Genomic DNA, 270,117 nt, shown 5'->3' with positions numbered 1-270,117 from the left:
AGATGCTGAAGTCTTGTGATTCAGAGCGACCTAGCTAAAATCAGAAAACAGAAAACTGGAGAGTAATGTTTTTTGGAGATGAAGACCTACCAGAATGAAAACAGGAGTGGAAATCGAGGCATAGTATGTCTCCCTCTGTAAATTAAGAACCCCCCCAACAGCCCAGGTAGTGATCATCTTAAGTGCTAAAGCATCACAACCTATTATCTATTCAACATAATTGCCCATAGGTGCGAATGATTGTCTGTCCTCTGTATTAGCCCTCTCTGGATACCTGTCCAGAGTGTACCCCACCTCTCACCCTATGGTAGCTAGGATCGGCTAAAGTACCCCCACAACCCTGAATTGAAGAAGTGGAAGAGGATGAATGGATGATTAGCATGTGTGGCCACCCCTGATTGTACATGTTTTATGCTATGGTATATACATGCATATTCACACTGTTTTTTTAGTGAGATTCATTGTGAATCATCAACACCGGTGTGGCCTGTGATGATGCATTAAATGTCTATGGGGGGAAAAAACTGCAACAATTTAGCAAGAATTTAAACTGTGATTTCAAAGTGTTTGCATTTCCTCTCATCACCATCAAGTTTAATTACACATTGGCAGCCTAACACTAAATACACGTTCTAACTTGTGTAAGCACACACCATCGCTAGAAAGTACAGGACTGGGACTAAATGAATAAACAAGTCTTCATCTATACAATACTGGTTAAAAGTTTTAGAAGTTATTAAGTTAAGTTATTTATTTCAGTTAAATTATTTGAATCAGTTCACTGCAAAAGTAGTTTGAATCAAATGAATAGCTTGAAATGGTACAAAGGTAATTGGTAAACTGCCAGAGATTTAAAAAAGGTGGGTTATCCAAAACTGAAAAATAATGAACATTGCAGAATTGTACAAAAGGCCTTTTTCAGGAAACACAAAATGGGTTCCCTGAAAAAAATTCTTTTTTAGAGCTGTTCTGCATCAATAGAGGTTGATCAAGCCTTGAAAGCTGGTGTTACTAATTTCTACAAGTGTTTCAACTTTTCTGCATTACTTACAACCCCCTGTGTCTTTATGAAAGCAGTGTTGGAACCCACTGTGGTACCATCCCCTCGTCAGCATCGGTTCAACAGTATTGTACTGCAGAAAGTAGTGTGTTGGTCCAAAAAAGGGTGAGAAAAAGGCAATAAACAATGGAAGAGAGACAGACCACCATAACACTTAAAAATGTAGGTCTTTCCTATGGAGGAAATACAAAGAAAGTCATGGTGTCCGTGAGTACAATTTCCTGCACCATCAAAATGCAGTCAGAAACTGGGGCAAACTCTGACAGAAAGAGGTCTGGCAGACCCAAAGCCACAACTGAGTCAAAGGACAAGTTTCTGAGCATTAACAGCTTCCGTGATTGGCAGCTCACAGGACAACAGCTTCAAGCACAGCTTAATAGTGGTCGAAGTAAGCAAGTCTCAGATTTGACAGGACAAGTTGCAGTAAGATAGCCATTGCTAATATATCAGAATAAGACAAAGAAGCTATGGGCCATGAAACACCACCATTGTACAACTGAAGACTAAAAGAAAGTATTATGGACTGATGAATCAAAATCTGAAATCTTCGGTTCATCACGCAGGATCCTTGTACGCCGTCGAGTAAGCAAAAGGATGGTTCCACAGTGTGTGGCATCAACTGTCAAACCTGGAGGAGGAAGTATGATGGTCTGGGGCTGTTTTGCTGGATCCAGGGCTGGGCCCTATTTCAGGAAGCCGGTTTAGTGCAAATTTTGAGTAAGTATACCCTGAGTTAACGAAAACTCTGGGTTTTCGGTTTCACAAAGCGAGTTTAGATTAATCCTGAGTGAGTTACTATGACGACACACTCCGTGAAGCTAACCTGCCCCCTAGCAGGTTTACTTCAACTAACCCTGACTTTCTCCGCCTCTTTGTCGGAAACCTGACTGTAGGAAGTGTCAGACATGGCGTGCTCCTTCCTTGAAGAGCCAGTAGATGTTGAAGCCCAAATTCTCCGCAGAGCTCTCCGCCGGGAGAGAGTGATTAGAGCGCGTTCGGACATTTTATCATTTCCTGATGATTTCCTGTGTGAACGTTACCGTTTTTCAGCACAATCTATAATTTATTTGAATAACATCCTCAGGCCTAATATTGCTCATGTGACACATCGCGGACATTCTCTCAGTTCTGTACATATTATTAGTGTGAATGCTTGAAAAGCATTCACAGTATTGTTATTCGAATCTTTATTATTAGTGTGAATGCTTGAAAAGCATTCACAGTATTGTTATTCGAATCTTTATTATTATTATTCTATTTTATTAGTGTGAATGCTTGAAAAGCATTCACAGTATTGTTATTCTAATCTTTATTATTATTATTAGTGTGAATGCTTGAAAAGCATTCACAGTATTGTTATTCGAATCTTTATTAGTGTGAATGCTTGAAAAGCATTCACAGTATTGTTATTCGAATCTTTATTATTATTATTATTATATTTTATCTATTCCGTACGTTTTTTGTAATCCTACTCCTTCAAAACCGTTCAACTTAGAAAAACCATTCAAACATCGTTAGATTCCTATTATTTTTGACATGACTGCTTCTATTTTTCTCATTTTTAACATTTATATTTTTAATTTTATTCAACTTTATTCAACAAAAATTTCCCATGTATTTCAATGGGGAGACCCTTCAAATTCTCATTCAACTTACTCATTTTTAAACTCTTACTACTTCAACATACGTTCACATAGCGCCACCATTTAAACTTTAAAACGAAGACAAGACATTCAACTATTCAACTTGTATTTATCTTTTCAATATCTATTATACTTTTTCTTCAGTTCCAGTTTAAGTTTCATGATGTTTTTTCACCCGTTTCAGAGTTTATAATGGGTGTGTATGGGACGGAATGTTGGGGCTAGAGTGAGGCAGCTCAACTGCTAGAGTGAGAGGAGCAAAAAAATTAATCTTAAAATCTTTTTTAAAACTGCTGCTGTGTCCACAGCGTTTGCTCTACAGGTATGATTTTACCCTCAAAACGTAGCCATGGCTGTCCTCTTTCATCCAATGTGTTTACTATTGTACTAGGTGTTATGGTTCTTTCATAAATGTCACCAATGCACAGCCTCCTCCCTCCAACTCTTCCATAGACTCTAATGTTAAAATGGCTCAGAAGGTTGGTTTGAAAATCAGAAGAGCATGGTGTCTTTCCACTGTCACCACGTCCATATAATAAGCTCCACAGGCATGAAAACTGAGAATTAGGTAGACTAGACATTGCTGTCGCTCACAGTGAAAGAATTTTGTCAATACGACTTTTACTTTTCATTTGGGAGCGATTTGTTTCGGCCTGACTTTTCTGTTCATTTTAAGCAGCAAAAGTGAGGTGCATGTCTGTGTGCGTGTGTATGGAGCCATTGGGTGCGGTCACTATAGCAACCAGGCTCACACCTGCCTGCTTAACGAGCTCTGCCTGCCACTGTACCAAGATTCATCTTAAGCACTTCTCTTTCAACTGCTGCTGTGTCCACAGTGTTACAGCCATCATTTTACCCTCAAATTGTCGCCATTATTGTTCTCTTTCCAACACCGTATCTTTCAAAGCTCAGGCATTTAAACTTTTTAAACTGTGTGGATCAAAGTGGAGGGATCACATTTGAGTCATTCAGTGATTCAAAGAATATGACCTTTTAATATTCATTCAGATGTTTTCTGACTCTAAATGTTCTTTTCTCATTTCTTAGGGTTTTCTAATTTACATTTAAAACATTTTCAGTTTTTTTCCAACTCCTTCTTCTGTGTAACCTTCAGCTTTTAGCAGTTCAGCACCTTTGTTTTCAGGTTAAATTCGGGTTTTTTTTGTTTGTTTTTTTTAATCTCATTCAATATTTTTAACTCAAAATTCAGCAATTAATTCATTTCAGTGCATACATTCAGATTCAAGCATTCACACTGCAGTTTCTTCAGAAAATGCACTTTCTAGTTAGTGTGAATGCTTGAAAAGCATTCACAGTATTGTTATTCTAATCTTTATTATTATTATTATTATATTTTATTTTTCCGTACGTTTTTTGTAAGCCTACTCCTTCAAAACCGTTCAACTTAGAAAAACCATTCAAACACCGTTAGATTCCTATTCTTTTGGACAACACTGCTTCTATTTTTCATATTTTTAACATTTATATTTTTAATTTTATTCAACTTTATTCAACAAAAATTTATAATGTATTTCAATGGGGAGACCCTTCAAATCCTCATTCAACTTACTCATTTTTAAACTCTTACTACTTCCACATACATTGACATAGAGCCACCATTCAAACTTTAAAACGAAGACAAGACATTCAACTATTCAACTTGTATTTATCTTTTCAATATCTATTATACTTTTTCTTCAGTTCCAGTTTAAGTTTCATGATGTTTTTTCACCCGTTTCAGAGTTTATAATGGGTGTGTATGGGACGGAATGTTGGGGCTAGAGTGAGGCAGCTTAACTGCTAGAGTGAGAGGAGCAAAAAAATTAATCTTAAAATCTTTTTTAAAACTGCTGCTGTGTCCGCAGCGTTTGCTCTACAGGTATGATTTTACCCTCAAAACGTAGCCATGGCTGTCCTCTTTCATCCAATGTGTTTACTATTGTACTAGGTGTTATGGTTCTTTCATAAATGTCACCAATGCACAGCCTCCTCCCTCCAACTCTTCCATAGACTCTAATGTTAAAATGGCTCAGAAGGTTCGTTTGAAAATCAGAAGAGCATGGTGTCTTTCCACTGTCACCACGTCCATATAATAAGCTCCACAGGCATGAAAACTGAGAATTAGGTAGACTAGACATTGCTGTCGCTCACGGTGAAAGAATTTTGTCAATACGACTTTTACTTTTCATTTGGGAGCGATTTGTTTCGGCCTGACTTTTCTGTTCATTTTAAGCAGCAAAAGTGAGGCGCATGTCTGTGTACGTGTGTATGGAGCCATTGGGTGCGGTCACTATAGCAACCAGGCTCACACCTGCCTGCTTAACGAGCTCTGCCTGCCACTGTACCAAGATCCATCTTAAGCACTTCTCTTTCAACTGCTGCTGTGTCCACAGTGTTACAGCCATCATTTTACCCTCAAATTGTCGCCATTATTGTTCTCTTTCCCACACCGTATCTTTCAAAGCTCAGGCATTTAAACTTTTTAAACTGTGTGGATCAAAGTGGAGGGATCACATTTGAGTCATTCAGTGATTCAAAGAATATGACCTTTTAATATTCATTCAGATGTTTTCTGACTCTAAATGTTCTTTTCTCATTTCTTAGGGTTTTCTAATTTACATTTAAAACATTTTCAGTTTTTTTCCAACTCCTTCTTCTGTGTAACCTTCAGCTTTTAGCAGTTCAGCACTTTTGTTTTCAGGTTAAATTCGGGTTTTTTTTTTTTGTTTTTTTTAATCTCATTCAAAATTTTTAACTTAAATTCAGTAATTATTTCATTTCAATGCATACATTCAGATTCAAGCATTCACACTGCAGTTTCTTCAGAAAATGCACTTTCTAGTTAGTGTGAATGCTTGAAAAGCATTCACAGTATTGTTATTCGAATCTTTATTATTATTATTATTATTATATTTTATCTATTCCGTACGTTTTTTGTAATCCTACCCCTTCAAAACCGTTCAACTTAGAAAAACCATTCAAACACCGTTAGATTCCTATTCTTTTGGACAACACTGCTTCTATTTTTCATATTTTTAACATTTATATTTTTAATTTTATTCAACTTTATTCAACAAAAATTTATAATGTATTTCAATGGGGAGACCCTTCAAATCCTCATTCAACTTACTCATTTTTAAACTCTTACTACTTCCACATACATTGACATAGAGCCACCATTCAAACTTTAAAACGAAGACAAGACATTCAACTATTCAACTTGTATTTATCTTTTCAATATCTATTATACTTTTTCTTCAGTTCCAGTTTAAGTTTCATGATGTTTTTTCACCCGTTTCAGAGTTTATAATGGGTGTGTATGGGACGGAATGTTGGGGCTAGAGTGAGACAGCTCAACTGCTAGAGTGAGAGGAGCAAAAAAATTAATCTTAAAATCTTTTTTAAAACTGCTGCTGTGTCCACAGCGTTTGCTCTACAGCCACCATTTTACCCTCAAAACGTAGCCATCGCTGTCCTCTTTCATCCAATGTGTTTACTATTGTCCTAGGTGTTATGGTTCTTTCATAAATGTCACCAATGCACAGCCTCCTCCCTCCAACTCTTCCATAGACTCTAATGTTAAAATGGCTCAGAAGGTTCGTTTGAAAATCAGAAGAGCATGGTGTCTTTCCACTGTCACCACGTCCATATAATAAACTCCACAGGCATGAAAACTGAGAATTCAGTAGACTAGACATTGCTGTCGCTCACGGTGAAAGAATTTCGTCAATACGACTTGTACTTTTCATATGGGAACGATTTGTTTGGGCCTGACTTTTCTGTTCATTTTAAGCAGCAAAAGTGAGGTGCATGTCTGTGTCCGTGTGTATGGAGCCATTGGGTGCGGTCACTATAGCAACCAGGCTCACACCTGCCTGCTTAACGAGCTCTCTCTCTCACTCTGCCAAGATTCATCTTAAACACTTCTCTTTCAACTGCTGCTGTCTCCACAGTGTTACAGCCATCATTTTACCCTCAAAACGTCGCCATCGTTGTTCTCTTTCCAACATCTTGTCTTTCAAAGCTCAGACTTTTAAACTTTTTAAACTGTGTGGATCCAAGTGGAGGGATCACATTTTAGTCATTCAGTGATTCAAAGAATATGACCTTTTAATATTCTTTCAGATGTTTTCTGACTCTAAATGTTCTTTTCTCATTTCTTAGGTTTTTCTAATTTACAATTAAAACATTTTCAGCTTTTTTCCAACTTCTTCTTCTGTGTAACCTTCAGCTTTTAGCAGTTCAGCACTTTTGTTTTCAGGTTAAATTCGGGGTTTTTTTTAATCTCATTCAAAATTTTTAACTTAAATTCAGTAATTATTTCATTTCAATGCATACATTCAGATTCAAGCATTCACACTGCAGTTTCTTCAGAAAATGCACTTTCTAGTTATTATTAGTGTGAATGCTTGAAAAGCATTCACAGTATTGTTATTCGAATCTTTATTATTATTATTATTATTATATTTTATCTATTCCGTACGTTTTTTGTAATCCTATAACTTCAAAACCGTTCAACTTAGAAAAACCATTCAAACACCGTTAGATTCCTATTCTTTTGGACAACACTGCTTCTATTTTTCATATTTTTAACATTTATATTTTTAATTTTATTCAACTTTATTCAACAAAAATTTATAATGTATTTCAATGGGGAGACCCTTCAAATCCTCATTCAACTTACTCATTTTTAAACTCTTACTACTTCAACATACGTTGACATAGAGCCACCATTCAAACTTTAAAACGAAGACAAGACATTCAACTATTCAACTTGTATTTATCTTTTCAATATCTATTATACTTTTTCTTCAGTTCCAGTTTAAGTTTCATGATGTTTTTTCACCCGTTTCAGAGTTTATAATGGGTGTGTATGGGACGGAATGTTGGGGCTAGAGTGAGGCAGCTCAACTGCTAGAGTGAGAGGAGCAAAAAAATTAATCTTAAAATATTTTTTAAAACTGCTGCTGTGTCCACAGCGTTTGCTCTACAGGTATGATTTTACCCTCAAAACGTAGCCATGGCTGTCCTCTTTCATCCAATGTGTTTACTATTGTCCTAGGTGTTACGGTTCTTTCATAAATGTCACCAATGCACAGCCTCCTCCCTCCAACTCTTCCATAGACTCTAATGTTAAAATGGCTCAGAAGGTTCGTTTGAAAATCAGAAGAGCATGGTGTCTTTACACTGTCACCACGTCCATATAATAAACTCCACAGGCATGAAAACTGAGAATTAGGTAGACTAGACATTGCTGTCGCTCACAGTGAAAGAATTTTGTCAATACGACTTTTACTTTTCATTTGGGAACGATTTGTTTCGGCCTGACTTTTCTGTTCATTTTAAGCAGCAAAAGTGAGGCGCATGTCTGTGTCCGTGTGTATGGAGCCATTGGGTGCGGTCACTATAGCAACCAGGCTCACACCTGCCTGCTTAACGAGCTCTCTCTGCCACTCTGCCAAAATTAATCTTAAACACTTCTCTTTCAACTGCTGCTGTATCCACAGTGTTAAAGCCATCATTTTACCCTCAAAACGTCGCCATCGTTGTTCTTTTTCCAACATCTTGTCTTTCAAAGCTCAGAGATGTAAACTTTTTAAACTGTGTGGGTCCAAGTGGAGGGATCACATTTTAGTCATTCAGTGATTCAAAGAATATGACCTTTTAATATTCTTTCAGATGTTTTCTGACTCTAAATGTTCTTTTCTCATTTCTTAGGGTTTTCTAATTTACATTTAAAACATTTTCAGTTTTTTTCCAACTCCTTCTTCTGTGTAACCTTCAGCTTTTAGCAGTTCAGCACCTTTGTTTTCAGGTTAAATTCGTTTTTTGTTTTTTTTGTTTTTTAATCTCATTCAATATTTTTAACTCAAAATTCAGCAATTAATTCATTTCAGTGCATACATTCAGATTCAAGCATTCACACTGCAGTTTCTTCAGAAAATGCACTTTCTAGTTATTATTATATTTTATCTATTCCGTACGTTTTTTGTAATCCTACTCCTTCAAAACCGTTCAACTTAGAAAAACCATTCAAACACCGTTAGATTCCTATTCTTTTGGACAACACTGCTTCTATTTTTCATATTTTTAACATTTATATTTTTAATTTTATTCAACTTTATTCAACAAAAATTTCCCAAAATTTCCCATGTATTTCAATGGGGAGACCCTTCAAATTCTCATTCAACTTATTCATTTTTAAACTCTTACTACTTCCACATACATTGACATAGAGCCACCATTCAAACTTTAAAACGAAGACAAGACATTCAACTATTCAACTTGTATTTATCTTTTCAATATCTATTATACTTTTTCTTCAGTTCCAGTTTAAGTTTCATGATGTTTTTTCACCCGTTTCAGAGTTTATAATGGGTGTGTATGGGACGGAATGTTGGGGCTAGAGTGAGGCAGCTCAACTGCTAGAGTGAGAGGAGCAAAAAAATTAATCTTAAAATCTTTTTTAAAACTGCTGCTGTGTCCACAGCGTTTGCTCTACAGGTATGATTTTACCCTCAAAACGTAGCCATGGCTGTCCTCTTTCATCCAATGTGTTTACTATTGTCCTAGGTGTTACGGTTCTTTCATAAATGTCACCAATGCACAGCCTCCTCCTTCCAACTCTTCCATAGACTCTAATGTTAAAATGGCTCAGAAGGTTCGTTTGAAAATCAGAAGAGCATGGTGTCTTTCCACTGTCACCACGTCCATATAATAAACTCCACAGGCATGAAAACTGAGAATTAGGTAGACTAGACATTGCTGTCGCTCACGGTGAAAGAATTTTGTCAATACGACTTTTACTTTTCATTTGGGAGCGATTTGTTTCGGCCTGACTTTTCTGTTCATTTTAAGCAGCAAAAGTGAGGTGCATGTCTGTGTGCGTGTGTATGGAGCCATTGGGTGCGGTCACTATAGCAACCAGGCTCACACCTGCCTGCTTAACGAGCTCTGCCTGCCACTCTGCCAAGATTCATCTTAAACACTTCTCTTTCAACTGCTGCTGTGTCCACAGTGTTAAAGCCATCATTTTACCCTCAAAACGTCGCCATCGTTGTTCTTTTTCCAACATCTTGTCTTTCAAAGCTCAGAGATGTCAACTTTTTAAACTGTGTGGGTCCAAGTGGAGGGATCACATTTTAGTCATTCAGTGATTCAAAGAATATGACTTTTTAATATTCTTTCAGATGTTTTCTGACTCTAAATGTTCTTTTCTCATTTCTTAGGTTTTTCTAATTTACAATTAAAACATTTTCAGCTTTTTTCCAACTTCTTCTTCTGTGTAACCTTCAGCTTTTAGCAGTTCAGCACTTTTGTTTTCAGGTTAAATTCGGGTTTTTTTTTTATCTCATTCAAGATTTTTAACTTAAATTCAGTAATTAATTCATTTCAGTGCATACATTCAGATTCAAGCATTCACACTGCAGTTTCTTCAGAAAATGCACTTTCTAGTATTTTATTATTTTTCCGTACGTTTTTTGAAAGCCTACTCCTTCAAAACCGTTCAACTTAGAAAAACCATTCAAACATCGTTAGATTCCTATTATTTTGGACAACATTGCTTCTATTTTTCTCATTTTTAACATTTATATTTTTAATTTTATTCAACTTTATTCAACAAAAATTTCCCATGTATTTCAATGGGGAGACCCTTCAAATTCTCATTCAACTTATTCATTTTTAAACTCTTACTACTTCCACATACATTGACATAGAGCCACCATTCAAACTTTAAAACGAAGACAAGACATTCAACTATTCAACTTGTATTTATCTTTTCAATATCTATTATACTTTTTCTTCAGTTCCAGTTTAAGTTTCATGATGTTTTTTCACCCGTTTCAGAGTTTATAATGGGTGTGTATGGGACGGAATGTTGGGGCTAGAGTGAGACAGCTCAACTGCTAGAGTGAGAGGAGCAAAAAAATTAATCTTAAAATCTTTTTTAAAACTGCTGCTGTGTCCGCAGCGTTTGCTCTACAGGTATGATTTTACCCTCAAAACGTAGCCATGGCTGTCCTCTTTCATCCAATGTGTTTACTATTGTACTAGGTGTTATGGTTCTTTCATAAATGTCACCAATGCACAGCCTCCTCCCTCCAACTCTTCCATAGACTCTAATGTTAAAATGGCTCAGAAGGTTCGTTTGAAAATCAGAAGAGCATGGTGTCTTTCCACTGTCACCACGTCCATATAATAAGCTCCACAGGCATGAAAACTGAGAATTAGGTAGACTAGACATTGCTGTCGCTCACGGTGAAAGAATTTTGTCAATACGACTTTTACTTTTCATTTGGGAGCGATTTGTTTCGGCCTGACTTTTCTGTTCATTTTAAGCAGCAAAAGTGAGGTGCATGTCTGTGTCCGTGTGTATGGAGCCATTGGGTGCGGTCACTATAGCGACCAGGCTCACACCTGCCTGCTTAACGAGCTCTGCCTGCCACTGTGCCAAGATTCATCTTAAGCACTTCTCTTTCAACTGCTGCTGTGTCCACAGTGTTACAGCCATCATTTTACCCTCAAATTGTCGCCATTATTGTTCTCTTTCCAACACCGTATCTTTCAAAGCTCAGGCATTTAAACTTTTTAAACTGTGTGGATCAAAGTGGAGGGATCACATTTGAGTCATTCAGTGATTCAAAGAATATGACCTTTTAATATTCATTCAGATGTTTTCTGACTCTAAATGTTCTTTTCTCATTTCTTAGGGTTTTCTAATTTACATTTAAAACATTTTCAGTTTTTTTCCAACTCCTTCTTCTGTGTAACCTTCAGCTTTTAGCAGTTCAGCACCTTTGTTTTCAGGTTAAATTCGTTTTTTTTTTTTTTTTTTTTATCTCATTCAATATTTTTAACTCAAAATTCAGCAATTAATTCATTTCAGTGCATACATTCAGATTCAAGCATTCACACTGCAGTTTCTTCAGAAAATGCACTTTCTAGTTATTATTATTATTATATTTTATCTATTCCGTACGTTTTTTGTAATCCTACTCCTTCAAAACCGTTCAACTTAGAAAAACCATTCAAACATCGTTAGATTCCTATTATTTTTGACATGACTGCTTCTATTTTTCTCATTTTTAACATTTATATTTTTAATTTTATTCAACTTTATTCAACAAAAATTTCCCATGTATTTCAATGGGGAGACCCTTCAAATTCTCATTCAACTTACTCATTTTTAAACTCTTACTACTTCAACATACGTTCACATAGCGCCACCATTTAAACTTTAAAACGAAGACAAGACATTCAACTATTCAACTTGTATTTATCTTTTCAATATCTATTATACTTTTTCTTCAGTTCCAGTTTAAGTTTCATGATGTTTTTTCACCCGTTTCAGAGTTTATAATGGGTGTGTATGGGACGGAATGTTGGGGCTAGAGTGAGGCAGCTCAACTGCTAGAGTGAGAGGAGCAAAAAAATTAATCTTAAAATCTTTTTTAAAACTGCTGCTGTGTCCACAGCGTTTGCTCTACAGGTATGATTTTACCCTCAAAACGTAGCCATGGCTGTCCTCTTTCATCCAATGTGTTTACTATTGTACTAGGTGTTATGGTTCTTTCATAAATGTCACCAATGCACAGCCTCCTCCCTCCAACTCTTCCATAGACTCTAATGTTAAAATGGCTCAGAAGGTTGGTTTGAAAATCAGAAGAGCATGGTGTCTTTCCACTGTCACCACGTCCATATAATAAGCTCCACAGGCATGAAAACTGAGAATTAGGTAGACTAGACATTGCTGTCGCTCACAGTGAAAGAATTTTGTCAATACGACTTTTACTTTTCATTTGGGAGCGATTTGTTTCGGCCTGACTTTTCTGTTCATTTTAAGCAGCAAAAGTGAGGTGCATGTCTGTGTGCGTGTGTATGGAGCCATTGGGTGCGGTCACTATAGCAACCAGGCTCACACCTGCCTGCTTAACGAGCTCTGCCTGCCACTGTACCAAGATTCATCTTAAGCACTTCTCTTTCAACTGCTGCTGTGTCCACAGTGTTACAGCCATCATTTTACCCTCAAATTGTCGCCATTATTGTTCTCTTTCCAACACCGTATCTTTCAAAGCTCAGGCATTTAAACTTTTTAAACTGTGTGGATCAAAGTGGAGGGATCACATTTGAGTCATTCAGTGATTCAAAGAATATGACCTTTTAATATTCATTCAGATGTTTTCTGACTCTAAATGTTCTTTTCTCATTTCTTAGGGTTTTCTAATTTACATTTAAAACATTTTCAGTTTTTTTCCAACTCCTTCTTCTGTGTAACCTTCAGCTTTTAGCAGTTCAGCACCTTTGTTTTCAGGTTAAATTCGGGTTTTTTTTGTTTGTTTTTTTTAATCTCATTCAATATTTTTAACTCAAAATTCAGCAATTAATTCATTTCAGTGCATACATTCAGATTCAAGCATTCACACTGCAGTTTCTTCAGAAAATGCACTTTCTAGTTATTAGTGTGAATGCTTGAAAAGCATTCACAGTATTGTTATTCGAATCTTTATTAGTGTGAATGCTTGAAAAGCATTCACAGTATTGTTATTCTAATCTTTATTATTATTATTATTATTATATTTTATCTATTCCGTACGTTTTTTGTAATCCTATAACTTCAAAACCGTTCAACTTAGAAAAACCATTCAAACACCGTTAGATTCCTATTCTTTTGGACAACACTGCTTCTATTTTTCATATTTTTAACATTTATATTTTTAATTTTATTCAACTTTATTCAACAAAAATTTATAATGTATTTCAATGGGGAGACCCTTCAAATCCTCATTCAACTTACTCATTTTTAAACTCTTACTACTTCCACATACATTGACATAGAGCCACCATTCAAACTTTAAAACGAAGACAAGACATTCAACTATTCAACTTGTATTTATCTTTTCAATATCTATTATACTTTTTCTTCAGTTCCAGTTTAAGTTTCATGATGTTTTTTCACCCGTTTCAGAGTTTATAATGGGTGTGTATGGGACGGAATGTTGGGGCTAGAGTGAGGCAGCTCAACTGCTAGAGTGAGAGGAGCAAAAAAATTAATCTTAAAATCTTTTTTAAAACTGCTGCTGTGTCCGCAGCGTTTGCTCTACAGGTATGATTTTACCCTCAAAACGTAGCCATGGCTGTCCTCTTTCATCCAATGTGTTTACTATTGTATTAGGTGTTATGGTTCTTTCATAAATGTCACCAATGCACAGCCTCCTCCCTCCAACTCTTCCATAGACTCTAATGTTAAAATGGCTCAGAAGGTTCGTTTGAAAATCAGAAGAGCATGGTGTCTTTCCACTGTCACCACGTCCATATAATAAGCTCCACAGGCATGAAAACTGAGAATTAGGTAGACTAGACATTGCTGTCGCTCACGGTGAAAGAATTTTGTCAATACGACTTTTACTTTTCATTTGGGAGCGATTTGTTTCGGCCTGACTTTTCTGTTCATTTTAAGCAGCAAAAGTGAGGCGCATGTCTGTGTACGTGTGTATGGAGCCATTGGGTGCGGTCACTATAGCAACCAGGCTCACACCTGCCTGCTTAACGAGCTCTCTCTCTCACTCTGCCAAGATTCATCTTAAACACTTCTCTTTCAACTGCTGCTGTGTCCACAGTGTTAAAGCCATCATTTTACCCTCAAAACGTCGCCATCGTTGTTCTTTTTCCAACATCTTGTCTTTCAAAGCTCAGAGATGTAAACTTTTTAAACTGTGTGGGTCCAAGTGGAGGGATCACATTTTAGTCATTCAGTGATTCAAAGAATATGACCTTTTAATATTTTTTCAGATGTTTTCTGACTCTAAATGTTCTTTTCTCATTTCTTAGGTTTTTCTAATTTACAATTAAAACATTTTCAGCTTTTTTCCAACTTCTTCTTCTGTGTAACCTTCAGCTTTTAGCAGTTCAGCACTTTTGTTTTCAGGTTAAATTCGGGTTTTTTTTTTTTATCTCATTCAAGATTTTTAACTTAAATTCAGTAATTAATTCATTTCAGTGCATACATTCAGATTCAAGCATTCACACTGCAGTTTCTTCAGAAAATGCACTTTCTAGTTATTATTATTATTATATTTTATCTATTCCGTACGTTTTTTGTAATCCTACTCCTTCAAAACCGTTCAACTTAGAAAAACCATTCAAACACCGTTAGATTCCTATTCTTTTGGACAACACTGCTTCTATTTTTCATATTTTTAACATTTATATTTTTAATTTTATTCAACTTTATTCAACAAAAATTTATAATGTATTTCAATGGGGAGACCCTTCAAATCCTCATTCAACTTACTCATTTTTAAACTCTTACTACTTCCACATACATTGACATAGAGCCACCATTCAAACTTTAAAACGAAGACAAGACATTCAACTATTCAACTTGTATTTATCTTTTCAATATCTATTATACTTTTTCTTCAGTTCCAGTTTAAGTTTCATGATGTTTTTTCACCCGTTTCAGAGTTTATAATGGGTGTGTATGGGACGGAATGTTGGGGCTAGAGTGAGGCAGCTCAACTGCTAGAGTGAGAGGAGCAAAAAAATTAATCTTAAAATCTTTTTTAAAACTGCTGCTGTGTCCGCAGCGTTTGCTCTACAGGTATGATTTTACCCTCAAAACGTAGCCATGGCTGTCCTCTTTCATCCAATGTGTTTACTATTGTCCTAGGTGTTATGGTTCTTTCGTAAATGTCACCAATGCACAGCCTCCTCCCTCCAACTCTTCCATAGACTCTAATGTTAAAATGGCTCAGAAGGTTCGTTTGAAAATCAGAAGAGCATGGTGTCTTTCCACTGTCACCACGTCCATATAATAAGCTCCACAGGCATGAAAACTGAGAATTAGGTAGACTAGACATTGCTGTCGCTCACGGTGAAAGAATTTTGTCAATACGACTTTTACTTTTCATTTGGGAGCGATTTGTTTCGGCCTGACTTTTCTGTTCATTTTAAGCAGCAAAAGTGAGGCACATGTCTGTGTACGTGTGTATGGAGCCCTTGGGTGCAGTCACTATAGCAACCAGGCTCACACCTGCCTGCTTAACGAGCTCTCTCTCTCACTCTGCCAAGATTCAACTTAAACACTTCTCTTTCAACTGCTGCTGTCTCCACAGTGTTACAGCCATCATTTTACCCTCAAAACGTCGCCATCGTTGTTCTCTTTCCAACATCTTGTCTTTCAAAGCTCAGAGATGTAAACTTTTTAAACTGTGTGGATCCAAGTGGAGGGATCACATTTTAGTCATTCAGTGATTCAAAGAATATGACCTTTTAATATTCATTCAGATGTTTTCTGACTCTAAAGGTTCTTTTCTCATTTCTTAGGGTTTTCTAATTTACAATTAAAACATTTTCAGCTTTTTTCCAACTTCTGCTTCTGTGTAACCTTCAGCTTTTAGCAGTTCAGCACCTTTGTTTTCAGGTTAAATTTGGTTGTTTTTTTTTGTTTTTTTTTTAAATTTCATTCAATATTTTTAACTCAAAATTCAGCAATTAATTCATTTCAGTGCATACATTCAGATTCAAGCATTCACACTGCAGTTTCTTCAGAAAATGCACTTTCTAGTTATTATATTTTATTCTGTATTCCGTACGTTTTTTGTAATCCTATAACTTCAAAACCGTTCAACTTAGAAAAACCATTCAAACACCGTTAGATTCCTATTCTTTTGGACAACACTGCTTCTATTTTTCATATTTTTAACATTTATATTTTTAATTTTATTCAACTTTATTCAACAAAAATTTATAATGTATTTCAATGGGGAGACCCTTCAAATCCTCATTCAACTTACTCATTTTTAAACTCTTACTACTTCAACATACGTTCACATAGAGCCACCATTCAAACTTTAAAACGAAGACAAGACATTCAACTATTCAACTTGTATTTATCTTTTCAATATCTATTATACTTTTTCTTCAGTTCCAGTTTAAGTTTCATGATGTTTTTTCACCCGTTTCAGAGTTTATAATGGGTGTGTATGGGACGGAATGTTGGGGCTAGAGTGAGGCAGCTCAACTGCTAGAGTGAGAGGAGCAAAAAAATTAATCTTAAAATCTTTTTTAAAACTGCTGCTGTGTCCGCAGCGTTTGCTCTACAGGTATGATTTTACCCTCAAAACGTAGCCATCGCTGTCCTCTTTCATCCAATGTGTTTACTATTGTACTAGGTGTTATGGTTCTTTCATAAATGTCACCAATGCACAGCCTCCTCCCTCCAACTCTTCCATAGACTCTAATGTTAAAATGGCTCAGAAGGTTCGTTTGAAAATCAGAAGAGCATGGTGTCTTTCCACTGTCACCACGTCCATATAATAAGCTCCACAGGCATGAAAACTGAGAATTAGGTAGACTAGACATTGCTGTCGCTCACGGTGAAAGAATTTTGTCAATACGACTTTTACTTTTCATTTGGGAGCGATTTGTTTCGGCCTGACTTTTCTGTTCATTTTAAGCAGCAAAAGTGAGGCGCATGTCTGTGTACGTGTGTATGGAGCCCTTGGGTGCAGTCACTATAGCAACCAGGCTCACACCTGCCTGCTTAACGAGCTCTCTCTCTCACTCTGCCAAGATTCATCTTAAACACTTCTCTTTCAACTGCTGCTGTCTCCACAGTGTTACAGCCATCATTTTACCCTCAAAACGTCGCCATCGTTGTTCTCTTTCCAACATCTTGTCTTTCAAAGCTCAGGCATTTAAACTTTTTAAACTGTGTGGATCAAAGTGGAGGGATCACATTTTAGTCATTCAGTGATTCAAAGAATATGACCTTTTAATATTCATTCAGATGTTTTCTGACTCTAAATGTTCTTTTCTCATTTCTTAGGGTTTTCTAATTTACATTTAAAACATTTTCAGTTTTTTTCCAACTCCTTCTTCTGTGTAACCTTCAGCTTTTAGCAGTTCAGCACCTTTGTTTTCAGGTTAAATTCGTTTTTTTTTTTGTGTTTTTTTTTAATCTCATTCAAGATTTTTAACTTAAATTCAGTAATTAATTCATTTCAGTGCATACATTCAGATTCAAGCATTCACACTGCAGTTTCTTCAGAAAATGCACTTTCTAGTTATTAGTGTGAATGCTTGAAAAGCATTCACAGTATTGTTCTTCTAATCTTTATTAGTGTGAATGCTTGAAAAGCATTCACAGTATTGTTATTCTAATCTTTATTATTAGTGTGAATGCTTGAAAAGCATTCACAGTATTGTTCTTCTAATCTTTATTATTATATTTTATCTATTCCGTACGTTTTTTGAAAGCCTACTCCTTCAAAACCGTTCAACTTAGAAAAACCATTCAAACATCGTTAGATTCCTATTATTTTGGACATGATTGCTTGTATTTTTCTCATTTTTAACATTTATATTTTTAATTTTATTCAACTTTATTCAACAAAAATTTCCCATGTATTTCAATGGGGAGACCCTTCAAATTCTCATTCAACTTACTAATTTTTAAACTCTTACTACTTCAACATACGTTCACATAGAGCCACCATTCAAACTTTAAAACGAAGACAAGACATTCAACTATTCAACTTGTATTTATCTTTTCAATATCTATTATACTTTTTCTTCAGTTCCAGTTTAAGTTTCATGATGTTTTTTCACCCGTTTCAGAGTTTATAATGGGTGTGTATGGGACGGAATGTTGGGGCTAGAGTGAGGCAGCTCAACTGCTAGAGTGAGAGGAGCAAAAAAATTAATCTTAAAATCTTTTTTAAAACTGCTGCTGTGTCCACAGCGTTTGCTCTACAGGTATGATTTTACCCTCAAAACGTAGCCATGGCTGTCCTCTTTCATCCAATGTGTTTACTATTGTCCTAGGTGTTATGGTTCTTTCATAAATGTCACCAATGCACAGCCTCCTCCCTCCAACTGTTCCATAGACTCTAATGTTAAAATGGCTCAGAAGGTTCGTTTGAAAATCAGAAGAGCATGGTGTCTTTCCACTGTCACCATGTCCATATAATAAACTCCACAGACATGAAAACTGAGAATTTGGTAGACTAGACATTGCTGTCGCTCACGGTGAAAGAATTTTGTCAATACGACTTTTACTTTTCATTTGGGAACGATTTGTTTCGGCCTGACTTTTCTGTTCATTTTAAGCAGCAAAAGTGAGGTGCATGTCTGTGTGCGTGTGTATGGAGCCATTGGGTGCGGTCACTATAGCAACCAGGCTCACACCTGCCTGCTTAACGAGCTCTCTCTGCCACTCTGCCAAGATTCATATTAAACACTTCTCTTTCAACTGCTGCTGTGTCCACAGTGTTAAAGCCATCATTTTACCCTCAAAACGTCGCCATCGTTGTTCTTTTTCCAACATCTTGTCTTTCAAAGCTCAGAGATGTAAACTTTTTAAACTGTGTGGGTCCAAGTGGAGGGATCACATTTTAGTCATTCAGTGATTCAAAGAATATGACCTTTTAATATTCTTTCAGATGTTTTCTGACTCTAAATGTTCTTTTCTCATTTCTTAGGTTTTTCTAATTTACAATTAAAACATTTTCAGCTTTTATCCAACTTCTTCTTCTGTGTAACCTTCAGCTTTTAGCAGTTCAGCACTTTTGTTTTCAGGTTAAATTCGGGGTTTTTTTTTAAATCTCATTCAAAATTTTTAACTTAAATTCAGTAATTATTTCATTTCAATGCATACATTCAGATTCAAGCATTCACACTGCAGTTTCTTCAGAAAATGCACTTTCTAGTTATTATTATTATATTTTATTCTGTATTCCGTACGTTTTTTGTAATCCTATAACTTCAAAACCGTTCAACTTAGAAAAAACATTCAAACACCGTTAGATTCCTATTCTTTTGGACAACACTGCTTCTATTTTTCATATTTTTAACATTTATATTTTTAATTTTATTCAACTTTATTCAACAAAAATTTATAATGTATTTCAATGGGGAGACCCTTCAAATCCTCATTCAACTTACTCATTTTTAAACTCTTACTACTTCCACATACATTGACATAGAGCCACCATTCAAACTTTAAAACGAAGACAAGACATTCAACTATTCAACTTGTATTTATCTTTTCAATATCTATTATACTTTTTCTTCAGTTCCAGTTTAAGTTTCATGATGTTTTTTCACCCGTTTCAGAGTTTATAATGGGTGTGTATGGGACGGAATGTTGGGGCTAGAGTGAGACAGCTCAACTGCTAGAGTGAGAGGAGCAAAAAAATTAATCTTAAAATATTTTTTAAAACTGCTGCTGTGTCCGCAGCGTTTGCTCTACAGCCACCATTTTACCCTCAAAACGTAGCCATCGCTGTCCTCTTTCATCCAATGTGTTTACTATTGTCCTAGGTGTTATGGTTCTTTCATAAATGTCACCAATGCACAGCCTCCTCCCTCCAACTCTTCCATAGACTCTAATGTTAAAATGGCTCAGAAGGTTCTTTTGAAAATCAGAAGAGCATGGTGTCTTTCCACTGTCACCACGTCCATATAATAAACTCCACAGGCATGAAAACTGAGAATTCAGTAGACTAGACATTGCTGTCGCTCACGGTGAAAGAATTTCGTCAATACGACTTGTACTTTTCATATGGGAACGATTTGTTTCGGCCTGACTTTTCTGTTCATTTTAAGCAGCAAAAGTGAGGTGCATGTCTGTGTCGTGTGTATGGAGCCATTGGGTGCAGTCACTATAGCAACCAGGCTCACACCTGCCTGCTTAACGAGCTCTCTCTCTCACTCTGCCAAGATTCATCTTAAACACTTCTCTTTCAACTGCTGCTGTGTCCACAGTGTTACAGCCATCATTTTACCCTCAAAACGTCGCCATCGTTGTTCTCTTTCTAACACTGTGTCTTTAAAATCTCAGACATTTAAAATTTTTAAACTGTGTGGATCAAAGTGGAGGGATCACATTTTAGTCATTCAGTGATTCAAAGAATATGACCTTTTAATATTCATTCAGATGTTTTCTGACTCTAAATTTTCTTTTCTCATTACTCATCTTTTTCTAATTTACATTTTAAACATTTTCAGCTTTTTTCCAACTTCTTCTCTGTGTGATTGTCAGCTTTTAGCAGTTCAGCTTTTTTGTTTTCATGTGCAAATTTCTGTATTTTTCATCTCGTTCAACATTTTTAACTTAAAATTCAGCAATTAATTCATTTCAGTGCATACATTCAGATTCAAGCATTCACACTGCAGTTTCTTCAGAAAATGCACTTTCTAGTTCTATTTTATTATTATCTATTCCGTACGTTTTTTGTAATCTATCTCCTTCAAAACCGTTCAACTTAGAAAAACCATTCAAACACCATTAGATTCCTATTCTTTTGGACATGACTGCTTCTACTTTTCTCATTTTTAACATTTATATTTTTAATTTTATTCAACTTTATTCAACAAAAATTTCCCATGTATTTCAATGGGGAGACCCTTCAAATTCTCATTCAACTTACTCATTTTTAAACTCCTACTACTTCCACATACGTTGACATAGAGCCACCATTCAAACTTTAAAACGAAGACAAGACATTCAACTATTCAACTTGTATTTATCTTTTCAATATCTATTATACTTTTTCTTCAGTTCCAGTTTAAGTTTCATGATGTTTTTTCACCCGTTTCAGAGTTTATAATGGGTGTGTATGGGACGGAATGTTGGGGCTAGAGTGAGGCAGCTCAACTGCTAGAGTGAGAGGAGCAAAAAAATTTATCTTAAAATCTTTTTTAAAACTGCTGCTGTGTCCACAGCGTTTGCTCTACAGGTATGATTTTACCCTCAAAACGTAGCCATGGCTGTCCTCTTTCATCCAATGTGTTTACTATTGTCCTAGGTGTTATGGTTCTTTCATAAATGTCACCAATGCACAGCCTCCTCCCTCCAACTCTTCCATAGACTCTAATGTTAAAATGGCTCAGAAGGTTCGTTTGAAAATCAGAAGAGCATGGTGTCTTTACACTGTCACCACGTCCATATAATAAACTCCACAGGCATGAAAACTGAGAATTCAGTAGACTAGACATTGCTGTCGCTCACGGTGAAAGAATTTTGTCAATACGACTTTTACTTTTCATTTGGGAGCGATTTGTTTCGGCCTGACTTTTCTGTTCATTTTAAGCAGCAAAAGTGAGGTGCATGTCTGTGTCGTGTGTATGGAGCCATTGGGTGCGGTCACTATAGCAACCAGGCTCACACCTGCCTGCTTAACGAGCTCTCTCTCTCTCTCTCTCTCTGCCAAGATTTATCTTAAACACTTCTCTTTCAACTGCTGCTGTGTCCACAGTGTCACAGCCATCATTTTACCCTCAAAACGTCGCCATCGTTGTTCTTTTTCCAACATCTTGTCTTTCAAAGCTCAGAGATGTAAACTTTTTAAACTGTGTGGGTCCAAGTGGAGGGATCACATTTTAGTCATTCAGTGATTCAAAGAATATGACCTTTTAATATTCTTTCAGATGTTTTCTGACTCTAAATGTTATTTTCTCATTTCTTAGGTTTTTCTAATTTACAATTAAAACATTTTCAGCTTTTTTCCAACTTCTTCTTCTGTGTAACCTTCAGCTTTTAGCAGTTCAGCACTTTTGTTTTCAGGTTAAATTCGTTTTTTTTTTTTTTATCTCATTCAAGATTTTTAACTTAAATTCAGTAATTAATTCATTTCAGTGCATACATTCAGATTCAAGCATTCACACTGCAGTTTCTTCAGAAAATGCACTTTCTAGTTATTATTATCTATTCCGTACGTTTTTTATAATCCTACTACTTCAAAACCGTTCAACTTAGAAAAACCATTCAAACACCGTTAGATTCCTATTCTTTTGGACAACACTGCTTCTATTTTTCATATTTTTAACATTTATATTTTTAATTTTATTCAACTTTATTCAACAAAAATTTCCCATGTATTTCAATGGGGAGACCCTTCAAATCCTCATTCAACTTACTCATTTTTAAACTCTTACTACTTCCACATACATTGACATAGAGCCACCATTCAAACTTTAAAACGAAGACAAGACATTCAACTATTCAACTTGTATTTATCTTTTCAATATCTATTATACTTTTTCTTCAGTTCCAGTTTAAGTTTCATGATGTTTTTTCACCCGTTTCAGAGTTTATAATGGGTGTGTATGGGACGGAATGTTGGGGCTAGAGTGAGGCAGCTCAACTGCTAGAGTGAGAGGAGCAAAAAAATTAATCTTAAAATCTTTTTTAAAACTGCTGCTGTGTCCGCAGCGTTTGCTCTACAGGTATGATTTTACCCTCAAAACGTAGCCATCGCTGTCCTCTTTCATCCAATGTGTTTACTATTGTCCTAGGTGTTATGGTTCTTTCGTAAATGTCACCAATGCACAGCCTCCTCCCTCCAACTCTTCCATAGACTCTAATGTTAAAATGGCTCAGAAGGTTCGTTTGAAAATCAGAAGAGCATGGTGTCTTTCCACTGTCACCACGTCCATATAATAAACTCCACAGACATGAAAACTGAGAATTCAGTAGACTAGATATTGCTGTCGCTCACGGTGAAAGAATTTTGTCAATACGACTTTTACTTTTCATTTGGGAACGATTTGTTTCGGCCTGACTTTTCTGTTCATTTTAAGCAGCAAAAGTGAGGCGCATGTCTGTGTGCGTGTGTATGGAGCCATTGGGTGCGGTCACTATAGCAACCAGGCTCACACCTGCCTGCTTAACGAGCTCTGCCTGCCACTGTACCAAGATTCATCTTAAGCACTTCTCTTTCAACTGCTGCTGTGTCCACAGTGTTACAGCCATCATTTTACCCTCAAATTGTCGCCATTATTGTTCTCTTTCCAACACCGTATCTTTCAAAGCTCAGGCATTTAAACTTTTTAAACTGTGTGGATCAAAGTGGAGGGATCACATTTGAGTCATTCAGTGATTCAAAGAATATGACCTTTTAATATTCATTCAGATGTTTTCTGACTCTAAATGTTCTTTTCTCATTTCTTAGGGTTTTCTAATTTACATTTAAAACATTTTCAGTTTTTTTCCAACTCCTTCTTCTGTGTAACCTTCAGCTTTTAGCAGTTCAGCACCTTTGTTTTCAGGTTAAATTCGTTTGTTTTTTTTTTGTTTTTTTTTAATCTCATTCAATATTTTTAACTCAAAATTCAGCAATTAATTCATTTCAGTGCATACATTCAGATTCAAGCATTCACACTGCAGTTTCTTCAGAAAATGCACTTTCTAGTTATTATTATATATTCCGTACGTTTTTTGGCATCTCACTCCTTCAAAACCGTTCAACTTAGAAAAAACATTCAAACACCGTTAGATTCCTATTCTTTTGGACAACACTGCTTCTATTTTTCATATTTTTAACATTTATATTTTTAATTTTATTCAACTTTATTCAACAAAAATTTATAATGTATTTCAATGGGGAGACCCTTCAAATCCTCATTCAACTTACTCATTTTTAAACTCTTACTACTTCCACATACATTGACATAGAGCCACCATTCAAACTTTAAAACGAAGACAAGACATTCAACTATTCAACTTGTATTTATCTTTTCAATATCTATTATACTTTTTCTTCAGTTCCAGTTTAAGTTTCATGATGTTTTTTCACCCGTTTCAGAGTTTATAATGGGTGTGTATGGGACGGAATGTTGGGGCTAGAGTGAGGCAGCTCAACTGCTAGAGTGAGAGGAGCAAAAAAATTAATCTTAAAATCTTTTTTAAAACTGCTGCTGTGTCCGCAGCGTTTGCTCTACAGGTATGATTTTACCCTCAAAACGTAGCCATGGCTGTCCTCTTTCATCCAATGTGTTTACTATTGTCCTAGGTGTTATGGTTCTTTCATAAATGTCACCAATGCACAGCCTCCTCCCTCCAACTCTTCCATAGACTCTAATGTTAAAATGGCTCAGAAGGTTTGTTTGAAAATCAGAAGAGCATGGTGTCTTTACACTGTCACCACGTCCATATAATAAACTCCACAGGCATGAAAACTGAGAATTAGGTAGACTAGAAGCTGCTGTCGCTCACGGTGAAAGAATTTCGTCAATACGACTTGTACTTTTCATATGGGAACGATTTGTTTCGGCCTGACTTTTCTGTTCATTTTAAGCAGCAAAAGTGAGGTGCATGTCTGTGTACGTGTGTATGGAGCCATTGGGTGCGGTCACTATAGCAACCAGGCTCACACCTGCCTGCTTAACGAGCTCTGCCTGCCACTGTACCAAGATTCATCTTAAACACTTCTCTTTCAACTGCTGCTGTGTCCACAGTGTTACAGCCATCATTTTACCCTCAAAACGTCGCCATCGTTGTTCTTTTTCCAACATTTTGTCTTTCAAAGCTCAGAGATGTAAACTTTTTAAACTGTGTGGGTCCAAGTGGAGGGATCACATTTTAGTCATTCAGTGATTCAAAGAATATGACCTTTTAATATTCTTTCAGATGTTTTCTGACTCTAAATGTTCTTTTCTCATTTCTTAGGTTTTTCTAATTTACAATTAAAACATTTTCAGCTTTTTTCCAACTTCTTCTTCTGTGTAACCTTCAGCTTTTAGCAGTTCAGCACTTTTGTTTTCAGGTTAAATTCGGGTTTTTTTTTTTTTTAATCTCATTCAAGATTTTTAACTTAAATTCAGTAATTAATTCATTTCAGTGCATACATTCAGATTCAAGCATTCACACTGCAGTTTCTTCAGAAAATGCACTTTCTAGTTTGTATTGCACTTCGGTTTTTTGCAAACGGGAGCTTTCTGTATAATATTGGTGACGCTGAGCACGTTTCCAAGGCTACCGTCTGTCGGGCAGTCAGGAATGTTACAGTTGCACTGAAACGTCTCCTGTACTCGTTTGTGGTGTTCCCCGGTCATAGACCCACAAGATTTATCAAAGAGGGATGCCACAAAATTGCAGGTATCAGGATGAACAAAACTTAATTCATGATGTGGTGATACTTGAACTACTACTTAAATTTTACATTTATTCTCACGGTTCCCAGGCGTGATTGGCTGTATAGATGGCACTCACATTCCAATCATTGCTCCTTCAGTAAATGAAGGAGACTATGTGAACAGGAAGTCTTTCCACAGCATTAATGTACAGGTACATAGTTCCCTGTAGCATTTCAAACTAACAAATTATTTCATTATAGTAATGGATGCTAATTTGTGTTCTCTGCACTGTGAAGATCATATGTGATGCTGCCAACATTATCACAAATGTGGAAGCCAACTGCTCAGCCTCTGTGAGTGGTGGTGGTGGACGACCTCCACCTGTTTTTCGGGCCTCCGCTTTTTTTTCTATTGGCTATAACGGGTCACATTTGAGCACACAGAGTAAGCAAATATGTACTTGTAATGTGCTCAGATAATTTCAATAAGTGCTTACAGAGGGGAAATTAATGTAGCCTCTAACTGCAATTGGTTTACAAACAGACCAAGCACTATGGCTCATAATACAATTACACCTTACCTGTTTGGACTATATTTTTATATTTCATTTTTACTTGCTGCCAGGAACGTTTGGGGCCTGTTGGGTTGCACCTGCGCTCACATCACATCACAAAATAAAATGTATGAAATAAAAAATAAAATAAAATGTAAAAAAATAACGTGTTAAATGGGTGGAAATCCCTAGATCAATGTTTAAATTAACACTCACGCATTGACTCTGTCGGCTATGTTTTGCCATGCATGCTCCCTTTCTTTTGCAGCTGTGGCTGTGTTACTTTTTTCCGCGGAATTTGCGTGTTATCGGCATATGCTGCCATCAGAATTTCGGCCTCAAGCGCTGTAAAATACATTGACCGCGCCTTCTTTCCCTCCGTCTCCATGGTGACTCGCTTAATCTGTGCTCCACTAATCAGGGCTTTATGTATCCTCGTGTGCGCGTTTAACTTGGGGTTAAAGCAACTCCGCGTTGACTGAACTAATTGTTATCAGCCTTTCTGAAACCGAATATTCCGAGTTGGACAGTTCGGGGTTACTCAACCCTGAGTATCGTTTTTCACTCTGAGTTTTCTAAACCGGCTTCCTGAAATAGGGCCCTGGTGACTGGTACAGAGTGAGAGGCACCCTGAACCAAAACGGCTACCAAAGCATTCTACAGTGTCATGCAATACCCTCTGCGATGCATCTAGTTGGTCAGGGGTTCAACCTGCAGCAAGATAATGACCCAAAAACATAAGTCTGAACTATGCGAGAACTACCTCAGGAAAAAAAGAACATAATGGTATGCTTGAAAACATGGAGTGGCCAGCACTGTCTCCAGATTTAAACCCCATCAAGCTGGTTTGGGATGAACTGGACAAAATAGTGAAAGCAAAGCAACCGACAAGTGCAACACATTTATGGGAAACCTTTCTGAAGAATATTTGACTTCTATTGTAGAAAGAATGCCACGGGTGTGTTCACCTTGTATATCTGCCAAAGGTGGCTACTTTGATGAGTCAAAAGTTTAAAAAATAACAATAAGGTCTGACACTGTCAGAGTAAGATTTAAGAAAGGCGGGACAAGACAGGAAGATTTTGTTTGTTTTTTTCAAAGATAACTGCACTGTAGGTGACATTTGATAAACTGGACAGAAATTTCCCTTAAGTCCTATTTATTTTTTTAATCAAATATTGGAACTGTATATTATATACTGCAGAGTTTTGTTTTTGTGAAACTTCCTGCAAAACAAACTGTAGTATAATAATAATTGTGTAATAAAAAGGTTGGGGTGCACATGGTTAGTATTAGGCTGCATTAAGGGTAGCATTCATGTATTTAAGAGGATGATGCTGATAACATTTACTTGCCAAATTTGACATTTTATACTAGCTTTATAACATGTAGGCATGAGACATCTGCTCATGTCATGTTGAATTCAGTTGGCCAAATCCACAAAGAGCAGCGTCACAGGTCAGCTGACCACAATTTGTACACATTTTAATATATAGTGGAGTTCACAATACATATTAATATGCAACTTATTTCAAAGGGATATTTTTCCCTCACATACACCTGCTATATTCTCCTTTAACCCCTACATGTAACCTTTTCATTTTCGGATTAAGAATATTTATTCATGACCCTAAACTAAACACCAATAATACGAGGTGTCATTTCTTTTTAATTGACACTAAGATTATCTGGATTTAGGTAAATCAGTTTAAATAATAAATATTATATCAAGATCATAGACTCACATTCAGAATAAGTCCTACATGATATATGTTATTATACCTGATATCTTTTAGATTAAGAATAATCATAATAAATAATGACAATCTCTTGCCCATGTACTTTTTTCTAAAGGTCAGATACAATGAACTGCTTGTTTTACCAGAGCAAATGTTAATTGTGCCAACAAAACCTTTCCCAAAAAACATGTCAAAGTAGACAATGTTTGGTTTTCGTATGTTATAGCAGCACATGCACTGTTGTCTTTGCATGGTTTAATGATAACAGAAACTCTTAGTCTGACTCAAAGCAAATAGATCAGCTGGCTTTAACTCAGAAAATTTAGTCAAGCAGAAATGTCCACACGGAAGTACCAGAAACGCAGATCCTGGAAAGGCTGTTTGACATTGACTCCAAAGTGGAGAAACTAAATCCCACAGACTCCTATGGTGAAATGCCCACATTAACAATTAAAATGCACGTCTACAGCTTTTGAACAGTAACAACTATACGATGGGTGAATTCATTGATTTGGAAACTGTTCAAGCTTAAAGTTAGAGGCAAGGCTGCTTTGATTGCCAGGTGTAGCTGTAGCCAGTCTTGCGCACCAGGCCCCATCTCTACTAATTTCTTTCACTGAACTGGACCAGAGATGCTACAATGTGAAGATGTGGTACTGTTAGAAATCTGGGTTTAAATACTTGGGAGATTTGTGTAACAGCAAAGATGGTGAAAGGCCAAATTTAAAAAAAAATAAATAAAAAAATAAAATAAAATAATAATAATAATAATAATAATAATAATACTTTTAAAAGTTTCTTTTAGTGGTTTTCATTAGATTTGACCAGTGACAGTTTAAATTAAAGCCAAATAACTTCCAAATAAGTAATAAATATATGTGCCTAAAATTATACAGTGATGAGATAAAAAGAGATGGTTACATTTTCACATTGGTGATTTAAGAATTACATTTCTTTAAATCACAAAATCATTTAAAACTTGCATTATGCATTTAGCAAGGTTGCCTTTTGCTTTAGAGGTTAGGTTTTCTTTAAAGTACTGTAGTCAAAAACAGACACAGTAAAACATTTAAGTGCTAACACATCCCAACAGATTATCTGTTATTGATTTATTATTATTTAACATCGAGTATGAAACTCTACTGGGGGAACATTTAGGCATACATTTTACGGTATCTCGCACAGAGTTTTATCACATTACTGCTAAGTCTCTAATTTTAAACTTGTGCTGCAATCTGACACACTACCGTCTTAGTGACAGTTGAAAGCGCCAGACAGGTTTTAGAGGATGATAAAAGGTGTTGGAACTTAAATAGTAATATATCTTTGTGGATTAAGTGTGCAGTTGTCCTAGTGACCAAAACTGCTTCAGTGTAATCATTTGTCCTCCCTGAATAAACGCAGTGCGTGCTGCTTCTGAGAACTTAATCTTCCTTCCTTGTTCTTACTGCCAGCTCATATTTGTCCTTGGAGGAGCTCTCACCTGAGTATTTGTTTGACAACATTCAAATTACCTTGGCATTTTCAGTTTGCACTCCAGAACCCCAGATGAAGTACTGAGTAAACAGACTTTAGCAAATACAATTCATGCTTAGTGTGGTTGGATGAGAAACAGGTTACATGAGCATCCAAAGCAGCTAGAGCCTCCAAAAATCCCCAAAACATTTACTTAACTGAGTTCTCCATTTAAACACAGGCTTGTGTGTTTGTGTGTGTGTGTGTGTGTGTGTGTGTGTGTGTGTGTGTGTGTGTGTGTGTGAACACTATTTATTAACATATTTCAGCACTTAGTTGTGTGTTTATTTTAGCTTTTCATTTAGTTATTTATACTGCATTGTGTTTAGTAGCATACTGCATATACTGAGACTGAAATTAGTTATCATTACAAATAGCTGAATGACAATAAAGCTGAGTCTAAAAATTGGCTAACATCACTGTAGTTTCCACCCAGAGTACAAAGACATGTGACTGACTGGTGATGCTAAACTGACTGTAGTTGTGAGCGTGTGAGTGTGTAGTTGTCTATTTCTGTGTTTTAGACTGGTTATAGACTGGTGTACCCCTGGCTTTTACCCAGTTTTGGCTGGGAATGGTTTCCAGCCTTGTTGAACAAGCAGCAAAGAAAATGGACTGATGGAAGGAAAAATAAATCTTATAGCATCTGACAGTTATTTGTGCCGTGTTCTTGTATACCCAGCAGAGGGTGTTCATTATGTACAAGTTGCTAAATGGACTGGCCTACTCTGCTGGCTCCTAATATATATGTGAAAAAAGAAAGCTGTAAAGTCTTTGCAATTGCTTCAGCTTATTCTAAAACCCCAAACAACCCTGAAGCTCCCAAACAGACACTAAACATAGGATGAACTATTCCGGACTTCAGTTTTTCTTAAGCATTCATCATTATTATTTACACAATTTGCTTATGGATTATTAGGCTGCTGCTGTCACGGTCCTGGGTCTCCTGACCCAGCGTTTTTAGTTCTTTGTGATTTTCGTATTATTGTACTTGTGTGATTTATTCTATGGCTTCTAGTTTTGATCCCTTCCCCTTCATGTCTCCCTGTGTGCCCCTCTATGTATTTATGAGCCCTCGTCCCCTTTCGTGTTTATTCCGTGTCTCCCCTGCCTGTTATGTTGGTGTTCTACTCGTGCTCTCTCTCCTCCTGTCTGAACCTCTGTGCTCCCTGTTTCACCTCTCCCGTCAGTGTTCAGTTCACCCCGCCCTGTCTCGTTATGATTATCAGTGTCACCTGTGTTCCCCGTGTGTTCCCACTCCCCTCGTTAACCCTCTGTGTATTTCTGTCTGCGTCTCCCTCTGTTCAGCGTGACGTCGTCCCTCTTGCTGTGTGGATCTCCCTGTGTGTCTCTCTGTGAGTTCTTAGTTTATGGTTTCCCAGTTTGGTTTAGTTTATATGTCTGTTCTGCCAGCGAATAAAGCTGAGTTTTGAGTTCATTCCCTCGTGCCTGTGAGTCCTGCATTTTGGGTCCTACTCCTGCCTGCCGCACAGCGCTCCGTGACAGCTGCCCCCGCGACCCGGCCCCGGACAAAGCGGATGAAAATGGATGGATGGATGGATTATTAAGGTATTCTGGTTGTTTTAGCAACCTATTCAAAAGTTATACTAATTTGCATTGCAGAGGTGTGTTGCTATATTTGATTGATTTACAAATTAAAGCACAAATCTTAAAGTGCTTCTTCACTTATTTTATGTTTACTACCTATTAAATCATTGTAACTAGTCTACAGTTTATTCACTCATCTGCATGTAGTGAAGCCGTTAAATATAATAAGCTGAAAATATTGTGTCTTTATTCAGATAAAAATTGTATATAAATCTAGAATAATTTCATAATAATAATTTCAAATTGATCTGATGTGATCAATAAAGGACTGAAGTGATAGGATGTTTGTATCCAAAAAGCATTCGTGTTTCCAACTACATAAGTGGACTGGCTGTGGTAAAATAGCAAAGTTAGCCATGTCTTTGGTATGTTGTCAAAGCAGAATTCAAAGTAATAGAAACTCTGGCTCTCACATAATTCTAGCGTCTTTTTTCATGCTGTATAATTGCTTTGAAATAAACATTATTGCTGAATTCTTTTCTGTTTCATTCTTATACTTACTAATGTTGTAACAGCTTGTTTCACCCCTACCACTTTTCAAATACTCCACGCGTTTAGTGATTTTGTATCTATATCTACAGTCCATAAGCACATCTCCACTCTTTCCTATTTTTATTTATTACTGCTTCACCAAGAACAGTCAAAATGCAGACTCTCCTGGTCTTTTTATTTCAAAATTTCACCCTGCCAACTTTATTGTATATTTAAAAAAACAGCTCGCTAAACTTTAATGTTTTTATGGAGAATAAGACAGTACATTTAGGGTTTGTGTGATGTAAATGTAAACACAAAATAAATGTTTAGATTTTATTTTACTAGAAAAAAAGAAGATGGAGGAGATGAGACATGAACTGAGTTGCAAGTTCTTTTTAATTTTGATCAGCAGATAAATACTCAAACTACAATACCAATTACTTTGTAAGATATATAATGATTTTTAAGAAAATATGGGAAGAAACATTTAAATGTCACATCTGTGAAGAGACGGACTGTTTCATCACAGCAGTGTGAAGCTTCTCTTCCTGCGAACATGATGTCGAGCTGTGGTGCAGTCCGTCTTGGTACACCCACACTGTTCCACATACATGTATGTGTAGGGGACCGTGTCTCCATTCAGGCAGACCAGGTCAACAGTGCGATTGCTGAAGTTTATCTCCTTACAGCATGAGCAGGAATGCTCCATAGCTGCTGCTGCTTCAGAGTACCTAAAGATAGCAGGGGACAGGATTATTAATATAGTCAAAGGGTAAAATAACACTTTTTGTAACTTTCCAGGGAACCATATAACATTAAGGTTATCCTTACATGGTGTAAGTGTTGCAGGATCCTTCACAATATGGCATATCTACCTCCTGGGAGGACTGACAACCTTTGAATGTAATATGGGTTGTCATGGACATTAACTTGCATCCCTTCTCCTTCTCCACACCTTTTACAAAAAAAGATGTTGAGTTAGTTTCTTTTATTTCTATTTAATGTAAATCCATCCATCCATACTGTTCCGCTTATCCAGATGTCATAGGCTGAAAGGCAGGTACATCCTGGACAGGTCGACACTCTGTCGACTCCATCATAGGGCTAACACCGACAAACAGCAATTCACAGTTAAATTCACACCTATGTGGAATTTAGAATCAACAGTTAACCTAACTCCACTAAGTGCATGTCTCTGGACTATTGGAAGAAGACAGTACCCGGAGAGAACCCATGCAGGCATTAGGGGAACATGCAAACTCCACACAGAAAGACCCTGGCTAGCTGCTGGATTCAAAACAAGTCCCTTCCGGCTGTGAGGCAACAATGTTAACCACCACGCCACTGTGCTGCCTCTGATTAAAATATTATATATCAAAATGTTATACTCACAAATTTTGCAACAGCCGTTTGCTGCAGTTTGAATTGTTTCCTAACGAGGAAAATATACAACATTAACAAAATTTGTTTAGTTTCATTTCATTTCAGACAGATACAGTCAATCAATCAACATTTTTTAAAAGCATACTTACAGGTTGGCAGTTACTCTCTTGGAAGGGTGGGCAGACAGTCTGTGAATGACTTGCTGTTAAAGTCTCACCATTCTTAACACAGGTGTAATGTTCACACTTATTCTCCGATGGTGACCAGGTTTCTCCTTGCTAGAAAGCAGTGAGATAGATGTATACACAAATCCACACAAACTTACTAGTATTTATTTAAACACACAAATAAGCACTTATTGGTGGTTGGCTTAGATGAATTAACACATGAAGTTACAACCAGCTTACAGTCAAAAGGTGTTTGGTTCCATTAATGTTGACAACACAGTGTTTCTGTACACACTTCCCGCAGCATTCATCTGAATCACTTTCCACATATCCATATCCCTGTGAGACACCGAGAGCGACGTTAGCTTGTGAAGCCCAATCTAGCAAGTGACACACTAAAGCCACCAAAGGAAAACAAACTGGGATGTATGGTGTAAGTGAAGATGACGGCTTTATTGTCTCTTACCAGTTCACAGTGTTCTTTGCATTGTTGAAACACACAAATTATTTTTAATAGACCAGATTTGGGGTCAATCTGATTGGCACAGGTACAATCCTGACATGCAATCACAGGAACTGAAGAACCAGGCTGACAAATAAAGAGAAGGTCATACATAATTATTCCATCATTAAAGGCAAAAAGGTGAGAAATGACAAGTCATCTGCTTCTTATTTACCTGATATTCAGTTTCTCTGTGTACACAAACTCTTTTAGGTTCTAGGAAAGAGTTGGACAAAGACGAGGTGAATTGCATGAAAGTACACACACACACGCACACACACACACACACACACATAGATAGATAGATAGATAGATAGATAGATTGATTGATTCAAACTGTTTGAATGAGATTACCACATGTATGTTCTGCACAGCATTTTCCATCAGGGACACTGACAACTGGCTTATATCCAATTGGACAATTCATATTAGTGACTGGGCAGGTGTTAGGTTGACATTCTGCAGAGATGATGGCACAGTGAGATACTACCAAAATCAAATAACATTCTGGAAAATTTTAAAGTGCTTTGATACTATATGTCTTACGACAAACATAGGTAGAACAGCAGGGGTCTGATGGACTGGTCTGGTTGACAAGGACAAACCCAGGAGCAGAGCAGTCTGTAGTGGCTGACGGTGGAGGGCACACCTTAGGCTTGCAAGTCACAGTCTTCGTAGATTCTTCACAGATGCAGTCCTGGCATTTGTACTCAAATCTTTCATTGAACTGAAAGAATAAACCACAACTTATATTATTTTCTCCTGTAAGTAAACAATAAAGAATAGAATTTCTGAAAAAAAAAAAGAGGAAGAAGATCACCTCACGAGGAATGCCCTCAGGATCAAGACATCCTGTTGGAAAATAAAAAAGTCACTAAAACTATATCATATACTTAGGTATGTAGTAGTAAACTGAAAATATTACAAAAAGTAATTACCACATTTTTCAACACATATTCCAGACTCCTGGTTGAAGAGTTTCATTCCATCAGGACAAAAGCATCCCTCAGTAGTGTAGTTCATAGTTGGTCCACTTGGACTGTAAAATAAGTTACGTTGGAACAGCAGTTAAATTCATTCAGTTAAGTTGATAAACAGTGTCACTTTTACTTATTGCCACTGTAACCATTTATATTTTGCCACATTTTGTTATTATCATAGTGCCTAGAAATGTTTTTGCATAGTTTTGCAGAAACTTACTCGTCTTGACAGGTTGGCTGTTCTGCAGGACCACAAGGCTTGTAAACTTTGCCTAATGGGCATTCACCAGCTGATGATGAAGAAAAGAACTTCATTGTTTTGTGCTTTGATTTTTATATACATGCTGGCAAAGTGTCACTTGTGATTCCAACCATTTCAAAACATTTACAAAATGATGAGGGGTTGCTTACTGCACAGTGTGGTGTGGTTCCTCCAGTAAATACAAACTCCAGCCTGAGCACAGGCTGCAGCATAAGTCTGTAAACTTGTGCACTCCACTGTTGGATTTGAAACGTGACAGCTATCAAAAACACAACCTCTGTAGAAATTTTCTGGAGAGACAAATGGATGGCACTCTGCAAAGAGACTGTTTTAACAAAAGACACAAAAATTAATGTATTTTGTTTTAAGTGCAAACTGTTAATAGTACAGGAATAAACTTTTGGGACAGATCAGATCATGCTTACCTAGTTTTAAGTAGGTCACACATGGAGTCTGGTTTGCATGGAGCTAAGGTAGGTGGTGGTTCAGGTGCACTGGTAGGTAGTGCGGGTGGTGTTGGGCAGTTGGGCTGGTAAAGGTCTTCAACAGGCCAATAGTCAGCCATCACTGCACAGCTTTCCACCAGCTTACCTCCAGGCAACATGCAGTCATCAGCCTGATTATTGTTGCATGTTCCTGACAATAGTAATTAAACAGTTAATATTGCAGTACAACCTCAAAGTAAGGGTTAAGAAATATGGCCATTTTAGTGAACATTCTCACCACAATGTCCCTGTGTGTTTTTGCCAAAGTACTGGAATGGAAGGGTTACACTGAAGCCAGTTATTCCAAATGTAACAACCACTTTTAGACGAGGAATCTCTAAAATCAGGTTAATGCCTGAATTCATGATCTTAACACCTTGTTGAGAATAAGGTAGGTTCAAACTTTCTCCATTTTTCAGTGCCTACAAAAGAATAATTGCACCATATGTAAAAATATACTATGAAATAATCTATCTTGGTTATTTTGCAGAAAAATACAATAAAATATTGGCAGTCATATATGCATAAATTTACCTCCAACTGTGCAGCTCCAATAAGATTATGATTAATGAGTGTGATGACTTGTGAAACATATGATACTGTTATCGATCGTGGACAAGAAACATCTTCAGTTGGATCACAAAAGACATTGTCAATATAAATCTCCAGGTTATGTATCGGTAAGATCTCTTTCATCAAAACATAAGTACAGTTTCCTTGATAACTGTAGTAAAGTCCATCAAATGTGATGTAATGTGGATCTCCCCACCCTTCACATACACCTTAAAAGAAAGAAAAAAAATTTAATGGAGGGGAAAAAACATGAATGGAACAAATGTTTTTTACTCACAAAATAACTTACAGTCGCAAGTATAATATTGACAGCAGTAGTACTCGTCATATACCAGAACTGGTTTCTTTCCATTCGTGCAAGTTATGTTTTGAAGAGGTGGACATTCATATGGAATAATTTCTATTGTGTTGTTCTCTATGCATCTGGCCATGGTGCAGTTGCACAAATAGAAGGTCTCATTTTGCTTGAAGAAAATAGCACAAATAAAAATAATAAAGGTACTTTAAGATGCTTTTTTGCCAAATACCTATGAGTTCATTAAGGTATAACCTATAAGTTAATTACTGGAAAAGTGAAAACAGTCAAAATCTCATTAAATACAAAGTTATTGAAAATTTTTTTATGTGTAATGGGTCTTACTGAGACACCCCAATCAGGGCAGTCTGGTGGAGGAGTTGTAGTAGGAGGTGTGGCTGTAGATGTTGTAGTAGGAGGTGTAGCTGTGGTAGTTGGAGGCGTTGGTGTCGTTGTAGTAGGAGGAGTGGTTGTTGTTGTAGGAGGTGTAGTCGTAGTTGCTGTAGTAGGAGGTGTTGGTGTAGTTGTTGTCGGAGGAGTGGTTGTTGTTGTAGGAGGTGTAGTCGTAGTTGTTGTAGTAGGAGGTGTTGGTGTAGTTGTAGTAGTAGGAGTGGTTGTAGTTGTAGGAGGTGTAGTTGTAGTAGGAGGAGTAGTTGTAGTTGTAGGAGGTGTAGTTGTAGTTGTTGTAGTAGGAGGTGTAGTTGTGGTAGTCGGAGGTGAGGTTGTAGTTGTCGTAGTAGGAGGTGTAGTTGTGGTAGTTGGAGGCGTTGGTGTAGTAGTAGTAGGAGGAGTGGTTGTTGTTGTAGGGGGTGTAGTCGTAGTTGTTGTAGTAGTTGGTGTAGTCGTAGTTGTTGTAGTAGGAGGTGTTGGTGTAGTTGTAGTAGTAGGAGTGGTTGTAGTTGTAGGAGGTGTAGTTGTAGTAGGAGGAGTAGTTGTAGTTGTAGGAGGTGTAGTCGTAGTTGTTGTAGTAGGAGGTGTTGGTGTAGTTGTAGTAGTAGGAGTGGTTGTAGTTGTAGGTGTAGTTGTGGTAGGAGGAGTAGTTGTAGTTGTAGGAGGTGTAGTCGTAGTTGTTGTAGTAGTTGGTGTAGTCGTAGTTGTTGTAGTAGGAGGTGTTGGTGTAGTTGTAGTAGTAGGAGTGGTTGTAGTTGTAGGAGGTGTAGTTGTAGTAGGAGGAGTAGTTGTAGTTGTAGGAGGTGTAGTCGTAGTTGTTGTAGTAGGAGGTGTTGGTGTAGTTGTAGTAGTAGGAGTGGTTGTAGTTGTAGGTGTAGTTGTGGTAGGAGGAGTAGTTGTAGTTGTAGGAGGTGTAGTCGTAGTTGTTGTAGTAGGAGGTGTAGTCGTAGTTGTTGTAGTAGGAGGTGTTGGTGTAGTTGTAGTAGTAGGAGTGGTTGTAGTTGTAGGAGGTGTAGTTGTAGTAGGAGGAGTAGTTGTAGTTGTAGGAGGTGTAGTCGTAGTTGTTGTAGTAGGAGGTGTTGGTGTAGTTGTAGTAGTAGGAGTGGTTGTAGTTGTAGGTGTAGTTGTAGTAGGAGGAGTAGTTGTAGTTGTAGGAGGTGTAGTCGTAGTTGTTGTAGTAGGAGGTGTTGGTGTAGTTGTTGTAGGAGGAGTGGTTGTTGTTGTAGGAGGTGTAGTCGTAGTTGTTGTAGTAGGAGGTGTTGGTGTAGTTGTAGTAGTAGGAGTGGTTGTAGTTGTAGTAGTAGGTGTGGTTGTAGTTGTAGGAGGTGTGGTTGTAGTAGTAGGAGGTGTAGTTGTAGTTGTAGGAGGTGTAGTTGTGGTAGTTGGAGGCGTGGTTGTAGTTGTAGGTGTAGTTGTAGTAGGAGGAGTAGTTGTAGTTGTAGGAGGTGTGGTTGTAGTTGTTGTAGTAGGAGGAGTGGTTGTTGTTGTAGGAGGAGTGGTTGTTGTTGTAGGAGGTGTAGTCGTAGTTGTTGTAGTAGGAGGTGTTGGTGTAGTAGTAGGAGTGGTTGTAGTTGTAGTAGTAGGAGTGGTTGTAGTTGTAGGAGGTGTGGTTGTAGTAGTAGGAGTGGTTGTTGTTGTAGGAGGTGTAGTCGTAGTTGTTGTAGTAGGGGGTGTTGGTGTTGTTGTAGTAGTAGGAGTGGTTGTTGTTGTAGGAGGTGTAGTCGTAGTTGTTGTAGTAGGAGGTGTTGGTGTAGTTGTAGTAGTAGGAGTGGTTGTAGTTGTAGGAGGTGTAGTTGTAGTAGGAGGAGTAGTTGTAGTTGTAGGAGGTGTCGTTGTAGTTGTTGTAGTAGGAGAAGTAGTCGTAGTTGTTGTAGTAGGGGGTGTTGGTGTTGTTGTAGTAGTAGGAGTGGTTGTTGTTGTAGGAGGTGTAGTCGTAGTTGTTGTAGTAGGAGGTGTTGGTGTAGTTGTAGTAGTAGGAGTGGTTGTAGTTGTAGGAGGTGTAGTTGTAGTAGGAGGAGTAGTTGTAGTTGTAGGAGGTGTAGTTGTAGTTGTTGTAGTAGGAGAAGTAGTTGTAGTTGTAGGAGGTGTGGTTGTAGTTGTTGTAGTAGGAGGAGTGGTTGTTGTTGTAGGAGGAGTGGTTGTTGTTGTAGGAGGTGTAGTCGTAGTTGTTGTAGTAGGGGGTGTTGGTGTTGTTGTAGTAGTAGGAGTGGTTGTTGTTGTAGGAGGTGTAGTCGTAGTTGTTGTAAAAGGAGGAGTGGTTGTAGTTGTAGTAGTAGGAGTGGTTGTAGTTGTAGGAGGTGTAGTTGTAGTAGGAGGAGTAGTTGTAGTTGTTGTAGTAGGAGGTGTTGGTGTTGTTGTTGTAGGAGGAGTGGTTGTTGTGGTAGGAGGTGTTGGTGTCGTTGTTGTAGGAGGAGTGGTTGTTGTTGTAGAAGGAGTAGTTGTAGTTGTAGGAGGTGTAGTCGTAGTTGTTGTAGTAGGAGATGTAGTTGTGGTAGTTGGAGGCGTTGGTGTAGTTGTAGTAGGAGGAGTGGTTGTAGTAGTAGGAGGTGTAGTTGATGTAGTGGGAGGTGTAGTTGTGGTAGTCGGAGGTGTGGTTTTAGTTGTTGTAGGAGGAGTGGTTGTTGTTGTAGGAGGTGTAGTCGTAGTTGTTGTAGGAGGAGTAGTTGTAGTTGTAGGAGGTGTAGTCGTAGTTGTAGTAGGAAGTGTAGTTGTTGTAGTAGTAGGAGTGGTTGTTGTTGTAGGAGGTGTAGTTGTTGTAGTGGGAGGTGTAGTTGTGGTAGTCGGAGGTGTGGTTGTGGTTGTAGTAGGAAGAGTGGTTGTTGTAGAAGGTGTAGTCGTAGTTGTTGTAGTAGGAGGTGTAGTTGTGGTTGTTGGAGGTGTAGTTGTAGTTGTAGTGGGAGGTGTAGTTGTGGTAGTCGGAGGTGTTGATGTAGTCGTGGTACTAGGGGATGTGGTTGTTGAACATATCTTACAACAATATACCCTTATCTCATAGTCATAGCACTTTCTTGGAGGTCTGGTCTGATCCTCTACTCTACATATTAAACCAGTGTCCTGATCACAACTAACAACTTGGCCAGTTTCAGTCACAAAGTCATCAAAGGTTTTGTCCGGGTATAGTACCGCTCTACACTCAATGTCTTGAATATCTTCACATATTTGAAGACCGCTATCTGTGATGTTTTTGTATGTTTCCCAATCACTTTTGTCCGTTGGATCATCCACATCATACCAGTCTGACCACGCACATGTGGTACTTGGAATGCAAGTAGTCGATGAGATTGTGGTTGTACTTGTGGTTGTAGGGGGTGTAGGTGTAGTTGTAGTAGGAGGAGTAGTTGTAGTAGGTGTAGTCGTAGTTGTTGTAGTAGGAGGTGTTGGTGTAGTTGTAGTAGTAGGAGTGGTTGTAGTTGTAGGAGGTGTAGTTGTAGTAGGAGGAGTAGTTGTAGTTGTAGGAGGTGTAGTTGTAGTTGTAGGAGGTGTGGTTGTAGTTGTTGTAGTAGGAGGAGTGGTTGTTGTTGTAGGAGGAGTGGTTGTTGTTGTAGGAGGTGTAGTCGTAGTTGTTGTAGTAGGGGGTGTTGGTGTTGTTGTAGTAGTAGGAGTGGTTGTTGTTGTAGGAGGTGTAGTCGTAGTTGTTGTAAAAGGAGGAGTGGTTGTAGTTGTAGTAGTAGGAGTGGTTGTAGTTGTAGGAGGTGTAGTTGTAGTAGGAGGAGTAGTTGTAGTTGTTGTAGTAGGAGGTGTTGGTGTTGTTGTTGTAGGAGGAGTGGTTGTTGTGGTAGGAGGTGTTGGTGTTGTTGTTGTAGGAGGAGTGGTTGTTGTTGTAGAAGGAGTAGTTGTAGTTGTAGGAGGTGTAGTCGTAGTTGTTGTAGGAGGAGTGGTTGTTGTTGTAGGAGGTGTAGTCGTAGTTGTTGTAGTAGGAGGTGTTGGTGTAGTTGTAGTAGTAGGAGTGGTTGTAGTTGTAGGAGGTGTAGTTGTGGTAGTTGGAGGTGTGGGTGTAGTTGTAGTAGGAGGAGTGGTTGTTGTTGTAGGAGGTGTAGTCGTAGTTGTTGTAGTAGGGGGTGTTGGTGTTGTTGTTGTAGTAGGAGGTGTAGTCGTAGTTGTAGTAGGAGGTGTTGGTGTAGTTGTTGTAGGAGGAGTGGTTGTTGTTGTAGGAGGTGTAGTCGTAGTTGTTGTAGTAGGAGGTGTTGGTGTAGTTGTAGTAGTAGGAGTGGTTGTAGTTGTAGGAGGTGTAGTTGTAGTAGGTGTAGTCGTAGTTGTTGTAGTAGGTGTAGTTGTGGTAGTTGGAGGTATTGTCGTAGTTGGCTCACATACATCCACACATGTTTTGTTTTTCTCATCAAATATGGGCTTATCTTCTGGGCATACAGGGTAACAGCCTGTATAAAAGGATATCACATAATAACCTTAATTAATATTTCTGAATGGCACATTTATCTGATTCAAGGTAATACAAACTGACACGACTGAACCTCCTACCTTCCAGGGTGGGTATCGGATTCAAACATACACCTTCTGGATTCAAACAGGTCTTGTAGCATGGAGAGTGGCAAGGGTTATAGTGCCACGTGCATATAAATGGGTCGTTGTAGTAATCACAATAGACAGCTAGGAGAAAAAGATACAAATTATGCCATTTACTTAGATGATTAAAATGTTGACTAAAATATATGAAATTTCAATTTATAATGTGAATGCAGTTCAAACTCCACTCTCACATTAAAATTTAATAAGGTTATTGAAAATATTTTGGAATTTCTGTCTGATTGCACTAAAATAAAAAGATTGCAATGAGATTATTTATTTGATTTTGGAAATAAGTAACCCTGACTATAATATACACTGAGTTTAAATTGAAGTGAATGTGTTACATATGCAAGTGTTATAAACTAAAGCAAATATTGTCTGCAGTATATTTGATGTTAGATTACATAAGTAATAAGTCTTTACTTATTACAGATGCAAAATTTGTTTCCTTTCACTTTTCCACATATTATTTTTGTTGTGATTATCGTTAATCACATTTGACCTACACTCAGTATTTAAGAATGATCCCACTACAATTGCATATCCTTTTCAATAGAGCCCAACATGTTATATTACAGGATTTTTTTAAGCTAACACAAACCAAACACCGACTCTGGAACAATCACTTTGCACATCCATTTTCTTTTGCATTTAACACTTAGAAATGTGTTGTCCGGAGTGGTTTAATTAATTGTCTGACTATTGTAAAAATGAGAAAATTCCGTTTCAGATGCTTTATAAGCTTGCAAAAGCACGTGTCCACTTTGGTCCCTATTGGTTATTGAGTGTAGCTTGATACAGAAAAGATCAAGTTTATTAATTAATAATAATAAAGTAAAAAATACGAAAAATGATGGGGTATGTTTACTGAGCAGATTGATATATAGATCTCTGTAGTTGCAAACACCAGGCTCACAAGAATTTAAAGCCTCAAAAAACAAAAAACAAACTGTTACTCACGACAGATCTCTGGAGTTCTCCATGCAATGCAAACATCATGCTCATTGCAAGCCTGAGCGTAAGCTGCAACTGCTGTGCAGAAACATTCACAGTCTCCTCCAGTGTCGCAGGCACATGAGTCTTTTACACAGTTTTCATAAAATGGAAAAGGGCTAACCTGAACAGTGGTGCAAATTTGATGATGATTTTTTTAGAGCATTGTTTTAGATTTGCGTGAATGTGAACAAGTTACAAATTCTCATTACCTTTTTGTGGCATTCTTTAAATGTTTCTCCAATTATGATGCTACACATCAATTTTGCCCACTGATGTCGACCGGGTGTTACTACGCACGGATCAATGTTCACCTCCGCATCTGGACAAGAGCTAGACACTTTCCAGCTGTTTGCAAACTCAAGTGGATTGCTCACCACCAGCTGACCCTGAGTGGTGTAGTCATTCTGTCCATCACCATCGAAATTACCACACAGGCCACACACCTCTCCCTGTGCAAATAAACAAAAGAGTCAATCGAGCAATGTGAGATCTTAATAAATATAATTTAGTGATTTACATTTATCATAATTTCATTAATATATTAGGCTCCTAGGAATTTTCTTTCTTTTTTAGAAATGATTCTGTTAATTTTTTCAATATGAGGTATTGAAAACCACAAGTATGTGGTCAGACAAAAAAGGGTACAATAAAATAGTAAAACTTTAATGCAAGAATTTAATGTAACAGTTACTGTGACTCACGTTGTGCGTTGGTTCAAGCAGGATCCGAACAGCTGTTTTGCGATCCCACATCACTGCCATCCCAATCTCAGATTCTACAACCACATACAAGCCAACATTCCTTATCTTGTACTTGATATCAGGTCCATGTCCCAGATCACCCTCTTCAACTCTTCCCCTTGATAGTTTAATTTCATTTTTCTGTAATGAAGGAAAGGAAATTTCTGTTGGTTCAATTGCAATGCTGAAAATATATTTACTTAGATTTACTATTGATGGCATAAGAAAGCTTTGATATTGTTTATAAGTGATCTTACCCCCAGTTGAATTCTGACTTTTTTAGAGCAGGTGGTGCCCGTAGAGCCACAAGGTACATTTTCAGTGATAACTCCAAAGCTGTTGTGCACCGTTTTATTGCCACAGTTGTTCTGTTAAAAAAAAAAAGGGAAAAAAAAGATTAAACTTTGTGTTTTTTGGGGGCTAAAGTAGACGATAACAGGAACAAGATTATGCACTTACATGTTATATATTGACTAACTGCCTTTGAATCTTTATGTAATGACTTTTGGAGACACAGTGTAGGTAATTCTTAACTGTCTCAAATCTTTGCACTTAGAAAAAATGATATTATTTACAATATAAGGCATTTGCTCCTTGCAATTTCACCTATGAGTTCTAAGTAAGTAATTGTATTTGGTAAACAAAATATACAGTGTGAATGGCATGTAACTTTTTTTTTACAAAGGAAATTAGAGTTGCATAACTGACTTTACTCCTAATTGTTCAGAGTTTATTTCTATGAGAAACTTTAGATCAGGACATGACAAGGTCAATTTAGGTGACAGCTGTGCTTTGGATGATTCTGGCATACATTATTTACCTTTACAGCAATATAGCCACACTGTCCTTGAAATGCATATGTTTTCTGATCAAATGTGGTGTAGTGACCACTTCCATAAATAATGCAAGTTCCTGGACATTTTTTCTCAGAGCATGTCCATTTTCCACTTTGGCAGGTACTAAATGTATCAAAAAAAAAAAAGTAAATACAGTACAATTTGAATACTGTGAGAAAAACATGTCATATATATCACATACTGTTTATTACTCTACAAGTATTAATTAGAAAATAACTAAAAAAATAAAATAAGATCCTACCAGGTGTTGCACTGATTAGGTATTTGTGTCCCGGAGACATAGAGATGGCCATCATGTTTGCATGGACAGTCACTTTCTTTCACACAGAAACCTTTACCATCATCAAGGAGGCCACTGGGACACCGACAACCAGATTCACACTCTGTGGCATCCTGGGAGGATAGAAAGACCACATTGATAAAAAATAAATAAATAAATAAATAAATAAATAAATAATATTTATCAGATATTGTTTTTTCAGACTTGGAGGTGCATCAAAAACAACTCACACAATCATCATTGTCCAGATTTAAACAAGTTCGAGCACACTGCACTCCAACAACTCCTGCGCTTGCAGTGGAGCAGTTGAAGTATTCTTTTGGAGAAGGACAAGCTGTAGAAACTGTAGGAAAAAAAGTACAAATTCCTTTAATATACTATATATTGTCTTAAAAAAACTCTCTCATTGAAGAAGAAAAAAAACTGACTTGACATGCGGGTTCTCCCAGAATGGCAATGAAGAACTCCGTTGGTGCATATGCTAGAAAAAGTCACCAGAATTATAAAGATACAACACAAAAAGCCAAGTCTGTGTAAATCCATCATACTACATGTATTACGGTCCTGTTTAATCCTTAGTTTAGGATGTTTCATTTGAAATCCTGAAGTGACTCACCAGCGCTCGTTGTTGGTGCTGATGGACTTGCCTGACTTTACGTAGACTTCATTATGGTAACAGGGACACTTTGCCACTGGGACACAGATGCCGTTGTCATCTAGGTAGTGACCCTCAGCGCAGGAACAGCCATCCACAGGCAAGAAATCAGAGGTGCAGCTCTGCTGCTTTAAGCTCAATGAGCTGCAAGTCAGCTGGCATCTCTGATTTTTGTAAGAGAAGGTCTGAGATGCTGGGCAGTTCTTGGTGTATTTTTCTGTTTTACAGAAAATATGCTAATGATTACCTCATAGTTTTGGACTAACTAATAAAAAAGAACACGCTCATCAAACTTCATTACTGAGCTGTTTCAGATACACTTACCGCACACATTCTCTCTCCAGTCTGTCAAGAACACTCCCTTTGATGCACAAGCTCTTGTGTAGGAGGAGAATACAGCACACAGGCAGTCCTCGCTCTTCTCACAGTTACAGCTAGCATAAGTACATCGCTGTAGAAAACAGTGAACACATTTTTATTGTATTACAGTCCCACTGTATTTAGTTAAAGAAACACAGATAGATTGTGTTGTACCTTGTAGTAAATCTCAGGATCCACTACAGAATGGCACTCTGCAAAGGTGCTATTTGGCTGTCGTAGCAAGGCGCACCAGTGATTGGCATACTTTTCTATAAGTAGATGAGTAAAAATGTCATTTCTTGCTTATATTTCTTGCTTGTTTATATATGCTGCAATTAGTGCCTGGAAAGTAAGTTTCAAGAAAATGATAGCAATTAAAGAAATAAACTTCCTTCCATCCATCCATCCATTCTCTTCCACTTATCCTTGTCAGGGTCGCGGGGTGGGTGGGAGGTAGGGTACACCCTGGACACACCGTGGACACGTTGCCAGTGTGTCACAGGGCTAACACATAGAGGATAGACAACCATTCACACTCACATCCACACCTATGACCAATTTATAGTTACTAATTAATCCAAACCCACTAAACAAATAGGTGGAGTTCAGAAAAAACATAAACGTGGACAATAAAATAAGGAATAAGAAATAAACTTGATGGACAAAAACACTTTCCAGTTTACCATTTTCCACGCTGAAAGAACAAGGGTCATCGAGTCTGTCTTCTCTGTCTTGGCATATATGGCTAGCCTTCCAGGAGTTACTGAAAGCTGCTGCACTTCCCTCCACAATGCCCTGACGAGTGTTCATGTCATCAGACAGGACCATGTTGTAGTTCCCACATAAACCTAAAAATTACAGATTCTTAATGAAGAAATTATCATGAAATGCAAATAAGAATGCTAAAGAAAAAAGTATATCAAAATAAATTATTTTCAATGACTTGCTAGTTGGGTGGTATTCAGAGTGGGACAATCCTGAGATCATCCCTGGTCACATACAACACAATTTCTCTATTATGTTCTTTGGCTACCTCAGTGTCTACTTTTCACTGAACCTTCAAGATAGCCTTTTTATTTTGGCATACCAGTTAGCTGCCCACACCATCTTAACTGGTTCCTTTTCATCTGAAGAAGCTAACAGTCTATTACGAGCGCCTTCATTATTTTTTAAATTTCTCGCTGTAGCTCTAAGAGTGGGCGAGGCCATTTATTACAACCTTTTAGCCAAAAGGTTGTAATAAGGTTGCTGGCAGTGTTTAATTTAAAAAAAAAACATATGAATCACTGAAGTCAACATAATCTGCTGTTGTTTCATTTGTTTAAGCTGCAAATGGCAAAGTTTGTTTCGAAATGCACAGATATAACCATCTTCAACAGACAGCATTCTTTAAGTCTTGCAATAAATAGTTACTTAATAAATGCATACTAGCCCTCGTGATATAATGCTTTAAGACTAATGTAAAACTTACCACGTGTCTTTTCTCTGTAGCTCTGCTCCAGGCTGACATAGACTTGCATGAGAGGCACATGTTGGATCTGAATTTGCAAACCAAAACTGGTCTGGAGGATGATGTGAAAGGACGAAGCGTGGAATATACTGATATCCCCTGTGAATGAAGAGATACACAAAAATCAGTGGTATCAGTGGCTCAGTGGCTAAGTTCTTACATCTCAGCATAAATGAAAGTAACATCTTAAATCGAAAGTTCCTTATTTTCCGACCAACCTGAGAAGTACGGCAAACTGATACTCTGCATATTCTGCTTTACTGCGCCATCAGCAGTGAATGTTAACACCTGAATAAAAACAGAATCGATCATTAAAATGTTGCAGCTGTCAGTATCTATTTAAAGCACGAGCCCGGTATTAAACTCACATTGTGTCTGTCATTGTTCAGCAGGATTTTGATGGTCTTCAGACAGGTGTCATACTCTTGGTGTGCACATGGTACCAGTTTGACCAGAATGGTAAACGCAGGGCTTGCATCATCCTGAAATACACATAATGTAAGCAAAAGAAAAAAAATGTAGCCTAATCCAATATATTTTTACTTACATGTGCCCAACACAGTATTGTCTAAAATTTGACTGTACTGTACTAAGGCTCATTTACCTTTCTTTCCACCTTTGCCAGGGTGTAGTAACAGTCTCCATGGAAGGTGAAGTCTTTCCCATCAAAGGTGGTTACATGTGAACCTTCTTCAACCGCACACGTAGAAGGTGTTGAAAGACTTTCACAAGCCCATCTACCTTCAAAACATGTGCTGAAAAAAAAAACCCCAAATTCATTAAGAAAACAAAATATGCAGACACATTGTTAAAAATTACATTCTGATTGCATTATGAACATTACCATTCCTCTCGCTCCTGTCTGTAAACTTCACCAGATTCATAGATTTTTCCATGCTTGCACTGGCATTCAGACTGAGCAATACACCCCCTCATGGAAATGTCATCGAACACGGTTCCTGAAATGGAAGGTTGGCATTTGAAGGTAACATCCCATGAAAAGAGAAGCTTTAACAGGTGTGTAGAAAGAAACTTATTTGACAAGCGCGCTAACCAGGAGGACAGAAGCAGCCGTCCATTTTGTGGTCCTCACAGAATGAGCTTGTGTCTTGATGCGTGCAGGTATCCACACAAGGGGATCCACTCTCTTCATAAACCATGTTGAATGGGCACTGTTTGGCTGTGAAGGAAGTGGGAATTTACGCAAAGTGTCTAAACATCAACTTGTTGAAGTTTTTCACTTGAGTGTAAAAACAGCAGATTTTTTTGTGCACTTATTTTACTTCTGACATTTGCCAAATTTCACCATATACTTGGCTCAGGTGATTTCAGTGTTTTGGTACTCTCTCTACCGCTTAATATATAAAATACAAAAAGAAAAAGAAAAAGAAAGAAAAAACAAAACTTTACCACAGAACTCAGAAGTCCTCCAGTTGGGAGGCTCCCCTCCTGCATGGGAACACTGTCGAGAGAACTCAGAGAGTGTGCTGCAGACACAAAAGTCATCTGAATGGTTGGTGCAGCCACACATGTCCTGCACACAGGCCTGAATGTAAGGCTCGGGGTCAATCAGTTTGGTACAGGAGCTCCAGGTTTCTGCATGCAGCATCTCTTCACAGGTGTTTTGCTAAACGACAGTAAACACATGCACAATTATTTAATGCAAACAAAAAAAAACATCAGATCTCTTTCGTTAAACCTGGCTAAAGTAGGTAACAAAACTCACAAACTCTTTGCATGACTCTGGCACATTCATAGCTTCCTGTGAGACATCTTCCTCTTCATATGGGTCCTCACAATCATCATTTGGACGATGGACTTTATGTATGTTGCCAAACTCAATGGGGCTGATTTTCCGACCTTTTGCATACAATTACATTAGTAGGGACACGCAATAGCCAGCATATTGAAGATTTAAAAAATTAATGAATGATGAACAGCTTTTACCATCAAGGAGGAACTCGTTGTAAACTGGAACACCGTTAAAATCTCCACAAAGTCCACAAGTGCGGTTAGTGTAATCATTATCAATTTCCACCTTAAATATGGAGTAAAGGGTTAGAAAAAGTTTTAGAAACCAGACATGACATGTTTAAGATATTAATACAGTATATATATATAATATATAATATATATAATAATAACAAAATAAAATGAAACGAATGCATCAAAGTTGCCACATTTAAGGACTTTACATGTATGCAAGGACAATAGTAACCACTGTAACTATTGTTGTAGTGAACCAGGTAATCAGCAATTCAACTCGAGGACAATGTGTTTATTTAAATGCCACACAGACCAAAATATAAAAGTATGGCTAAGTATTTCTGGAGGTTGGGCTGTTAGTCATTAATTAAAGAAATGTGTTTAAAATAATGTCCTATTGGATCTGTCTATTTTAAGGATTTACCATGACTGCATCATCAAGGTTCCACATGACAATGATGCCAACTTTGGACTGGAGCTTGATGTAGACTGCATTTCTTTCCACTTGTACTCCGGCCTCGTAGTGTGGCAGTTTGACACTGAGAAGAAAGATAATATCTTTTTGACAATTATAATTCATTTATATCTATAATTAACATTATATAAGAAGCATCTCTGTAATGAATAAAGTCTTTTGCATTAGTAAATCACTCTGTGAACTTCAGCTGTGCTTTTTATGAGTGTATACAAGTGCTGAGGGGAAGTGTGCGTAATGATGAACATGGTCAATCAATCAATCAATCAATCAAAGATTAATAAGCATGTGGATATTTCTTCCTACTCCATTTCAGACTTGATGATGATTTAGTGGTTAATTCATGTCATTAGGATTGTGTGTATGTATTGTTTATATATATATATATATATATATATATATATATATATATATATATATATATATATATATATATATATATATATATATATATATATATCTGAGATAAAAGATTATCATTGTCATCATAATTCTATCAGAGTTGCTTTTTTTTTTTTAAACTTACGGCAGGTCGTTTACAGTGACCACATCCTTGCTGAGGTGAAATGCAAAATCGATGATGGTGACCACCACATAACTGACTGTCGGGTTTCCATTGTTTTCATTCCTCTTCATGTGCACAGAGAACTCTGGGAAGGTGTCATGGCAGTCGGAGACCAGGTTGTATTCACACATGCCAGGAAACTGGTACACATCACCATCGAACGTCTTGAAGTGCTCCCTGCCCCATGTGCTACAGATGCTGCTCACATGGTTGCGGACTGGAGAAACATTCACGTAAATAAAAGATGAATATTGGTGGAAGTATTATAAATGTTGTGTTCATATATGCATCAATGAAGAAGCTACATTTATTTAAATAATTGAGGTTTAAAAGCAGACCAAAATTATTTGAGTCTTACCCAATCTGGCTTGGATCTCAGTGACATGGGCTATAGTCAAAGCAAGGAAGCACAACCCCACCGAACTCCCCCTCATTGTTGCCACTGTGGACTTGATGTTCCCTGAGTGGGTAATGTAGAGAGTGGTTCTTGACTACCTTTTATATTGAGATCAGACTTTTTTTTTCTCACAGCTTCTTCCTGTGTAAGACGTGAAGATTTATTGCTAGTCGTGGCAAACATGTGCTGGATGGCTGTCCAACACCCTTCACAAATCCCATATAACTTATTATTACATCCTTCCTCTTGATTGAACAAGTATGTTTGCACTTGAATATATCTTCATTTCAAGACAACAGAGGCAGCAATAAAATGCTCCTCTGTTCTAAATCTATTGTTTCATAAGGATCCAATAATTATAATTTATTAAAAACAGAAATGAAAAGGGGAAAATGAGACACTGGGATGTCAAATTTCTTACAAACCTGCCAAGGAAGTAAAGATCTCATGAGTGACTATGACCATGCAGGTATCACCTAACATAATATGAAATCTACGTGACATGCTTTAAGCAAAGCTTATGCCAACTTGTCTACCATCTGCTTTACATTTGATAAGATCATTGACAAACATCCTGCAATACTCGGGAGCTTGCTCATGTATTCATGTTCTACTCAAAAGCCATTAAGCAGCAGAGTTTGATTCCTTCAGCTTTATCTCTAGCAGCTCATTCTTGGGAATGTTGCAAATTCACAAACAGAAAGGAACTTTAAACCGAGGAAAGAAAAGTCTCAATTTGATCGGGGGTGTTTTACACATTACATACACAATTGACCAATGTATGTCTTTAACTAATTTTCATCAGTTTACTCATATATCCCTGTAGGGCTGCATTCTCAGCCCCCTACTGTATGCCCTATATATCTATGACTGAACACCAACCCAACCAATGTCATCGTTAAGTAGACCAATGTCACCACCGCTATTGGGCTCATCTCTGATGAGACAGCGTACAGGGCAGAGGTTGAGAATTGATAACCTGAAACTGAACCTCCCTCATACAAAAGAACTCAGATATTAGTACTTTAAGTTTGGGACCCATCAGAAGGCCCATCAGCGGCCACACTTCCTCTGCATCCAGAGGAAGAACAAACTCGACCTGAAGCTGCTACTGGCCTACTACCGCCCCTCAGTGGAGAGCGGGTTCTCCTACTGCCTGGATGTTTTCTATTCAGGGACCACGAAAAATCATTCACTGTACTTTTCCACCACTGAAGGGCATCGCCAGATCGTTCTGTCTCAGGAAAATCAGACCTATCACAGGTGACCCCTTGCACCCTGCCTGCTTGACCCGCTGTCCTCTGGTCGGCGCCTCAGGTCAATCAGGTCCCACACCTCCAAACGCATAAACTTCTTCCCCTGAGCCAGTGTCATGGTCCTGGGTCGTGTGACCCAGTGCTTTGAGTTTCCATGTATTTTGATATTGATTGTGTATGTTTAGTTCTTTTGGTAGTAGCTTCCAGGTTACTTAGTTTACTTCTTTGTTTATTAGATCCCTTTATGTCATCACCCCTGTGTTAAGTATTCCCTGCTGGTTTGTGTCATGTCTATGTCTCTCCATATTTCCTGTTTTATGTTGAAATGTCTTGTGTTTCTTTGTACAATGTGTTTAGTTTTACTCTCCCCTGTGATGTCATTATGTTTCTTTCTAGTCAGCTGTTTCCTCATGTGTCTCCACTTTCTCTGATCACCTCATGTGTGTATTTAGTCTTTGTGTTGTCAATCAATCTTTGTCAGGATGTCTATTTTCCTCCATGCTCGTCACAGCATTCATAATGTCAGAGCTTTCATATTGTCTCATAGCTTCACAGTTCTGTCATAGTTATCTTGTTTTAATTTTCCTAGTTTAGATTACAAGGTTAGTTGTCATTCCTCTTTCGCCCTTGCTTTTATTTTTTACCCCTGTCATCAGCCCTAATAAAGTCTCGCCTTTTGTTTGAATTCAACTCCGTTCTCCTGTATCTGCATTTTGGGTCCATAAGATACCGGCTGCTGACTTTTGGACTGTCAACAAACACTATCCCCCCACACCCCATCCCTGTCCACCCACCCACCAATCTAAGCCATGATCTGAGGAACCCTTATCACTCAGGCCACTCACACATGGACTATACTCAGACCAAGTCCAATGCACTACTTTCAAGCAATTTGCAACCTATCCTCTATTATGCGTTTTCCTCTTATTTGTTTATAATCCTCTTGTTTGATATTTATTCTTGCTGCAATACTATTTATAGCTTTAGTCCATGTACAGATGGTGTGGAACACCCACAATTTTATTGTGCATGTGCAATAACAATAAAAATCTATTTTGTTTTATTTTGTTCTATATGTCTAAACATTACAATGTTTGAAATTCCCCTCCGCGAATCACTACCTTGTCATGGTGGAGTGGTTTGTGTGTCCCAGGGATCCCAGGGGCTATGTTGTCCGGGGGCTTTTGCCCCCTGGTAGGGTCTCCCATGGCAAACTGGTTCTGGGTGAGGGACCAGACAAAGGGCGATTCAGAAGACCCTTATGAGAATATCACAGAGGGAACAGATTTTTCGTAATATTTGAAATATATAAATTCAACCAAAACAATAAATGCTACCATAAAATCAAGACATTGTCATTTGACAATAAAATATATTTTAAAACATATCATAAAATTATATTACTTACGCAAAGTTAATATTTGGTAGTGCAGTAAGAGTGCGTAAGGCGCTGTCTAAATTGCTACTGGCTCATGAATTGCACAGGATGTGCAAATAAACTCACAGGTCTAGATCCTTGGTGACTATCATTGCCGACCTGCAGCGTCATGTTTACATGCATTAGGTCTGGTGGCATGTTAGGCTTCAAATTTTTTAACTCTCACACATAGTTTGGACAGTAGTTTTGATTTTTACTTTTAGAACATATTGAACGACTTTCATCACCTTCTACAAAATTCTACCAAACACCTGTATTTTGGTCACAGCTTACTAAATATTTGTATAGGATAAATCATCAACACCTTAGTGAGAGGAAAACTAAACATCAAATGCAGCTTTAAAGGTGCTTCTTCAAAACAGATTTTAAGAAATGTACATTTCAAACTGCTTTAAATGTACAAATATGGCTCCATGTTGAGTCAATGTGAAAGTCAGAGTTCAGATTTTTGCATTTTTGTGTCACAAGTACTATATAAGATAGATAAGTTAAACCTTAATTAGTCCCACACATGAGACATGTTTTGGTTACGGCAGAAAGTGGACAGTACAAGTTAAGAGAATTAAACGTTAATAGAATTGAGTAAGATAAAATAGAATAAGATAAAATTGAATAATATACTATACGAAAATAGAATAAAATACTTTGCTATATCAGGGATATTGCATCTATCTATCTATAGATACAGATATAGATATATTAATTAGGGGGGGTTTTTTTGCTTTTTTTCCCTTTTTGCCTCTCCTTTCTGGTACAGTAGCAATCAAAATTACCCCCTCCCTGGACCCAGCTTCCCTGCTGATGCCAGTGGGCACCCCCGTTTTCCATAATCAACCAAGAGCAGGGGCCCTAGGCCCATCCAGACTGGGTCCCAGCAGCAGCACTGCCAAGACCCACAGAGCACGGGGCAGCCCACCTGACCACACCACACCAGCAAAACTACACCCACCCCAACATGTGGTGGCTCAGGTGGTAGAGCAGATCAGCTACTGATCGGAAGGTTGGTGGTTCGAACCTTGGCTTTCCCAGTCTGCATGTCAAATATCCTTTGGCAAGATACTAACCCCAAGTTGCCCTCCAATGTGTTCATCAGAGTGTGAATGTAGTTTAGCTTGCACTTGAGTTTAGAAGTGCTTCGAATGGGTGGGTGTGAATGGGTGAATGAGGCATGTTGTGTAGTACTCCGGGAGAGTAGAAAAGCACTATATAAAAATCAGTCCATTTACCAACAATCAGTCAACTCCTAGAATGTTGTCTAGGAAATAGCAGCTCAATGTGGTGGGTTTGTTCCATACAGTACATTCAACATATGACAGGTCTTAGAGAAAGCAGATCTGTCAGTGATAAACCAAGTTTGATCCTGTCAAATCAAAGTGCCCCCAAATTTATTAAGACGTGAAGACAAGATGATTTTTTTAATTAATAGACTAATTGGTGGGGTCTCTGTCCTTCTTAGGAAGAAGACAAACATGGGCATCATACACACAATCAGAAAAGAGCACCATGCAATGGAGCAGTTCACCATCCTGAGTAAAATTGGAGCAATTATATCAACATGGGCTTTACAAATGTCACAGTTCTGTGTCTGTGGGCTCCATGTTTTTCTGTTTGCATCAGTTATCTTTGATTTCATGATGCGTCTTTCCTAGTCTCTTGGTTTTTGATTTCTCTCTCTAGTATTCCCAGCTTAGCATTTCTTGTGTTCTAGTTCTGAGGTTGTGATTCTGTGCTCCTTCTATTTAGTGAACAGTCATCCCTACCGCTTTGTTCCCTTTGTTCTCTGTCAGCTGTATCCCTTAGTCAAGTCTGTGTCTGTTATGTGTTCTGTTTTACTTTGAAAGTCATTATTGAAATAAAATTTAATTTAATTTAATTCTTTCAAATAGATGCAAGTAAAACACATCAAAAAAATAAATAAAATCAAAGATTCAGCGCCACTAATTCCTGTTGCTCATAAATATATTTTCACCTGTTTAAAAATGTGAACACTGGCATCCTTGAAAGAGTGACCTTTGTTCTTTAGATGCAGATGGACAGCCGAGTCTTGTCCCGTGGAGGTGGCCATAGAATGGCCACCTCCACGACGTAATCATGATCAACTGAGTCCAAGGATGCAAGCTAAAATGAAAGCATTTGGCAGTCTCACTGGAAAGACACCATGGTCTAGGAAGCCTTTCACCTGTATCTGCCCAACTGCTTGCCATTCAGCATTACAAAAGGCTGGCCTCAGCCTTGGAACTCGTTCAGTTTCACCTTCACACTGTTCCAAAAATCGCTCCCAAAATGCAGTGTAAACCTCCCTTGACACTCCAGCATCATCAAAAGCATTTTCATTTACAAAGTTCATCTTTAAAGTCACATTCGTTATGTTACTGTCCATAAATACAGCCAAAAGATCATCAACAACCTTTGTCCTGTGAATTGACACACGGGGCTCTGTGGACTTCCTGAAGTCGATGGGGAAAGATGGTTGCTTTAATCAAAAGGCAAACCTTGTGCGATGAAATTCAGTACATGGTCCTGGGTACAAGACAAAACATGCACATTCCATAAGAAATAATAATCTTCCAGGTGTGTCAGAGTAGTACGGAAAAAAATGGGGGAAAAAAAAAATAAGATGAACTTTTGCGAGATTCATTCATTTTTTCATTCATTTATTTATTCATTTTCAGGCACAACAAATACCTATATTGAACATAAAATACACAAAACAAAAAACAAAACTTGCCTGAAAAAGGAGTGGGACGAAGAAAACTTATTAAATCCCTCAAAAGATCCCGCTACTTTTTGAAAACTAGAAACTCGATTTCATTAATAGCATCTTTGTGTTTTCTTGTTGTTTCTGTTCCATGAGTAGGTTTCCTCCCGGAGCTCCAAAAGCATGCATGGTAAATAAATGGTAATTGTAAATTGGTCTTGGAATCTTTCCAAATGTACACTGGGACAGAGTCCAGCCCTGCATAATGCTGAATTCAACACTTGCTGTCATGGCAGGGTGTGTTTTACTACAGGACCCAGAAGAGGTACTGCGGTTTTCTGCAAAAAAACCCCCAAAAAAAACAAACGAGCCATTATTCTCATATACTCAACACAATGACAAGAACACACCAGACTCTTTCAAAATAAACCGGAAACATGGAGACATAGACATGACAAAGCAAGCTTGACAGACCTAAAACACATGACGGACTAGACAAGAAACCAAAACACATAAACCAAGGAAACAGATGAGAAATAATGAAAAACCTAAACTCAAATAAACCCTAAAACATGAACTTATAACCAAAAACCTAACATAAGAGACTCAAAAATACAAAATAAAACTCAAAACAGGTACAGAGACCCAGCCTGTGACACTTGGTTAAAAAATGGCTGGATGGACGCCCATTAGGCCTTCAAACACAACTCCCTCTCTGAGAGCTTAATCTTTAACTTTCCCTGTTTATAACATATTCATCTAATAATAAGAATGCTAATAAAAAAAGAATTTGAGATTAATTTAATAAATTGTGCTGTAGTTCAGTGAAATGAGCTGTTAACAATGCAGTATAACATACAGGCTAGAGCTTACTTAGAACGAGCCCCAGACAGAGTTATTGCTTCCTTGGTCTTGCATGTTATATTTGAATGATAATATATTTGAATGATCATATTATAACTTTTAAATGTATTTCAAGTCTTCTGTTGTACTTTATTTCAATCCAACATGGAAAAGAAAAAAATAAAGTGAATAAAACAAAAATAAAAAAATCATCTCTGCAAAGCAAATTGTGGGACAGTGATCATATCTTGATATCCAGAATTGCGAATGAAATTATAATATGTTCAACCACACAGCTCCAGTGAAGATTTTTTGTTTTCGCAATATTTAAAATATCTAAATCCAACTAAAATCCTACAAAACAATAAATGCTACCATAAAATCAAGACATTCTCATTTGACAATAAAATAGATTTTAAAACATATCATAAAATTATATTACTTACTTAAAGTTAATATTTGGTAGTGCAGTAAGAGTGTGTAAGGCACTATCTAAATTGCTTGTGGCTCATGAATTGCACAGGATGTGCAAATAAACTGACTGGTCTACATCCTTGGTGACCACCATTGCCGACGTGTTGTATCACGTTTGCATGATACTGTATGAGGTCTGGTGGCCTCTTAAGCTGCAAATTTTTCAACTCTCACACACAGTCTGGACAGTAGGTTTGTGTTTGCTTTTAGAACACATTTGGCTACGTTTAACACCTTCTACCAAATTCTACCAAACATCTGGCTTTTGGGCCCAGCTTACCAAATAATTGTATGGGATAAAAGATCAGTAACTTGGTGAGAGAAAAACTAAAGATGGGCAGCTTCAGAGATGCCCAAAGAATGATTATGATGATTTATGTTCACTATTAAATTTCTACTGTCCAAAAATCACAGATGTCCTGTGATGTATTTTGTTTCTTCTTAACAACAAATTTCAAGAAATGTGCATTTTTACAAACTGCTTTAAATTTACAAATTTGCCTACATGCAAAAGTCAAAGAGTTTTTGAGCATTGTGCGTCACAAGTACAAGTATAAGCAGTTGTATAGTCATCAATTACTGAAGCTGGTGCAGTCATTCCTCTGGTGAGCAGGGATGTAACCAAGCTATCTGTGATTAGATGTATCTACAGATAAACACATGTTTAATCAAATGTTATTTTGCACGCAAAGCTCTTCTTAGTGCAAACAGGGCTTTGAACCACTCCCAAGTGAGGACAGCTGCATGATGAGAAGTCTTTTGCTATTCCTGTCTATGAGTATACATTGTGTTGATTCAGGGAGGACAGTACATGCATCAAATTATTCCAAGACAATTTTGATTAGAGGTGGGTCCCTGTTTACATAATACTATTTAACATTAGATACTTGTTTCAACACTGCTTAAACCAATAAAATAAAGTCCTTAAGCAACTTAAGCATGCTCTTAAGATATGAATCAAATTTTGTAATATATTTGAGATTATAAAGATAAATTTATAGATTAAAACATTTTTTAATCTATAAATTATACATTTGTATTGCTTATATAGTTTGGTGTACTATGGAAAAAAATAAAAAATATAGTATTAAAAACATTTTTTTTAAGTTTCCATTGTAATGCATGTGGAGCATCATGATATTCTGAACCTTTCTTTGAGGAAACTTTCTCTGACTGGACTTAAATTTTAATAGAATTTCCCTGGTTTATGTATTCTAATATTATTTGGAGATTTTACATCAAATCAGCATTAAATTAATAAGAAGCCTTGGTTAATACAACAGAAACTTGTTTTATGTTTTCAGCAAGTAAATTGATATTCCAATAACCTAGATACTACTGTGTACAGTGAGTTCAAGCCCTCATGTTTGCAGAAACATTCTGATAAATGATCAGAATTTTAATATTTCTGACTGTCTGGGTCAAAATTGAATCGAATGAAATCAGTGAGATCAGTGAAATCAGTGAAACCCAGCCCTTTATGTAACTTCATGGACAGAGAAGCTGTTTAGCGGAAGGTGCCTTACAGAAGGAGAAAGAGACATGCTACAAGCCTCTCTGTGCGTTTTGTTTGTTTGTTTGTTTGTTTTTGCTGTAAGTGCAACAGTTTTCAGAATCAACTTATAATTTTTAAAATATGACACTATCTTGCAGATTCAATCCACTACCAGCTTCGCTTCTCTCACATGTGGACACGTAGTTCCGTCTGCGCACTGCAGATGGCGTTATTTATTTGCGGGTGGCAGGAAGCTTGGTCCTGGTTTCACGCATGCGCAGATACCCACTAGTACTAAATGGAGGCTGTTTGAAACAACCGAGCGGCTTGCTGTGGTGGAAAAGTTAAAAGCATCCGATGATATTGCCTTTAATTGCCTGCTAATAACGGTAGTCAAGAGCGGTCAGTATGGGTGAGTTAAAAAGTGTGCGTCTGCCTGCGAAAGTTAGATAGAAATCCACCATTAATAACTAATTATAGCTGTTAGCTTAACCAATGAACGTGAAATGGACAACATTTAGTATTTATAAGCACCACCTTTACCTTTTACTGGGTGTGCCTTTGTTGTTTCTTGATATTTAGCGTTTCAATATTTAGTATGACACTGAAATGATACAACAAGATTTACTGTAATCTGTTTAAGCTTTGTGTGGTGAACTATAAACTGTATTCAAACCCTGCCACGGTACATTTAACGTTACGTTAACGACAAAGTGCCAGGAGGGCTGGCTGCCTTTTCCTTGTCCGGATAAATACCTGTAAAATTAAGGTATGCCGTCATTCTAATGCTCCGAGCATGTCAAGCGCAGTGGCTGTCGCGTATATGGCACACTTTAAAACAACAACTCATAAAAACAAGTTCAAGTTAAAATGCGATTCATTGCAAACGTCTAATGTAAAAGGCAAACGTAAACAAAAGCACGACTATAACGAAAAGGAAAGGTAAAGTAAACAAGTGAAATAAAAACCTAACAAACTTAAAAGAGTAAATAAGAAAAACCTTGACTGTGGACTTTGGGGGGGGGAATCTATGAGGCTTGACAACAGTCAAGCAGGCTATAACAGAGAAATCCCAGCCACTTTGGGTTTTTAGGTGTGGTTTGGGAGCTGAATATGAGGACATATGTGGAGATAATCGATCTCTAATCTATCATGCAGCTGATCCTTAAAGGGCTCTCAAAAATTATTAAAATATATTGGTTACCAAATTCTTGAGCCATCCTGGCCATATTTTGCTTCCAAGGAGAAAGGGTTTAGTCCAGTCTTTGTACCTGACTATTTTCTGAGAAATATTTTTCCTTGTTTGTTTCTTTGTTTGTTAAGCCACTTAACACGTGACCTATCAATCACCCAAACAACAACAAAAAAAAAAAGATAACTGACTCAAAATCCAGCAATGGCCTGAAACAGACCTGAGAGATGCGGCTATTACAACTTACATCTATAAATATATTGTTTCATGCATTGTTCAAAACACTAGACTTAAGGAGCACGACGCCCAGCCGAAAACACTTCAAACAAGTTGAGTTGTTGCTTTCACATTATGAGTGTTGGGCCGAAGTTTTGGAGGAAATCTGCAATGTAGCATGCTGCACTGCAACGACAAGCCGAACAACGCATCTCTGTATGAGCTTAATGGCACACTTGATCCGAGACTGGACACTCTGTAGTCAATATTTGCAGACAAGCTAGTTTTCTAACAATCATACAGGAGCAGTAATGATAGCTGAGGAAGCTCTTGCGTGACTGGGGTCAGCTAATGTGTGTCACAACGGGATAATGCCATGTAAGGCCCATATTTAATTCATTTTTAATTATTTAATTTAAATGTAAAAATATAAATAGTAGTTTCGATGTGGTGATAATATAAACTATTCCCTCATTTTTATGGAAAATGCACTATATTGTTATATCCATTGCTAATGATTTGTAACAGGATTTTTAACATTTTGTTTGTGTCACACAGTCTTATTGACAATCAAAAATGACTGGAATTGGATTAACGTGTGTACAGGGAATTATAGTATTTTATATAAGAGGTAATACAAGCAGGGATAATTATTTGTACGTTTTTTGTAGTTGGTAAATGCAAGGAAGTAGCTATTAAAACTCCAAGCTTTTTAACTACAGTTGTACATATGTGGATAGAGGTTCAAGTGCTTTTGTTAGGGTATTAACAGAAGTAAGGGGTAAAATGACTTAGATTTTGCTGCCACTTATTGATGTTAAATTTTTCAATCTGAAGAGATCTGAATAATCACTGAGCCTTTACATCAAGTGCTACGGAGAAGTTTGTAGAAATCAGAAACACCAAAATATTGGCTGATAATCTCCTTCATCATTTCTGTAATGCGTTCCTTGGTTTATTTCCTCAGATGGTGGCGCTGACGGTGCTGGGCAAGTGGAGAAAGAGAGCTCATCCCCTCCAGCTGAAACACAGTCTCCTATCATGGACCGTAACCCATCACCACCCCCAGACGCAGCAGATGGAGCGGAGGACGAAGATGTGGATGCCATTGGAGACACTGTTTACAGCAAGCACTGGCTTTTTAGCACCCTGACTCATCTCATCCATGTAGGCTGGCTGCTGATGTAAACTGAAGTGATAAATATTGCACGTTTCATTCAGCACTTAAGTCATGCATCGGTTTGCTGGTTTGGTAGGTGAAAGTGTGCAGTGTTACAGCAGCATTTGCTAATGTCTGTAAAATTGTCTTGCAGATGGTCACAGAGCATTCAGAAGAGCGCTGTGAAGGTCCAATGCAGCTATCTGATGATGAGGAGGAAGACTTGTGCAGAGTGTGGGATATGGCAATGGATAAGGTAGACTTTCTCTTCTGTGTTCCAAAGACCACACACTGTTTGTTTTCCTTGTTAAAGGAGAATAGTTTCATTTGAACAAGTGGCATCGAGGTAAGTATACTGCCCAGAACAGAGAAATCAATTACTCGTTAAAGAAAAATTGAAAAATAACAATAGAATTTGCATTTCTGCAGGTAAACTTTCCAAATACCAAATGATGTTAAAGCTTAAAATATTGCTCTGTCACACATGATGCATACAGCTTGTGTCCTGTTTAATGGCGATCGTGGCTCAAGAGTTGGCAGTTTGCCTTGTAATCGGAAGGTTGCCGGTTCGAGCCCCGGCTCCAACAGTCTCGGTCGTTGTGTCCTTGGGCAAGACAATTCACCTGTTGCCTATTTTTTTTACTGCAAGTAGTTTTGTCAACAAACTCAAGTTGGTTTTATCACACCTTGTTTTGGTATGAGTTATTACAACAGAGTTTATAATAGCTATCTTTTTTGCATTTAAATAATTTAATTACAAAGCAGTGCAAATAAAGCTGGTTTCTACCTGCCTGGCTTTCACATGGTCTGCAGTTAAAAGTGATTAATTAAATGTTTATATATTTACTAACTGACTATTTATTTACCACCTGTTTGTAGGATGTGGCTGGTTTTCTGCAGGAATTTAAAGCTGCAGATATTCTTCTAGGAGTGATTTCCAAATCACGTTGTCCACGACTTACAGTGAGTGAAATCCTTTTTTTACGCATACTTTCTCTACCAGAATAAATCCCGTACAATTAATTTATTTTCTACCGGTAATACATTTCTGATACAGTGCTTTCTTTTTTTCCTCTAGGAAATTAGTGTGGGAATCCTTGGGAATATTTCGTGTTTTCCTGAAACTTGTATGACTTTGAGCCAAAATGAGGACTTGGGGTGGGTAAAAAAAAAAGTTCTTTGATAGATGTTGTGCATCAGGGGTGGGGAACTCCAGGCCTCAAGGGCCAGTGTCCTTCAAGTTTTAGGTGTGTCTTTTATCCAACACAGCAGATTCAAATGTTTAAATTGTCTCCTCAACAAGTTCTCCAGATGTCTGGTAATGACCTAATGGTTTGTTGACCCAGGGTGATATCCAAAACCTGCAGGACACTGGCCCTTGAGGCCCAGAGCTCCCCACCCCTGTTGTACATAAATGGGTTTCAATCTACTCTTTGTGTCCACAGGTCTGTGGTGCTGCTGCTTCTGGGAGATACCGATCCTCCAACACTGCTGGAAACAAGCAGGTGCGATTTGCATTTTATGTAGACGTGTGAAATAGAGAAACGGAACGAGAAATATTCATATTTCCTCATGATGTTTGCAGATTGCTGCTGACCTGTCTTTCTCAGAAAGATGTCTGTTCACTGTGGCTTCAGCGAATACGACAGCACACATCTGTGCGCTCCAATCTCTGTTTCATCATGTGCAGCTCCACCAATAGTATTTATTTTTATTCTGTTTAATTCCAGTTTTAGTCCATTTCTCCAGTAATAACCTGGTTACTTGTATTGTTTGACACTGCAAGTCCCTGTGACGCTTATAATTATTGTTGACATGAGTGTGTTGTAAACTTACCATTATAAGTATATACTGAATGTGTTTACAGCGGATCTGCTTGAGAAGGTGGGAGAACTAGTTGACAAATTGTTTGACCTTGATGAAGAGTTAATGAAGAGTTGGATCACAGCTCAGCCTGATGAGGAGCAGGGGGATGATGGTGAAAGCCATCTGGAGATGACCTCATGTCTTCTTGAAGCAGCCAAGCAGCTCAGGTGGGAATCTGAATCTGTTTTATGAAGTATTTGTATTACTGTTTTTGATGACGCATATCATTTAACCAGGCTCTTACTGCAGAGTTAAACTAAATACAATGTACTTGTGAAATTAAAGGTGAGGTTGATTGTCAAGAATCCACAGTATTAAATTGTTTTCACAGATCAGAGAGTCCGAATGGCCTAGAGGTTTACCTTCATATCCTCCAGTTACTTACAACTATAGATGAGGGGATTCAGGTTTTTGGTGAGACATTTCAGTACTAAAAGGTCTTTATTGAAATCTTGTTCTTAAACCATTATCAGATAACAATAGAGAAGTGGTTGCCTTTTAAAATTAGACTTTGTGTATTTCTTCTAGCTGCTTCTGATGGACCGGGGAAATCTGTGTGGGAGTTTGTCTGTGACGTCGTGTGTGAGGACCTCTGCCAACCAAATGATCTTCCAGTTGTACTGCATGAACAGAAAAGCATTCTGGTCCAAGCACTTGCTGTGCTGCAGGCTCTTTATAAATGTCACGATGAGTGGTGCAGCAAAAGTGACAGAAGTAAGTTTTCATAAAGCTACACTGATGTTTAGCTGCACAGAGAATGTTGCCGATAATAATAAGTCCTCTTGATAGCCATACAGGAAGTGAAGAAAGCAGATTTTGTGGTCACCCCATTGTTTGAATAATTAGTTTAAATGAATGTTGCTGTATATCACGGTATGATTTTCAGTGCCATCCTAAAATTAGACTTGTCTGTCTGTTAAGCTGTTGTCATATTGAAGCCTAAAACACCACCAGAGGTCACCAGTGTTCACAAACATTCAGCTGAGCTCATTAGGCTGTGAGCAGGGGTCCGTTCTTCGTACCTCGCTTAAAACATCCAAGATCAAATCATCGCGCCAACTTTGAGCTCGCTATTCCGGTTCTCCAAACACACCTGTTGTTGACGATTAGTATAGCTGGATGAAGTAATGTGAGATCACTGGGTGGCTTAACAGGGGCTACGCATCGATAGTAGAAACATTGATCGGCAACCCTTTGATTGGTCGGCGAAAATGTCGAAGGAGCGCGCTCAGTATTTTTCGGCAGCAGAGCAAGAACTCTTGAGTGAGGGATTTCAGGAGTTTCAGAGTTTAATTAAAATGCAAGGGAACACTGCAAAGGCTGCAAAAGCAAGGAGCGAGGGCTGGCAGGAAGTTGCTGACAAATTAAACTCGTAAGTAATTTAATAATAATACTAATGGATTGGATTTATATAGCGCTTTTCAAGGCACCCAAAGCGCTTTACAATGCCACTATTCATTCACTCTCACATTCATACACTGGTGGAGGCAGCTACAGTTGTAGCCACAGCTGCCCTGGGGCAGACTGACAGAAGCGAGGCTGCCATATCGCGCCATCGGCCCCTCTGGCCAACACCAGCAGGCGGTAGGGTAAATTTATTATATTATATTACATTATATCCTCTTTCACATTAGAGCCACAACAGGACCCACTAGAACATGGGAACAAGTAAAAGTGAAATATAAGAATATTCTACAGAATTTGTAATAGTTATCACTTATATTGCTTTTAGTCTCTTGAAAAGAGACCCTGAAATAATCTGTTTGTTTGTTTATCACAGCAACCAAGAAAAGGGCAGAGCAAAAAAAGACAGGTGGTGGTCCTGCACCCCCTCGTCAACAAGTTGGTTAAGTGAATAATACCCTCACGGGAAAATCGATATCTCTCTATGAGCACACTGTTTTAGGAAATGACCTGTATGTATCTGTATGAAATCAATAAAAGAATCAAGTACTGCATTATCTTTAGTTACATTGATAATATTTATTTATGGTAAAACAGTGGTAAAATGTCACTGTTGCTTTCGTATAAATGAAGCGGACATACCTGAGTGGCTGCGATCTAATCCTGTTTACATAAAGTAAGCCTGCTCCCGAGCAGGTTTACGCTTACGGATCTGTTGCTATGACAGCAAGTCCCGGATTAGCTTCGGAGAACCGAACGATCCAAGATCACGCGAAATCGTCAACAATCAAATCCAGCTAACTTACTTAGCGAGGTACGAAGAACGGACCCCAGGACTGCAAACAGTAAACAAAGATTAAACTGTGTGGAAGTGTTTGGGCTTTAGTCTCTTTGAAAAGGATGACCCATCTGTGCAGTTTCAGTTTTTTGGGTGATGAATGAATATATGGTAAACATTATTTTGTTTTTTTTAATTTGCTGCGTTTTTGGTTGAATACCTCTAGGTTTGCCTCTCATTGGGAGCATCTTGCGGGTATGCCAGTACCAAAATGAGTGCAAAGACGGCAGTGCAAACAAAGAAGATGAAAAAGATGAGCACCTCGAGACTGTTGCAGAGATCACAGCAGAGTTTTTGGCTGACCTCTTCATTCACATTCAAAAGGTAATATTTAGGGATTTATTTTGCTCACTTTTGTGGGCCAGATCATTTTAATCAGCAGCCAGTAAAAACCAAGGTTTAAATATGGATTTTTTTTTACCCCCCATTTTAGGACACAGTTGCAGATTTGGTGAAGAAAGTTTACCTCACAGAGAAAACCTGCCTCGCAGCTGCTGCCACTTTACTTCCCAAGTTTAAGAATTCAGTAAGTACTCCTTCTAAATGGTTAATTTACAATGAGACACGTACATGTGAATAGATACCGTTCAAAGGGGTTTAGGCCGTTTTAAGTTAACTGAGGTTTCATTTGCACAAACACAACAAACTGTTGTTTTGTCAGAAATAACAGGACAACTTGTCAAATATTTTAACACAGACTTATTGCTTTTACTTGAGAAGGATGAACTCATGTTACAGAGTTACAGTCAGATTTTAAGACCTGGAGTCCTTGTAGGTATGTTACAGTGAGTCACAGTTCATCATGAAATCCTAAAACCTTCTGATTAAAATTAAAATTTATATTATTTTGAAAAGATTTATTGAGAAAAAAGATTTATTCATAGCAAAATGAACAATGACATTCTTCACTGGGTATAAAAAGCAAATGCTCAGAATTTCTAATACTTTAATACCTTTGGGGGGTTTTCAAGATAGAATACTACTATACTATTTAAAAAACATCACATAATACTTGTCCAGATGTAAACTGTAGGCAGAAATTGTTGACCTGTAATGCTATTAATACAGCAAAATACTTATTTTAGAGCTCGTGTCAGATCAGGATGTGTGATGGACTGCTGCCATACTCCCACAGCTCCTGTGGAAAATAAACATTATGTTTCCACCCTGCCCTTCCTCCTCTTGTGCAGTTTCAGCACCTGCAGACCGTGTTGTCAGAGGCTGATCCCCAGTTGGCAGATGTGATAAGGACACAGTGTCCCGTCTGAAGCACCCTGCAGATCAGTGTTCAGCACTCATTCAGACTCTCACCTCTGCTTTTTATAGCAGCCAGTATTTCCTCTCCAAAGATCCTGCTTCAAAACGAGCTATTTGCATTTCCACTGGAAGGACAACATCACGAATGACAAACTGTCATGTATTTGAATATTGTAAGCTACTTTTAAGTTAAGTCTGGAAAATTAAAGTTTGGGGTTGTTGTTTTTTTTAAGCCTTTTTTAAGAATACTATTTTTGTATTTAATTACAGACAGTGTTTAATTAAAAGTAATTTGTCTTTAAGCCTTTTTTAGTGTTTTTTCATGTAGAAATTGCAAAAAAAGAGCTGAATAATCTGCAATGAGGAATTCAAGTCATTATTAATACTACGTTCTGATTCCAGACTCTTTAGGAATAAAGTATTTTTCTTAACATTCAGCTTCAGTCAACACAATTTAGAGCTTTTAAGACAGCCAACTGGCACTAAAATTTAATAATGTCAAACTACAATTTTAAGTGTTTTTTTATATAAGGTAGTAGTTATATATTTGGTTATAAGTAAATGAACTCACTTTGGTTATTTAAATGCTTCTGACTGTTTCTTTTTTCTTTCCTTGTGTCTGTCAGGAACATACACAGGAGAAAATATCTTCTCACAGGCTGAGAAAAGAAATTTCTAACCAAACATTAACAAACCTGTATGCTTACTTCTAAAATACTTCGAAATGCACTGTTAAATATTCTAAATGTATGTATATTTGATTAATTCTAGATTTTTATATAATTAAATTTAAAAAATATAAATATTTATTTAAGATAAAACTGAGATAAGTGTATGGGCTCACCTTTTTAAGCATATGAGTAATGATGCTAATGCTGATGACAACATCAAGTGTTTACCAGAGGGTGACAGTCACTCTTGTAAGGACAATAAAATTAGATGAAAGGCTTGAGCCTGGCAACAATGAACTCATTTGGTTTCCAAATACCCCATTTCGCCCACTCATGGAGAAGAGCAGGAGAACCTGCGCATTTCCAGCAAAGCTCAGGAAGGCTCTGTGAATATAGCAGCTTTTTAATTAAAGCTTGGATTGATGTGAACGCTCTTTCTAATGGAAATCCCGAGTGTACGTGAGACAGATCGCCCTATGTGGGGGGAGAAAACACAGAACAAAACACGTGTTTGAGCGTCAGCTACACCCATGATCCACGTAGGTTGAGGTAACCAGTGTCTTGATCTAGACGTCATGACCTGTTTGTGCTGTAAATGGCTAGAGTGTAATCACGCTTGGCCTGTCAAGCTTGCTTGTAGCCAGTGACTTGCACTGTGCTCGCTACTCTGTCTCGGAGCCTCGCTTCCAGGCGTGTCATGTCACTGAGATCAGGGTGAAGCCCAGATGTTTCCTGCTGCCCTGCCAAACCTTATTGTCGGTCTGCCATTCTTCATGTAGAGTTGATATGATCCGACTCTGTGAACACAACACAGCAGGCTGTTCGCTGCGTGGATGGCGTATTATACACATCACTGGCACTGAGGCATGTCAGATCTGTCTGAGCCTGATGTTGGATGTCAGTGATTTCTTTGTTTTTTGCCCACAAATGTGTTGGTCTTTTAAATGACATAACATTTTCCCTCACACTGAATTTTGGATTAACCTTAAGGTCACGTCCTGTGAAAGGGCTTTTATAAAGCACTGACATAAAACACTGACATGGAAATGTTCTCTTTGAGAGACTGAGGAGTTAATAAAAGTCTCTTCTACACCAAGAAACAGTCATTAAACATTAAATTGAGGGACCGCATCAATGAAATTAGAAGACTATTTAAGATTAAAAGGAATTTGTCAAAATCAGCAGACGTTTAATTTTTATGATTTTGTGACTTGATCTTTCAATGTGCTTTAAGTGCATTTTCTAAAGCCAGGGTTATCATAATTGAGCTGTCACAAGTGTGCAGAATGGCCCCAACACTGTTCTAGCGGTTGTTGCTGGGGGTGGATGAGCGATAATGAAGGGATGAAGAATGCGTGTGACGTCCCCATCCTTTGATTCCAAGGCCCGTCCTATTCAGATCCGCCTGGTTAAGGCGTGTTAATAAAGACGCGTGATGCAGTGGGTGCAATCAAAGCCCCCTTCAGTTCATTTCCTGAGTTCCCTGGCTTTCTATCTCTTGTCAACAGATTGACAATGAAAATGTTCCCCTCACGTTATCCCTGGATATCAAAGCCTCTGACCTTTGCTGCTCGCAAAAAAGTGATGTGGCTACGACGATATTTGCGTTTGCCTTAACCGCCTTTTGTGCTTCTTTAATAAAGTTATCAAGGAAGGATATTGTAATGATAAAATACACAGCGTGGGCGCTACTTAGCAGCTCAATCTCTTTTATAGAGAGGTGGAAAGGTTTTGAATCACCAAATAAATGAATTCAAATATAATGATATAATAATTATAAATTAAGAATGAATTAATCTGTGTTTCATATTTGTTAGACATCAGCCTATGAGAGTTATATTTGCTTGCCTTGATCTGGACGTCATCATTAGAGTGTAAAAGGCTTATATGAAGGCAAATGATTTCATAAAATAAATTAGTATCACATAAGTAAATTAATTAATATATTTTTGTTTTTTCAAGAAGTGCTGTGTTAAAAAACATCCTTTATATTTTTCCTTGAATTATGTTTTAAGCTGCTTGTATTGGTGAATCTGTTACATTTAGGGATGCAATACTGCCATTGCCATCACTTTAACTAATTGTGTTTTTTACATGATCTGATATGACACCAGAATAAACAGAACATGCGGAACATGTTCAGTGATGCTCTATCATTTTTTTGCATCACGTCCAACGCGTCTGTTTTGAATGCAGCAGGTGTTTATGGGTGCAGCTCTAGCCGGTTCTTGTGTACACTGACGCCTGTCACCAAGTGGCATATGTTGCTGTTTGTTCTGCATTGAAAGAAATGGAGCTAATTAAAGAGAAGCAGCCCTGTCACAGGAAGTGTACGCAAGCTGACCATTCATTGCTCTGATTAGTTAGTTGTTGAAACAGAGCTCAGGATTAGGTGAAAGACTGGAATTCTATTGATGAAGTGCTATTAGAAGACCTTGGATATTTGGAAATTCAAACACTGGTCTTATAATCAGCTGCTGGGAAGGGAGCACAGATATCCCATCCCACTGGTAACGTTCATCTTCCTACAATATGAAAAGAAACATTCGCTCAAATTATTTAATTTATACCCACTCGTGTATCTGAGCTTTCCTATGAAATGCAAGTCCTCACTATTGATATACCATTAAAAGAAATTTGGTGTGGCTGAGTTTGTTCAATAAAACACATTAAACGAATTCCAATAATGTCTTTATTAATAACTTTTATTATTTAGGAAGAATAATCAGTACTTTACTGAACTGAAGCCTGTCAAATTACAAAATTGTATATCAAATAAAATACAAATTACTCGATTCATTAATAAATAAAGTTACTATAAAATCACACAATTAACTAATCAAATTACTGTGATATTAAATAAAGCCTTAATTGTAAGGGTAAATTGCCTTTCTTTTTTTCTAACTCTACAAAATCTGTATGTGTCCAGTGTGAATGGTTACATATGTATTTATAATTACATCGTATATAACAGCGGTCCCTAACCCCCGGGCCTCGGACCGGTACCGGTCCGTGAGTCGTTTGGTACCGGGCCGCGAGAGTTGAGGCTCATGTGTGAAATGTATGATTTTCAGAGTTTTTATCGGTTTTCGGTGTTATTTTGTTATCGTTTTGATCGTTAACTCGGTTTTCCTGGGTCTTTTCACGTGTGTTATGAATAAATCTTCTTTTTTCCAGTACCGGTACTAGTTTTTGTTGTATTTATCCACGACACATTAGAGGCCGGTCCGTGAAAATATTGTCGGGCATAAACCAGTCCGTGGCGCAAAAAAGGTTGGAGACCGCTGGTATATAACACAGCACAGCATAGCAGGCAGTTGTAGTTAATCTTTATATCAGCATATAAATGCTAGCACATAATAGCACACCAAAATAGTTACATTCAGTCTGTATTTAAGCTCCTCGTTAGATCTTGATTAATCATGATCTTTTATGATAAATAAGTGTTTCTTATCTCCAAAAGTTGATTCTGTTCATCTGGACGTAGCGTTATGAGTGACAAAACGTTTCTCCCACGAAACGTTTCTCCCACAAAACGCTACGTCCAGATGAACAGAATCAACTTTTGGAGATTTACTTTCCTGGATGATTGAGAATGCATCAAGAAGTGTTTCTTATCTTTCTTATTGCATCCCAAACAAACAGGCATGTTTGATCATGTTTTTTTCAGCCGTTACTTCTTTATTGTGTAGTTTTTGCTGTGCTGTGTATGTGTAGCTGTTGTTGGTGTATACTGATCATGTGAGTGCAAATGTAAACCTTGTATTTCTAAACTAGGGAAGGACTCAGTGCATCAAAAGGTGGCATCTGCCCTGCTGAAGTATCATTGAGCAAAACCTCCTGCACTGTGACCCCTGACCTCTCTTTGGAGAGTGCACCATGAATGCTCATTGTTATTGTAGTGAGTTAGTGTTGTTCTTTTTCCAAACACTCTGTGAGATATAGTAAGTTCTAATACACATAATGCGCGTGTTAGCCATAGCCATGGGTGAGATTAGCTAGAGAGATCTCTTGCAGCTTGATGCTCAGACACTGTGAATAAATCCCTCTGATTAAAGGGAACAGAACTGGGACAGACTGGCTACCATGCAGCTTTAACGCACTCAGTCACGTCTGTCACAAACCACAGGAATAAGAGTGTGTACAGTGACTTATGTGCTGCGTTTTCCTTTGAAACTTAAAAAACAACTGTGCTTGCACAATGAGCCTAGCAGGCCTATTAGAGAATCCCATGGCTGGTTTCTTCTAAAGTAGGTTATGTTTCTGTAATCGGATGTGTTAATGTGTTGAGTAGTCTCATTATCTTACTCTAGAAGAGCATGAAAAGCCTCATCAAAAGCTGGAAGAAATCTGTTTTGAGTCTAAGAGTATTTGAGTTCAAGAAAAAAAAGAGTATAAGTAGATGTATTTCTGTAACTATACCAAAAATTGCACATTTAACTTGAAACTTTAGAAGGTTTGTGTGATGAGTGTGTTCACAAAAGAGGTTTTGCATAATTTTCATGATATAATTTCCAATAATATAATTATTATACTTCAGCTGGACAACAGGGTTTCAGATTGATGTTTATTATTAGCTATATTGTTGCACTGTAGCATTTCATCTTAATTATCAAGAGACTACTGTTCACATAAGAGAGGTGAGTCATCAGGAGAACGAACTAGAATGAGCCATCTTATTCATGCTGCACTCTCTGACCCTTGTTGGCTTAAAGCATCTCAGTGCATCTTGAGTCAATTCCCCTCTGAGTGGTGAAGCAGAAACGGCACGAGCCACTAGTCATTGTTAATAAGAGTTTAGATTTTTGTTTAAACGTGATTTAAAAGAAAATTATATTCCCAACATAAGACAGGAGGGGACAGATAAACCGATGCTTTTTAAACCGGATCCAACATGAACTCTAATAGCCTCTGACACTCATTAAACAAAGGGGAGCTGGTCCTGGAGCTGTCAAGATGCAAGGACATCAAAGACATAGACAGGGCCTGTGCAGCATAAAAGTCAGATCTGTGGAAATTATATTATGAGGGAATTTGGATGTGCTCGGTGCTCTGTGTGCAACACCGTCTTACTTGATTCTTGAAAGGTACCGTTCGTTAGAGAGCCCTGAACGATACTGACACACTGTTCATTAGGCTGCTTTCCTCTCCTCGTGCTCAAGAGGCAAGACACAATACTTTGCAGAGGAAAAAAATGTTCCATCTATTAACATTTCTCTAGTGGCCACAATACCTGCCAGAGCACTCTTTATTGCTTTACACAGCAGCAGTCTTCTTAATAACCTTCAACATATTGTGGTGTAAATAAAGAGCCTCTGGATTACAAAGACTTTTATCAGAGGTCTAAATTGCATCATATGGAGATTGATTTATTCTTAAAAAATGATCTGCGCTGATTCCTTCATATTTTATGACATGTTGAATCAGTTTAGTTTTTTTCTAGCAGTGCACCAAAATGACAAACACAGACATATACAAATATATATATAGTGTATTTTTTTAGGTTTTGTTTTTTCTTCCTATTGCTAATAAATACTATTATTATGTTCTTAAAATTAGGATTGAGGAAATTGGGAAATTTAACTTCTAACTTATTACAAATCCTTAGGTTTAAAAAGCTGGGTATCTGAACTTAAACGGTTAACTGACATTTTTATTTCATCTCCCTAAATAAACAACAGAGTTCCTGTTTCAGTGCTTCTTACCATAATGTAACTTAATAAAATTCTGATTTGTTTATGTTCAGCCTGTGTTTTGTTACCCAGGGTGTGCATATTGTGTTTGCACAGTGAAGCAGAAATGTTCACCTTCTACATGGAAGCAATAAGGAGCTTAAGCTAACAGTAAGGTAAACATGTTTACGCGTTCTTTGCTACAAACTTTATGGCCACATCACATCAGTGCGAGTCTTAAGAGGCTGTCAGGTGAACACTTCTAGCTCTATCTTACACAACATCTGAGGAGGAAGTTCCCTTCATTGCCCGCTTGGGTTGTGTAAAGCATCTGTCCGTGTCACGAGTGACACAGCCCAGGACCACCTGAGACAAACAGCATGTGCATTAGCCACATGTATCATCACATTAGATCAGCGAGCAGCTAAAAGAGCTTGCTAAGAGCCAGAGACATGTCACCCGTCCTATGTGTAAGGTGACTAAAGCTTAAGAGTAAACAGTGGTGTTATCTGTTTAAAGTAATGAGGTCTCTCACGTCCAGCGCCGCTTCACCTTGATTCTGTCTGTAGAGGCCTCTGAAGCTCTCTCTGCTTTCTGTCTTGATCTCATTTAAAAAGGTGCATTGTGTTAAAGAATGGAAAGCATGCAGATTATGGCTGTTATGTGCAAGAACTTAGAGGAGCTTATGGTGCGGGATTTCGAAGTGGGGGGGAGCATGTTTGGATCACTGGATGGAAGGCTGGTGGGCTACTTAAATCTTAAACCTCAATCTTTTCTTTGTCTCAGGGTGTCAGCAAGCAATAAGAATGACCTCTGTGTACCAATCTAACATGAGTTCACATTTAACATATTTAGTAATAGCTAAACAATTCAAACATTAAAAGAGAGAGAGAGAGAGCAAAGCTTCCTAATAGGCGTGAAACGTGATTGGTATTCTCCTGGTAAAATCTGATTTCGTGACTGATCGGGCCTTTAGGTGAATTAAAAAGACACCCCTTTCCCCCTAATGATGTGGGCGGTGCTGCTGCTCCTTTTCCATTTGCTGCTTTGGGTGAGCTTATTGCCCCCTCCCTATTTCTCAGTGCGGTTAAATAGCACGGCGCGCCACTCCACTGGGTAGACACCCCACTTTGCAAAGAGGAAAGCCAACTAAATAAAAAGGCCTGAAAGGGGAAAAACAAAAAACAAAAAAAACAAGAACAGCAGCACTTTAACATGTACTCAAACAAAATCGAAGGACCACGTAGAGGAAGATCTTTTGACTCTATGAACCTCGGCTTTGAAGAAAAACTGCTGAACAATGAGGTAAGAACTTCACAGAAAGAGAAGAAGGAGGAAGGTTTTATTATTCTATCTTAAAGAAACCCCTTTATCTTCGATCAAATCAATAGAAACAAACAAGATGAAGAACTTTTGCTTTGTTTTGTTTTTAAGTGACTTTTTTGGACAGTGGTGGGGAGATCTGTGCGGGTCATCTTATCGAATAAGCTTTCACTTTGTCGTCAGCGCAGATTAATTTAAGCCGTTTTGTTATACCGTAATTTACGTCAAAGAGTTAAGAGGGTTAAAGAAAGAGAGACATCTGAATTTGGTATGATAAAAGACACTTCAGTGCTCATGCTGAGCACCATTCGCAGACAGAGGAGATAAAAGATAAACCGATCAACCTGCAGTATGTGATGTCTCCAAGCACATGCAAGGGGAAAATAGAAAACGCTGACAGGTACTCCAGGACAATATCGCAGCTGCTTTAGACATGGAGATAAAACGAAAAACACACATGTTTAAACTGGAGTAAAAGAAATCAACGACGTTTAAGGCAGATTTTACAGCGGAACACGTTACTAAATCCTATTAAAGTAAAAGCTGGACAAATTATACCCCCATGCATGCAAATGTGATCACACCTGTTTTGAAAAAAATCTAACATTTTTTATGTTTCTCGTTTATACCCCTGGATTTAAAAAAAAAAAAAATCGTATTTATTTCACAACTATAAAAAGTAAAGTATTTGATGAGGGGAAGCGATGTTCTCCCACTTAACGGCCTAAAAAACGTGCGCGCTGTAGTGATTAAGCGCTTCCCTAACGTGTGGCGAGATTTCAGAGTGGAGGGGAGCTAATAATAGGCTTCCCCGCTCTCCAAATGAGATTGCTGTAAGGCGATTCTTTGAGACAGAGACAAGTTCATCTTCGTTAAACCGAGACGCAAAACGTTGACCTCGGGCAGCGTCCTGATCCAGACTCCATGCACTAATGCTTTCAGGGATACTACCGGCAAGGGCTCACCGAAAACTGGTGTGCCGCGCGGTCTACACCATGTACGAAGGGCGAAATGTGGTAGGAAATAATTTAACTGAATTTAATTGTCTCACGTGAGGGGCGTGATCCTTTTAATCCAGTCTAAACGTTGGACTTTGGCATTATGTACCTATTGTTTGATGACAAATTCGAAAGTTTTTGGGGGGGGAGCGCGGGTTAATTTTTTTAAAAAATACCCCAATAAGCAGTATACAGGTAGAGTAAAGGAGAAGACTTTGGAGTCAATCAAAACAGATTAGTTATTCTGTGCTGTTGGCATCTTAACAGCCTCGCTGCTAAAATCTGAGGCAGGATTAAAATAATTTTCCCCTGGCGTGTGCAGCGCGCACAGGCACGCGTCAACGTGAGAGCGCTATCCGAGGTGCTGAACTGGACAAAGAAGTTGGTCAGCCTTAATCTGAGCCCTGCCTGTGCGCATGCACTGCACTTCCATTACTCATTTTTTACACCAGCGATGTCAAGAAAAAGCCAATGATTCCCTTTAGAGTAACAAATATACCTGCCAGTGTATGTTTTAAAGACTGACTGACTGTCTGCAACTCTTTATATTTATAGGATTATTATTGTTGTTATTTAGGATGGTTTTATAGTCTTAAGTAATTAGAAGCTCTGCATCAAGTCTGTGGATAAGTGCAATATGTAGACTTAATTATTATTTTAAAGCCAGTTTAGATTGGCTAGCAAAAGTTCATTTGCTCCACTGTTTTTTTTCTCCCTATTATACACAACTGAATCTCTCTGTCTTTGTTGATCATTTTCAGATAAACAAGTCAACCTTCACCAAAATTGAAGAAAACAACGAAAAGAAGAATTCATCAGAGAAAGGGAGAGCGACAATCATCTTTTCCTTGAAGAATGAAGTTGGGGGACTTGTAAAGGCACTCAAACTCTTCCAGGTACATCCCCCAAACCCTGCTCCTTTTTACAGAATGACTTGATTGCGACACATTGTTAGCTTTGAAATGAATAAAGAATTCTTTTGTTTTATTCTCGCAGGAAAACCACGTGAACCTTGTACACATTGAGTCCAGGAAATCCAAAAGACGCAACTCTGAGTTTGAAATTTTTGTGGACTGTGACAGCAACCACGAGCAACTGAATGAAATCATCCAGCTGCTGCGGAAGCATGTGAATGTGGTGGATATGGAGCCTCCAGATAACTCCTGTCTACGCGAGGAAGGTGAGAAAGTAGTGAGTGAATACACTCCAGATGCTGAATTAAAGGTACAACATTAAATTTGAGCACCTTTTTTCTTCTGTTCTCAGATATGTATGAAGTACCCTGGTTCCCAAAGAAGATTTCAGACTTGGATAAGTGTGCTAACCGAGTCCTGATGTATGGATCTGAACTGGATGCTGACCATCCGGTACATTATCAACCCGCTGCCTCACTTCAGCAAACAAAACCAAACTCTCTTAAAATGAAGCATTCTTATATTTTTACATTTCTCTTTATCAGGGTTTCAAGGACAATGTCTATCGGAAAAGGCGAAAGTATTTTGCAGATCTTGCCATGGCCTACAAACAGTAAGTTTTGATCTATTTAAATGTCTATTGTATTTTTAAAAAAATCATGATTCTTATGGAGTTTTTTCTGTCTTTTTCCAGTGGAGATCCCATTCCTCGTATTGAGTTCACACAGGAGGAAGTGAAGACTTGGGGTGTTGTGTACAGGGAGCTCAACAAGCTGTACCCTACCCACGCCTGCCGGGAATACTTGAAGAACTTGCCACTGCTGTCCAAATATTGTGAATGTCGGGAGGACAACATCCCTCAGCTGGAAGATGTGTCACGCTTCCTCAGGGGTAAATTATCAATTTTGATTAAAATATTCCTTTGATTTAAATCATTTTGTTCACTTTTAGTGGTGCAATCACTCAATGCAATATATTTTCACTATCTTTCTAGAACGTACTGGATTTACCATCAGGCCTGTGGCAGGTTACCTGTCCCCCCGTGACTTTCTTGCTGGTTTGGCATTCCGCGTTTTCCACTGCACCCAGTATGTGCGGCACAGCTCCGACCCCTTGTACACCCCTGAACCGTGAGTACTAGCCAACACTATATCTAAATATGTAATCTAAATGTTAATTTTGGTTTTAATATTTGGTTTTCTTTTATTATTAAGGGACACATGCCATGAGCTGCTGGGCCACGTCCCGCTGCTGGCAGAGCCCAGCTTTGCTCAGTTTTCTCAGGAGATTGGTCTCGCTTCACTTGGAGCCTCCGATGATTCAGTTCAAAAACTGGCCACTGTAAGAGTCACTGCTGCAATCTTCTTTTCAAACAATATTTATGAAGATATTTCTTTTTTTAAATCCAACAAGGTCGTCCTAATTGCTTGTGTTCTTCTTCTGGGTTGCAGTGCTATTTCTTCACTGTGGAGTTTGGTCTATGCAAACAAGAGGGGCAGCTGCGAGCTTATGGAGCTGGACTTCTGTCATCTATCAGTGAGCTCAAGGTAAAGACATCCAAACAGGATGGTAGGATGGTACAGTGGGCACCTTTACCCAAAGAGCTTTAAAAACACAGACAGAATAGTCTTTTTACGTTACAAACTTGATCATATTCCACCTTAGGACACACAATAAATAATCTTTTTTTGTTGAGAAAATATAGATGCACATTTATTAAATGATCAACTTGTGTTTTCAACATCTCCACTGTGTCTCTCTCTGACAGCATGCGCTCTCTGGTAATGCAAGGATAATGCCTTTCGACCCCAAAATTACATCAAAGCAGGAATGCATCATCACAACGTTTCAGGATGTCTACTTTGTGTCAGACAGCTTTGAGGAGGCCAAAGTCAAAATGAGGTGAGCTTAATTATAAAGACTGTGTTGTAAAGACTACAACACTCAGCATTTAACTTATACATTATAATATATAGGTAGACCCAGCAAGAATAGCTGTAAGCTTTTTAAGCTAAACTGCTGATAGCATATTATTTAATATTGTGTTTCAGGGAGTTTGCCAAGACCATCAAGCGTCCCTTCACGGTTCGATACAACCCCTACACCCAGAGTGTGGACGTGCTAAAAGACACTCCCAGCATCAACAGTGTGGTGGAGGAGCTGCGACACGAGCTTGACATCGTCGGTGACGCACTCAGCCGGCTGAACAAACACCTGGGTGTCTGACTGCGCACAGTTCACATGGAGTTACACTGACAGTCTGTCATCCCCGGCACTGCTGTAGAGACGTTGCTTGTGTGTTGTCCTTTGCCAGTAACATGAATGTGCGTCGTTTTTTTTTTGCAAAAATGTTCTGTCGTCTCCACTGCATGGTTTATATAGCTTACACAATTTACAGGTGCACTAGGTATGTTTAGACGCTAACTTTAAGATATTTGACAAACCCAAAGAGCTGCTTAATCTGAGGTACTATTTGGCTTCTATATTCCAAACAGTTTATGTGCTTTGATGGTACTTCAGTTCACTTTTGAAACACTTCCAGCTGTTACAGACACCTCCAATTGTTATTTCTGCTTTTGTATATGATTGTGTGAGTTTTCTTTTCTTTTTTTTGTAAATCATTTCATTCTTCTTCTTCATGTTTAATACTCCTCTCTTCAGTGAAATGTTTAAAATGTACCTTCTTTGTATTTGTCTTTTGGTGTGTGTGTGTGTAATATTCCTTTTTTGTGTGCTGTTGAGGGAAATTATGAAAGTGACACCTTTAACTAGCTGTTCTTATAAGAATGCTCTTGTGATTGATTATGATCGATTTGACCCATGTCAGCGATTACTTTACAGTGATGATTTTTAATACTTCCTCTTGAATTGAATTCAGTTGTAGAACTCCAGAAATCAAGACATTATTTTTCTACTGTAAAGAAATATAGAAATTAGAACTAGGTTATGAATCAAACAAGAAAAAAAATGAAAAAAAAGTCATTTGTGTGTTTATAGCATGCCAAAACAGTTGTTTAATTGTTGATTTATTACTTTTATTAGTTTTTGTGGATGTAACTTTGTTATTGAACCCTGAGGATGCTGCTGCTGTTGATGATAGACATGCAAGATGATGGCAGCGAAGACTCTGAAAGTGATTATAACAATTATTTTGAGGCTGGAGTTTGCAAAATCTCAATAAAGTGTTGCAGAAAAAAATATGCCTTTGATTTGAGAGCCAGGACGCTTATTACCTAATGAAAAAGTCCAACTGGGAACAGAACTTTCCAAGATAGGTAGCAGAAAAATCAATAATGACTCTTAAACGCATTTCGTGGACACGTAAATGGCGTCATACAATTTCATTTTTATTATGTTGTTATTATTATATTATATTTATATTATTTATTTATACTTTGAGGATCTGATGAATGAAGAAAATGAGAAAGAGAGTTAGTGAATCTGGAAGTACAAAGGATTATTAAGGAGAAAGAGGATGAAGACTGGAAAGGTGCTAGGTCCAGATGATAAACGTGGAGATAAAGCACATGCCAGGGTGCAAATAGTGGAACCGCACCAGAGAAATATGTGAGGGTGGCGCAGGACATCTATGAGGACAGCAAGACAGTGGTGGGGGTGGGATAACATCAGAGACTAGCCCTTGTTGTTTTCAGTGGTTGGTGGGCAGACTGACAGAGGTCAGGCAGGAGTCTCTGTGGACAATGATGTTTGCAGACAGCAGTATGATTTGTAGTGAGAGTAGAGCAGGTGGAAGACAGCCTGGAGAGATAGAGGTATGCTCTGGGGAGAAGAGGAATTAAAGTCACTAGAAGGAAGACAGAATAAATATGTGTGAACAGTGAAGATGACAGGAGGAGAGGCAGCAAAGGACAGAGCAGACAGACAGAGCAGAAAACTTACTTTACTGCCCAGCTTAAGAAATTGGTCTGATTTAACACATCAAAACTATAGTTTCAAGAAATGACACACATAATGGTAGCTTATATTTAAAGGTGAATAAAATTAAAACTTAGGCAGCAGCATAATAGTGCTGCCCAGATTATTCTAAATTTGTCACCTGAAGAATTTGATCATTTAGCATTGAAGTTGTTTTTTTGTGAAGCTGTAGTCTCTTCTGCAGTGGCGTTACAATCGATACTGAAATATCGATTCCTCCGATACCAGACATTTATGATCTAGAATTGATTCTCATATTAAAATATCAACATTTTAGTGATTTGAGGTAAATTTGTAGTTTATGATTAACAAGAACACATTGGAGCGTAACTGTATTATTGGGATCCTAGGAACTACTTCCACTAGTTCCACCTGTCGTGGTGATATGTGAAATACGGCTGTATAAATGCATCAGGGCTTATGTGCATCAGGCTTTACAGATCAACGCCAGTAAAACCAAGGAACTGGTGGTAGACTTCCGCAGGCACAAGCATTCTCCACTGCAACCACTGAACATCCAAGGTATGGACATTGAGGCTGTGGACAGCTACAGGTACCTTGGTGTTCATCTGAACAATAGACTGGACTGGACTCATAACTCAGACGCCCTCTACAGGAAAGGGCAGAGCAGGCTGTACCTGCTGCGGAGACTCAGGTCGTTTGGAGTGGAGGGCCCACTCCTGAAGAAATTCTATGACTCTGTTGTGGCTTCTGCTATCTTTTATGGCGTGGTCTGCTGGGGCGGCAGCATCTCTGCTGGGGACAGGAAGAGACTGAACAGGGTGATCCGAAGGGCCAGCTCTGTTCTAGGATGCCCTCTGGACCCAGTGGAGGTGGTGAGTGACAGGAGAACGGCGGCTAAGCTGTCATCCCTGATGGACAACATCTCCCACCCCATGCAGCAGACTGTGACAGCACTGAGCAGCTCCTTCAGTGGGAGACTGCGGCACCCACGGTGTGGGACGGAGAGATTTCGCAGGTCTTTCCTCCCCACTGCTGTCAGACTCCATAATAAAGACTTTAACTGATCAAGCACACACATCCATACATATGCAATAATACTAAGTGCAATAATCCTTTCTGTCATCATTGTATTTTTACTCAGTTGTATATAGTATTTGTATTTGTATTCTATTTTTATCTTATTGTATATTTATTTTATTTTATTCTACTGTATATAGTATTTTATTTTATTCTATTCTGTACAGTTGTGTACTGTATTTATTCTTATTGTATTCTAATTTTTGCCTCACAACTTTTGCACTGTCCACTTCCTGCTGTGACAAAACAAATTTCCCACGTGTGGGACTAATAAAGGTTATCTTATCTTATCTTATCTTATCTTATCTTATCTTATGTGTGTTTACTCTCTCAATCAGTGATAATGGGTGATAGTAAGGCAAGTCACGTGTGGAGCTATTTCAGCTCCACAAACAGCCGAAACGTGGTTTGGCAAAACCACAAACCTTGTCGAACACAAACAAGTTAATCATAACACAGAATATGATGATGAGTTTATGTTGAGGTGAATAAAAAAATCCACCCATTATTTTACCAGATATTATGTATCTGTATGTTAGATATTGTTAGATATTACATTTCTACAAAGTCATAACTTAGTTTGTAACTTTTGCCACTCATATATCCGTTTTAAGCGCCTTCGCGACAGTGTCGCAAAGCATACTTGAGTGTTTAGCCCAGATACACCATGGAAACACACGCACGGTTGGAGTTTTGTTTACATTCTTGGGTAAGTTTGTTATATTGAACAGTACACTGTAAAAGTCGCGTATATCTGGTTGTGTAATTCCTTTATTTAAATGCAAGGAACAAAGTGACTCTTCAATTGGAAACGCAGAAGACGTAGCACTTTTGCTAACGTTAGCTTAACTAGCGTCCAAACTTACTGTCTTTACAGGTGAGGCGACAAAAAACAGATGTTAACATCTGGTTCACGGTCACCTGAGCACTGATAGTAGTTTTCGGTCTGTCATATACTTTTATTAAGCTGTGCTGTTATTGTCAGGGAGCCAACAGTTACGGGCAACTGAGCCAGGGACATGTAGAGGACCAGGCTTTGCCCCGGCTCTCTAACATTGCTGCCCTACAAAACAGGCCAGTCCGGGCTGTCAGCGGCGGTGGGGGACACTCCGTAGTTATTACCGGTACGTATCCTTTCGTCCTATATTAAACACAAACTTCAGCCCACCAGCGAATGATGTTTGTAGTCTGTTGTGGTATTGTGAGCAAGACCTTCATAAGTCATGTGGCGCCTCCTTCTGGCCAGTGAAATTAATTGTTTGTTTTTATGTTGATAATCTGTTAATGCAAAAATTATGAATGATCTAACAGCAAACGGTAGAAGCAAACTTCCACTCAGTTCAGTCTCGTTTGTTTAAGTAAATGTCTAGAGTGAGTGTACAGGTGTAACTGTCCCAAAAATAACACATCTAAGTAAAATCTTTGATTGTTTCCATGCTGGACAGAGAGTGGCCAGGTGTTTGTGTGTGGACAGAATAACAGAGGCCAGCTGGGACTTGGCCACAGTGGAGACATCGCAACTCTTCAGCACTGCCCCATCCTGAATCAGAGAGTCACAGACATCGCCTGTGGTTGGGATTTTACCCTTCTTCTCACTGGTGAGCAGTCAGCACAGTTTCCTACCAGGAATTTATCCTCATTTCTAGTTGTACTTGGTTTAAGGGTGATATTGCTAGCCAAACCACAGGTGTTTCTTTGGGGCAGGGATAATAGATCTTTTATGGCAATGTTAGTTTTTATTCTAATATAACATTTTATTATATTTGAATAATACAATAGATGAATTGTATATAAAACAAAATAATATAGCTGTGTTATATTAGAAATTTCATTATATTAGATCTAATTTTTCTGAAAGTGCAGATAGAGTGGCTTGCAAAAGTATTCGGCCCCCTTGAACTTCTCCACATATTGTCACATTACAGCCACAAACATGAATCAATTTTATTGGAATTCCACGTGAGACCAATACAAAGTGGTGTACACTTAAGTGGAACAAAAATCATACATGATTCCAAACATTTTTTACAAATAAATAACTGAAAAGTGGGGTGTGCGTTATTATTCAGCCCCGTTTGGTCTGAGTGCTGTTAGTTGCCCATAGACATTGCCTGATGAGTGCTAATGACTAAATAGAGTGCACCTGTGTGTAATCTAATGTCAGTACAAATACAGCTGCTCTGTGATGGCCTCAGAGGTTGTCTAAGAGAATATTGGGAGCAACAACACCATGAAGTCCAAAGGACACACCCCACTTTGCAGTTTTTTTTACAAATAAATAACTGCAAAGTGGGGTTTGTGTAATTATTCAGTCCATACTTTGTAGAACCACCTTTTGCTGCAATAACAGCTGCCAGTCTTTTAGGGTATGTCTCTACCAGCTTTGCACATCTACAGACTGAAATCTTTGCCCATTCTTTGAAAAACAGCTCCAGCTCAGTCAGATTAGATGGACAGCAGTTTTCAGATCTTGCCACAGATTCTCGATTGGTTTTAGATCTGGACTTTGACTGGGCCATTCTAACACATGGATATGTTTTGTTTTAAACCATGCCATTGTTGCCCTGGCTTTGTTTAGGGTAGTTGTCCTGCTGGAAGGTGAACCTTCGCCTCAGTCTCAAGTCTTTTGCAGACTCCAAGAGGTTTTCTTCCAAGATTACCCTGTATTTGGCTTCATCCATCTTCCCATCAACTATGACCAGCTTCCCTGTCCCTGCTGAAGATAAGCACCCCCAGAGCATGATGCTGCCACCACCATATTTGACAGTGGGGATGGCGTTCAGAGTGATGTGCAGTGTTAGTTTTCCGCCACACATAGCGTTTTGCATTTTGGTCTCATCTGACCAGAGCACTTTCTTCCACATGTTTGCTGTGTCCCCCACGTGGCTTGTGGCAAACTGCAAACGGGACTTCTTATGGTTTTCTGTTAACAATGGCTTTCTTCTTGCCACTCTTCCATAAAGGCCAACTTTGTGCAGTGCACGACTAATAGTTGTCCTATGGACAGATTCCCCCACCTGAGCTGTAGATCTCTGCAGCTCGTCCAGAGTCACCATGGGCCTCTTGGCTGCATTTCTGATCAGCGCTCTTCTTGTTCGGCCTGTGAGTTTAGGTGGACGACCTTGTCTTGGTAGGTTTACAGTTGTGCCATACTCCTTCCATTTCTGAATGATCGCTTGAACAGTGCTCCGTGGGATGTTCAAGGCTTGGGAAATCTTTTTGTAGTCTAAGCCTGCTTTAAATTTCTCAATAACTTTATCCCTGACCTGTCTGGTGTGTTCTTTGGACTTCATGGTGTTGTTGCTCCCAATATTCTCTTAGACAACCTCTGAGGCCGTCACAGAGCAGCTGTATTTGTACTGACATTAGATTACACACAGGTGCACTCTGTTTAGTCATTAGCACTCATCAGGCAATGTCTATGGGTAACTGACTGCACTCAGACCAAAGGGGGCTGAATAATAACGCAAATCCCACTTTTCAGTTATTTATTTGTAAAAAGAAATGTTTGGAATCATGTATGATTTCCGTTCCACTTCTCACGTGTACACCACTTTGTGTTGGTCTTTCAGGTGGAATTCCAATAAAATTGATTCATGTTTGTGGCTGTAATGTGACAAAATGTGGGAAAGTTCAAGGGGGCCGAATACTTTTGCAAGCCACTGTATATTATCCTTAGACCATTATGATACATGTGTTTCTAGAAAAAGGGTGGAAAAAAAACTAACTCACATTCATTGCTATATTGTCAAAAAAAAAAACCCTACATATTTAACAGAATGGGAATAACGGAGGACACCTTAACTACTTTCCACTCATCCAAAAGCGTAATTTTTCAGTGTGTCTTAGTTAAAGGCATATTTCTTTTCTTGTTATGGCACACTCTCAGACGGTGGGCAACTATTAGCATGTGGTTCCAATGCATTTGGGCAACTGGGTGTTGGAGAGACTGTGACACACTCAGCAGTTCTACTGGTTGTTGAGGTGAGAACACGTTGGGGGTGCAGTTTTTATAAAGTAAAGTTTTTAATTTATTTTTTTAAAATATCCATTCAATACATCTTGAGTGATCTACATTAGTATAAATGATCTTTACTTACCTGTCATCTTAATCACTTTCATTAAGGCAGATGTCATTGTGCTGTTTGTTGACAGAATCTGAAGGAGCCACTAGTTAGTGTAGCAGCAGGACTCCGACACTCACTTGCTGTTACTGGTAAGGTAGCATTGTGAACGGCCCTCGTTTTTTTTAACATCTGCCAAAGTGGTTACATGATTGGTTTTTTGCCTGTCTTTTTGTTTCTTTGTCTTTATGTTTCTTAGCTGTATTTATAATATATATATATATATATATATATATATATATATATATATATATATATATATACACACAAACAGCCAAACCACGTTTCGGCTGTTTGTGGAGCTGAAATAGCCTTTTATCAAATTTAAACTTTGGCTTGATGTTCTCAAGAAAATACCATAAACCAGTCTGCAACCAGATATCTTTCATCTCATAGGACTTAGTGCATGCAGGGAATTTTCAGTCTTGGTGGAGGTATGCACTCTGACTGCTCCTGTTTTTCATGTGAAGCTATAAATCCTGTAATTCTGTTTGACTTTCAGGCTCAGGCTGTGTTTATCAGTGGGGAACTGGTCTTTTCAGTTATGCTAAGAGAGCATTCAGTCCACATGCTGTCCCATCTCACTTTAACTCTAAGGTGCCCTGTCTGGTACCAGGTAACGTAAGTTGTACTGAACATAAATAATTAATAATTTATTCTATTATTGGTGATTTGTAGATGTGACAGATATTTATGACCTTGTTGCAGGTCTGGATCAAAGAATATCACACCGGGTAACTGCAGGGTCAGCACACTGTGTGTGCCTTACAGGTAGGATGGTAGTGAGTTGCTTCAATATGTTCTGCAATAATAAGCTATGTATTTTGCACTGCTCATTCATAGGGACAATTTACACACATAAGCACACTTCTTTATCATACATCAAGTCTGCCCTCTCTGATGTCCTGTAATTAGTTCACCAGAGCATCTCAATTGCTGTTCTGCTTTTTTGCTGCTGCTTGTGCTGAATGAAGAGTAATGCTGTCGCTGTCATGTGTGCAGGAGATGGCGATTTGTTTCTGTGGGGAAGCAACAAGCATGGTCAGCTGACCACCACAGAGCCCTTCCTGTCTTCTCCCACTCTTCTGAAGCGATCTCTGCTGGATGGAGAAAAAGTGATAAATGTGTGGAGCGGCTGGACTCATAATGTTGCTCAGACAGGTACTCGGGTCTGTGATGTTCAGTAGTTTTTACAGGATTTAGAGGACAGTTGCCCAAACTGAAAAAGCAATCCCATTATCTGTTTCAGAGAGCGGGAGAGTGTTCACATGGGGAAGGGGAAATTATGGACAGCTGGGCCGTCAAATATCAGCCAGTGAGGACACAGAGCAGCAGCCAGCTGGCCGTGCGGCACAAGGTGGCACCCAGGAGGTTGGACTCCCTGCAGAGGTTGAAAACCTTTGTGGAGCAACACAGGTAGGAGTGTTTAGCACTTCGCCAGATGGCAGAACCTATAGCTGTGCTGCAATCAGTAACAATTAAATGTTTTCTTGACTTGTGTTTGGATTGTTGGTCTTGAGGATAGTGCTTTGTTGAAAATGCCAGTAGACGTCCAGCAGGAGGCAGCAGACAGTTACAGTTAAAGTAGCTGTTGATTGTTTAGTATAAGGCGAAGCATGTTTCCCCTGAACAGAAGGTTCTTAATGATTTGGATAATTATCTCTTATGTACAAAGCATACTCGCACTGTCATTATAGTTCAGCAGGGGGAAAAAAACGACTTGTGTTTATCAGTGAAGGCAGTTTTCTCTACTCCCGTAAGGACAATTACATGTGAATGGGATTGTAGCAACTAACCTGTAGTCTAAATAGTGACAATATGGTCATTGCCAATGAAGCAAATGTCAGGGACAAACAAGGACAAGCGCTCCTTTCATCTTTCCACTGCGCACAGATCATTGCAACAACACACAAGGTGTCAAAGCTTTGTCACCTTGTGTGTTGAGCGTGAAGTAAGATGAATTGGCTGAGTGGGATATGAATCACTCAGGCCACACTACTTTGTTAAAGCACTGTACATATACACTGACTGGCCACTTTTTAGGTACATCTACCAACAGCCAATCACATGACACCAACTGATGTATGAAGACGTGGTCAGGACGATGTGCTAAGGTTCAAACTGAACATCTGAATGTGAAAGAAAGGTCATGTAAGTGACTTTGAATGTGACATGGCTGTTAGTGCCAGGAGGGAGCCATGTGAGCATTACTGATGGACAAATTTCAACCCGTCAGTGGTTCATGATCAGTGGGTCAGTTTCAGTTAATCACTTGTTTTCTTTGTCAAATAAAGTGCTACATGCAAAATTCTATATTTTGCTACAAAAATGGGAATTCTGTACACTTATTTATTGGTTAAAGTGCAAACATACATGTAAATACAGTGAATAAGGAAAAAACTGCGTTTGCACCTTTCTAACGAAGCTTAAAGTTGATATTTGTTATGGCTGCCTTTATTCTTTAACACTGCCTGAACTCTCTTAGGGAAGCTTTGTTGTAATTTCTGCAAGTAGTCTTCAGGAACAGTTCTCCAGGACCTTTGAAGGACCTTCAGACTAACTGTCATTCTGTTCTGTTCCCACACTGCTTCAATAATGTTGAGGTCTGGGCAGAGGGGAGGCCAATCCATGACCGATGGTGTCCCTGTACATGAGCTCAGTTAATCACATGCCCATCTCTTGCATGTTTTTCTATCCATCTATGCTTTTATTGTTTTCAGGATCGTTGTCATTGTGAAAACTAAAGCTGTTGCTAATTAGATGCGTTCCAGATAGTTCTGCATGACAAATCAAAATTTGACAGTACTTTCCATCAATTTTGACAAGAGCCACTGGCTAATGTGCACACCCAAGCCATGACACAACCTCCACTTTTCTTTTCTTTTTTTTACAGATGGCTGCAAACACTCACTGTTGTACCTCTATCCTGACCTCCTCCATGCAAATTGACAGTTATTTGAACTTTGAAAGACCTTCAAAAAACCTGGAGAACTATTGCTCAAGACTGCTTGCAAGACAGATTGCAAGAAAGTCTGGCTCTTTGGAAACAAAATATAAAGAAATGAGGGGTGGCTCAAGACAGTACTTTAATTGCATTTAACAGCCATGCAGTGGACTGTGTCTCATATACAGGATTCAATTAGCATTTAAGCATGTCCACTCAATTCTTGTCATACTTGTGAAGGGGGAAGCAGGAGAAAAGGCCATTAAAATCTAAAAGGTTTCGGTCAGCAAAGGGCAAGACTGTATAAGCATCCTCAAATGGCTGCATTAACTCCTCCAGCAAGCCCAGCAGTGGCTTTTAAGAGTTATGAATCAGTTGGGTCTCTGCTATAGTTTCAATTTATATTATGCGCTAAAGGGAATCGTATGCTGGAGTACCAAACGTATGTAAAGATGTGGAAAAAAAATCATTATTAAATTATCAAATTTTAAAATTAAATCTAAGTGGCTTTATCTTGTCATTTTATTTAATTTGTAAGGGAGAATGCGATTAATTCAATTGTCAGTATCATATGTCATTGAATATTAGAGTCTTAAAATTGCACATTTGCTTTTCAACATGTATTTAAAAGTTATTTTCTCCACAGATTTGCTGTGGATCAGAACATAACCTTGCTACTGTAGGTGAGTGTGTTCTCTCAAAAATGTCCTTGCAGTTTCTTCACTTTTCTCCTAACTTATTATTCACATAATGCACAAGTGCACTCAACATTTCCATAGGAAACAAAAGCCTTTTATGAAAAATTAAAAGCAAAGTTTGAACTTACTGGGTTCTTTAAATTCTCATGGCTGAAATGAGAGACATCCTCAATGGCCTGAGGTGACTCTGGCTGTGTTTGCGTGAAGTAATGTAGAAGACACATCGGTGAGGCTAAACTATTTCAAGCTGCCCTCACCCCTACTAAAAAGTTAGTAAGGGAGCTGTCTAATGCATTACAGTGTTAACAATTAATCCTTGTAAAGCTGCAGAGCATTTCTGAGGTCAGCTCATTGCTCAGTGGCTATTGCATGAGGATGTAATTACAGTGTGGATAGATGGATATCATTGACAGAAGCAATTACCCGAACAGGCCTGTAAAGGGGATGAATTAACCAGATGCCCATTTACAGGCAAGTTTTTCCAGTCATATGTTTGTAGAACGATCTCCCTTTGTCTGCTTAACCGCTGAACAGACTCCGCACACTCACATGCATCCCTCAAAGAGAACTGAACAAAGATAGACATGTCTGACTGCTTGTTCGCGATCGCTCATTAGATTAAATGTGCTTTTATTCTTGCCAGGCCTGCCAAAAGTCTCCTGCTTTTCTATAGTAACCAGCTAGGCATGTAAAAGGGTTTTTGGAAGTAAAATCTATCACATTAATTTTTGAACACTGACCCAGTTTTTTTTACATGAGCACGAATATAAATATCACAGATTATCACTGAAATACAGGCGCATGCTTCCATAAGAGAGGAAACTGTGAACATCGGTGGTGTTTCTGCAAGCATCCATGCCATTCACTGGTGTTAATCTCACTAATTGATAGCGATAATGAATGTGCGATTCTAATTTGAATATGTGGAAATTGTCCATCATCCATAGTTCGCAAGAAGCACTTTGAAAAAGTTGAGTTATGGGCCGTGAAGGCAGAACTAGCAAATAGAGGTCTCATCTGAACCTCCAGCATCTCAATCTTCTGCCACGCTCACCTCTCTTCCTCCTCCTGTCTGACGTGTGGTGGCAGGAGCAATGAAATAGCAAAACAGGATTGGAAGCGCAGACCTGAGTGCTGCTATTTCGGGTGCTGAAGTAGGTCAGGCGGAAAGGAACGGAGAGCATTGCATGCTGCTTATGATATCTGTTGCCTGCTCATCCTTTGCTCATTAGAACCTGAGCAAGTTCTCCTGGTGTGTGAAAATCATCAGCGGTGGTCAGAGGTAGGGAGATGGGTCAAAGACTCTGTGGCCACAGCTCATCCAATCTGAGGAAAGATTTTTGGTTCATGTGAACATTTTTCCACTTAATGGGATTGTAGAAGCACGAACACCTTAAATTAGAGCTGTATCTGTAGAATGATGCAAGTCACACTAAAAAAAAGGCAACCTCCGCAGACTGTGTCACTGTGGCGTTGTTATTTGGGTGTGAAATTTTAAATTGACAAATTTCAAAAACAAATAACAGCATTTGTTTGCATGCACAAATGGCCTTTTGGTTTGAGATTCCTTATTTTTTTTTATTATCCTTTTGTCGTGCAGAATATTATGCAGACACTTTGTTGCCATGGAAACACTGATGTGCTATACTCCAGTCAGTGAGCCCATGAATTAAGCACAGCACCAAAATAAAGATTTTTTTCTTCCCAATGAACCAAATGTTTCAACACATTTAGTCCAATAATACTTTCTGAACACTAAATCAAAGAAAAGGTGTCAGTCCAGTCGTAAATACATGCACTGTCTTTAAGACGGGCACTACATGCATGTTTTGTAACGCATAAGCGGTTTCTGGCAAACTGTCACATTGGCATGAGCTGCTTGGCATGGCATCGAGGTCTGTGAACTGGTGAAAACATATGCGTCTTTCTGGCAAGCGCTGCGGCTTTTCGGGGACGAGCTGAAAACGCAGACAAAGACAAAGACAACCTCGCGATGAAACAAATGAAAAGATGACACGAAAGGCACACGACTGCAGTACGGGGAGAGCTTGAAGATGTGTTACCCTTGAGAAAGCAAGCTCGCTTCTGTTGTCATGGCAATGGAGCCTGTTAGGTAACTGTGTTGCCATGGCACGTGTCTCCTCGGTGATGCAGACCTGACCACACCCACCGATAGGCTCTCCAGCTGTGAAGAGCAGCGAGGCTTTGTTATTGACCAAGTGTCAGGGTGGGGAACAGGAGCTGTGTGTGTTTTCTTTTGCACCCTGTTTTTTTGTAATCCAGGATGCTGATTTTAGCCTACATTGTACACACTGTACTACAGCTCCCTCATTCTTTCTCCTGTCAGTTACACTGACCCATGATCCTTCTCCCTTTCAGGGGGAAGTCTCTTCTCGTGGGGCTGGAATGAACATGGAATGTGCGGAGACGGCTCGCAGGCCAACGTCTTTCATCCACAGCTCGTTCCTGGTCTAAGACCTGTTCTCATTGGCTGCGGAGCCGGACACTCCATGGCAGTTTGCGCTGCAACGACCGGCACAGAAAAAAATTCTGCACCACTCGAGTAACGCTGGAGCAGGGACATTTATTCTGCATGACAATCAGAGGCTATAAAAAGCGAATGCTTTGGGGAGTTAACACATTTGTGTTTTAGTGGTTTATCGGTGCCCTGTGAAACCCACGTGCGATCATTTTAAGTGCCCTTGACTCAACACTAACTTTCACATGTTAAAAGGCTACCTGAGCTACTTGAAGCGGTCACACTTTAATCTGCAGTTTGTCATAAATATCCTTGTATGGTTCTGTGATTTATGTTTCATGTGGCCATAATTTGTCTATGATGGACACGATGGGGTCAATGGCTTTGCAGGGTATGGCCACGCCTGTAGCTGCAACTCCACCTGACGTGTTTGCCTTCCTCAATGAAGCTGTTACAGGTCATATGAGGGATGGGCTAGACTAGTGTTACAGCTCCATCTTCTCATGTCAGGGGTTTTATTGCTGTGATCTTGAATGTCAGGAGGCAGTCAATCTCAGCAATCCATGGTGAAAAATTCTCTGTCATGTGATGTACCACTCGCACATACACACAACAGCATTTTATTTTCCATTTTTCTACTGGTCTATCAATTATTTATGCCTTTGCCCATCTGTGTCATATTCTTTGATTTTCTGTTTGTCTGATTTGCACCACTTTCATACTTCATTAATCTTGGAAGAAACTCATCCACTGGACATGACCCAACCTACATATTTATAAGGAGTAGACCTCCGCAGTGCAGCACCTGGATACCAACTGCAGTTGTTAAGGCAGTGCCTTTGAGAAAGGCAGTGAAGGTACTCAGAAAAGCTGATGCCGACTTTTCCGTGACTTTCTTTTATATGAAAATTTTTACTTTAAATGTTCATATAAGTTAAATGTGGAAACATTAAAAAATGTTAAAGTGCTTTTACCAGGATTATGTTCGTGATGGGAAAATAAATGGACACTCGCTGAAAAGTGATAATTTCTGTGGTTCTTTTTTATTTATCACTATTGTACAAGTCTGAACTGTATTGGTCAAAAAAGACACAAAAATCCCTAAACAACAAACCAATCAGAACGACCACTGAACACCTTATTGAGATAACTAACCACAAAATGCACGGTGTTCAAAACACACACTCTGAAATCGCACCAAATGCCACAAATTAGTTGCCTCTAAGTTGTGTAATTGATTCTGTTTCATGATAATAGCTTTCTTTCTTGCTTTCTGTCTTACATGTATTATAACTTGACCAGCACACAGTCCCCCCAGCTCTATTGACATATTCAGATCTGCTGTACCAGACTGCACTCAGATCTCAGCAAGTGGTTGGCAGTGTGTTTGCAGTTGTTTGGTAAAAAGTTGGTCCCTTCTCACTAACTTTGTCTACACAAACAGTGGATCAGGACTCTGTATCTTTAACTAGGTTATGCTCGTTGCTTGCCTTTAGAAGCTGATCAGCACTGGGGTCGATGCTGCGTACACGTGCTTTCAAGTACTGAGCTGATGCTTGTTTTCAATGTGCTGGTGACTGATGGTTAATTTAAAAGAAAATGCATATTGTTTCATCGTCGTGTTGGTTAAGCTGTAATCCTGAATGGTAAGAAGAATTTACATAACAGAGGCACTTGTCCAGTATGATGAGGATAATGGTTTGGTATTAGTTAGTATTACATACCAATGTAGCAATTTGGATGTGTCCAAAAAAATGATGAAGAGGTATAATCCAATTATACGTGATTGTCAATTAAACAATTATTTAAATGCCTGTGCTTTGATACGAGAATGCATGTTATATAGGAGCCGTCTTTGATAATCAAAGTACAACTGCATACCATCATTCAGTAAATAAAAATCTGTCATTTCGTTCCTACCTACCCTGCAAAACCAAGATTTGCATCACAAACTATTATTATTGTAACAGCACAACTTGCCATTTTAATGCCTCTTTAATACAAGGTAAGAGTGGTGTGTTTTTTAGTTTTTTTAAAGTTTTTTTTTAAAGCATGACATTATTATTACTATATTGTTGTGGACATTATCTTTGATGCATGAAAACATATCGAAGGAATGTTAAAGGTTCACTGGTGCAAAACAGTGCAAAAGTCTACAAAGGTGTGACGATGACAGTGCAAAGTTAATGACTTGTTTTCAACGGTTTAGTCTGGCTGACGTGACGCGTGACAGGTTTTTGCTGAAGGGGGTTTGCGGTTTAAAATCGGAGCAACATTTCTTTTTGTTCACTTTTGGACAGAAGAAGCACACAAATATTTGATGATCACTCAAAAAACATTGGTACACACAACTTCAGCACACAAAAAGCATATTTACAGCACTGGCACACACCAAAAATAGGCACACAAATTACAGCACATTAACCAGTCACAGATACTGAGCTACATAAGGCTTGACAACAAAACGTCCTCTGTGCTACATCTATGCTGAGTTTTGTGATGTACAGGTTGTCACTGTCACACCCATTTAAAAATACTAATACACACAACAATGCTACAGCACTATCAGGTGGGTGATGGGCCGTTATGGGTCATACACATAGTGGTTGGTACACCATGGTTCATAACACAAACTGACTCTGTTGGTTGTCTGCTCCGGTGCTGTCGTTGGGTTTCTATAAACATATAAAAAAACAACAATAACAAAAATAAATTATTACACAAATTATGTATAATGGTGGAAATGATGGCGATGATGGCTACCTCTGCAGGTGCAGGGAGAGGTGAAATGACACTGGCTTGGAGAGTAAAGAAAATGTGCTCCGTTAGTTCTTCATGGTAAACATGGGTTTACCATGTTTTGGGTTTTTGTTCCCCATGCTTAGCGGAAGGCGTCAGACACCAATGTACTGTCTGTGTGCAGAGGTTAGACTCTGAGTCGGTTAATAAACATGCCCAATCATGCTGCGTTTGACAGGTTTATGTACAGTAGTTCAGTCATTGTCATGCGTTTTTTTATACTTTGCGTCATGCTCTCACAGTCACCTCTTTTTTTTCTTCTCTTTTTTTTTAAAGCTCTCTTTGACCTGGACAGGGTCAAACAGCAGTTGGTAACACTAGCCGGACGCTAGTAGGAAAGGAAAGATGTATGTAGATGCATGTGCTGTTGAATAAAAACGGAGTCTAAACACTCATTGTGTATAAAATTTATTTCATGCAAGGACTTATATTTACATATTTTTATTTGAATACTTTTCTTTTGCATAAATGTAAAATACATGCATTTACCTTTCCCCAAGTAAACCCACAGCCCATGCTATGTCTCACTGTACTTTTTTTTTCCTTCCCACCCCTCCACTTGAATTGCATGAGCATATAATTCACCTGCATCTCTTCACATCAAATCTTAACAAGTTGTTGTTGTTGTTGTTGTTGTTTTTTAAATATATAACATCACTTAAATACCACAAGAGACATGACTCAAAAAATGTAAAACTCTGCTCATTCAGAATAAAAACAGAAACTAGTTGCTATAATTTGCCTATCTTCTTCTAGAAATGAACATTTCTGATTGGTCAACAAAACAAAAAATAAAGAGGAAAAGAAAAGAAGAAGAAATTTGTTAAAGTGCCCTGAAAAATTTGTGCATAATTATTGGGACAGTATCAATACATGTAACCGTAACAGTATTGATGTTTTAAATCAATAGACATACATACTGCACGAGTCATCGTGACATCTCCAACTGATCCTAACTCAATATATTTTTGCTCTGTGGAGTTGCCTTGTCCCCTTTACTTATATTTTGTGCTTTATTATACAAAAGACGTGGGGACTAATAAGTGATTTTTTAAGGTTTTCTTTTTTAGTGCTTCTTTTTTTTCTTTTTTTTTTGCTTGGTGCTATGTATCCCTACTAAAGGTTCAGTCCTAGTATGTGTTCAGTGGTGTAACAACAATATCCAAGAGGGCTATTTTTTTTAAAACTGTGATTAAGGGAACGAGGGTTTTGCAAAAGGTACAAGGTTCACCTACAAGGTTATAAATAAAGCTTTTGTTACACTGTTATGAGCATGGAATAAAGTGTAATGATGCTACACTGGGAGCACTTATGTTAATATCATGTCAATTTATTACTCGTTTTTACTTTGCCTCTCCAAGTATGAAGGCACCGTTGTTTCGTAATTCATGAGTCCTGCCTTAATTTAGCAGCACAGCGGTATAGACGTGGTGGCAGTCTACTGATACCCTTTAAAAACTTGTGACTACCAGTAAATATATTTGTATAAAAACTATTTATGCTCATAACAGCATTAGTTGGCTTTATGACAGATTGTTCAAGTTAAATCACGCTATTTTTTTTTTCTGTTGGAGGCCCCAGTCAAATAAATACAAGAAAATAAATATATGAATTTGGGGAAAGGCAAAGAATGGTGGCTACATAAAAACCTCTGCTATGACTGAGTCTCTTGTAAAGCTGTTTCAAAATGCATAAAAATGACAAAGCTTATGAAGCTTTTGAAAGAAAACCTTTTTTTTTCTCCTTACAGGTAATTGCAATACAGTTAGCTTCTTGTTGAACATAATTTCTCATGCAGTTCATGCAAATGAACAGTTTTAGTTCTGTTGACATTAGATGTATTCATCACTGGCATCATAGGAATTGTCATCATCTCCATATTGCATCGGACATCATGAACTGTATGTTCATTTTTTCTTTTCTAATGGCCACTCGGGTAACATTATCTGGACTGCACTTTCAGAATGACGTCTCTACTTTGCAACGTACAAAGCACTTAAGAGAAGTTCCCTTAACAGCTTTTGGATATGTTTTAAAAGCCTTGTATAATTAATGTCCAGCATATTATTGGCAGGGGTTACATCTTATGAAAATTTATTTCACAAAAAAAGTTGTTGAAAAACAAAAAACCAAAACCAAAAAAGCAAATGAGATAAGTTATTGGCAGAAGAGAATGAGAGATCAAAAGCAACAGAGCAACAGGCAATGATGTAAACACAAGGAAAAGAGTGTGGTTAGCCTGTGATAAGAAGTAGAACGGTGCTTTGTCTGCAACTGAGGTGACCCATGCAGAGTGGCATGTGCCAATGTTTTCTAGTCTATGATATGATGACACACCCAAGGAGAACACTTGGGAAGCTTAAGTATAAGCACAGTTAAGATACAATTTTCCAGAAAAATAAACATAAAATAATAATAATTTTAAAAGAAAAAGAAACAAAAGCAGGTGTGAAGGCAAGTGTGAAAGCAAAATCTGACAGGAAATATAAGAAGTGTGGACTGGCCTTCCAATGGCATTGTATCTGCTACTCAACCATGCTACATAATGGATGGGATGGGAGAATGTGAGTGCTGCATTAGACAGGGTGGGCTGCAGGGCAGGGCGGACACTGAGGACACTCCAGAGGCATCCCCGCTCATGCCAGACATGCTGTTAAGGCTCCAAGGCTTTTCATAACCTTCAGTTGAAAAACAGAGAACGTTCTGAGTACACTGCAGCACTGAATCCACGACAAAGTGTTTTGGTGTTCCTCACTGGTTATACTACACCTGTTGCTTTCTTGTTTTTGACTCCAAAGAAACAGGTCAACACAGACGTGAGACACATTATTATTCTCCATGCATTGAGTGCATTAGGAGTACAACAGCATGCACCGGGTGGTACTGGAATGGTTTGGAGTATAACACTTAAAAAGTCAAGAAAGCTAGGCACCTCAGGCAGGGAATGTTTCGTCAGCTACAGGTAGAATATCACACTGTATGCCGTTTTCTGCACACAGCTGGAGACTTACAGGACGTTCTTAGAGGAATGTTTTGATTTATCATTAATAGAAAATTTAAAAGCAAAACAAAAACAAAGGGGCGATCCCCATTATTAAAGTACAGAAATCTGTAAATTTCAATTTTGTCTTGTCTTCTTAATAATAACATCTGATATTAGCTGTCATCCATCTGTGTTGTGCTCCTTCACCATACTGATAGCACCCATCAGCAAGACACTTCATGCACCGTTATGATCAAGAGCAATGTTCTCAAAAGTCAGGATTCCGCATGGTATTTATCATTAAAACACATATACATACATGGTACACGCGTAACACGTAAATACTTTCTTAGGCAGATAAGACAACACATTCTAGATCATATAAATCTCGAAAATAGTTTTCTTACTTGTAAATAAATAGGGGTATTACATTATGCACGTATCAAAAAATATAGTATGTAGATGTGGACAATTACTCTGGACATTTGTGGTGATTGTGCTTGATCTTAACATGTTTTAGTGAATCGGAATATATACAAATCCCAGCAGGATGACTGAGGAGAAGCAGCTGCTGTGAACGTGTATGATAGCTGTAATAAAGAGGTTTGTTGTTGTGTGCATGTGTGTGTGTAACTGTGCCTGTGTCTCTGTGAGTGTGTGTGTGTATGTGTGTGTGTGAGAGAGAGAGCCTGTGTAAAAACTGAGGTGTAACTCTCAGCAAAGAGGCAAAAAAGGGGGCTTGTCCTGCCTATATGGTCTACAGGGTGTCAGTGTCTCAGGGGGGCCTGTGATTGGCTGTTACTGTACGTACCCCTCCTCACTCTGCCCCCTGTGTGGTTGGGGCGTTCAGTAGTAGTGGTGACCAGGAAGCAGGGTCGCTCTCTCTCGCTGGGGCTGAAGATTTCCTCCGGAGATATGGCCTGGTCTATATGAGGGCAATCTTCATTGGCCAGAGCTGCGTTAGCTGCCTCACCGTTCAGTTTAGAATCTTAAAAGAAACCAAAAATTAAAACGAACAAACAAACAATCAGATTTTTCTGTACAGGCTGTTTATTTAATTCAAGCACTACATATTTGAATATGTAGTTTGTTTTTATGTTCTGCTACCTTAATTCACACTGGGATAAACTCGTTCAATAATGCTGTCTGCATAACTGCTGTTTACCTTCCACTCCTTTGCGGAAGCTCTGTTTGAAGCTTTGTTATTGAAGCTTGGAGATTTATGAGCGCAAACTGAATCAAAGGTCAACATATCTTCGCTGTAACGACACCAAGGGTGGGGTGGGGGACATCAAACTACTTACACTTTTCTTAATCTTACAAATACATGCATCCGGTTAGTTTTAAGAGAGAGGAGGAGTGAATCACTGCATTAAGGAGTGCAAAATCAATAGCAAGATTACTCACAGTCTGCTGAATCTCTCTATTCGCCTATCCAGTCAAATATGCTTTTCATTACATATTTTATTGATTTGTTATGAGCGGAGAACTCGTTTTGTTTAATCTCGTGCCTGAATCATAAGCTGATTGAAGTGTGGGAACAGACGAACAGTGAAACAGCACAATAGAAATAGGATGAATAGAAATGAGACAACTCATTTATCAGAAAGTATGTCACGCTTGTTTCTTACCTTGAAACTTTATCTCGAAAACATCGTCATTGGCAATGGGGCTCTGATGCTGGGAGCTGATGCTTGTTTTGCAGAAGTTAGGAGAGCCTGGTTGGGGTGCCCGAGGGATATGCCTGTTTTTTTTCTTTGGTAGTTTCTGTTTTGCCATCGCCAGCGAGTAATACATTCCAAAGTTGTTGACAATCACGGGGACGGGCATGGCGATGGTCAGCACACCTGCCAAGGCGCACAGAGCTCCAACCAGCATACCGGAGGTCGTCTGAGGGTACATGTCTCCATAGCCGAGGGTCGTCATGGTCACTACAGCCCACCAGAATCCAATCGGGATGTTCTTGAAGTGCGTGTGCTCGCTGGCTCTTGGGTCGTTGGGATTAGCTCCAATCCGTTCAGCGTAGTAGATCATAGTGGCGAAGATGAGGACACCGAGAGCGAGGAAGATGATGAGGAGCAGGAACTCATTGGTGCTGGCTCTCAGCGTGTGGCCCAGCACCCTCAGCCCAACAAAGTGACGGGTCAGCTTGAAGATACGCAGGATCCGCACAAAGCGGACCACTCTCAGGAAACCCAGCACATCCTTAGCTGCTTTGGAGGAGAGGCCGCTTAGGCCCACCTCCAGGTAGAAGGGAAGGATGGCCACAAAGTCGATGATGTTCAGCGCATTTCGAATGAAGTCAAATTTGTTTGGGCAGAAAGTTATTCGCATTAGAAATTCAAACGTGAACCACACCACACAGACACCTTCGATGTAGGTGAGATAGATGGCGGTCTCAGTCTCCTGGTAGGTGTTCATCACTGTCTCATTGTCCACCACGTCCCATTCTGTGCGGTTGATGATGGGATTGAAGGCTTCGTGGGTCTCCAAACAGAAGGTGGTGATGGACACCAGAATAAAGAACAGCGAAGCCAGAGCCACCCACTGAGCAGGAAATATTTAGGGGGCAGAAAAAGAAAGGAAAGAAGGAAGAGGAGAAGGACAGAAAGGAGAATGAGCACACTAATACATGCAGTGTAATCAAGCTTGACGGCCTAGCAGCCATTCTTAGTAAGACACAATGCAATTTAATCTTCTATCGCAGACAGTGGCATCTAGTTTGACAGTGGCAATAACACCCCAGCTGCACTCCTCTCTGATGTGTGTCTTGAATCTGAAGCGCCGCTGCAACAGGGACAATTAATGCAAGCTTGCTGTTCTTCCTTCTCATCCATCTGCTGTATATCAAGGTTGTGGCATTTTCAAGGGTATGGTACATATATAATTATTAAGCGCCTGTAGCAGCAGTAGCAGCAGACAGGACACTAGTGTCAACCCACTGGACTAAATTTAGCTGGGGTTCTTCCCTTTAGCTCCATCACCACAGCAGGTCTTCCCTTACACAAGGTCATACTGTCCACATCATCAAGCTCTTGGGAATGACGGTGAGCTGAGAGGCTCACTGAGCTGAGGACAGACTTTTATGTGAAGCCATAATTTCCCTTAATGGGAAAAAAAAGTACTTCACCCCCTAGTATTGATTAGCTGATCAAATTTCTTCACATTTAGGTTCTGTTATTCTTCCATACTACATGGGTGTAACAGATACAGTGCTGTCCCCTGGGTATCGATCCCAGCCCTGTCCTCATGCACTACTGGTTTACAGCATGTGTTATTGTTCATGCTCTTTACTGTAGGGGGGAAAAACAACAACAGTAAACAGTAATCTAAGTTCAATCAGAGGAAAAAAGATGGACAGAGAAGTGCACAGGAAGAGCAAATATCTGCTTAATGATCCTATGAATTGCAAATGTTGGATCAATAGCAATCGACTCATGCATAAAACCTTCCTTAAATGAGGCCCTGCTGTACCTTTCAAACTAATGCACAGTCTTGTTAAGTAGCAGGGAGGAATAATGAATGACTAAGTTGGAAAAGGGCCGGTCTGGGCATGAAGTCCTCTGAGAGAGGGGAATGATCTGTACTTGTCAGTCGGTCTCATTCAAAGTGGGCCACTAAGACAGGCGATGCAGCACAATATAATAATAAGAAGAAGATGGAAAACAGGCCTTCATCATCATGTCTCATCAGTGGCAATTCATTGCCCCGTGCTGAGGAAATCACTGCTCCTTATGAATGCCTGCCTTCCTTCCATCTTAGCATGATGGTCCAGAGGGAAGCTGTGTTGACTGCAGAAGCACCAACTCCTGTCAGCAGAGCTGTCCTCTTTGTTCAGAGAGACAACATCCCAGTTCACAATGTGGATCTACACGCTGTTATGTAACACAAATTTGGCGTAAAATGTTTAGCATTTACGCATTCAAAAGGAACGTGGAGCACTTAGCATTCGCAGGCAATCGAATAGTGAGGCGACTTTAATAAACACGCAGTGGTCGAGATAATAACGTTCAGCTTTTGCAGATATGATGTAAGAGGAGTTTTTTGCCAAGTTTCAAGGCGTTAATAAGTGGTGGTGTTTTTATCAAATTGCATAATGTTGTTGTTTTTGTCCACCCCCTCTCCACTATGTGCTGCACGAAAAAAGAAACAAGTACTCCTTAGACAGTAATAGAGCACAGTACCACCACGCTGCAAAACAATGACTTCAACCAACTGCACACGTTGGAGTCATAATCGACACCTGCTGGCTTGCTGTGTTTTAGGCGACTGTAATCTAAATGTCATTGTGATTTGAATTTTTGGGAGTTGCACTAACCATATTTTTTTTCTCTACTTTGACACAGAAAATTAAAAACAATTATGAAAACAATCCTTATTTGAGGCAAGTCACCACTGCTGCCACTACCATACAAACTCCAGTGCGATAAAGCCTCATAATTTGAGCTGCTTTGCCCCTGATTCCTCCTAACAAGCAGGCTCGCTCAACCCTCTGAACATCCCACCCTTCGAACTGTTAAACAAACGCTGTGTCTCATCAGACTGCCTCCTAAATTATGTGTCTGTGTGACAGTTAGGAACAGTGTGGCCTGGAGGAAGGGCAACAAGTGACGATTGTTTGCTCCTTATTGGCTAATTCTCACTGTTGCCAGAAAACCATGGGTCTACTGTGCTGTGCAGTGGCAAGGGTTTTTCCACTGATGTATCTACTGTGAATAGAGTCAGTAATTAACTCTGAGGCTCACTTCTAATTAATCTTTCTGCCTGTCTTTGTGGAGTCGATCCCTGCTCTGCTTTTGTCATGCTTGTTGTTAAATGTAGGACACAGCTGAGCTTCTGCTGGGGGAATCTTTCCTGTGTGAAGAAAATCAAATTTGGAAGTGTGTATGTGACGGGTGGGGGGTGGCACTGATTCCATAATGCTTTCTGGAAGAGTGAGAACAAGTCAATGCAGTTTACTCTGTCTGGATTGGTGCCTGATAACTAATTACTACAGCTACAACAGCAGCTGTTAAAGCAGCATGCAGCACAGCAGTTGTTTTAGGGGCTCATGGTCCAAAAAAAATTACAAATATATTAAAAAAAAAAGTGTAAAGTTGTCCTTGTCACCAATGGCAACTATTACACCCTGATGGAAAAGTGCCCATGACAAAGACTAAAAATGTCACCCCTAACAGCAACCTAATTTTGTCTGGAGGTCTGCCACAGAAAGAAAATGTGGTGATGCCAAAGATCTGGTTTCCTAATGTGCAGCTGACCTATTTAACCAAAAAAGCCAGCCTGCCCTGGGATCCCCGTGTTGTGGAAATATCTATCTAAAGACCTGTGAGATTCAAAATGAGTTTCTTCATCTTCTCCAGCAAGATAAGAGGAGGACAGAAGTGATGATTTTCATGCAAATGGTTCTTCTACATGAAGTTGGTTCATTTCCCCCCTCTCCTCCTCTTTCTCCCACATGCACTCTCATCGACCTGCTGTGGGGACCCTTAGAAGAGCAATTTCAAGGTCATCAAAAGCCCTTTCTACAAAAGCCCACCACCAAACGCCTTTGTTTCACCATCAAGGAGCAGAAGAGGACCAATTAACAAGTGTATTACTTTTAATGCATCATGACAACAACACCAGAACATTTTTAGCATTTTTGCATAACATACATAATATATACTTTAATTTAATTTAAGAAAAACAATGACACAAGGACATTTTTAAAAGTGACTCACCCTTGCATATTTAGAGGAGTAAGGGTCCTCAAACAGAGCCCAAACCCGTTTCTGCCACCGACTCCACAGGCTCCCATTCCTGGTATCAGGAGAGTCTCCCTGAGCCAGCCTTCTCGTCATTTCATCCACATCATCCTCAGCATGCTCCTGGTCTGGCTCCTGATCATCATTCCCCAGGTCTAACAGGCCCCCCCCGCTGAAACTATCAAGGGCCTCTTCTGCCTCCCGGTGCTGGCGATAGGTCATCCAGCAGCATGGCTCCACGTCTGTTTCATCAATCCCCCAGAAGGCCAGTTCCTCCTCATAGAGCGGCCCGCAGACATCGGCAGGGCAGTGCAGTTTACCTGTCCTGTAGTAATTAAGGATATGTGCAAAAACGCCAGGGTGGCGGTCGAAGAAAAATTCCTCGATCTTGGCATCATAGTCAAAGTGGTTGGGCGCATCAGGCTCGGCCAGCCAGGACAAGCGAGTGCCAGGTAGAGTGCGCAGGGTGCTGCGGTATGTCTGATGTCTGATCCCTCCCACGTTTATCACAATGCGATCCTTGTCGTCGCTCAGGCCCATCGCGTCCCCTAGGCATTTCTCCAATAAGTTCCCTTCATCGCAAAGGTAAGTCTAGGCGCACAGTGCAGACCATGCACAGGAGTGATCAGGGTGACGGAAACAATTACATAAGGAAAGCAGCTCACAAAGCAACCAGTCCTTTTCTCAGCAGCTGTGAAAGAAATCGGGGCAGTCTGACACGCATCCCCCTCTAAACCCTGAATTTTCTGCAAGCATCCATTCATTCATTCATTCAGCTGGAAGATCAAAAACGCTCAGGGCTGCCAAGCTCGCTGGAAGGTAGAGAAACCGAATCCAAAACCCAATGTAGCCAATGGCATCACATTAAGAATGGACGTCACATCATCGATAAATCCAAGATGTCGAAAGAGATATATAAAGAGAGGGAAAACGCCGACAGAATAAATCCAGCTCTTTAAACTCACTAGTATGCGACAGTTGATAGATCAGCCCTGAGGAAGGTTTATGACTTTCACAGCAAGGTGACTGCGGTGATGATGATGGTAGTGGTGCTGGGTGGAAAGCTCCTGATGGAGCTGCTCAGTCCTTCTGTTGCTGCCTACAGACTCACCTCCTTCACACTCCCGCTCCCTTCCTGAATTTAACGACACGCCGCCACTAAGCAGCAGGTCTTTGTCTCAGCGCTGAGATGCTTCCTCGCTCACAGACTTCACTGCCGTTCATGCATCGCTGAGAAGAACACATCCATCGCTCTTTTTGATGGGAGGACCACCCCGTTCCCTGCACTGCTGATAAAGAAAATCAAAGATGAGAGGGCGACAAACCTCCCCCAAGAAGAAGAAAAAAGAAGAAAAAACGCCCAAACGGCCAGTTATTCTCACCGAGCACAGCTCTTCTCTCAGCACAGATGGAGCATGCCCAGTGGAGAGCCCTGCGTTTATTAAAAACACGCTGTCAAATCCCCCAATTACTGTAAGGATGCTCAAATAATCATCCTTGCTCAGTTTTACTTGTCCTCCTCCTGCTCGCTGAACGTCGTCGCCCAGAGGGTAAATGCAGGGTTAGCGCCTCTAACAGTCCGGATGCTGCCAGGGAAGGTCTTCATCATCTTCACGCACAGCTGGCTGGAGAAGGTGTGACCCTGAAGCCATGAACGCGCACATCTGCTCGTAGCATAAAAACACTATTAGAAGACGGTAAAGCTTCGTGGTTTGCAGACAAGTTCAGACAAGAGCTGAGAGCTCAGATATGAACACAAAGACCGGAGAAGATTCAAGATTTGCGCAAGTCTGCGTGCTGCACAGCGCGCCTAAATAATTAGTCGATGAGGATCGTGTTTAATTCGCCAGCAGAGGGCGCGACTGCTCAAAGCAAGGAAATTTTATGGTCCGAATCATTTCAAACATTAAAAAACATAATAATTAAAGTTGGCAGAATTGCTCCATAATCTAACTAAAAAAGTAAGTAACAAAACAAAAACAAACAATGAGATATTTCTAAAAATGCCAGTTTTATAGCTTTATAGTGTTTTTAAAGCTGTTTTGAATATGTGATTTAGTTGATTTAAGTTGCTTTAAAAAATTGTCCTTTCTTTCGTTCGTTCGTTCTTTCTTAAATCTGGAATACTCCCTAGTGTGTTCACATTTTATGAAATCATTGGTTTTTTACTTGCTCACTCGGGTAGATGGGCAACTTGTTATTCACTCGGCCACCTCCTGTCCAGTTCACTTGGTGGGCAGTCCTCCCGTCTCGGTTTTCACTCTTGATTATAAAGGAGGAGTTTGCTGTATGAGTCCTTCCAGCCCAGCTGGCCGAACAAACTGAGCCCCCCCCCCCCCGGCAGTGACTGTGTGATCCTGGGAAGTAGACTCCTCTCACTCTCACAACTTTTTGATTTGGGCGTAAGGACGAGCTGACAAGACCTGGAAACATGGCTGTTACGGGCTGTACGAAATGCATTAAATATATGTTATTCTTCTTTAATTTTATTTTCTGGGTGAGTCGACCATATTTTTGTTCTCCGACGTTAGTTCTAAATTTATTTGAGTAACGTAGACTTCCTCTGCTTCTTCTTCTTTTGTTTCTCTCGTTTTCTGTTTAACTGATTTAACAGCTGCAATTTTACACATCTGTGAAGACCATAGCTTAAAATAATTTCAAAAAGATAAGCACAGAGGAGTTTCCCTCCTGAACTGCTCTACAAATTAAGCTGCTCCCTCTTAGTGAGAAGGGCAGCATCCATCCATCCACACAGGCACAGCGCACAAACTCTTGGCAGGAGCTAAAAATGCTCTCCCAACCTTCATCAACTTCTTTTCAGCCTGACTGAGCAAACGGGGAAAAGTGAGTGAAAGAGCCGGGAGGTAAAAGCCCTCCAGGCTGGCTGGTGTCTCTTCCCCCCCCTCCCAGTCTTTTTTACCGGGATTGTACTCTCTGCCTGTCACTCATCATCTGTACTTCAGGTCCACCGTTGATTTAACCAGTGCTCACCTTAACTGTGAACTCCAGACAAAAAAAAGAAAAAAAGATTTCAGTTTAAAAAAAGACTGAAAGACATTTAGGTGACGGGAATAGGTGTTTCCCTCCGACTGTTTCCTTTTCCTAGAGTAATTCCCAAATTCCTTAATTCCTAAACATCGTGCTCAGACTGCACTGTGTGAAATTTCACATCATTTTAGTACATTCACCCTGTAAACTGAGCTCTTCTCAAGGCAGTCCCTTTTTTCCTTGCTTCAGTAATATGGGACAAGCCACAGTAGTTAAACAGCCTAATCTGGGTACATCAGTACATCACTGCAAACTATAGATATCCATTTTAAGTGCAGAATTGACCATTTGCATGGGGTGTTTTTAGATTTCCATTTGGTTTGCCTGTTTAGAGTGTGTTTTTGTTTTTAGGACGAACAGAATGCCCATATCCTGGACATGCTGCACTTGATTGAGTGTTTCCTCTGCTGGCCTCACTGCTGTGCCTGTCATTGTAAAAGCGCTAAGCCCCTTCTTCCTCATTTTGCTATTTTCACGCTGAGGATTCCGTTTCCTGTTTGCTGAGAACAATGGATTTCAGCCATGGCCAAAAAACACAAAAAAGAAACGAAAAGAAAAGTGCAGATATAAACACGGGCATGTGAACAATAACAGGAGCTACGTGCACTTTAGCTGTTCTATGATGACACTTGTCAATATATTTTTGCTTCATCAGATACATAATTTAGAAGAGAGATCAGGGAGTTGAAGTTGAGTCGATTTTAAACAATGCTGCGTGGACATGTCTGTGTCGTGGGTCACTGAGGTGTCAGGATGTCCTTTCTTTTCTTAAATGACAGGGGGACAGGTCACACACACACGCACACACACAGATATTAGCAGAAAGGCTTTGGTGTGGATTTGATCTCCCGAAAGTCAGCTTTCATGTTGTCTTAGATGTCACGGTGCTGTCACATGTAAAACATGCTGATGGGTCTTTTCTAAAAAGTCTTTAAAATTTAAAAACTACAGGATGATTTTAATATTCATGCTTCCTTTTCACTTTCATTTCAGACACTTAGGTGGGTCTGATCCTCATAAAGGATTCATCAAAGTGACCAAAAAATATGAAACAAAACAATTAAAAACCTTTTTTTGTTTCTTTCTGGGACAGCTGGCCGGAGGTGTGATCTTAGGAGTGGCTCTGTGGCTACGCCACGACAGTCAGACCAGCAACCTCCTCATTCTTCAGTTTGATGATCAGCAGGCACCGGGCACCTTCTATATCAGTGAGTATACACCAATAATTTGAATAATAGTGAACTGGTCCTCAGGACTGTGTGTAGTGAGGCAAGGAGGGCTGCTAGAGGAGAGGTGTGGACAACCAGGAGAAAATGTGGAAAAAAAAAAGAAAAGTATGTGTAATTATGTTTTTAAAGGGGAAGAAATAAAAAAAAAAAGTGAACTTTATTGTTAAGGAGTATTTAAAAAATTGGGCAGGTGTTGGGGATTAATTCTTTTTGGGTGGGACCAGAAAACATTTGCGAGCCACCAACTGTCCTGAAATACACCCCTCCCTAACACACACAGAGCTCATGGAAATCATAGTTTTGAGTTGGTCTTCAAAACTTTTACCACAAGTAGATTATTCTTAGACCAGTTTTGAGGTGGCTTTAACACCACAGGGAGATTGTGCCCAAATTTAATGTTGGGAAAGCTGTTAATATTTTATGTTTCAAAGCTAAATATTCACAGAGTGAAGTGGCCTCATTTTGGCATCTACGGATTCTTACATTATAGCTCATACCACCCTCTCATTCAGAGTCAGGTTTCTATTTTAAGGATACTTTACTTCATATAAGGAAACTGCTCTGCCCTCGTTTTTCATCCTTATCATGATGGAAAGTTTACATTTAACAAAGTGATCAAATTTAACTTACGTGCTTCATGGTGAGCTGTGAGTGACATCCAGATATTTTGGAAATAGTAGGCGTGACACGACCTCTAAGAAGACCAGGAAACAGGACTTGCGTACATCCGCAGCATGAATTAAAAGCGGCAGGGCCAGGAGCTACACCTCAGTCCACATGCTGTAAGGCCCATGCAGGAGAACATCTCTGATTCAGTTTATGGAAAAAGTCCCAGCCTTGATGTTCTTTCAAGAGAGAGGCCAGATGCTTCAGACAGATGTTTAAACACATGCTGGCTTTGAGAAAGTGGTCTAAGAGCGCAGCTGAAGCGATCATGAGCCTTCTGTTGTTCACACTTTAAAGTATTTTATCCTCAGGAAAATTCAGGAGTTCTGCACTACTGAACCGCAGCTCCATCTCTGTAACTGCACATGTTTTGCATTTTTTAACCTTTGTGTTGTGTCATGCCCACGACATGAACTAAGGTTATGGGTTGCAAGCACGTCTCCTTCACTGCCCTCAGAAGTCCTAAGGTTGGCCATGAAACCTACAATACATGATACAATTTAAAAATGTCAGCAGTCCGTGATCTTGGTTTGTTGTGGTGGTGAACTCTAGTGAGCCCATTAATTTACATTTGGGCCCCTGCTGCGCTCCCATACTTACTCCTCAGTAAGTATACGGAGCAAAGGCGGGCCGTGCTTTTTATAGAGGCGAGACACACTCGTGATTTTAAAGGCAGGGCGGCAAGTGGGGCCCACCCAGGCAAGATCAAGAGACTGCTTCTTCTTTTTTCCTCCCCTGTCCCTTAGACATACGCCCTTACATAATTCAAAAAAACCTTGTACATCTGCACATTATCCCTCAAATTAGAGTTTGGAATGGATGTTTTTAGCATGCTGGCACACCAAAGTGGTATTTATGTAAGACTGAAAATACACACCATCCTGCCTCTTCACCAGAGCTTGAACCCATTACTTGTGGCAGCTGACAGTAGTCTGGTCTGGGTAGTGTTACAACTCCTCGTACTGTACATTTCTACAAAACATGCTTAATGAGGCTCTTAGAGGCAGATAAGAATTAATTCCCCCTCTCATGTCTGTATGTAAATATGAGATTACAGCCAGGACTGGAAAACAAGGGATAAAAGCTTATAAGGCAAGCCAAGAGCTGACTAAACCCAGAAGGTTTACACAATGTTGTGAACTCTAAAAGTGCCAGTTGTCTTTATACATGCCCCCATGTTCGGCTTCATGATAAATCACCATATTTGACAGTACAATCACAATGAGAGAGGAGCCAACCAATTAGACCACTATTTTCAGTGGCAGGAAGTAGATACATTTCCTTGTATTTTTAACTGCACTATTCTCACCTCTGTAGCCCAGTGAGTCAAACCCCCAAACTGCCCCTGATATATCAGCATGTGTGTAAAGCTCTTTGGGTGGTCCACTTTTTTATTTTAAATTGGATCTGTTATGTTCATTTGCAACTCCCCCTTTTCTTGGAATTTTTCGAGTAGCTTGCGTGATTTCAATGTTCATAATAATCCTTATTTATCTTACACTTAGGTCCTGATGCAGGCTTTCGGTTCAACCTCTGATTCAAACAAGCCGCTTCGGTCAGAAAAATGGAAAAAGTCCTTGTGTGTCTCTTTTGTCTGCCCTTTTTGTTTTAAAGTCTTTGAAATAACAAGAGAAAAGCCAAATAGATCTTTTTTTTAAACAACTAACCCTCCTCACATAATTTCTCCACTGACATGCTGTATAACAGGCTTCGTCTCCGTTGTCTTGCTCCTGACTTTTCCCTTTTTAAATACTGGATGAGACGAGCAAGTGGGGCTTTTAGCTGGCGCCCACCCCACCACCACCACTTGGGGAGATTACACTCTGAGACAAGAAATAAATGAACTACCCCGGGGGTTTAAAATCGCCTGTCTCCCTTAAAGTCTCAATAGCCTTCAAGCTTCAAAAGGTGTTGTCATAGTAATGGAAGGCAGTGGAAATAATGCCTGCTTTGCCGCGTTGCCGGGTTACTGGCCCTGGTAGCCGTTTCACAGCGCGACAAAAGAGAACGAAAAAGGAGGGGTAGTGAGTCGACACACAGAGAGCGCAGATCTAAGGATGGGAGATAGTTCTGCGTGATAAATGAGGTACAGTGTGAGGTATTGGAGACCTGCAGATGCAACAGAGTCAGAGTCACTTACTGTCTGTCCCCTTTTTAGACTGCTCTGTCAGGCCACATTAGAGGATCGGTGTGCTTTGTTTTTTTATGCACACAAGAATAGAAAAGCCAGAAACAGACTGTTCACGAACCATTTCCCACTAAAAGCACCGCTAGAAGACCCCCTTCACATCTTATGTAAAAGTAGCGGTACACTGCACGCTGCTAGTTTAGTCCAGCAGCTCTAACTTTAGCAGCTGCCCTCTGAAGTTTGTAAATGTAGGATAGAAAGGGCTGTGACTGATTTTCATATTCCTAGTTTGAATTTTTTCCCTTTATATGGAGTCTTTTATGCTTTGTGAATTACATAGTTGAAGATATCGTTTCACTCCCCTCTAACATGGTTCAGGAGTCTAGTCTTTGGACATCATCTCGTAATATGAGATCTTCTGTACTCTTGGGGATTTAAAAGGTGAGATTACTTTGGGTACTTTGGGAAGTACTGGTCTAATATTAGGTGGTGCGGTGGTTAGTTCTGCCACCTTACAGCAAGAAAGTCATGGGAGTGAATCTAGGCTGGAACTTTTCTGCATGTGTCTTCCCACAGTCCAAACACATGCCTGTCTCTGTGTTAACACTGCAACATACTGGCAACCTGCCCAGGGCCTAACCCCACCGCTCACCCTGTGAGAGCTGGGATAGGCTCCCTGAATAAAATAAGTGAAAGAAAATGAATGAATGGTTTAGTATCATGAGAATTTCTTGCTTATTGTGCCTATCATGTTGTGTTATCCAATATCATGTTCTGAAATCTAAACCTGAGCTACAGAAGAAATAAGAAAACTGTAAAATAGCAGAAAATCTCTAAAAGGATTCTTAAAGTTATAGCTCGTTGGATGGATATCATGAGATTATTATCAAACAAATTGCAGTTTGTCAGGAATGTTATATCTTCTAGATTTTTATTCATGCTGATAATTTGTTTTCATTAAGATTTTTTGTGTGTGTTTGAGCGGTGTCCACCCGCACCCTTCTCGTGATGCCTCTGGAGAAAACTGATTGCAGTTATTCTTTTTTTGTATGTGTGTTTCTTTTGCGTGGGCAAATTTCCTGGTGTAACACAAATATGCTGCCATTTAATAGGAGATCTCCACAAAAGTGGTAGAAAGCGAGTACGCACAGTGCTTACAGCACAGCTTTCATGCTGGGTGTAGTTGAATGCAACGCCTGCTAGGAGACAATTCCACATGACTGATGCTGCACATGAAATTTTTTCCTACAACGCAAATGCTGAATCTATAAAACACAGTCAATTTCCTTTAGAGACTCTAACAGTAAATAAAGCAATTACACTTGGCTTCATGTGAGGCAACCGACGTCAAATTACTGGTTTCATGTTATCACCAATAAGTAAAGCAACTCATGTATACACGAGAAGAGATTAGAGGGCACAGTAATTCTGAAGGAGACTTTATTGCATTTCAAGTAAATTTACTTTTTATATAATCCTACACCGATAATGCAAAACAGATTTTTAGCACCCACACAGTGTTTTTTCCTTTAAGCTGCAGAAAACACAAACCGGGCCTCTGCTGTAACTGGAGCTTTATTACCATCCATTGACTTTCTGCTAGTGTGGAGTGCCTCCATTATGGCTATGTGCCATTTACATTTAAAATATATATTTTTTAAACATAATGCCAGTTTAAATTGCAAATAAAAAAAAATGTGTGTACATTTGTGGGTGGGTGTCAGTGAGTGTCTGTCCTTCTGTTTCCTGGGGAAGTATAATGGTCCAGGTCAGAGGTCAGTACAGAGGGGGGTTGAGGGTGTCTCAAGGGAATTTCCTCCCCTAAGGGAAGCACGCAGTCATCTCTGCCTCTCTTAGTCAGGATCTGGAATCTTACCTTCAGGATGTCAACAGTTTCATTCTACAGAGTCATCAGGAAGTCAAAACCCAAACAATGAGCAGTGGACTAGCGAGCAGTGGGAACTTGCAGGTCTAACACTGCTGCCCTCTAGTGGTGCTGATGATGCGCTGTCGCTATGATAAATCAAATGTCTTTAAGCCGTTGATGGACAGTTTCCTGCTCACTGTGCGTTTACAGGTGTGTACATACTGATAGCTGTGGGAGCTGTTATGATGCTTGTGGGCTTCCTTGGATGTTATGGTGCCATTCAGGAATCTCAGTGCCTTCTGGGCACAGTGAGTATACCGTTTTATCCACAAGTGACACTTTTTTTTCCAAATAAAGTATTTTAATCTTTGGAGTCACTGAAGTTAAAATAAATATCTTTGATTTGTAGTTCTTCTTCTTTTTGGTGATCCTATTTGCCTGTGAAGTGGCTGCAGCAATCTGGGGTTTCATGAACAGGGACACTGTAAGCACACACACACACAGTCACGGTTCACAGCATGTTTGATGTCTGCGTTGATGTTCCTTCTCTGCACCTCTAGTGAATCGTCTCTGTTTGTTGCTGTGTCTGTTAAACACCCCATCCCCACTCCTGATTATTCACAGATCTCCAAAGAACTGATCAATTTCTACGACTCTGCGTACATCAAGGCTATGGATGTGTCTGGGTCTGCCAGTAAAGACAGCGCCATCAAGGTGTTGGATGTCTTCCACAAAACGGTACGAAATGATGGGGGAAAAAATCATCACATTCTTTTTTTTTTTTTGGCCCTGCTGCTTTGTTTTTGAAATGACAGGGTACAGAAATATTGTTGACTTCATGTTCCTGTGTTTTCTTTCTTGTTCAGCTCGACTGCTGCGGTAAAGGAGACGACACGGCTCTCTTTTTACAACTTGCCACCACCTTATGTCCTACAAAGTCTCCAGAGGATTTTCAGTTGAGATCTCAGGTATGCACAAATCTTTTGTTGTCTTCCCACTCCTTTTCAATATGTAACTAAAAACAGGTGAAACAATATTGAAATGTATTAGCTTTATTTTGTAAAGCATTTTTTTTCTTTTCTTTGCTTAATGAACTTTGTATATTGTTTCCATGATCGAAATAAATTAACACACAAACAAGTATTAGTAGTAATAATACTACTAACAACATTAATACTAATGTAAGCTTGTTTATTATATTTTTGTAATATTAAAAAAAAATCACTGTAAAGTATTACTAAGGAACTGGGTTGCTACATGTCCCAAATGTAATATGTTCAAGTACATTTAAAATACATTTAGTCCCGTGAAGGCCACAGCAAATGAATCACATGTGTGCTCACATCATTCAGTAATTCCTTACTCATCATGGACTGTCACTCTGGAGAGACCACTCCCTTTAGGATTTGTCTTAATTTGCAGTGATATCTCCCTAAGGGACAGCTGGACTGAAACCAAGCAAGTGTTGCAGAGCTGATTAGCTCTCATTACTATGTAGGATTCACGTTTTTTTTCCTGTAGTTTTGTAGATTTGTAGGTATTTTGTTGGTTTTTCAGTGACTGCAGTGCGGTCACGTTAGACAGAAAATGTTAATGTTAAGAAATTTCAGGTATAACAAGTTTGCAATATTCTTAAGACACCTCTCAGGCTCAAGGAACAAATCAGTGTTATTGCTACACATAACAGACAACTTAGCAAAGAATCAATATTGAATTGCCTCTTTAGCCACTGTTGCTGTCAGTCTATCATAAAAACACAAAGTTGTTCCCATTTCTTTCGTTAAATTTACAAAAAACACAGTTTGACAGGCATAAAGTTGCACTTTTGCACCAACATGGTGACTTAAAAAAAAATGTTTGTTAAAAACTTAGCATATTTCAGCACTGTGTGCTGTGTGTGTCCTTAAAGATTTGAGGAGAGTGAACAATTGGAGAACAAAAGAAGTGACAGGCCTAGAAAAAGCTGTTTATATATAGCAGATAAACAGTATCTGAGCCACGACCTTAAGAAACAGGAAAAAACATTCAGCAAAGACTAGATGCATCTGGCTCTTCAGTTGACCCATGCACTGTTCCCTGAATCGTCATCAGAGATGGTCTGAGTGGAAGGATAGCTGTCAAGAGGCCATTCTTAGCCAATTCTTCCTGTTTTGCCTAAGGAAGTGAAAGAGCGAGCAAAGGCTGAGGTATGCGAAAATACACACAAACTGGACTGGAAATCAGTGGCAACAGGTCAAATGAAGTGATGAATGAAAACATTTGAAACTTTGGGTTAAAATCAGCGTCAGTGAGTGTCTACAAACAATCGATAAAACACAGTGGAGGCATCATTTCAGTTAGTTGTGTTGGAAATCTTGAATTGCTGAAATTCCGAACACAGAAAAGTAGAATCAGACTTTAATATCGTATGAAAAACATCTGATTGGCAAGGGCTTCATTTTTCAGCATGGCAATGATCCCATACACAGTGCCGGTGCAGTGAAAGCATACACAGATGCACGAATAGAAAAACACAGTAAAATAAGGCTAAAATGTCAGATTTTTATTCTTTGACAATTACTTGTCATCGTGATTTTAAAAAGAGTTTGGAGATTCTGACATGACACATGCAAGGATACACCTCATCATATTTAGTAAATGACCAAACTTGGTGATACCATTAACAATGACTTGTATCCTCTTATAACTGTTAATATGAACATTGCTATCAGAAATCATTTAATTCACCATTCAGAAAACTGATCAGAACAAGCGGATATTCTCCACCTTGTTTTGACTGCAGGCTCTGCTCTCAGTTATTAGTGAGCCGTAACAGTATGTGTGCAGAGTGAAGAGCATTCTCATTCATTACTGTGGCGTGGTCAGCATTCCTTATTTTCCCTCTTTCTCCCTGTCAGAGCTGTCATTATAAACTGATCGAGCTCTTCTCTGAGAAGCTCTACGTCATCGGTCTGGCCGCCTTGGTCGTTGCTGTCATCATGGTGGGTATTAGATTGAAAATGCATTTGTCTAAATCTCTGCTTTCATCAGCTGTGATAACATTGCAGGTACTGGAATACTCCCTTTGAATTAAACTGCTTTCATCTTTCACATTTAGATCTTTGAGATGATCTTCACCATGGTGCTCTGCTGCGGGATCCGCAATAGCCCCGGAGTATACTAGCAGTGCAACAGGCAGCAAGAGCCGCACCATCCTGTATTGGAATCATTTTGTTGTGTGTTTCTGTGCATCGGCTCCACTTCTTCATGCTTAAGTCACAAGATGGATATTTCTGCATTTGTTTTATTTTCTAGAGAATTGAAAGCTGTTTTTAAGATCTGTCTTCACTAACTATTTAGACAGTATCGTAGTTTCTAGCAGTGAGATTTTCCTTATTTATCATGGAAAATGTCTTCATTATAAATCTTTTATACATGCAATTTGTTGTGAAATATTTATCTGTCAGTCATTAATTCTGTTTTTACAGATGTATAAATTGTACATATACTTCTCATATGTTCATGACAGGAGTTAGTGTATTCCCTGATTGATTGTTGCATCTTGCTTCAGTGTGATAGTAATTTAAGTGGCAGGCTTTCAATAGTTGAAGGAAATATTCTGTTTTGCTCAAATAGCAAAAAAAGAATCGACGAGCATGTTTTCAGTCCGCTGTGTGTTTCTTCCTACTTGAACTTGCTAAACACCTTTCTTTAAAAAAAAAATAGGATAAAACATCAATATCTTCGCTCATAACCGGTTTTAATAACTGTAATAAATTGTGCTAACTCTCTTGTACCATTGATTCGTCTTCATCTTTGTCTTTTTTTTCTTTTCTTTTTTTGTTTTTGACTACTCCCTTTAGGTGTTGTCACAGAGGATTAACTTTCTTATTCACATATTTGACTTGGCAAAGATTTATGGCTTACCTGACGCGATCCTCCTCACTTACCCAGGCTCGGGCTGGCAGTGGGAGTGCACTGGCTTTTGGCCCTCAGGGGCTTGCTTTCTTGCATCGTTGCTTGTGATCTATAGGTTGAAGTGCTTTCTTATGTCTTAGGGATTTTGTCACATTGCTTCCCATTAGTTAAATTAAAAACAAAAATAACAACATTTAACAAAAGAGAAACACATCTGTCGTTTCTGTCTTTTGTTCTATTTCCCTCCCGTCACGCCCAACCGGTCATGGCAGATAGCTGCCACTCCGTGTGACTGGTTGTGCTAATCTCAGTGATAGCACGCACTTCCAAAATAGTTTGTATGAGCAAGTCTCATAAAAGATGTAGTATTTAAGTCACTTTAGCCTCTGGAAGCCACTTGGCAACCCAGCTCCTCCTTACTATATTGTGTCTGAATCCTTGTCGAGCTCTCCCTGACTAAGGATTTGCTAATGCTTGTGGAATAAGGAGCAAGGTCCCAGAGCAGAGCCACACTTCCAAATTTAAATCACAGCAGGTCAAAAACCATCTTCTTTTAACTAAAGTTAATCTTATTACTCTCATTTGGTAATATCTCAGTTCTTATTTCCTACCCAGCAGCCACTACATTCATCACTGCTGCATCACTGTTGGCTTCCTGTTGAATTTAGAGTACATTTTAAGATCCTGGTCTTGACATTCAGAGGCTTGCATGGACTGGCACCACCCTACATCTCCGATCTGCTACAGCCCTATGTCCCTAGCAAGTCCCTGAGGTCATCTGATCAGGGCTCACTTGCTATAAAACAGACTAAGATGAGAACTAAGGTTGACAGAGCTTTTGCCGCTGTGGCCCTGAGACTCTGGAACTCTCTCCCTCATAAATTAAGAACCGTGGACTCGGTAGTTGTTTTTAAAAGACAACTCAAAACTCACCTTTTTAAAACTGTTTTTGGTTAATTTTTGCCTGTTTTATATTGTCTGTTTTACCTTTTTATTATTTGTTATCTTATGTGCAGCACTTTCTGAGTTCGTCTCGAAAGATGCTATATAAATAAAAATTTATTATTATTTTTATTATTGATAATTATCCAGGAGGAAAAATATGCAACTCGGACATTTTTTAAAAAGTTTCCATCTTTGAGCCATGTCCAGGTTGTCCATGTGAATCCACATCTTCATAAAAACATCCAGTTTCTACACTGTGAGCTTTTCAGTATAGAACATGCCGTGCGTGAGCTCTCTGTTCAACATTAAGGACTCCGCTCTGTTGAACCATCTCGCTCTTTAAGTTTCTTCTTGATTGCCGCCTTGTTTCAAACCTGCTCACAGGCCTGCCGTTTTTGATGCGAGTCACCACCGGGTGGCACTGTTAGCTTCTTGCTCACTCAGCACCCCCCCACCACCATCCTCAGCAGCAGCAGCAGAGTCACTTCAGTTAAAAAGTGAACTGACTTGTCTTTCTGGCCCTTTGGCAGACACACCCGGTACACATGTTTGCTCTGGCTGCTTTCTCATCAGAGAACGAAGCATTTGTGCTCATCTCACGTGTTTTTAAACCTACATTTTGCTGGTTGACAATCTCTGGCATGTTGTTCTTTGCTTTTTGTTATCATATCATCGTGTGTTGTTATGTGCAAGCCCACACATTTGGCCTGACTTTGGTCTGTTGCTTGAGGGCGTGTACTTTGGTTCCAAGTTGAAAGAAAAACCAATGCAATAATATTTAGATAACAGCGCGTTACAGTCAGAGTGGAGGATACAATATGTGGAAGCTGCATTTCCTGTTAAAAAAAATCAAAAATCAAACTTTGATCTCATTAATGATCTTGTGGCTGATTGAAAACTGCTTCCTGACGCTTGCACCCAAAATTTCATGGAAAGGCAGAGGAGTGGAAGCTGTGACAGAAGCACAGCAATGCCCATGGGTTTGCTCTGGGATGTTCAGTTACCACACATGGGTGTAATCAGCGGCCATTATTCACATTTTGGCTGGATGTTTGAATCAGCACTGAGGTTTGGCAAGCAAATTAGATTAACTTTCACCTGGAGAAAAATCATCCACGCCTACAACCTTCACACCTCCTTCTTGCGTCACTCAGGTTTAAATGCTTCAGCAGACCCTGGGCTCTCTTTAAATGGACAGTTTGAGTGTGTGTGTGTGTGTGTGTGTGTGTGTGTGTGTGTGTGTGTGTGTGTGTGTGTGTGTGTGTGTGTGTGTGTCTTAAAGGACGTTGAAAGTTTTTACTTTTTAGTGAGGTGACCAATTATTGTCAAGGTACGGCTGAGAGGCATGATATGAACTAGAACGCTGGACTCAGGAGACGGAACATAAACTTAAAAAAGGACTTTTAATGTTGAACTCTTGAACAAAAATACAAAGTGCAGTTAAACAGGAGCAAGTACTCTGAAAACTAGGAATATCTGGGGGGGAAACAGAACAAGGAAACACCCAACCATGCAGGTTGATGCAACGAAGAACAAGGGAAGACTCAGACAATGTATGCACACGCATGCCAGCTAATGAGGAGATAGGAAATAGGTGGGAGGACAGTTGAAGCTAATCATGAAAATTAGATGGACACAAATGAAAGGGGAGTAACTTCCCACAAGAACAACTTCACACAGGAAGCACAGAAAGACAAAAAAACCCCACAAAAGTGGATAAACTAAATACTACTTAACTGTCATGGTCCTGGGTCGTGCGACCCAGTGTTTTGTGTTTTAGCCTATTTTGATGTTTATTCTTTGTTTAGGGTCACTAAGGCAGTCCAGCCATTTGTACATATTACCCGTGTATTAAGTCTCCCTTGCCCTTCGTGTGTTTATGTCTGCGTGTCTTATATTGTCAAGTCCATGCTGTCAGTTATGTCATCTCCCCTGTACTACGTCTCCCCGGTTCATGTGTCTTGTTTAATCTCCATGTTTCCTGTTTTACTTTGAAAGTCTGTATTCACGGTCAGTGTATTCAGTTTCACTCCTTCTGTCCTGTCGTTAAGTTCATGTGTGTCAGCTGTGTTCCCATGTGTGTCTCCACTTCCCCTGATCACCTCATGTGTGTATTTAAGCCTTCTGTTTTTTGCATGTCATTGTCAGGTCGTCTGTTTGCATCCCCATAGTGTTTCGTCATAGTTTACTCAGTGTTCATAGTTTGTCATCGCATTTTCACTGAGTTTCTTAGTCCTTTCGTTTTCTGAGTGTTCACAGTTTTCTTAGTTTTCATAGCTTCATGCTTTTTCGTGTGCCAACATCCAAATAAAGGATCGTCTTCTGTTCAGCCAGCAACTCCGCCTTTCAGCATCTGCTTTTGGGTCCTGTTTCCATTCACATCGGCGCACCCCGCCGTAACATTAACCAAGGTACACAAAGACAATTGGAAGATAAAGGTAAAATATAAACAAGACAACCCGTTATACAAAAGGAGCAAACACAACACAAATGATCCTTCAAACTAAAATGTATCATAATTCATCACAGAAACTCAAAAACCTGGGCATTTGTGACAGATCTCACAGATAAAGCTAACACTTTATAATACGGCCTGCAACCAAGGGTGTAATCCAACTTTAATTGAAAGGCAATTTTAGTGTGTTTTATTTGAAATAGATACACTAGAATAAGGGAGTAAACAAGTCAATTTTCCATAGGAAAAAATAAATAATTATACTGTAAGTAAATTTAAGTACAGCCTAATTTCCTGGTAATTTTGCAGAAAAACAATCAAACCTTTCCCCTTCATACATCAGAAGTACACTGCATGTTTTGGGACATAAGACATATTATGGAGTGTGTTAGCATGGAGTGTGTTAGCATGCCTTTTTATGTCTTTAATTTTTCACAGCATTCTTTTAATGTTGTTATGTTAATAATAAGCAATGGTTGGGGCGACCATGGCTCAGGGGGTTGGGAAGCGTATCTGTAACCGGAACGTCGCCGGTTCGATCCCCAGGCTCTCTGTCCTGGTTGTTGTGTCCTTGGGCAAGACACTTTACCTACTGGTGTTGGCCAGAGGGGCCGATGGTGCGATATGGCAGCCTCGCTTCTGTCAGTCTGCCCCAGGGCAGCTGTAGCTACAACTGTAGCTTGCCTCCACCAGTGTGTGAATGAATAGTGGCATTGTAAAGCGCATTGGGTGCCTTGAAAAGCGCTATATAAATCCAATCCATTATTATTATTATTAATAATACATTTTATTTAAGAAAGCGCCTTTCAAAACACTCAAAGACACTGTACACAAACACGTTACAACATTTAGCAAATAAATAAAATATTTCAAAGTAGCAGGATGGAAAAATGTATGTAGAACAGGCTAATGTGAATAGGTGAGTTTTGAGTCTGGACTTAAAAAGAGGGAGGGAAGTGATGTTTCTTATCTCAGGAGGAAGGGAGTTCCAAAGACAAGGGGCAGAGCAACAGAAAGCCCTGCGCCCCATGGTGGCTAGCCGGGGGACAGGGATGGGAAGAGAAAGAGAGGAGGAGGATCTGAGACACCAAGAAGGAATGGTGACTTGAACCAGGTCAGAGAGGTATGAAGGCGAGAAGGTGTACAAAAGTATATTGAAATTGATGCGGTATTTAAGCAGTGAAGCTGCTGCAGGGCAGGGGTGATGTGATGCATAGAGGGGGTTCTGGTGATAATACGAGTGGCAGAGTTCTGGACACGTTGAAGCTTATGGATAGATTTTTGACTAAGACCAAAAAGAAGAGGGTTGCAGTAATCGATCCGGGAAGTGACCACACTATAATTGTTAGCGCCATTTATAGTTATTACATGTTTTATTTTGAAAAGCCTGAAAAGGATATGGTGCTTTTGTTGTGAAAGGTTTGTGAGAAATAAAGTAAGCGAATGGCGGAGCGACACGATGGTTTTACCGTCGTTGTTGCACAAACCGACGCGTAAAACAGCCTCTTGTCCATCCAGACTCTTATTTTAGATATAAGAGAAATAGAGAACTCCAAGAAGAAACAAAGATAGCCACTACATTAAGTAAAACCATCATGCTCCCGAGCAAGACGACTGCATCGCTATGAGATCGTGCAAAGTTTGATACAGCAAGTCAGTTAAGTGCACAGAGCTGTATGCATGAAGAATCTAAGAAAAGAAGAAATAAGCTTTCATGGATAAAGTTTTGGACTATGATATGCTGCTAAGCTACAAGTCGTGTCAAAACTGAACAATTGCGATTCACAACTTCTTACAAATAAGTCAGTGACAGTGTTTTTGGTCTTAAGAAGATGACACTAACTACGAAAGCCTCAGCTTTGTGTCATAGACCATTTTGTTTCATGAACACTTGTTGAATAAGAAGTTGTGTAAAAGGAGCAGAGATGGCAGATAAAGACCCGCAAGGTTGCAGGCCTAGGGCACAGAGCTGCAGTAGCGGGACCGGCCATAAGAGGGCGCAAAGGTACACCGAAAGAGGTTTGGAAGAACAGCTCGGCAGGCACATAAACGCAAGAAGGTCCAAGCTGTCACAATTAACTTCAAAAATGAATAAAATTAGCGGACTGATGAAAGAGAATGAAAGCCTTGACATTGTTGATGAACATTTAAGTAACTTTTCAAAGCTGCATGAAGAATTCTTACGGGCAAATGATGATGTACTGTCGCTGTTGCCAGAAGATGAAAGGAATGTGGACCAGATGCTCTGGTTCAATCCAAAAAAGGAGCAGTTCAGTGCGTTTATGACTGAAGTTGAGAAATGGATCATCGTAACAAGACATCAGCATCACGACGACGTGAGCCCAGATGACAGCGTGTCAGTGACTGCTAGACTAACTGCAAAGAAATCAGGTACCAGCATTGGAAGAAGCTCAGTCAGTAGCCGCTCATCAAGATCGTCCAGAGCTTCTTCGGTATCATCTGTACGGCAGAAAGAAGAAGCAGAGCGCGCTGCTCTGCTCGCACGAGCCGCATCCTTGAAACAGAGACAAGCCTTGGACATTGAAGAATGTAAGTTAAAAGCAAGAAGAGAACAGCTTGAGATCGAGACAGCTATTGCTGCTTCTACAGCCAAAATAAAAGTGTTAGAGGACTGTGAATATGACAGCTGTAAAAATGATGTGGAACAGTGTGAATCAGCTGTTAAGCACTTCAGCTTCCAAGAGCCAAAGGTACAAGGTGAACATGATGGGCATTCAAAGGTAAACAGTCACAGTGTAAAACAAGAAGATGACTTGCACCAAACTGATGCCAGTGTTATTCCAATGAATCTATGTGAAGTCATGTTGAAACAAAATGATATCACTGAGATGTTAGTCAAACAACATAGACTGTCACATTTGCCTCAAAGAGACATTCCCATCTTTAGTGGTGATCCACTTGAGTTCATACCATTTACAAGAGCCTTTGACCATACAATTCATGACAAAACTGACAGTGACAGTGACAGGTTATATTACCTTGAACAGTTCACCAGAGGTGAGCCCAGAGATTTGGTAAGAAGTTGTCAGCACATGAATCCTCAACAAGGCTACAGTGAGGCAAGGAAGTTGCTGTTTTGTCATTATGGTAATGAACTGAAAATTGCAACTGCCTACATGAACAGAGCATTCAATTGGCCACAAATCAAAACAGATGATGCAAAGGCTCTTCATAGCTATTCACTGTTTCTCACTGGTTGTAACAATGCAATGCAAGACATCAGTCAACTGCAAGAGATGGAGATCCCCACGAACCTCAGAGTTATTGTCTCTAAACTGCCATACAAAATGAGAGAAATGTGGAGAGTCTCTGCTTTTGACATTCAAGAAACAAGTGGAAGGAGAGCAAAGTTCTCAGATCTGGTTAGATTCATAAACAGACAAGCAAAAATAGCTGCAGATCCTTTGTATGGTGACATTAAGGATGCTGAAGACAAAGCAAAGTCATCTGCAAATGTGAGAATGACTAGATCATCCAGGCAAAGGGGAAGCACATTTGCTACAAGTGTAACACAAGCTGCAAATGAAAGGTCACCTGAAATTAACAAAAGTGCTTCTTGTCACACTAGCAATGCCTTCCAGAAACCATGCATATACTGTGAAAAACTCCATACACTGGCAGAATGTCAAAAGGTCAGAAACCAGCCTTACAAAGAAAGACTAGAGTTCCTTAAAGCAAAGGGTCTGTGCTTTGCATGTCTGACACAAGGTCATCTGAGTAAGGACTGTAAGAAAAGATCATTGTGTGAGTACTGCTCTAAGAGACATCCAAGTATGCTTCATTGGACAAAGGAGGAGGACAGTAAGGCCGACGATTGCATCCAGAGAAATGTCTCAGACATTCCCACAACAAGTGATGAAACACACACTTCAGGCAGAATTTGTGGAGCCACGGGGGCCGGAAAAGGCATTCATGTGTTATCGATCGTTCCTGTGTGGGTTAAGTTGAAGAAAGGCAATAAGTTGATTGAGACTTATGCATTCATGGACAATGGGAGCCAAGCCACGTTTTGTTCAGAAAAACTGATGAGACAACTGGGTGTAGAAGGTAAGAAGACAAAATTCATGCTTCGCACAATGGGACAAGAAAAGATGGTGACAAGTTACCACCTGTCAGGATTAGAAGTGTGTGGTTTAAATGAGAACACCTATATAGATCTTCCTGACATTTACACTCATGCAGACATTCCAGTGTCTAGAGAGAACATCCCTACACAGGATGATTTAAAAAGGTGGCCACATCTTTGGCAAATCAAGTTCCCACATTCAGACGCAGACATTGGACTTTTGATAGGATGTGATGTGCACAAGGCTATGGAACCATGGGAGATTATTCATAGTAACGATAACGGTCCATATGCTGTTCGAACAGTCCTGGGTTGGGTTATCAATGGCCCTCTCAAGAGAGATTCTTGCTCTACTCCTTCTGACAGAGAGCTGAGTGTTTCAGTAAATCGCATCTCTATCACTAATGTTGAGAATCTTTTGATGCAACAGCTCAACTATGATTTTCCAGAGAAAGCTTCTGAGGAAAAACAGGAAATGTCACGAGAAGACATCATGTTTATGGATTCTGTCAATGGCACAGCTGAAAGGATTAATGGTCATTATCGCATAGGTCTTCCTTTGAGAAACAAAGCTGTCAAAATGCCAAACAACCGCAGTGCAGTAATGCAGAGGGCAGAGAATCTGAAAATAAAATTAATCAGAAACACAGAGTTTCACGAGGAGTATCAGAGCTTCATGTCTGACTTGCTGAATAAAGGCTACGCAGTTCAGGTACCAAACACAAAGACTACCCCTGAAAATGAGAGAGTTTGGTACATACCACACCATGGGGTGTACCACCCTCAGAAAAGAAAACTCCGTGTAGTTTTTGACTGTGCAGCATCCTTTCAAGGGAAATCACTGAACGAAGAACTCTTGCAAGGGCCAGACCTAACGAACACACTGATTGGGGTACTAACAAGGTTTAGGTGGGATCACATTGCCTTGATGTCAGACATAGAAGCTATGTATCACCAGGTGCGAGTACCTCCAGAGGACAGTGATCTTTTGCGTTTTCTCTGGTGGCCAAATGGGAACTTGAATGAACCTCTGCAAGAATACAAAATGATGGTGCACTTGTTTGGGGCAACATCCTCCCCAAGCTGTGCAAACTATGCACTAAAAAAGGCAGCAGAAGATGCTAAAGAAAAAATGCCACTAGCAGCAGTTAATGCTGTTCTGAACAACTTTTATGTAGATGATTGTCTTCTGTCAGTTTCAGATGAAACAGAGGCATGTACTATGGTCAGGGACCTGACTGCATTGTGTGAGAGTGGAGGATTTCACTTAACAAAGTGGATGAGCAACAGCAGAGTTGTCCTTGCTTCCATTCCTGAAAAGGAAAGAGCAAAAGAGATGAAAGATTTGGATTTGAGACATGATGCACTACCAGAGGAAAGAGTCCTAGGAGTGAACTGGTGCACAGAGACAGATGTATTCAAGATCAGGATAACTGAAAAACCTGTGCCAAAGACTAGGCGAGGCATCCTCTCATTTGTAAGTGCAATATATGACCCATTGGGTTTTTTGTCTCCTGTCATTCTGACAGCAAAAATCATCCTGCGAGAGCTATGTGGCAGGAAGATTTCATGGGATGAGGAAATCCCAGCTGAACTGGCTCAAAGGTCACAAGTTTGGCATTCAGAGCTTTCAAAACTTCATGGCTTTACCGTCAACAGGTGTTTGAAACCTGCTGGATTTGGAGTGGTCATATCTACACAATTGCACCACTTCGCTGATGCCAGTGAGAGAGGTTACGGAGTCGTTACTTACCTCCGTATCACAAACCAGAAAAGAGAAACTCACTGCTCATTCATTATGGGCAAGTCCAGAGTGTCTCCTCTGAAGCAGATAACAATTCCACGTCTGGAGTTGACAGCAGCTGCAGTTGCTGTAAAAATGGACAAGCTCATGAGAAAGGAGCTGCAAATGCCACAAGAAGAATCTGTGTTTTGGTCTGACAGTAGCACTGTTTTGAAGTACATTTCCAGCGAGAACATCAGATTTAAGACATTTGTAGCAAATAGAGTGTCACTTATTAGAGACAACACAAAACCAAGTCAGTGGATGTATGTAAACTCTGAATTAAACCCTGCTGACCACGCTTCAAGAGGAATGAACACAGAGACATTCATGAAGTGTTCAAACTGGATTGCTGGGCCAGAGTTTTTGACAAAAGATAAGAAAAACTGGCCAATTCCACCGGACATTAAAGAAATACCAAAAAATGATGTCGAAGTCAAAGAGGTGATGAGTGTGGATGTTACAAAATTACATGAAAATCCAGTGAACAAACTGATCTCTCACTATTCAGACTGGTACCATCTAAAAAAGGCAGTTTCCTGGATACTTACATTCAAGCAGCTGCTTGGCAGGTTAAGTGCGCATCGGAAGCTTCTCATGTCACAAGCAAGTGGCTGTGACAGCACTAAAAGGAAATTTGAAAAGGTTGCAGGTCAAATGCAGCAGTTCAAAACATGTATTAAGGGATCTTCACTTACCACTGCAGATGTTGCAAAGGGAGAAACTGAGATTGTTAAGTTTTGTCAAAATCAAAGCTTCGCAGAAGAAATTGCAAGTCTTCAAAAAGGTGACAAGCTTAAAAGGAGCAGTCACATTGTGAAGCTGGATCCTTTTGTCCAGGATGGAGTTTTAAGGGTTGGCGGTAGGTTGCATGAGTCTGCACTACCAGCCGATGTTAAGCATCAAGTGATTCTCCCTAAAGGTCATCATGTTTCTACTTTGATTCTGAGACACATTCACCAAGAAACAGGCCATGGAGGAAGGAATTACATATTATCCAGGCTGATTCCACAGGCAGATTCAGCAATAAGAAAGATCCTGTCAAAGTGTGTAACATGTAGAAGGACATCTGCGAAACCTGGTGAACAAAGAATGGCAAACTTGCCACAAGATCGCCTGATTCCTGACAAACCTCCATTCACAAATGTGGGCATAGACTATTTTGGACCTTTTGAGGTCAAGCATGGGCGCAGCAGAGTTAAGCGATATGGTGTATTGTTTACATGTCTTGCTGTTAGAGCAATACACATAGAAGTTGCCCACTCACTTGAGACTGATTCTTGCATAAATGCATTCAGGAGGTTTATTGCAAGACGAGGTCAAGTGTCTGTCATGAGATCAGACAATGGCACTAACCTTGTGGGTGCAGAAAGGGAAATGCGTGAAGCAATCAAGGGATGGAATCATTCAAAAATCTCAGAAATGCTCATGCAAAAGGGCATCACCTGGATATTTAACCTCCCAGCAGGGTCACATTTTGGAGGAATCTGGGAGAGACAAATTCGCTCAGTTAGAAGAATTCTTAACCAGATCCTAAAGCAGCAACCTCTGGATGATGAATGCTTGCGGACATTGCTATGTGAAGTTGAAGCAATTGTCAACGGCAGGCCAATAACATGAGCGTCTAATGACCCCAATGATTTAGACGCACTTACACCTAATCATCTACTTCTTCTTAAAGGGCAGCCAGTACTGCCACCTGGATTGTTTCAAAGAGAGGACTTGTATGCAAAAAAAAGGTGGAGACAGGTGCAGTACCTGTCAGACATTTTTTGGAAGCGTTGGACTAAAGAGTATTTGCCGCTTCTACAAGAAAGACAGAAGTGGTTAGTGACTAGGAGAAATCTGAGACCAGGAGATGTTGTTCTCATAGTCGATGACAGTGCACCAAGAAGTTCCTGGTTAATGGGAAAGGTTGAGAGAACAGTTCCAGACTCACATGGACTTGTCAGACGTGTGTTTGTCAAAACCAAAACTAGCGTTTTGGAGAGGCCTATCGACAAGTTATGTTTGTTGCTCGAAATGGAGGCAACAGTTTGAATATCAGCCTCATGTGTAACAGATATATGTTCAACACATGTGACTTATGTTTCATATAATGTTTGGTTAAGCCAGTTAGATTATGAGTGTTGATATTAAATGACGCTTTATTGTGTTAATATGTAATTGTTATGCCTTAGCAGTAACAATTAGGGGCCGGAATGTTAGCGCCATTTATAGTTATTACATGTTTTATTTTGAAAAGCCTGAAAAGGATATGGTGCTTTTGTTGTGAAAGGTTTGTGAGAAATAAAGTAAGCGAATGGCGGAGCGACACGATGGTTTTACCGTCGTTGTTGCACAAACCGACGCGTAAAACAGCCTCTTGTCCATCCAGACTCTTATTTTAGATATAAGAGAAATAGAGAACTCCAAGAAGAAACAAAGATAGCCACTACAATAATTATTTCTTTGTTTCCTGTAAAAATCAGACTTGTTACTTTTGTTTGTTTCTGGATAATAGATTATAATAGATTATTTTCTCTCTCTCTTTAGTTTGATCCTCAGCAGGTCAGCTGCAGATGAAACTGAAATCAGGTGCTTAACCGAGCCAGTTGAGAATATTGCTGCAATGGTGCGATCGTGGCTCAAGAGTTGGAAGTTCGCCTTGTAATCGGAAGGTTGCCGGTTTGAGCCAGTCTCGTTTGTTATGTCCTTGAGCAAGACACTTCACCCGTTGCCTACTGGTGGTGGTCAGAGGGCCCGGTGGCACCAGTGTTTGGCAGCCTCGCCTCTGTCAGTGCGCCCCAGGCTGGCTGTGGCTATAATGTAGCTTGCCATCAGCAGTGTGTGAATGTGTGGATGACTGGATGTGTAAAGCGCTTTGGGGTCCTTAGGGACTAGTTTTTTTAGGTTCGTGTGGTAAATCCTCTCAGGTTGTGATCCTGAAGTCTTCCCATGCGGACATCCTGGATCCGAAAGAGAATTATCGATCACAGTCAATCGTGTCATCAGTCAGTTTTCCTTTATCTAATATGTACATGTCAGTTTTCAGGTGGCATGGTGGGGTGATTGTTGCACTGTCAACTCACAGCAAGAAGGTTCTGGGTTAAAATTTACATCCTCCAGTTTTCTCCCACAGTCCAAAGACTTGGGGTTGGGTTAACACGTGATTCTAAATTGAGCAAAGATGTTAATGGTTATCTGTCTATCAATGTTAGTCGTGCTATAGATAAGTGACCTGTCCAGTGTGTGCCCTGGGACAGCTGTGATATTTTTTCCACTGAAGCTTTGGGTGTTTAAAAGACTATGTCTCACCTACAGGTATCACCTATCTCACCTGTGAATAGTGATGTAAACCGACTCAAATTAAAATTGAGACATCAGTCTAGTGTCAGTTTATTCATTTCACATTAAATATGCACAGACCCTGGCAGAATTGAACTGCAGTAGCAGAGCTGTCCAAACACTTGAGGTCAAAACTTTATAATGAAGAAATAATAGATTATAATAGATTATTTTCATGGTCAATCAATAAACTGACTTTTCTTGAGTTTACAATCTTTACAAATAAAATTCACAAATGAAATAAAATTTGACCTGTAGTTTGCTCCGACCTGAAAAATACCAACAAAAGAGACGACCACAGCAGAAATGATGCAGCCATGACAACCGATATGTGCATCTTCATGTCTGAATGTCTGGTTTCTATTTTTTTTTTCTATGCTTTCCTAATGTCTGGGTGTCTTCATTCTTCTAGTCATAGGTTTCAGAGATTACCACAAACAAACAGATGGTTTCTAATACATGAGGCAGCACGCAGAGCAAGGGTGTCTTGCTCTTACCATCAGCTTCTCTGACGCACACATGCACACACGCAGACATGCACTGCCCTGAGTCAGTACCCTCTATGTAGACTTCTGTCACTCAGCACCTCTGGTTTGTGCTGAGAATTCAGTGTAACAGTTGCTCCAATGCTTTAATTACTGACTGACTCATCAATGAATTGTTGCGACATCCTAAAATAAATTCTAAAAAAATTCCACTAACATCGAGCCGTAAAGCAACATAAACAGAGATATTTAAAAGCAATTCACATTGCAAAACCTGCTCTGTGTTCTCAGGGAGCCTCGGAAGCAGAGGCAAAAGTTCAGTTTTTAAAAAAAGTCTTTCGTTTTCATTTGCCGCTCTTCCTCGGAATCACTGACAACTGTCGATTTTTTTCACGCCCCACAATGTCTTACTCCCATTTGACTCACCTCTTTGTTTTCTGTACCTCTGCATTTGGTGGAATTAGAATTTTCTGGGCGGTGACAGTAGATATAACTTATACTTTCTAATTGCCCCCAGATCAGGTCAGAACAGGTAAACGTTTGCAGAGAGAGAACCTCCACACTCAACTCCACTTCAGTGGTAATGGTAAGTCAGAACTTATGAACAGACTTTTATACTCAGTGCATTATGTTTCCTGCTGTTTGGACCATGAAGTAATATTCTTTTGAATTTCATTAGCTGTGGAACTGAAAGATTTGCAGCATCACTCGGAGCTTCATTTATCTCCTACATGTGAAGCGGCCAACCGTTTCTGCTTATAAATGTGCTTTGACAATAGAGGGGAAGTCAGAGAGAACGGGTTTGCAGAGTGTGTGAGGAAATATGTAAAAGGTGATTTTTCAGTTACTAATCTGAGGAAGGAGGTCATGTTTCCATAGATCACCTGCTGCATGTGTTTCAGTGTAAATGCACTGAGATTGATTTGCTTTTGGATAAATGAAATCTTTAACGTTATTAGCAAGATGAAATTGCATAATCACGGGAAAATCAGTGAAAAATAAGCTTTAGATAGATGAAGTGTAATATTCCTCTTTTTCTTATATGTCCAAATGCATTCACACAATAGGAGGAAGCAGACAAAGCAATAAGAGTTGTAATGTCTTTGTACAGTCAGATAGAAACCATTACTGTGTTTATCCTGTGTTTTTCTTTTCCCCTAATCTTATCACATTTAGGTAGGTAGATGGTGCCGACATGGAGATAACGCGTCTTACTATCACGCTCTATATCACTTTTGTTTTGGATACAGTGACTCATAGTTGCTAAGAGCTGGAATAAAGCAAACTAGATAAAACTGGGGTGTGGCTCAGCTTAATAACAGAGTGTGACTGTGCCACACCTTGTAACAGTCCTGCATTCATACATGACGTCATTTGCGAGACTCAGCTTAATATCGTGCCAATTTGTGAAATCACAGAGAACAAAGCTCTACGTAAATCTACCCAGTGTATTTAAAAAAGTACAACGAAGTAATACTATGATTATTACAAGCATACAAATAGGATTATTTAGAATATATAAGGATATGTTGACAAATCTGCATAATAATTGACAAAAACACAAGAAAAAGAAAAAGGTGAAAGACGTGTTTGCTGCACAGACATTTTTCTGTCCCACCATCTGACATACACACTGTCACATTATTTTCTGACATCATGTTTAAGAATAACTTTATTTTAATGGTTTAAATGTTAAATAGCAGTATTCCTCAAGGGTCATTATACTGAAGCATTCCAGATCAGCAATACTCAATTTACAACCCACATGACATCTGGTGCTGGCTGACCCACCAATCATTTTCTAATTCAGTAAATAGAACTGACTGAAGAGGTTTAATGTGTGAACGCTTTCAAATGTAACAAAAAAATCGGTTGGTGTTTATAGCGTGTCTGCAGTTTCGTGTGCTTAGCTGATGACGGGAAAGTGATGCATGGTTTTAAAAATCTAAACTTACAAGCCAATCAGTAGAGAGAGCACAGACTGAGAAAGTTGGTGCATAAATATGGCAGAAGGGGCTGGCCGGGATTCAGATTGCACTGGTTAGCTCCACCTACCAGGCAGCTAAAGGAACACAAAGGGAACACACACACACACTCAACAGGCCTGGACAAAGCTGGGTCATTACAAGTGTCAGCTTTCAAATGCAAAATAATAAATTATTTGTTTGTCAAATGAACATCAGTGAGTGTCAGTTCTTGTATACGGCTAATGTAACTAACATGTTAGTTCATTTATAAATAATTCATTTTGAAGGAAAATTTGTTTAAAAAAAAAAAGTTGAAAAATGTCACTGTTATTTATTCATATTTATCTGATCCATGTATTTTATTGTGTGTTAAGTACCCCTGACCTAAACCTAGTCTTACACTGAGGCTTATATTTATACTGGCACTAGTTTTCAAAAGTCAGCAGATATTTTTCTAAAATCCAGTGACTCTCATCACGAGTCTCGTTAACAGATCACCGTGTTTTTCTGCCTTTGCTATATGCTCAAGGTGGAACATTGTGAGTCACCACAAAGTCACAGATTGGGTTTTTGTGGATGGTTATCACAACTACAGTGTGAGCCTCACAAACCTGTAGCAAAATGATGCATACCTCACACTGAAAGCCAAACAAAATATAGGTATAAGGTAGTTGAAATAACAAATTTTTTAAAAGTTATTGGGATAAAAAAAAGAATACATGACAGGAGACTATCACGGCAGGGGAAAAAAGAACTTTTATGCTCACAGTATTTATTTAGTGAGGTGTTGAGAACAGTGGATCTACATGCCAAATGCCTCAAGCTATTAGTAACATTTCCAACACAAACAATTTTTGTCCCACATTTAGGTTGTTGCAATTTATTTGCCCTCACTGACATAAAACAATGCTCTTAATATATCACATCTCCCTCTATGTAAAGCTTTCACATAATATTTTTTTATTAGATTAAATTTGATTTGATTACTTTTTTTTTTTTAACATTTTCAACAATTTTCAGTCAGTCCCAGTACCTGACCATGATTTATAATTTGCTGAGCCGCTTAACACTGACCTATGAAACATTTAAAAAAATGCACCTAACTCAAGGGATGAGCACATAACAGACAACTTAGCAAAGAACCTAATTTAAATTGTATTGTCAGACACTTTGTTACAAGCATCCTTACAAACCCCCTAATTTGTCCCAGTTTCTTTAGCTGGATGAAGGAAAATGCCAAAGATAACACAGTTATCAGGCATAAAATTCTATTTTTACACTAGCAAGATGACCCATTAGCCAAAAACTTCATGGCTTGGAAGAAACTTGACCAGTGGAGGACAAAAGAAAAAATGGAAGTCCTAAAACATAATGCAGATACAATATGTTCTTAAGAAACAGGAAAATATCCAGCAAAGATCTGACAAAGGTAGAGATGCAAGAGAACTGACCCCTCAGCTGAGCCATCTACTGTTCACCAGTCTCATCAAAAATGGTGTCAGTGGAAGGATGGCTGTAAAGAAGTCATTTTAAAGGAAGGGAAACGAGGACAAAAGTCAGAGGTATGTCAAATTACTGTATAAAAGAACTGGACAGAAAACAAGTGGTAACGGGAGCTTTTTTTGGGGGGGGGGGGGGTCAAATAATCACCTATTTGTATGAAACCAGTCAGGAGACAGGCACAGCAGTGAGTGTCTACGGTCATCTGTAAACAGTGGAGGCTCTGTTATGGTTTGGGGCTGTAATTTAGCCAAAGGTCTTGGGTGGTCTTGTCAAAATTGATAGAATTATGAACACAGATAGACTTGGATCCACCATGCTTTACCATCTGCTGAGTGTCTTATTTGCAAACATACTGCCAGTACAGTAAAAATAAACCTGGATAGAAAAACACACAGTAGAACACTGTCAGTCATGGAGTCCAGAGCCTGGACCTCAACACTACTGAAGCTGTGTGGCATCATTTTCACAGAGAGCAGATGAAAAGACAGCAAACATCCAAAGAAGAGCTTTAAATGTCCTTCAAGAAGCCTTGAGAACTATTTCTAAAGACTACTTTAGAAATTATAAGAAAGCTTGCCTAAGAGTTCAGACTGTGTTAAAAAGAATAAAGGTGGTCACACCAAATCTGGACTTTCAAGCTCGCCAGAACTCCACAGACTGTTTTTGCCTTTATATACTGTATTTGCATATTTCAATACATCACTGCAGCTATTTCACATTTTTCTACCAAAATTTGAAAAATGAAAGTTGGCTTAATAATTCTGCTCGATTACTGTTACATGCATCGCTCGCTATATTTTGTGTGTGAACTCTTGACGCTAAAAAGTGTCAATTTGAAAGTCATCTCACCACTTAAAATAGAAATACTCGAATACAATATTCAGCTTTATAGTATTTGAATAAATCTTCTTAATTTATTTATTCTATTTAAAAAATCGTTACTACAAAAAAAATGAGTCAATTTAAAAACAAAACCAAGAAGAAAATCAACAACTTAACGAAACAAAAACGGAAGCTGACGTTCCCACAACCGTTTTAAAGAGTTGTTTCCATATTTGTCCCGGTTTCTGGTATTTTCCAGTGAAGTAGGGAAAAAATGCAATCAACTTCGCATGACTGTTTTGAAAAACCTTCAAATGACTGACTGAGTCAGCGAGAATTTGGATTCTTCTCCATCTTATCGGACTCTTGTCTAAAGGGGGAGCAGCTCACCTGTGAATCTGGTAGTAAGTGTGACTCGTCTCTGAGGCTCCACCTCCGGCTGCAGAGCTCGGCTCTTTCGGTGCGTCTGACCACAGACAGTTTGAGCTGCCACGACGCAGAGCGCAGGCACCCTGTCCGCGGCAGTGTGTGACCTATTTTTGCTCTCTTTTAACTTTTCACCATGAGTACAGTCGGCTCAGAGCACGTGTTTTTGACTGCTTTACAGCCCAACACTTCAGTCTCAACTTACGCCCTCCCGTCCGAGATCAAAGTCGGGAATGGGGGCTCTGTGTCTGACGACTCTGCGAAAGCGCGACGCGTCCAGCAGCAGATCCAGATGAGACTGGCGGAAAAGTCCACACTTCCGCGTCAGAATGGATCCACCTCACACTACGCCATGTCAGGTAAACATCAACGAGTTTTTAAGTCGCTTTCACATGGAGTTACACCTACACTCTCTCACTGCTCTGCATTTCCAATTGAGAGCTGCTGTGTGAGGTGGTCTGTGTTCAGTGCGGACAAGTGGCGGAATTAAGTGTGACAATCCAAGTTTCCAGCCTGGCGCTGCGGGCACAGGTGCTCAGCAGTGCTGAGTGATACAGATGAGTTGTTAATCAGACCACTCAGTCCTGTGACCATGTTTCCTTTGGTCTTATTTGACGACATTATGATCTGTCACACTGACTCAGGTAGTAAACATGCCAGGTAATAAAAGCATGATCTTTATATGTCCAGACATATCAAACTCCAGCCAAGAAAGGCTTGGTTTGAGTTTTGAAACAAGACATATTCATAGAGCTCACGCTGAGCTATAAAAGGATTCATCTACAGACTCCAACACCCATAGGAAATTTAAAATGCTGACATTTAAGAGGCTGCATTCATTTTCTTTTACACTTTTTACTGTGAAAATTACCCAGATGATTAATCCCATCAATACAGCTTGAAAGAGAAACTACTTCCCTGTTGCTTCACCACTTGTTTATTTGTCTAATAAATAGAAACCTAATGATAAAATTAATTTGTTTTTCTTTCGATTCGTTTTTTCCCTAAACTCTTTTCAGACCTCCAAGTCTGACTCCGAGCCAATAGTTTCAAATGCAAGAGTGACACTCAACTGATATGGCCTGGGGGGTGGGGGGTGTTCTGCATGCTTGTCTGAATTCCTGTGGACTCATTTTTCTCGTCAGCTCTTCGAGGAATTTGCGTTTTGTTCTGAGATGAGCTCCAGCAGCAGCCATTTTACTCAATGTCATGTCTCTGCAGAGGAGAAACGGTTAATGTGTAACAAGCCCGAACAAGTGCTCCTTTCATGAACTTCACTGATAGCAGACTATGGTGAAAACCTCTCCCCCCTCTCCCCACCCGTGGGATTAGGTTTCAGGTAGTGCTTGGCTTAAAGGTAGGTGGGTTCAAGAGATACCAGAGGGGCTCGTTCACAGTTGATACATTATCATAACTGGTCCGTCGGAGGCATGTTGACACGCAGTCAAAGTCAAGGTGGGACTGTTATGTAAGCAGTGACAACACTCCCACAAGGGGAATGAAAGGCAATACTGAAGCGCTGGGAATTAGTATGATCAGTAGTTACATCAAAGTTTATGATAAGACTTCAGTGAAAGAGCTGAGCTACTCATGCTCACAGTCTTGTCATGGCCTGTGTCTGCTCTTAAACCTCATGACCGCACACGTGACTGATGCATGAAGCTACATGCCAGTGGCATTTGAGGCCAAAGCATATCTCGCCCAAAGTGACCATAAAGTATATCATCCCGTGCATACCTTTGCACTCCATAATTTTCTGTGTGCGACCAAACTGCGAGGAGACGGCAGAGGAGCTTGACGGCTTGGGTCTTTGTTTACCTGAGCCTTTACTCGCCTGCTTCAGCGGAGAGAACATGACGTTCATGCTGTGTTCAGCTGCAGAAACATACGTGTCGGATAAATATGTCATTGCCTGCGTTTCTGTGTGCCATTCTTTGCCCTGGGTTTAGCTTGGAAGAAAACTTATTGTCATTAACTGTGACTTCATATTAATCATCTTCTGAAAGCATCTACAAGAGGCACATTCCTTACCACACAACAGGGAATGCTGCTGTTTCAGTGGTTTGCGGTTTTAGAAAAGTTCATTATGAATGCGTAAGTGTTTGCACATGGTTTCTGGTTCATGGATTCTGCAAGGAATGTTTTTTCTACTTCGTCCCAATTCTAAAAACTGCTGCAGCTATGCATTTATGACAGTGAGTGAACAGTGTTCAAGCTGTATGTGGACAAGTCTCAGCAGAAAGCGAGGGTGAAAAAGGAAATATTTACAAGGAGTCCTGGCTTGGTGATCAAAGTACATTTTTTTTTGAGTGGCAGCAGAGGAAGGGAAAAAAAGTTTCCTCGCTGAAGGACTTTTCAGGGGGTGTGTTGTAACGGCTGTTGCTCTCAGGTGTGTTGGGCGTAGTCAAGGTAGAACAGGGGTCAGGCCCGAGAATGTGTCAGTCTGGTTTTTATACCTGTGGTATGCAATAAAGTAGCATAAAGGGCGGTCCAGCCCACCTTTCTTTACATATATGGTAGGTGTAAAACCGCTCAGGTTCAGCAGAAACATGCATGTTAAGTACACTAAGATACAATGCATGGCAACAAAAACACACAAACCTGATTTTTTTTTGAAAAAATAATGTCTACAAGCCAGAACCTCAGGTTTTGTACAGTTTTTTTGCTCTTGGATCAGTATGATGTCATAAAGAACGGATATACCTTATATAGACATGTTTCAGATACACTGAAACATCTCTGATGAGACATCTCTGACTGTGAGCAGTGCAGCCGCACCCACCTGCATTTCACATCATTTGTCTTTGATGTGGGAAGTAATGAAAATACATCTTTACTGTACTTAAGTAGACTTTTCAGGTACATGACTTGAGTCTGTGTTTCTCTGACAGCATTTTTCTTTTACTGCCTTAATTTAAACACAAACATCTCTACCTTATACTCCTAACATTTTGCTAAATGAGATTGGTTTTTTTCCCCCAGTTTAAGACGTTTTAGGGGAGTTATAGTTTCATGTCACCACACGCCTTCAAACATCAAACCAAACCAAAATGAACCTAAATGGAGCTTAACAATAGCACATAAAAGGCAGTCCTATTGGTGTGTCCATCACCTGTGCTTCTGACACTCAAAGAGATCAAAGAGGCAAAAAACAAACTTATAATTTATATCTTATGTATTGTGATAATTTTCTTTTAATTCTCTTTTTCTCTGCATAACAGATGTTCAAGCTGAGTCCTTTCATTAGAATTTAAGTTGTAATAAAATTTGTAGTACCGTGTGTTAATATTATTTTCTTATGATATTAACATTAAAATGAGATTCATTTAGCAGGCAAAAAGAGTTGGTAGAAATGCCTTCTAAAGAGCTCTCCTTTGCCTTTATAGCACAACATTTCTGTCTGTACTTTTATTTGTATATGTACATCTGCTTACATGAACGATCTCTGCAAGTTTACCACCTCATTGTATGAAGTGCAGCCAGGCGGAAATAAATAGTGTTATGGGAGAGGCGTTAAAACTACTCTGAATCAGAATGAGCGGGTTTAATACAAATCATTAGCTTGAACCTCATTTTAGATCATTCAAAAGGTGAGTTGAAGACATCACAGTTTGAAAACTGGCAGCTAGTTACTGTTTTATGACATGTTAGTAGTCCAGCCTGTAAACAAGTCCATAGACTGTTACATAATATTAATAAATGTCCCTCTGCCACTACCTCAGTTTTGAAATTTTATTTTATAAATGACACATTCTGGTCACCATTTTGATCCCAATCAAGTGTAATAAACACATAAATATCCCTTAAATTACATTTTCCCTACAGCCACCAGAAGGTCAACATTTATGACCAAATCCTTGCAAAACTAATGATTCTCCAATAAGTCATGGCTCTATTTTGTGTTTCAGTAAATTACAGGCTGCAGAATTAATTTCTTGGGAAGGGATTCTAAATCACATAAACATAATTACACCCATAGATGCTACTTTATAATTAACATAGTTTTGTCACTGACATATTCCCCTCTCAGCTTAGATATGTGGGTCGACAAACTGTAAGCCTGCTTACACTGTAAATAGCTTGCTCCATGGCTGCTAGTGGAGTCACCACTTGCCATTTGAGTCTGGACGGAGAGCAAAAAAACATTCGCATACTCTGTGTTTGCTGACAGAAACCTGCAAATGTCTTTGTATGTAGGACAGGTAACCGGAGACATCGGCCCTGCTGACTGGTCAGGTCCTGCTGCAACACACTGTGTGAAATCAAACCTTTGGGCTTCGGCGCAACACGACACCGGCTATTTAGACAGAAATGTCTTTCATGTAAAACATTGTTGTAAATTAAAGAGGCACACCTTATTGTGGGATTTTCGTCTGCGATTGATCCCACCCTAAAAGTGCCTTTTTTATGACATGCAATATCTTCTTTGAACTTCTTTTTTAATCACACTTGGCCTCTTAGAAGTTGCAAGAATACAGTCAGCAGTTGATTCAACTTTCAGAATGAAAGTACTGTATAAATGAACTTCCCTTTTTGAAAAATGGGAGAGTGTTTCTTAAGAAAAAAAGGGAACTTTTTCAACTATTTTTGTAGTCCAATCACTTCCTGCTGTCATTGTTCCATTTTTGTCCAGACCTGTTTAGAAGGGATTTTCTTTGACACTAGTAGCAGTAGGGTTAGGCTAAAGACGAGCTGTTAAGTCATAAATCTCTCAAATTACTGATTCCTTACCTGACTTGGTGGAACAGCGGTTTAACAGAGACGTTAGTCACCAAGAAATCGCTTACGTTTCTGTATAAAACAGAATGATTATTATTTATTATTATAAAGGTTCTATAAAACATTTTTGTGACTGTAGCTCAGGAGGTAGAGGATAGAAAAAGCTTTTAGAAACAAGTGGTTGTGTGAATGAGACGTGTTGTATAAAGACTGCTCCAAAACACCATAATTATATACAGCAGTTGTAATGTGTATAAATATATTTTAATGTGTTGTAATTATGTGTTATTCACTGACAAATGGTGGATTACATTTTTTTTTTAATTTTTTTTTGCTTCTTTTCAGATTACGGTGGTTCATCGTCAATGAAATATAACACCCATAACCCAAGTTTCAGCTCTAAATCATCCTTCATGTACTCTGGTTCCAGAACAATCGTGAGTGGAGTGTTTCTCACTTTTTCAGCCCAATATTCACACACACAAATGATTAAACTGAGTCTTTAATCTAACACCAGACGTTATATTAGCTGGAAGCTCCCATCTTAAAAAAGCTGATGGCTTTGCTGACATGTCACGTAGGACACAGCGTGTGTGGTATTTCACAGTAGGCTGTGATTAGATCAGCTCTGAGTTTTCTTGTCCACTCACTAGATTCCTCAATCTTAGTGATTAAATTCGAAAGACGCTGGCTGATTAATGCACGTCAGTGTCCTCGCCTTTGTTTCCGTAACAGTCCCCTGAATAGATTTAGAAATATTTTTGATTCATCCAAACTTACAGTTCAGTGAAATATATTGAGTAACTCTCTTTACACATCTGTTTGTAACAGTAACTCCTCTCTCCACCCTCAGGGTCCGCAACTGTCTCAAAGGTCAGGCTTCAGCAGCCGTTCTGCTGCCCCAGACATGGCTGGCCTTCAGAGGATGAGTATGAGGAGTGGAGGTCCAGGTTATGCTGTTGGTGGGGGTGGTGGGGGTTTTTATCAAGAAGAAATGCGCATGGGGACCATGAAACGAATGGACCCAGAAATCTCTACGCATTCAATGCAGCCAATGCCAATGCAAATGAGGGGCTGGGGTGTCGACAACAGCGATGCTGGCAGTTTAGTCTCCGAACGTGACGCCACCTATGGTCGCTCGTATGCTCAGAGCGCGGTCAATGGCTACACCAGCCAGATGATGCAAGGAGGAGGCAGCTTGGGCTTTCAGTCAACCATGCGCCGATCTCTAAGCGGCACTCTTTCCCGTGGCGGAGGGGTGCCAGCAGGTGGGACAGAGATTGTCCAACAGCAGTCCTTCAAAGGCCCGGCCCACCGCACCATCAGCAGGATTACAAACCGTAACCGGATGAGCGTGGGCTCCATGTCTGGAACCATGCAGCAGACGTCAGGTGGGAGCGTCTACGGGGGAGGTGGAGACACTGTGGACGGAGGGTTCATGATGTCCACGATGTCTGGCTCCCAGGGGAACCTAAGGATGCAGCGTCAAGGCACCATGTCCCGTGCCATGTCGGTGAAGAGCATGCAGAGTGTGGGCAGGGGCATGGACATCTACGACGGGCAGATGGAGTTGGGAGCCAGCATGGGCAACCTGAGCGGGTGAGAAGCTTTTCACATTCATAGGATCAATGTTTTCATTGGTAGCACTGATTTTCCTGTACTGTACTGAAGTTTGTGATAACTGTATGATGTGGTGCAGGTCAGTGTCTGGAAAAATGCCCATATTTACATTTGATAGGTCAGGTTTTATCAGTCATCAACATCATCAACCTCAACAACCAATGATGTTGGGTAAGAGGAATTCTAGAATCCTAGAAAAACAGAACAGTGATTGGTCTTTCTAAGAATTCAGTATAGTTTAGTGTGTGTACTGTATACAGGTCTTTAGCTTCAGCCCATCATTTTTTTCTGTCAAAGAGAAAACGGAAAGCAAAGAAAGCAACGCTAGCATGAAGAAAACTGGCATGAGTGTGATGTCACACAACCTTTAGAAAAAAAAACATTTAAGTGCTGATGAAAGGAATTGATGAGCTCAGAGGCGTATTGATCAATTTGGAAGCAGTCCTTTAACAGAGGTGGTTCTCCACTCCTCTCTCTAGTCATCCTCATGACTCAGTTTGTTGTATTTGTCACTGACGTTCTTAGTGAAGGTGATGAACCAATGTGCCGTAAATTTCATGTGTCACTAAGTTCACAAGGGGAGTGTGCAATGTGAAAAGTGAGTTTCCTAAGAGCTGTGGATTGGGAGGTGGCTCCATAGTGGCAGGACTGGTTTCGGGTGTGGCAGCTCAGTGTCAAGCTTCACATTTCACACATCCCACAGCGTGTGGTTAGGGCGAGCTGATTTGCAGCACACTGTGCGATTTGGAAGAAGTTCAACAACACAATTTTGCACACAAGTAACAAACCGCCTGCGAATAGCTGTCTCTTTGTGTGCTACCAAACATAACAGCAGGGAAGTTATGTAATAAAGTGTTTTTTTAAGTTCCTGTGTTGAATTTGTTTATTTGCTTCTTTGTCAGGTTGGACATGCAAACAGCAGTGCAGTACCTGACAGAGGAAGATCCCAGCCTGCAGGCCCTGGGTGCCGCATACATCCAGCATCAGTGTTACAATGACAAAGACTCTAAAAACCTGGTACTTTGCACTGATTAAACTCATGGTTACAATTCCTTCAGTTCTTTCCTCTGTGCTATTAAGAAACTCATTCATGAAAGTTGTTTTCCTTCAAGTGCCAGCATCCACTGATAGATGTTTCTCCTCTTCTGGTGACTTTATATAAGCTGGGGCTTCGGTTCTGGTGTGTCCTAGTTCTTCTTCTACTTTTTCTTCTTCTTCTCCATTTCTTAACTTGAGATAGTGCGGCAATCTCTTGTCGGCAGATTTAACTTCTCCAAAAATAATTTTTAAAGGGAATTTTCTGACTTTTTCAAGAATTAAATGACCCTTTCACATTGTTTCACATTGAAGCAACTCTCAGTTTTTATAATTTCATTTAGGTCCCTGTCCCAGTCCTACAGTCCTAGAGATTGTATAAATACCCAAATGCCCAACTGTTTTTTCCTTCCCTCTTTAGGTGCGTCAACTGGGTGGCATTGGTGATTTGGTGCAGCTGTTCAACAGCCAAGACCCAGAAGTACGGCGCTACGCCACTGGTGCCACACGCAACATCATCTACGAGAACCAGGAAAACAAGTCGGCCCTGATCGATAAGGATGGCATCCAAGAGCTCGTCAAGGCGCTTGAGGAGAACGATGACGAGCTCCGCAAAAACATCACAGGTATTGCAACGCATGCACAAGAGAAGCACCTAGAATATTGTTTTGGAGCTTTCCCACAAGAGGAAGTGGCTACAGATTGGTTCAAGTCAGTCTGTGGATTTAAAGTGATCAGATTGTCAAAAAGAGCAGTCTTTGAAATTGATATTGTTCAAACAAACGAGAGCACACCGTGGAGATTTGCAAGGCATGGGGCGTGTCTGAATACACAGAGAGTTGGATGGGGAACTGCTGTCATGTCTATAGACTGTGTAGGTGAGGATGGGAGCTGTGTGGGGCCGTGAAGCAGCAGTATGTCAGCCGCCCCCTTTGATGAGACAAGACCTTGTCACTTTTGTCCTTTAAGCCACAACACAGAGTGCTAAGTAAAACGCCTTGGCATAGGGAATAACTTTTACCTGTACTTATTAACATCAGTGGGCTTCCAAAATGTGACAGCAGATGACAGGTTTTTGATTCATGGAGCACAATGTAATCCTCAAATGGATATTTTATTTTAATGGCATGTGTTTTTTGGGGGGGGATATTTCTGCTAAGCTATGGTAGGTTAAATAATTACTGTGAAATCATTTTAAATTGGTTAATGTTCATTTAACTCACTGCTGGCCTGAAAAAACATAGTTTCCCCCAATTTTTTGGTTAACTGTTGCCATACTTCTTGAACTCAATCAATAAAAACATCCTGAAATCATATTTGAGAAAAGCTGATGACAAAAAAAAGAAGCAATAGTATGCCTAAATGCCAGTTTTTATTTGTCCGTATTCGTGCAGGTATCTTTTGGAACCTTTCATCCAAAGAAAACCTTAAGGAGAAACTAGCCAAAGCGACACTTCCTACACTTGCTCAAAAGATCCTCGTCCCCCTCTCGAAAAACGAGATGGGTCGGACTGCGCATACCGATTCAGACACAGAAATCCCTCCTGAGTCCCCTTCCGAGACAGAAATCTTCTGCAACGCCACAGGATGCCTCAGGTGCACCTCATTTATGTGTCTTGCGTCTGCAGCTGCTACATGATTGATTAAAATGTATGCGTATGCTTTTCCTTTCCCATGACTGCATTTGCATTTGGCAAGCTTGTTTTTTCACACCCAGCGCTTTTTTTGCTGATTACTCCAGCCTCCAGTTACCTTTGACTCTAATGCATTGGTGCCAGGAGTCCTGTAATCTATATGTGCACAACACTCAATCTGACCTGAAGAAGTTCTCTGAAATCACTTGCTTATTTTCTGTGTTCTTAGGAATTTGAGCTCCGTGAACGAAAAGACCCGCCGGTCGATGAGAGAAACAACTGGAATTGTGGAGTCTTTGGTGAACTACATCAAGGCCTGCCTCAAAACAAACAGAGCCGATGAAAAGGTGGGAGAATAGCTAAAAAATAAGGAGAAATCCAGAGAAGGCAAAAAATAAAATACACATTTTTTTTAATAAGCCCCTCCTACCAGAGGAGGCGAGGCACTGCCACATGCTTCAATAGCACTAAAAGTAAGTCAGTGTTGACGTTGGCGTTCATGTGGGATTCAAACCCTGGTCCTCCAGGTGAAACCCTTCTTTTTATCTCTTTTTTAAACTATATATATAGTGCTCAAGTTGGTTTGATAAGTGACCTCTTACAGGCTTGTTTTTGTTGTTGTTGTTTTTAACGCCTACAGTCTAGTTTCCCCTAAGACAACTTGAGTTGCAGTATATTATATATGTTGTTTTTTTTGTTTTGTTTTTTTGTCCAAAATGATACACAGGCCTAATTTCCTTTGTGTACTTATTTGTCTGGATGTGTGTATGTCTGTTCTAGGGGGTGGAGAATTCAGTGTGTATCTTGAGGAACCTCTCCTACCAGCTCTACAGCGAACTTCCATCTTCTGTTTTAGCCCGCATTGAACCAAACAGAGATCAGGACAATGGGCTGGGCGAATCCATCGGCTGCTTTACACCTCAGAGCCGAAAAACCAAAACTGTAAGCACGTGTGAGAATCGCTCCATTAGCAAGTGCACATAGACCATCCTGCACATCTTAATTCTGCCTTCTCCTGTATTTCTTTGACTGACAGAAAAAGAAGCAGTTTCAAATTTTAGGTCAAGTTGCCAAAATGCCAAATGGTATGGAGTGGCTCTGGCATCCTGATATTTTGAAGGTGTACCATGAATTGCTGAAAAAATGCGAAATCAACAGTAACACCCGCGAAGCAGCTGCTGGAGCACTGCAGAACATCACAGCTGGAGACAAAAGGGTGAGCAGCAAATTCATCAGGGATTCAAATGTAGTAACCATACACTGTATATAAAAGATGTAAACAGCTACAGTGGCATCACCCAGCATCCCAGAGTGGTGGGAATACAAGTTGCATTAATAAAGAGTTTGTTGTGTTTAATGTAATAAAGACGTTCAGAGATCAAAGACAAATGGAGTACATCTTATCTTAATAAGGTCCAATTACCTAAAAGAAAAGTAAAACAGTCGAATTTCACTCACCAAAATGAAATAAAGTTTTCTTGGATGCACTGTAACACAGAGAAAGCCAAAACTGCTTTTTCCGCTAATTCCATTAAAAATGTTTCCAAAGGAGTCGCTGGTACATACAAGGCCAAACTGTCCGGATAAGGGACTAATGTCAGCCGTAGTTACATTTTTTGTCTTGTGCCCGCTCTCGGGGAAATACAACTACAACTGGAAAAAAAGACATCACAGTTACGGACATTACACATATTACAAGGAAGTGCTGAGTAACACAGTGATAACATCATCACAAATCAAAGCACAAGCAACACAGAGATGAAGGACTCGGTATAAAAGATCTCTAACAATGCAAAGTTTACAAAGGTTGTTTGATAATTGGCTATAATTAGTCCATCTCATACATTAATTGCTCTGTCTCTTTAACTTGTAGTGGCCTGCGGTGCTGAGCGATATGGCTTTGGACAAAGAACGCATGCTGCCAACCATCATAGACATGGTACCTCGTTCTGCCAAAGATGCAGAGCTGCGTTCGCTCACAGGTTTCCTACGAAACCTTTCCCGCCATACCGACGATAAAGACGACATGGGTCAGTCTTCTTTTTTTTTTTTTTTCTCTTCCCCTTCTGTAGAAATGTTGATGTCTCTAAGACACAGAATATAAAACCCTAAACTGTTGTCTTTGCAAAATTTTAAGAATTAGTGGATTGTCAAAATTGATTTTCACATTTCTTTTTATAAGATGTGTAATTTGTATCGGTTTATTTAGCCAAAAAGACTGTGAACACACTGGTGGATAAACTGCCTATGGATGGAAATCAGAAGTTTCCCTCCAGCGAATCGGTGGTCAACATCTGCGGTGTTTTCAATAACCTGGTGACTGGCAGCATGAGTGCAGCCAGAGACATCGCCCAATTTGATGGCCTGCTAAAACTGATAAGCATCCACGACACACGAACCAGCAGGTTGGAACATTTTTCCAGACTCCTGATGTTCAATTTTAATGTTGCTATCCAAAATTTTGTGTGTGAAGTCATTTGTATCATTTAATAACCTTGGATGAAATATTTTTCTAGCCTTGAAAAAAATAAGGCATCCACAGCAGCAGCCACAGTTCTGTCCAACATGTATCATTACAAGAAGCTGCACAGACAGTACCAATCGGTAAGAGATGGCTTTGAGCTCTGCACTTCTAATCATGACATGCAATAAAAAATCAATAATATATCAAAGATAGAGCATCTAATTTCCTTCTATTCCTCATATATTTAGACAAACACCAATCTTTCCATTTTCAGTTTACTATTTTTTTCCAAGCTTTTGACACTTAAAAAAAAATCCTTTTAAAGAGTTTCCTGACCTGTCCACACAAAAGTGAATATTCATTGAAAACAGTTTCTTTTCTCGCCGCCCCACCCTCATTCTTATCAGCTTGTGTGCATTTGTGTGTACATGCACATTATGTCTGAGTGTGAAAGAGTGAGAGTGACGGGAATTCTATGACGAACTCTGTTCATTCTCTGCAAAACTCTCTCAGTTAGATGACACGTTTAACACCTCACACTGCTACTCTTTAAACACACACACACACACACACACACACACACACACGCGAACATATCCAGTCAGGCAGGTTCAGGGCTTGAGAAGGATAAGGTAATTTTACTGCCTTCTGCAGATCGCAGCTTGTCCCACCCAAAGGTGTGGCGTACAGCTTGTTTCTTCATGAACTTGTTCACACAACAGGAAACATGATTTAATGTTGGCTTTGATTAGAGTTTTCATTTTATTAATCAGATACGCACTCCATTGCGTTACTTTACATTTTGCATAATACTGTAAGTACAAGAGCACAGATTAAACATGATCTTAAGATCACGGCAGGTTGTTTTTCTGTGTTTTGAAGTATATTTAATATCATAACATCTTGTTTGTACCTTTTGTGCTACAGAAAGGATTCACAAAACAGTATCAATCAACGCTATTGATCTAAAGCTGAGGTAACTTGGGACAAATTCAATTCTACAACAGCGAACAATCCTGAAGTCTACCAGCACTCAGTGGCAGAAATCTATACCACAGTAACATCTGTTCTGTCTTCACCTGCAATCATTTATGTTATGGATATCAATACACAAGTAACAGAGGATCCATCCAAAGGAAATGTCAGTGGCATCAATGCAGTGCAAGAATTTATGGATTCTAATACACATATTTGCACCTTAAGCATTTACTCTCTTTGTTAGATCACTGTATGCGTTTTATGTATAATCAGGGATTTATTTTCTGTCACAGAGGTTTTAAAGCAGTTGATGGACAATCTGATGGACACTTGTGCCTTAGGTTTTAACAAAACTCCCTGTTTTGTCTCTCTCGTTTACGGTTCAGATGCAAGATAGCCTTGTTTTTGTAAATATTGCTTTTTCTTTTGCATCGAAATGACATGTGTGTGTTTTATAGACAGCAGTCCTTTGTACTCGTAGTTTTCAGATAGATGATGTCTGTTATATTTGAATGTAAACCATAGATTTATAGAAATTTGGATGTAAATAAATTAGCTTAAGGGGGGGGGTGTCATTCAATGTGGAATTTTGTTTATACATATTTCTATTCTTATGCAATGTTGTTATTGTAATCACTGTTTTTCTGTTGTAATTAATGGTGTGTGCTTAATGCTGGGGTGGCTTGATTACTTGTTGCAGGACAGATGAAACCAAGTATTTGTCATTTTAGCTATTAGCTGTGGCAAATTGTAGATGTAAACGTCTTTCAAACCTGGATCCATTGTGCAGTAAATCTATTTTGCAAAGTCTATTGTATAAAAATTAAATCCCTGAACTGCAGCAGTTGCTGCTCAGTGGCATAAATGGTAACCTTGTGTTTCTGCGTGTGCAGTAGAAGACACTTTGTTTGATTCTTTTTGCAGAGGTGTCATCTGCATATTTAACATCTAATAAAGAGAAACATTTGGAAATGAAATGACATTTTGTTTGCGTTTCTTTAGCGTGTGCGCACAGCACCATTTGCTGCCGAAACAGACTCACACCAACACTGTAAAATGCCAGCCACACCCTGTTTGCATATTTGTTCCTGCTCAGACAGGAACAATACCAGACCTTCCCTGCTGCACCCTTATTTAGGCTCTTACCTCAGTGCAGGACCTCCATGAGGAGAGAGAACATCAACGTTTACAAAGGAAGAAAACCTTGTGATTGATTTCCAGTACGTGCAAAGCTTCCAGCTAAACAATCCTATTGTGTGGGAGTCCCGTTCCTTCACCTGACTAGGAAAAAAAGCATATTCCCTGGATTCTCTGGACTGATATCTGATCTGTCATGTGTAAGTTTTTATGTCTTTGCCAACTATTTGTTTACTGCCAACTATAAAAGGAAGATCGAGTGCTTATAAATTAAAAAAGAAAATCCTTAAGACACCGTCATTACACTGTCTTTTGTTGGAGACTAAAATAAAGATCAACAGGGTAAATTGGCAATTAATAAAATATTTATTGTACACACACTCTTAATTACACTTACTTCCCTGAAATACTTCAGACAATTTCTCACAAAGTATGTTACACATCAGTATGAAATGTAAAAATGCTAAAAATCATCTATGGCATGTAGAAACAGAAAGCAACACACTGATTTTAATAACACATTGTACAGAATGGAAACAGTTGGCTACACGATGGAGAAAACAAAGAAAAGACGTGCCGACAGCGATCTCTACAGAGCGTCGAGTTTTAGAAAGGAGTGTGAATCAGATGTCCTCAGCGACCAGGCAGTAGAAGTCTGAGCGTGCTGCGTAGTTGCGTGATCCCAGGTCCGAGATGTCGATGTCAGAGGGTTTTGGCTCAGCTGCTGAGCTGGTTGCAGCGGGGAGAACTGGAGCTTTGCAGGACAAAGCTTTGTAGACAGGGAGGCGAAGACCTGCGACACAGAAGGAGAGCGATGCAAAATGTCACTTTCCCCTTCTTTGGTTTGTATTGATTAAATTGTGTGGTGATTTTTTCTGTATGAGTGTACAAATAAAATACTTTTTTTACATTTTTACTGCAAAGTAAAAGGAAACTATTGCTTTGATTTTTTATAAAGACTTAAAATGGGTGCTCTCTGCTGGGCTCTGTCCAAAGTTACCATCACTTGAAAACCTCACCAGCACCAAAGCTTCAACATGAATAATTGTATGCTCAGCTCTTTGTGGCTAAGTGTAGCGGCTTTTTGAAAACTCATAAATCCAGACCTAGGACGAGTGTGTTTATTACTCTTTACCTTTGGACAGACCCAGCCAAGTTGTTTATGCCATCACAAAGTTAAACTAACCTAAGCCAAGCCAAGCCCACCATCATTTGACTGCAGCGTTTTGTAAATAGTTTTAATTCTTGCATCTAACTTCCTGCAAGAAAACAAACTAATGAACAGTTTTTAACTCTTAAGAACGAAATGAAAGCATTCTCATCAATAGTGAAATGAAAAGTAAATATGTGAAAGACCATTGTGATATAATGCCTTAGTTATGAAGTTAAGTATTAACTATAGCTTAGTCAGTATTTGTTTATTCAAATTGGGAACTAACTAAGTGAAATGAAGAGAGTTTCGACTCTGACGTGTTTTTTTTTGTTTTTTTAAGTCTTTCAGGTTGAGACTTGTATGAAGGCTGGAACATTTTATGTTGCACTCTTGTGACAACAAGTACAAGAACTGCTGAATAGTTGATGATTTGCATTATTGGATCAAAGTCATTAACAGGTGCTTGTTAAACATGTGAATGCTTGCCTCAGTATTTTTTCCAGATATTAAAATTTTAACATTTTTGTGTGTGTTTCTCACACAAAACCTAGACTGCACCTCTTACCCAGATCACCGGCAGGGTCCGTATCTGAACGGCAGTTCAGGTAGTCCGGCTGAAGGGTCAGCATCGGGTCTTTGTCATCCTCCAGCAATGTCTGAGGGTCACCAGCAGACTCCTTGTGGAAGACAACACTGCGAGGCATTGCTAAAGCTAGCTCTTTCCAGAAGACAGATGAAGGCGTCTGTGCAAACACAAGCACAAAGACACCAAATAACATTCGTCCCAGCAAGCTGCTACAAAGTCAAACGAACCTTCTAAAGTGCAATGCTATAGTTTTCATTTCATTTTGAATTGATAAAGCTGCTCATTTTTGATATCAATAATGCATGATAGCAAAGTGAAAACAAAGATGTTTCAACTTTTATGAAAGACTGAGAAAAATATGTGAAAATGCATGACTGTGGCAGTCACTTTTACAAGCTAACTTAGTGATAATTCAGATCTTCTTGGGGGGGGGGGGGGGGGTCCTGTAAAATAAACACTAGCTTTATCACTATTATTATTCTAGCCTTGAACCTTCCAATAAACTTTTGAGAACGTAGAAGAACACAAAAATCTTCTGACTTGTAACTGACAGATTTCTATCTGCACTGTTACTCTCTGTTATTGTCTCCTCTTCCTGGTTTTCCCTGGTTTGAAGTGGGCAGTGCTACAGTTGAAAATGTAATGGCATGTACAAATGCAAACCAATCATTCCCCACATTTTAAACCTAAACATCGTGACAACCAATCAAATCTACCACACCCACAGTGTCCTTCGGATAATGTCAGTCGAAACTATCCATCATATTAGCAAGGAAACAACATATGGCTGGAGTATTACCACAGAGTTGTGTCTCCAGGTAAGTATGGTGAGGCAGTGCTGGTGCTCACTAAGCTGCTGTTTGAACTCTGGCCTCATGCGCTTATACTGAGCATCCAACAAGATGAAGATGGGCTGCTGACACAACTCCAACAAGTGCAGGAGGCCTTGTCTAAAAAATACACAGAGCTCCAGTTAAACATAGGACACTGCATATTGGAGCAATTCTGCCCTCAAGTGGTACGATGTACTAATACACAAATTATTACATTTGCTTTCACACTTTCATAACTTGGCTGTTTGCTATATAAATTCAATATCATTTTTATTTATAAAGCAAAGTTTAAATAGTGATATTTCTGTGTATTCCGTCCTACCTGAAGTTACTGGAACACCAGTCCTGTTCAAGGTAAGCAAAAGAGAGCAGCACGATGAGGCGCCGAGAGCGACTGATGTTCATTAGGAGCTCTGCAGAAGGATCTGAAAACAGATGGTGCAATTAAAAAGGCAAAAATTAATGTTTTTTACACGAATCAGTGCAGAATATTAAGAACACTCTTACTGTTTCCATAAACATTAGGAGGGTAAGTAGCAGCCATGTGCTGCTACCTCTATAAAAGTAGAAGAGCTGCATCTCAGACTTTGCAGGCCTCAGTCAGCATATTAAAGGTTAAAGTTACAACAGCCCCTCCTTGAATCGCTACCTTATCGTGGTGGAGGGGTTTGTGTGTCACAGGGATCCCAGGGGCTATGTTGTCTGGGGGCTTTTGCCCCCTGGTAGGGTCTCCCATGGCAAATTGGCCCTGGGTGAGGGACCAGACAAAGAGCGATTCATAAGACCCTTATGAAAAGGACATCGAGGGAACAGTTTACCCTGCCCGGGATAGGGTTACCGAGGCCCCGCCCTGGAGCCAGGCCCGGGGAGGGTGCCCGAGGGCGAGCGTCTGGTGGCCGGGCCTTAGTCCATGGGGCCCGGCCGGGCACAGCCCGAAGAGGAGACATGGACCCATGCTCCCGCAGGCCCACCACCCGCAGGAGGCGCCATAGGGGTCGGGTGCATTGTGTGCCGGGTGGCGGCCAGGAGCGGAGGCCCTGGCGGACTGACCCCCGGCTGCCAAGACTGGCAATAGGGACATGGAATGTCACCTCTCTGGTGGGGAAGGAGCCTGAGTTAGTGCGTGAGGTTGAGAGGTACCGGCTAGATATAGTCGGGCTCACCTCTACGCATGGCTTGGGCTCTGGAACCAGTCTCCTGGAGAGAGGCTGGACTCTGTCTCAGTCTGGAGTTGCCCCTGGTGAGAGGCGGCGGGCTGGGGTGGGTATTCTAATATCCCCTCGGCTTGCTGCCGGTACGTTGGGGTTTTTCCCGGTGGACGAGAGGGTTTGTTCCCTGCGCCTTAGGGTCGGGGAACGGGTCCTGACTGTCATCTGCGCTTATGCGCCGAGTGGCAGTTCAGAGTACCCAGCCTTCTTAGAGTCCCTGGGGGGGGGGGTGCTCCACCTGGAGACTCTGTTGTCCTGCTGGGAGACTTCAATGCTCACGTGGGTAACGACAGCGAGACCTGGAGGGGCGTGATTGGGAGGAACGGCCTCCCTGATCTGAACCCGAGCGGTGCTCTGTTATTGGACTTCTGTGCTAATCACAGTTTGGCCATAACGAACACCCTGTTCGAACATAAGAGTGTCCATAAGTGCACGTGGCACCAGGATGCTCTAGGCCGTAGGTCGATGATCGATTTTGTAATCGTATCAGCAGACCTGCGACCATATGTTCTGGACACTCGGGTAAAGAGAGGGGCTGAGCTGTCAACTGATCACCACCTGGTGGTGAGTTGGATCAGGTGGCGGGGGAAGACGCTGGACAGACCTGGTGCACGTCTAGCAGAGGCCCCAGTCCGCGAGATCTTCAACGCACACCTCCGGCAGAGCTTCAACAGCATTCCGAGGGAGACTGGGGACATTGAGTCCGAATGGACCATGTTCAGCGTCTCCATTGCCGAAGCTGCTGCATTGAGCTGCGGCCGCAAGGTGGTTGGTGCCTGCCGTGGTGGTAATCCCCGAACCAAATGGTGGACACCAGAGGTGAAGGGAGCCACCAGGCTGAAGAAGGAGTCCTATCGGGCTTGGTTAGCCTGTGGGACTCCGGAGGCAGCCGACAGGTATCGACAGGCCAAGCGGAATGCGGCTCGGGCAGTGGCTGAAGCAAAAACTCGGGTGTGGGAGGAGTTCGGAGAGGCCATGGAAAAAGACTTTCGGGCTGCCTCGAAGAGATTCTGGCAAACCGTCAGACGTCTCAGGAGGGGAAAGCGGTGCTCTACCTGCACTGTGTATAGTGCTGGCGGAGCGCTGCTGACGTCGACTGAGAAAATTGTCAGGCGGTGGAAGGAATACTTCGAGGACCTCCTTAATCCCACTGACACGTCTTCCGAGGAGGAAGCAGAGTCTGGGGATGAGGGGAATGACCCGCCAATTTCCGGGGGCGAGGTCACTGAGGCAGTTAAACAACTCCTTGGTGGCAGAGCCCCTGGTGTTGATGAGGTCCGCCCCGAGTTCCTGAAGGCTCTGGACGTTGTAGGGCTGTCCTGGTTGACACGCCTCTGCAATGTTGCGTGGAGATCAGGGGCAGTACCTGTGGACTGGCAGACCGGGGTGGTGGTCCCCATCTTCAAGAAAGGGGACCGGAGGGTGTGTTCCAACTACAGGGGGATCACACTCCTCAGCCTCCCTGGGAAAGTCTATGCCAGGGTGCTGGAAAGGAGAGTTCGTCCGTTAGTCGAACCTTGGATACAGGAGGAACAATGCGGTTTTCGTCCTGGTCGCGGAACACTGGACCAGCTCTTTATCCTCTCCAGGATACTTGAGGGTGCATGGGAGTTTGCCCAACATGTGTTTTGTGGACTTGGAGAAGGCATTCGACCGTGTCCCTCGGGGTGTCCTGTGGGAGGTGTTGCGGGAGTATGGGGTGTCTGGCCCATTGCTACGGGCCATTCGATCCCTATACAACCGTTGCAAGAGCTTGGTTCGCATTGCCGGCAATAAGTCGGACTCGTTCCCGGTGGGTGATGGGCTCCGCCAGGGCTGCCCTTTGTCTCCGGTTCTGTTCATAATTTTTATGGACAGGATTTCTAGGCGCAGCCAAGTGGCGGAGGGCTTTCGCTTTGGTGGCCTCAGAATCTCATCTCTGATTTTTGCAGATGATGTGGTTCTGTTGGCTTCATCGGGTGAGGGCCTCCAGCTCACACTGGAGCGGTTCGCAGCCGAGTGTGAAGCAGCGGGAATGAGGATCAGCACCTCCAAATCTGAGGCCATGGTTCTCAGCCGGAAAAGGGTGGAGTGCCCACTCCGGGTCGGGGATGAGTTCCTGCCCCAAGTGGAGGAGTTCAAGTATCTCGGGGTCTTGTTCGCGAGTGATGGGAGAAGGGAGCCAGAGATCGACAGACGGATTGGGGCTGCAGCTGCAGTAATGCGGACGCTGCACCGGTCCGTCGTGGTGAAGAGGGAGCTGAGTGTAAAAGCGAAGCTCTCAATTTACCGGTCGATCTACGTCCCTACCCTCACCTATGGCCACGAGCTGTGGGTAGTGACCGAAAGAACGAGATCGCGGATACAAGCGGCAGAAATGAGCTTCCTCCGAAGGGTGGCTGGCCTCTCCCTTAGAGATAGGGTGAGAAGTTCGGCCATCCGGGAGGGGCTCAGAGTAGAGCAGCTGCTGCTCCACATCGAAAGGAGCCAGCTGAGGTGGTTCGGGCATCTGACAAGGATGCCCCCTGGGCGCCTCCTGGGTGAGGTGTTCCAGGCATGTCCCACCGGGAGGAGGCCCCGGGGCAGACCCAGGACACGCTGGAGAGATTATATCTCTCGGCTTGCCTGGGAACGCCTTGGTATTCCCCCGGATAAGCTGGAGGAGGTGGCTGGGGAGAGGGAGGTCTGGGCCTCTTTGCTTAGGCTGCTGCCCCCGCGACCCGGCCCCGGACAAAGCGGATGAAAATGGATGGATGGATGGAGTTACAACAGTACAAATAGAAAAAGACTGACAAAGTGTGGCTTGTTTGGAATGTTTGAAAAGTTGCATCTTAGCAAACCACAAGACTTCTGGAACAATGATCTGTGACGGCCAAGACCAAAGTGGAAATGTTTGGCCATGACGCAAAGCACCAAATATAGTGAATACCAAACATAGCATATTAGCACAAACACCTCATACCAACTGTGAAGCACGGTGGTGACGGGCTGTGATTTGCGCTTGTTTTGCAGCTACAGAACCTGGGCACCTTGTGGTCTCTGAGTTGACCAATGGTGCTGGAGTTTAGTGACTAAGAGGCTGGCAAGGCTAGCACAGAGAGCTGACCAGTGGATTTGAACTCATAAACCTTTTCTGTTTCATTTCTAACATTTCTAACTATTGTAACACTGTATGGCCTGAGTGTAGTTAACCTCCTAAGACCCGAACTCTTCCATGGCATGCATTTTTAATTTCTCTTTGATATTTGGGCATATTGGGACCTGATGAGTGTAAAAACAAAGAATTGCCAGATTTTTTTTGTTTTACCTGATTTTTGTTCCTGACAAAAATGAGATGCACATATGAGGATATTTGTTTAAAATTTCAATAGAACAGTGGCAGTATAATGTCCTCGTAAGTGGATATCAGGCCCTTGTAGAGCAAAATTTTGTATTTTGGTCTAGACAACCCAAAACGTGATGTCCACATATGTGGACACCGGGTCCTAGGAGGTTAAAGATGAATTTGACTTCTTCAATTTCACACATTCCTGAAAGATGTGAACTCAGACAGTCAAAGACAGCTGTTATACATTAACTCTCACTCTGTCTACAGGTGTGACAGGCAATCTGACAGAGAGTGAGACCTATATTTTTGGTCTTTTTCTGACTGGGACAACTGATTTTCTATGGTTTATACAGAGTGCTGGCTTTCAGCACTTTAACCATATCTAGTCACATATGGGGCAATCTGTCTGAAAGCTAAAGCCTGGTATGAAATTGGGTCATGCAACAGGCACAGCGGTAAATATACAAGAGAAAGCTTGAAAAAGAAAAGAATAAAGGTGCTACAATGCCCCAGCTGTGCATAGACGAATACTCACAAACTTCATTGAACTAAAGCAACAAAGAGTGAGACGAAATTCTTGCACAACGATGTGAGAGACTGATAAACTTGTGAAGAAGTTATTGCTCTGATGTGGTTCTGAAAATTACTGATTCAGAGTGTCCTATAAAAATGATGTTTTTCATGATTGTTCATTTCAGTGGGTTACTTAAAATTATATATGCTGATCATGAAGCAGGCATGAATGAGGGAAGCAACACAGAAGCAATAGTAGCGCTGCAGTGTGGGAATATAATCATACCTGCACCAGGTAGTATATCGTTGTCATTGAGGTGCACTTTGTACCCATTTATATTTTCCAGGTGAGGTTTGAGTACGAAGTTGACAAACTTCCTGTCATAGTCATTATTCACATATGAGATATAGGCATCATATAATTTCCCATCTGAAAAGGTTCAGACACAAACATCCAGGTGTTGTTAATACAAAAATATCAGTGCGGCAACTTAATTTAAATTCAAGAGAGGTCTCACCATTGAGTTCATAGTCTCCATACGAGTTCTTGTACCAGAGTTTGATGTTCAGGTGGCACCTCGAGTAAATGACAGCAGCTAAAGCCAGGAACAGGAGGAGGATGACAGCTGCAATCACGGCACCTGTGTGACTGGGGCTGCCTGGACATAGATACCAGAAGCAAAAGGAAAATCAATGGAAATCAATGGAGAATATAAAGGTAATACTCCAATTAAAAGATTTTATATTATACAACATATATTGTGGCACAATTTTTAATATACAGCATAGACAGCAAGTAAACTTTTGGAGGAAAATCCAAGATAAAAAAAAAAGCACAACTTTTTCAATTTAAATGATTAAAGATGTATGCTATATAATTATTCCACCCCGGAAAAAGAACAGCTCAAAGAATTAAAAGAACAAAATTACCATTATATTTATAGAGTATATGTGAATGTCTGACCACAACTGCACAGAAATAGTTTCTTTCCCAGTCTTTGTTTTTTTTTTTTTAAATAACAATAATGTATACTTTATTGATCCCCGTGGGGAAATTCCTCTCTGCATTTAATCCATTCACCCAGTGAAGCAATGGGCAGCCATTAGGCACCCGGGGAGCAGTGTGTAAGGATGATACCTTGCTCAGGGGTACCTTAGCGTAGCCTTTCAGTGGATTTGAACCCCCGACCTACTAATCATGGGGGCACCACTCTACCTACTGAGCTATCCCTGCCCCATTTTTTTATTTTATTCTTACCATGTAAAAAAAAGTAGTTACTGCTCACATAATATGTGACTATAGTGCTTTAAAGCATCAGTCTGGACCTGAACTAACTCATTATCAAAAATTATTCAATCAAGACAGAGCTACACAAGCATATCAAGTCAGATTCCTGTGTTTGTTGAGTTTGATGGTCCTGTGTAAGCACTTTAGTTAGTCTTTAATATTTAAGTTTGCAGGGAAAGGGCTGAAAATATAGTGTACGCTTAAACTAACTTCTTTTAGCTGCCGACTGTGTCCAGAGCAGTACATGCAAAGCCTAATGCCATCCACTGGAAGTAACCCACTGACTGTGGATCAAAATTTCAAAGAACCCCATTTAAAAGAAAACACCCTTAGCTGAGTAGATGGAATTTCTCCGTTAAATAGTTAGTATTTAAAGAATATGTTTAAATATGGAAAATAGACCCATTATGTATCCTGAATAGCCTCAACTCCTATTTGAGAAACTTGTTTGTTTTTTTATTTTTACCTAGATTCTTCAGACTGAAGTCAGCAGAAATGTTCCTCACTGTGCAGCTGTACAGCCCAAAATCTTCCAGCTCTCTGAGGGTGATCACTAGGAAGCTATTTACCATCAGCTGGTTGGCACCGGGGGACCTGATATAGTTAGACAGAAGATTAAGCACAGGTCTAAACACAGGTACATTATTAACTTTCGCCAAGCTAATATTCAACGGCTTCAAATCACCATGATGATGTGTTCAGCGAGGAAAGTGTGTGGTTATTGAGGGGATGACCATCTTTACTCCACTGCAACGTGGTGTCACATTGCTTCTCTGCTGGGTCCCAGAAGAGGAGAGCAGTGCAGTTCAGTTTCACAGTGGATCCCACATTTTCCCAGAGTGTTGTCGAGCCCCCGTTAGGTTTAAATTCTGGAGCCTTGGAGCACTGAGACTCTGTGTAAAGACACACAGCTGTTATCCATGTTCACTGCAAGATCTCCAGACAATAGGGGCCTTCATGCCAGGTAGCACCTGAGCCTGTTACTAGAAGGCATGCTGAAACAAAATACCTGTTTGCAGGTATATCCATTCAATTAACCCCTTCAAATCCACACACAAACTCTACAGCAGCTCATTGATTTCTAAATAACTTAATTACTCTAGCACACTGAAACATTACTTTACCTTTAACTAGGAGACGCACAGTAAATGTGACCGTGCTGTTGCTCTGTTGCATACAGGTGTAATTTCCTTGGTCTTCCAAATTTAGGCTATTAAAGTCCAGGTAGATTTTGCTCTCATTTGTAGGGAGCTGCACGCAGTCCTTTTGCCAGGTCAGCTGTGTTTGAGATGTGCTCTGAACAATCTTCAGAGGGCACTGTAGTTGATATGGATGCCCGACAAATGCCGCCTGTTCTTTAAATCTACTCTCATCCACGCAAGTTTGACCTTCGTAGAGAAGAAATACAGAGGTTTACTTAGGACAGAGTATTCAGTCCGTGTCAGTGCATTTATATCCCTAAGATAAAATCTGTAGGCTACACCTCAAAGTATTGAAAGACTTAATATTTATATTTACATCTAGATTCAATTAATTTTATGAATCCCCAAAAGGGCAGTTAGTTTGCATCTTACCCAGACAACCTATTTAACAGTCAAATTCACACAGCCTACACTCTTTAAACACTACTCACAAACATTGTTCCAGTAGAAGACACAGATCAACAAACAATGAAGTTAAATAAAAAATATAAATAAAATAAATTAATAGGATTAACAAGGAGAAGTGTTTAAAAACTAGCAATCATGGAAAAATTAATCTAAATGATCCTGTCAGGGTTAAGTGATCAAATAGCCGAGGGAATTGAGGATTTTTGAGGAACCATTTGTTCTACACTGGACATAGCAGTGACTTGAGAGCAACTTCCTGAAATGAGACCACAAAGCATACAAAACATGATCAGGATGTTCAATACTGTTTTTTTCCTCCTTTATCCCCTGTTTTTTCCTGATCAGGTATCATGTTATGTAAGGTAACATGACACCATGCACTGTTGCATCACTAAAAACTGAATCAGATGCCCAACAATCTAGTATGAATGGGATTTATGTTATTTTGGCCCATAAACAAACCACAATGTAATAAGGCTACAGTATTAGCACAAATCTACCCCTGATGCATGCGGTATGATCAAATGGATGCAGGCCAAAATCCCCCGAAATTGGCTTTACTTCCTTTTAAAGAAACATTTTGCATACAGTCTGTGCATACAAGCAGCTTGCACAGACTCTGTGGAGCGACACGACACTGTGTAGTTTGTAGGGCCTGGAGTAAGAGGTTAATGATGTATGAAGGTGAAGTTGTTTACACTTTCACCCATGAAGACGATGAGCAAAGGAGTGTTTCCCTGACTTAGATTATAATAGATTCAAACAATAATAATAATAATCAAGAAAAACAACAGCGTATTCAGTGTAAACAAATGAGCCTTACCAAATTAAACACATCGGATAAACTAATGTCAGCTGCTGCTCTATTAAATCCTAACCTGTCGGTCAAGTTGGTCAGCGCATGCGCACATTGTGACGTTAAGGAAAAACCAACAAATATTCGCTCCTCCTTTTGACTTTTCCTCCTTTTCTTCTCTGTTTTTCTTTCAACCCGTCCGGGTCTAAAGTCCGTTTCTGGTCTTGTTGCCGGGCAACAGCATGTGACTGCGTGACACTGACATGCGTGCACGCAATGACCACATGTGCATTGACCTGGTTGTTTAGCATACTCATCAGCATCTATGACCGCGATAAATAGTTTATAATAAAAACGCATCCACAATGAATACATTGAATACAGCCACAGCTCCCAGCTGTGGAGCTGTTAAGCAGGTGCTCCAAGCAAACTCTAAACCTGCCCTTAAAAAGTGATAAGTAAATAACACCCTTACCGACTGCGAGTAAACCTCTGTCCCATAACCCGGAGCACATCAAAGTGAAAGCCACTAAAATCACAGCCATGAGCGGGCAGCTGTTTCCCTCTTCCTCCGTCCTCAGGTGAACACTGAACCGAGTGCAGAGTTTTCTGTTTAACTACATCACTAAACCACAACTTTCCTGGCTTATTATATGGTTACAAACAGAGTCGAGGCGGATATGCAAACGACAGCCTTGCGGTTCACTAACTGCACCTGGAAAAACCTGAAGCTCTCCTGCCGATTGGCTGGCCCTTGGTCATGTGATGCACACACCGACTTTTACCTGCCTTGCACTTTAACTTCCTGTACAGGAAGAAAACTGGCTAAAAAGGGATGTATGTGAATACTGTAACAGAGAGAACAACCAAAATGGTTTATTGTCAACTTTTTATTTTAGTATTGCTGTTTAGATGTATGACACCTAATATACAGGCGCCATCTGGGCCCGAGAAGCTCTGGCAATAGAGATTATGAATCTCTAGATTTTGAATGCCTGGTAAAATAGAAATGAATAAACACCTACATAATATTAGTTGTTTATTAACAAAGGGTTTGTAAAAGGTGCGTTGAATTACTTTGTCACAACCTAGTACCGGTAAATGTATTACCTAAAGCTTTAAAATAACTTTTTATTACAAATAAAATTTACAGTATTTGACCCCTTCACAGTTTCCTTTTTCTTTTTCTTTTTTTTTGTGCATATTTTTCAGACTTCTATTATTCAGACCAATGACTGTAGAAAAACAGTCATTGATTCAGACAAAGACAAAGACAATACAAGCAAGTATTTGTAATAACTGGTGTTTACTTTGTCATAGCGCTGTGAAGGCATTTTGGCCCACTCCTCTTTGTGAATTTGTTTTAATTCAGCCACACAGGATGGTTTTCAAGTATGGATAGTCTGATTAAGGTCATGCCAAAGCATCTCAATCGAATTTAACTTTGGACAGCTACTCATCCACTCCAGGTGTACTTGAGCTTCATGACATGAACTGATGGCTGGATGTTTTTCTTCAGGATTTTCTGGCAGAGAGCAGAATTCATGGTTTAATTTCAGCAAGTCTTCCTGAAGCAGCAAAGCAGCCTCGGACCATCACTTTACCACCACCACATTTGCTGTTGGAATGATGTTCTTTTTGTGAAATGTTGTGTTAGTTTTATGACAAATATAACGGGACAAAAAGCCTCCAAAAAGTTAAACTTTTTTCTTATCACTGTAGAATATTTCCCAAAAGTCTTGGGGTTCATCAAGATGTTTTTTGGGAAATGTGAGGGAGGCCTTTGTGTTGCTTTTGGTTAGCAGTAGTTTTCTCCTTGAACTCCCCTGGATGCTATTTTTGCCCAGTCTCTTTCTTATTGTTGGATCAAGAACTTTGATATTAACTGAGCCAAATGAGGCCTGCAGTTCTTTTGATTGCGTTTGCATTCTTTTGTGACCTTACCATAAGTCTAAATGTCATAAATAAAGTCATTAGTAACTAAGTAAAATGTTATTTTTATAGCACTGCAACCTTTTGCGGCTGAATTTACAGCGAGGAAGACCAAGACAAGGTATGTTGGAAGCAAGAGGCATTTATTTGCCCATTTAGCTCTGGCTATGACAGTTACTCACATGTCAAGCCTTCTCACAGCACGAACAATCACACTCATCTGATGACAACTGGCAGCCTTAAATATTCGCAGCTCTTAAGTTCTAAACCATTTTTTTACTGTCAGGTAAAATTGAGGTTGAGGTTTTTCTAAATCTAACTGTCCACCAACATTCTACAATACACAATTTTATTAAATGAATATATACATACATTTTACAACTTACATGTTTTGTTTTGTTTTTTTTAAAAACATGTTTTGCAACAAAATGCTAGAAACACAAGGTTACCTTATTGCAGCTGCCCCTTATCACATGACTTCAGGGGCATGCTGGGGATGTAAAAGTTCACTGATGTATGATGTTGCTGCTTCATGCAGACCTCTAAAAGTAGAAATCAGAATCTGAAAGTGGACTTATAAGTTAATGGGGAGCCAGTGCAACTGAGTCAGCAACTGTGTGACATGTGAAGAATTAGTCTGAAACCTCGTGGAAGTGTCCTGAACAACCTGCAGCTCTGTCAAAGAAGTTTTGTTAAGGGAAGAAAACAATGAATTACAGTAATCCAGGCGTGATGAAATAAAGGTATTAATAACCATCTCCAATTCATGCCGTGACACAGAGGAATTCATTAAGGAATGTTTTAAATCAACAGCTCTTCTTATATTGGTAGTACAAATCCTATTTTGTTTTATGCACACAAAATGTAAACTGCAAATGTGTAATATTTACAATATCTTTGTGATTAAGCTACTGCTTTAAAACCTTTTGTTTTAAAATGTATTTTTCTTGAAAATCAAACTTGAAGACAAAAGACGTGTGGCTTTTTTGCCACTGAATCGAGATTGCTTCTACTCCTATCCATGGCTTTGCAAATTCAAAAATGCTCACATGTTAAATTAATAGACAATCACAATGACAGATGTTTTCTCTTTTGTATTTAATGATATAAAATGTTATAAAGCAAAACATTTTTGCATCTGAGTTACAAAATACACAATTGGATTCTGCCTGTAGTAAAGCAACAATCATCACAGCGCTTTTTGTGTAAAACAGTATACATTAAGGCATAACACAGTCAACACCCCGTTTACAGTATCAGTATAAATTATCTTTAGTCTTTCAATACAAAACACAGGCTCGTATATATGGAGTTTCTACAGCAAGCAAGTGGTGGATTCTCAATGCAGAATAAGAATAATCTCGTGAAAGTTGCGGTCAGTAACATCAGCTGCTGTACACTGGTTTTCTTCAAGACAAATTGCCTTTACAGTCCTTTTAATGGATGACAATCCAGCCACAGGCCTCCATCTGAGCTCCTCAGAGAGATGATTAAGAACCTTGAAGTTGACGCAACACTGCAGTAGTCTGGAGACTTTAATGCACAAGTCAACACTGGGTTTGTGTTGTTCGGGTAACATGTATCCCGTTTACACCGTCATGCTTCAAATGATCTGCAAGAAATAAAAACAAACACATTTTATAAGTCATCATGTATCAACAATATTGTTAAACATTTCAAATTAGAGTACTGTTGAATTTGTGTTTTTTTTGTGTGTGAAAACTATTTTAAACAGATATCACGTGGCAATCGCTAAGGAAGTCAGGCTGTCTACATGAAAAATGTTGAGAAAAACCAAATTTAAATACACCCTTTTTAATATAGGCATGTTTAAATAAATCTTCGTTAGTTTTTTAGTAGCACTACTATCAATATTATTAGTTCTGCAAGCAGAATAAAGGTTTAGCTTTTAAATAGATCTTAAACAACAAAACTGTGTTAAAGCAACTCAATTATGCTTATTGACCAAATACTTGACAAAGAAGCCCTTTGTCCTACTTGTCTGAATCTGTGTAAACGGGCCAGGATGGTTAAACTTGATAGTTTCAGCTGAAAATCAGAGACTTAGGGAAAGTGTACAGTTTAACTTTGGGGCAATAAATGAGCCACCTTTTCACTGCTCATATCAGCTCATGATATTACTGTAATTGAAAGAAAGTAACGTGTAGTAACAAAGCATTTTGATAACACTGACATATTTAGTGTCTCATGTCATGACTTAATAGAGCTAATAGTGATTCAGACACATTCTGAAACCTTTGGGGACACAAGCATTACTTACAGGTACATTTCAGAAGATACATGACATGTCACACTATTGCACAACAGTTTTGGGGGGGTTTCTTGCATTAAGCAGTCACACGTAAGCATGTATTATCAAAGACTCACTGGAGTTCCTCTTTTAGCCTCTTGAGTTTATCTGAGAGCCTACAGTTCTTCACTTCCATGGGAGCACTCGGTATAAACCAGGCTGCAATGAACTTGCATATGACAACAACATGCTGCAAGCAGAGGGTACATGGTTAGGAAGTGGATCTCATTTTATAAACAAACAAACAAACAAACAAACTAACTAAAAAAAACAACGTAATTTATTATTTAATTAAAAAAGGAGGTTATGGGTTATTTCATACACCTTGGTTTTGTTACAGCCCGAGTCTAAGCTCTGAAAACTTTTTCAAAGCTGTCAAAGTTAGAAAATCATTGTGTTGAATACATTGTAGTTAGGAAGAAGTAGCATCCCAATGCAAACTCAAAGACAGACTTGAAACTTGCAACAACCTTTAATTTAAGGTGTATAATAATCCATAGAAGATGGGAACTTACACAGGGAGCACAGCTGAAGCAAATCATAGATAGAAAACCAAAGTACAACACACTGGGTAACAGACTATCACAATAAAACAGGAAATGTTGTCAACACTATGACATACAGACTTGATAGAGGGGCAGCAGAAACACATTGTAACAAACACAGAGATCACAAATATGGGTGACTAACTGGGGGAACAAAGGGATGAAGAAAGATAGTAAGTAAGAATTATAAAACCAAGAATAAAAATCAGAATGTAACAGAAAATGCAAAAGATATTTATCAGTCAAATAAATATACAAAGAGAGGCCAACAAAAGTATAAAATTCTCCCAAACTTAAAGGATGACAAAACCCAAAAACCTTAATAATTAATAGTTACAAGTACCAAATCCTGGACCCAAAACCCAGAGATTGTAACAGAATGCTAAAAAACTGCTCAGGAAAGAGGTGAATGTGTGAATGTAGTGCCGTGCTTTGTAAAAGTCCAAAGGTCTTACCTCAAACAAGATGACGAACGCAAAGCGCGCAGCTAAAATGATCCAGAACTGATGGGTATGAGTGTAGTCATCTTTGCTCCTGTAGTCCTTATATCTGTCAAAAGGAACATACTAGATTTTGATCAGATGTTTTATTTATTTATTTATTTTTAACTCAAAAACTTAATCTGTAAGAGAAAACTAAAGGAAAACAAACCTGCACAAGAAAGGCTCTTCACCAGGAGGGATGTTCTCGCTGTATTTATATGAACCATTCACACGAAGAAATGGGGCAATGGAGAGAGTGTTGTTGATGTAACCCACCATACAACTTGAACATGAGAAAAAGAACGTAAAAGAAAGCCATATAACCATATAAGCCATACAGCCAATTGCAAAATGTATAGAATTTCGAGAGGAATGCACTTCTCACTCAGTATCTGGTGCAACTGTGCCTTGGGCACACGGGCCGTAGTGATAACGGTACACAAGTCGGGGGATGAAGTCCGAGGATACACCAATGACCAGCCCATTGACAATGACTGCTAAGACACCAATAGCCTCTAGTATATCTAGCCACACACCTAAGGAGAAGCAGCAGTGTTACTAATGCTCAACATGCTAACAAGACCCACAGTGTCCTGCCTTTTCACAACAGTTCTCACCAATATTGTTGGTTTTCTTGGGAACCATCCTCCGCTCGAGAGTGACCATCTTAATGGCATCCAGACGTATCTCTATGACATTATTGATGAAGGCCAACAGAGGAGCGAGAGGAAAGGCTGCCACAAACAGGGTGGTAAAGCTGAACTGGATCACTGAGAACAGAAAGTAAAGATCAATTTTATTTTTCCCAATATTAGTTTATCCTTTACTGTTGCTGTTGAAGCATGACACTGAGCACATACCCATTTCCAAAAACTCTCTGAACAGGCTAAATGAGTCGACATCATTTAGGCGGTAGTTGCTTAGCCAGTCTCGGAGCTTGCAGTTTTCACAAAGTTCATCCCCATCTTTAGTGTCTGAGTCATCTTTCAGATAGCAGTGAGCACATTTCCTCTGTAGTTTCTGGGTTCTTTTTCCTTTCCACAACCGGCATAACCAGCTAATTCAAACAAACCGCTTATGTCAGCACAGATACAAGGTTGAGGCATATGTACAAGTTTGTATGAGATTACAAAGCTCTTTTATACTTACGGTCCAGTGAACTCAAAGACATTGCTGATGGTTTGCTTTAGTACCATGATAATGGTCATTTGGATAAACAGGTCGGTCAGACAACCAGTAGGGTGACACTGCACGAAAAAGTTTAAAATAAAGTCAGAAAGTTTATGTAAAACATCACAAAAATAATAATACATTTGTGTTTCTAAGTGTGGACCGAGCCATACTCACTTCCTCAAGTCTCCAACGGCCTGCAATTTTTACATAATTCCCAGGACGGCCATTTATCCTGTAAATATATATGTATCATTAAAATGTGAATTATTAGTCAGATAAGTCCAAATGATCAAAGACATACAGCATGTTTGAAAAGGTAGAACAATGAGATTTATAGAGAACTGAGCAAAAATCTTGAGCCATCCTTCAATTCTTTGAAGAATTTGATAGAAAAAGGGGGATTTAATGAAACATCTGGAAACGCATAGGGTTTGTACCACTCTAACAAGCTGTAAAGTCAATATCTGGTATGACCACTTTTATTCTTTATTTATTCTTTACTTTTATTCTTTGTTTTATTCTCATTCTTTATTCTTTACTTTTATTCTTGTTATTTCTTTAAATAGCTTTCAGGAATAGTTCTCCAGGCTTCTTGGCTGCCTTTTGTTTCATTCTCTGTCAAGATGATCCCACACTGCTTCAATAATGTTGAGGTCCAGGCTCTGAGGAGGACTGAAAAATGAAGATGCTGCAAATCAGCACAACCATAAATTTTGAAAGGCATTCAGACAGCAGTTCTTACCTGCCAAGAATGAAGGCCGCATAAAACAGTGAGGTGAAATAGGTGAAGAACTGGAAGGTGAACATTTTGACTGTGAAGCTCTTTTCAGTGGAAGCAAACGACCTTATCTCCTCTGGTGAAGACAGAAGTCGTGTTAGTGTACGTCAGCATGCATGCATCTCACTGTTTGGCCAATAGATGGCACAATCGCACATCCTACAAAAGAGCCACATCAATTTTCTCTGATTGTATCTACTTGCTGCAAAAGCGTGACTGATAATGTTTGATCCCTGCATGCCTGTGTGTACATGCACATGTGTGTGCATTTGTGAGCCTCATCACACCAAAACAAGGGCAGCTGCAGAAACACTATCGCAAAAGTGTTTTGATTTCTTGGAATGTGGCTTCTCTTGGTGTGCAGATTTTATCAACATCACCAGGTAGTGCATCAGATAGCTGAAACAATCTTTCCTTCAAAAATGGAAACAAGAATGGGAAAGAATTATATGCTTCTGGAGTTATTCATTTAAAAAAAAATCCCATTAGCCGCTTGAATTTCAAAATTTTCCGATAGGACCTTCATTTCCATGTTAGAAAATTGTTGTTTTACTGCAGAATTTCAATCATTGGTTAACTGTCAGAGATTTACTTTTAATGTATGTGCTTTTGTAAAGAAGCACAAGTACATAAAAGAGCTTAATTGATTCAAGTAAAACAAGAATACTGCAAAGACACATTACCTTTTAGATACTGTGACACATATAACTAGGTTCATACAGTTAACATTCATCTACTGTCAATTTATTCCTGTGCAAGTCAGTGAAATTCATGTATTCACTGCATAAAGACTCCACTACCCTTGGCTCAGCTTTTCTATGCCCACACCCTGTCATCAGTTTATTACGGTGATGATGATGATGATGATAATGATAATGATGATGATCATTATTAGTAGTAGTAGTAGTATTTAACAGGCCATCACACAGAGACACATAACCATTCACCATCACACCAGCAGACAATTCAAACTCAAGCCTTCTTGCTGCAAGGCAACCAATGCATCATTCTGCTGCCAAGCTGTTTGTTATATTGCCTAGCTCATGTAACTAAATTAACAACACTGTAAAGCTAAAATATTTCTAAGGTTAGCCAGAGTTTTTTGTGTTCTGCTCGCTCCAAATTCAGCCCATGGCAAATAAACAGCAATTTATACAGTGCTTTTTTGCACTCAGATATTACTGAAAGCCCTTCTTATGCTGCAAGCTCCATCTCCAGACACATTTTAATGCTCTCTCTCTCTCTCTCTCTCTCTCTCACTCTCTCACTCTCTCTCTCTCTCTCTCTCACACACACACACACACACACACACACACACACACACACACACACACACACACACACCTAGATGGATGCACAAGTTATTTCCCAAGGACACAAAAAAACGACGACCATTCCAGAGAGCATCCTTGTATTATATTTGTTAGGTCTAGCATTTTTGCAATGTGTATCTACTTTTGTAGATCTTATTTTAGTGTCTTGGGTGTCCTAATTTTTGACAATTTTTGACCATTTCAAAGAGATCAATGCATCATAAATATTTTATAAATATTATAAATATGTGTATAAGTCGTGTAAAAACCAGTTTTAGGAAAATTTATTGATGAAAGCTCTGTCTGAAAGTTATCTGTCTATTACCTGTGTTATCTGCTTCCTATCTGACTACTTTCCTTCCTGCCTCCTCCTGAAGCTGTTACCTGACAGAAACTCCTTAAAGTTTGGGGGGGGGGGAAGAAAATTAGGTGCATTAAACATACCCATGTCACAGAGCTTCCTGGCCACAATCCAATTTACCTGCAAAAAAAAAGGCAAAAGTATGATAATGGTCACAGATAGCATCATTAAACACATAAAGAGATGTACTTTAAGACATCTGTGTACCCGTGTCATGATAGTGATGATGAAGTAATGGAGGAAACCCCCGAGCACCATCACAGATATGTTGGAGTGGTGGCTTAAAGATTTCAATTTGTACTTTGCCAAAAAATCTGCTGCAATCACCCTGAACACCACCACAGCACTCGTTAGGCTGATGATCACTAATATCTGTAGAAACACAAAGACACTAAGTTGGGTCACCATACTTTTCCGATTAACAACATCATTTTTCTTTCCAAAACGTTCAAACCAGCCTGACTCTTATGTTAAGCAGTACATTATTAAATCATTATTAATCCTTATTAAATGCATTTAGACAAAGAGAAGAAAAGATATCCTACCATAATTGTTACACAGATAAAAATCAGACTGCTGGTCCAATAGGAGTGCTTAAATTTTTTTGGTTCACAGTTGACATCATTCACAAGTTCCAGGATCAGTTCCTCCTGTAGTTTGATTTGAAAAGCAAAAAAACACATCCTTACACATACATCCATGAAAAGTAATAAACACTGTATTGGTGGATAATACTGTCAAATACCTCTTCCTCACTCCAATCAGACACTTTCCATTCACACACATAGGTAGCACGATGTCTCTTCCAGAACTCCAAAAACAGTGTTGCTGTGAAAAACAGGAGTTTCTGTGAGATTTATAGAGCATTTTATGCACCAAATAGTTGCACCAATTAACAGTGACTGTTCTTGATCACCACATGTTAATAACCTCTGCCAACGTTGGGAATATTTTAGGTGTTTGTCTGTTTTAAATATAACTTTGAGTGGAAAATATGTCAGTGTTGGCCTGCTTTTAATTTGAGGTTGAAAAGCGTATTATTATTTCTTATTTGACCTCTGCCAGCTGTCTGTGACATAGTATTTGTGAAATGGTTTCTGTAGTAATCCTTAGTTTTTGCTGTTGTTGTTTTTCGTTTCCATGTCCCTCCTGGGTTTCCCCTGTCTGTGTTTTTGTTTGTCTGTTTGAGTTTTACTTTCAATTCTTTCTACTTTTTGAAGGCTGTTCAAGTAGTTTCGGTGTATTTACTGGCCCGCTTTGTTCCTTTTCTCACTCTCTTTATTCTTTTCCTGATTGAGCTGCCCCATGCCACATTATCCCTCACCCAGTGTGTGTGTGTGTCTGTTTATGTGTGTCGGCTCTATTAAGCATGATTCTTACTTATCCAGCCAAGCCTAATAAAGGTGTCAGTATTACAAAGACGGTTCACGTGGTAGAGAGCAGGTTATGTTTGAGATTCGAGATCAACAGGTTTGAACAAAGCACAGTGACCAGTCAGCTCTCTGCAAAATATCAACAGATCTTAGCATTCATGTGAGATCTGTGGCTCCCTCTGTGAGTAAGATGGTCAAAACTTTTTATAAATTGCATCTGTCAATAAAAAGCATCAGTAAGAACGATAAAATCTAAGAAGTAATTACTTCAATTTCCTTTTCCCAGTGACTGCAAAGTCATTGACACTTTCAGTGGTCTATACAGAGGGTCTATAAAGAGGGTACTAAAACAATTTATACTTTTGATCAAATATTCACATAGATTTAACCTACTTTGAATTCTGTTTTTATATTCAATCTTTACTCTCCGACAATAAAACTACCTTAAAGACATTTAAACATTAACTGGAGGGAAGAACAACTCTAATCCATCAGATTTTTCTATCTCTGTTAAGTTACTCAGTATGCATTTTTGCCAACTTTCCTTCCAAGCTTCAAATAAGCTAAACATTATAATATACTAGGTCTTTTCCAGTTTTCCTGGCCACACTTAAAGTGCACACACATTCACTTTTATTTTCCCTTTAAACTCATAACAGAGTTCTCCATGTTTGTGATTGGCCAGATACTACCAACACCAGCAATTAATTCAGTGATAAGCTATCAAGTTGCTAATTACCTTTGTGTGACTATACAGCCTGATTAAAGATGTTAGTTTAAGTGAAGCTAGATAATGGAAAGGTGTGTTGAACTTGCTTCACAGTGTAATACACACTGTGTGTAGCTCACTGGAAGTATTTTTTGTTGTTGTTTTTATTGGATTATTCTGCCTCTTCCTATATGCAGTGCCTTTTATTTGATTGTGAGTGTGAATTAAAGTCTTCTTTTATGAACAATTCTTTTGAACACTTAGACACGAGTCTCAGCTTTTGTGTTAGTAGCTGAGTCCACCTTAACAACTTTTACATAAACAGGACAGTTTCAAGGTTGAACTAACTTGAATGTGAACTACTGTTGAAAGAGGTTTAGTTTACAAAATCTTTACTTAAAAATAAAAAGAATGTCTGAAAACTCTAGCTATTCTCTATGTCAGTTGTCTTATGATAAACTCCTTATATCTACCTATAAACTGTCATATTCTATTATTTCAGCTTTTGAAGTGTTTTTCAATGAAAAATTGTCCATTACTTTTCTTTGATTTAGTTTTGGATTGTGTGTGAAAAGTGACCTTCATTCAGCATAATCCAAATAATATCATGTCTCACTTCCTTTTGCCCTTTCCCACCCCTCCCTACAAACCAGTTCTAGCTCATTCTCTTCAAATCCTGTGCTACTTAACACCCCTGAAGCATGATCGGATAAATCCTTAGCTTAAACATTAGAATTTAATATTAGATGAAGTGTGATTACAGACTCTAAGCATCTATAAAAACATATAGATACTAAAAGCAGAACAGTGAAAAGCATTTATATGTTCATATAGATGAATGCTCGACCACCCCCATGGCCAGATGGCCTGCGCTGATTAAGATATGAGTAGCCAGGGAGAGTAGGTTCAGTGATGTGGCATCTCTTGGCAGTGCATGTCTGAGCAATCATAAAAAGACTGGCATTTGAATGAAATAGATCTGAGGCTGATGAAAGACTTGTCTGTACAAAATGTCCTGTATGTTCAAGCAAATTAAAAAAAAACATAATTGCATTCTTATTTTCTATTATTAAAAGATCCTATTGCATGATTGTGTCTATCTCAAATATGGATGTGAATATTGACAAACTCACCCCATATTGCCATGAACATCGCAAAGAACACTGTCCCTTCGTTGTCAAACAGTAAGGTCACCTGTAAATAGAAAAAAAGCCATAGTAAGCGGTGAATGTACAATCACATTGTTAATCTATTTCGCAATAAATGTAATGATGTAAAATGATTTACCTTGGTATAAATGCAGGTGTCATTGAGCTTCCACTCTTTGCAACCCTTGTCACAAAGTGGACACATAGTTGTGTTGGAGTTGCAAACCTCATTTCTAAAAGATTTAAAGTTTAAGTCATTACAAAGGAAAGATGTACTATATGAGGATACAGCCAGAAACTTACAGGAGGGGTGAGTGTTTGTAGTAGGAGATGCCATAGAGGAAGATAATGATCCCGATGATAGCAGGTGGGATTAGGAGAAATGTGTACCAGCCCAGCCACAGAAAGTACAAGGCCACTTTTTCTCCAAAGTAGTTCCTGACACAATAAAACACAGACAGATAGAAAAAAAAATACATTTATGTCTTGATGCATGCTCAATCATCCAGGTAAGTAAATCTCAAAAAGTTGATTCTGTTCATCTGGACATAGCATTTTCAATGGGACAAGCGTTTCTCACTCATCCAAGTGACTTCTTTAGTCTCAGCTGAGTGCAGGTACCCCCAACCTTATAAACAGTATATTTTGCACAATGACTGAAAATAGCCCAGTGAATAAACAATGGACTGTGAGGTCAGTTCCTTATTATTAATATGTAAATTGTCATGACAATTGATCAACATGTCACGGACCCGGTTCCAGGGACTCGGGGTCTGCAGTGTGGACTATGATGATGATGATGATGATGATGATGATTATTATTATTATTATTATTATTATTATTATTATTATTATTATTATTATTATTATATGGTTGTACTCTGTTCTGCTGCTTTTCCTGCACTCCATGTTTGTGTTTTGGAAGGTGTGTGTGTTTGTGGGCGCGGTCGTGACAGGCACCTTCAGGCCTGGTGGGTGTGGCCCTGCCAGTTGACCGGTCACACCCGAGGATCTCCACACACACCTGGCACCGATCGAGCCTCGTCAGAGGACCTACAAAACAGTGTGGCTGAGAGCTTCTCGACGCTGGATCGTTGAGTGACTACCCGTCAGTGTTCCCAGCAAAATCAGTGAGTTCTAGTCTGTCACTTCGTAGTTGTGTGTTACCGGCTGCCTCTGTGGATTTTCCAGCAGGAGTGCGGGAACGGGAGAGCAGCGAGCACAAGTTTCACGGGAGCAGAGACACGGATCACGAGCACTGGGAAGGAGACGCGTCACGGGAGTTGGAAACACACGGGGATTCATTATTGTGTACTATTTACTTCACTGTAAATAAACGCACTGTTTGCACCGCAGAGTCCTGCATCTTGGGTCCTCCTTCCCCACACACCCACGGTCTGCCACACAGACCGTGACACAACAACCACTGATCAAAGCCAATGGGTTTACCACGGGTTCCCCAGTTTCACCCATCATCGCTAACTTGTACATGAAGGAAGTGGAAAAGAGGGCCTTGTTATCCTACCCGGGAACACACTGGTTCAGATATGTGGATGACACCTAGGTGAAAATCAAATCTCAGGACGTACCACAATTCATGGATCACAGTAACTCAGTGGACCAACACTTAAAATTCACCAGGGAGGATATGAAAAGTAGCAAGTTAGCCTTCTTAGACTGTGAGATTTCCATCAGTAATGGGGGACATCTAAAAGCTGATGTGTACCCCAAATCTATGCAGTATTTAAGGTTTGACTCTCATCATCGACTGGAGCATAAACTGGGTGTCATCAGGACGCTACAACACAGAGCGAACACCATCTCCACAGACACAGCGGCCAGGGAAGCAGAAGAACATCACATTAAGAAGGCTCTGAGTAAATGTGGTTATCCCAGCTGGGCATTTATCAAAGCTGGGAAGGCACCTAAAGAAATCTCCAGCCTAACCAAGAGAGAAGGACAACTCCTGCCTAAGCAAAAACCCTTAGTGATCCCCCTATGTGTCAGGAGTATCAGAACTGTTGAGATGCATTTTTTCTAAACACAGAGTCTGTGTGGCTTATAAACCCCTAAACACACTAATATTGAACTATTGGATCAGGTCCCCGGACACAAATAGACTAACATAGTGTACGCTGTTAAGTGCCAGGAGGATTGCCAGGATTTATACATCAGGGAAACCAAACAACCTCTGGCGAAGCGGATGGTACAACACAGAAGAGCAACCTTGTCAGGCCAGGACTCCGCAGTCTATTTACACCTACAGGCCAGTGGACACTCTTTCATTGATGAGGATGTACACATCCTGGACAGGGAGGAATGGTGGTTTGAGCGGGGAGTCAGACTAGCTGGGCAGCAGACTGATTTACGTGAAAAGGGAACGACCATCTCTGAATCGAAGAGGGGGCCTAAGGGTACATCTTTCACCATCTTACAATGCTGTCATTGCAGCCATTCCCCAACTCTCTGTGAATGGTACTTGTGGCCATTGATCAGTGGTTGTTGATCAATGGTCATGACAATTTGCACACTAATGATCAAGGAACTGACCTCCCAGCCCATTGTTCATTAAGTGGTCTAGTGTCAGTTATTGTGCAAATGTACTGTTTATAAGGTTGGGCAAACCTGCGGTCAGCAGACTGAAGAAGTCACTTGGATGAGTGAGAAACGTTTCTCCCATCAAAAACGCTATGTCCAGAAGAACAGAATCAACGTTTTGGAATATACATTTATCATTTCTTCTGAAACAAATGTGGATAAAAATGTTCACTTCACAGTAACACATTTCTTAACAATTCTATGCATTACTGATATAGGACAGACTTTCTTTATAATAACTCCTCACTGTATTTATCTACTTTACTGGCAAACTTTATGTCAGTGTACAGTTTATGCTATGCATAACATAACACGATATAACATGCACTGTGTATAGTTCTGATAAGGGTGGAACAACAGTTTGACAACCCTCAGAGTATGTGGCAGGGACTAAACACGATCACAGACTTTAGAGGGAAAACCAGCACACCGCAGACCACGGCCTCTCTGTGTGAGGATCTAAACGTATTCTACGCTAGATTCGACACAGCGAACACCATGAGACCGGACAGTGTGCGCACCGCGGATGACGTCAGTGCGCACACTGTGTCTGAGGAGGATGTGCGGAGGTGCTTCAGGAAGGTGAACGCACGCAAAGCTACTGGTCCGGACGGGATTCCCGGCCGCGTCCTCAGGTCATGCGCGGCTCAGCTGGCTGGAGTGTTCACGCACATCTTCAACCTTTCCCTCTCTCTGTCTGTAGTCCCAGCCTGCTTCAAAATGGCCACCATCGTCCCTGTACCCAAATCCTCCACCATCTCCTCATTGAACGACTGGCGACCTGTAGCCCTGACCCCCATCGTAAGCAAATGCTTCGAGAAGCTGGTCAGGGACTTCATCTGCTCTGCACTACCCGACTCACTGGACCCTCTACAGTTTGCATACTGCCACAACAGGTCCACTGATGATGCCATAGCCCTGACACTACACACTGCCCTGTCACACCTGGAGAAGAGAGACACGTATGTGAGGATGCTGTTTGTAGATTACAGCTCAGCATTCAATACCATCGTTCCCTCGAAGCTGGACAGGAAACTGCAGGATCTAGGACTGAGCAGCTCCCTCTGCAGCTGGATCCTTAGCTTCCTGTCTGACAGACGCCAGGTGGTCAGACTGGGCAGCATCACCTCATCCCCCATCACTGGTGCTCCACAGGGGTGTGTACTGAGCCCTCTCCTGTACTCACTCTACACCTACGACTGCACAGCCACTAACAGCTCCAACATCATTGTGAAGTTTGCGGACGACACTACAGTGGTGGGTCTTATCACCAACGGTGATGAGACGGCTTACAGGGAGGAGGTCAGCGCCCTGACCCACTGGTGTCAAGACAACCATCTCACCCTCAACGTCGCAAGGACAAAGGAGTTGATAGTGGACTTCCGGAGGTGCAGAGAAGTACACACCCCCATCACCATCAGCGGCGCTGCTGTGGAGAGAGTGAGCAGCTTCCGGTTCCTTGGTGTACACCTGGCTGAGGATCTTACGTGGTCAGTACACACAAACAAAACAGTGAAGAAGGCGCAGCAGCGCCTCTTCTTTCTCAGGAGACTGAAAAGATTCGGCATGAGCCCCCGCATCCTCAGGACCTTCTATCGCTGTGCCATTGAGAGCATCCTCACTGGATGCATCACCACCTGGTATGGCAACAGCACCGCCTACAACTGCAAAGCTTTCCAGCGAGTAGTGCGGTGCTCTGAACGGATAATTGGAGGTGAGCTTCCCTCCCTCCAAGACATCTACAGGAAGCGGTGCCTGAGGAAAGCGGGGAGGATCATCAAGGACTCCAGTCACCCCAGCCATAAACTGTTCAGACTGCTTCCATCAGGAAGGAGGTTCTGCAGCATCCGGTCCCGTACCAGCAGACTGAGAGACAGCTTTTTCCATCAGGCCATCAGACTGCTGAACACGTCATAGACACCTCAGCTTCACTACTGGAACTTCAACATTATGCACTCCACACTGTATGTAAATGCCACTTGTTTTGCACATATTCAACTCTGTATATTTTATATATTTTATTATTATTATTATTATTTTATTTTATTTTTTTACTATTTAATTTGTAAAAATGTGTATACACACACACACACACACACACACACACACACACACACACACACACGTAGGAAAATATTTAGTATACACATCCAGAAATGCATACACTATTATATATTGTACATATATTTATTAGTTTGAGGTTGGCCATTCTTGTATTTTGCTCGTTTGTGTTGTTGTGTTTGCACATCTCTGTTGCTTGTGGGGCTCGCACACAAGAATTTCACTCGCATGTGCTGTGCCAGTGTGCCTGCACATGTGATGTGACAATAAAAAGTGATTTGATTTGATTTGATTAATACACAGTGGTAAGAATAGTCAGCATGACATATTTTTACTGCAAGGAAGACATAATTCACTTTTGCACCACAGCTGAACTCCACTGACATTAGTGGTCCCTTTATGTCACTAACAGGTCAAAGCTTTAGTGATTCTAGCGCTTTGTTTTATAGCCAAATATCTACTTAACTAATAGCATTTAGCATTTCCAATTACTTCCAGTGTTGTGTGTGTGTGTGTGTGTGTGTGTGTGTGTGTGTGTGTGTGTGCGCGCGCGCGCGCGCGCGCGCGTGTGTTTATTAGAAAATACACTGAACTCCAACACCTTAGTAAACCTTGAACCAGGTAAACTGCAGGATGCTAGCAACAACTCGCTGAGATTAGCATCCTTGCCATGCAGCTAAGCCTCACTTAGTTAATGAAGTGGCTGTAGATTCTTTAAGTGTAGAGTCCTGTCTTCAAATGCATGTGTTCTTGCCAAATGGCATTTAAAATAATTACAGTCCTGAGAGAAACAAGTACTGCAGTGATGTTCTGTCTCAGAGGTTAGCTGATTAGCTTATGGTGCAGCACATAAGTGAAAAATCCTTTGAAAAGCAGATACAAGCATCAAAACGTGCACGTTTGTAACTTTAGAGCTATTCATTTGGAAAAATCACATGACCAATTTTAGGCTCAAATTACCGATTTACCACAGAATTTCAACCACTGGTGAATTGTCAGATGTTTGACTGTTACTGGATATGCTTCTGAGCAGGTAAAGAAGTAAGTTAAAGTTATTTTCAGAATTTTTCTTTGTTTCAAACAAAACAAAAGAACTGAAGTGCCACATAATATCTTATAAGTTAAAGGATAATCCTTTAACTCTTGTAGTACTTTAATGCAACTCACTTCAGGCAGAGCATTCTCATTCCAGACGTTGGTTCAGGCATTCAATATTCATCAGGTGCTAAATTATTCTCGTGCAATTTCATAAAATTCATTTATTGCGTGCATAAAGTCTCCTTGATTCTTGGCTCAGTTCTCCCATTCGCGCACCCTACCATCAATTTTTTTTTAATTATTAACAAGCTAACATAGAAAGACAGATGACCATTTACCGTTGCACCAACAGACATCTTAGTGACCAGTTAATCTGATTAGCAGGTATCTGGACAGTGCCAGAACCACTGCACAAATGAATTGTAATTTATAGAGGCACTTTTTACACTTTTTGCAAGCTGCATCCACAGATACTTTTTTAATACTCTTGCTCACACACACACAAACCCAGATAGATACATAAGGGGCTAGCCCAGGTTTAGTATCTTTCCCAAGGACACTTCAACATACAGATGAAAGAGCTGGGGATCAAACAACCGACCATCATAAATAACAAGATTTTAGGGGGATCATTTTAGGGGTTGAGAACTGAGTAACCAGTGAGAAGAATAAGAGGTCCATCCATAATACTCGACTGAAACAGTATTACTTCTGCAACTACACCCCATATCATACTGCACCCACATGGATGAACATTAGGATCATTCAAATAAGGCACATATTATGGTGCACCCATCAACTATTTCCCTGTAATATTAACTTATCTGTTGCACTATTATTATAAGAGCTAAATAAATTCTGAAATTGTATCTGTAATACCAACTGACAAAGAAGCTAAAAATGTTTACTAAGGGTTGTTAAATGTATAAAAGATATCATATAGACAAAACTGCTGCTGTGACACGTGGTTTATGTTTTAGATACACCTGAATCTAAAGACAGAGACATCTCTGCTCTCTTCTAACTCAAAACTCCACGAATTACTGTACATTATTTTAAAATCATGGCTCCAAACAACAGATTCATCATGTTCATGACATGTTTGCTGTTGTCTTGTTTGGAAACCAATTATGCTGCAATAACTGGAACAGTATAGAGTGCAGAATAATAAATAGGCTGTTATGCTGCAGTCCAAACCTGACAGCAGTTATGGGTTGCCCTTGGAGACAGGCTGTCCACCGTGCCCATCCCGCCTTCAGTTCTCTCTGTTTCTTTTTCTGAAAGCAGAAACACACAAAATCAAAGCAAATCAGCAACATGTAGAAAATCTTTCTGCAAGCTGCTTAACAAAACACACAGTTACACTGAGAACAGAAGCTTTCTTGTGTGAATATGTAATCTGCTGGCTTTTTAAAAAACAGATTTCAACAATTAAGGGCTTCTAAAACCAACTCGACCTTACAAGTTCAAAGCTGAAACTGTAAGATACTTTATCTAACATACATGTGCTTGTAAAGGCGACACAACAGACTGTGGCTCATGTCCGTGCTTACACAGTAACATGTAGTATTCATCAGCAATCATGTACACGCACATACCCAATTATTCTCGGTATTAGATGACTCACAGCATTAACATGACTCGCAGTGTCTCTGCGAACAAATACTTTTTTTTTGGCACCACTATTCTGTTTTGAGAGGCCATTGCCAAGTTTCAGTTCATTAAGCTTTTGAGAAAACCTCAACACCTAAGCAGCCATGTGAAAGGCAATGGTTTAACAGTTTTTAGTGTCACTATCTTAAGCGTAGGAATGTGTGGACCCACATAGAGAAACAATGGCAAATACTGATTTATGTGATCATTCTTATCTGACTTCTTATCATTGTTACTCCTACGGTGACTGCTTTTATTCTTGGCTATCATTATCACTCTCCATGGATGTGATTTCTGAAGAGGAAGAAGACCATTTCTTTTCTTTCTTTTTTATACTGTAAAGCAATCAGCAGCCCTCATTCTTCCCATGTCTATACTGATCATGTCACTTTTGTCATAGTACTTCATATACAAGGATAAGACTTAAAACCCAGAATTAAAAACAAACAAACAAAACATTTCACCTCATGTAGACAGAACTTGGTCTCAAAAACCTTCATCTTTATGAGCTCCCGTAGATTTTCTGTGCAGATTAAAAGGTAAAGAGAATAATAATAAAAATATTCAGGGTCTGGTTAAATGCAAAGGATCGGGGTTGTAAATAATTCTGTCTCACCTCCTGAATGAATTCTGGTGTGACCTAAGATGAAGTGGACAATCCGTATCCTGAAACAAGGACAAGAATCACTCATGCAGCTGATCATAAAGTACAAATGTCATTAGATTAGTGCATCTTTATTGATTCTTTAAAAAAAATGCATTTTAAAGAGACAACTAGGCATTCCACTTTCATAAAAACACAAAGGCGAAGACCTAATCTAAATACCACATGGTTAGAAAAATTTGGAAATAAATTGCTTGAGAACAAGTCCTTTGTAATGATAACACAACACAGTGCAAATAAACACTGGGATGCTTTAAGTGTCAGAAAACAGCAGCAAGGAATGTTTAAAATGCCAAAAATAGTTTCAGTGGCCTTGTTTACCTCGTACTGAGAGACACTGCGCTCTGATCTGAGCTCCAGTTGCAGGCATCGGACACCTTGAGCAGATACCTGTACTTCTCAAAGATTTCCTTGGGCGCTTGAATCCCATAGAAGACGTGATTATCATCTATGATTTTCTAACAGAAGGAAATTAAGATGAATGACTGTATGGATGAAATGTATATTTTATAGCAGAAATGTTAAGTGTACTATTAAACACCCACCGTGACTTTGAAGTTCTTTTTTTTTAGCTCTTCGATGTACTCAGTTTGCTTCTTGAAAGACTCTCTCTCCTGGTTATTAATCGTTTTGGCAACCAGGACGTAGTCATAAGAGAGTGGAGTGTGCTGAGTGACAAAAAACAATACGCCAAAATCAGACATTATATGCTCTAATATATGCATTAACATGGCCAGGACTGGAATTATAATTATATTAAACTATAACTGTGGACAATGGCTTACCACAGGCGGAAATGATTGCTGTTCATTGCCATTTTCTTTTACCACTCCCAGCAGCTCCAGCATCTCAATACTGGACTGAAGCATCAAAAACAATGAACAATGTTACATTATGAAATCACCCATGCTGATGTAAATACATTAAGTCGTGGTTTTAAAAATGGCATGAAAAGTATGTGGTAAAGACTTTTGTCACAACAGATGAGTTTCAGGAGGCCACTGTTTTGTGATACTGTGCTTGTGAAAGTAAGCAGGAAGGTTATCACCTCCAAAAGAATCCTGTCTAACGATAACACGGGGGCGTGACAATGAATGCCACTGCGCTGAGAAAGCAAAGCACAGAGAGCTAATCTAACCTGAATGAAAAACATGACGTGCTCATATAGTCTAGCAGTCAGTCCAAATCCATGCTTTCTTTAAGTCCTCAGGGGATTCTCTCACTGACACACGTACATCCACAAACAGTGAAGTCATGGCAGAGGCAGTAGCACCTGAACATCCTGATTCATACGCAGGGCAGATTAAAGCGTGAATATGTTCTGACCTCATCTGACTAACTTGATTTAAGTGAATCTGTAGTGGGTTTGATGTAATGACTGCTTGATGAAGCTATGTGCAGTCATGATAAACAGCAGGGCCGCTGATAACATAAATTCTGTTAAAGTGTGAGGCGGCCTCAGAGCATCTTCACTACGTAACGATTAAAAAAAAAAACAGAACCATCATTATTATTCATGAATCGGATCACCTACCTGTCTGTTGTGGAGAGGCATGATGAGTCGGTACTGAATGAAGCAGTGACTTTCCGGTTACAATAAAGCTTCGATCACCATTCAGTGACACCAAAGCCTCAGCTCAGCGATTTCTCCAGCTATAAAATGATATGATGTCTCTTCAACAAGCAGTAGGCAACTTCCGGATTGCATCTAAGATGAACTGCGACGTTGTTTCACCAGCAGAGGTATGTATAAAAACCGACTCTACCTGTTGCTGATGTCACGCCATCTATCTTTACAGCCTCCACCTTCTTCTGTGATCACTCAGTCCAGGGGGAAATCCAACAAAAAACAAGACAGGAAAAAACACAGTGTGATACAGAATAACCCCAGAGACAAAGAACATACAGCCAGCCAGTTGAACTACCTCCTTTTCACTTGACAGATACGATGGAATGGCTTTCCTTCTTCTTCTTTTTTTTGTTATGCCTCCTCCTTCTCTCCTATGAGCAAAGTACCATTTATCCACCGCTAGATGGAAGCAAACACACTGGCTGAAACCGCCTGTTAAACCCCCTGACTTGGCTGTGACTAAATCGTCCTACACACCATTGTCAGCACTGACTGTGACATTTACAAAATAAATAAATAAATAAAAATCTTACAAAATTAAAAAAAAACATTTTGGAGTCTATAATGGAAGGACTAAGCAGGTTCGCTAACATTTACTAAAAAGGCAATACGGAAAAATAAAACAATAGGGGGAAGCACATTCATTCTAAATATTAGGACAAATATAGTTAAGTTCCCTGTTTAGAATGAGATCATTATATCTATGCACATGTGTTAAGCGGCACATTGTAATGGGCATCTTGTTTTGTTTGCTGGATATAATTGAATCTATTCCACCTATTTACAACAACCTGTCATCTTTACAGGTAGTACTAAAAGGCTTCAATGATTAGTATAGTCAATGTTCTGGTGTTTTTCATTGTGCTGGGGGTTTGAGATTCTCTGGATATACAGTCCTGTGCAAAAGACTTGAGGCACATTTTATTTCATTTTATTTTGGGAGGAAAAACAAGAAATGTGTGTAACCATTTATTGAAATGTGCAAATATAACTGGGTAATTACAGCATGTATAAGGCATAAACAGTTTATACAATTGTAACAAGCTTTGGTGCGACAACCTTTATTCTTCAACACAGCCTGAACTCTGTTAGGCAGCTTTATTATTGTTTCTTTAAGTAGTCTTCGGGAATAGTTCTCTGGGCTTCTTGAAACGTGTTCAAAGCTCTTTTTGGATACTGGGAACCTTTTGTTCCTTCCTCTGTGATCCCACACTGCTTCAGTGGTGTTGATGTCTAGGGAGGCTGCTCTGTGTTTTTCTGTCCAGGCATGCTTTTACTGCATTGGGATCATTATGATGCTGTAAAATTAAACCATTGTCAGTCAGAAACATCCCAGATGGTACAACATGGTGAATCAAAATACGATTGTACTTTTCTAAATTTACAATTCCATAAATTTTGACAGGATCCCCAACACAGCTGGCTGAAATGGAGTCCCAGACTTCCACTGTGTTTTATAGATAGCTGTAGGCACTCACCATTGTAACTCTCTCCTGACATATTAATGATGACTTGAACTAAAACTTTCAAATTTGGATTCATGAGTCCATAAGATCTATTAGCACTTCTTTTCAGTCCAGTTTAATTTATGTAATTTGGCATATCTCTGCCTTTACTCCACGTTTGCTTTCCTTAAGAATGACTTCTTAACAGCCATTGAGAGCATCTGTAATGAAGCTTCAGGGAACAATAAATGGACCAACCAGAGGGCCAGATCCACATCCCAGGTCCCGTGTAGGGTGTTGGCTGGATTTTTGTCCTGGTTATTGAGAGCATGACTTTCGGATACTGTTTGTTTGCTGATAGCTTTTGTTTTAGGTCTAGTTCTTCTGTAACTTAACAAATGAACAAACAATAGGCACTCTAAAAATGATCAGGTTAAAGGCGTGAACTGCAAATGTGTGTGAATACAACCAATGTCCAAAGAAAAAAATCTTTAGGAAGACTGAAGAACGACTGCACAAGACCACTTCAAAAATTCTTCAATAAAGCACTGTATTTGTGTGGTTTCTGATTTCTGTATTGATTTGGTTATATTATGTAGTGAACTTGATTTTAGATTTCTGGCTTACTTACTACCATTGTGTGGGACCTATTTTCAATGTTTATGAAAAAAAGTGATTTTTCAATCTCAGATTCCTTGCCTTTGGCTCATGTTCTGTGAAGAATATATCAAATAGCACATTTTCATTGACTTCACACCTCTAATTACTGTGTTTCACCTCAATGTACTTGCTATTCCTGCACAAGATTCCAACATTGTTATATTTAAAGTACCTGCACGTATTTGCTCCAGCATTCCTGCACGTTACCCTCTGTTTTACAGCAACCATTATCTATCTTCTCACACTCTATCCTAGCTGTAAATCAGGCATCAGACATAACAAATAAAATTGTTTTGTGGCTCCTTACCAATCAAGATTGTAAAAAAGAGTCTCTGCTCAAAGAACCTCAGAGATTTTAGTTCAGAAAGAAGATTTGGAAAATCACAAAGAAAGAGTTTCCAGAATAGAGTCCTTTCACCATTATTGGATGGGGCAGTGCAGACAGTAGAGAGAAAGGTGGAATGACACAAAGGAAATGGTCTGGGGTAGACTGAAACCCAGCCCCCTTCAGTAAGAGCTCTTACCTTCAGTTCATGGCTCACCTGTTCAACCAGGTGAGCAATCTAAGCCCTGTCAGAGTCTGACGGTGAGTTTAACGATGAGAATGAGACACGCCATCAGTTAAAAAACACAAACTGAATGGTCTGCTCGCAAAGAAATGAGTCATCCTGTATGACTGCTGATGTGGTGCAATCAGAGACAAAATAAAAGGGTGATTCCTCTTATCAAATCTCAGATAAGCTGGCACAAACTGGCTCTTTGTTCAGTGCGGCTGATACAGTTATATAGGTGGACGCAAACCTGTTCACCTGTGATGTTTTATTAGATAGTAAACATAATTGTTCAAGATTAACATGTTTTTTATTATGATTATGATTATTTTTTTCAAAATTTTACCTTAAAAATGATAGACCTTTTATTCATAAATGGGCGACAACAGGGGTCAATATCAATCATGTGGTCTGCATCACTTAGAACTGAAATAAAGCTGGTTTTAGGGTTCTGTTGATTTAAAAACACAATAATCCACCCAATCCCCCTCCAATATACAGACACACAGTCACAGATACACACACACACATGGCTGTTGGTTCTCACAAGGATAGTAGAATGCAGATTTCTGTCCTCACAAAGAAAGCTAGACACAAACACACACACACACACAACATCCAGTGGCTGCTTTTCCCCTCCAGCACAACTATTTTGATGAGCACTTCCTTTACTGTTGTTCTTGCAGAGACACGTTTTTACAGCACAATCACCTACTGAAATCATTTTAAGTCTCTATCAACAATTTATGTACACACTATTTTATATTTGTCATGTATGGAGGGTCATGTCACATAAAAACCTTATTAAAGCCAGTATGAGATTAAATCAACAGGATAGCCATGACTGAGCATACAATAAAATTGAATGACTAAACATTTGGCCTATCATAATTTGACTAATGTATGTATCTGATACTACAATTAGATTCTGTGTCACCTCAATGTATTTAAACCTGCCTGGTGTCATTACAGCTATACTTTATTGAGCTATGTTTTCATTCTGTTTTAATGATTTTGTGAGATGATGGGGATATGATTCCAGCTGTGCAGTCTGGATCTATTTCTGTGGCCCTCTTCTTAAACTTTAACTAAAGAAAAGGCAAAGTAACATGTCAAATGGGTGGTCCTCCGTGCCTTGTTATTAAGGAGGATTTTCATCATTAGTCTTGGAATCCTGGAAAGGCAACGCTCACCCAGGAAAACCCACATCTCAAGGAAGATAGGCGATATGAGGGCGGAGAAAAAGTGGTTGCGAAAATAAGCTGCTGTATTTCTGTACTCCACCACACCCCTAAGAGGAGGACATCATAATTACACCCACACAGGATTGTAGAACCACTTCAAGGGTGATGGAGGGGGTGGGGGCACTGCTACTAAATTTGACCCCAGTGTAAGAAGACTGGCTGGGGTGGATAGGAGGTGGAGTGAAAATGCTGCAGATAGTCTCTTTCCTGAACTCCACACCAGAGAGGAAAAGACGTGCCAAACAAAGTCCTGCTCTAAACAAATCTAAGCAAATATATACAAACATCCACTGCTGAGGGGATTAGTTCCAGGAAATGTCTGCTCAACAAAGAAGTGAAAGTCTTATATTTCATACATAATCAAATTCAAATTTTATTTGTCACACACACACAACCATACACAGTATGACATGGGGGTGAAATGCTTGTAGCTGTACAATGCCCGACCATTAAATGACAGAAAAAAGGTTTTACAGTATTTACAATTTACAGGTTACTACAAAATTTACAAATTAACTTAGGAATTTACAGTAAAAAATGTGCAAACAGCAGAAAGAGATTATAAAGATTATAAATTATAGGAAATGTGTGGTGGTGTGTGTGGTGATGTGATGTGTGTGAGAGTCCAGTCTTATAGTGATGTGTGTGGGAGAGTCCAGTCCTACACCTGGTTCAGGGCCTGAATAGCCTGGTGGAAGAAGCTCCTCCTCATTCTCTCTGTTTTGGCCTTAAGGGAGCGGAAGCGCTTCCCAGACCTCAACAGTGAGAAGAGTCCATTGTTGGGATGGGAGAGGTCCATCATAACCTTCCTAGCTTTGGACTTGCACCGCTTGGTGTAGATGGACAGCAGGTCAGGGAGCTCTGATTGAATGATGCGTTCGGCTGAGCGCACCACCCTTTGCAGATCTCGTCTGTCCTGCTTGGTGCTGTTCCCAAACCAGGTGCAGATGTTTGCCGTCAGGATGCTCTCGATGGTGCAGGAGTAGAAGTTCTTGAGCACCTTCAGTGGCAGATGGAAGTCTCTAAGTCTTCTGAGGAAGAAGAGACGTTGACGGGCTTTCTCAACCAGGGTGTTGATGTGACAGGACCATGACAGGTCCTGAGTGATGTGGACACCCAGGTATCGGAAACTGTCCACTCTCTCCACTGGCGTGCCACTGATGATGAGGGGTTTGTAATTCCTCGCCTGCTTTGTAGTGAAGTCCACGATCAGCTCCTTAGTCTTGCCGATGTTTAGGAGGAGGTTATTCTCCTGGCACCAGTTCTCCAGGTTCCTAATCTCCTCCAGGTAGGCCGTCTCGATGTTGTCGGAGATCAGGCCCACAACAGCAGTGTCGTCAGCAAACTTGACAATGGAGGTGGTGTCTGATGTGGCTACACAGTCATAAGTGTACAGTGAGTACAGCAGGGGGCTTAAAACACAGCCCTGAGGCGCTCCAGTGCTGAGTGAGATGGAGGGGGAGACTTGTTTTCCCACCCTCACTGATTGGGGTCTGTCTGTGAGGAAGTTGAGGATCCACTGACACAGTGATGAGCTGAGTCCTAGATCCATCAACTTGGTGAAAAGCTTAGAGGGAATTATTGTGTTGAATGCTGAACTGTAGTCCACGAACAGCATCCTAACATAATTCCCTCTGCCAGTGTCCAGGTGACTCAGGGATGTGTGGAGCAGGTGAGATATGGCATCGTCTGTGGAACGATTAGTCCGGTAAGCAAACTGAAGTGAGTCGATGGTGGCAGGAAGTGAAGAAGTGATGTGATCTCTCATCAGTCTTTCAAAACACTTCATCACAATTGAAGTCAGTGCTACTGGATGGTGGTCATTGTGGCAAGAGGGCTGTTGTTTCTTTGGAACAGAGACAATGATAGACAGTTTGAAGCACGTGGGAACCACTGCTTGGGCCAGGGAGAGGTTGAAGATCTCCGTGAACACCGGTGCTAGTTGATCAGCGCAGGCTCTAAGGACCCGGCCAGGGATTGCATCTGGTCCTGCTGCCTTCCTGGTGTTCACCCTCCTGAAGGTGTTCCTCACGGCATGCTCTGTGATGATGAATGCATTTTCTTCACTGGTGCACTCCGAGCGCGCGCAGCCGTTTGTTGTTTTAATTGCTGCGGCGTCGAAGCGAGCATAAAACGTGTTCAGCTCATCAGCCAGTGAAGCATCGGCATTCATCATTGACGAAGCTGGTCGTTTATCATTTTATCACCTCATGTGCCATGAGGTGATAAAATGGGGTCACCGTGTACCCATTTAACTACCTGAACACCCTCTTATGTGAAAGACAGAGTAGCTTGTGGGATCCTACACATACTGGGAAATGTGTTGTGTCTGTTCACATGAGTGTTTGTGTGAGAAAGAGACAGTGCCTTCCCAAAGTTAACCCTGGACATTTTGCTAAACAAATTACACAAATGAAGTTTTACAAGACATCACTGACTAAAAAAGGAAACAAAATCCTTGTGACCATGTGACCTCTGTTTTGGTTTAAAGCAGCAGCAGCATTTTCATTGTGAATTGACAGATCTTATCACAAGGGCTGGGTTGTTGCTATGGCTTCTTCTTCTTTTATTTTTAGCTTTTTCATTGGTTTCAGTGTGTGAATAAGTGAACCAATGATTAGGAGACAAGTTGGGACAGAGCCATGTTTACCGCTGTGTAGCATTCCCTCTTCTTTAGACAACACTCTGTAAATATCTTTCAGCGCCTGTGGTGCCTTTTCCGATCTATAAAGTTCCAGTTCTATGTATAATGGGTCAGAGATGCAGCCACTGAATGCAAGTCAGATGTTTCATCTCATCTTTAGTCTGTAAAAAGTGTCCATCTCTTTGCAATTTTTATGTTGAGGAACAGTAATGTTGTAAATGTAGATTTTTGCAGACTGGTGATTCTCTGTCCATCCTCACTTCTGAAAATCTCTGCCTCTCTAATGTCCTCTTATCTATGCATATTCATGTTACTGACCTGTTGTCTATGGAACGCCAGGACTGCCATAATGAATTAATTAAATACACCATTAAATAATTAATTAAATGTGGCAATAATTAATTAAAATTGGAATTAATTAAATAAATAGTTATGACACATGTAATTAATTAATTATTGCCACATTTAATTAATTATTTAATGGTGTATTTAATTAATTCATTATGCGATTCACATTCGTATATACGCAGCCAATCAACGTAGTTGACAGGCTATGACAGCGTCCTTATGTGCCGACACTGGTGTTTTAGCTAGCAAAGCGGTGTGGCTGATGTGGAGTGAAGCCAACGTGTACAACCATTGGAGATGTGAGCAGGACAGACGAAAAATTGATGGGAAAAGTGTGGACTTTATAACAGTTTTTAAATTGTGTTGATAGGCCACATAACACCAGAGTTGTGATAAAAAGAAATGCAATGTTTGGTTTTCTTCCTTAATACTATCGTTGTTTATATTTACTGCGGGAAGAAACGGTAAAAACTGCGTTTTATATGAAAAAAAGCTTGAAAGCATTCTCCGCCTGTGAGCAAAAAAAAAAAACCCCGCCCCCTCTCCCCCGCTGCCCCTTTCCTATTCGTCCAAAAAAGTACCATGCCGACCAATCAAAAAATGATATGGCAACCTGGCATCTAGTTGTTAAGAAACGGGGGAAGTTTTAGGAGTGACGGCAGTGTTTTGAGATGTGAGAGATTTGAGACATTTAGCGCAAATCTTGTGTAGTTAGTGTGTAGTGTAGTTTTGTTGTGTGTGTCAGAACAATGAGGCGACTGCTGAATGTTACAGGTGTTACAGGAGTGATACATCTCCTGTTGTCAGGCCTGCAGGTATCAGGCTGTTTTTCTCCTTTATCTCATAGTGGACAGAAATTATTTGTTGGAGTAGCACAAATTTGTGTGGCATCAAATTTGATGCAGAACAGTAAATAGTTTGAGATGTTTAGTTAAAAACGCCTTGGCTGCATTTAAAAAATAGCTGCAAAAAACGTTGTTTGCTAAACTCAGTTACTTTTTTTGAAGAAGTAACTATATAATTAATTGCCCAACATTGGTCATTATATACTGTATTTTGCAGACAGAGAGTTACATGACTCTCTCCCAGACCACAGACTCATACTCATGATACAAGTCAGAGCTTTATAAAAAGAAAAAAAAAGAAAGTTGTGTTTTCGAAATTGGGGTTCAAGTTATTTTTACTTCCAATAGTCTTAACATGTCAATGACTAGATTTTTTTTTTACATTTTCATTGTAAGTGGGCTAAAGTAGTTAATTAAAGGTAGTCTAACATAAATGTAAATGCTGTCATTTGATTTGATTTTAATAAACCATGTAACTTGGATGGATTCGATGCTGGCATCACCACAGTGCACACGTCTGATGTTGCTCACAGTGGTCCCAGGGATCGCTCAGGGAGTTTGTGTACTTGCTCAGACACATGAAAAATTAGAGGAAACATTGCTCCTGGTACAACTTAACTTTTTGAGACTTGTAGCTGGCTCAAATTTAAAAAGAGATCATATTTTTCTATGAAAAAGTAAAATGTCTCAGCTATTTGTTGTTGTTTTTTTAATCATCTGTTTATTATAAAAGCTGAGAAAGCGACCAGCATAGTATGGAAACTTCCAAAAATTTAAAATGCATCAAAGAATCGTACATATCATATAAACATAGAAATAGTGTATAAAAGAAAACAAGCACAGACTTCTCCAGATAAACATTTCCTTGTAAATTTTAATTACTGTCTGGCTTTTAATAGTTGATACACATTTTAGAGACTTTGAGAAACGTAAACATAATTCTGCACTGCATATACATACAAGGTCTTGAAAAATTGGGTCCCATCTTATCTTAAGAACCTCCTTGTACCATACCACCACAATAGAGCACTTTGCTCTCAGATTGCTGGTTTACATGTGGTTCCTAGAATATTTAAAAATAGAATGGGAGTCAGAGCCTTCAGCTTTTAGGTCTCTCTTCTGTGGAAACAGCTCCCAGTTTGTATTTAGGGAACAGAAACCATTTCTACTTTTAAGATCAGACTTAAAACTTTGCATTTTAAGGAAGCTTATAGTTAGGGCTGGATCAGGTGACTCCTCCCTTATTTGGCTGCCCCTCCCTGAGCCTGATTTTGCTGGATGTTTCTTCCCCTTAAATGGGAGTTTTTTACTTCCTATTGCCGCTAAAATGGTTGATCACAGGGGTTTCTATGATTGATGATTGTTGATCTACCTTGCAGCATAAAGTACATGTAGGTAACTCTCCGTGTGACTTGGCACTATATAAATAAAACTGAACTGAATTACATAATATATCTAATAAAACAACCAGGTTAATAATATTATGTAACTATTTTCCATACAGTCAAAATAGGTGCTTCCACAGAGTTATACGCTTTTGCTGCTCAGTCCTGGAAAAATTAAATTTACCAACAACTTTTAGCAATTTTGACATGGGTCCCCCAAACGGGGGAAATAGCATGAACAAACAAACAAGTGCAAATGATTTTATTAGAAAAAAAAAAAACAAAAAAAAAAAACAAAGAAACCAGTTAAGGTCATATTGCGCAAAGTTCAGGTTAAATACATAGAGATACGTTTAACAAATACATACAATTCAATCTAACACTATCTACCAAGAACAATGGAAAGATTCAGGCTATTAACACAAAAACTGAATGTAAATGTGTTAAATTACCATTAGTTTGACTACGATGACCTGGATGACTGAGAACCTTCACAGCCATTAGTTTGTTTCTTTGTTTTTGTGTTTTATCTACGGTAAGCGTAATATTGTCACCTGGACTATCTTCTTGAATTAGTTCAGTGTACATAGCACGTGGACACTTGGGTGCAGTGTCTGTTCACCGTCGGGCGAAGACTATTGGCTAGTAGCGTGGAGGCACTTCCCTCATGGGCCTCCCTTGAGGCTGTGGTGATGCGCCAGTGAGCGGTCAGTGGGTGAAGGAGGGCATCCTGGCGAGTGAGTCAGCCGTTTGGCTTCCCGAAGGGGGATCGACTGTGAAGCGGAGCGGTTCGGGCGAGACATAACACGCCTGGCTCGGAATATATTAGTCCAGACCAGAGCGGATTAGAACGGCTTGGCTTCGCGAGTGTCTCAAAATGCACAGATTAACGGGGAAAACGGGAGAAGACAGCTTAATTGAGATGAGCCCGACAGACTCTTTCAGCGGTAAGTAGCTGAGAGCCAGCGCTGGTCGGCCATGTAAAAAAACGTTTAAAATGTAGCTGAGAGATTTTCAGCCTGCCGAGAAGTTACTGGAGTGAGCTAAGTATTCTCAAGTCTGTACGCCAGACTTTCACAAGCTTGCTAAAATTGAACTACAGCTATAATATGAGACCTTTAATATTTTAACAATATAAATGAAACTTTCCAGAATGGGTTTTTCCAGCATTTTTAAGTAGCCTTTAAGTCAGCTGACAAATACAATTGTTCTTTGGTTAGCTCTCTCACCGTCAGTTATACAGAGGGTATATTAAAACTTAATTATGTAGCCGTTGCTTCACTGTTGTAAAGCGTTTCCACCCTGGTTATTTCCCCTTTAAGGCTCCAGCCAGCTCACAGTCTGCCTTTCTCTTTAATGGAAGTCACAGTGACTTATGTGCAGCTGGGCTCTGGCAGCTGGCCTGCTTACTGGAAATACTGTGTCACTTACAGACAACCACGTTATCCACCAGCAACAACCCCCAAATCCATCTCTGTTCCCCGCCTATGTAAATTTTAAACCAGTGGCCGGACACGGATTTTATTTACTTAAATTTTTTGCCATTTAGGGATATATTTTAAAGAAAATGTGTGTTGATGATTAAAAGGTGAATCATCCTGAATGCAGAAAACCTTATCAACAATATTAAAATGAAGTGTGTCATTCAAACAGTCTGAAATGAAAGTGATAACCACAGGGCCATCCTCTGTCAGTTTGGTGTTGTGTGCTTATGGTTTGTTGAGATAACGTTGTAACAGAAGCAAAACATATCTCACAGTAGTCACAGATGACTTGGTTATTACAATATAGAAGTACAGATTGTGTCTTTTATAGTTTGTACGTAAAAATCACAGAGCTGTTCATGATTGTGGGTTTCACACGAACATGCGTTACTGCTTTGTAGCAGCATTGTCTTAAGATGTGAGCTACGTTTTGTAAAGTAGGTGTATGTGTGCATCTGAAACCAACCCCTCTGCAACATGGCAGGTGACTACTGGTTTCCTGTGCGTGTGAGGAAACCAAACAAACTCATCTACTTTCACTATGGGCAAAATGTAGCAGTTTGAGTTGAGTCTAAAACTGTTCATTTAGTCTAGAAAAACAGCTTTAAAATATGGCCTCCACCTGAGTTCAGCTATACCAGTTCTAAGAAGCTAGATCAGTCAAATGAAAGTTGTTTACAGTTTTGACTTTTTGTTGTGACACTTGGGCTTGGTGTAAAATTGATTTGGCGGGAGTTGTTGCCTGACCATATTTGTCGCCGATGTTGCAGTTCATTTGCCATTTATTGTCAGCATGCGCTGTGTTGCAAAGTAGCTTTCGTGTAAATAATCAACGTATACAGTTTTTGACCCCATGAGCCTTTATGGCTCATGGGCTCATAATTTCGTTGTTCTCATGACAATGACAATAAAGTTTCTGATTCTGATTCTGATGGTTGTGCGGCTAACAGAGCGAGAAAGAGGGAGGGAAGCAGCCTTGTGGCATTTCCACTGATCAGCTGCTCACACTTGAACAAAGCCTCAACTGTAGAGGATATTTAGTGGGAAACGACTCTTGGCATGAATGAACTGGCTAATATTGCACACATTCTTGCGCCCAACTGTGCAAAGAATATCCTCAGCTGTTTGAGAGGCGTTGTCATATGTTGCAAAAGAAATCTATCCAAATGAAAGTCACTTGCTATCTTCTCTCTTTGTGAGAAGCTGAAAGGCTTTAAAGCTGTTGTTCAGAAGCTGAGAAATGAGTTTGTATTTCACTTTTGAAGTGTGTCTTTTATAATAAATGTTTGTAATTTCAGTTTTGCACCACCAAGTTTTACTTTGTTAACTTGGCGTTTAATAATGTAGACAACGGTCTGTGTAGACACTCTTCCTGTGCTGAACCCAGACTAAATATAACCGGAGAGAGAGAGAAACTATCAATTAGAACATTTTCTATTTTAAAACACAGACACAGAGCCCGAGACCTTTCGCTTTATATTTTTTTAGCTGTAGTGGTGCAAGCAGGGCTCCATGTTTGTCTTGCTTTTTCATCTGTCTTTCCATTTGTTTATGTAACTCTTTTCTCAGAATGATCTGGAAAGTTGTAATTACATGCCAAGCAGTGAGCAGTAGGTAAAGTACAACTCAGTTTCAGTTTTATTGTGTAGCCAACGTTCATTTAAAAAAAAAAAAAAAGACTTGTAGGGGGGCTTTCCAGATGTTTCGGGCATGTTTCCTGCAGTCACTTCTGAAATGGGTGCATATTCATCTCAGTAGCGTCGTTCACTGTTAAGTCACCCTGTTTGCCCCACAAGACCACAAAATGCTGTAAACATATAGACCACAACATGGGCCAAAGTCATTATTCAGGCAGTTGTTTCTGCATTATCCTGGCTGTCTGAGATAACTTTTTTTTGTTGATTCTTATTATTCTTTTACACTGGTAAGAGAGCCGTCTCTTAACTGCTAACTGTGTTTTTAATTTTGTGTTTTATCTTTTTGTCTTGCAGATGATGTAAATGGCTATCACCATCATGCATCATCCAGCACAGGTTCACCGGAGCAGGGACGATCGGAGGTAAAAACCAAACTCACAGCATGCCCTCAGTCACACAGACAATTCTACAAAGCAAGAACTCCATCACTGACAGTCTTTTCACAACAATTCTAAGTAGGATTTTTTATTGTTATTATTGGTACCTTATTTTTTTGCATTTTTATGATTGTAGGTGCTTTATTTGTTTTGCAGTACCTGCTATTTAAAGTTATGGAAAAAAAGCCTTTTGCAGGCAGATTTATGGAGCAGAAGGTCCAAGCTTCACATTCAGCTCCCTGCCTATAATCGTGGTTGCAGGAAGCATATTGTGTATAATTACAAAGATTAATCAAGATTTCCTTCCTGCTCTTTATCCACTTCTTCTTTTTTTTTACCTACCCACCAAAGCAGTTTATTTTGCGTGTATAATACTAGAGATAACTGTACTGAGTTTACTTCCATCTTTTCAGTCCATTCATGCTGTTGTTTCACAACATACAAATGGCAGAAGAGAGTTAGGTATAACTCTAATACTCATGTATTCTCCTCTTTCATACTCTAATTAAAGTTTGCTTTAACGCCCGATGTGCGTGTAGAGAGCTGTGAGTCTCTCAACAACAGCCTGGCCTCGCTGGCTCCCTCTGACCACAGCGACAGTCCACAGTTTGCGCCTCAGACCATAGAGCAAATCAATGCTTTAACTGGGGTAAGACACCAGTCGGGGGCACAGGTCGCTGTTGCTTGTGTCTGTGTCTTCATGTCTCTGTCGTGTCTCATATCTCTGAGCCTCAAACATCTAACTGACTGTGATTGTGCCTGAATCTTCATGTATGAAGTGTTTTTGGACATAATCTGTAAATGTATGTAGATGTAATGTAAGCGTGAAGTGCCTGTTCCCCTCTAAAAGGGTGCCGCTTCTGTTTTAGCGGTATGCTGTTGAATTTTGTTTTGAATCGTTTTGTCAGGCTTTCTCTCACTGTGCACTCGGTTCCTCCACAGTTTTCGAGAAAACGGGCCCTATTCCTGAAGTTTCGTTCCAGGGTATGGCATGGTAAAACAAGCTTGTGTTATGATGCAGAAATGTACGCTATATGTGTGACTACCAGCCACCCATTATCTCCTACCTGCTGCTCAGAGTGTATGCTCATGGTCGAGTTTCTCTAGCAGTATTGGACATTCAGGCTATTAAACCTGGACATCGGAGAAATCAATAAGCATTTCTTGGTAGAGAGCTGATGTTGGCTTTTTGAAGGCATGTTTTGTTTTGCCTGCTGCGAGAAATGGAAACATGCTGTTGTGCGTGTTGATGTATCGTGAGAGTTCATTAAAGGTGAAAAAGGCCTTTTCTCTTGCTTTGTTCTCACCTGTGATTATTGTTGGCCTCACTAAGAGAGCAACAACCCAACCATGTGCCACAGCATAATAGAAGCTGCACATGCAGATTTCCACCTGCCTAACTCTTTTGTGTGTGTGTGTGTGTGTGTGTGTGTGTGTGTGTGTGTGTGGTACAGAACTGTATATGCTGTAATCATGGCCCTACCCTTTGCTCATGACAGGACTGCACTGTGGTGTGGCTAACCATATACTGTACTGAAGGCTTCTGCCTTTGAATCCTCTTCAATATGGCCTTGTTTAAACACTGTGCAACCCATGTTAATGAAAAGTGTGACCTTTTATTCAGAGCAGCCAATCTGCAGGGTAAAAAAGAACATTACATTCTAGGACTACAACTTAGCTGAGCATAAGGTCACATCAAGGAGTTTTAAAGGCAGCACATGTATAAACTGGCTCTGTAGTCATTACAGGGATCGAAATCTTGTTTCACTGCAGACAACACGGTTTAAACTACATGTAACTCTTCAAGAGGTTTGGTTTATGTGCATACTTGTATTATGCCGCTAAACCAGATGTAATTTTCTGCAAATCTGGAGATCCAGCTGGACATCTAGCTCTGCACAAAAGTGCACGTTTCAGAACAAACATGCAGATTGCGATGCTTTATTGCAAGCAGAGAAGCCATTGCAGTGATACAGCAGTCACCATCTACATTCTCCTGTGAAAAAAGGGGCACCTAAAGTACTTTAAACAATATAGCTAATACACCGCCTGGATGTTAGATTGAGTGGTACTAAAATCAAAGTGCATTAGAGAAGGTGGATTAAAAACACAGACTGAGGATAGACGGGGGCGTGTTCTTTGTCAGATGAGTCATCACTGAAGTTGATATACACCATAACCTAAAACATACTTTGGTTTGGACAGCATAGGAGTAACATTCTCTGCTGGTCTCCTACTTCCTCTTAATGTTTCAAATAACTTAATAAAGAAATAAAAAGTAAAAATAACACAATTACGTTTCAATATCAACTAAAGTGTGTTCAGCAACTCCTGTGTATTCCAAACTAATTAAGTGACCTGAAAATAAGAATTCATGGTTAAAATTATCCCTCCACAAAAAAAATAGTACCTTGAAAGTAAGTTGAAAATTTCCACTTACTTTTCTACCCCCTGAAATTGGAAGACTTCTTGTGTTACACCATATTCTACATTTACCCTTCACCATTAAGATAAAAGGGACACGTCGATACGCCCAGTAGTTAGGGGTTAGTTCATAAATGTATAGAAGTCTGTGGCTCTGAGCAGGGGCACGTCCCAGCTGATGCGCCGATTCCATATGGCTGATCTGTAATTACTGTAAATTAGAGAGTTTCTGTAGCAACATCCCAGTTACAGAAAGTACCACCCTGCATTGGTCAGCACGTTCCAGTCCAGGCTGGGAGGCAGTGTAGACCAGCAGTTTGAACGTATGCATAATTTGGAATAAGAGACTGTGACGGTGTTGGAAACGACAAGCTGTACACGTTGAACACGTAGTTCAGTGGCCAGACAGGGTGGTAGATACAGCTGTGGAGCTGAAGCATTTAAAGTATATTTTTGTAGCTGAATTGTGCAAGTTGTCTGAGGCTGTTGACCCAAGGCTACACAGTAGCTACCAGTTTTGGTTTTCTTTATCTCCCCCTTATCACCCTTTGTAGAAAAGATTTCTTCATGTAACTGTTTGACTTTTGCACCAAGAAAACTTGAGATGATGTAATTTGAGGGACAGATATACAGTTCAGTCACATTACCTCCCCCCTTTCCTGATGCTGTGCTCTGATTAGATTAGCTAGCTGGCGGCAGCTATGCTACCCCTCTGCTGATGTCATCTCTAGGACTGTGCTGTGTTTCTCTCCCAGTATCCCTCCTCTTCTTTTATGGATGACTGAGCAAGAAGTGAGGGATTGTCCTGGGAGGTGAGTGGACTGGTTGGCTCCCGTTTGGATGGGGATCAGTGGAGTGAGGGTGAGAAAGGCAGTGCTTGCTGGCCTGGACTCTACTCCCAGGAGTAAAGCAGTTTAGCTCTATCAGGCAGCTGGCCTGTTTGCTGCTGCATCGTAACGGTAAAGGGAGTGGACCATGAAGGTAAAGTGCACTTCCTTTCCTCCCTTCCTCCAGAGTGTTGCCGTGATGGCACGGGGCAAAGACACTAGCCAAATATGTGCCTGAAATGGATATTACAGTTTTTATTTTGCTTAATGGTTCTGTGTATTGCCTGTAGTCCTACTGCTGCTGTAATGTGGCAGAGAGAAACACACTATACATAGTTATTTTTAGCTTTCTGAACAGCTGAAGCAGCAACCAGTCATGGGTCCTCTCCTTAAGCACTCCTTTGCGGTCCAGTTTTTGTAGCTTGCTAAGCAACTGCCTCTGTGGGGCTGATACACGTACTTGGAATTTCTTTGGAGGTCAGTGCTGATTACAGAAAAACAGATTATTAAATTGCAGCAATGTTGGAGCCTTAAGTCAGTATGGCTAGTTTTGATCTTCGATATCTGTTTTAGTTTCGCCCTATGATATAACAGGTTTATCGTCTTGTTCAGTATGACTTAAAAACAGACAACAAACAATAAACATCAAAGAAGCTACCCTCCATTTGGCATGTTGTTTGTGTTTTGAGTGATAATTATCAGTATTTTGCATTTTTTGCATTAGCTACTAGATGCAAAGCTTGACTTTCTGGTCTGCTGTGGTGACTGCAAAATATCAGTCCCTGTCTATTTATGTGTGTTTAAAATCTCACCTCCTTTGTGTTGTCTCGTTCTAGATTGACAAGCAAAAATACAGTAAGGACTCCGTGTTCTTCCGTGATGGAGTGCGCAGGATCGATTTTGTTCTGTCCTATATTGACGATAAAGATGATCAAAGGAAACAGGTAAGACATTTTCAATCACATTTTTTTTCAGTTATCACTAACTGGACTAACTTATTTTTTTCATGTTTTGCGTATACAATGCTGTTACAGTTGTATGTACAACTGAAAAGAGTCCCATACAATTGCACTCAATATATCTTAGCGCAGTTTAAATGTTGACGTTATTTCCACTGTTAGATTTTAACAGTCCGAGGTGGCTCATACAGGATATCCTGTGGGTTCCTGTGACTCCACAGCATACCATAAATACCACAAAACAGACAAAGCTAGGAAGACTTTTGCTGTCAGCTGTTAATAATCCTGTCAAGGTATTTTCTAATAAGGTGACTTTGACATGTAAATCCATTCTCAAGTCTTTTTTTTTTTTTTTTGTATAAAAATAATTTGTTTTTAAAGTAAGTCCATATGGTTAGTGGCCTGTTTTATTTATTTATTTTGTGGTTTTTGTCTGTGGCCTGTCTCTCTTCCCTCACCGATAGCCAGTCCAGTTAAATGGCAGCCTCTCTCTGACCCAGGTTCTGCTGGAGTGGAGGTTTCTTCCTGTTAAAAGGGAGTTCTTCCTTCCCACTTCCTTCCTACTTCTTACAATATAAAGTGCTTTGAGGCAACTTTTGGTGTATTTTGGTGTAAATAAAACTGTATTTAATTTAATTGGTTTTGTCTCCAGGATTATTATAGTTAACTAAAACTGAAATCAAAATAAATATTTACCTGCAAAACATCTTAACAAAAAAAAATATGCAGGAAATATCTTTACATGTATTTTTTTAGTCCGTGTGGTTGAAATTTGTCAGCATAACTAGTCTGAGGCAGTGTTGCTTCATAGGGTTATTGAGACTGGGATGTCACATTTATTTTTTTAACACTTTTTCATATATCTTGCATCTGTCAAATACAATAATGTTTTTAATGTAAAACCAAAGCTAACACTGAAATTCATAAATATTAAAACATTTCCTGCACTAAAAACTAAATTGAAAAGAGCAGGCCCACTGTGCAGGCTAACTGAAACTAAACTGAATTAATGATGTACAAATAAAAAGAAATTAAAAATTCAAAGATATAATAACTCTGCTTTGTCACCTGTTGAGTGCTGAAAGGCTTTCATTGTTTCACACTGAGCTGCTAGCTTTACATGTGAGTGTCAACACTCCACAGCTGACTCCCAGTTTTGCTTACGGCCTCAGTCGGTGAGTCAACAGTTAACCCTCCTGCCTGGTCAGGAAACCACTAATTTTTTCCACTGTATGAGGAAGGGTAAACCGGAGGCCAGTTCCTGTGTGTTATCTGCATGCATTGTTAAACATGACTCTAAAATTCAGTTCTAACAAGGCGGATTTATTTATTCAATTTTTGTCAGTTTTTTCTGCAGTGATTCAGATAGGTTTAATGTATCAGAAATTCTCGTGTAGAAAATAACTAAGTGTCATATACCGTGAAAGCTTTTGTCATGTTACTGTTAGCTTATTTTCACTACCTGTTCTTTCTGGTAACTGATACTTCCTTGTCCACCATGGTTTATATATCACTTTTGTAGCTGTTTTGTAGCACCTGTGTCTTTTTTACTTACCATGTTTCCATGATTTTCCTCTTAATGTTGCACATATGAGCCGCTTTCTCTCATTATTATTTTATAATGTATTATTTTCTGCTTATATTTTGCTTTTGGCTCAACATACTTAAATTATTCGGCTTTTGTTATTTCACTTGTTATCTAGATGAGGACATATTTTATCATTACTTCTAATAGTATGCAAATATTCCCTACACTGGCTTTGTGGTAATATTTTGTCCATGTGTATTGCCGTTTTCTTCTTCTACTGCTTTAGGAAAGGAGGAGGGTGTATGAATCCAACTTACAGAAAGTCGGCCTGGAGCTGGAGACAGAAGATAAAACTGTAAGCTACCTACTTTCGCCTGCGCTCTTATTCACAAGGGGTCACCACAGTGGGTAGCTCCGCATTAATGAGTTGTCAGAGTGTGTACACCTTGCACAACCCAAAGGGGATTTGTGTCTGCTCCAGGGATTCTTCCAGGGATCTTTTGCTTATACGGCGAATGTGCTGATAAACACAATCCAATTGTGTGTTGTTCACAGTGTGATCAAAAAGCTCTGTCCACGCGTCCATGAAAATCAATAACTTCACCTGATGTAAATATGGCCATTTCCTGTTCAAGATCATCTCTTTGTCCTGTCCAAACTCCGTCCAGCATGGCTCACTGGAAGTCCCATTATGACCAACTGCACTGTGCAGGCTACGATAAACATGCACAGAGGACAGACATAAACTTGTGCATCAAATACACCCAAATTTATTGTAGACGGTTATAAACTGTGAGAGCTGGGTCTCTGTCTATAACCAGCTGTTTTCAATCAAGATGTCCAAAGCTTACAAGCTTGAAAGCAGCATATTAAGTGAAAAGTAGGATCAGGTATTTGCTCATCTTTCAGGGGGCTTTGAACCTTGAGTTTGTCCAGAGAGTGCGATTATGGACATACTATCAGGGACAGCATTCAGGGAAACCACCTGAAGTGTGGTGTGTACCAGTGTGTGCTAAGTTCACGCTGAGTTTTTTCACTTAAAATGTCGGCTGCTCCCCACATTTGGTTCACTGTAATCTCATCCACTTTTTGAAAATGAGAATCAAGTTCACACGCTACAAAAGAGGCAGAATGACTTTAAAGGGATAAGTTTGAGGGGACTTGTACGGAGTGATCTAAAAACACACACTTGCACTGAAAACCATTTAGACGAAAAGATGATATCTACAACAAAAGTTGTTGTTTTTTTGAGCAGATTCCCAGATTGTTTTGCTTTTTGATCACTCACAATATGTCATAAGACCTTAATGCTATTTAGTGAACAAACTAAGAGCTATAGATATAAAACCTGTCACTTTTCAGCGATGTCCTTTTTTTTTTTTTTTTTTTTACACTCATTATACTGTAATATACATTTCTATACACCACAAACACAGTGCTAATATTACTTACTGTCATTATTATCAGGAGTCAGAGGATGGAAAGACTTATTTTGTCAAGATCCATGCTCCGTGGGAAGTACTGGCCACATACGCAGACGTGCTGAAAATCAAGGTTCCTTTCAAGGTCAACGATATCCCAGACAACAGCGAGATCCCCATGAACTGGCTGTCGACGCCTTTCCGTCTGCCGGGGCACATCATGAACCCTGAGCCAGACTATTTCACAGCTCCATTCAACAAGAGCAAGTCTGACTTCTTCCTTATCGAAGACAAAGAGACCTTCTTCCCTCCTTCTACTCGCAACAGGATCGTAAGCACGCTTATCTTGTTTGTCACCTTGAAGTTCTAAAAATACTCTGGCATTCAGAACTGAATTAGGTTCAAAAATGCAACAATAACATTTTTCCAACAGAGTTATTTAAGTAACTAACCTTCCAGCATAGAAGGTTATGTTTTATAAGACCAATTTATTTTGTTTCTGTCTTCATGAACAGGTCTACTATATCCTGGCACGCTGTCCATACTTTAAGGATGAATGTGGGGATAGAGACAAGAAGGGAATCAAGAGGTTGCTCAACAATGGGACCTACACTGCTGCCTTTCCTCTGCATGATGTGAGTTTTTTCTACTCCAGTTTAGACATTTCTTAATCATTTTTTAGTGGAATATACGCCTATTGTTTTTGAATAGTAACATCTATTCATACAATGAATGACAGTGATCTGTGTCTTCTGTGTGTCTTCAGTCAAGGTACTGGACAAAGTCAAAGGATCCCAACTGCGAAAGTGAAAGATTCAGTCTCTACAAATACTGGGCCAAATTCTTTTGTTTCTTCAAGGAGCAGCCCCTCAATCTTGTGAGGTAAGCCCTCAACACAAAGTACTTGTCTTTGCTTTCTTAAAATATCTGGTTTAATATGTTCAAAAAATTAATTCACAGTAAAGAAGGGAATACACAAACAAAAAGGAAGCAAGCAAAAAATGTGCCTATTATTGATAATTTAATGCACAGCCAAACAACTCTTGTTTCTTTTTAAAAAGAGTGCAGGTGTTGGGAATTTTGTTCATTCAAAATCCATAAAAGCTGCACAGAAACATGAAACACTACGTGGGTTAAAATAAGCATGAGGATAAAATGAGACCAGCTTTCTGTTTGATTGGTTGTTTACAAAGTTAAAAGGGTCTCCAAACCCTTCTTAAATATTTCTTATCTTTCAGTACGTTTTCAATTTTTTTCTACAGATTAACCTCATTTGTTTTATCATTTGTTCAATGAGTTTTTTTCAAAAACGGTGTTTTCTTTGGATACACACTAAGCAGAAATACTCATTATCCAATCTGACATCAGAATGAATGCAATAATTACTGTTTTTCAACTTTCAACAGGAAATATTATGGAGAAAAGATAGGTATTTATTTTGCGTGGCTGGGTTTCTACACTGAGATGCTGTTCTTCGCTGCTGTAGTTGGGACAATTTGTTTCGTTTATGGATTCCTGACATACGATGACAATGAATGGAGGTGAGTTTTTATCATCAGACAGATTCAATTACATCATTAGTTTTTTTTATGTTAATAATATAATCATCTCTTTCATTTAAAATATCCTTTGTTTCCTCTACAGTAAAGAAATATGTAGTGAGGAAATCGGAGGCAATATTGTCATGTGTCCCCTTTGCGACCAAAAGTGTACCTACTGGAGACTCAACATAACATGCAACTCCTCGTGGGTGAGTAATTGTTGTACTTATCATGATTCATCTCTACCCACAATATGTGACATTTAAAGAGCGAATGCAGCTTAATGTCATCAAATCAGTTCTCAGTTACCTCACTTTTTCTTCAACATGTTCTCTTTCAGCAATCACACCTATTTGACAATGTGGCAACTGTGTTTTTTGCCATATTCATGGGGATTTGGGGTGAGTAAATGTGTCGCTTCTCTGCTTTTAGCATTTTTAAGTCCAGTGCTCCACCTAGTGGGATTATCAGTCGTTCAGAATAACTGTTAAATAATTTACATGCTTGGACTGCAGCCCTAAACTTTTTAGCTAGTGTAGTTGTATGTGAGAACACAAAGCTGGGTGATGTGCAGCTGTGCTCACGTGAGAATAAAGCAGGTAACTGTCCAGAGACTTCACAGTGAGTTCATGCATGCCATCATGTCCTGCCTTCTGTGTGCTCTACCTGGGCAAGCAGCTAAAACCATGTGGGGTATTTTCAGTGAGGAAGAACTTGTCTCCTGTTACATGCCACTTGTCAATGTCTGGACTTGTTTATTGCTCACTGCCCTGGCTTCATGAATGAAAATAGCTGCTAGCTGCTAACTTTTCTGAATTTAAAGGACGTGTCAAAAAACTTTTAGTCAGAATTTTTAGGTCTAAAATGAGCAGTTTTACACCGCATGTAATGAGTTGTCAAAGCAGTAAGCAAAACTTTAAACAAAATGCCTTTGTAAGCCAGGCAATATTCTTAGTTGATTAAATTAATTTGAAATAAGTTTGTGTGACGTTGGTACGTCTCTGCAGTGACGCTGTTTCTGGAGTTCTGGAAGAGGCGGCAGGCGCGTCTGGAGTACGAGTGGGATCTGGTTGACTTTGAGGAGGAGCAACAACAGCTGCAGCTTCGGCCAGAGTATGAGACCAAGTGCACCAACCGCAAGCTGAACCGCATCACTCAGGTGTTTGTGTGCTCATGAAACACTAATATCCTGTATAATCCTGTTGTGATATAAAGCCACACAAGGTTTTGCCAGGCTAAGTGTCCTGAATGGTAGGACTTGATGACACATTTCAAACCCCCTTGTATTAATTGTTTATAAACTGGTTGCACTCATTTATGAGGTGCTTTCATGGCTTAAATCAAAACTCTTTGAGAACATAGTTATTTAGCTAAATTATTAGCGGCTGTGACACAGAATTTACGAGAGTTCTATAATTTGCCATGACCACATCCTGCTCGTCTTTAGGAATCAGAGTGGGTTCTTGAAAGGACTGCTACAGATGTAATGGGAAAATTGTTTCTGTGCTGGGCCAGCGTGATCCTCTGGGTAAGGGGGGGGAGGGGTACTCAACGTGAAATGCCAGCTTGATGAGGAGAAGGCTTTGTTGTGATGTAGTTTGTAGATAACAGATATTTCTGGAAAGACTCGGAGGCACGGGTTTCCTTCTCCACCACATTTACTGATTGTCTGCTGGTGGATTATTCTGTTGGAGGTTTTTAAGAGCAGAAAATCACTCAATGAAAGAATTGGACTCAGGCTAATACAATTACAATTACTAGCTCTGCTTCACTAGTGAGGGTTCAGGTAATTCAAGGAACGTGGCCTTTTAGAGCTCCTTTTCAGGATATAACAAAGGGTGACTGACTTCTGTGTCCGTGCTTTGCTTGCTTATAATTTAGGAAATGGAGCCTTACTTACCCATAACAAGCAAGTGTGCACGCATATGCCTGTCTGGAGCTACCGTCCTGTTGTGGGTGAGCATAGTATCTTTGGTACAATTTATCTGTTTCCATCTTTCCATCTGTGCATCAACCTGATGTCATTTGTCCTTACTAAGAAACTGTTCATTATAATCATCATTATTACCAAGGCTAGTATGTATAAAATGAGCCCTAAAGACAAGTTGGGAGCTCAGGCTGTTACAGTTTCACTTTGTTTGTGCTTGGTACTTGTGCATGGTCTGATTTTACGAATACTGGCAAAATTATATGAATGTTTGAACTGTGAGCCATTGAAAGTTTATACATACTGGTCCAAACCTCATTACTGTTGTATTTTTGTTTGTAAAGCCCTGTAATATGTCACTGAGCTAATGAGAAGAATATGGCCTGACTTTTTCCAAGAGGCATGTGTGCACACTTCAAGTTTGACATTTAATACTAACATGTCCCGCTTTGTGGAAAAACGAGCTCTCGCTCTTTGCAAAGATGTCTGCATGATTCATTTGGTGTTCTCACTCCAGTTCTGTCTTTTGATTTTCCTGTGCCATGTTGTAGTTGTCTTTCATTTTGCTTTCATGTTTTCTCTGTCCTGAAGATCTCATTGATCATTGCCTGCATCATTGGGGTCATAGCATACCGCTTGGCGGTATACGCATCCTTTGCTAGCATCATGAAGAACAATACCGCCACCAACCTGGACGTGGTTGCCCCCTACGTCACCCCACAGCTGGCCACTTCTGTCACTGCCTCTTGCATCAACTTTGTTATCATCATGATCCTCAACCTCTTGTATGAGAGAGTGGCTATTAAGATCACTGACATGGGTGAGGGGCCACAGCAGGTTTTCTGTGTCTATATGTCCACACGTCAGTTCACATCATCAAAGTTTTCGACTGATAAAATGTGGAAGTGTATTAAAAACAAATGTTTACTGTTTTATAGAAATTCCAAAGACCCACGTGGAGTATGAGAACAAACTGACAGTGAAGATGTTCCTCTTCCAGTTTGTCAACTATTACTCTTCCTGCTTCTACGTGGCCTTCTTTAAGGGAAAGTTTGTTGGCTATCCTGGAAATTATACCTATATGTTTGGAAGCAGCAAACTGAGGAATGAAGAGGTACTAGATATATCTACGTTATATAGAACATACTGGTTTTTGAGCTTCGGCCTGAATTTTTGTCAATGTTTGCTCTTTTCCATCTCTTTTCTACCTCGACCTGTGGGCACTCAGTGTGAACCTGGTGGTTGTCTGATTGAGCTGACCACCCAGCTGGTGATAGTGATGACTGGTAAACAGGTGTGGGGCAACATCCAAGAAGCTCTCGTTCCGTAAGTACAAACAAATACATGCAAGTACGCAGTTCATCGGCATCCACAATAAATGCCTTGTAATCTGCGGTGGTGGGGCCACTGTAAATGTAGCCTCGATGCTTAGAGTGATCTCTCCAAATAAGAACTTTTTTTAATCTTTATCTTACCTAACCAGTTTGCAATTTGGCTCAACAAAGTACACAAAGTAATGTCAACATAAATCCACTAAATAGTACTCAAGAGCTGGTCCAGAATTTGATGTGTGAACTGTGCTGTGATTTTAACCTAAAAAAGATTGTTACTAATTACATGATTCAAATAAAGAGAAAAACATTTTTACATTACTATTTATTTTTATTTCACTTATTTATAAAGCACATTTAATAACAACAGACAGTTGACCAAAGTGCTGTAAAAAGTAATAATTAAACAATAACATTAACATCATCAAACAGGTAAGAAAATTCGAATAAAAAATTGGTAACTCTTATACAGGATAGAAAGCCAGCGAGAAAAAATATGTTTAAGATGGGATTTAAAAAGAGTAACAGTTGGGGGCTTTCTAATGTGGAGGGTTAGATCGTTCCACATTTTCAGCACCACAACTGCAAATGCCTGATCCCCCTCTATGAACCATTCTAGACTTGTGTAAGGTAAGGAGCAAATGACCACTTGATCGAAGGGCTGTAGAGGGTGTATAAATCTGCAAAAGGTCAGACAAATAGTCTGGTGCTTGGCCATTTAGCACTTTATAAGTCAAAAGTAAGATTTTAAATTTAATTCTAAAACGCACCGTAAGCCAGTGAAGAGAGGCAAGCACCGGGGTAATATGTTGGGGTCTGTTCATACGGGTCAAAAGGCGGGCTGCAGCATTTTGTACGAATTGGAGCCATGCCAGACTGGACTGAACGACACCAACGTATAGCGAATTACAGCAGTCCAGTGGAGGACTACATGGATTGCTCGTTCCAGGTTTTTAAAGGATAAAAATGATCTCGCCTTGGATAAGAGCCTTAGTTTAAAAAAGGACCTCTGAACAACTGAATTAATTTGTTTCTCAAATGTAAGTTTGTTATCCAAGAAAACCCCCAGGTTTTTTACGTGTGTTTTAATAAGTTACAAAAATCTAAATCTGGGCCATTAAAGTTACAGCTTAGTCCAAAAATAATTACTTCAGTTTTGTCCTCATTAAAGGTAAGAAAATTTGAGACCATCTGGGTTTTAACTTCGTCAAGGCATTTGAATAAAGATTCCATGAGAGTGGAGGTGTTTCTATTGAGCCGAAGATAAATCTGGGTGTTGTCAGCATAAGAGTGGTCTGATTTGCTTGAAATTCTGTAGGTTACATTTTATAATGCTGGACAAGTTTTTACTATGATGCTTAAATGTTATTTTAGAGTCCAAAGTGAGCTCAGGATATTAAAACGTATTTACAACCTCAGCTCCTTGCAGTGTAATCATATCTGTATGAAACTTCGAGAAATATAGTTCTCTCCTCACCACCATTGTTTGTGGTTCAATACAACCTCCAATTTGGCTGTGTGAAAGGGATTACTTTTTCCTAATAGCACTCTATCGCCCCCTTGTGTCGCATAGGTGGCTGATGAACTGGTGGGGCAGCAGGAAGGCACGAAGTCACCCGGAGAGTCTGTACAGCCGCTGGGAGCAGGACTACGACCTGCAGGGCTTTGGGCAACTAGGCCTCTTCTATGAATACCTGGAAATGGGTAAAGATCCAGTACACAGTCAGACTATTACACACATTACTAATGACAGATTATTGAGAAATATTACTATTATACCAGTGATGTGTTAGTATTGACCTCAACAAGAAGCTGAGCTCTACAAAATATATATTCACCTTCAGTAAAAGAATAGGGTGGATGTATGGATTGATTGGTGGACTGGAGTGATCCACGTCATCCTGCAGATGGTGCTGCTTCATTTGTGTCTCTTCCCATTTTCATTCCTCTCTGTGTCTCAGTGATCCAGTTTGGTTTCATCACACTGTTCGTTGCCTCCTTTCCCTTGGCACCCCTGCTGGCACTTATCAACAACATCATTGAGGTTAGAGTGGATGCCTGGAAGCTCACGACGCAGTTCAGACGCCCTGTAGCAGCCAAGGCCCACAGCATAGGAGCCTGGGAGGAAATCCTTGGTGGGATGGCCGTACTCTCTGTAGTCACAAATGTGAGTGCTGGTCTTACTTCAAAATGTTTTGGCAGACACATTATGTTTATTTAACTAAACAGACTAACATAATTTCTTTGCTTGTTATAGGCATTCATCGTGGCCTTCACCTCTGATATGATCCCACGGCTAGTGTACATGTATGCCTACCGTACACACGATGAGCTGAATATGAAAGGCTACATAAACAACAGCCTGTCAGTGTTTAACATCTCTCAGTTCTCCCAAGAAGAAAGGCCTGAGGAATATCCATCCTGGTTCAACAGCAGTATCACAACATGCAGGTGTGTGTAATTACGAGATGGAGAGAGCAGGACTGTGGCTTTATTGTCTTTTGTGTAATCTATATATTCAAATATTACAATTATTTTACTAAAATTAAAGTTGAGTCACATTGCAGAAATATTACCAATATACCTGTGATATGTTAGTATTGACTGTATTTAGACAGTAATACAAGACACCTGCTGGTATGCAGGGCCTTTAATTCTTGAAAATGCGTAATGTGATCTGCTTCTTTGTACCATAATATTATTTAATTCTTCTTTTTTTCTTATTTTTCTTATATCTATCTATATCTATAGATAGATATATAGATATAGATATATGGTGGGACAATAATGAACGTTAGTGACATTTAAGATGGCCAAATATTGAGTTGAGTTTATATACAAGTAACTCCTGTGAGCAAAAAGTCAGATGTTATGCTGCTCTAAACACCAGGCTTGGAAAGGTTTTTTTCTACTCCTGACTCTGTGTAATTTCATAGACGGCAGATATCATTTATATGGTCATCTACAGTGCAGCACTCTGGCAGCCAGTCAGATCAAAGTTGGCCTAAAGAGAATGTGGTTTTTAAGGTAAAGAAGCTAAAACAATGTGTTTTAATCAGTAAATGAACTAAAGTGCTGCACAAAAAGCTTCTTTTTTTTTTTTTGAGAGTTAAAGTATAACAATATAAAGCTGGAGGTTAGTGTGACAATTCTCCTTTGTGAATAACAATAAATAATCTTGAATTGGGAATCACAGTTTGTTTAAAAATCTGCAAGAAATCAAAATACGTGATGTGTTGCTGCTCTGCAGGTATCGCGATTACCGCTATCCTCCTGACGATAAGAAGAGGTACGAACACAACATGCAGTTCTGGCATATTTTGGCTGCCAAGCTGGCTTTCATCATCATCATGGAGGTAACACCAGCACTTAATGACCTTTTAAGCTTCACATTTTTAAGCTTTTTCTTGACCTGGTCTTATTTCACTGATTGTGTCCTCTTCCTCTGCAGCATGTTGTGTTTATGGTCAAGTTCTTTGTGGCCTGGATGATTCCTGATGTTCCATCTGACGTGAGGGCTCGAGTAAAGAGAGAGCGCTACCTGGTCCAGGAGTACCTCCACAACTATGAAGTGGAGAAATTGAAGATCCAGCTCAGCCAGAACAGCAACAGTGACTGCACCTGCACACCCATGATCTACCCATCTTTATCCAAACATGAGGTGCTATCAGAGTGCCTCTAGCCCAGCAAGCTGCTGGTCAGTCAGTCGAACACAGTGACATAGATTTCCCTGCTTGTGTTTTCTGATACTGACCACCAGTTTGCTGCAATGCCATGACACTTGCTAAAGTGCTAGACCTCTTGTTCTTTACTCACAGCCATCCCGCTTCTGCTAATCAAGCAATAGCAGAAGATCACACAGGTGAAAGACCAAGTCTCCATGCATGCTGAAAGTTTGAGACACTTGACTTTAAACGTCTGTCGCATATTTATGATTTCTCACTCTCTGTGTTCTAATTGTGGTGTTGAGGATGATCACAAATTTGGTTTAAGGAAAGACAAAATCTTATACACTGTGTGTCAACCAGAGAGCTTTCTTATGTTCTAAATACAAGCCTATTTATTGTTAAGTGCCACTATGAGTAACCAAAGATTCGATGCCTTAATGTGTAAAGCATATGTTGTCATTGGTGTGTCAGTCAAATGATAACTAATGTAGTTTTAAGGCAGAGTTTGCTTATTCTTGAATATTTTTTACTGTATGTGCAGCTTTGTAGAGCCACACAATAGAAATTCACGTTCAGCTCTATTGTTTGTTTGTTTCTGTTTTTACTGTGAGCATTGTTTATTTCTCTGCATCAAGGTCGCAGCACAACTTTAACAAAACCTTTCCTGTTCTTCACGCCACTGGCAGTTAGGAGGCCCAGGCACATTTTTTGCTATATGCTCACATTGGCCTCGACAGTTTCTGCAGGCCCAAACCTGACATGTGAAGTAGCTACTTTGTTTTTTTTTCTTTAAATGAACGGAACTCTGTGCTGCTGTTACCGCTGTGGCGATGGACAGATTTTGTCCTGCAGTGGCCAGTTTTTCAGCCACAGAAGCAGCAGCTGGTGCATGTTGAATGTTGACAGTCCGCCCCATTCTTGGAGATGGGAGTGAAGAGATCCCTTTTTAATGTGCCTATGTTTACCAACACAGAGCTAATGAAAGCCGGGCCTCACCTACTGAACTATGTTTGCTCCATTACACAAAGCACATCAGCCATCACCGCCTTCTTGTGCTTCTGGCTTCCTCAGCAGTGTCTTTGTAGAGAAGGAAAGACACACATTTTGTTTTTTGGTTGTTTTTTGGTTGTTGTTGCACAAAGCACTTAATGAAACATGACTACCGAGATATAAACATGTAAATGTAATTCTTGTCATGACACTACAGATTCATGAGCAGTGTTTTGAAGTGTGTGCGAGTAACTGTTCCTTTAAATGGAACAGGAGTCGTGCTGTAGGTAAGGAGTTCAATGTTCTTTTAAATGTTAACAAGAAGATTAGAGATGATATGAAGGACATTTCACATTATGTGGTTATATAGAGACATGAGAAATATCTGTTTCTGAAGTATTTGAATTTAAGTAGCTGACTGGTTGTGCTGTAGACTCTGTTTGAGGTGTATTTACCTGTGACCACCTTACTGTTACATTTTGCCTTACTTATTATGTCTTCCTAGTTGAACCAGTGCCTGTTAATGCCTTAATGCATCTAGTACTTTCCCTTTTGTGTGTAATTCCCCTTTATTTATCTTTCATGCTCACTTTCTTCCCTCCTGTATTTCATTTGTTTTGCTATAATAGGTCAAATGTCCACGCTTACAGAAAAAGGTGAAGGAGTTTACTGTTTCCTTATAGTTTAAATTTGTTTTTTCTATTTTCTTATGTTATTTTTGTAAACCAGTCCTATATCCAAAATGTGTAATGTACCAAAAAAATAAAGAAAGTACTAATTAAACTTGAGCATTTGTTTGACACGTTTGGGCCGATGCTGCCGACCAGCAGCTCTTGTGCCGAGGACATCAAAGTTGCTTTTCACAGAACAGATGGCCGGAGAGAGAGCACTGATAACTATTCAGTGTTTGCTCACACTGGTGGGTGTGTTTTACACCAAAATATGTTGGCAGGGTTGTTTCACTTGGCACTGTGCAGATCCTACAGTAACAAAGACATGGGGAACAGTCCGGTTCAGGTAGGTTGTAAAGACTCAATGTGATTTTAAATGTGTATCAATTAAAGATGAAACTGTGAATCAACTGAAATATTTTTCAGCTCTGTGATTAGGGCTTATATGACTATCATGTTGTTCGATGAGGATGAATACTTCTAGTGTAGCCTAGATTCTGTATATGAGCCCAGTAAACAAATCGGATTGATAGTTTAGATGATGATGTATTTAAATGCCAATGAGCTGGACACTGTGCTTGTGGTCATCCAGACTCCAGAGGAAGACCTTTGTGATCTGGACACCCATCATGGTTTAACTGTGGTCGAGCTCTACATTATGCCCGCCTCCTTCCTGACTGTGCTTATCCTCGGGCTTCCCCTCAACCTGCTCTCCCTGTGGGTTTTCACCGTGCGGCTGCAGCGATGGACCCGCAGCACGGTGTTCCTCTTCAACCTGACCTTAGCTGACACCTCCTGGCTCCTGGCCTTGCCTTTCCTCATCCATTACCATCTGAACCACATGTACTGGAACCAGGGGCTGCCGCTCTGCATTGCTGTGAGGATGTTTTACCACAACTACTTCTACCTCAGCATCTTCTTCGTCACCTGCATCAGTGTGGACCGATACCTGGCCATCGTACACCCACTGCGCTCTCTAGTGCTGCTCGATCGGCGGAAGGCCTGTCTGCTGTGCGCGGCCGTGTGGACGGCCACGCTGCTCCTAAGCATACCTGTTGCCCGGATGACTCTGATCCAGACTTGCCCCGGAAGCAACCGCACCGTGTGCACCCTGTACGTACTGCTACGTGAAACAGGGGAGAGCCTCCCTTATTCCCTCATATGCTCCATTATCGGCTTCCTCTTCCCGCTGCTCGCCATCTGCTACTGCGGCCTGCGCAGCATCAGAGAGCTTCGCCGTCGACCTCTCCACCCCGATCACCTCAACAAGAAACTGCGGCTCAGGCGGCTGCTGGGCGCAGTGCTAGTCATATTTTCGTCGTTTTACCTGCCCTATCACCTGAGCCGCAACGCTGCCGTCGTGATACGGGCGATCTACCCCGACAGCCCCGCCTCCTGGCGACCCGCAGACACGGCCTTCGTCCTGGAGATGTGTATTTGCGGCCTCATTACCTGCGTTAACCCCTTGTTCAGCTGCCTTACAGGACGCCAGTTTAGGAATGAGTTTTACGGCACGATTGCTGCCATGTTTCCACGTTGTCCACGCATGCAGGCAACATCTAAAGGGACCCAGATGAACCTTAGGAAAAGGCAGGAGGTGTCCAGTGTTGCACCTGTGCGCGCACTGCCTGCACCTAGACCTTAATGAGGAATTTGATTAAATGTTTTTCTTTTTTTGTGTAAATGTGTCAGAGATCACAAACCGCTGTGAGCCCTCCCCTCCCCTCCCTTTCTTAAGTGGCAATATCGGATACATACACTGCAAAGAACAATGGTTTCTGGTCTCCTTTATCTAGTCTGTTATCTGTGAAGGTTGCTCTGCTTCTTACACAACACTGCCTCTGCGTGGTTGACTGCGTGCTGTACTTTCTTCTGGTTCTGCGTGCGTGAATAGCAAATCTTTTAAATAAACAAATGAATTCAAATACAAATAGTGAGCTGATATCTTTGTTGGATTTTAGCAAAAGCAAGGCTTTCAGCATGTTTTGTTTTGTTTTTCACAAACTATCTTAAGCCGACGAAGACCAGCCCAGTGCTCGAGAGCTTGCCCTTTTATAAGTTGTCTGGAATCATCTTGAAACTATCTTCTCCTGAATTAGAAAATAGGGAAGGGTGGGGAACGATTATGCAGTTGACAGCCGTAGCTGTTAACAGATCTGAAGTTGTAATTGAATTAGAGGAGACGAGCGGTGGGAGCGGAGGGAGGAGGGGCATTGCGCGGAGCTGCTGACAGGTAGATGAGCTGTGCGCTGTCCGCGGTGCTGAAACCTCCTCCAGCTGCACCCACACCGGAGATTCCCCCACCTCAGGTTAGACCTGAGCTCCGATCATCTCCGCCGGCTCAAGCTCTCCACAATCCCACCTCAGTTTCTCAAATAATAGAACAATAAAAAAGGAGGAGAAAAAAAATCCAAGTTGTGATCTTCGGTGGTGCCTTTTTCTTATCGCGGGCTGGATCTTAAGATGGCACTGCACGGATTAACATTGCGCAAGGCAAAAGCGGACTTATTTGACTGCTGTTTTGTGACTGTGAAAGCAACCCTTTCAGACTGAACGCCTCTCTCGTCTTTCTCCATTTTTTTTCTGGCGCATCTATTTTATTTTTTAGTTTGTTTCTACTGGACACATGCTTTTCGCTGAAGAGAAATAGGCGTCTTATTTCTGGATTAATATCTTAACAATATGCTTTTTAATGCTGCACTTATATTTGTTATAGTATTGTAGAAATTGTTTTCAGAAGATAATTTGGATATGGAGCCAGGAAAGGAGAAAGCTCTCCCCACCAGTAAAGAGGGGATGAAACAAATGGCAGGAAAGGCCCTCGGGGCTCTGTACAGGTAAGAAATTGTACATCTCTTTTAATCGCAGAATTAGTTTTGGAAGGATCAATTAAAATAGAAAATACGTCCAAATGATTAGATGACACAGACAAAGAAAACGTGCACTGGCTTTGAATGTGCTTATTACTGAATTACAATTATTACATTTTTTTTTTTTTTTAAAGAAAAAAGGTAAATCTCATCTTTATGAGGTGAATCACGAACAGGGTGCTGAGAGCAGAGTCGTGTGGCCCGAATATTTAAGGATCAGATATTTCCCTGGAGGACGGTCCCCCTCCACCAGCAGCTGTGGGTGTTTTTTAATAATTAATGAAACAGAACGAGTCGTGACACAAGGTCGGAGGATATCTATTACCTCACGTATTCATCTGTATTACTTCAAGATAGATGAACTTCATATCAACTGACTTCCTATATTCTTTAACGGCCACGAAGAGCTGCATGAAACGTGGCTCGGGTGAAACTGATGGCTGACTACAAAGGAAACAGCACCCGTTTAGATTTGGAGCAGGGAAGCAGGATGTGGTGGAATAGAAGCGAATTATTATTTATTTATTTTTTCTTTTTAATTCTCATTGGGAATTATAAATTATATTATGGCAGCAAAAACAAATCTTCGACAAGTATTCCAAAAGAAATACGAAGGTTTTAATCTGGGTCTGCATATGTTTGGAACTCTTTTGAGCCTTATTCGTTTATTTGCTGAACCAGAAATGATTTTTAGAAGCTGTAGCACAGAAAAAAAAACGTGACTCAAATCTGTTTGATTTAAGCTGTAGCTAGGCCAGTCATTTCACCGGATGAGGCCTTCGCATGTCAGGGTTTTTAAATCCACCTTAAATTTCGGTGAAAATTCCCGAATTGGAGCCAAAGCGAAATCCCTACACCGGATTTATGGCAGCTAATTAAATATTTAATAAAAAACATATATAGGGCGAAATTTAACTGCAAACAGCGCTGATGCAGATGATACTGCAATGCGGTATGAAGGTCATCTTTTTCTCCTCGATTCCATTCATCCTTTCCTTTCAACAAGTCAAGAAAAAATTATAACAGGATATTTCCCCCCTCATGAAGAGTGTGCAGGCGTTTGGAGGCCTGTGTCAGATTAAAGAATAAATTAGAGCCACTGACAGGGCCTGGAGTTGAAATGAAATTCTCATTCATAAACGCGAAGAAGCAGTGTTGGGTATTTCCAGGGGAATTATTTCTGCTGATCTGGCTTAAAAATCCATTAAAAAAAAAATATATATATATATATATTTTTTTTTAAAAAATACTGTTTTCTTTCTTTAAACACAGTATCTGGCTGGTACTTTGTTATCATCCCTTCACGCCGGCTTTGAACATATGAATCACCTAAAAAAATGAGTATTATATAATCGAAATGCAGGAGACTCGAAAAGCGGCAGCAAACAGGTGAAGCGATCGAGCTGACGGAGGATGGGAGACCGCGAGCGGACGAGGAGCGGAAGACGCCCCTGTGTGACTGCACGTGCTTCGGGCTGCCGCGCAGATACATCATCGCTATGCTGAGCGGGCTCGGCTTCTGCATCTCCTTCGGTATCCGGTGTAACTTGGGTGTGGCCATCGTCAGCATGGTCAATAACAGCACAATCCACCAAAACGGGAAGATAATCATCAAAGAGGTGCCTGTAAACCCCGCCTCTTCATTCACCATGAACCCCATCCTGCACCCCACCCTACCCCACCCTCTTATGTGTGATAGGTGGTGAGATAGAACTGAGTCTGTTGTCCCTTTCAAGTGCCTTTCATGTGTTAAACAGAGTAATTAGCAAAATGAGTATAGTTTGCGCTTTTTTGTTGTAAATTTATTGGAAATTGTGATTTTTAAAAAAAATCATTTTAGTTAATCACAGAGGTCAATTTCACTGCGAAGCATTACATTTTATATACACCTTTCTGCAAATATTTCTCTCCTGTAACACTTACCACTTAGGGAAAAAAACGAAAAAGTGATCTCACTGCGATACACACTACAGCGAATTAAAAGAGACGTAATTTTGTTTTTATTTTTATGTGCCTGAAAGAAAGCGAAATTCAACTGGGACCCGGAGACTGTGGGGATGATTCACGGTTCCTTCTTCTGGGGCTACATAGTTACTCAGATTCCAGGAGGGTACATCTCCTCCAGGCTGGCTGCAAACAGGTAAAACTATACACATTTTTTGAGTTAGGTCTTTGAGGAGATTATATTTAGGAAATATCGGTTTCCTACTGATTTCCCATTGTATCTACGAACAAAAAATGTATAATTTAGTGTGCAGACTTGTTGGCAAACCAGTAGGTTTGGAGAAACCTGCAGATAAACTGGGGATTTGGCTGATGCCCGCCAGGCGTGCCTCCTCATGTTAATGAGCTCCCACGGGACCACCGTGTCTAATCCTTTATGTTCAGAGGCATGGCAACCACACCGGCCAAAGCCATGTGTGCGAAGTGCTTCTAAGCAAAGATTGTAGCGTGATTTCAACCACCGCCTCCCACTTCTATACCTTATTATTTCATTAGCAGCTGACTGGAAATATAGATAAATATACAAAACGATCATTCTTTAAAAAAAAAAAAACGGTTAAACTATCGATCAATATTAGAGCGCAGTGTAGACAGATACTGCAGAAAGAAGGAGATGCAAGGAAAAATAAAGTGCGCTAAGCTCGCAGTATGGGTCCTTATTACATTAACATTACAGGATTGTTAAAACTGAATCTAAATGAATCTTTGAAGAGCTTCATCATACCAAGTCAGCTGAGCCCTCTGACGCCTTCTGCTGCAAACACCTCCTGTCCTCACTCCCCTGGAAACCGAATAACAGCCTGTTGTGTGCGCGCTTTTGTGTGTGGCACCCAATTAGGACTGGTTTGTCTTGATTATGAGTGTTTATTCTTCCACTATATTATAAAAATTTAAAATATAGGATTCAGTCTACTGTTTACTGATATTTGCAGTTGATCAAAAAGATGCAGACCCCACTTTTCTTTTCCTTGAGCCACATACAGATTTCATTTTGATACAAATTTGACAAATAATCTTGTAATGCTGTTTATCCAGAGTTTTTGGTGCTGCCATCGTGCTGACATCTACCCTGAACATGTTCATTCCCTCTGCCGCCCGGGTCCACTACGGATGTGTCATCTTTGTGAGGATATTACAAGGGTTGGTGGAGGTACTGATGCACAATTTGGTTTTGACCTTTAAAACACTCAAGGATGATGCCTCATTATCAAACCAGGAGCTGAGTTTGACCCCTTCCTAATGAAATTGTCCTGACATTCTGTTTTCAGCCAGGTTTTACAGCAATCTTCTGTTTCTATTCAAGCCTGCTGCTCTCTATTTGGATTTCTGCTGAAAAAAAAGGAAGCTCTATTCATTATACTGTACACATATTAGTACACAATCGTCAAACAAAGTAAAACCCTGAATAGCAGGGCTTATGTGTACTGGCTTGCCTGGCTTAGAGAGCTCCATGTTCACATAGAAACACAATGAACAAAAGAGATAAAAACCACTTGATGCGGGCGGCTCCCGCAGCTCAAGAAGGGGAATGATTTCAGAGGGAGAGACGCTATTATTAGTTTGAAGGTCATCTTCTTTTGTTGTTTTGTTTAGCTCCAAACTGTAGTTTCAGTTGCTGCTCATGACCATTCAGAGAGGGAGCTGCCTGCGTTCAGCGCCATGGCTTATTACTACAAATTAAACATTAGCATTTCAGGGTGTCTCCCACTGCAAGCCTCAGCAATTTGTGTCTATCAATAGTTGATTGTATGCCACTTAGTGTGTAATGAAGATTTAATGGGAACAATCCAGGGCTTCTTTTTTTTTTTTTCATGAAGTGGGCAGTCAGCTTGAATTTGCACTGACTCACACCTAAGCCATTAGTCTCTATTAGAAAGATCAGCTACAATGCATGTCAGTTTATTTGTTATTAACTGCAATTTGACTTGTAAGTCTCTGGCAAAAAAGAAGAGACGGCGTCAATCAAGCAGAATATATTTTCATTAATTGTGAAAACAGCTACAGTTTTGATGAAATTAGCAAATTAAGCATGTTGTGCTTTTACGCTGTCAAAACAAGTATGTTAAAGCTGGTGGGAAACAATCGCTGTCTGATCTTACTGTTGCTGTAATGTTGTGTTTTTCATTCACCATACAGGGAGTGACTTACCCGGCCTGCCACGGGATCTGGAGTAAATGGGCTCCGCCGCTGGAAAGAAGTCGTCTGGCAACCATCTCGTTTTGTGGTACAAAACAGACACACAAAAGCAAGATTGGCTCGTCATTATCATGCATCATCACGTTACTTTATACACTTGAGTGCAGGTTTAGGGTTACATACCACTGTGCCTAAAAGGTGTGCAAACAAGAAGTGAACACCTTTGTAACTAAATACAAACACAGATCGCTTTCTGCTCAGTCATGACAATTTGTCCTCTTCAGGATCATACGCCGGCGCAGTGATCGCCATGCCTCTGGCTGGGATCCTGGTCCAGTATACTGGATGGTCCTCTGTCTTCTATGTGTATGGTAAGTACTGCTTTATCTGACTGACTTCACCTTAAAAGGACACTCTGTTCCATGTAAAGGTAGAAATAATGTAACAGTTGGGTTTTTTCTTAGCCATAAATGCCATACAGTTCAATTCTGTGCATTTTTCTTGTGCTGCTACAGTCTCATGTGGGCTTATTAGATAAAGTTAGCAAAGTCTACAAAGTCAATGTTATATAACTGACACCGGTGAGTCAGTTCACTGCCTCTCCCATGTCTGTCTATGCATGCAACTATCTAACTAATATATACTCTCTAAACTTCTGAAATAAGCCCAAGCATTATTATGACTAACCCATTAAATCAGATAGTATATATGTTTGTTTTCCATTATTTTGTACAGAATTAACCAAACTTCAGACTTTTGTATTCTGATTTTGACAGCAGCTAAATCTCCGCTTGAATTTTACGTTCTGTGGATCTGTATCATCTGAAGTTTTTTTTAATGACTGATGTGTTTGATTTGTTCAGGAACCTTTGGGATATTTTGGTACATGTTCTGGATTTTGGTGTCCTATGAAAGCCCGGCAGAACATCCAACAATCACCGAGGAGGAGCGCCGTTACATCGAGGAGAGCATTGGCGAAAGTGCCCAGCTCATGGGTGCGATGGAGGTGGGTGCTCAGTCTGTATCTTCTGATTTCTGATGCCACACCAAACACTGCTCAGGCTGATTTAGCATTTGTCACGTTGCTTCAACAGAAATTCAAGACTCCCTGGAGGAAATTCTTCTCTTCTATGCCTGTCTATGCAATCATTGTGGCCAACTTCTGCAGAAGCTGGACCTTTTATCTGCTTCTCATCAGTCAGCCTGCATACTTTGAAGAAGTTTTTGGCTTTGAGATCAGCAAGGTGAGTAAATTTATGCTTCATAAAGTCTATTATTAGGCCTAAAATGTCTCATCTGATCTCACCATCAAATTTCCAAAAAAAAAGATGCTATAATTGCTTCTAAAAAAGGCATAACAGGTCCATTTTGTTGTTATGCCAGCCATCTAATGTCATGTATTTATTCTTAAAGACTAAATGTTTTCATTTTCTAGCTGAACAAAGGTATCCCAACTCCGGAAACCAAAAAGAGGGTTCACCATGCAGCCACTGCAGTGACCCTATGCCTCACCAGTGGGGCTCAACCCATGATTTCAGAACCACAGGGATAAACATACCAAACTGGCCATAACTGAAATTTATTCGAGTAACATAACTGGATGAAAATATTAAAACAGTGTGACAATAATAAAGATTTTGTTTATACTTAGAAACCTACAGAGAATTTTTGGCTTCCTTTAGCTTTTCACCCACAAAGCTGTGGGTGAAAAGCTTAAAATTTCACCCACAGCTTTTACTATTTTAGTTCACTCTCATTATAGTTTTCACTCACAGATGGGCAAAGGTGTTTAAAGCAGCCATAAAGTACTTAAAACATATTATACCCTACTTGGCACATCAACCTCTTTGATTAGATTTCAGCCGCTAACGACTCCCTTTGGCAGCTAAGTAAATAATAACTCAGTTTAAAAGAAAGTTTGGGTCTAAATGGTATAAATGTAATTAAAGCCATCCGGTTTTATTCATATAGCATCAAATCACAACAAAAGTTGCCTCAAGGTGCAACATTTGTTCCTGGTTTCTTTTAAGTACTATTGCATTTTAGATTGTATTAATAATTGTCACCCCAGGGTTAAATTAGGCTGGAATGGTAGACCCACGTGTATAATTGTACGTTTAGCTGCTAATACAATGCAGCAGGCTAAACGATATCATCTTAAAAAGTAATATATGAAGAAAGTTTGTTTCTGTTGAACCATTATTATATTTGCTCAACCTCAATGGAAATAATTTCCTAATTTTAAATGTATAACCATGGATTTAAAAAAAAAAGAACAATATAAAACAAAAGATATTTTGTTTTATATTTAAAAAAGAACATATATAAAAATTAAACAATAATTCTGAAGTTTAATGGATATTTACATTTGCAATTTTGGGACAACTTGCTTTAGAAAATGCTGTGATTTGTTGTTTTTACCTGTCCTCATGTGTCATACATGTAAAAAGAAAGCAGCCAGTCTCAAATTACCCCAGTCCTCTGAGCTCCAGCGAGAGTGTAAAGCATCACTCAGGCTGCTCTGACAGATGCAATTCAGGCTGAGGATGAGTTTCTGATATTAATGTGGTGAATTATTGCTGACATGTGATAGAGGAGCCAAGAGGTTACAGCAGAGGCTGAGATTTGCTCTGAGACTGAGAGAATCCCCTTCTTGTTGTGACAGCTGCTCTGCTGCTGTTGGAGCTGCTTCAGAAAAGTATTTGATGCTTTCCCAGGTTGGAATCGTGTCAGCTCTCCCTCACTTGGTCATGACCATCATCGTGCCTTTAGGAGGTCAGCTAGCAGACTACCTGCGAACCCACAACATCATGTCCACCACTACGGTCCGCAAAATCATGAACTGTGGAGGTGAGGTCTTAATCGTGAGATTTTTGTCAGTTCTTTGAAGTACTCCTCATCAGTTCATGACTTAACTCTTTTCCTGCTGTTTTCAGGCTTTGGCATGGAGGCTACTCTTTTACTAGTGGTTGGGTATTCCCACAGTAAGGGGGTGGCCATCTCTTTCTTAGTTCTGGCGGTGGGATTTAGCGGTTTTGCAATATCAGGTGAGTCCTAAAACAACGATGTATTGTTCATATTTGATCCCACCTCAATGTGAATCAGCAGCAGACTCAGGAAGTCTCCTTGTTTCGTTTGGTTGCAGGTTTCAACGTGAACCATCTAGACATCGCCCCTCGCTATGCCAGCATCCTCATGGGCATTTCCAATGGCGTGGGAACACTGTCAGGGATGGTCTGCCCTCTTATAGTGGGAGCAATGACAAAAAACAAGGTGAGTCGTAATCAGGCAACAACAAACATATTTTTGTTTGAGTTTTTAAAGCCCACAGCCATCTCCTGATCCTAGTCTACTGTTTAATAGTGTAATCATTTAAACCTGGATCACAGAGCTTTCCTTACTGTAGCAAACCCTCTCATTATGCCCAAAATATGACCAATCCCCTCTGTGCCTGATCCTTACCCTCATATTTTTATTTACTTAAATGCAAACCACTGGTGCAGTTGTGGCGTATTTGTTCTGCCTAATCTGAGCAAGTTAGAAGAGCACATCTGTTCTATGATATAACCTAAAACTTTACAAAGGGACTCAGCCTGGCTCCAACCTTTGTCCATTTCCCAGACTCGTGAAGAGTGGCAGTATGTCTTCCTCATTGCTTCTCTCGTGCATTACGGAGGCGTGATATTTTACGGGCTCTTCGCATCGGGGGAGAAACAGCCATGGGCTGACCCTGAAGAAACCAGCGACGAGAAGTGCGGTTTTATAGATGAGGACGAGCTGGCAGAGGAGACGGGCGACATCACCCAGGGATACGGTGCGATGGGAGGTCCGGCTAAAAGCTACGGGGCCACGGGGCAGCTGAACGGAGGCTGGGTGCAGGACTGGGATAAAACGGAGGAATACGTACAGGAGCCAGCGGGAAAGATGTACACCCAGCGCGGCTACTCTTAAACCAGACAGTTGTGGTGAGTCTGCCCACGAAAACAGACTCATCATCACCAGTTGCACAAGCATTATATTAGATGTTTAAATCCATTCTGTATGTTAAAGTAAAAGAAGATTCAAAAGCCACTGTAAAGAAGTAGTTGCAATGCAGAACAATCCTCATTAGAGCCTCATGTTTCTCATCACATGTACCTACAGTAGGGCTTCACTATACAGACAGCAGTCGTACTATTTAGGACCCAAAGCTCATCAATCTACTTGAACAAGACAAGCCAGACGAAACTGCAGTCGACCATCATGTAGGGTCTTTCTCTGAAATACTACTCTGATTGCACTGAAACTATGAAAGTATTCTAAAAACAAGATTCTGTTTCTCAAATATGTTTTATGTACTGTATATACCTGCATACTGTTTCTGTGAGACTATTGTGAATTTTGGGTCGTTGATCTGTGTGAACATTAATATAAAAGGCCATATTTTTCATGGACAGTACCTCTTCAGGGAGACGTCTGCTTGCAAAAAAGGTCTTCTTCTTCTCGAGTGAGGCCTGTAACACATAAGACAAAAATAGCGTGAGTGAAGTTGAACCGTAGAGTTTTAGTGTGTGTTTGTTGCATGACTTTTGCTCAGATCAATGTTTCAGACGCGGCCGCCTCACAGCCACCAATAGTCCTCATTCAGCCTACTTCTTTGTTCTTAGATTCAAGCGTCTCCCGCCATTATAAATAATAAGAGGAATTTTCGTAATCAGGTTCCGGTCGTGACGTGAGACAAATCAAAAAAGTTGTGAAGGCAACTGCTGCTCAGAAAACATTGACTATTGATGTTTGGTGTGCACTGCAATAAATTCTGTGTACCAGCTGCCACCCATTACATTCTGTTTTGTAACGTGACACTGGCTTGCTGTATCTTAACTGTAATTGTTTTTGGAGTCATGTGATGATCAACATTAAGGTGTGTGTTTTAACAAATTACAATTAGTGTCTGGAGATCCCCAGCTTTAGTGCTCATGACGCAGGAGGAATGCACTGCTGTGTATGAACAACCACGTTTTGTGAGCCCCTGGTGTCCCTTGGTTATTGTCATTGTCACCAAAAAGTACTTTATTGACACATTGATATCGTCGCATATGAGTGGACCACATGGATTAATAGATGGCTCTTCCACCTGACTTTATTTGCTGTTTAAACACTTTGATTCATTTTGCTGTATGAAAAATCTGCAAGGATGTTTAAAATATATGAATATTTAAGAATGTTTATGATGACCAAAAGATGCTATTACGGCTTTGTGCCTAAAGATTATGTAAACAGATAAATGTGATTTTATGGCTTCTAATATTGTGTTTAATGAAGAGGTATGTTGTTGTCAAAAGGTGTTATAAAAAAATACTCATATCATTTTATAAAAAAAAAAAAAAAAAGTAATCAAAAAGGTAATTTTTTGTCATTTTTATCTCGTGTGTAAATGGGATGATACATTAGTCCTCATTGACGGGAGACAGACTGCCAAATCGGTTAACCACCAATTCTCCAATCACTGCCAAGCATCTCCTGTTCTCTCCAAGTTTCTCATTAGTAAATCAATGGCACAGGTCTCTGGGGTCTAGGGGAGAGCACTGGACCCTGTAGCCTGGAAATTGGTAAGAGGCAAGAGATACAGCATTACTAAACTGTTTCATCCATGCACACCACCACCATTTAACATCTTTGCAGAGACTTCTGATTTTAATAAGCTGATGTGGAGTCAGGTTGGGTCTGTTTCAGAGGAAAAAAGATCAGGAAAAAACAAAAAAAGGAAAGGAAAGGTGATGACATTTTAATGTTTGTAATGTGCGGTCTCAGACACACCCATTTCCTTCTCTGCACATTTGAGCTCAACACTGTTCTCTGTAGCACATTAAGGTATTGACCCAGCTCCTTCATTATGTCCAATCACAAGACGAATCAATATTGTTTAGCTCTAGAATTCATTAGCATTTTAAGATAAAAAATGCTCCTGTTTAAAAGATTTAAACAGCACTGATGATTCGCCTTAGTAGTTATTAATGCATTTTTGTTAGAATAAAAAAACATATATATACAGAGCAATAGTAGTCGTAGTCACTGTTTGCAGCTTTAAGGTTGAAAAATATTTATATTGTTGTCATAAAATTTACCTGATAAAACTCAATAAAATAAGTAGCTCTGGTAGGGAAAATTAAAGCATAAAAACATAAAGGAATAAAAATGTACAATGACATTAGAACAAGTGACATATTGATATCTATGGAGATAATCTGTGTAGAGTTGCTGAAAAAAATGCAGATTAGAACAATCAACTCGTACTAAGAAAAATGCTCTAAAGATCAACTTTTTAAAAATATAAACACTGACTCATCTTCTCTTTCTCTTAAGATAAACTGAACAGTAACAGATTTTTTTCTTTTAACTGTTTGCTAAGTAAAGCAAGCAATCTTGATAACTGTGGTAAATAATTCATGTACGTCTCCAGCTTATTGGTGTATAAGACTATGAAAAGCACAAAATAAAAGGAATGACTGACTCCATCATCAGAAGTCTGATCAGCTTCTTGAAGAATGGCAGTGTATGAATTTCCATTGTCCTGTTACTGCAGCACAAGGTGAAAATGTCCTGGGAAAACCTCTGTAGCCTCGTGCACGTGAAACCTTTGGAGCGCTCCTCTTACCCGAAGGGAACGTTCGAAAGGCGTGACGTCTGAAGGGTTGTGTCAAGCACTGGTTTCCTGCCCGTGATGGACATTCAGAGTACAGTAGCCTTTCACCGCCTTAATTGATGGTTGGATCACAGGAAGCAGCTTCATGTCTAAATCATCCCAACTGTCAGGAGGGGGAGCAATTACAATAAATCTCAGTTTCTCCCCTGATTATTCACCCAGCCGAGGAGGGAAACCATTAACCCTCACGCCTGCTTGGCGCACGTTAATTTGACAGAAAACACAATTGTGTCACCACTCACGTGGAACATGTTTTCTCATGCCTAACCAGCTGGAGTCGTCATGGCTGTTACACCAGTGACGTGCCCGTTAGGATGCACAGTAATTGGCCAAAAAGCTTCTGTCAGCATTTCTTTCACAGGTGGAAAGTCTGTCAGCCTTCACCTGCCTGCATCACTGACTCTTTATATTTCTGCAGCATCTCCGGCTCGGTCACTGTGATGTTCGTCTGGTTGTGTAATCCGGAGGGTGAGTGGAGGGGGATTGAGTAGTTGTCAGTCTGTGGGGCAGGTGCACTTTGGCTCCTGGGGGACTGTAATGGGATGAGGCCCAGCCACAATGAGTGTTTGATGACGGGGTTGCACGCCTCCTGTGGGACTCTCCCTGCATGCAATTATCCTCCTGCTCCATCCTCCCGTCTAGTCTGCAGCTCAGACAATTTCTTTTTCCACACTGCATTCTCAATATTTTTTTAGTCCTAACGTATAATTCACATTCCTCATACCCCAAAACATCAGGTATTAATTAAGGCCTAAATTTCAAGGCAGGATTGGAGTAATTACTGTTTTACAACACCCCCCGACATGACAATACACATCCCCGGGGCAAGTGGTTTTTCCACACACCTCCTTCCTCTCTCTTGTTAATTGCTTTATTAATGGAGATCTTGCTGGCTCAAATTGGATTTGCACAAAATAACATGTTATATATCACTACTTTGCACCCACTACAAACCATATGTAATTTGAACATACACACACACAAAAAAAAAAGACTGGTGTGTTTCCACCATGACTCCTAAACGTTTAGATATTATATTAAAAAAACGATTTTAAATGAAACCCTCTGCAAAACGGCTTTACAACGGTGTGCTATCATCTCTGCTGTACTTTCCAGTTGTATCCATTAGCATTACATTTGATAGCATTTGCTCTAATGAGTCAGAGAAACGGGGATGCAAAGGTGAGAATTTTCCAGGATGAGAGGAGTAGACAGAGACTGCTACATTTAATTTATCTTTTGTTTTTCACCTTCCACGGAAGTGCAGTCACATTTGAAGCAATCCATCACAGGTCCATCCACTTCCCTACCCCCCACCCCTCCATATCGGATTACACTGACAGCTTCATACACGCTGATATAGTATCAGAAGCAGACAAAGGAAGATAAGATCCAATACGATACTTGTCGTGTTTTGACAAAGCACCGTCAGCTCTGGAAGAAATCGTAATAAGAGTGGAAGAATTTGCAGGTGATGAGACAAAATATTTTGCAGGGTTTATTTTCACTTTGCTTTTCTGCACACAATTTTTCTTTATTTATATAATCTATCATGCCGCTCAAAGAAATAAATTTGTTGCCACTATCTTTGTTCAACCTTCAGAGATGTTTAGTTTAAGATGTTATGATGATAATCAAACCCATTTAAGCAGCGTGCCTGCTGACGGTGGTCGCTGATCGTCGTCATCCTCTGAGTGGGACACAGGTGTGCGGAGGGGTTTCTCCTGCCTCTGTGATCCATCGCTGACAACACAAAAGGGGCCAGACTGGAGCGGCTTAGGCACGTGCCGAGGGAGGGCTCTACCCTCCTGCGCCCACCCCCTCAGAGGACTCCCTATTTACACCACCAGATGGTGGCTGGATCTGAGTTTTAATGAATGTTATCCTTCATGACCCTCCAGGAGCTTCAGGACAGCAGTCGCTCTCAGCACGTCTCACTGCAGTTTGTTACCCCCACGCTGCTGGAGAACAAACGTGACGCTGGACGGATGGAATGTAAAATAAGGAAGGATAAGACAATCATCCAACTCTTTGCTTAGAGCATGTTCTTTATAACAGACAGAACTGATACACATGTATGAAATTATAAGTTTTCTCATTTGTCCTTTTGAATTAATAAAGCGCATGACACATTTAAATTAAATAAGCTGGATGTAAGCGGCTGACTTCGACTCTCAGTCTGTTCTAATAAAGGCTTACTAGCTTGCTGCAAACAGCTGGAGGTCAAATATAAAATAAGCAATTCAGAAGATAGATGGATAGGTGGATGTTTAATAGCTAAATAGTGTTACAGACTGCCAAAAGAAGCAGTTTCTTCTTAGTGGTTTCCAGACATGTGGGTATGATTTAGACTGTTATAAATAACGGGTAAAACATGGTTTTATTAAATATTAGATTGGCATAGGCATAGTACTAAAAATGCTGCTTTTCTTGTAGGCTTATTGGAGTCAGATGGTAACACATCTGAATCATCACCATGGCAGCTCTCTCACCCTGCCAGTAACGTGTAAGGCTGTGAATCAGAGTGAGAACCACAAAGTCTACACAAGAAAATAACTGTGGGTGGAAGCACCCGATGGCTACATGCTAAAAGAGTAGAGGTGGATAATTCTCGTTAGTTTGTGGAATGGTGCTCTGAAACTGCATTTTTGTAGATTTTGTAAATTAAACACACTCCCAACAAATTCATAATTATTTTTGCATGCATTTATAACACAAGAGCAGGTTAGATCTCTGCAGTCGTTGCTGGTTGGCATATGTTCTTCACTGGCTGGAAATAAACTGGTTGTGTATGCGCTGCCCTTTACTCAGTGACCCTCGTCCGTCTCTACGAGAATTGCTTTCACGGTGTGTTAAATGAGCCGTGGCTGTGTTGGTGTTTCCCTCCGCACGGTGGCCCGGGCTCTAATTCGCTGACAGGGTTATGTCACACACCAGCCATTGTGCAGAGTTTGATTGAAGACGCCTGATCTGACTAATTGATCCCTCGCTGCACAAGCGCTCAGACACATGGGCAAGGTCTGAGATGTGTAAATTGGCAGTCAGGTCACATGACTGGAATTAAGCCAATCCAAATGTATAGGTTTAGATCAAGCACTGCTGGAGGCTTTTACTGACAGATGGTGTGAAAAAAAGTGAAAATCATTTGAGGTGTGTAGAGTTAGGAAAGGGTACGTGGTTGCACAGCGCTTTTGCTGGCTTTGCTTATTGCTATTTCCTTATAGCCCCGAGCTTATTATCAAACCCATCTCTCTCCACAGATCTGCATAATGTGGAATTAAACTTTAATTTCTTTTTAGGTCCTCATAAATCAGCCGCTGCAGAATAATTTTAAACAACGCAGCTCCTAATGGCTTGGTATTAGGATCAAATTTATGAGGCTGAATGAAACCTTGAGCTTCCAAAGACCCATGGCATCTGTTTACTGTCTCACAAGTACGTTCAGTTTAAGTGAGTCGGATCGTGTGCTGACACGGTTTACAAAGCAGCACAAAAGCTATAATGTGTCCAAACAAGTAAGTTCAACAGTTCAACAAACAGCCAACTGGACTGACTAATATATACACACACACACACACACACACACACACACTAAAAACAATAAATCCAGAGATAGAGATTAACTCCTGAAGCATCAAGAGCAGGATCTCATTTGCCATTGTTCTTGTATCATATGCCCCACCCTGTTCTTCGTCCTGCCTCCTTTTCCACTTTTCTAGATTAAAATCTCATATAATAAGCAATCTGGCCAATTTCACCAACAGTGAAGTCATCACAAATATTCTAATTATCACAATATATCATTAAAAACATGTTTACATTTCAACAAGAATTACTATATTGCAACAAATTTTCAGTCTGAGAGGAGCCACCACAGTGACCATTTTTATTATATCTTTCTACTGCATCTGTAATTAGCAGTTATGTGTTTGTCTAGATACATGAACTGAGGAAAAGTGCAACATGAGTCAAATATTGTACTGAAACACATTTCTGTAAACAAAGGTGGAAAACATTCAAGAAGAACCTAAAACTTTTTGCTCTGCTAGAACAATTCTTCTCATCACCAGCCTAAATTCTCACATGTTAAATATTTCATAAACCCACAGTCATGCTCACACTTTGGTAAAATTAAACAAAACTGACAGAAATATCATTACAATTGTTAGAACAACGTGACCATTAAGAAAAAAAACTGATGTCAGCTGTTTAATATGCTTTTTCTGATACCGAAAAATATAGACAATATCAAGATATAAACAGGAATTTGGCCACAATTTGATCATCTTTCAAGCTCCAAGACCATCAGTCACATGTTTAAAGCTGACAGCAGGTCTCCCCACACACTCAGCCCTGTGACATCAAAGTCTCCATCAGAAATCTTCAAAGCATTTAGTTCTTTTTCTACATCCCCCCTCAGAGACGGACTGGCATCGAATAAAGCCAGAAAGAGCTCAGTAAGTTTCTTGAAGGACACTCCGGGACCCGTGCTGGTTAGAACCCATTCGCCGTCACTTAAGCTGTATTCCATTTCCGAGGCCCACTTTTTCAGTACATTACAAGATGCATCTCTGAGTTTCTGATGTTCTTTTGCCAGGTCTTTCAAAAGTGTAGGAGACAGTAGAGAACACATGTACTGCAGCAGGCTGTGTTTCTTTTGCAACCAGTCTAAGAGAAAATCATGTGCAGCAGTTTGTGCAGTACAGCTTTTGGATGTCAGCAGAGCTGCAGCGATGACTAGACAGAATTGTTGCAATGCCCCTTCGCATCCCTGGAGAACAGAGCCTAAAAATTGCTCTGCCCTGCAGGTTTCACTGCCTTGGTTCAGCAGAGCCTCCAGCCTCTCCATCAGCATCTCCCCCTGCACCTCAGCATCAGCACCAAGGGCTGACATATCAGCTAGGGGGCTCAGGACCTTATAAACTGATTTGCATTGAACTATGTGACTGCAGAGACCTGTGACGTCCTCATAGTCTCCGTGCATCGTCTTGACAGGACGCGTTGTGTCAAAGAGGATCTTCATGAGAGAACTAGGAAGTTCTGGGTTGTTCAACAACCTGACGAGCAACAAGTGCTGGCACCGGGGGAGGTCCGAGAAGGAGACTTCGGTGTATCCGGGGATGGTATCTCGCAGAGTTTGGTTTGTGAGCTGCAGCTGTTTCTCCATGATCCTCCTAATAGCGGCGTTATTATGGAACCTGGAGAAGACGTGCTCGCAGTACCGGGCCCAGTGAAACGCCCTGGACAGAGTTTGTTTATCCCAGTGATTCACCGCATCGCTCTGCGCCGCCACCGCCAGCATCTCCACCGTGCTAGCTAAGTTTTTCAGCACCGCCTCCATGTGGCGCTCTCAGCATTCAGAGTTCAGCCTTCAGTCCGGCTTCGGAAACCCACTGAGGAGAAAGGTTACAGCCTGAACCTGAATCATCTGAATTTCGCTATGCTGCTGAAAAACTGCTATAGCATTTGAGATGTAGCGGTTTAGCTACATGTTAGCTAAGATGTCAACATACTAGCATGGCAAAACAAGACTTCCGGTGCCGCACTTCAATAAATAATTCCTCTTGAGTAACGTGGGTTTCAATAACAGCTGACGTTACAATAAAAAATGAATATGACAGCACGGAGAAAGTTGAAGAAACTCACATATCTGTTGCCGGTTTCTACTGCTTGATTTTCCGGTTGAATATACCGCTCGTTAGTGCGCAAGTGTGCCAATATAATTTCATCCCCTTCAAAATAAAAGCACATCAAGTGATCTTAGCGCCACAAAATGAGTTAATGAGTTCGGTACACACAAACTCGGAATTTTTGTGCTTACGTGTATTTATTATATGGATTACACACACATTTACATTAAAAAGCATCATAAGGGTGTTCTGACTAGGAAGACTACACCTGAAACACGTAATTAATGTATTAATAATGATCGTCATTCATTATTTCAATTTATTCTCAAATGCAAGATAGTGTCAAATTACGCCTAAATGAACCAGTCTTGATATAATAACAATGCGACTAGATGGATCAAACAGCACAGTTGCACACACAGACAAAAACTTTACATCAAAGCGTTTGGAAGAATAGAAACTCAGGCCAGAAAAAAATGTTACAGAGGGAACACAAAGAAGAGGCAGTGCCAACACGACCAAACTTTCCTCCCATCATCATAATCAGCAGCAGCAGCGTAGCCTGCTGTGAGTGAGTATATGTGTGCGCGCCTATGCGTGTGCTTGTGCAGTCAGCTTGTGCAGCGAGAAAGATCACCCCGGTACACACTGGTTTGTGATTTTGGAGGCTAACCTGTGGGTCGGTGCACCACTGTGAAAAGCATGAAAATTGGGAACCAGCATCTCACAGGACGAGTGAGAGGAAGGAGCGCACCAGCGAGCTGAACCCTCAGGGTGAGCACACACGAGAAGCTTTTCATTCAGGACATTTTTCGCTACTTTTACACTGTTGCTGTATGACTGTCAGACTATTCATACTTGCATTTCTGTTTTAGGTTTAGATCATTTTTAGAAAGTACCCTTTGCAATCTCTTCCTTTTGTGTGCTTTGCAGAACAATACCATCTAATGAAACTCATTTAACAGTTGAGGGGGGCTTGGTTGAATCTTACTTCTTGACAGTTGACAGGAAGGTGCTTGCCTTTTTACTCCTTTCAGAGTTAACACCAGACATCTGTAATTAAACGGAATATCATATATTTTGTGTACTAGCTGCTCTCAGTCACTTCATTGGTTTTTAATTAGCAGGCGCTCTGCTGGATTTGAGTCATAACTCATCAAGCGTCCTCCCTTGGACCTATTTCAAGAGTGGTAAATTGTCTGTTGTGGGCGCTTTATTTGTGACAGCTGTAAAGAAGGAGACAACCTAAAAAGCCTTATTGCAGTTGTAAATGAAGTGAGAGGCCAATACAGTTCTACCCAAAACCAAGCCCTGGCACCAAATTCAGAGAAACTATAAAAATAGCTCATTTTATCTGTTTTCTTGACATACAGTCAGCCTGAACTTTGGTTTGTTGACAGTTCAAATGTTTCCTTAATCAAAGGTCTGAGGTTGCATATTCCATTATGAAATCATTTCATTTGTAAGACTTAAGTGCAGATTCCCATACAGACAGTGTGCTTCATTGACTGTAGCACCTCAAGCAATCTGATACCTGAACACAACAGATTACTTGTCAGCAGTAGAAACATGCTGAGTGTCCTTATTTAGATGGACAAATCAACCTCCAGATCGGCTAACTGTTGTAGTGGAGGAGGGCACGCAGGGCAAAGAGGGTTACGAGGACAGAGCCGCTCTTGTACTTTCTAATGTGATTCATCAGTCAAAATTCCCATCCATATGCCTTTCCCGAAGCAATCTGCAGCCAACCGTGGCACATTAGCATGGCTTTAGTGAAGTCACGAGATGACTCAGGATGAATGTAAATTTTGTATTTCTATATATATTTTTTTTTAATGTTTTGGGTTGAAAAGTGGGATCTCTTTGTGAATGCACAAAGCCTAGCATTCGATCATGAACCAGATTCTTAAAATACACGCAGTTTAGCAGAGTGCAGGCTGCTGAAGCAAAACATGTCAGGAAACAGTATGGTGAGAGGAACCAGGTATGTTTTACAACAGCTGGCCGGGGCTATTTTCTTGGGGAAAAAATGGTGAAAATTGAGCTCGATGTTTGTTTACGATCTTGTCAAGAACAATAAAACTGAACCAAGGTTGACATGAAGATTTATTGAACAGAGACTAGTATGTGCGAATTCAAACAAAGCAAGAAAATTGTAGTGAATTTTAAGTTAATTTAAAGTCACATGTGAGAAGACACATAAGAATCTTTCAGAAAGTTTTTATACCATACAGCTTTAATAAGGAAAATGTACAATAACAATACGTAAAATAGCAGCTTGATGCATTGCCCACTGACGCAGCACAGGGAATGAGCTTGTTAAGCTCTTGCACTGGGAGACATGAGACATCCTAGTGCCCTTGTTCTGTCTGTCAGCCTTCACCAGTGGACATGGGAATGTAGCACCTGTGTGTGAGCGCCGAGCTCCAGACTTTTGTGTGTGTATGCAAGCGAGTAGAAGTTGCCTTCTCAAAGATCTGACAGCCTTGGTCGGACATCAAGGTCCTGATGTCCAGTTTTGCATCACGGTGCCATTTAGTTGCAGCCAACTCCAGACGGACCTTGAAATGTTACACAGCTTTAAAGGTCAGATTCCTCATATCGTGCTGCACTCACTCAGTATTCACAGGAAATTTTCATCCACCGCGTGCTTTGAACTACTTGTTCGTGGCAGCTTCCTTGTTTAAATAAGCTCTTCTTGCAATTTGCATCCGATATCCTGTTTTTATTTGCGTGCCAGAGGGTATGTGAAATGTTCCTGCTTGGAGGAAGCGGTGGAGGCAAAACCTTTAAAATGCAACAACAAGATTTCAAGAATGTGAATTCTCTTCAAGTAACTTTCTGTTTCTTTAAAGAACCCCGGACAAAGAACTTTACCAGAAAAAAGGAGAACAAAGTCACTTCATCATTGGCTGTTAGGTAAGCTGTAATGATACCAGACTTAAGATGTCTGTTCTGTATGTAACAGAGAAAAGACATTTTGCTCATATCTTATTTGTTATTTTAAAATAGAAATTCTTGAGTACTTTGGGAGCCTTTAAATCCCCGTTATGCCACTACCTCTATGCTCTAAAGGTTGGGGTGTCTCCTTTCTGTCTGCATTGCATCGTTTTTCTATGTCAGAGTACTTTAGAGAACAGATTGACGCTTGCAGTGCTGCTGATGTGCCCTGTTACACAGCTCAGGTCTTGCATCTGGTGCCCAGTTGTTTTGTCAGGCACTCACTCTTCTCCACCGCAAATCCGTTAATGGAGTGACACTGGACTGATATCTGAAAGATTTTCATATTGCAGCTAATGCGGTGCACCCTTGGCGCACTGTAGCCTGGTATTGGAAAAGACTGGGCCAAATGCTAATTTACTCAGTGACTTCACTTTCAAGGAAATAAGCAGCAGTTAAATATTGTTCCAAGTACTGATGTCAAATGCAATCTGTCCATCAACCTGTAACGCAAGACCTGCTGCACTGTTGACTGTGATGGGCTGATATGCACCGCTGGATAGACTGCTTAATAGATGGCAGAGTAATTTGAAGGAGCTCTTTGTTGGTTGAATAAAAGTCCTACTGTACCAGTCTGGCTGGTATAAAAGTGTCTCTTGTCCAAAGAAGGGGTGGAAAGAAATGGTGCTCTCTAATGTCATCAGGTTTATTGTAATCCATACCAGGATTTTGACCAGGAGAACAAAGCTGCTCTCCTTTCCTGTTTCAGCTTGCTCCTCCTCTGCCCCTTTTGTGAATATGCAACATGAATGATAGCTAATACAGAAGAATTTTATTGTGAGGATCCGTTTAGATCACGAGTATAAAACACACACATGTTCAGAGGTTCCTTCTGTTATCGTGACATATCATGACCGCTGTAACCAACTTTGTTTAAGCTTTCAAAAGAGCTGCACAATATTTGGAGGATGCTAACTAGAGCTGAAATGACAGATTAGTATATTTCCAGAAAATGTGTAACTACTTTGAAGGTAAATGAACCTCTGGTTTAAGGTTATTACATATGAGAATTCTCCGATTCACTCTGTTTTGCATCACTGTCAACTGAATGGGTATAACACTGGGAATTTCTCTTTTTGTTTTTTGTTTTTTTCCTTTTTGATATCAAATGAATTGAAGAAGCCCTTTCCTAGAGTGTACCCCAGCTCTTGCCCTGTGACAGCTGAGATAGGTTCCAGCCCACCTCCTGGCAACTCTAAATTGAATTAAGTGATGCATTGCATCACCTAATTATTCCCTGGAGAGAGTAATTCCTCGCAGTACTTGTTACATTACTTTAGCATTACTCAGAAACATTGCCTGAGATGAATTGTCCCATTTACCAGTTAATAGTATCAACCTTGAACTACAGTGCCACACACTGGCATGAATCCCTATCCTAGTGAGGACACAGGATCTTTCTTTTATTGTTTAAGTATTAACACAAAGCTAACAGCAAAGTTGAAAATCAGCTCATTGTGCAGATAACTGAAGAACCTTTGTAATCTAAGTAATGCTGACTGTGAAGTGTGCAGGAGTGGGTCTGCGTTACAGTGTGATCAGGGGACTTGGTTGGAGGGAATGTCTTGGACTCTTTGTCATGTTCTTTGAGCCATTCCTGAGCCGTTTTTGCCATTTGATGAGGTACATCGTCCCGCTGGGGGAGGCTGCTGCTGATGTCTGGCAGAGTTTTTCCAGTTCTTTCCAGCTGAACGCTGCTTTTTAACAATATGATCAATGTTTTTTTCACTTCACCACTTAATGGTTTTAATGTTGGGGCTCATGTATGTATATACATACATACATGGGTGCATACTCAAACATATGCATGTATAGAGAAGAACATGATGGTTTTGTTGCCTGCTACAACAACAAAGCATTTATTAGCAGGACTTAGATGGAGTCCAATTAATATGCTGAGGTATCTGGATAATATGTACCTCCTTTATTAATGTTTTGAAGATCTGCTATACTGCACACTGGAGCTGCACATTGTGTCTGCTTGCATAATATTACAGATATCTTACATGTTCATGAATTCTATATCATTGGACTGTCTTAACCTTCTCCTGCTGATGAATAGGGAACCATGTGCAGTTCCCTGAGCCCCAAACAGCCCAGCGGGCCCGGCCTGACAGACATGCAGCAGTACCAACAGTGGCTTTCCAGTCGACATGAGGCCAGCCTGCTGCCTATGAAGGAAGACCTGGCCCTGTGGCTCACTAATATTCTTGGTAAGTCACACTAACGAGCAAGAAACACATGCTATTAACAGTGAGGATTTATTACCACGAGTTATAGTTTATAACATGGTTTAATTCGCTAAGCAAAGCGAATTTAATTCAGTTATATTTATATAGGGCCAAATCATAACAACAATCGCCTTGAGGAGTAGTAATACTATTACATATATAAAGTTACAGTTATATTCCTGAACTGTGGTTAAAATGTGTTTTAAATCATTCATTTCTCAGATGTTTTGCTAGCTGTGCGAAATAAAATAAATTTAAAAAATCAGGGTGTGGTTTGTAGATTCATTGGATACACAGGCTTAGAAATAGCTTGGCTTTGAAAAAATCCTGCACATTTCATTGCTTTGTGTCTAAAATTAACTCGACTGGTCTTTGCTGATGTAAACACCTCTGCAGGGGATTGTGATCAATCCGCACCTCATTACAAACTATTTTAAAGTCCCCAGATTGTGTGGACCTGTTCCAGTTGCAACGCTCTTTCATAGATTTACTTTAAATGAATAATGGACACCATTAACTGTTCTTAAATAATGCACAGTGGGTGGGAGCATCAGCACTGTGCAAGGATGTGGTTGCATAATAAACAATTCTCTGCGCTGTACTTCTTTAACAGCGCAGCCACAAAACAAAAGCACAGTGCACTTTGATCTGATTTGAATGGGTGTGTATGAATGAGTTTTGTATGGTTTTTTTGTTGTTGTTTCTTTTTGTTTGTTCCTAGAGCCAGGGAAAAATTTGTATTAAACATGGATATCATTAGTGAAATACCTTAGAGAAACACCTACAGTCATTTCCATGATGTTTTCTTAAGCATTCTTGCACCAATGACTCACCAGAGTCAGCTCATAAATATTCTTACAAAGGCTGCCACCAGAGTAAGAATTATGTATTTGTTAGTTGGGTTTCAGAGATGTAAACTGTCTGTTAACCAGTGTTTCATCAGAATTTTAAATTTGTTAGAGTCAAGTTCTCAAAATTTCAATGACTGAGTGCTAATGAGGAAGCCAGTGTATGAGTGTAATTATCATGTTTGTACTGCTTTTAGGTTATTAACAAGGTCGCACCTATATGTTAGAAGAGATAAGTATGAACTGCTTGATTGTTTCTTGTTACACAAAACCAAGGGCCTCCGCTGGCCCTGGTGCTAAACGCTTCATAGACTGTGCTTTTTGTTTAAAATATGCTTAAGAACTACTGTATGTGTTATGACTGGGAGTTACTCCTGGATGCATATAACAGACACTTTTCAAACCAACTATAAGGTTCCTGAGACTCTCTCATGTCTGTGTGTAAACAACTTAAAACAACTTCAGTGTCTTCCGCGTTATCTCTGGCTGTGTGTGTGTTTGCACTGGAACCAGCTGAGCCAGAAAGCCATGGAACTAAAGGGTTCAGAAGCAGGAGCATGCAAGTGTTTCCAGTGAATAAACACTACAGAATTAATTTGTTGGTTTAGGCCAAGTTCTGTATTTGCTCAGTATTTTTTTTTTATTCTGTGAAACAAGATGCTGACATCCTTGATTACAGTTTCAGGTGAGACCTGCCGTGTGTCCCGCTGCCGTGTGGGAGGCATATGTTTGGTTATACTGATGAGTCATTGTTGTCAAAGCGGTAACAGCTTGGCTCGTATTGTTTTCACTTCCCGAGTCTGTCTTTTTGTCTGTCATCATGGCAAAATGTGCTCCTCAAGACACTTACTTAAGCAGGAACTACCACAAAGGTGGTTTAAAGCACTTGGCAGGTGTTTATGTTTGTCTTTGTGCATTTGTCTGTGGACAGTTGTTCAGTTGTTTAGCAGTGCAAGAAAAACCCAAGAAACTTAACAGGTGTTTAATTGTAGTTTTAATGCAAGGAGAAGGCTGAGTTTGCAAACGGTCAGAGCTCACTGATCCTAATATATTCCCAGTGTAAGATGATCTCAAGTCAGATTGAAGGAACTGGGCAACTCGTATGATTAAATATTTAATTTTACTATACTTCTATTGGAGCCCGGTGAAAGATATTTTCCTCTCACAGCGTGGAACGAGGGTCGTACGAGTAGAGTATAAGACTCACTGAGTGTTTCTCAAGATTTCAATCTCTCTTTTCTGGGCTCAATTGCAACATTTGGAACTCATTAAACATTGAACCCCTAAACCCCTCCTCCAATAAGAAAGAGAAAAGGGATAAAAAAAAATATCTCCAGTTTCTTTCCACAGACACCCCCCTGCCACCACCTCCTATTTCACGATGATCTAACTAAGAAAGAATGGTCCTCTGGAAGTCAGTCAACTGGACACCACATGTTGATCACCAACGTAGCTCTGCAAATGCACAGGATAATGAGGCATTACTGTGTACAAACAGATGCCACGTTTTTTTTGGATTTTTTTATGCATCCCCGTAGTTGCCATCCCACGGTGTGTGACCAGGAAATCCCCCAGATCCTCTCAAATCATGTTGTACTATTTCAGCTTTTGGCTCCTCCAGAGCCGCCACAAACCCGGCAGCAAAAGCGACGCTCGGTCATTAAAACGGTTTTAGGAATCAACAGCACTGCGTCAGGTTTGACCGCAACTCGGAGTGAAGTGGAGATTAAATTTTATTTCCTTACGCTATATGTATATTTTTTAAACTTGTGGCGCTGCTCTTTCTTTATGTGTCTCCTGCTCAGGTCTGGAAATCACTGCTGAGAGCTTCATGGACCGCTTAGACAATGGCTTCCTGTTGTGCCAGCTGGCTGAGACACTGCAGGAGAAGTTCAGGCAGAGTAATGGAGATCTGCCTACCCTTGGCAACAGCAAGGTACAGAGAGACTGCAATAGTCCTGTGTGATACAGGTTACAGTGAAAACACTAATCTGAAAGTTAAATCTTGGCTGAAAATCTTCCCAGACTATCAGCTTGAACGATTTCACAGAGCATTGTTCCTGAGTATGAAAACATCATCTGAGCAGACACTTATTAGGTCAGATTGACTGACAGTCACTATTTAAAACCACTTCCACATGTAATGGTCTTTTTCACATCTAAATACAAAAGGATATCCCAACACAACATTTGGAAAGTAGCACAGAGGCAGAAAGACGCTCTTGATGACTGCGCCCGTGAATTCCTACTTTGCAAAGAACTCCACAATTTTAGAAAGAAGTGCACATAAAGTGGGATGGGGGGATGGGGGCCTCTTGCCTTCAACAGGGCAAAAAAGAAAAAAAAATAAGGCTAGCAAGGACACGTTAACTGATGGGGCCCCACATCCCCTGTGAGATTTGGGAGAACAGCATTAAACGTTCTTTTCTTGTGAGCCTTGACTGAGGATTTAATGAATTTCATTAAAACGGGTGCCTTGAGAGTGGTTACCTGTAATTTCACCCAATCAGTCTGTCCAGATGTATATTTATGGGGTTGGTGACTAAAACAACAAAAACAACTAGGCAAAAGAAAAATGTTTCTATTTATGCCCCATATATTATAAAAACCCCATGGATACATCCTCAAAAGTTCAAAAATATATGTTAAAAGATGGATATTTACCTTCAGTATCTGTTTATTGCAGATATTTAAATGCTGAAGTGACAGCTGGTCTCAGTGGCATGCAGCAAAAACTGTGATTGGGTCATGTTCGTGCCTCTGTTCGGAAGGCAAGAAGTAAAAGATGTTTGTTGGTCCTTCAGTGAGAGTTGTTGATGTTTGCACTGAAGCATTACTGTGCTGATGTCAGTGGGTCTCCTGATCTCAGTGTGAGCGCAGCAGCACAGATGTGAGGAAATACTTGAGGTCAATGACCGTGAGACAGCAGAGGAGCTGCCGAAATAGAGGAGTCTATTGATTGTGAATGCCAACAGAGGGAGAGAGAGAGTCCTTGGATAGGCTTTAAAATGAAACAAAGCTGCATTATGATATTGTGCAGCGAGCGTGATTTGATTCTGTTTGTCTGAATTAAGGGTTTTCATTAAAAGATTAACCGTGTTATTCATGTCTGATACACAGTATGTCATCCAATGAGTCTTTATGCTTGTCGTGGCATTTGATCAGCTCTAGTTGTTTGCTATCAGATTTCACCACTTAAAAGAGGACATCCATCTGTGTTCAAGCCCTGTTATAAGTCGATGTGGTGTGTGAAGTGGGCCTGTGACTACAGCACAGGGGTACCATCAATCACACTTTGCAGATGCTGTGCTCCAGACGTCTTCCCATGTGTTTATATCAATCAGTATTAAGTCCAGATGAGCAAAGGTTGTTTTCGTTCTTGTCATAACACTTTGACAGGCTGATTTTTGTACAGTCATTTCAATAACTGGGGGAACTTATTGCTATAGGACTGAAATTTTAAGCAAAAGTGCAATGTTCAAGACTTGGTTTCGGCAGGAGAGTGAGATGAGAAGATCAAACATCGTAAATAAGTAGCATTGACCAAAAGGGATTTTTTTTACAGGGAAAGGAAGGGCCATGAAGCTAGACGCAGCTGCTGGTTATCTCAGCAGAAAGGCTTGGAGAGGAAAAAGTAGCCCGGCTCTGTACAAAGTTCATGAAATCTGTCCGCTTGCACCCATAAAGCACACCACATATTTGCTTAACCAGTGCAAAAACAGAGATGTCAGTCGAAGACAGTTCAACCTCCAACTAACATATGTGATAATAGCATAATCTTCTCATCTACCTCTTAAAGTAAGAAAGTACCAAGTAAATGTATTTTTAAAGTGTCAAACTGCTCATCTCGTGTGTGCATGTTGAGGTATTTAAATTCTTTGAATGAAATAATTTGATTATAGCTGTCGTTGCTCATTTCAAGCATAGCAGTTCCTTTTCCTTATTATTATTCCCATATGTTTAAAGATAATCTTTTCCAGAAGTCCCCTACCTCCTGTGCAATCATTAGACATTCAAAGGTGCAGATCATTTGGCAGCCAAGGCAGAAATAATAATACATTCATCTGATTGTTAGATGAAAAAAAACAAAACAACCTTGGCAAAGTTGAATATTTATCCGGGAATGCAAAGTCATTTAACACAAAAGATCCCCTAAAAAAAAAGTCAAAAGGAGAGTCTGGAATGAAAAGAAAAATACCCACAAAAGCTTGCATATTTCCAGCATGAGCTCATTCCACCTTTCTCAAAGCACAGACACACATATCCTGTATAAAACCACAGCAAAGCGCATAAATCTCCCCGAACAGACCGTGTGGGGGCTGAAACCCATAAGCATGTCATTTGAGCCCAAATCATAGACAGCCTGGTAAAGTAGCACAGGTTTTCAAACCCGTCATTTCTCATATTGATCTCAATGGGAAGGGTTCTTGATCCTGGGCTGAAATCAGAGCCTCAGCAGACATCAGTGTAGATGTAGATAATGTGGCTCTGTGTTTTGGTGGAGCTCTGGGTATTGGTTCGAACAAGTCACTCTGGAGGACTTTTGTCCTTTCTTTGTTAAACTGCAGAATAAGATGTTTAAATCCGATCTTGTTTAAGTGAAAGTAAGGGGGTTCTTCTCTGTGTCTGTGACAGAGAATTCCCAATCGGAGGATACCGTGTCGGCGGAGCGCTCCATCCGGCTCCTTCTTTGCACGGGACAACACAGCCAACTTCCTGGCCTGGTGTCGTGAGGTCGGAGTTGGAGAAACATGTCTGTTTGAGTCAGAGGGTTTAGGTGAGTCTGTTTTTATTTCTCACCCTGCGAAAATGTCAAGATGTAGGACAGACCGGGTACATAAACAGGCATCACTTTCCTCACAAAGATTCAGTTCTCTCAGGCTTTGGTTATCCCTGGCACTGCTGGGGCAGTGGGCTCAGATTTCTATCTTCTGTGAATGGCCTGATTGTACAGGTACAGTGACATGCAGGTTGGCCTGCTTCCCTCTCCTCCCCTCTGAGGATTAGAAGCCTCACATCACCAGACCGAGCCTCACCTTCTTTGACGTGCTCAAAAAGCTCACAGTCCGGGTAGCACAGTGATGGGAGCAGCTCTACCTGACAATAAGGGAATCTCAGACAATGCACTCATGCACAAAACATCTAAAGTAAAACTACAGGAGCGTGGACATAAAGGTGTGAGATGGTGAGAAAGTAGGCCAACAGTATGCAAATGTTTTCCTCAGCGCACAGTAGGGATATTTTTCTCTCTTCCTCATTCGCTCTCTCAGTGTTTATCTGTGTCTTTCTGATCTTTCGCAGAGCTTTCTTGCACGTTATTTCACTGCAGTGTCCTTGCAGCAAAGATATGCCCGGACTGAAATATTTCCCTCATAATCAGATGTGCCCCTGACAAGAGCACAAATACGCAGAATAGTCATAAATTCTTGCCATATTTTTGACTAAAAGGTTGATCAGCCATTGCTAAAAATATTCAAGCTATGTAAATCATTTCTGGATTCCAGGATATACACACACGCAGTGAGCTAGCTGCAGTGAACTATAATCGCCTTCGAATCCAGTGGACATGTGATTGTAATAAAATGCTTCAGTGAACAATCCAGCTGACGAATGTCTTTTTTTTCTTTCTTTCCTTCCCTCTTACTTTCTCTGGATGGATTTGTCAGTTCAGCAGTAGGTGTAACAACATCAGGTTTGCTATCACGCAGTGGATATATTCTTTCTATATTGCATGGTGTGGTGTGTCACATTATTCATGCTTTGTGTGTCCACAGTCTGGTTTGATCTATTATTTGCCGTGGTTACCGTTACCCTCTGAAGTGGTTAAAATGAACATGTGAGCAGTATTCTTTCCATTTGGTTTGGGATGAACAGGATTAGAGAGGACCATGTGATTGCATGAAGTTCATAAGCTTGTTTTTATGTCCATTTCACCATCACACAGCCACTCATTCTCATTCATCACCTTCATCCAGATACAGTACAGTATTTTAATCACCAAATCCTAAAAGGTGATCTCTTTTTGCAGTTCTTCATAAGCAGCCACGAGAAGTCTGCCTTTGTCTTTTAGAGCTGGGCCGGATAGCATCACGGTATGCTCTTGGTTTTTACATTTTCCTCCTTGATTGTCTAGATTTTCCTGTGTATGTCTTTGGATTGTTTTGCAAATCCTTTCATAATTTCCGTGTCTCTTTTATTCCTCATCTAGGTACAATGTGGAGCCTCCTGGCCTTATAAAACTGGAGAAAGAGATTGAGCAAGAAGAGAAAGCGCCTCTACCTCCTCCGTCACCTGTATCTCCAGCTCAGCCTGTCCCTCCATCACCCTCTTCATCTCCTTCCCCATCCCCTTCCCCATCCCCAACTCCTACCAAAGTGACTTCTATCAAAAAAAGCACAGGGAAGCTTTTGGATGATGCCGTAAGTTAGCAAGTGTTCACCTCTGTTTGCTGTTTCTACTTAACTTATCAGAGGAAAAACATCAATGTTTGTTTTTGTCAAAACAGGTAAGACATATCGCCAATGATCCACCTTGCAGATGTGCAAATAAGTTCTGTGTAGAGAGACAGTCGCAGGGTCGATATCGTGTTGGGGAGAAGATGCTCTTTATTCGGGTGAGTGTGTTACAGTATTGTACAAAAGTCCTCGTTTCTTTGTATTTTGCTTCCAAGGAGCCAGACTTTCTTGGATTTTTTAAAAGCAGTCTTGAGGAATACTTCTCCAGGCTTTTTGCAAGTCTTTCCAAGTTTTTCTTTGGATATTGGCTGTTTTTTCCCTCATTTTGAGTCCAGTCCTTGTACCCGACCAGTTTCAGGAGAATGTTTTTTTGGTTTGTTATGCCACTTAACACTAACCTATGACTCATTGAAGCATAAAAAACGCACATAACTCAAAAGATGGCCCAGTCTTGCGTCTGCACGCGACAGAGACCTTAGCAAATCGTCTATCTTTAGGCACCTTGTTATTAGCAGTCTGTCACAAAAACATAATTTGTCCCCATTTCTTTCATTGCATCCAGGAAAATGTCACCATTTTACATGAATAAAATAGTATTTTTGCAACAACAAAGTGATTCCCAAAGAGCTATTAGCCAAACACTTGACATGTGGTGTGCAATATGTCCTTAAAATTTTTGAGGAAAATGGACAAATAGAGGAGAAATGAAGTTGCAGGCCTAAGAAAAATATCTAGAGCATATGAACAGGTTCTGAAAGTCCCGTCCTTAAGAAATGGGGGGGAAAAAATCCACCAAAGACCTGAGGCAGGACCTGAGCTGATTCATCCACTATTCACTGCAGCCGCATCAGAGATGCTCTCAGCGGAAGGGTGGCTAATTCTTAAGAATAGAATAGAATGCCTTTATTGTCACTATACAGTTGTACAATGAGATACAGAGGAAGGGAATCAGGGAAAAATGGCTGTGGTATGCCACAAAACTGAACTGAAAATCAAAATCATCAATATGTATGGGGCAGGTCACAAGAGAGATACAACTACAGCAATCTTAAAAACACAGTGATTGCTTGGGGGTGCATTTCAGCCAGTGGTGTTGGGGATCTTGTTAAAGTGGATGGAATTATGAACACAAAAAGGTACTGTCAGATTTTGATCTACCAAGCAATACCACCTGGAAAGCATTTGACTGACAGTTTCAGTTTCATTTTTCAGCATAACAATGATCCCAAATACACTGTCAGTGCAGTAAAAGGATGCAATCAGTCAAGGATTGGCCTTGCCAGAGCTCGGCCTCAACATTATTCAGGCAGCTTGGGATCATCTTGACAGAGAATCCAAGAAACGGTGGCCAATATCCAGATAAAATCTTTGGATGTCCTTCAAGAAGACTGCTTAAATAAATTTATAAAAAGCTTCCCTAAGAGAGTTGAGGCTGTGTTGTAGTATAAACGTAGTCATACCAAATACTGACCTTCAATCATGTTAGACTTGTACAAACTCTGTTTTTGCCTTATATATTCTATTTTCAATGTTTCCTATTTTCCTTGCAAAATATAAGGAAATGTGTGATGGCTCAAGATTTTTGCACAGTACTGTATATCATAATTAACATAATCGTTTTTTCACTTGTATCACTTTCATATGAGGTTATCAAATTATCAGGTTTTGGATATTAGCATAAAACTGTTCAGTGGAAAAAGTCTATTGTTGGGAAGGCCCCAACGGACATAGTTCTTTACTGGTGAGCTTATCCTTAAGCTTAGTTTTCAGGTCACTGTTCTGAATGTTTCACATTCAGTTTGCTATTATTACACTGTTATGCACTACTATAAAGTCTCAGTCCAAATAATAATGAAGACATTAGTCCCAGCACTGAAGCTTCAGAGGCAAATATTACACATTATACAATAATGACTCTATGAAATCATTGTTCAAATAAAGTAAATCATACATTAAATTGTAACCTTCTTTTACAAACTGGCAAAAAGAGTAAATAGTCTATTTCTAGCAGTGGAAAATGACAGTAACCGTTTTCTTATTTTTTAATTATTCCATTCATTTTATTTTCATTCCACTTTGCGGTTTGTAACAATAACGTCTCACATTGCAAAGCAAACTCTTTTTCCAGTCGTATAGCAGATATGTGGGGCTGGTTTTGGCATGAAGGTCATCCATTGTGTCTACAAATGGCCTTTGCCTTGACAATGTTTACTTTCATTTGCTGTAAAGAGAAAGCAACATCCACACATTCACCTATGATCTCACAACCAACTTACCACTTGGAATACGTCTGACCCAGAACTGGCTGTTGTACTAACATAATCACACACAATCAGTCTTTAAGCTCAGGAAATGTTACTCAGCTTTCTCTGAGTGGAGAGATAAAGGCGATTCGTGAAAGATAAATGGAGAATAACAGATCGGAGAAGTAGCATCTCTCCCCTTGGGATCCTGGTTACTTGGCAACCCACAACCGGGATTTACACCTCCAAAGATGTGATTCATGCTGGCGGTATGTGTACATTAGCAAAAGGGAGTTTACTCTTGGATGTCCTCTGCTGTTTGTCCATTGTATTGCAACTACTAATAGTTAGTAGTTGGTTTTTAAAAAACAAACCAAAAAAGTCTTAAACAAAAATGGGGAAAAAAGCTTCAGGACAAGCAGCAGAGGATGAATATATACCGTATAGTATATAAATGGGCAGCCATACTGAAAAATAGCTAAATTATAACAACATTATTAAACATCCGTTACCATGTGTCATCGTGGATACTAGTCACACCTTCAGTATGTGCGATACTGCTTAGGATGACAAACAAAGCAAGTGTTAAGCCTTTGTTCCTCTGTCTCCCAGCCAGCACTCTTCATGCTGAACATGCTTTAATTAAAATTCCTCACATGGCTTTTTCCCCCCCAGCAGCTGGGTCGACTGAAAAGGCATGAATACAGTAAGCCCAGTCACTGTCTGTAGGCAGCTGGGAGCAAGGACAGCAGTGACGTGCAGCAGATCTCACTTCACAATAATCTGGGCCGCTGGAGAGGCTGACCTTCTGCTGGAATAAATGAGCTAGTTGTAGCTTGAATGAGAGAGCAGAAAAACACCAGAGTGGTTTTGTGAGAAGTGCTGTCCCAGCTCAGCCCCGGGCCTCTGCCCTTCTCTGGCCTACTGAGAAGGGTTTGGAGTCCAGCAAGGGTCTCGTCCCAAAGCAGCGTGATTGAAAACCCCTCTGCATCACACAGGTCCATTAAATCCACAATCACAAAGCCTGAGGCCTGGTGCTGATGATTGGATCTACTGCCCTGCTCCTGCCCTCACGATTGATTCATTTAAGAGGCCTATAAATGTTGTATGTTATGCTGCTGCAGGGCAAGAAGCGTCATATCTGGCCAAACTGAGGTGACAATTGCATGATGTAATTTGCCCTTTTTAACTATGTATTGCTTTCCTATTTGTCTGAATCATTTTTGAGTTGAGTAAATAATCTTTATAATAACTTGTTTTGGATTTACTCTTCTTCAGATAGGGCCATTCAGCAAACAAGCTTGTTTCCTCAGAGGTGTAATGGTGTGTTAATGAGGTAGAGGGGCAAAAAGCCTCCATAGCAAGGCAGACATGTTTTATGTGTGCAGCCTCTGGGGAATGCAGGCTTCTGATCATCGAATATACCAGCGCCTTTTATTTCGTCTCTTTATTATAACCGGTGACGTTGCCATGGTAGCCAACCTTGGGAATGTGCCCTGATGTGGCAGGTGGCATCGTTTTCAAGCAAATGTTGTAGAAAAGGGATAGGAAAAAAAAAACACTGCATGTGTCTGTTTAATCAGACATATAATTTAAGGTTTTATGCTTTTTAGTGATGAAATCACCTGAATATTTATTAGCTATCCTAGTAGGTTGGGAAGTTGATCTTCCAGCTTGTCAACTCAGACCCATAAAATGTTCAGTGTTACCAGAAGATATCCCATTAACACTGCAGATTGTATGCAAATTCATGTGTATGAATTATCAGTCAACAAAATTGTACGATGAAATTGGGGTGGCTGTGGTTAAGGAGTTAGAGCGGGCAGCTATTGAAAGATTGGTGCTTCTCTGGCTGCTACAGCCTGCATACCAAACTATCTTTGGGCAACATGCTGAACACACAGTTGGTCCAAATGTGTTCATCACAGTGTGGTAAATAGAAAGCATTTAGACGTAGAAAAATGTGCTTGCACGGATGTGTATGTGTAGGAAACATGTTAAATAAAGTGCCGTGAGTGCTCCAGTAGAGTAGAAAAGGGATATATAAGAACCAGTCCATTTACCATATAAAAGTGAACATCTGTAAATTTTTCGGTAATGCTGATGTTTGTTTAGAGTCAGTGATGTAAATGTGTCAGACTTAGCCACATAGGCTAATTTTCCTCAGCATTCCTTGGCAGGTTGATTATATTTACAGACATGCTTCAACTTAACTTCCATTCATATTTATTGCCTGATTATCTATGTCCCACCTGGACACCAGTGGGGCCTACCCCGCAGTTTGAGAACTACTGGGCTAAGCTATCACTTATTGATTAACCTGTAGACTTTATGGGTGGTGTAATTGGGAAAGTAACAGTAATAAAACAATAGAACACCACTCACCAAAACTGAAGCACAAACCTCTTGGATGTTAATAAAGTTGCTGCACCTCAACCCTGCTGTACAATCATTAAGTGGGTAATTAGCTAAAAAAAAAAAAAAAAACAGCCTGTAAAAGTGTCTGCTTCTGCTCTGAAGTTGTAAATTGTAACATGGGTGTCAAAGAACACTAACTTGTTTTGGAGCCAGTATTAAGCACCCATTCAAATTCAACAAACTGCCCAATAACAATAGAAGTTAGAACTGGAAGACCTTGTCTATTAGCTAATGCTGGCAAGCTTGGTTTGCTTGTTACATATACTCTAGGGGGACTACACACCGACACGTCTTAATTAGTGCACAATTAGCAGAAGGTACAGTAACAGAACAAACAAAAATTCCCACTTGACAAACATCAGTGCTCTCTTGACTTTTATTCTACCACCAACAGCTATTTGTCATTGCATTTTTTGCATGACAAAATATATATGACCCAGTAGATAATCCTCAGACTTATTTGAGGGAATGTCTCATTAATTAATAATTTCTCATACCGACCATAAGGTCCCACTCAGAAGGAATTTTAATAACCTAATCCTTTGATGTTTCCTGTAGCACCATCATCATCAAAAACTGGAAATTTTAATGGGCCTAGTTTATCATCAAATGCCTGCTACTAACAGAAGCATTTGTGTTTAGGGCTACTTTTATTTTTATATGAGCATAAGGTCAAAGCAGTGCTGCATCTGCACACAGTCTCATCACTGTTAGAGTTAAGAAATAAGAGTTTCTTAGTAATCAATTCACCTAGACGTTAGGGCAGCAGGGTTGATAAAGAATCCCTCCAGGGATACCAACCACTTTTGGGACACCCACATCAATCAACAAGCTTTGACATCAAAGCCGCGCTTACATGTTCGTTCAGCTAAAACCCAAAGCTTCAATCAGGGTAATGACATTAGTCCTATAGAAGGGTTCACCCACATCTATTAAAGCACCCCTTCTGACACACCAGCATCACAACATAATCCTATTTTCTTCCGCAGATGCTGCACAATAAGCACGTGATGGTGCGAGTCGGTGGAGGCTGGGAGACCTTTGAGAGCTACCTGCTGAAACATGACCCATGCCGCATGCTCCAGATTTCCAGGGTGGAGGGCAAGATATCCCCTATAAGCAGCAAGTCCCCTAATATCAAGGACCTCAGCCCTGACAGCTACCTGGTGGTGGCAGCGCACTACCGCAGCAAAAAGTGAAGACACGAGACTGAAAAAAATTCCATTAATAAAAGGACAGATTGACTTCGTGCTGTTTTTTACTGTGTAGAGAAGGGGGCGTAGCTATGCAACATATCCCTGTTCTCATGAAGTAAATATTAAAGCTGTAGTGCAACACCATTCACAGAAAGCACATTTTTCTCATAGTGATGATTTTGTTTTGTTGGTTAAAGGTCATTCTTGGGTGTTTTCATTTGATTGGGCCTGGACACATGTTAGTAGGCCTCTGGGTGTTATTTACTTTTACATAACAGCAAACAGCTTTGAAAAACATGCTCATTATTATCGTAACAGTATAATTGGTTTCATAATTAGTGCAAGGGAAGGTGTAGATTTTCTTGAGATTTGAGATTTTCCTGTTTTTATTGCATCTGAAGCAATATCACATATGGTAGGTAGAACACTTTCATCTTTTAGCTCCTCATATAAATATCTGTATTTGTACAAGGTAAAAACACAAGTTGTTTTTTTACATGAAATGAAATGGGTGCTGGAGATGTCGGCAATTTTATGAAGCCAGTATTCCTTGGTACCTTGATGTGGATTCTATTGATTTGTCTGTGCTAGTGTTGTTTTCCCACTTTTTTTCATTTCCCATCAAACTGATCTTCTTATCTAATTTTTTAATAATACACAGACCCTATCGGGCTGTGGCTCAAATGGGATTTTATCTCCCACATTAGAAGAATTATTTAAACCCAATGAAGTTTAAATGCTTTACTTTATACATTTAAATTCTTGTAAAAACTCTCATAAAACCTAAATTTATTCACAAAATGTTATAGCTTTTTCTTTGTGCATTTCTTAGTAGGCTAAAAAAAAATAAAGCAATGCTCATATTGTTTACATTTTGCATAACTGTTCTATGCAGTACATTTATATATTAGCATTTTGATTGTATTATGCATTACTAGAATAGATCCTGTGTGTAATAATGTCTTCATCCGACAATCATATGTTCGAATCAGTTTCACTAGCTTGTGATTTATAAATAGATTTACTCATTTAAGGTCTCACGTTCTTCACTGTGTCGTATTACTGACCCCTACAGGTGGTGCAGTGATTTAAATACGATTATTATTGATTACTTTTGGGGGGTTCTTACAATGGAGAAATATCAATCACTGCATAATAACTCATGTTATATTAATTTGCTTTTATTCCTGGAGAATAAATATGTCGGTTTGGTATTATATTCACTGGTTGTGGAAAGCAACTTTCAAGCCAGATTTTAGTTGTACATTTCCAATAAATGCTGAAAAGTTGAAACTTCTCATTTTGATATTTGCACGTTGTATTTTAAATTGTTAATGAAATACTAGTTTGCTTATCACTTTAAGAGTAGGCTGCTTTTTTTGGGGGGGGGGGGGGGGGGGTTCCATATGTATAAAAACAAAATGTACGTACGTCTTTATCTGATCATCCTACAGTTACGTCCAAAAGACCCGAGCCGCCCGTCATGTGCACAGATTCGGTGAAATGTGCAAAAATAAGTGGAAATAGAGTCCATCAGGTAAAAACAGAGTTCATGCTGTTCTAATAAGACGAGGTTTTGGTTTTGTTCATTAATACTGTTTCTTTTATTTTGTGGACATCGTGTCCGGTAGGAACTAGAACTGATGTTACAGGCAGTTTGTGTGTCAGCCAAGAACACTGTGTGATTTTCAGTCCCCTCAGTAATTCATCTCCGGTTAATACTGCATTAAAATCTGGCGTTAATAAGAGGTTGCTGAAGGGCATGCCTTTTTAAAAAAAAAAAGAAATGTTACTGTTAAGTCTGGAGAGATACAGAAACATGTTGCTGTTTGCACATATGTTATAATGAGGTCTGCACAGAAGATGAAGAAGAGTCCAGGATAATATTCATAATAAAAACACAGCAACGATGATGTTGGTTTGTGACTTTGCTTATGTCTGAACATACTTATTTCAGTATACTCTGGGAGACAGAGCTAATGTTTCAATACGACACTGACCTGTAACGTTCAGGATATTTTACTGTAGTTAGACGAAAAGAAAATTGTGAAAATATGTCTCCTTCGAGCCGGATTTGAACCAGCGACCTAAGGATTTCAGCTGTGACGTCTACAGTCCTCCGCTCTACCAACTGAGCTATCGAAGGGACGCTGACAGTTAGCGTATCCATGTGTGTGGATGAGCTAACGAACACACCGGAACAATACTTCTGCGTCAGTCTACGTCATTAGTTACGCCTTAAGGCAGCGAGATTGTGAAGCGCGTGCGGTTCGGGTAGATGACGTATGTGATATTCGAAGCCACGTGAGCCGGTGTTGTGGCAAAACGTGATAATCTGTTTAAATAAAAAAAATCATTTAAAAAGTCTTTTTCAAGAGCGATCAGACCAGGAGTGCAGGATAAACTGCAACATCTATAACACAAGTTATATATTTTTAAGCGTCCAAACGGACCCGGATTGATTACAAAGTAGAAGACAGTCGTAATTACACTTAGAAAACAGGTTATTTCTTTATTTGTATAACCAGTTTTAATCCTGCTGTCTGCAGACTATTTATCAAAAGGATATTAGACACCCGTGGTGTGTCAAAAAGTAATCATCTGACCAAAAGTGATTTCCGGTATTTGCCAAAAAGTGATTATCCGTATTTAAACAGCTGTAAATGATTTGTTGGCCAATAATATGTGAAACAATGTCAAATGCATCCCTCATGAATGATATCAAGTCATTTGGAGCCACAAACAACATTCCTGTGACAAAGTAGAAGATACTATCAGTCTATTTAGCAACACAAGCAAAGATACATTTAAAAAAAAGAGGCACAGACAACATTAAACAAAATCCTTAAATATAAAGAAATTGGGGGTGGCTCAAGACTTTGCACATCTCTGGCTACACCTGAACGACTCTAGACACATCACAAACTGTAAATATTAATATTTGCTTATATTTTTGTCAACTATATTAACAGTGAAACTCTACCACTAAGTATTACCTCTAAAACTGTGATTCTACGCATGAAATTGACACAAGGGTAGCAGAAATGTGATTTATTGTAGCAAATAACATTGGCTAGATTTCTTCTACAAAATGACAAGAGCACCAGAAGCATTTAAGGAAGGCTGTAAGAAACGCACTCAGCCAAGTAAGTCAAAGAAAATATCTTAAAACATCCGTTTTCTCCTTCATATTCCTTCAGTCTCGTTTCCATTGTAGTGGACTTGAACCTTCGAACGAAAGTGAGCATATTGGCTGATGGTGTGCAAATAAGTGTGTAACAAAAGCTTCAGTTGTAGTATGGCAATTCACAAACATTTCTCATTTAGATTAAGCAGCCATTCCATCCGTGTTTGCATACACTACAATTCAATGCAACAAACTCAAAAACTGTGCGTGATAAACAAAGTAATTTAAAAAAGGGCTCTATTAAAGTAGGGCAAAGACTAGTGCGAAGAACTAGGGCATTCTTATTGGCTGGAGAGTGCTCTACAGTTGCTCTACATCAGGGGTGTCGAACTCCAGGCCTCGAGGGCTGGTGTCCTGCAGGTTTTGGATCTCACCCTGGGTCAACACACCTGAATCAAATGATTAGTTCATTACCAGGCCTCTGGAGAACTTCAAGACATGTTGAGGAGGTCATTTAGCCATTTAAATCAGCTGTGTTGGATCAAGGACACATCTAAAACCTGCAGGACACCGGCCCTTGATGCCTGGAGTTCGACACCTGTGCTCTACATTATTCAGCAGTATTTATTAGCTGCTGCAGTTTTTGTCAAGTATAAAGTTTGTGCTTACCAAGGAATCGCCGCATTAGATGCGCCACATAGAGTTCACCTACATTCTCAGCACAAAACACCCATTTTTCCCCCCAATACAAACACACAAAATAATGACCCCAATGTGGTCTGTGTCACTGACTCGCCTCGGTGATGAGCAAGGAGCCCATTATGAGTTGGGTAAAGATAGTCAAGTTTGCACTGTTTGCACTAGTCTTTGAGTTGCCAAATAACAGAGCCCATCACAAAGTGAGTTCATGCTAAAAAGGTATATCCAACTGTTAATGGATATACGTGGAATACTCTGACTAGGAAAACCAAACACACTGAGGGAAGCTCTGTATTAATGTACAACTGCATATTATAGCGATGTTCTTCCATGTTACCTAATGGGAGTCACTGTACTGCAACACTGTATCTAATCAATCTTCACACAAATCTCACATAATTGTGTTTGCTTGCACATTACTGTGTCACCCCTGACTCGACCAAAGGTACAAACTGGTTTGTATAACTTGGCAAATTCTGCTGTGTTTTGTGTGGAATAACTTAACTGTTTTGCACCTGACAACTGTAGACTCATAACATGACACAGATACATAACAAGCAAAGAAAAGAAAAAAAAGAAAACGAAAGAAAAAGTAAAAACGGACAGCAGTTCCAACATCTTTCAAGTCATCTTGCAGCAATACGTTATATATTTAGACATCCGAGTTCAGACTTTACCATCAGGATTTTCAGCCCACCTGCCACTACAGGAAAAAAGAAAAACACAACACAACAAATTACAACAATGTTTATCATTCACAATGATAAATAGCAATCATTGATATGAAATTATCCTCTAGAATAACCAATCACTTCAAAATACAGTCACATTTTAATTAGCTTCAAAACTATTATAAAAGTTCTTTTGCAAATGTCAAAGATTTTTCTAGTTTAATTTTTTTTTAAAAAGCTGACTGGTAAAGTTCAGGCCAGAAAAAAGAACACAAACACAGACATGCTCGAAGTGGTGTTTAATGATTTCTAACCCATCTTATGGGTAACTACTAGGGGTGCAACGATACTCGTATCGATATTGAACCGTTCGATACAGTGCTTTCGGTTCGGTACGCATATGTATCGAACAATACAAAATTTTGAATTTATTTTATCAACTTTCCTTCTGACAATGCTGTCTGTGTTGAGCGCTCAGTGGATCTGCGCTCGACAGTGCAGCCTAGGCGGAGTAGTCGAATGCAGATTCACTGAGCGCAGGGCAAGCTAGCGAGACAGAAGTTAAGCTCTCCTTGCAACATGGCAAATTGAACCCCCCCCCACCCTCATTCAGATCTGGCGTTTGGAACTATTTTGGTTTTCATGTGACGTATGACCCTGAAGGTAAGCGCGTCATGGACTAAAGTAAAACAGTATGTTGGATGTACCACGCAATGCTCAATTACATTGGTGGGAACTAGTGTGTTAGCGCAGTTAGCTCGTTAACGTGTTGACGCCGTCCAGCCCCATGCACGGGGCGATCCACGGTAGCTCGTTAACGGAGATTTGCCGTGTTGTGGCTTTAACGTCATTTCAACGAGATTAACGCTGACAGCGCTAGTGGGAACACAACGAATATGACTGCACATTTACTCCGACAGCATCCTAGTGCAAAGACAAGTGGAAGCAGACAAAAACAACAAGGACGCATGCTACAAACCCGAGTCATACCCGAGTCATTTAGACAGCCGTTAGCACATGATTCTCCTTATGGGGACCTGATATGTTTAATATGCTGCTGAGAATATAGCCCAGAAGAAGCGTGTAGTATAGCTTTTATTTTGGAAAGAGCCATTTCTCTGTAATAAACTCTCTTTTCCAAAGATGAGTGATTCCTCAATCAGATATATTTATTTTTTTTATTACTTTGTTGTTTCAGCAACATTAAATTTAAAAACTGTACTTTTGAGTTAAAATATATATTTATAATTTTAATAAATGACAAATTAAAAAGGCATGAACATTTTTTTTTGTATCAAAAAAATATCGAACCGTGACACCAAAGTATCGAACCGAACCGTGAATTTTGTGTATCGTTGCACCCCTAGTAACTACATGCTGTGCAGCTGTGTTCAGGTTTTGCGTTTCTGCTTTATTACTTGAAGTAAAACAATGGAAACTATGCTGGTGCTGAATGTTTCTGCAGACAGGCCGGAACATAAACACCCCTGTTATCTTCTTCACTGCTGTGGTTTGGATTGACATAAACTCCATGTCAACCCAAAGTTCATATTTCAAATTCCAAATAACTCCCTGCTGTGTTTCAGACATTTTGTGCATGAATTTACGTTAAAACAATAAAAATAAATAAAAACATTCTGCAGCCTAGTGTCCCCATTCCTTTTTACCCCTTATTGAAGTGTGAATATTTTTTATGATGTTACTTGAAGATAAAGTGTATAAGCACACAGTCTAAAGAACAAAAATATATGCCAATACATAATTCAGAACTGTGTTTGATAGTGTGTTGGTCCTGTTGTTATGTTGGCTTGGTTGTGCCACTTTGTGTTCGTAGCTTTTCTAGCCTTGTGTTTTCATATCTCAGTGTTGATTAAAAAGGGCAACTTGTTCTTTTTTTAATCATATGATGTTTCAATTATTAAAGATGCAAAAAAACCTTTTTTAATGAGTTAATGAATTCAATTTAATGTAGCCCTAAAAATAAGACATGCCATAAGGACTTTTACACCTGAGTTGATAAAATACAGGTATAGCTCATCTATAAGATTTATGATGCACTCAAGACAAACTTTTAAATGAGGCTCTGAAGGCAGGATGTCTCATTTTGTTGAAATATCTTTACTGAGGAGATGGGTCAAGGAGAGGTATCGAGCATGTGCAATCCTGTGTCTCTCAGTATAACCAAAGCGTTTTTTGATCACTTTGATTCCCTCTGAGTCATGAGTTTATGGCCCACCACTGCCACTATCTACAACAGATACTTCTGTTTTTAACCCGCTAAGTTTGAGGATAAACACACAACTGACCTTCAGCCCGCCACCACCACCTGACACAGAGGTGCTCATCGCTTGTTTCTCAGCTTCTTCCTGTTTTTTCCTTTTCCTTTCGACTGCTTCTGGATTTTTAACACCCCTGTACGCCGTCTGGAAAAAAGTGTGGGGTATAATCAAGTGCCAAGATGCAACAGCTTGATAATAAGTGTTTTGTTTTGTCTATATTTTCAGCATATACAAACAGTCTCAAAAGCATGCATGTGGGTTTTAATAAATTATTTTACCACAACCTTTCAGGTGCACACAAGGCTTGTTCAACCACAACCAGCGAGGGGGCATTCAACTGCCAAATAAGGCAGTTCAGCTGGAGGTTGAAGCAGCTACTTTCAGCAGTGCTGTGCTGCTCAACTGAGACGACTGTGGGTTGTTAGAGACCAGTGCTTTGACCTGCATCAGAGTGTGAACTGTCATGGTGTTGGAAGATTTAAGGATGAAAACGGTGACTGGGAGCACAAGGTTGTGGTAGTTAAGCCAATCCAGAAGACTCACCTGGCCAGGTAGAGTTTTTCACCCTGGTCCAGGTCTACTTACCTTGAGAGAACTCTAGTGCGTCTCTTTTTCAAGTGGGTTTTCTGTGCGATAAAAAATACTCACCACACTGTAAACTAACTCCACCTTTAATACTGCACTCAGTTACCAGATTACTGGGTACGTATGTGGCGCCAAAGACACAGTCCAATACATAAATACCGGTAAATAATACATTTTGTGAAGTTCAGTTTTTGGTGAAACTTTTGTTTGTTTGTTTTTTTACAGAGCTCACTTTAAGAATGGTGACTTTTATTCATATTTTAATTCTACTACCAAAAATGCACTTCTAGTGATGTTATAAAAAAGCTAAAACAAAAAACAACACAATTCAACTTCACTGCTGATTTCAATGAGTGATGGCAGAGTTCATGTTTGTACTTGTACTGAATAACACACCTCTGCTATAGCGAGCTGCACCCAGTAACCTGGTAAATGTACTACACACGTGTAACAATGTTTTAGTACTTGAAAAATGGACAATAAGACGCGACTCGTCGTAACTTACCTCTTTTTGTCTCTTTTCGGCGGCTTCAGCTAACTGTTGTCTCCGGGTCTCCTGTTGGAAACATGGGAAACTTGTGAGCTAAAGCTGTCCTCTCTGAGCTAAGCATGTTGGGCCTGAAGCATACTTATTAACATGCCGCTGTTCACATACAGTCAACGCCTCCTCTGCGTTACCTACCAGGGCCCATTGGTGTCCTAATGGTGATTAATCAAATTCACGTGGGCTCAGCTAATTCCTATATCAATTCGTGCTCATTACTACTATACAGCTGACCGAATTATTGTTAAAGCTGTGTAATAACAATCATAGTAACTTAACTTACAGGATCTGGAGTGACCACAACGTCGTCCGCTGCTCCACCAAGGCACGGTAAGCACATCCCCATACTTCAGTTTTTAATTTAGGCAGTAAAAGGCAACGCTGAAAATTAGTTTTCTCTGTTTTCGTGGTGCCTAACTACAAAACTAACTAGATGGCAGGCCCGTTTATAATGCTGGGTGAGAGTTCAGGCAAATAAAATAGGAGCAGCAGCAGCTTCTATTCCCAACTACTACTACTGCTGTTGGGTCATCTGGCATAACGTTACCGTTAGCTACGGAACATTAGCATTCTAGCTAGCGGCTACCACTACAAGCCCAGCTGCGTCTCCAAGCAAATTACTCCTCCTCGCACCTCTTGTTTAATCGCCGCGACATTTGGAAAACAGCAGTGTGGAAGTCAGACGCCTCAGTCAAATGCTTTTTTTCCTCCTTTGAGTTTGTTTTGGTCCGAGATCAACTGGCTGACGAGTCAGCCAAAGTATGTTCACTAGCGATAGGTTAGTAAACACTCTTTTACTGTTCGCCTCCAATAAAAACAAGAGTAACCATACTGCAATACCACCATGAAAAACACAAAAAATTTACTACTGTTTTTAACAGTTGACAGTACAGTAAGTAGTTGTAGTCTTATTTAGTTTTTACTCTCTGAATAACAATTAGGTGTAGCGGGACTTTGAACATAACTAGCTGACAAGGGGCGGATACTTCGCTTGTAGATAGGTCAGCAGCACCACCTTGTGGCGAAGAGTGGAACGAATCGAATGAGAAATACTTTATATTCTTTTGTTACAACGACAATAGTAATGATAATGATAATAATAATAATAAACCTAATAACTAATATTAACTAGCAGGTATATTTCTGCTAGATATATAAACTGTTTTATTCAAGTGATAGCAGGTGGGAGTGGAGTTGAATATGTTACAGAAAGTGCTCTGCTGCTTGTCCAGTAAGGGGTGCCGAGGGCAGTTGGGATTTTCCCTGATGGATAACAGACCTATTCTCCACCACGACAAAAGTGTCCAGTTTGCAGCCAGTCATAGACCCAACCTTCCTAATCGGTTTATGTAGTATGCTGGTGTCACCAGCTCCCCAGCAGACCACTGCAAAGTACACTGTGTTCACCACAGCTGAGTGACAGAAAATATCCATGATTTTGCTGCACACTTTGAAGAATCTCAGGAAATTAGATCTTGCTCATCCCCTTTTTGTGTATGGCATCTGTGCTGATCTTCCACTTCAGCCTGATGTAAATGTGGATGCGCATAATCAAAATAATAACAAAATATACGACAAAAGTTCTTTCAGATCTACAAACAAGCCTCGTTACTTAGCAGAAATTTTAAAATGTCTTCGGTCACTTATTTTGGTAGTTATTGTCAGTCAGAATGAGAATCAGAATACTTTATTAATCCCTGGGGAAAGTATGTAAATTAGTTATCTAACTTGTGAAATCCAATTGTCATCTGGGCATCTGCATGGAGTCCAGTGAAATCTGATAAAGGTTTACTGACTTACACTCAAAAAAGGTATTACAAGCTCTTGTTTCCCAATGGTAGTTATGCATTTAACATCATCTTTGCTCTTTTGAGAATTTTTATCACAGATTGTAATTCTCTCTGGTAACAAGTGTTTTTGCTGGATATACTCCCCTGTAATAAGATATTATAATACCAGGATATTATATCCTTTTATTCTCATTCCCACAAGGACTCTCGTGGTGTACACATAACTACCTTGCAAGCAGAATTCACCCCCTATAACCTGCACAGTAAATGTTGAAATGATCAGATCAACAAAAATGTAAACAAATGTTTAGGGTTCATTATTCCCTATAAATCTTGTTTTGAAGCAAAAATGAATTAACACAACAAAACGCTAAAAAGTTTTTATTAAAAAAAAAAAAAAGACCCTTAAAGGGGTGGATAGATTCACAGTATGTTCTCTTAATACACTTACACTCTAACTTACACAATCTCCCGAGAAACCTTTGTGTGTGAAATGAGTAATGTTCCATAAAGCACTCAATATGCTACAGTCAATAGTCTGAGAGTTTAATGTTGTACCCCTCTTTGTCGGACCAAACCTCAAACTCCACCCATTCATCCCTGCTGCAGCGTCTGGGCTATTTCACAGCTTTAAGTGCTGCACTGTGGGACTGACAGGTCCATGAGGCTGCACAGCGTTTGCAGTTTGTGCAAGTTATCATTCAGAAACTTATTGATGGGGGAATTATACTGAAGGTGGAAGCAAATGCAATGGAAGTTAAGGCGTCACAAGCTCTAGGCACCTCCTCAGGTAGGTTCAGCTCACTTCTGAGCAGCTAGCTGTAAAAATAAAGGGCTTAATATTAGCTGACTTGATAGACTTGATATGATCTGTTATACAACGTTATCTTATTTCACCCAGCTTGCTTATTTAATGGCTTTGCCTTTGGTAACAAACCTATTTGCTGGCTATACTCTCGTGTATATGCTGTTCAATATTCAGCTGTTTTCCCGCTCTTTTTTGTGTGGAATAAACAAACGCTAATATTATGCAGTCATTCAATAACATTGCATGCTGTAGCAGTGCATGCTTTTCATAGTGCTTGCAACATGAGCATCTGATGAGAGCATGAATCTTTCATATGTATGAAACATGCTGGTAATGCTCCTGATGAACACTGATACTGGTGGGTTAATTTATTAATGAAGCATGATGTTAAATGAATAGCACTTGGAAGTGAAGTTTCATCATGGTCAATAATAATTTTCCTTGGAGAGGTGGGTGTTCTTCATGTCATTTTCTATAAGTTAGGAAGAGAGAAAGTGGCCCAGCTTGTGCTTGACTAGAACTGATGCGCCTTCTTGGAGCATGCTAACTTATCAGTGTCTGCACAGCACTCAGGAAAGCTCATTGTAATCTTGTACTGAAAACCTAAGTGGTAAGCCACAGACTGATAAAAGTAAAGAAACTTATTTTCTTTTTTTCCTAGCGAAATCCAACAAACATGTCTTGTGTCATTCAGTTCAATGAGGCGGCTAACTAACGCACGAGTGGAGTGGCTTTTATTAGCTGCTCTAAATCACCTCTGCCACAGGCAATCGGGGAAATGGTAAATGCTGTGGTTATCCCATCTGTGCTGAGTGGGCGATGTATGACCAGGGGACAGGCGCTCTTGAGGGGGAGGGCGCGGGGGCCAAATCGTGACGTGGTGGCGCGGCAGGAAGTGTCATGAAGTGGTCGCAAGTCATCAGGAGTTCAAAGCTGTGAGTGTATTCTGGTCCATTTGGGTCACTTCTCCCTGTGACTGCCTCACATGAAGCAGAGATGTCACAGAAACAGTTTCTGATAGCGAGCGACCCGGGACGTGACCAAGTAACTGTGCCCACGATGCTTATTTTGTAAATGTCAGGTTTTAAAATCCCAGTTAGTTCACGCTCCGAGAGTCGCTGCAAAATGTTATCTCTTGCTGAAAACAATGAACTGTAACGAAAACAATACTGCAGAATGACAGAGTGAAGCTGGATGACTTTAACCTGAAACTTCTGTATGAAAAACGAGGCCGTAGCTTAAAGTGACATGAGTGTTCAGGTGAATATGCAACATTTTTTTTCCTTTTTTGCTGACAATTTGTATTTTTTCAACTTTCCAGCACTGGACACCCGATTCCTTGCTGACTTTTGTAACATATATCAATCAATTTATATAAAGAAAAACACAAAAATCAGGAACAAACTGATGACCCAGCATAGGCAGGTGTTTTCTGAAATCCTCTTCTTCTCTTTTTTTTTTTAAAGTAAGGATAATAAAGGCAACAGGAGGTTTCCCCTGTGCCCTCTTGTTACACTTGATTCTTTTTGTTCTTTTTGTTATAGTGTTGACAGGCCATGCATACAGACCTGCTGCTTCATAATGCATTTTTTAATAAATCTGAAGAAGGCCAGTATATTGTTCAGTCACTTTGGATTAGAGAAAGAAGCACGCATGTTACAGCCATTTATGTGGCCTAAAGTGATTCACACAGACTAATGTAAGCTGTCCAGGCTCATAACAGCTTGGAGTGGTCATCGTGTAATGCAAATACCACACAGTAAATTTCCCATACGCGGACATGCACCTCCCTTTAGCTTACATGTGTTAAAATGATAAACACTTAGGCCCTTTTTATTGAATTAACAGCAGGGGTAGATGTGCACCTGACTACACTTATCACGAAAAATTACATTATCAGCTGCTGACGTTGACAAGTTTTAGCTGGCTTGAGTGCGAGCACATTAAGCAGTTAAAAGTCCAGTATGTGTTTCTGGGATTTGTTGTGTTCGGTCATGCTTGTGAGTCCAGCCCTCAGGAAAGTTTGGCTGCCGTGTAAAACGGAAATAAACCAAAACACTTAAAAAAAAAATCCAAAATGAGCCAGACATTCAAATTGTTTTTTTGAACAGAGCTGTGAGCTTTTAATGGAGTCACTCTTTCCTCGACAGCTCATCGCAGATTCGCGTCTGTTTGAGACGGGGATTTAGTCAGCTTTGAAACGCACTTGTTTAAATAAATAATCAATCTTCCAGGAAGTTTGAGTAGGAAGTTCCCTGCTCATCAATCGATACCTAATGTCTCTATAGTTTTTGAAACCTTCAGGAGAACATACTGCTGCACTTAGCACGCACATCTTTAATGGACGCAAGCACATTTTGGCAATATGTTTCTCCCTACTAGTTTTCCAGAGCTTTGATGACCTGGATGTTGCACTTTCTTTGATCATCCCCTCAAAGTGTTATGATCTCGTTAATGGCAGAAAGTTTAACATTTGGCATTTCAGTCACAAACTGTACTCAACATGTCTGCTTACCAAAGTTTACTTTTCTTGTGGGCTTCATTAAAATGAGACATTAAATCTGTGAAGAGTCATTTCTGACATGAAAACTCTTAATGTTACTGAGTCATGTTGTTTGGACTGTGAGCTTCCTGTTGGTCTTAATGAGGCTAAATATACACATCTCCCTTCATTACACACACACACACACACACACACACACACACACACACACAGGATTGTTATTTTCCTTTTTACAATTAAAATGTGGTTAACCTTGGTGTGACCTGTTTAAGACTATGAATCGTAGCCTCCACATTAACTGATTACAGCAATTATTTCAGTTTAACTTGTTTAAATAGAATAAATAATAATAAACTGGTTAAATATAGTGTAATGTTTAAGAGGCCTTAAGCCGTTTCACCTTGTGTTCATTATTTCAATTCAACACATTCACACAAAGAAGAGCAAACACTGAGCATAAAGAATTCTAATCAATTAAATTGAGTTAAAAAAAAACAATTTTCATACACTAAAAAGTCACTTATTGTGCTTTTTCTTATCTACTGTATTCAGATATTCAGTATATACTTTCACTATAGTGAACTATGTTTTATTTACTGCTTCTAAAAGCCACATATTTTTTTTTAAAAATAGATAAAATAAAAAAATACAAATAAAGATAAATATTTTTTTGAAAGTACTCTAACTCTATGCAAGTCTTCTTTTTTCTTTCTTTCTTTTTCTTTTTAAAAAGAGCAAATTTCTGTTAATATTAGATCTGCAAATTTTCTTTGTGTTCTCTCCCATTTTTCCCATTTTAAGGATGCTCAAATCAAACATGGTCAGAGTTTCAAATATAGAGGTCAGTGCAGTGTGGACATGAAATAATTCCAGTGAGTCAAAAGTTCAGACTTCGTGGTGCTCTAACAGCTCTGTTTCATATAAGATCAGTCAGAGCACGCATCCTTACTGTGGTCATCTCGGTTACACAGCTGAGGTTAGGAACAGTTCCACCACCTGCTGTTCAAATGTAATGCTGGCAGGAAGAAGAATAAAACTGGCTTCAAGGGAGAAATACCTGTAGATTTCATGAACTAAGGCCCATAATGCACTGTGTATCATGCATAGCTACTCTGGGGTGGCTTTAGCTCAGGCGGTAGAGCAGGTCATCTACTGATCAGAAGGTTGGTGGTTCAATTCCTGCATTCCAAATATCCTTGGGCAAGATATTAACCCCAAATTGCTCTCCGATGCATCCATTGGAGTATGAGTGTGTGACTGTTACTTAGAAGGCACCTAGAAAAAATGTGCTGGTGTTAATGGGTGAATGCTTTGAGTGCTCAGAAGAGTAGAAAAGCGCTATATAAGAACCAGTCCATTTACCAGAGTAGTAAGTAAAAGGAGTCAAGGGTACAAAGAGAGAGGCCCCCCTCACGCATCTCTCCCGAGTCCTGCTTCAAAGTTTTGGTGTTAAGGTTTCTAATACAGTCCCACTTAGTTTCCAGATGGGTGGGTTCACAAGAAGAATAGAGGTGTTTGACAATATAAGTGATGTCCTCATTTATACTGTTGAACTCTAGTAGAGACTAAGATTAAAAATGAGGTGCTAGAAAGGAGAAGAGTCCCTCTAAGAATCAGTTCTAGCGAGTCGGGGCATGGACACGTCGTCTCTGGAGCTGCTTTTGGCAGAAATCATGTTGGCTTAGCGGTTGGATGAGGTTACAATATTTTTCTGTGTCAAAAGGAAGCTCCAGCTAAATGCCAGATGAAAATGCATGACAGATGTCGTTTGTTTTGCCAGCCAGTGGATTTAATAATGCTGCTCGTGTATATTTGTGAAAATCCACATTATTTAAAATGCGAGCAGATGAAAAGGTAACTTTACATAACGGTGTAGGCCAAACCATCAGTGTCTTCCAGTTATTTTAGTTTGGCTAAAATCTGGTTTTCCAAAGCTGGTTTGAGTGAAAATGATCCCTTAACAAAGCCTTGATATTAAACATCTGGACTTGTCTGTTAGTTTAACTGTCCCACAGTTGAGCTTTGAAAGCCAGAGTGTTTAGTGGTCCCCATTAGTGTCAAGTATCAGAAGACAAAAAGGAATATCACAGACTCATTAATAATGGATGAGCGTAGTCACTTGAGAAGGATAAGTAGAGAGCTGGGCTTCTCTGATCATCAACAAAATTAACTGATGTGGACATGCAAGCTTAATTTTCCTGTGGACAACTTACACAAGTGATATTATTGTTTGAGCTGGAAAAAGCCTTCGGGATGCTACCACTCACTGATTTCTGATATTTTCTTTGTTTCACAGGATCATGTCATCAGGAAAACTCTGTGTACCTCCCCCTGCTGGAGAGTCAGGTCTCCAGCTCCTCCAGTGGCATCAGACACCATGCTACTATCAGTCCCACCATCAGCCCATCCTGGAGCAGTTCCCGCTCTGGAGGCACAGACACCGACCAGCAGTCTGGTGAGCCTGCCAGCAGGTCTTGGAAAGCCAAATGTTTACAAACACTGCCTCCTGTCGATAAGCATATTTTTCCACATCTAAATTGTGTGTATAAATTTGCGGTTTATGACATTTGAAGCTGTCTCCCTCGTGTTGCCCAGTGAGTGGCTGACTCAGTCAGTCTAGAGCAAGCTCCACACATTTGCGCCAAAACAGCACAAACAGCACAAAAAGTGTTTGAACCAAAGTTAAAGCCAGTAAAGTCAATATTTTGAGCCCTTATTTTCATTGTTTCATATTTTTTATAATATGAAAGATCAGTTACTGTAATATTTATTTCAATTCAGTTTTATTTTATTTATATAGTTCCCAATGACAACAACAGTCACTTCAAGCTGCTTAATATTAGGTAAGGTAAAGACCCTATAATAATACAAAGAAACCCCAGATGACGTCCTATGAGCAAGCACTTTGGCGACAGAGGGAAAGAAAAACTCCCCTTTAACAGGAAGAAACCTCCAGCAGAACCAGGCACATGGAGGGGCAGCCATCTGCCACGCCTGGTTGGGGGTGAGCTGAGGGAGAAAGGACAAAAGACATGCTGTGGAAGACAACTAAAGATTAATATTAACTAATAATTAAATGTAGAGTGGTGTATAAAAACATGGTGAGTGAAAAGGTTGAGAGAAGGAGAAATGTTAAGTGCATCATGGGACTCCTCCAGCACCCTATTGCAGCATAACTAAGGGTGGATTCAGGGTCACCCAATCCAGCCCTAACTATGAGCTTTCTCAAAAAGGAAAGTCTAAAGCCTAAAGATTAATCAATGAGAATTAAAAAGCATTTGTTGTTCAGGCACACATTGGGAGTGGTTGGCTTCACTTCGGTCCAGAGAGGAAAAGTTTTGAGCTTCAAATGAACTTTTAAACTGACTTAATCAGCAGATCTCTCAGTTGCTAAGCCTTACAACAAAACCATCATAGTTAATTTAGCTGAAAGTGTTGATGCCAGAGGCCTTCACTATTCAGGAGCCTCTCAAGCAGCTTCTTTGATTCTCCGAATGGCACGCTAATGCAGATCCTTCCTGAGGGGCGAGTAATGTGTTGAATATTAGGTAGCTTTGATGGTTTCTGAGTGGCTGTTTTTCACGTTTTCTCTGAGTTGAGTATCTGTTATTCTATATTACGCCACTGCTATACAGGCTGAATAATGGTCTAACTACAAATCACAGCTCAATAAAAATGTATTGATGTGCCGACTACTGTTACTAACAGATTTTTCATTATGGCTTTATTGGCATTTCCTCTTTATTATCCACATTTTCTGGCCATTTACATACATTTTTATGTAATTGGCCAGAAACCAACACTCAGTCACCCAACTGATTATTCCAGGCAATTTAGTTATAACACATATTACTTAAAAATAAAAACTGCAAATAAAAACTTTTCATTCCAGGATTTCTAGAGGCCCTGGGTACACATTTCCACTCTTGCCCGCACTATGACGCACCTGCTTTTTTTAAAAAATGTAAACATTTCATGCAGCTGGCCATTTAATTTCAAGGATTCAAGGGTGTCCTCCTTTTTGTGTGTATTTGCGCTCATGAGCTGAGGTTAATAACAGTTAGCCACACTTTCCACACGGTGGCAGTATATCATTTGTCTAAATTCATCCCTTTGCAGTGCTCCCATCTGACCTACATCCTCTAACTACCAGGCAGGAATGGAAAAGATAGAATTTAAAGTGGGACTGACCCACTGATAAGAGCTGCAGTTTTATTTATTAATCACCCCAGTAGAAGAAATGCATTAGCTTGCTAGTTCAATGTCGCGTCGCTGGGGTTGGCACACAATGCCCTGATAGCAGTCTTTAATAAACATCACAACAGTGGGAGGAGTAAAAGCATGCCGAGCTGCAAGAAAACAGATGGTATTTGCATCTATGACAGATGCCAGGCTTCTTTTCTCAGTAACCCCACAGACGTAGATTAATATACAAAACTAAGGCCAAAGACCAAGATAAAGATTATGTTATTGTTCCCGAGGCAAACAGTCACCAGATAACAGCAGTCAGTTCAGTGTCTGCTTGCACAGAAACAGCATGAAACACCCATGAGAGAGCTTTCCCTCTCATGATCCAGATTAGTGGTCTGCTGCTGTAACTCTCTGGGGATGACATTGAAATAAGACCAGTGACCTTGCAGATAAACCTCGATGAACTGGCAGCTTGGTTAATACTATAAAACTGGAGACTTAAAAAGAATTTATTTTCTATCCCATAAACTACCTGCATGTTTTACTAATAACCGTGATAATCACGATCCTCATTGACATGTTAGGTAATTCATATACACTGAATTTTGCTATACTTCATGGTTAAAATACATAGGATTGCATCATTACTCAAATATTATTATTACTATATCAACTGAATCTATCGTACAGTCTCACTTTTAACAACCTGATTGTAAATAATAAAAATAATCTCCTGATTTGTTCCATTATTATTACTATTATTTTGTGACTCTGACTACAGCTGCTAAAGAGAATGCCAAAGGAAGAAGGTGGCACCTGTGATAAAAAGGTAACACGTGCAGTCTTTGATTAAATGTACAATTTTTTTTTAAATATCATTATCGTGTTTGCCAGTATATAATGTCAAAAGGTTCGGTCCTAAGTCCTTAGAAGGTCTTACAATTCTGTAAATACAATCTCAGCACATGACAACAAAGCCAAAATGCAGAAGCAGTGTGTGGAAAAACTAAGCACACCTCATGATTTAGTAGCTTGCAGAAACACCGCCTACTTCAATTATTTGAAGTTATTTTCTGTATGACTTTATCAGTCTTGCACATCACATAGGAGGAGTTTTGACCCACACTTCTTTAAACTTCTTCTTCTTTGACGTTTTTGTGCATTTCTTTATGCACAACTCTCTTAGGATCCCACCACAGTGTTTCAGTCAGCTTGAGTTGAGGACTTTGACTGGGCAATTGCAACACTGTGATTCTTTTCTTTGTTGGCCATTCTGTTGTAGATTTATTACTGTGTTTGGCATCAATGTCAGACAGATGGTCTCACATTTGCCTCTAGAATTCTTTGGTATACAGAGGGCATCATGGTCAACTGAAGGACTCCTTAATGTGCTTAATGTGGCACATCATGGGCAAACATCTCCACGGTGGTGTCATCTCTCCAAAACACATTTGTTCAAAAGCAACTTTGCAAACTCAGCTATCAAAGCATCTGCTTAGATAGAGGTACTCACACTTAACTGTTTGACTTGCTGTCAATTAACAGTTGCATTTGAATAGTTGGCTGTTACTTACCCTCTTAATTCCTAAAAATGCAGGAACTGCATTTTGCTTTAGTGTTTGTTAAAGAAATAATGGCACAGTGTAATATCTCAAGTATTATTGTTAATCGAATTTTGTATTCACCTTATTTTAAGACCTTATTTTAAGGACCCAATGAAGTTTTAAATTATACTAAATATGATAGTAATAGCCTAGAAATTAGTGCGGTTGCACTTTTTATTTTCCACATAACTGTAATATAACTGTTTAACACTGTCAAAAGCAGTGCAGGTGAAAACAAAAATGTTAACGTGCAGAAGCAGAGAATGATTTCCTGATGAAATATACACTGTTGTGTATTTCACTGCCCAAATCTGCAATAAACAACAAATCTCTCATTTAAGTGGATTTCTGTTTGTGCAGTGCACGACTATTAGTCCTCCAGTTTTAATAGTCTGCAATCAAAGTGCACTGCAGCTACATGGTGCCCTGTTCAGCTTTAGTTTTCATGACTGATGAAACATTTACTGTCATACAAGGGGTCCCCTGCCTCTGCAGCCTGGGCTCTGTGAGGCCTGTGTGAGCTGAGATATTGACTTTACAGACCTTTTGCTTTTGCATTTAGTTATTTTTTTTATTATTATTATTATTTCTTTTAGTGTTAAAAAATTTGAATTGAAGCCTGACTGTAGCTGCAGCTTCCTCTAACAATAATAATGGATTGGATTTATATAGCGCTTTACAATTCCATTATTCATTCACTCTCACATTCACACACACTGGTGGAGGCAGCTACAGTTGTAGCCACAGCTGCCCTGGGGCAGACTGACAGAAGCGAGGCTGCCATATCGCGCCATCGGCCCCTCACCAGTAGGCGGTAGGGTAAAGTGTCTTGCCCAAGGACACAACGACCAGGACAGAGAGCTCGGGGATCGAACCGGCGACCTTCCGGTTACATATACGCTTCCCAACCCCCCTGAGCCTCGGTCGCCCCCCTAACAACAACTTTACGCCATCATTGGTCTTGGATTTTTATGATCATGTGTCCCATGGCTTGAGAAAATTAGAGAGGGAAAGAAAGTATTTTTACATTTTCGTATTTTTCGTTTTGTTATAAAAAGGCTGATTGCAGTGTCTCAAATGTGAATTCAACTTAAAAAGAACAAACAACAACGTCCCCATGATTACATATTTTTATCTGTGATATTTGGGAAGCAGTAGCCTGTACTGCATTATATTTAACTTAATACTGGGTCCACGGCTGTGGGGTTTTTTTTCTGTTTGGATAAGTGCAGCTTTCAGCAGGAGGATAACTGGAGAGCAAATCAAATTTGTCGACGGTCCATTTGCAATTTGCCGTCCGTGGTAATTTCCCGCAGCTTTAGTAAATCAGCACGGAGGAGGACAGGAGGTGGACGCGTCCATCTCAGGACCTCCCCTACCTCCGGTCGCCATGACAACAGCCGTGGATGGTGGCGATAGGGGAGCGGAGGGGGGTGTTGGGGTAGGGGGGTGGGAGCTTGCATAGAGGAGACAGGTGTTGCTGGCGTTTGCGCATCGCCAGTGAGCTCGTTTGGCAGGATGGGAGCTGAGGGAACACCTACACAACCCCGCCACAGTTTCCCATGTTTTCCGCAGTTTTGCTTTTTTAAATACGGAATTTGATTTGCGCTGGGAACCAACTGAACGCCGCCATGGTGCACCACTCGGGCTCAATCCAGTCCTTCAAGCAGCAGAAAGGTTTGTGGATAACGTCAGGGGAAATTCAAGGTGTCAAGATGTGATTTTCTTTTTTGTCGTTGTTTTTAGACGAGTGTGGCTACTTTTTTTCCTCTTGTTGAACAGTTTGTGTGTGAAGTGGTGCTCGGAGGTAATGGTCTCTCCACTTGCTGTTAGTGTGACGCAGAGTTGGAAGCTTTGCAGCCTCGTCCTCCTGGGAAGAAGCCTGTTTCTGAAACCTGCACTTTTGGTATTTTGTCCGCTACTTGACGTTGCACCGACAGTCATACCCACGTTTTTATTATAAAGGTCCAGCCTAGTTAAATAAAACCGTACAGGTCAAAATGATCAGTAATGCAAAACAAAGATCAACAACTTGAAACTTGAAGCACGTTTGGTAGATTTAAGCGGAAAGCTGCGGGTTCTCAGAGAAAACACATTTCTGCGCAGTTCATACAAAAAATAGCCCAGTTTCTAAACTTGTGTTCGTATCCATGCTCATATGAATGAGTAGGACAAGAAGCTGATAACCAAACTTAATATTCAGCTGTGCTTTGAAGGGGAAAAATAAATAAAAACCATTCTGTTTAGATCTGTTCAGAAGCATGCCAGATAGTTTGTGACAAAGTGATATGTTTGTGCCCTGAAACCTGCGAGGAGTAGCTTCCTCAGCGTTTTCTGACAGTCGTTTTTTTTTTTTTTTAATGAAGCTGTTAAAAGTTCCTGTAATGCAGTCAAAATGGAGGGGAAAACAGTCAGATTTAATTTCTCCATGTTGGTGTGCTGTTGGTTGTTTTGCATTTCGGACAGGTACTCTTTTTACACACAGGACAAACTGTTCTGTAAAAGAAAACTACTTCGTGTCTGCACACTGCTGCAAATCTGTGAGGGAAAAAAACCCAAAAAACAGTGCCACATACAACAGCTTCTAAGTGCAGCTTGATTACACTGCTGGGCCAGTATTGATTTTACACCCTAAGTAGGGTTCCTTGGGGGAAATTAGTGCTTCTTCAATGCTTTGCGGTTCTTGCTGTCTAAATTTAGAAAAACGATGAAGAAAGATCTTGTTTTTCATGCTGAGCTAGGCTAATAAATGTGGAACAGTTACCTCTTTTGTTATGCGTACCCAGCTGAAGATGGGAAGGTGCATCCCCTGGCTTCTGATGAGACATTGCTGAGCACCTCGACCTCATGAGTGGGGGATGCCCTGCTGGGAAAGGCTGCTCTTGTTCACCTCTCTGTTTATTTTGGATTCTTTGTTTAATCGTGCAAATCGTTCGTCTGTTCAGTTATTATTTCCTTCTGTATTAATGCATCAGAGAAAATCCTACATTATAAAATTTTATAAGCTCAGAATAATGACCTCGTGACTTCAGTCAGCGCTCCAGAGGACTATATCAGATTTATGTTAAAGTTTGTAACCCAGAGGACCCACTCAATATTTCAGTGGCTGTTAAGTGCACCATTAAAATAAACGCGAAGGTGGTGAATTTTGGCTCACAAAGGCCTGCTAAAGCAAAACTCAGCGATTATATTGCACTTCCTGGAACACAATCAATTGCGCCATATGCATTAAAAGGCTTGGAGCTGGAAATGCTGTTTCACCATATGAATCCATATGAAAAGCTTTAGTAGGATTCCTGCAGCAAAAAATTGAAATTGAAATTTAACAGAAGAGATGTCCTTTTCATCTTGCCTTCAAAAATATCTCACTCGGGTGATATGAACAGCAAAAAAAGCACAGCTACAGTTAGTCTTTGGCAAAAATGACTCATCTGATTTGTGCTTTCAAAGATTTGAGTGAATTTCAAATGCTCTTTGGCAGACTGATCATGAAGTCAGATTTGTCTGCAGCATGCTGGTGGATCACGTTGAAATCCTGAACACTCTGCAGAAAGTTTTTCTTCTTTTTTTTTGCTTTAAGCGAATAAAAATTTAAAGGTAACCTGGTTCTTCAATCAAAGATTTAAGTCTAAGCTCCACGCTTCTACATAGCGTTGTGCACTTTGGTGAGAGGTGTGTAGTCCTTCCAGCCGGCTTCTATTATAGTTTGTATGTTCTATATCAGATGATATTCTGCTCATCTTCATCATGGGTGTTGCTTTTTTATTTATTTATTTATTTTTAACCCAGAAGCCCTCATTAGCTTAAAAGGGAGTAACTTTGATGTTTGCGAGTGCTTGTCAGTGGTAGATGGCATCTGTAGGACTGAGGCTGTGCTCTCTTTGCAGTTTTCTACAGTAAATGTTGAAGTTTTTGTGTATTTGTTGTTGTGGTGTGTGCATGCACACGTGCATAAACCTTTGCTTGCACAGTCCAGGGCTGACCACCTGTCCTCTTATGCAAGCAGGCAGATGAGTTTATTGCTACAGACACTAATATCAGAACATAATATTATC

The 270,117-nt window shown here is 39.9% G+C and overlaps 16 protein-coding genes across 31 annotated transcripts in view; 10 read left to right on the top strand and 6 right to left on the bottom strand.

The window, feature by feature from the left end:
* Positions 1-31,830: 31,830 nt before the first annotated feature.
* Positions 31,831-49,891, bottom strand: muc2.1 (mucin 2.1). The gene is made up of 43 exons (XM_082538088.1): positions 49,796-49,891; positions 49,399-49,654; positions 48,822-48,936; positions 48,359-48,449; positions 48,138-48,271; positions 47,822-48,038; positions 47,466-47,591; positions 47,256-47,370; positions 47,016-47,166; positions 46,780-46,893; positions 46,630-46,699; positions 46,373-46,510; positions 45,585-45,749; positions 45,076-45,170; positions 44,866-44,992; positions 44,503-44,758; positions 44,315-44,367; positions 44,117-44,229; positions 43,848-43,999; positions 43,570-43,708; positions 43,007-43,117; positions 42,711-42,890; positions 42,219-42,458; positions 41,974-42,130; positions 40,966-41,094; positions 36,445-40,865; positions 36,094-36,268; positions 35,766-36,013; positions 35,470-35,653; positions 35,172-35,382; positions 34,896-35,071; positions 34,705-34,774; positions 34,443-34,543; positions 34,325-34,356; positions 34,051-34,231; positions 33,859-33,963; positions 33,680-33,720; positions 33,469-33,591; positions 33,243-33,341; positions 32,985-33,113; positions 32,845-32,884; positions 32,284-32,407; positions 31,831-32,183 (listed from the first exon to the last, which is right to left on the bottom strand). The coding sequence occupies exons 1-43, from the start codon at positions 49,869-49,871 to the stop codon at positions 31,976-31,978; spliced, it is 10,188 nt and encodes a 3,395-aa protein (XP_082394214.1). The 5' UTR covers positions 49,872-49,891; the 3' UTR covers positions 31,831-31,975.
* An 8,411-nt stretch (positions 49,892-58,302) lies between these two features.
* saal1 (serum amyloid A-like 1) lies at positions 58,303-68,783 on the top strand. The gene is made up of 13 exons (XM_082542804.1): positions 58,303-58,450; positions 60,414-60,613; positions 60,760-60,861; positions 61,485-61,568; positions 61,684-61,763; positions 62,051-62,110; positions 62,191-62,306; positions 62,473-62,638; positions 62,803-62,885; positions 63,000-63,185; positions 64,880-65,037; positions 65,147-65,239; positions 65,904-68,783. Exons 1-13 carry the CDS (start codon positions 58,447-58,449, stop codon positions 65,979-65,981), a joined length of 1,410 nt encoding a protein of 469 aa, XP_082398930.1. The 5' UTR covers positions 58,303-58,446; the 3' UTR covers positions 65,982-68,783.
* Positions 68,784-73,418: 4,635 nt separating this feature from the next.
* Positions 73,419-78,748, top strand: tph1a (tryptophan hydroxylase 1 (tryptophan 5-monooxygenase) a). Of its 2 annotated transcripts, none has more exons than XM_082540294.1 (11): positions 73,419-73,618; positions 75,396-75,530; positions 75,631-75,814; positions 75,901-76,001; positions 76,094-76,161; positions 76,243-76,439; positions 76,543-76,678; positions 76,763-76,889; positions 77,000-77,095; positions 77,317-77,450; positions 77,600-78,748. In XM_082540294.1, the coding sequence occupies exons 1-11, from the start codon at positions 73,529-73,531 to the stop codon at positions 77,772-77,774; spliced, it is 1,443 nt and encodes a 480-aa protein (XP_082396420.1). In that variant the 5' UTR covers positions 73,419-73,528; the 3' UTR covers positions 77,775-78,748. The 2 variants fall into 2 exon arrangements, with proteins under 2 accessions (XP_082396420.1, XP_082396421.1); XM_082540295.1 differs by lacking the exon at positions 73,419-73,618 and adding an exon at positions 74,497-74,652.
* Positions 78,749-81,128: 2,380 nt separating this feature from the next.
* sergef (secretion regulating guanine nucleotide exchange factor) lies at positions 81,129-91,797 on the top strand. The gene is made up of 11 exons (XM_082539306.1): positions 81,129-81,234; positions 81,511-81,649; positions 81,971-82,123; positions 84,415-84,509; positions 84,681-84,741; positions 85,152-85,265; positions 85,358-85,420; positions 85,652-85,810; positions 85,899-86,065; positions 88,240-88,276; positions 90,671-91,797. The coding sequence occupies exons 1-11, from the start codon at positions 81,193-81,195 to the stop codon at positions 90,856-90,858; spliced, it is 1,218 nt and encodes a 405-aa protein (XP_082395432.1). The 5' UTR covers positions 81,129-81,192; the 3' UTR covers positions 90,859-91,797.
* An 80-nt stretch (positions 91,798-91,877) lies between these two features.
* On the bottom strand, positions 91,878-132,983 carry kcnc1b (potassium voltage-gated channel, Shaw-related subfamily, member 1b). 7 transcript variants are annotated; one of them, XM_082539303.1, is made up of 7 exons: positions 104,470-104,523; positions 103,808-103,960; positions 103,679-103,728; positions 102,273-103,582; positions 98,184-99,099; positions 97,364-97,540; positions 93,986-96,247 (listed from the first exon to the last, which is right to left on the bottom strand). In XM_082539303.1, exons 4-7 carry the CDS (start codon positions 102,834-102,836, stop codon positions 96,108-96,110), a joined length of 1,797 nt encoding a protein of 598 aa, XP_082395429.1. In that variant the 5' UTR covers positions 102,837-103,582; positions 103,679-103,728; positions 103,808-103,960; positions 104,470-104,523; the 3' UTR covers positions 93,986-96,107. The 7 variants fall into 7 exon arrangements, with proteins under 7 accessions (XP_082395430.1, XP_082395429.1, XP_082395428.1 ...); XM_082539302.1 differs by having other exon boundaries at positions 102,273-103,585; positions 103,679-103,960; XM_082539301.1 differs by having other exon boundaries at positions 103,679-103,960.
* On the top strand, positions 104,618-115,009 carry LOC309710096 (CD81 antigen-like). Its single transcript, XM_082539308.1, has 8 exons — positions 104,618-104,793; positions 106,438-106,552; positions 111,445-111,542; positions 111,644-111,718; positions 111,859-111,972; positions 112,101-112,202; positions 114,132-114,215; positions 114,332-115,009. The coding sequence occupies exons 1-8, from the start codon at positions 104,728-104,730 to the stop codon at positions 114,395-114,397; spliced, it is 720 nt and encodes a 239-aa protein (XP_082395434.1). The 5' UTR covers positions 104,618-104,727; the 3' UTR covers positions 114,398-115,009.
* pkp3a (plakophilin 3a) lies at positions 128,676-146,358 on the top strand. 3 transcript variants are annotated; one of them, XM_082539296.1, is made up of 14 exons: positions 128,676-128,799; positions 133,113-133,290; positions 137,996-138,087; positions 138,504-139,249; positions 140,173-140,287; positions 140,727-140,931; positions 141,700-141,901; positions 142,169-142,286; positions 142,720-142,881; positions 142,976-143,155; positions 143,813-143,969; positions 144,149-144,344; positions 144,456-144,543; positions 145,331-146,358. In XM_082539296.1, exons 1-14 carry the CDS (start codon positions 128,797-128,799, stop codon positions 145,370-145,372), a joined length of 2,484 nt encoding a protein of 827 aa, XP_082395422.1. In that variant the 5' UTR covers positions 128,676-128,796; the 3' UTR covers positions 145,373-146,358. The 3 variants fall into 3 exon arrangements, with proteins under 3 accessions (XP_082395422.1, XP_082395423.1, XP_082395421.1); XM_082539297.1 differs by lacking the exon at positions 133,113-133,290 and having other exon boundaries at positions 128,698-128,799; XM_082539295.1 differs by lacking the exon at positions 128,676-128,799 and having other exon boundaries at positions 132,959-133,290.
* Positions 146,359-146,861: 503 nt separating this feature from the next.
* sigirr (single immunoglobulin and toll-interleukin 1 receptor (TIR) domain) lies at positions 146,862-158,563 on the bottom strand. Its single transcript, XM_082539305.1, has 10 exons — positions 158,288-158,563; positions 156,531-156,794; positions 156,092-156,299; positions 155,873-156,000; positions 154,637-154,777; positions 154,405-154,548; positions 149,413-149,515; positions 149,057-149,207; positions 148,237-148,414; positions 146,862-147,311 (listed from the first exon to the last, which is right to left on the bottom strand). Exons 1-10 carry the CDS (start codon positions 158,355-158,357, stop codon positions 147,142-147,144), a joined length of 1,557 nt encoding a protein of 518 aa, XP_082395431.1. The 5' UTR covers positions 158,358-158,563; the 3' UTR covers positions 146,862-147,141.
* A 2,274-nt stretch (positions 158,564-160,837) lies between these two features.
* Positions 160,838-179,881, bottom strand: LOC309710830 (anoctamin-9). The gene is made up of 25 exons (XM_082540637.1): positions 179,718-179,881; positions 179,486-179,604; positions 178,737-178,811; positions 178,497-178,619; positions 178,273-178,409; positions 177,904-177,953; positions 177,752-177,810; positions 176,832-176,911; positions 170,241-170,375; positions 170,077-170,170; positions 169,923-169,983; positions 167,453-167,535; positions 167,253-167,357; positions 166,915-167,079; positions 166,791-166,827; positions 164,998-165,109; positions 164,430-164,487; positions 164,232-164,329; positions 163,943-164,139; positions 163,700-163,852; positions 163,468-163,618; positions 163,252-163,365; positions 163,056-163,149; positions 162,133-162,245; positions 160,838-161,356 (listed from the first exon to the last, which is right to left on the bottom strand). The coding sequence occupies exons 2-25, from the start codon at positions 179,504-179,506 to the stop codon at positions 161,341-161,343; spliced, it is 2,331 nt and encodes a 776-aa protein (XP_082396763.1). The 5' UTR covers positions 179,507-179,604; positions 179,718-179,881; the 3' UTR covers positions 160,838-161,340.
* Positions 179,882-189,281: 9,400 nt separating this feature from the next.
* ano5a (anoctamin 5a) lies at positions 189,282-209,665 on the top strand. The gene is made up of 20 exons (XM_082542509.1): positions 189,282-189,650; positions 192,179-192,246; positions 196,349-196,456; positions 198,286-198,354; positions 199,467-199,751; positions 199,936-200,055; positions 200,187-200,302; positions 200,827-200,961; positions 201,065-201,170; positions 201,302-201,362; positions 201,969-202,120; positions 202,843-202,917; positions 203,480-203,708; positions 203,827-204,002; positions 204,117-204,214; positions 205,793-205,923; positions 206,181-206,386; positions 206,477-206,670; positions 207,470-207,575; positions 207,671-209,665. The coding sequence occupies exons 1-20, from the start codon at positions 189,581-189,583 to the stop codon at positions 207,899-207,901; spliced, it is 2,736 nt and encodes a 911-aa protein (XP_082398635.1). The 5' UTR covers positions 189,282-189,580; the 3' UTR covers positions 207,902-209,665.
* Positions 209,666-209,774: 109 nt separating this feature from the next.
* Positions 209,775-211,198, top strand: LOC309711940 (succinate receptor 1-like). Its single transcript, XM_082542510.1, has one exon. It carries the CDS (start codon positions 210,087-210,089, stop codon positions 211,191-211,193), a length of 1,107 nt encoding a protein of 368 aa, XP_082398636.1. The 5' UTR covers positions 209,775-210,086; the 3' UTR covers positions 211,194-211,198.
* A 1,063-nt stretch (positions 211,199-212,261) lies between these two features.
* On the top strand, positions 212,262-221,024 carry slc17a6a (solute carrier family 17 member 6a). The gene is made up of 12 exons (XM_082542516.1): positions 212,262-212,385; positions 213,782-214,037; positions 214,440-214,558; positions 215,458-215,572; positions 216,559-216,646; positions 216,843-216,929; positions 217,422-217,564; positions 217,653-217,802; positions 219,276-219,408; positions 219,495-219,605; positions 219,704-219,831; positions 220,180-221,024. The coding sequence occupies exons 1-12, from the start codon at positions 212,300-212,302 to the stop codon at positions 220,507-220,509; spliced, it is 1,746 nt and encodes a 581-aa protein (XP_082398642.1). The 5' UTR covers positions 212,262-212,299; the 3' UTR covers positions 220,510-221,024.
* A 5,441-nt stretch (positions 221,025-226,465) lies between these two features.
* On the bottom strand, positions 226,466-228,967 carry fancf (FA complementation group F). The gene is made up of 2 exons (XM_082542511.1): positions 228,887-228,967; positions 226,466-228,633 (listed from the first exon to the last, which is right to left on the bottom strand). The coding sequence occupies exon 2, from the start codon at positions 228,579-228,581 to the stop codon at positions 227,550-227,552; it is 1,032 nt and encodes a 343-aa protein (XP_082398637.1). The 5' UTR covers positions 228,582-228,633; positions 228,887-228,967; the 3' UTR covers positions 226,466-227,549.
* Positions 228,968-229,013: 46 nt separating this feature from the next.
* On the top strand, positions 229,014-248,618 carry gas2a (growth arrest-specific 2a). 3 transcript variants are annotated; one of them, XM_082542512.1, is made up of 9 exons: positions 229,016-229,644; positions 231,726-231,789; positions 233,933-234,083; positions 236,755-236,885; positions 239,585-239,726; positions 240,978-241,041; positions 241,158-241,368; positions 241,455-241,562; positions 247,055-248,618. In XM_082542512.1, exons 3-9 carry the CDS (start codon positions 233,939-233,941, stop codon positions 247,262-247,264), a joined length of 1,011 nt encoding a protein of 336 aa, XP_082398638.1. In that variant the 5' UTR covers positions 229,016-229,644; positions 231,726-231,789; positions 233,933-233,938; the 3' UTR covers positions 247,265-248,618. The 3 variants fall into 3 exon arrangements, with proteins under 3 accessions (XP_082398640.1, XP_082398638.1, XP_082398639.1); XM_082542513.1 differs by lacking the exon at positions 229,016-229,644 and adding an exon at positions 229,660-231,613; XM_082542514.1 differs by lacking the exon at positions 231,726-231,789 and having other exon boundaries at positions 229,014-229,644.
* Positions 248,619-250,297: 1,679 nt separating this feature from the next.
* Positions 250,298-256,142, bottom strand: svip (small VCP interacting protein). Its single transcript, XM_082542515.1, has 5 exons — positions 255,800-256,142; positions 255,450-255,513; positions 255,128-255,178; positions 254,065-254,181; positions 250,298-251,790 (listed from the first exon to the last, which is right to left on the bottom strand). Exons 1-5 carry the CDS (start codon positions 255,820-255,822, stop codon positions 251,776-251,778), a joined length of 270 nt encoding a protein of 89 aa, XP_082398641.1. The 5' UTR covers positions 255,823-256,142; the 3' UTR covers positions 250,298-251,775.
* A 6,501-nt stretch (positions 256,143-262,643) lies between these two features.
* The window catches only part of ano3 (anoctamin 3), a 50,110-nt gene continuing 42,636 nt past the window's right edge, over positions 262,644-270,117 (top strand). For 4 of the 5 annotated variants that reach the window (XM_082542506.1, XM_082542507.1, XM_082542505.1 and 1 more), the window contains exon 1: positions 267,518-267,739. In XM_082542506.1, coding sequence (XP_082398632.1) covers positions 267,694-267,739 — 46 coding nt within the window. In that variant the 5' untranslated portion in view covers positions 267,518-267,693. Of the gene's footprint in view, positions 262,723-267,517; positions 267,740-270,117 lie in introns of those variants that run through there. The other variant, XM_082542508.1, reaches the window with a different exon arrangement.

The sequence above is a fragment of the Aulonocara stuartgranti genome, assembly GCF_965226115.1.
Source record: "Aulonocara stuartgranti genome assembly, chromosome: 7".
NCBI classification, from domain to species: domain Eukaryota; kingdom Metazoa; phylum Chordata; class Actinopteri; order Cichliformes; family Cichlidae; genus Aulonocara; species Aulonocara stuartgranti.
This window is presented reverse-complemented; position numbering and strand designations above follow the sequence as displayed.

Excerpts from the sequence above, each read along its gene's own strand:
- LOC309710830 (XM_082540637.1), bottom strand. The coding sequence starts at position 179,506 with ATGCCTCTCCACAACAGACAG. Across the intron at positions 170,376-176,831 it reads CAACCCATAACTGCTGTCAG|GAACTACTTTGGAGAAAAAG; the intron begins GTTTGGACTGCA and ends TTATTGTGTCAG. Across the intron at positions 167,358-167,452 it reads CTGATTGGAGTGAGGAAGAG|GAGGAACTGATCCTGGAACT; the intron begins GTATTTGACAGT and ends ATCAAACTACAG.
- saal1 (XM_082542804.1), top strand. Across the intron at positions 62,111-62,190 it reads ACACTGCTGGAAACAAGCAG|ATTGCTGCTGACCTGTCTTT; the intron begins GTGCGATTTGCA and ends TGATGTTTGCAG. Across the intron at positions 62,639-62,802 it reads GAAGCAGCCAAGCAGCTCAG|ATCAGAGAGTCCGAATGGCC; the intron begins GTGGGAATCTGA and ends TTGTTTTCACAG.
- muc2.1 (XM_082538088.1), bottom strand. The coding sequence starts at position 49,871 with ATGAGGGGGAGTTCGGTGGGGTTGTGCTTCCTTGCTTTGACTATAGCC. Across the intron at positions 49,655-49,795 it reads TGAGATCCAAGCCAGATTGG|TCCGCAACCATGTGAGCAGC; the intron begins GTAAGACTCAAA and ends ATGTTTCTCCAG. Across the intron at positions 35,072-35,171 it reads TGTGACCTACTTAAAACTAG|TCTCTTTGCAGAGTGCCATC; the intron begins GTAAGCATGATC and ends TTGTTAAAACAG.
- slc17a6a (XM_082542516.1), top strand. The coding sequence starts at position 212,300 with ATGGAGCCAGGAAAGGAGAAAGCTCTCCCCACCAGTAAAGAGGGGATG. Across the intron at positions 214,559-215,457 it reads TCCAGGCTGGCTGCAAACAG|AGTTTTTGGTGCTGCCATCG; the intron begins GTAAAACTATAC and ends CTGTTTATCCAG. Across the intron at positions 217,803-219,275 it reads TTGGCTTTGAGATCAGCAAG|GTTGGAATCGTGTCAGCTCT; the intron begins GTGAGTAAATTT and ends ATGCTTTCCCAG.
- fancf (XM_082542511.1), bottom strand. The coding sequence starts at position 228,581 with ATGGAGGCGGTGCTGAAAAACTTAGCTAGCACGGTGGAGATGCTGGCG.
- sigirr (XM_082539305.1), bottom strand. The coding sequence starts at position 158,357 with ATGGCTGTGATTTTAGTGGCTTTCACTTTGATGTGCTCCGGGTTATGG. Across the intron at positions 149,208-149,412 it reads TGGTGTTCCAGTAACTTCAG|ACAAGGCCTCCTGCACTTGT; the intron begins GTAGGACGGAAT and ends TGTATTTTTTAG. Across the intron at positions 148,415-149,056 it reads CCTGGAGACACAACTCTGTG|ACGCCTTCATCTGTCTTCTG; the intron begins GTAATACTCCAG and ends GTGTTTGCACAG.
- ano5a (XM_082542509.1), top strand. The coding sequence starts at position 189,581 with ATGCACAGATTAACGGGGAAAACGGGAGAAGACAGCTTAATTGAGATG. Across the intron at positions 189,651-192,178 it reads CCCGACAGACTCTTTCAGCG|ATGATGTAAATGGCTATCAC; the intron begins GTAAGTAGCTGA and ends TTTGTCTTGCAG. Across the intron at positions 202,121-202,842 it reads AGCTGAACCGCATCACTCAG|GAAATGGAGCCTTACTTACC; the intron begins GTGTTTGTGTGC and ends CTTATAATTTAG.
- tph1a (XM_082540294.1), top strand. The coding sequence starts at position 73,529 with ATGTACTCAAACAAAATCGAAGGACCACGTAGAGGAAGATCTTTTGAC. Across the intron at positions 75,531-75,630 it reads AGGCACTCAAACTCTTCCAG|GAAAACCACGTGAACCTTGT; the intron begins GTACATCCCCCA and ends TTATTCTCGCAG. Across the intron at positions 76,162-76,242 it reads CTTGCCATGGCCTACAAACA|TGGAGATCCCATTCCTCGTA; the intron begins GTAAGTTTTGAT and ends GTCTTTTTCCAG.
- pkp3a (XM_082539295.1), top strand. The coding sequence starts at position 133,068 with ATGAGTACAGTCGGCTCAGAGCACGTGTTTTTGACTGCTTTACAGCCC. Across the intron at positions 138,088-138,503 it reads ACTCTGGTTCCAGAACAATC|GGTCCGCAACTGTCTCAAAG; the intron begins GTGAGTGGAGTG and ends CTCCACCCTCAG. Across the intron at positions 141,902-142,168 it reads AACGCCACAGGATGCCTCAG|GAATTTGAGCTCCGTGAACG; the intron begins GTGCACCTCATT and ends CTGTGTTCTTAG.
- svip (XM_082542515.1), bottom strand. The coding sequence starts at position 255,822 with ATGTCGCGGCGATTAAACAAGAG. Across the intron at positions 255,514-255,799 it reads TCGCGGCGATTAAACAAGAG|TATGGGGATGTGCTTACCGT; the intron begins GTGCGAGGAGGA and ends TAAAAACTGAAG. Across the intron at positions 254,182-255,127 it reads CCGAAAAGAGACAAAAAGAG|ACGGCGTACAGGGGTGTTAA; the intron begins GTAAGTTACGAC and ends ACTTTTTTCCAG.
- gas2a (XM_082542514.1), top strand. The coding sequence starts at position 233,939 with ATGTGCAGTTCCCTGAGCCCCAAACAGCCCAGCGGGCCCGGCCTGACA. Across the intron at positions 239,727-240,977 it reads GTTTGAGTCAGAGGGTTTAG|TTCTTCATAAGCAGCCACGA; the intron begins GTGAGTCTGTTT and ends CTCTTTTTGCAG. Across the intron at positions 241,369-241,454 it reads GGAAGCTTTTGGATGATGCC|GTAAGACATATCGCCAATGA; the intron begins GTAAGTTAGCAA and ends TTGTCAAAACAG.
- LOC309711940 (XM_082542510.1), top strand. The coding sequence starts at position 210,087 with ATGATGATGTATTTAAATGCCAATGAGCTGGACACTGTGCTTGTGGTC.
- LOC309710096 (XM_082539308.1), top strand. The coding sequence starts at position 104,728 with ATGGCTGTTACGGGCTGTACGAAATGCATTAAATATATGTTATTCTTC. Across the intron at positions 111,973-112,100 it reads TGGATGTCTTCCACAAAACG|CTCGACTGCTGCGGTAAAGG; the intron begins GTACGAAATGAT and ends TTTCTTGTTCAG. Across the intron at positions 112,203-114,131 it reads ATTTTCAGTTGAGATCTCAG|AGCTGTCATTATAAACTGAT; the intron begins GTATGCACAAAT and ends TCTCCCTGTCAG.
- sergef (XM_082539306.1), top strand. The coding sequence starts at position 81,193 with ATGGAAACACACGCACGGTTGGAGTTTTGTTTACATTCTTGG. Across the intron at positions 81,650-81,970 it reads ACACTCCGTAGTTATTACCG|AGAGTGGCCAGGTGTTTGTG; the intron begins GTACGTATCCTT and ends CATGCTGGACAG. Across the intron at positions 84,510-84,680 it reads CAGTTCTACTGGTTGTTGAG|AATCTGAAGGAGCCACTAGT; the intron begins GTGAGAACACGT and ends GTTTGTTGACAG.
- kcnc1b (XM_082539300.1), bottom strand. The coding sequence starts at position 102,836 with ATGGGCCTGAGCGACGACAAGGATCGCATTGTGATAAACGTGGGAGGG. Across the intron at positions 99,100-102,272 it reads ACTCCTCTAAATATGCAAGG|TGGGTGGCTCTGGCTTCGCT; the intron begins GTGAGTCACTTT and ends TTTCCTGCTCAG. Across the intron at positions 97,541-98,183 it reads TTTCGAGATAAAGTTTCAAG|ATTCTAAACTGAACGGTGAG; the intron begins GTAAGAAACAAG and ends GTTTCTTTTAAG.